General features: G+C 39.4%; 2 protein-coding genes across 2 annotated transcripts; both read right to left on the reverse strand.

Annotated features, from left to right (window-relative positions):
* Positions 1-25,040: 25,040 nt before the first annotated feature.
* LOC128649461 (coiled-coil domain-containing protein 17-like) lies at positions 25,041-180,213 on the reverse strand. The gene is made up of 13 exons (XM_053702741.1): positions 179,985-180,213; positions 151,224-151,352; positions 140,431-140,563; positions 114,736-114,889; positions 106,678-106,803; positions 93,035-93,171; positions 78,033-78,173; positions 70,337-70,512; positions 60,744-60,829; positions 60,440-60,652; positions 58,691-58,913; positions 29,436-29,546; positions 25,041-25,338 (listed from the first exon to the last, which is right to left on the reverse strand). Exons 1-13 carry the CDS (start codon positions 180,117-180,119, stop codon positions 25,201-25,203), a joined length of 1,902 nt encoding a protein of 633 aa, XP_053558716.1. The 5' UTR covers positions 180,120-180,213; the 3' UTR covers positions 25,041-25,200.
* Positions 180,214-232,122: 51,909 nt separating this feature from the next.
* THAP1 (THAP domain containing 1) lies at positions 232,123-248,010 on the reverse strand. Its single transcript, XM_053702743.1, has 3 exons — positions 247,707-248,010; positions 236,222-236,417; positions 232,123-233,188 (listed from the first exon to the last, which is right to left on the reverse strand). Exons 1-3 carry the CDS (start codon positions 247,775-247,777, stop codon positions 232,823-232,825), a joined length of 633 nt encoding a protein of 210 aa, XP_053558718.1. The 5' UTR covers positions 247,778-248,010; the 3' UTR covers positions 232,123-232,822.
* Positions 248,011-288,358: the final 40,348 nt, after the last annotated feature.

The following is a 288,358-nucleotide window of genomic DNA, read 5'->3' on the forward strand; positions in this document are numbered from 1 at the left end:
TTTCTCTCTCCCTGTCTCCCTTTCTCTCTCCCTGTCTCCCTTTCTCTCTCTCCCTGTCTCCCTCTCTCTCTCCCTGTCTCCCTCTCTCTCTCTCTCCCTGTCTCCCTCTCTCCCTGTCTCCCTCTCTCTCTCCCTGTCTCCTTCTCTCTCTCTCTTTCTCTCCCTGTGTCTCTCTCTCTCTCCCTGTCTTCCGCTCTCCTCTCCCTGTCTCCCTCTCTCTCCTCTCCCTGTCTCCCTCTCTCTCCTCTACCTGTCTCCCTCTCTCTCCTCTCCCTGTCTCCCTCTCTCTCCTCTCCCTGTCTCCCTCTCTCCTCTCCCTGTCTCCCACTCTCCCCGTCTCCTTCTCTCCTCTCCCTGTCTCCCTCTCTCCCCTCTCCTTCTCTCTCTCTCTCTCTCTCTCTCTCTCTCTCTCTCTCTCTCTCTCTCTCTCTCTCTCTCTCTCTCTCCCTGTCTCTCTCTCCCTCTCTGCTCTCCTGTCTCCCTCTCTCTCCTCTCTCCCTGTCTCCCTCTCTCCTCTCTCCCTGTCTCCCTCTCTCCTCTCCCTGTCTCCCTCTCTCCTCTCCCTGTCTCCCCCTCTCCCTGTCTCCCCTCTCCCTGTCTCCCTCTCTCTCCCTGTATCTCTCTCTCTCCCTCTCTCCTCTCCCTCTCTCCTCTCCATGTCTACCTCTCTCCCTGTCTCTCTCCCTGTCTCCCTCTCCCCCCTCCCTCTCTCTCTCCCTGTCTCCCACTCTCCCTGGCTCCCTCTCTCTCTCCCTGTCTCTCTCTCTCTCTCTCTCTCTCCCTGTCTCTCTCTCTCTCCCTGTCTCTCTCTCTCTCCCTGTCTCTCTCTCTCTCCCTGTCTCTCTCTCTCTCTCCCTGTCTCTCCCCCTGTCTCTCTCTCTCCCCCTGTCTCTCTCTCTCCCCCTGTCTCTCTCTCTCCCTGTCTCCCTCTCTCTCTCCCTGTATCCCTCTATGTCTCCCTCTCTCTCTCCCTCCCTGTCTCTCTCTCTCCCTGTCTCTCTCTCTCCCTGTCTCCATCTCTCTGTCTCTCTCTCTCTCCCTGTCTCCCTGTCTCTCCCTCTCTCTCCCTGTCTCTCTCTCTCCCTGTCTCTCTCTCTCTCCCTGTCTCCTCTCTCTCTCTCCCTGTCTCCTCTCTCTCTCTCTCTCTCTCCCTGTCTCTCTCTCTCTCCCTCCCTGTCTCTCTCTCTCTCTCTCTCTCTCTCTCTCTCTCCCTGTCTCTCTCTCCCTGTCTCCTTCTCTCTCTCTCTTTCTCTCCCTGTGTCTCTCTCTCTCTCCCTGTCTTCCGCTCTCCTCTCCCTGTCTCCCTCTCTCTCCTCTCCCTGTCTCCCTCTCTCTCCTCTACCTGTCTCCCTCTCTCTCCTCTCCCTGTCTCCCTCTCTCTCCTCTCCCTGTCTCCCTCTCTCCCTGTCTCCCTCTCTCCCTGTCTCCCTCTCTCCTCTCCCTGTCTCCCACTCTCCCTGTCTCCTTCTCTCCTCTCCCTGTCTCCCTCTCTCCCCTCTCCTTCTCTCTCTCTCTCTCTCTCTCTCTCTCTCTCCCTCTCTCTCTATCCCTGTCTCTCTCTCCCTCTCTGCTCTCCTGTCTCCCTCTCTCTCCTCTCTCCCTGTCTCCCTCTCTCCTCTCTCCCTGTCTCCCTCTCTCCTCTCCCTGTCTCCCTCTCTCCTCTCCCTGTCTCCCCCTCTCCCTCTCCCTGTCTCCCCTCTCCCTGTCTCCCTCTCTCTCCCTGTATCTCTCTCTCTCCCTCTCTCCTCTCCCTGTCTACCTCTCTCCCTGTCTCTCTCTCTCCCTGTCTCCCTCTCCCCCCCTCCCTCTCTCTCTCCCTGTCTCCCACTCTCCCTGGCTCCCTCTCTCTCTCTCTCTCTCTCTCTCTCTCTCTCTCTCTCTCTCTCTCTCTCTCTCCCTGTCTCTCTCTCTCCCTGTCTCTCTCTCTCTCCCTGTCTCTCTCTCTCTCTCTCTCCCTGTCTCTCCCCCTGTCTCTCTCTCTCCCCTGTCTCTCTCTCTCCCTGTCTCCCTCTCTCTCTCCCTGTCTCCCTCTCTCTCTCCCTGTCTCCCTCTCTCTCTCCCTGTCTCCCTCTCTGTCTCTCTCTCTCCCTGTCTCCCTCTCTCTCTCCCTCTCTCCCTGTCTCTCTCTCTCTCTCTCTCCCTCCCTGTCTCTCTCTCTCCCTGTCTCCATCTCTCCGTCTCTCTCTCTCTCTCTCTCTCCCTGTCTCCCTGTCTCTCCCTCTCTCTCCCTGTCTCTCTCTCTCCCTGTCTCTCTCTCTCTCCCTGTCTCCTCTCTCTCTCTCTCTCTCTCTCTCCCTGTCTCTCTCTCCCTCTCTCTCTCCCTGTCTCTCTCTCTCTCTCTCTCTCTCTCTCTCTCTCTCTCTCTCCCTGTCTCTCTCTCTCCCTGTCTCTCTCTCTCCCTCCCTGTCTCTCTCTCTCCCTGTCTCTCTCTCTCTCTCTCTCTCTCTCTCTCTCTCTCTCTCTCTCTCTCTCCCTGTCTCTCTCTCTCTCCCTGTCTCTCTCTCTCTCTCCCTGTCTCTCTCACTCCCTCTCTCCTCTCCCTGTCTCTCACTCCCTCTCTCTCTCCCTGTCTCTCTCTCTATCTCTCTCCCTGTCTCTATCTCTCTCCCTGTCTCTCTCTCTCTCCCTCTCTCTCCCTCCCTCTCTCTCTCCCTCTCTCTCTCCCTGTCTCTCTCTCTCTCTCTCCCTCTCTCCTCTCCCTGTCTCTCTCTCTCTCCCTGTCTCTCTCTCCCTCTCTCCTCTCCCTGCCTCTCTCTCTCCCTCTCTCCTCTCCCTGTCTCTCTCCTCTCCCTGTCTCTCTCTCTCTCCCTGTCTCTCTCTCTCCCTCTCTCCTCTCCCTGTCTCTCTCTCTCCCTGTCTCTCTCTCTCTCCTCTCTCTCTCTCTCTCTCTCCTCTCTCTCTCCCTGTCTCTCTCTCCCTCTCTCCTCTCCCTGTCTCTCTCTCTCCCTCTCTCCTCTCCCTGTCTCTCTCTCTCCCTGTCTCGCTCTCTCTCTCTCTCTCCCTGTCTCTCTCTCTCTCTCTCTCCCTGTCTCTTTCTCTCCCTGTCTCGCTCTCTCTCTCCCTGTCTCTCTCTCTCTCTCCCTGTCTCTCTCTGTCTCTCTCCCTGTCTCTCTCTGTCTCTCTCTCTCCTCTCTCTCTCCCTGTCTCTCTCTCCCTCTCTCCTCTCCCTGTCTCTCTCTCTCTCCTCTCTCTGTCTCTCTCTCTCTCTCTCTCACCCTCTCTCTCTATCTCTCCCCCTCTCTCTCTCTCTCCCCCCCCCCCCCCCCTCTCTCTCTCTCTCTCTCTCTCTCAGACCTTACCGCACGTCACTGCTCTCACCCATCAGCTTATTATTTAATCTATGCACTGGTTCAGCAAAAAAATAAAACCTGGCCTGTTGGGGGTACTTGCGGCCCGCTGTATATGTCTTTCTTCAGCGTATCATATCTAGTGCCTCACCAGCTTCAGACCTCACCGCACGTCACTGATCTATATATATATATATATATATATATATATAAAAGATTGTCCAAAGAGAGCACTCGCCGTGTTTAAACAAAGTGATTCAATTAAATCTTTTTTCTATACATATAGGTATAGATATATATTGTACCAAAATACCATCAAATATATGTAGAAATATGTATTTATGAATAAATAGAACTTGTTCTGCTATGTGAAGAACATTGAAATGTGAAATATTAATATTTTCATGATGGGTTAGTGCACATCAGGGTTGTGCTCGAGTAAGGTGTTAGGTTTTTCCATTAACGTGCACGTGATAACTTTGGCTTTTTTAACATATTGGTTTAGCACCCGAGCGAAAACTTTTTACTTTGAACTTGTAATGCGAGTGCTAGCAGATGTGTGCAAAAACCTTACTTCTAGAGGAAATAGTGCGCGTGCGGGAACGTTAAATACTGCTACGCTTTTAATCTGGCCCTGTAACAGGTGTGTGACAGTTTATTAGTAACACTGTTTTCAACAAGTCTATTGTGAGCATAATTCATGAATAGATTTTCCAATATATTAAAAGTATGGTTACCAAATAAAAACTTGAGTGAGTGTTTCATTTTTAAATATATGTAATAACTCATGGCTTAGGGTTTTACATATATTTTATTATGGTTTTAATATACTAGTCAGTTGTCATGAAAATATGTAGAACTATTTACCCCTGGCAACATATGGTAGTTCAAATTTAGTCAGACATGACTTTAAAAATAACAAATACCTTCATTGCAATGAATAAACAAAATAAGCAGCTAAAGCTTAAAAAATATGAACTGGAAAAAATAAATACTCAGCTTACCCAGATTTAAGTAACAAGCAGAGGAATATTGAAGAAAAAGCTCACAGTCAGAGAGGCACAATCCTTTGCTTGAGAGAGAGCACTAGGCAGAGACGCTGCAGCAGCTGCTGGAAGCAGGGTGTGTGAGACACAGCTGATGAGGCTTGTGGGAGAGAGAGAGCACAAGGCAGAGACGCTGCAGCAGCGGCTGAGAGCAGCGTGTGTGAGAGTCACAGTGGATGCGGCTCGTGGGAGTGACGTCACCCGGTAGTCGGCTGGAACTGAATGTCCACTACAGAGCAGGTGAGAGTAGCAGGGCTCCGGATCCAGGGAGAGAGAGAGGTAGGCAAATTTCCCCAAAATCCACAGGAGAGAAACTAGCTTCACAGGTGCAAAAGGGATTAGCTCACAGGAAGTTAATCCAGGCTGGATACATCAATACCAAGCATTGGTGTGATGTATCCAGTGTAATTTATATGCACCTGAGGTAACCGCCCCTTAAAGGGGTATAATGTTACAGGCCCTTATTTGGGTTCAGATTTTCTAAACCATAATCCCGAAAAAGGAATGTAACTGGTATAATTAGAGGTTTACCTTATTTAAAACGTACTACTAGAGATGTGCATCCAGGCTTCGTGCAGTCAGGGGAGGCAGGTGAGGCACTGCCTCCCCTGTCATATGGGGCCATAATTTAAATTTTATTTAATTTAATTAAAAAAAAAAAATTAAAATTTGCTTTTCTTCATTGCGCAACATGGATAGATGCTCGCTACTAGCAGCCGACCTGAAACGCCACCCACTGTTGGCTCTAACTGAATCATGGCAAATAAGGGCCAATAGGAGGCAGCTCTCATGCATTTGAAACATTTAAAGGGACATAAAACCCAGTTTTTTTTCATGATTCCGATAGAATATACAATTTTAAACAACTTTCCAATGTACTTCCATTATCAATTTTTCTTTGTTTTCTTGTTATTCTTTGTTGAAAAGCAGGAAGGTAAGTTGAGGAGTGTGCACGTGTCTGCAGCACTATATGGCAGCAGTTTTGCAACAATGTTATACATTAGCAAGAGCACTAGATGGCAGCACTATTTCCTGTTATGTAGTGCTGCAGAAATGTGCACACCACCTATCTAGATATCTACCGAATAAGGAATAACACAGGAACAAAGAAAATTTGATAATAGAAGTGAATTGGAAACTTTTTTAAAAATTTTATTCTATGGGGTAGATTTATAGATCTATAGCGAATCATGTCCACCCTGCATCGCTAAATGCTGACAGCATACGCTGTCGGCATTTAACATTGTGCAAGCATTTCTGGTGAACTGCTTGTACAATGCCGCACCTGCACATTGGCCTCTAGCAGGGTGTGTCAATCATCCCAATCGTATCTGATCGGGATGATTGCTGTCCGCAACCTCAGAGGTGGTGGATGAATTAAGGAGCAGCGGTCTTATGACCGCTACTTCTTAAAGGGACACTGTACCCAAAAATTTTCTTTCGTGAATTCAGATTGAGCATGAAATTTTAAGCAACTTTCTAATTTACTCCTATTATCAAATTGTCTTCATTTTCTTGGTATCTTTATTTGAAATGCAAGAATGTAAGTTTAAATGCCGGACCATTTTTGGTGAACAACCTGGGTTGTCCTTGCTGATTGGTGGATAAATTCATCCACCAATAAAAAAGTGCTGTCCAGAGTACTGAAACAAAAAAAAGCTTAGATGCCTTTTTTTTCAAATAATGATAGCAAGAGAACGAAGAAAAATTGATAATAGGAGTAAATTAGAAAGTTGCTTAAAATTGCATGCTCTATCTGAATCACAAAAGAAATATTTTGGGTACAGTGTCCCTTTAACCCCTTAATGACCGGACCATTTTTCAATTTTCTTACCCTTAATGACAATGGCTATTTTTACATTTCTGCAGTGTTTGCGTTTAGCTGTAATTGTCCTCTTACTCGTTTACTGTACCCACACATATTATATACCGTTTTTCTCGTCATTAAATGGACTTTCTAAAGATACCATTATTTTCATCATATCTTATAATTTACTAAAATAAAATGATAAAATATGAGGAAAAAATGGAAAAAAACACACTTTTTCTAACTTTGACCCCCAAAATCTGTTACACATCTACAATCACCAAAAAACACCCATGCTAAATAGTTTATAATTTTTTTCTGAGTTTAGAAATACCCAATGTTTACACGTTCTTTGCTTTTTTTGCAATTTATGGGGCAATAAATACAAGTAGCACTTTGCTATTTCCAAACCACTTTTTTTCAAAATTAGCGCTAGTTACTTTGGAACCCTGATATCTGTCAGGAATACCTGAATATCCCTTGACATGTGTATATTTTTTTTTAGAAGACAACCCAAAGTATTGATCTAGGTCCATTTTGGTATATTTCATGCCACCATTTCACCGCCAAATGCGATAAAAAAAAAGTTAACTTTTTCACAAATTTTGTCACAAACTTTAGGTTTCCCACTGAAATTATTTACAAACAGCTTCTGCAATTATGGCACAAATGGTTGTAAATGCTTCTCTGGGATCCCCTTTGTTCAGAAATAGCAGACTTACATGGCTTTGGCGTTGCTTTTTGGTAATTAGAAGGCCGCTAAATGCTGCTGCGCACCACACGTGAATTATGCCCAGCAGTGAAGGGGTTAAATTAGGTAGCTTGTAGGGAGCTTGCAGGGTTAATTTTAGAGATCAGCCTCCCACCTGACACATCCCACCCCCTGATCCCTCCCAAACAGCTCTCTTCCCTACCCCACCCCACAATTGTTCCCGCCATCTTAAGTACTGGCAGAAAGTCTGCCAGTACTAAATAAAAGAGTTAAATAAAAGTTTTTTGTTTTTTTTTAAATAAAAATAATAAAATATTTTAGTTGTGATGGACCCCTGCCTTAGCACCAACCTCCCTGATCCCCCCCTCCAGCTCTCTAACCCTCTCCCCTACCTAATTACCTCCATCTTGGGTACTGGCAGCTGTCTGCCAGTACCCAGTTTGGCCCCACAAACCAAAGTATTTAAATTTTATTTATAACTTTTATTTTTATTTTGAATTATTTCTGTAGTGTAGCAGCCCCCCCACAATACCCCCACCCCCTCCCCCTCCCAGATCCTTTTATATGTAAAGAAAAAATATTAACTTTTTTTCCCCCTTCCTTACTTCATTGGTGTCAGTGTGGCTAATGTGTGCACGTGCACGTGCACGTGCCCCCGTGCACACGCACGCCGGTGCACACGCGCCCCCTCGTGCACGCGCGCGCATCGTGCACGCGCGCACACGCTCCCTCCTCCCACCCAGACAACGGCACCATCGGCACCATTGCAACCGGTGCAGAGAGGGCCACAGAGTGGCTCTCTCTGCATCGGAGTCTTGTAAAGGGGTATTGCAGGATGCCTCCATATCGAGGCATCACTGCAATACCCTTTTGTTTCATGTCCCTTTAATATTGTACTCTTTAACGCTTTAACTTTTTAGTTATTGATTTTGACCTGGCAGTTTAATGTCGTTACTCCCACTTAAAAAAAGTTGTTGAATGCAGAAAGTTGTTGAATGTATTAAGCTAGGAAGATGATTTGTATGAAGAATCTCTTTGTACCAAACCGTATCAAATTGTAAAATAAAGATATTTTCCAGTAACTGTTGTATAATTTGTCAATTTCCTATGTGAAATTTGTTGATTCTCCAATGCCTCTTATTCTCTTCAAACAAACGTTGGCGACCAAAGGCCATATTGACACCAGATTGTGCATTATTTTTAGAGTGAGACAGAGTGCAAGATAATGCACACTGCGCTGTTAATTGTGATCCATTTGCTCTATGATATTTACATAGATAATCCAACCAATGCAAATCTAGCTTTGTTATTTGATGAATATGTTTTGGAACTGACAGGTGGACCTAATTTTGTTTTATATCTATACCAAATACATTTTCAGTATAGGTGGGTATACAACAGGCAAAAGTATCAATTTTAAAAGATGAAATAAAGGTAAAGGGAGTATTTTATAAAATTTAATACACTCCAACAGGGGAAATGGGAAACACATCTATGGGGAGAACATTTTACACAACACTGTATCTTTATCTTATGATGACTAAAGGTTTGACAACTTCTAAGGCATTTTCTGACCATTGATTTTCTATTCTTTACTGTCCTGACAATATACTTTGTGTGCTTTATACAATTCAGATTTTATTTGAAGTCAATGATTAAAACATATTACATAGATTTGAATGTATGTATGAAACCTTAGACCATGTGGTTCATGCAGCTCTCTATTGTACTGGTTATTAAGTGTAACGTAGGCTCCTCTCCTAAGAATATATTTAATCAGTATCTCAATTGTACTATTGACCAGGGTTAATTGCAGTTTTATTCTGCTATTCTATGAACTGTGCCTTTTTATTATGCAACCTCACATTTTACTTATCTTGTAGCTGAGGGATTTGCTAATAGCTACTATTTCAGTTTACTGATCACAGTAAAACTAATTAGGCTAATAATTTATTTTCCTTGACAGGTTTTGTTTCTTATTACTCTATAAATCAGGTTATAGGTTTAATTAGGCTAGACTTGCAGTTACATTATTTTCTAGGCCACTATTTGGGATAACATACTATTTGAGCGGTATAATATTGTAATGTTATGATTCTCTGTAACTGCTCTGAATAATAAGTGATATTACAATGTCATCACTTGTACAAATGGATACATAGATACAGTCACTACTTGCTGCTGAAGACCATTGGATTTAGTTAATCTGACAATTGCCTTTTTAATTTGATTGTGTTATATAATATGGGCTGAGGGAGTTGAATACTTTCATAAACTCTCCTTTATAAATTTCATAAGCCCTGTTGTACATTACCTTTTTAATACATGCATATAGTGATATTAGTGCATCATTGTGTAACTTGTGCTTTTTGTATACTAATTATAAGTATGTCCTCTACATATACTGTACTCATCTCAATATTCACCTAGTAGTGTTTGAAGATGTAGCATCAGGGCACAACTTAACTGCATAGTGAGTCTGCAACCACAAATTTAAGAAGCAAAACTGCTTCTTTACTCTCTGTCACTCCGGAGGTGGCAAGATAAATCACCCGGCACTCGCTTGATTGGGCTAATTGACAGGCCCTGCTCGATAGTCAACCAATTGCACAAGAGCAGGATTGCACAAAGCTCGTTTTGTCACACAATGCTTCATCATAAGTAGTGATTGTAAACAGATAGGTTCTCTTTACTTGAGAACTTGCTCATCTGCAATCTTGATACATTTTCCTTTTTTAATTTTTTTGCTATAATTATGAATAGTGATGTTGCGAACATAAAAATTTGGGTTTGCGAACGGCGAACGTGAACTTCCACAACTGTTCGCAAACGGGCGAACCGGGCGAACTGCCATAGACTTCAATAGGCAGGCAAACTTTAAAACCCACAGGGACTCTTTCTGACCACAATAGTGATGGAAAAGTTGTTTCAAGGGGACTAACACCTGGACTGTGGCATGCCGGAGGGGGAACCATGGCAAAACTCCCATGGAAAATTACATAGTTGATGCAGAGTCTGGTTTTAATCCATAAAGGGCATAAATCACCTAGCATTCCTAAATTGTTTGGAATAACATGCTTTAAAACATCAGCTATGATGTTGCATCGATCAGGTAGTGTAAGGGTTACGCCCGCTTCACAGTGACAGACCAAACTCCCAGTTTAAAGGGACAGTCTACACCAGAATTTTTATTGTTTTAAAAGATAGATAATACGGACCCTTTATTACCCATTTCCCAGTTTTGCATAACTAACACATTTATAATAATATACTTTTAACCTCTGTGATTATCTTGTATTTAAGCCTCTGCAAACTGCCCCTTTTTTCAGTTCTCTTGATAGACTTGCAGTCTAGCCAATCAGTGCCTGCTCCCAGATAACACTGTGCTCGTGCACGAGAAGTTATCTAAATGAAATACGTGAACTAACACCCTCTAGTGGTGAAAAACTGTTAAAATGCATTCTGAAAGAGGTGGGCTTCAAGGTCTAAGAAATTAGCATATGAACCTCCTAGGTTAAGCTTTCAACTAAGAAAACCAAGAGAACAAAGCAAAATTGGTGATAAAACTAAATTGGAAAAGTTTTTAAAATTACATGCTCTATCTGAATCATGAAAGTTTATTTTGGCCTAGACTGTCCCTTTAACGCACCGCAAACAACCGCAAACAGTCCATTTGCACAACCGCTAACTCCCCATTTGCACAAGGTTGGATACCAAGCTAGCCATGTCCCGTTCCTTGTCCTCACTGATGTCATTGAAGGTCTCTTCCTCCACCCAGCCACGTACAACACCAAGGGTCCCGAAAGGTGACAACAAGCCCCCTGGGACGCCTGCGGTGTTTGGTCTTCCACCTCCTCAAAGCCACCTTCCTCCTCTGACTTCTCTTCTTCAGACTCCTCTCTCTGCGTTGCCTCTCTCTGCGTTATTATAAGGTGTGTTAAGTAGTACTATTCCTATCAGTTTAATCCCTGTTACGTCCCCTATCAGGGGACGTGTATATGGCATCGATTTTAGGAACCGGGAGATGGAAAAAGATGCTTGGTCGGTCCTCCTACTTCAAATTTGGGGCACTGCGCGTGCAATCTAATGTGCCACCAGATAGGAGTGGTGTGTTAAGTAGTTCTATTCTTATCAGTTTAATCCCTGTTACGTCCCCTATTAGGGGACGTGTATATGGCATCGATTTTAGGAACCGGGAGATGGAAAAAGATTCTTGGTCGGTCCTCCTACTTTAAATTTGGGGCACTGTGCGTGCAATCTAATGTGCCACCAGATAGGAGTGGTGTGTTAAGTAGTACTATTCTTATCAGTTTAATCCCTGTTACGTCCCCTATCAGGGGACGTGTATATGGCATCGATTTTAGGGACCGGGAGATGGAAAAAGATTCTTGGTCGGTCCTCCTACTTCAAATTTAGGGCACTGCACGTGCAATCTAATGTGCCACCAGATAGGAGTGGTGTGTTAAGTAGTACTATTCTTATCAGTTTAATCCCAGTTACGCCCCCTATCAGGGGACGTGTATATGGCATCGATTTTAGGAACCGGGAGATGGAAAAAGATGTTTGGTCGGTCCTCCTACTTCAAATTTGGGGCACTGCGCGTGCAATCTAATGTGCCACCAGATAGGAGTGGTGTGTTAAGTAGTTCTATTCTTATCAGTTTAATCCCTGTTACGTCCCCTATCAGGGGACGTGTATATGGCATCGATTTTAGGAACCGGGAGATGGAAAAAGATGCTTGGTCGGTCCTCCTACTTCAAGTTTGGGGCACTGCGCGTGCAATCTAATGTGCCACCAGATAGGAGTGGTGTGTTAAGTAGTTCTATTCTTATCAGTTTAATCCCTGTTACATCCCCTATCAGGGGACGTGTATATGGCATCGATTTTAGGAACCGGGAGATGGAAAAAGATTCTTGGTCGCTCCTCCTACTTCAAATTTGGGGCACTGTGCGTGCAATCTAATGTGCCACCAGATAGGAGTGGTGTGTTAAGTAGTACTATTCTTATCAGTTTAATCCCTGTTATGTGCCTTTTTTTTGGTTTGGTTTTTGAAGCCACAGTGCAGCACCAGAGGCCAGAAAAATTAGGCATGTACACGTGCCTGAAAAATCAGGCATTGTTGCAGCCGCTGCTGTAGCAGCGGCCAGAAAAATTGATGTTTGTTTTCCAGGCAGAAAGTGCCCTAAAACATTGCGGCTTGAACCCTAGTTGGTGGCGGATAAGTCACGCAAGTCATCCGGCATTCAGAGATAAAATACAGCAGCGTGTGGACCATTTTTAGCCCAAGGCAGCTCATCTCATCAGGCCTTTTTTAGTCGAATGTATCGCCCACTGTCAGTCCCTTCGGGATCCATCCCTCATTCATCTTAATAAAGGTGAGGTAATCTAGACTTTTTTGACCTAGGCGACTTCTCTTCTCAGTGACAATACCTCCTGCTGCACTGAAGGTCCTTTCTGACAGGACACTTGAAGCGGGACAGGCCAGAAGTTCTATCGCAAATTGGGATAGCTCAGGCCACAGGTCAAGCCTGCACACCCAGTAGTCAAGGGGTTCATCGCTCCTCAGAGTGTCGATATCTGCAGTTAAGGCGAGGTAGTCTGCTACCTGTCGGTCGAGTCGTTCTCTGAGGGTGGACCCCGAAGGGCTGTGGTGATGCGTAGGACTTAAAAAGCTCTGCATGTCCTCCATCAACAACACGTCTGTAAAGCGTCCTGTCCTTGCCGTTGTGGTCATGGGAGGAGGAGGATTACTTTCACCTCTTCCCCTGTTAGATTCCTGTTGTGCTGTGACATCACCCTTATACGCTGTGTAAAGCATACTTTTTAATTTATTTTCGAACTGCTGCATCCTTTCCGACTTGCGGTAATTCGGTAACATTTCAGGCACTTTATGCTTATACCAGGGGTCTAGTAGCGTGGACACCCAGTACAGGTCGTTCTCCTTCAGCCTTTTTATACAAGGGTCCCTCAACAGGCACGACAGCATGAAAGACCCCATTTGCACAAGGTTGGATGCCGAGCTACTCATGTCCCATTCCTCGAGCTCAGTGATCTCACTGAAGGTATCTTCTTCCCCCCAGCCACGTACAACACCACGGGTACCAGATAGGTGACAACGAGCACACTGGGATGCCTGTTGTGGTTGGTCTTCCTCCTCCTCCTCAAAGCCACATTCCTCCTCTGACTCCTCTTCCTCACAATCCTCTTCAAGCGTTTGCGCAGGTCCAGCAAGCGATGCTGATAAGGCTGTTTCTGGTGGTGATGGTGACCACAACTCTTCCTCTTCCTCTTCACGCTCATCTACGGCCTGATCCAGCACTCTTCGCAGGGCACGCTCCAGGAAGAAAACAAATGGTATGATGTCGCTGATGGTGCCTTCGGTGCGACTGACTAGGTTTGTCACCTCCTCAAAAGGATGCATGAGCCTACAGGCATTGCGCATGAGCGTCCAGTAACGTAGCAAAAAAATTCCCAGCTCCGCAGAGGCTGTCCTAGCACCCCGGTCATACAAATAGTCGTTAACGGCTTTTTCTTGTTGGATCAGGAGGTCGAACATTAGGAGTGTTGAATTCCAACGTGTCGGGCTGTCACAAATCAAGCGCCTCACTCGCATGTTGTTTCGCCGCTGGATATCTGAAAAGTCACCATGGCCATGTAGGAACGCCTGAAATGGCCACACACCTTCCTGGCCTGCTTCAGGACGTCCTGTAAGCCTGGGTACTTATGCACAAAGCGTTGTACGATCATATTACACGCATGTGCCATGCACGGCACATGTGTCAACTTGCCCAAATTCAATGCCACCACCAAATTTCTTCCGTTGTCACTAACCACTTTGCCGATTTCCAGTTGGTGCGGAGTCAGCCACTGATCCACCTGTGCGTTCAGGGCGGACAGGAGTGCTGGTCCAGTGTGACTCTCTGCTTTCAGGCAAGTCAACCCCAAGACGGCGTGACACTGCTATATCCGGGATATGGAATAGTACCTGGGGAGCTGGGGGGGTGCCGTTGATGTGGAGCACGATGCAGCAGCAGAAGAAGACTCAGCCGAGGAGGTTATGGAAGAGGATGGAGTAGGAGGAGTAGAGGAGGTGGCAGCAGGCCTGCCTGCAAGTTGTGGCGGTGTCACCAACTCCTCTGCAAAGCCACGCATTCCATGCTTGTCAGCCGTCAGCAGGTTTACCCAATGCGCAGTGTAGGTGATATACCTGCCCTGACCATGTATCAGTGGTCAGATGGACCCTTGCCCCAACACTGTATGACAGACATGCCATTACTTAATTTTGCACAATCGAGTACAGGTTGGGGATTGCCTTTTGTGCAAAGAAATTTTGGCCGGGTACCTTCCACTGCGGTGTCCCAATAGCTACAAATTTTTTGAACGCCTCAGACTCCACCAGCTTGTATGGTAAAAGCTGGTGGGCTAAGAGTTCAGTAAAGCCAGCGGTCAGATGCCGGGCAAGGGGGTGACTTTGTGACATTGGCTTCTTATGCTCAAACATGTCCTTGACAGACACCTGACTGTGGGCAGATGAGCAGGAACTGCTCAAGGCGAGACACGGAGTGGCGGATGGTTGAGAGGGGCAAGGAGGACAGCAGTGGTTGATGTGGCTGAAGATGCTGGACCAGGAGGAGGATGGTGGCTTTGAGTTTGTGTGCTGCTTGTACTCATGTGTTGATCCCATAGGCGTTTGTGATGTGTGATCATGTGCCTTCGCAAAGCAGTTGTACCTAGGTGGGTGTTGGACTTCCCACGACTCAGTTTCTTTTGGCACAGGTTGCAAATGGCATCGCTGTTGTCAGAGGCAGACACACAAAAAAATGCCACACTGCTGAGCTCTGCAATGACGGCATTCTGGTGGTGGCAACAGCATGCGTTGATTGGCGTGCTGTCTGGCTGATCCCAGGTGCTGATGCATGCTGTCTGACTGTGCCACTAGCTCCTTGCGACGACCTCCCCCTCCTTCCAACTCGTCTCCTCCTCCTCTCTGTCTCCCCATCTGAACTTTTCCCCTCTTCTTCTTCTCTTCTAGCGGGCACCCATGTGACATCCACGGACGCATCGTCATCATCAATCGCTTCACTTGTATCTGACAACTCAACAAAGGAAGCAGCAGCGGGTACAACATCATCATCAACATCATCACACCGTACGTCCATGTGTGTAATGCTGCCTGACTGAGACATATCCCTGTTATCTACATCCTCTGGCAATAATGGTTGCGCATCACTATCACTCATTTCTTCCAACTGATGTGTAAATAACTCCTCTGACAGATCAAGTGAAGCGGCTGTGGTGCTAGTGTTGGTGGTGGCGGCAGGCGGGCGAGTGGTAACTTGAGAGGTGCCCGAAGCTAAGCTGGAGGAGGATGGTGCGTCAAGGTTCCGAGCGGAAGCTGTAGAAGATTGGGTGTCCTGTGTTAGCCAGTCAACTATGTCCTCAGAAATGTTCGAGTTCGGGGTACGTGGCCTCTGAACACTGGGCATTATTCTAGGGCCAAAGGGAATCACAGCACCACGAACACGACGGACCCTGCGGGGTGGCCTGCCTCTGCCTGTCATTTTTTTTTCGATTAGTGGTACTATGCGTGCAAGCTACTGTGACAACAGATATGAGTGGCACTGTGCACTGGCAGAAGTTGGCAGAGTAGACGCTGTAGGCCTGACACACGCTTGCAGACAACTAACTGGTATTCAATCTATTACAGTCTTTTACAGTACAGTTTTTTAAATGTACACTACTGTTACACCAGATATGTGTTGCACTGGTGTGACACTGTGCCCTGGCAGGCACTGAAACACACACGTGTGAAGGAAACTGACTGCTATTATTTAACACAGTCAAAAAAGTGTTGTTGTTTTTTAAATGTACACTACTGTTACACCAGATATGTGTTGCACTAGGGTGACACTGTGCTCTGGCAGGCAGGCACTGAAACGCACACGTGTGAAGGAAACTGACTGCTATTATTTAACACAGTCAAAAAAGTGTTGTTTTTTTTAAAATGTACACTACTGTTACACCAGATATGAGTTGCACTGGGGTGACACTGTGCCCTGGCAGGCACTGAAACGCACACGTGTGAAGGAAACTGACTGCTATTATTTAACACAGTCAAAAAAGTGTTGTTGTTTTTTTAAATCTACACTACTGTTACACCAGATATGAGTTGCACTGGGGTGACACTGTGCCCTGGCAGGCAGGCACTGAAACGCACACGTGTGAAGGAAACTGACTGCTATTATTTAACACAGTCAAAAAAGTGTTTTTTTTTTTTAAATCTACACTACTGTTACACCAGATATGAGTGGTGGCACTGGGCAAGTGGGCACAGTATACTCTGTGAGCCTGACACACGCTGGCAGGCAGGCAACTGCAATTAGATTACACAGAAAAAAAAAAGCAGACTGATGTTCTAGCCCTAAAAAGGGCTTTTTGGGGTGCTGTCCTTACAGCAGAGATCAGATGAGTCCTTCAGGACTGTAGTGGACACTGAATACACTAGCCTAGCTATCGATTTCCCTATAAAATCAGCAGCAGCTACACTGTCCCTCCTCTCACTAACAATGCAGCTTCCGAATGAATCTAAAATGGATGCTGTCCAGGAGGTAGGAGGGTCTGGGAGGGAGGGTCTGCTGCTGATTGGCTGGAATGTGTCTGCTGACTGTGAGGTACAGGGTCAAAGTATTACTCAATGATGACGAATAGGGGACAAATCGAACATCGCATATGTTCGCCCGCCGTGGCGAACGCGAACATGCTATGTTCGTCGGCAAACTATTCGCGACATCACTAATTATGAATACTTCAACTTTTCGTTGTTTAGTTTTATACTTTCATTCACTGCAATAAATATGAAACCGGATGTCTCCTTTTGTCTTTCAAATGATCATTATATTTATTTGTACTGAAATGTTTTATGATAACCTGATGTTGTCACCTGCAATGAAAAATGTCAAGATATACTGAATCTACAATCAGAGGCCCATACGTGTACTCCTTTACAAAACATTAAGGGGAATTTTTTTTTATAGTACACTAAACCCTTTATTTAAGGCATTTGACATACTGTAGATATAAAAAAATAACAAATATAGGTCCACCTGTCAGTTCACTAAGATGGGTCTCAACAAGTTGATTATATAGCACATTCATTAGAACATTTAACAGCGAACAAGATTAAAAGATGACAAAGCCAGATTGGCAATGGTTAGATTATTTAACGGATCTTTTTTTCAGTGTCTAATTTAGATGACAGATGTAAATGAGCTTCTGCCCCGAGCTAAGAAATAGCAGTGTAGCATGTAGCAGTATCAGATAAATGCAGAATATGCTCCCCATTCAGGCGAGATGATCTAAGACATCTTGGGCCAGATTATGAGCAGAGCGCACATTTTTGCGCGCAAGCAATAAGCAGTTAATGATGGGTGTTTGCGTTTCTTGGGCATACCGCTCATATTACGAGTTAAAAGTAAATGTGATCGCTTGAGCACAATCGTGATTTACGCTAGAATGATTACCGCAACTTCTGAGCTCTGGTTAACTGTTTCGCAAAACTAAAAAGTTGCACAAAACACATCAAATAAAAATTAATAAAACAAAAATATTGCACACAAAAGTTATAAGGGCTCAAAGGTATGAGATCTCAGGTGTTAAAAAAAAGGCAGACAGAGGGCTTTAATATTGAGATACATAACATATACATGTGTAATGGTGGAATATGTATGTATATAGATATGTCTATATATGTGTACATATGTATTTATGTGTGTATGTATGTATTTACAGACATATATACACATATATTCTGTTTTTAGCAGAAAGGAGATCGTTAGTAACCTTGGTGAGGGCAGTCTCAGTTGAGTGTTGGGGACGGAAGCCAGATTGCAGGGGGTTGAGCAATGAGTTGGAGGACAGGAAGTGGGTTAGGCAATCAAAACTAGTTTTTCAAGGATTTTTGAAGCTAGCGGGAGCAGTGATATGGGGCGGTAGTTTGCAGGAGAGTTAGGGTCAAGGGAGGGTTTTTTCAGGATGGCGGTGACCTTTGCATGTTTGAAGGAGGCAGGGAATGAGCCGGTAGAAAGGGATAGGTTGAATATGTGAGTAAGAGCTGGAATGAGGGTGGGAGACAGAGAAGGTATTAGATGTGAAGAAATAGGGTTAAGTGGGCAGGTAGTGAGGTGTGAGGAAGACTTCGCTCTCAGTGGTTGGGAGGAGGGTGCAGAGTTTGGCAGAGGGGGTGACTGGGAGCGAGGTTGGGGGATTGAAGGCTTGTGTTGGGATGTTTCTTTGGATGTTAAGTGTTTAATTGAAAAAGTATATATATATATATATATATATATATATATATACACTGTATATATATATATATCTATATCTATCTATCTATATATATATATATACCTTTATATAATCATCTTTAAATAGGTATAGATATATATTGTATCAAAATACCTTCAGATATATGTAAAAATATTTATCAATAAATAGAAAATATTCTTTTATGTGAAGAACATTGGAATGCGAAATGATACTACAAACATTACAGACTTGGATCCATTTGTACTGAGCGCATCACTTAGAGCTATAGTAGCGCTATAGCATGTGAGTAATTCTGCAACTGTTTTTAAAGGGAAATTTAAAAACGTTAAAAAAAGTTTCTTTCCACTCTCTTTGAGGTATAAAGAAGATCTTCTCATAACAACCCCTTTTACAGAACAATCCATCTACATTTATTATAGTACACAGTGTTGTATAGTGTATATCACATTTTTACGGTTTTGATATTACATCACTGTTAAATATATTATTAATATTTTTATTTATTTTCATTGGAATGTGAAATATTTATATTTTCATGTCGGTTAGGGCACATGAGAATATGCGATTAGGTTTGTGCTCAAGTAGGGTGTTAGGTTTTTTCCACTTTTTCTTCTCCATCGACTTCTATGGGGGAATAATATTCCTAGTTCGGCTATTTGCTCTTGTTGGTTAGCGCACGAGTAAAAATAGTTTACTTTCAACTCATAATATGCACGCAAACCAACGAGCGCAAAAGGGTTGAACAGTAGCGTTAATTAGTGCTCCACTTGTAATCTGGCCCCTTGACAGTAAGGAGAGGTCCCTAAAAAAAAGTTAGAAACACAAATTTTAATTTGAAAGATATTTATTTCACTATGCAGGTGCTTGATGTAAAGGAGAGACATCTACATTACAATATAAGGTCGGAAAAAAAAATCCCAAAGATTTTGCATGATTTCTCTCCATGTCAGCGAACTTTTAAATATCAGGCCCTGGGGGAGACACTGTACTATTTGTGCATGTAAATTACAGGAAACTCTGGCAAAACAAGTAAAGGGATATTAAACAGTGCCCTTTACTAAGGAAAATCAAATAAAGTAAAGATAAAAAGAAATAAAGATTGTGTTAAAAAAACAGCATACAAGAAAGGCATGCTCCTATCTGATCTGTTGATCTCTGTGAATCATTGGCACAACAAGTGTGTTTAAAGGTGACATTTAGGAGATGCAGGTGATGTAATCGCTACATAAGACCGCTTATTTTACTTCTGAGAGTCCACGGAAAAGTTCCCTAAAGCTCAAGACTGTTGGATATTCACATATTGGATATCAGAGATGGATTGGGATTTTTAACAGCTGGTGACATACTATTTGGCACAGAATTGTGTGCGGCAATACAGCTGTGTAAACGATGCTGCGCTGTGTGTATGTCTTCTCAGGGATCTTGCTAAGATTGGATGTGGTGATGAATAAGTAAAATCCCATGATCTGAGCTAGACTTTTATGGGAGCTACATATGAGACTTGACTTTACAATCTAAGTATACAGGATGTGTTTTTTTGGGCGAATTTGGAAAAGCTACAAAACCTTTTATCTGTGGCGGGTGTATCAGAAGACCTAGAGAACAGCAGGAGCAATACAATAATCTCCATTGGCTTACACTGTGGTCATATCACTCATCTCCTTGTCACCCTGTTTTACCTGGAGTGTATGAAGAGTCAGCTGCCTACTTGATATGTGCTGGTGTTCTGTAATATTTGCCGACCGCGCAATGTTTTCTGACCCACGTAACGCATACGGCTGCTGGCCTACATCTAAATTGCTAATACGCATGTGCACGCATGCGCTCAGATAACACGTTCAGGGAAATAAATAAATTATATTTTACAACCGACAGAACACTGTACACTTTATACAGTTTGCTTATTGATATTATGTGTTAATACTAGAAATAGTGGGAAACATAGATATATGCTATAAAAAAACAAAGTAAAACCGTAAAACAAAGCAGACTGCAAAATAACATTCTTTTAACCTTGTGAGAGATATGTTTTAAGTATTTTTTAGCATAGCCTGAATTTTTTTTTTTTCTAAAATTAACGCTAATCATCACAAGCTAATGCATGTATACATAATGTTTTGTTTTTATTTTTTCATTTTTTATGTTTGAAAGACAAACAATAAATAGATAAACAACGTCTATAACATCCGCAACAGTGAAAATTGCTAACATCTGCATTCAAAACAGCCAAATATAACCATCCAATCACTAGGTTAAACCCAGCCTCCGTTTGAAACAAAATGGCGGATATGAAAGCGCTCTATTTCCTCTGCGTCTGTGGGATTTAGATGTAGGCATGGCGGTACGTGTTACGTAACGCAGTCGGCAAATATTACAGAACACCCGCACTTGAGTACAGTAGTTTTAAACAACACGGACTGCAACTGTAAGTTTACACGTGTGTGCCTTTTACCATCCTTTTCTTCTGTGAAATCATAAAGCCGTTTATGAGCTGATTCAAAATGCTACATATATGGGGCATCATTAGCATTTCTTAGAAACTTATGTACATGTGTTTTACGCAGAGAATATTTTAATACGTGCGTAGATTAAGCATAGTATATACATTTTGCCTAATATATATTTGATTTTTGAAATTTGGCTAAGAAACCTAATAAAGCATACTTATATATTTATATAAAAGTAGTACTGACTTCCCTCTCTATATCAGGATAAAAAGGTTGACATCCTGATTTTTCTTTCTTTTTTTTTGTGCTAGATTTTAGCCAACACTGTGCTTGTCTGAATAAAACTCATATGAAAATGTTTTATTAAAGACTATGCCAACAGTAAGAAATACATTCTCTTAGAAAGACTCTTATACTTACTATATACAATAAATAAAGGATAATCTTTCATATGCTTATCCTGTACATAAAGGATATTTATAATCTTCCACATGCTTATCCTGCAATATTCAAATATATGTTTAAAGTTCTACAATGTATAAGATTTATAACTATGTTTAGTGGAATTAAAATACTAACAAATTATGTTATATGATTTTCTGTACTGAAACTAAAATGGAGGTTTATTCAACCTTGTATTAGCAAATCCTAAGATGGATGCGCATTGCGATATTTACAAGTGCGTACGTCTAACTCTTGTATAACAGATTTTCAAGGCTACGTTGTTGATGTACAAAACTGTTGATGCTAGAACAAAAGTTAGATAAGTTGTTGATGTTATAATGATACTAAAAATACATATAAAAAGAAAACAATAAATTATGACATCATCCAATAAAAAACACTATAAATACACCTTGTTGTAAAAAATGGGCAGGTGACTCTGACAGGATGTTATAGAGCATGTCAAAGTAAAGGATTTGGTTGTTGAAAGTCAATTCAAATGGTATGTAAACAATTGTTATTTAAAGCAAGCTTAACTGATAGACAATTAACTCTGTGTGAATTTTGGATTTAAATGATTGTTTTATTACTTCTGTAAGCTAATTTTTCTGTATAGTAAAAATGTATTTTAAAACAATATTTTGCTCTCAATACCTTTTCATAATATATACTGTACTCAGAAACTTTCTTTATAAGAAATGAGACCTGTTTCACTTGTATAACATTTAAAGGTCAGTGCTTGGAAATTATTTTTCAAAATAACTGTGCTTTAAGACCTTATAAGTAAAGAGGTGTGAACCACTACGATCTGTAAACAACTTACTTGTTTTCTTGAAAAATGAGAACTCAAAAACTTCTGAGCGTAGTTTTTGCCTACAGGAAAGGAAAGGAGCTGCCATTACAACTAGTGCACGTGTCTCCTAGCAACCACTTAGAAAGAGAAAGCTCCTCCTTTTCCTTCCTGTATAGACCACAGCCCTCTTCAGGGGCTGTGACATGAAGTAATGGACCCTGCACCAATGACGTTTAAGTAAAAGTAAAATGCTTTTCCAATGCTTTTTATAAAATACAACCCACTTTTAGTGCTTTTTTATTACAACAATAAAGTTTTATACCCCTTAATGAAATCGGGCTGCATTGATTGCTTACTATAATCTTGTGTCTAATTTGCATCAGTTGACTAAATGTGTTGTTGACGAATATTAATACCTTGTTTATAAGATTAACGGTATATATCATAAATTAAAATGTGATCATTGGGAATTGAACTCTGGAGCCTTATCTCTTTTGCTGTGCACGTTTTAGGAGAGTTTGTTATAAATTCTGATAGATGATTATTATTATTAGAAGTGACAAATAATATGTCGAAATGCCTTCACATACACCATCCTAGAAATACTAAAGTAGCAATTAAAGTAGCATTTATCTCAGTGTTTCTCAACTCCAGTCCTCAAGTACACCTCAAAGGCCAGAGTTTCATGATATCTAACTAGAGTACAGGTAAAATAATCAGCTGACGGGTTAGTGCAGTTTAGTAAGCATGGTCAGCTGATTATTTCACCTGTACTCTAGTTAAGAAATCATGAGGACTGGAGTTGAGGAACACTGTTCTATGTGACGTGATTATTAAGATAAATAAAACATACATTGAATAAGCTGTCATTTACTCTCTAAATTTTGCCAAAAAATATTTACATTTTAGTTATTTTTCTCCATATCAGTGTCCTTCTACAGAGACAATTACTCTTTTGGTCCATTATATAACATTATCATTATCCATTATATAACATTATCTTAGCCAAACTTTATTCAACATAATATTGCTGGTGAAATTTGATTATAAAAGAGGATTTTTCAGACTGCCGCTCTTCCTCTACTGAGCGGGTCTGGGCAGCTCGCTCCTGCTCTGTCTAATAGCGGGAGCGAGCTGCATTGAGTGTAATGGCACGATCAGGCTGGGCTGTGACTAGACAGCTGCCCAGATGCGCTCAGGGGGAAAACCAGACCCGCTCAGTAGAGCAAGAGCGGCGGTCTGAAAAACCCTATTTTTTAAATCAAATTTCACCGCAATATTATGTTGAATAAGATTTGGCTAAGATAATGTTATATAATTCTGCACTATGTGCAAAATTATATAACATTATTTTCTAGGCTTACCGCCCCTTTAACTTAAGTTTCCGATGAGCTGGAAACTTCGGGGCAGATTGCTTCCACTGCACGATAAATCTACCCCTGTGTCTGAACTTCAAATGAGTTGTATATTTTTTTCTGACAAATTTTAAAGTTATGTCTATTTCCACTCCCCCTGTATCATGTGACAGCCATCAGCCAATCACAAATGCATATACGTATATTCTGTGAATTCTTGCACATGCTCAGTAGGAGCTGGTGATTTAAAAACTATAAATATAAAAAAGACTGTGCACATTTTGTTAATGGTAGTAAACTGAAAAGTTGTTTAAAATTTCATGCTCCATCTAAATCATGAAAGTTTAATTTTGACTTGAGTGTCCCTTTAAAGTGAAGGTCCATTTTGATGAATTAGTGCCTGGTGTTTAATAAACCTATTAAAAACAAGGGCACTTTAATTCATCAACATTGACATTTCACTGTTTTCTTCAAAAACACACCTTTTAATCTTGGCAGCCACTCCAGCACTTCTTCTGCCGGTTGCAAGCTGTCTTTGGGGGTCCAAAATGACAAATCCGGCTGCCTCCAATCACAGCATTGCATCAGGCCAAGATTCCCCCGGGGGGGAAGCTGTGATTGGAGGAATCCTGATTCGTTATTTCTGACGTCTGCAGAGGCTTCTGATGGCTGGGGGGAAGCGCTGGATCGGCATTCAGGATTAAAAGGTGCGTTTTTGAAGAAAACAGTGAAATGTCAATTTTGATGAATTAAAGTGCCCTTGTTTTTAATCGGTTTATTAAAAACCGGCACTAATTAATCAAAATGGACCTTCACTTTAAGCCAAGTGCTAATTGCAAGCGTTAAAACAAATATTTTTGGTGCCATATATTTAAAATTTATATATTTAGCATATTTGTTTAGCCAGATGGCTGGCTAGCTCATACAAATTCAAGAAATTTAATTTCAGTGTTGCTACAATTACAGTGAATGAAAATTGATAAAAAAAAAAATTGATAAAAAAAAGGAAAAGGTTTATCTGTGGATAAATATGATATTTTCTCATAATAACATGTGAAAACAAAATGACTGGGTATGAACTCAAATGTTTAATTTTTGAAATGTGGGATACTTTATAATGTATTTACTAGTATGTTTCTAACTCTTATAGTCCATTTAGAAGTTCTTGCTGTATGTCTAACACTTACATACCTTAAAGGGATAGTAAACACAATTTTTTTCTTTCATGATTCAGATAGAGCATGCAATTTTGAGCAACTTTCTAATTTACTCCTATTATTAATTTTTCTTTGTTATCTTTATTTCAAAAGGCAGGAATGAAAGCTTTGGATCCGGCCTATTTTTTGTTCAGTACCCTGGATAGGGCTTGCTGATTGGTGCTTGCATTTAGTCATCCAGTCAGCAAGCGCAACCCAGGTTCTCAACCTAAAATGGGTCGGCTCCAAAGGTTTTATTCCTGCTTTTTCAAATAAAAATAGCAAGAGAACGAAGACAAATATATAATAGAAGTAAAGTAGAAAGCTGCTTAAAAACATCAAATAGACCTTCAGGCTTGTAGGAAAAAAAATACAAAAATATGGCTGCATTATCATATAATACCAATATTCAGTGAGTTCAGAGGCAAAACATTGTTGTAGATTAGATTTGATTGAAAAGGTCTAGTTATTGAGTATAAAAAATAAATGTATCAGGATTATGGATAGGGTTCCCAGGTGTCCACTATTTAACTTGACGGTCCAGTATTTTAGTAGGCTTTCTCAATAAATTCATCTAATGTTTAACATTGTATTCCAAAGAAGTGATAAAATAAGAAATAAAATATTACCATTATGAGAAGCATTGGAATTTATTAACAATATTTAAAAATCTCAGTAAAATGTAATTCACAATTCATTCTTACTACTGCTGCAATCTGTTAACATTTTATTGCACACGGGTATAATTAAAAGCCAAAAATAAATAGTAAATTCTGTTTTAATACAACATTTTATTGTGTCCTTATTCGGTTTCGTGATGGGGGAGAATCAACATCACCGTAAGTGGACTGCATATTGGGGAAACTGTACAGTGAATTGTAGTATGATGTCGGGAGATGAGAATCTTCTGGAAACAAATACGCTGCAGTCTATAGAATAAAGAATATATATATTTAAATAAATAAATGCCAAAGTGACACAATTATTAAAAAAAACAACAAACAAACAAACAAGTTGGAACTAAAACATTTTGGGCCAGATTACAAGTGGAGCAGTATTTAAAGCTTCCACTTGTGCGCTAACTCTGCTAGAAGTAAGCTTTTTGCACGCGTTGGGTAGCGTTCATGTTAGAAGTTAAAAGTAAACAGTTTTCGCACGAGAACTAACCGGATGTGCGCAAAAAGGTGAAGTTAGGATATCGCAAACGTTAATGTATTCCCCCATAGAAGCCAAAAGAGCAAAAAAAGTGGAAAAAAACTAACACCCTACTCGTGTGCAATCTTGATTGCATATTCTCAAGTGCGCTAACCCGACATGAAAAAAATGAATATTTCACATTTTTTGATACAATATATAGCAATACCTACATATATATATATACACACACACACAATTATTTATAGGTATGTACAGGGCCGCCACTAGAAATTTTGGGGCCCCTGACTTGACCATTGATCAGGCCCCCCCCCCCCCCCTTGACATGTGCAATTTTTAACCAAGTGACTAAAACGTATATGCACTTTATTCTTAAGTGTCTATTTAAACTTGGAAATGTTGTAAAGGTAGTAACATACACACAGACACACTCATACACTAAAACACACACTCACACATAAGGATTCACATATAGATACTCTAGCAGACACGCAAAGAAACACACAAACACACTCAGACACAGACACCCACACAGACACTCAGCACTTGATTACATTGACCTGACAAGTAATGAGGTAGGCTACAGTTTTGTAAAAAAAAGGAGATTTAGAAAACAAAATATGGAGTTCTGATTATCTTTTTGTAAAGGAAGATGCCAACTAAATGATGACAACAGCATGCAGTGGCTGAAAGGAAGGGCCCTGAACTGCCTAAACAATAATTTAAAGGTTAAATGGTGGATTGGTGACTTCCGTAAAGGTCTCAGTCTCAAAGTCTGTAGAAAGATGTGAATAATCAGTAGTACGGTAAAAATGTCCTAAAAAGGAACAGACAATGGACACACACACACACAAACTCAAACTTGCACATACACCCAAGAAAACACACAAAGACATACAAACACACACACAGAGACAACCACATAAAACACAGAAAGACATGCATACACACACCCTCACTGAGACATCCACAGAAAACACACAGACATACACACACCCTCACAGAGAAACCCACAGAAAACACATACCCTCACTGAGACATCAAAAGAAAACACGCAAAGACACACACACACACCCTCACAGAGACACCCACAGAAAACACACACCCTCACAGAGACATCCACAGAAAACACAGACATACATACATATACACACACACCCACCCTCACAGAGACATCCACAGAAAACACAGACATACACACCCACCCTCACAGAGGCATCCAGAGAAAATACACAAAGGCAAACAAACACACACCCTCGCAGAGACACCCATAGAAAAAGCTCAAAGTCATACACTTTTTCTATGGGGCCCCTGACAGGAGTCACCCCTGTCACCCCCTGATGGCGGCCCTGGGTATATATATATATATATATATATATATAGGAATATATATTTATAAATACATAGAACATATTCTGCTTTGAGCAGAACATTGGAATGTTCAATATTTACAGTAGACAGTTTACTTACTTTATTAAAGATAAATATTGCATAAATATGATTTTACATGTTTTCATCTACTTAACTGCAAAGGGCTCCAATGCACTTATATATATGTCTTTATATATACATTAGTATTTATGTGTTTATATGTGTATATATGTCTGTAAATATATATATATACAGTATATATATAGATCTCCCATGTGTACCTGCACTCACAATTCAGCTTAGTCAGCAACCAGGGTGCCAAAGTCAGTATATCAGTAGGTTTCTTCAATCAAGGACTGCATTCGCTGGATTTAGATAAAATATGAGTTATTTATTATGTGGTAACGTTTCGGGGTTCACAGACCCCTTCCTCAGACCAAACGAGACCCCCGAAACATTACCACATAATAAATAACTAATATTTTATCTAAATCCAGCGAGTGCAGTCCTTGATTGAAGAAACCTATATATATATATATATATATATATATATATATATATATATACACAAATAAATATATACACACATATATACATATATATATATATATCATACCTCCCAACATTTCAAAATTCAAAAGAGTGACCCCCCTCCGCAGCAAAAATTTTTAAATGTGGTGGGCGGGGCTTAAAAAATTCATAGGACCAAAGTAATATAAATAACATTCTAAATAAAGTCATATATTTTATTACACAGGCAGCAAATCAAACACAAGCTCAAACCACTGGTATGGCTATGTGAGCTATGTATTTAATAAGCCTTTGCAAAGACATTGCTAAATATTTTTATCTTAATTGGACATTTAATAATATATTCTTTAAAACTGCTCTCTGCATTGCCTTTAAAGTCAGCAAAAATGCACAGTAGCACACTACATAGCATACACTTACACATGCAGATACACACACACTACATAGCATACACTTATACATGCAGATACACACACACTACATAACATACACTTATACATGCAGATGCACACACACTACATAGCATACACTTACACATGAAGATACACGCACACTACATAGCATACACTTACACACGAAGATACACACACACAGTACATAGCATACACTTATACAGGCAGATACACACACATTACATAGCATACACTTATACATGCAACATACAGTTATATATGCAGATACACAGACACTACATAGTATACACTTATACATGCACACACACACACACACTACATAGCATACACTTATACATGCAGCTACACACTTATACATGCAGATACACATACACACACTACATAGCTTACATTTATACATGCAGACCCACTCACACACTACATAGCATAAACTTATACATACAGATACACACACACAGTTATGGATACAGATAGACACACACACTACATCATATATGGGTATCTGTAATTCATTGTATGGGGTCCTGGGGTTGGCAAGCACATTAGCTGGCAGTCTGCGGCTGCCAATGTTCGTTACCCTGGTATTAGCACTGCTCATTGTATAAAACTGAAGGCATGCTAGTATTATCACCAGGGGTTAGACATCATCACTACCAGAGGTAGGTTAGAGAGGTCACCATTACCCGTGGTCAGAGTGTATGCAGCCTTCTTACTCCTGCTTAACCCACACACCATTAATTTTCCATAGGGAATCTAACAGGTATCTAACCCTGTCAGAGAAAAGCCAGCTGCTTCTGAGAATGGGCCCAACAGAATTAAAAAAAAAATAATAATAATAATAATAATAATTTTTTTTAATGCCTGGGGCAAATCGGGACAGATGGCTAGCAACCCGGGACAGGGGGACAGACCCCTAAAATCAGGACAGTTGGTATGATATATATTTATTTATACTTTTTAGTTTTGCAAAACAGTTAAACAGAGCTCTGAGGACATGCGTTAACTTCAAATGCGCTCAAGCAATCGGGTTTACTTTAAACTTGTAAAACGAGTGATAAACCCGATGCACGCAAACACCTGTGATAAACCCCTTTCGCTTGCATGTAAGTTAGCATCACTCGTAATCTGGCCCTGTATATTTCTCTATAGGCTGATTTGCTCCTATGGCATTTAATCAGGGACCTACCGAAATATGGAGACAAGACTTTATCAACTTGTATGTCTAATATAGTATATCTATTTACTTGCCTGCCTGGCTGCTTTCCTATTCATTCAGTCTATAAGCCAATATGTTTGTCTATCTACTTATCTAATATATTTGTCTGTTTGTCTAATTTAATTTAAGTAATCTGATTTATTTTTATGTCTGGCTTACCTAACTTGTCTATCTATCTATATGCAATCTATATACATATACATATGCGACTGTGTTCCCTTAAAAATAAATATTAGACCTGAATATATTCGTATATATATATACTGTATATATATATATATATATATATATATATACACACACACAAAACTATATTAGTACTTTGCAATGTAAAACTTACCAAGGGTGGGTACTTATACAATACAGAATTGTTTATGTCAATTGGGTAAAGGCTTTGTGCATCGGCATCTCTTGCATTTACCAGGCGAATGTATAACTCTGTATTTTCCAACTGAGAAAAAAGAAAAGAAAAAATATATTTTGCTTAAATTAGCTGTTTGCATATTTAGCCAACCTATAGTATATTACTATGTTACTGAGTCAAATTATGTGTCAGCTTGCATCTCGTAATCTGCCATATTTAAAGAAACTCATAGCACTGTTAGGCCCTGTTCAAAGTATAAACTAGTGCTAGCAGCAAGACACAAAGAGCCCTATAGAATGCTGGATCCTATTCATAATTAATATATGTCCTTTTGGTGCCACTGATTAATCATTACAATAAATATGTGTTTAATTGGGGTGGTCCGGATCATGAATTTGCATTAACAAGTAAACTGTAAAACTAAATAAAATTGACATCTTTTACAAGCTCGGAATCTAGCAAATTTGTAAAATACCTGATATATGTGGTAACCTAAATCAGTTAAATGTCAAAGGTATATGGGGAAGAACATAGAAGGCAGTCTACTTCTCAAAACATCATATATGATTGGACAAAAAAGTTGTGTCTAGAATCACAAAAGCTAAACAAAGGGAAATGTTTGACCGGGATGGCAAAGTCTGAGTCATGTGATAAGGATTCAGAGATGATCCTGTCATAGGCACTTGGATGACTGGGTAGTTTAGGTGTGAATATTATTGTAAATACATAAATATATATTTGTATTTAGCTATTAGATGGAGAATAGAAAGTAATATGTATGTCTGTTTAAATACATATTAAACTATTACTAAGCAACTAAGGTGAATTGGTGCTAAACCACCTTAAAGGGCCAGTGTACACTGCAATCTTGGATCAATATACCAATAGTAAATGCCCTAACAAAATGAGGTATACACATAAATACTAAAAAAAAACAATACATTTAGTCAATTTGACCTTTCTATTTCCTTCTGCTAAAATTATTCTGGATGGTGCTGGCACTCCCCAAGGAAAGAAAGGCCGAGGTAGTGGTGAGATATTCAAGGGGCCTAGTCTGGTCAATAAGATCACTTAGAGGGCTAGTGTTATCCAGTTAGAAAATGTGTAGTAGAAAAGTGTATTTATTACATAAAATAAAGTGAATCACATAGAAATGAAATCACAGTTGAGAAGGATACACAATAAAATCAGTAAAAACAATAAATAGCAATGAATACAATAAAATTACAATATAATCATGGATCCATGATACCTGTTGAGTTTATACAAATAAGCAGGGGTGAGCTTAAAATTATATTAAAAAACATAATTTATGCTTACCTGATAAATTCCTTTCTTCTGTAGTGTGATCAGTCCACGGGTCATCATTACTTCTGGGACATTACTCCTCCCCAACAGGAAGTGCAAGAGGATTCACCCAGCAGAGCTGCACATAGCTCCTCCCCTCTACATCACTCCCAGTCATTCCACCAAGGACCAACGAGAAAGGAAAAGCCAAGGGTGAAGTGGTGACTGAAGTATAAATTAAAAAATATTTACCTGCCTTAAAAACAGGGCGGGCCGTGGACTGATCACACTACAGAAGAAAGGAATTTATCAGGTAAGCATAAATTATGTTTTCTTCTGTTAAGTGTGATCAGTCCACGGGTCATCATTACTTCTGGGATACCAATACCAAAGCAAAAGTACACGGATGACGGGAGGGATAGGCAGGCTCTTTATACAGAAGGAACCACTGCCTGAAGAACCTTTCTCCCAAAAATAGCCTCCGATGAAGCAAAAGTGTCAAATTTGTAAAATTTGGAAAAAGTATGAAGCGAAGACCAAGTTGCAGCCTTGCAAATCTGTTCAACAGAGGCCTCATTCTTGAAGGCCCAAGTGGAAGCCACAGCTCTAGTAGAATGAGCTGTAATTCTTTCAGGAGGCTGCTGTCCAGCAGTCTCATAAGCTAAACGAATTATGCTACGAAGCCAAAAAGAAAGAGAGGTAGCGGAAGCTTTTTGACCTCTCCTCTGCCCAGAGTAAATGACAAACAGAGAAGACGTTTGTCGAAATTCCTTAGTTGCCTGTAAGTAAAATTTTAGAGCACGGACTACATCCAGGTTGTGCAGTAGACGTTCCTTCTTTGAAGAAGGATTTGGGCATAAAGAAGGAACAACAATCTCTTGATTGATATTCCTGTTAGTAACTACCTTAGGTAAGAACCCAGGTTTAGTACGCAGGACTACCTTATCCGAATGAAAAATCAAATAAGGAGAATCACAATGTAAGGCTGATAATTCAGAGACTCTTCGAGCCGAGGAAATAGCCATTAAAAATAGAACTTTCCAAGATAACAACTTTATATCAATGGAATGAAGGGGTTCAAACGGAACGCCCTGTAAAACATTAAGAACAAGGTTTAAACTCCATGGTGGAGCAACAGTTTTAAACACAGGCTTAATCCTGGCCAAAGCCTGACAAAAAGCCTGGGCGTCAGGAACTTCTGACAGACGTTTGTGTAACCGAATGGACAGAGCTGAGATCTGTCCCTTTAATGAACTAGCAGATAAACCCTTTTCTAAACCTTCTTGTAGAAAAGACAATATCCTAGGAATCCTAACCTTACTCCAAGAGTAACCTTTGGATTCACACCAATATAGGTATTTACGCCATATCTTATGGTAAATCTTTCTGGTAACAGGTTTCCTAGCCTGTATTAAGGTATCAATAACTGACTCAGAAAACCCACGTCTTGATAAAATCAAGCGTTCAATTTCCAAGCAGTCAGCTTCAGAGAAGTTAGATTTTGATGTTTGAAGGGACCCTGTATCAGAAGGTCCTGTTTCAGAGGTAGAGACCAAGGTGGACAGGATGACATGTCCACCAGGTCTGCATACCAAGTCCTGCGTGGCCACGCAGGTGCTATTAGAATCACTGATGCTCTCTCTTGTTTGATTCTGGCAATCAATCGAGGAAGTAACGGGAAGGGTGGAAACACGTAAGCCATCCTGAAGTCCCAAGGTGCTGTCAGAGCATCTATCAGGACTGCTCCTGGATCCCTGGATCTGGACCCGTAACGAGGAAGCTTGGCGTTCTGTCGAGACGCCATGAGATCTATCTCTGGTTTGCCCCAACGTCGAAGTATTTGGGCAAAGACCTCCGGATGAAGTTCCCACTCCCCCGGATGAAAAGTCTGACGACTTAAGAAATCCGCCTCCCAGTTCTCCACTCCCGGGATGTGGATTGCTGACAGGTGGCAAGAGTGAGACTCTGCCCAGCGAATTATCTTTGATACTTCCATCATAGCTAGGGAGCTTCTTGTCCCTCCCTGATGGTTGATGTAAGCTACAGTCGTGATGTTGTCCGACTGAAACCTGATGAACCCCCGAGTTGTCAACTGGGGCCAAGCCAGGAGGGCATTGAGAACTGCTCTCAATTCCAGAATGTTTATTGGCAGGAGACTCTCCTCCTGACTCCATTGTCCCTGAGCCTTCAGAGAATTCCAGACGGCACCCCAACCTAGAAGGCTGGCGTCTGTTGTTACAATTGTCCAGTCTGGTCTGCTGAATGGCATCCCCCTGGACAGATGTGGCCGAGAAAGCCACCATAGAAGAGAATTTCTGGTCTCTTGATCCAGATTCAGAGAAGGGGATAAGTCTGAGTAATCCCCATTCCACTGACTTAGCATGCACAGTTGCAGTGGTCTGAGGTGTAAGCGTGCAAAGGGTACTATGTCCATTGCCGCTACCATTAAGCCGATTACCTCCATGCATTGAGCCACTGACGGGTGTTGAATGGAATGAAGGGTGCGGCAAGCACTTTGAAGTCTTGTTAGCCTGTCCTCTGTCAGGTAAATCTTCATTTCTACTGAATCTATAAGAGTCCCCAGGAAGGGAACTCTTGTGAGTGGAACGAGTGAACTTTTCTTTTCGTTCACCTTCCATCCATGTGACCTTAGAAATGCCAGCACTAACTCTGTATGAGACTTGGCAGTTTGAAAGCTTGAAGCTTGTATCAGAATGTCGTCTAGGTATGGAGCTACCGAGATTCCCCGCGGTCTTAGTACCGCCAGAAGAGCACCCAGAACCTTTGTGAAGATTCTTGGAGCTGTAGCCAATCCGAATGGAAGAGCCACAAACTGGTAATGCCTGTCTAGGAAGGCAAACCTTAGGTACCGATAATGATCTTTGTGAATCGGTATGTGAAGGTAAGCATCTTTTAAATCTACAGTGGTCATGTACTGACCCTCTTGGATCATAGGTAAAATTGTCCGAATAGTCTCCATCTTGAACGATGGAACTCTTAGGAATTTGTTTAGGATCTTTAAGTCCAGGATTGGTCTGAAAGTTCCCTCTTTTTTGGGAACCACAAACAGATTTGAGTAAAACCCCTGTCCCTGTTCCGATCGTGGAACTGGATGGATTACTCCCATTAACAAGAGCTCTTGTACGCAGCGTAGAAACGCCTCTTTCTTTGTCTGGATTGTTGACAATCTTGACAGATGAAATCTCTCTCTTGGAGGAGAGTATTTGAAGTCCAGAAGGTATCCCTGAGATATTATCTCTAGCGCCCAGGGATCCTGAACATCTCTTGCCCAAGCCTGGGCGAAGAGAGAAAGTCTGCCCCCCACTAGATCCGATCCCGGATCGGGGGCCCTCAATTCATGCTGTTTTAGGGGCAGCAGCAGGTTTCCTAGTCTGCTTGCCCTTGTTCCAGGACTGGTTAGGTTTCCAGCCTTGTCTGTAGCGAGCAACAGCTCCTTCCTGTTTTGGTGCAGAGGAAGTTGATGCTGCTCCTGCTTTGAAATTACGAAAGGAACGAAAATTAGACTGTCTAGTCTTGGCTTTGGCTTTGTCCTGAGGCAGGGCATGGCCTTTACCTCCTGTAATGTCAGCGATAATCTCTTTCAACCCGGGCCCGAATAAGGTCTGCCCTTTGAAAGGTATATTAAGCAATTTAGACTTAGAAGTAACATCAGCTGACCAGGATTTTAGCCACAGCGCCCTGCGTGCCTGAATGGCGAATCCTGAATTCTTCGCCGTAAGTTTAGTAAGATGTACTACGGCCTCCGAAATGAATGAATTAGCTAGTTTAAGGACTCTAAGCCTGTCCGTAATGTCGTCCAGAGTAGCTGAACCAATGTTCTCTTCCAGAGACTCAATCCAGAATGCCGCTGCAGCCGTGATCGGCGCAATGCATGCAAGGGGTTGCAATATAAAACCTTGTTGAACAAACATTTTCTTAAGGTAACCCTCTAATTTTTTATCCATTGGATCTGAAAAAGCACAGCTATCCTCCACCGGGATAGTGGTACGCTTAGCTAAGGTAGAAACTGCTCCCTCCACCTTAGGGACCGTTTGCCATAAGTCCCTTGTGGTGGCGTCTATTGGAAACATTTTTCTAAATATCGGAGGGGGTGAGAACGGCACACCGGGTCTATCCCACTCCTTAGTAACAATTTCAGTAAGTCTCTTAGGTATAGGAAAAACCTCAGTACTCGTCGGTACCGCAAAATATTTATCCAACCTACACATTTTCTCTGGTATTGCAACTGTGTTACAATCATTCAGAGCCGCTAACACCTCCCCTAGTAATACACGGAGGTTTTCCAGTTTAAATTTAAAATTTGAAATATCTGAATCCAGTTTGTTTGGATCAGAACCGTCACCCACAGAATGAAGCTCTCCGTCCTCATGTTCTGCCACCTGTGACGCAGTGTCTGACATGGCCCTAATATTATCAGCGCACTCTGTTCTCACCCCAGAGTGATCACGCTTACCTCTTAGCTCTGGTAATTTAGCCAAAACCTCAGTCATAACAGTAGCCATATCCTGTAATGTGATTTGTAATGGCCGCCCAGATGTACTCGGCGCTACAATATCACGCACCTCCCTCTGAGCGGGAGATATAGGTACTGACACGTGAGGCGAGTTAGTCGGCATAACTCTCCCCTCGTTGTTTGGTGAAATTTGTTCAATTTGTACAGATTGACTTTTATTTAAAGTAGCATCAATACAGTTAGTACATAAATTTCTATTGGGCTCCACTTTGGCATTGCAACAAATGACACAGGTATCATCCTCTGAATCAGACATGTTTAACACACTAGCAAATAAACTTGTAACTTGGAAATACAATTCAATTAGAATAATATTAAAACGTACTGTGCCTTTAAGAAGCACAGAAGATCTATGACAGTTGAAAATTAATAAATTGAAACAGTTATAGCCTCAATCCTTGTAAATAACACAACTTTAGCAAAGGTTTAATCCCATTAGCAAAGATAACAAATTCTGAAAGCAGGAAACAAATTACAGAATAAACGTTTTTTATCTCAGTCAAACTATAATTCTCACAGCTCTGCTGAGAGAAATTACCTCCCTCAAAATAAGTTTTGAAGACCCCTGAGCTCTGTAGAGATGAACCGGATCATGCAGGGAATACAATGAGTTGCTGACTGAAATATTTGATGCGTAGTAAAAGCGCCAAAAAACGGCCCCTCCCCCTCACACACAGCAGTGAGGGAGAACAGAAACTGTCAGAAAACAGATTAAGCAACTGCCAAGTGGAAAAATAGTGCCCAAACATTTATTCACTCAGTACCTCAGTAAATGAAAACGATTTTACATTCCAGCAAAAACGTTAAACATAATCTCTAGTTATTAAACAGCTTTATGTATTTCTTACAGTGTAATTCTAGTGAAGTACCATTCCCCAGAATACTGAAGTGTAAAGTATACATACATGACATTATATCGGTATGGCAGGATTTTCTCATCAATTCCATTGTCAGAAAATAAAAACTGCTACATACCTCTATGCAGATTCATCTGCCCGCTGTCCCCTGATCTGAAGTTTACCTCTCCTCAGATGGCCGAGAAACAGCAATATGATCTTAACTACTCCGGCTAAAATCATAACAAAAACTCTGGTAGATTCTTCTTCAAACTCTGCCAGAGAGATAATAACACACTCCGGTGCTATTTTAAAATAACAAACTTTTGATTGAAGATATAAAACTAAGTATAATCACCATAGTCCTCTCACACATCCTATCTAGTCGTTGGGTGCAAGAGAATGACTGGGAGTGACGTAGAGGGGAGGAGCTATGTGCAGCTCTGCTGGGTGAATCCTCTTGCACTTCCTGTTGGGGAGGAGTAATGTCCCAGAAGTAATGATGACCCGTGGACTGATCACACTTAACAGAAGAAATAGTCCCGAAATGAACTAGGCAAATATAATAAACAATCAGTGACAAAGTCCAGCTGTAATGTCCAGAAAAAATGTGTCCAAAAAGAGGGTGATGTAATTAGTGTCCAAAAAATGAAGTGTCAGTGGTACCAACTTAGTATAAAGCAAATCCTGTGTGGAAAATTATATATTGTGGTAAAAAGTTCCAGTGTGTATTCACAGTAAAGTGAAAAATGAAAAAATGAAAAATAAGAAAAATAATAAGAAAAATAAACCACAGGGATTTGTTAAAAATGTGGAACAATGTGAAAAAATGTGGAAAAAATAAGATGATGAAATTAAGAATTCAAAGTGTTAGTTTGATGGAAGTGATCCTCAAATAGAATCCACGGGTAAATTCTAGATGTTTCTTATATCTTCCTATACGATTCCGAATATCCCTGTAAAAATTATATACAATAGTGTAGATTGTACGGATGTAGTGAATAATAATAAAATAGTGCGTAATTCTTACAGGGAAATTCGGAATCATATAGGAAGATATAAGAAACATCTAGAATCAAGTTCATGCTATGGGGCCTATGTATCAAAGGTCTTGCGGACCTGATCCGACAGTGCAGATCAGGTCCACATGACCTCTCTGAATGCGGAGAGCAATACACTCTTCGTATTCAGCATTGCACCAGCAGCTCACAAGAGCTGCTGGTACAACACTGCCCCCTGCAGACTTGCGGCCAATGGGCCACCAGCAGGGAGGTGTCAATCAACCTGATCGTACTCGATCGGATTGAATTGTGGCGATTCCTGTCCGCCAGCTCAGAGCAGGCGGACAGGGTTATGGAGCAGTGGTCTTTAGACCGCTGCTTCATAACTGCTGTTTCTGGCAAGTCTGAAAACTCGCCAGAAACACGGGCCCACAAGCTCCATACGGAGCTTGATAAATGGGCCTCTATATCTGAAAATTATTATTGTGATTGGTTAGCAAGGGTTCTTTTGTTCTGGTGGACAGGGAAATCAGTGAAAATAAAAACCATAAAATGATGATACAGGTGGCCCTCGTTTTACAACGGTTCAATTTACACCGTTTCAGAATAACAACCTTTTTTTCCAGTCATGTGACTGCTATTGAAAAGCATTGAGAAGCAGTGCATTTATTAAAATAGCCAGTAGGTGGAGCTGTCTGCTTGTGTTGCAGCAAAGCCAAGCAAGCTGAAATTAATCAGGTTAACCAGACCTGAGCTATCAAGCAGATTTCAAAGGAACAAGATCTTCCTGTCTATAACTCAGTTATAGATTGGAATGCATAGAAAGAACTGTTTGCAGAAAAATGCAAGTGAAGTCTGTGTTGTGTGATTATTTTATTAGGTTTATAATGCTGTTTAGCAAATGTTTTTGTTTATTTAACTTAGTTTAATTATATATTCTGTGTTGTGTGATTATTTTATTAGGTTTATAATGCTGTCTAGCATTTAAAGTCTGCATTTCAAAGATTTTAAAATAATATATTAGGCGTAACTTATGACAATTTTGAGAGGGGCCTGGAACCTATCACCATCACTTCCCATTGATTTACATTATAAACTGGGTTTCAATTTACAACAGTTTCGATTTACAACCATTCCTTCTGGAACCTAACCCCGGCGTAAACTGAGGGCTACCTGTATTATTATACTCATTTTACTAAATAAACCTGCAGTTTTCATTGCAAAATTATTCTCAGATATTATTATACTTTATTTATTATTATACTTTATTTATAAAGCACCAACAAATACTGCATCACTATCCGTGCGTACAAATGGTAAAAGCACAATGTTGATACAATAGTTGTAAGAGAAGACACAATTTATCAAATAAATACAGGAGAAATTGAGGGCCCTATTCCGGTGAGAATTTACAATCTAGAAGGGTAGGAGGGTGAGAAACAGGAGGTGGGGACTGCAAAGGAGTCAGTGATGTTAGTACAGAGTTAGATGAGAGCAATTATTAGGTAAGTGGAATTAATTTGTTACTGTGTTGGGTGGTAGGCTTCCCTGAATAGAAATGTATTTAGGGAGTGTTTAAAGGAGGACAGATTAGGGGAAAGCCTGACAGCGCAAGGAAGTGCATTCCAGGGGGTTGGTGCCGTATGAGAGAAGTCCCGAAGAAGAGGTGATGATATAAGATAGAAGAAGCAGGTGATTGTTGGACCTTAGGGGGTGGGCAGGAGTATATTTGTTGATTAGTGAGGACAGGTAGTGGGGAGTGGTGTTGGTAATGGCTTTGTATGTCAGGGTGAGAATTTTGAATTTAATTCTGCTGTGAATGGGGAGCCAGTGAAGGGGGAGAGGTGGGAAAGAAGAAAGGCCAGTTAGTAGGTTATAGCAGTAGTCAAGTCGAGAAATTACCAGGGAGTGAATTAGTTGCTTAGTGGTGTCAGTGTTTAGAAATGGATGAATTTGGAAATATTGTGTAGGTGGTTACGGCAGGATGAAGACAGCAATTGGATGTGGGGTGAGGTGATATTTGAAGCTGTATCTGTTGATAAGTTTAACCAGTGAAGAAGTGTAAATAAAGAAGTGTAGAGGACCCATGACAGAGCCTTGAGGTACTCCAACAGACAGGGGCATTGAAGAGGAGTAGTCACCAGCAAATGACACAGAAAGGGACTTGTTAGTTAGATAAGAGTGAATCCAAGCGAGGGCAGTGTCACAGATACCCAGAGAGTTGAGAGTCTGTAGGAGGAGTGGTCAACGGTGTCGAAGGCAGCTTACAGGTCAAGTAAGATAAGTATAGAGTAGTGGTTGTTACTTTTAGCAGAAAGGAGATCGTTAGTAATCTTGGTGAGGTCAGTCTCAGGGCAAGATTACAAGTTGTGCGGCAAATCTAAATTTTTCTCTAGCGAAATGCTTTTTGTGCTTCCCAGGATCCGCTCATATTACAAGTTGAAAAAAATATGTTTTTTCACTAGCCGTAACCTGAGAAGGGCACACATCGGAGGTCCTATTCATGCGGTCTCCAGTTGCACACTAAATTCCTATTGGCTGATTTGATTCTTCTAATTCAAATCAGCCAATAGGATGAAAAGAAAAAGCTTTGTAATAAGCAGTGTGTGAGCATTTTTGCAAGTAGTGCATTTGTGGAGAGAGCCATAACTGTAACTGATGGTGTGCTGTTTTGCGTAGTTGTTTTGCGTAGTGTAGTGCAGAGAAGAGAGTATTGTTATAGAGGGCTACAGCAAGGTCAAGGTGGAGGAGATCTTAAATTAGTTTGGAAAATTGGAGAGTGGGCGAGATGGAGAAGTAGATTTAGCCTGTACATTAAGATTATAGATGAGCAGGTGGTGTCTGAAATGGGAAAGGGGTGACAGGTGAAGTCAGATATAGAACAGAAGCAGGAGAATATTAGATCAATAGAGTGTCCATCGCGGTGAGTATAAAATAGGGTGGATTGAGAGAGACCGAAGGAGAATGTAAGTGAAAGCAGTTTAGAGGCAGCAGGGTCAGCTAGGTTTTCAATGGGGATGTTGAAGTCCCCTAGAGTTAGAATGGGTTTGTTTGGAGAGAGAAAATGAGAAGGCCAGGCAGCAAAGTTGTCAAATAATTGGGAGGTTGGTCCAGTAGGGCAATAGATGACTGCCACTCTGAGGGAGAGGGGGGAAAACAGGCAAATGCAGTAAACTTAAAAGGAGGCAAAGGAGAGAGATGGGAACAGAGGCATGTACTGATAGAAGCAGGATCCCAACACCCCCACCATGTCTCTTCTCACCTGGCCTAGGTGTATGGCTAAAGTGGAGACCACCATGTGTGAGAGAAGCAACGGAAACAGTGTCAGAAGAAAATAGCCAGGTTCCAGTGATTGCTAAAAGTTTGAAAGCGTTAGAAACAAACAGGTCGTGAACAGTTGTAATTTTGTTGCAGACAGAATGAGTTTTCCAGAGAGCACAAGAAAAAAAAAGGGGATAAACACTGTGGGATAATGGAGATGAGATTGTTATGATTGCGTGACCTAGAAATTTTACTGTGGGAGATTGAGCAAGAGTGTGGAAGTTTGGTGATCACTGCAGGACCAGGGTTAGGAGAGATGTCATCAGCAGAGAAGGTGAGAGTGAGACTTGCAAGAGCAGGTATGAGTTAGATGGGTGTTTCTAAAGAGACAGAGTAATTCATGATAGGACAACATAGGGGATGAGAAAAGGAATGGTGATATAAGGATGATGTGGGGCTTATTTTTATTGTTATAGAGACATGCAGTGTTTTAGAAAGGACAGTTAGAAAGAACAGAAAGGACATGGAGAGCATTGTACAGGTGTATAGTTAGTGAGGACTACCTGTTAAAGGGGTTTTAAAAGATGAAGATTGATGAAGATTGCAGTTTCTCCCTCCAGCTTCTAACTCCAGTTTTAACTCAATTTGCCACTTAAAACACAGGGCTTAGAGAGCAGTGAGAGCTACCTATTATTACAGACACCAGGATACAGGCAGTCGGACTACACAGGAGTTACACACTTACAAATTAGATTGTAGGGCGAGAACAAATGGAGGAAATGCAGACAAGTAAGCAGATAGGAGAGTACAAAATAGTCATAAAATCAATCATACCAAAATAAAATAGTTAAAGGGACAAGGGAATGCAGCTTGGATAGTGTAGACAGCATATGAATTTCATACCAAAACAAAACAGTTATGATGGTTTATAATCAAGTAGTTTACAATTTGTGTTTAATGACCCTTTTAGTTTATCCCACAAAATTCAGAAATGACTTATGTTTTCTTTTTAAAAATGTTTCTGCGTGATTTCAACCATAAAACCATTCTGAAGAGGGCTATATAGACTTATAATTTAGGAGAATTGCCTGATATCTCAAAATTGGAATGTTATTTTAAATAGGACTTGACTGACTGACTTGAGGATGGTTCTCGTCTGCTAAAATATAAGTGAACTCTAAGAGGATCGGAACCATTGTCCCATAAAGGAAGCAAATAAGTTATGTTGATTTGTAGTTATTAATTGAAAACAATATCCAGACATTATTTTTAAATTAGAATCTTAACATATGGATAAATATGTCTTAGTGATCCATAAAATATGCAACCTTTCAGAATATTTTGGTAAGGGTGACCAGACATCCCATTTTTAACGGCATTGCCCCATTTTTAACACACTGTCCTGGTGTTCCCAGAACTTTTTGAAGTGACGCCAAAATGTTCAATTTTTTAATATGACTATAAGTCACAAGCTGATTGTTTATTTATTTGTTATTTATATATGCCCATAGTGTGTGCTTTTTCTGCACAACACTTGCACTGGCATTTGCAGCTCTGCAACCAGGGACTGAACTTCCCTGCATGCCACAGTGAGGGACATGCATGAGAGATGGAAGAGTTGAGATTTGAGTAGATAAACAGAACTGAGCCGCATGGAGTAGAGAGAAGGAGATGAGCAGCAGTAAGTAGACAGACAGAGCTGAGTAGCAGTAAGTAGAGAGACAAAGATAAGCAGCAGTGAGTAGAGAGACAGAGAAGAGCAGCAGTGAGTAGTGAGACAGAGATGAGCAGCAGTGAGTAAAGAGACAAAGATGAGCAGCAGTGAGTAGAGAGACATAGAGGATCAGCAGTGAGTTGAGAGACAGAGATGAGCAGCAGTGAGTAGAGAGATAGAGATGAGCAGCAGTGAGTAGAGAGACAGAGCTGAGCAGCAGTGAGCAGAGAGACAGAGATGAGCAGCAGTGAGTAGAGAGAAAGAGATAAGCAGCAGTGAGTAGAGAGACAGAGCTGAGCAGCAGTGAGTAGAGAGACAGAGATGAGCACCAGTGAGTAGAAAGACAGAACTGAGCAGCAGTGAGTAGAGAGATAGAGATGAGCAGCAGTAAGTAGAGAGACAGAGATGAGCAGCAGTGAGTGAGTAGAGAGATAGAGATGAGCAGCAGTGAGTAGAGAGACAGAGATGAGCAGCAGTGAGTAGAGAGACAAGGATGAGCAGCAGTGAGTAGAGAGACAGAGATGAGCAGCAGTGAGTAGAGAGATAGAGATGAGCAGCAGTGAGTAGAGAGACAGAGCTGAGCAGCAGAGAGTAGAGAGACAGAGATGAGCAGCAGTGAGTAGAGAGACAGAGATGAGCAGCAGTGAGTAGTTAAACAGAGATGAGCAGCAGTGAGTAGAGAGACAGAGATGAGCAGCAGTGGGTAGAGAGATAGAGATGAGCAGCAGTGAGTAGAGAGACAGGGATGAGCAGCAGTGAGTAGAGAGACAGAGATGAGCAGCAGTGAGTAGTTAAACAGAGATGAGCAGCAGTGAGTAGAGAAACAGAGATGAGCAGCAGTGAGTAGAGAGACAGAGATGAGCAGCAGTGAGTAGAGAGACAGAGATGAGCAGTAGTAAGTAGAGAGACAGAGATGAGCAGCAGTGAGTAGAGAGACAGAGATGAGCAGCAGTGAGTAGAGAGATAGAGATGAACAGCAGTGAGTAGAGAAAAAGAGATGAGCAGAATTGAGTAGAGAGACAGAGATGAGCAGCAGTAAGTAGAGAGACAGAGCTGAGCAGCAGTGAGTAGAGGGACAGAGCTGAGCAGCAGTGAGTAGAGAGACAGAGATGAGCAGCAGTGAGTAGTTAAACAGAGATGAGCAGCAGTGAGTAGAGAGACAGAGATGAGCAGCAGTGGGTAGAGAGATAGAGATGAGCAGCAGTGAGTAGAGAGACAGGGATGAGCAGCAGTGAGTAGAGAGACAGAGATGAGCAGCAGTGAGTAGTTAAACAGAGATGAGCAGCAGTGAGTAGAGAAACAGAGCTGAGCAGCAGAGTAGAGAGACAGAGATGAGCAGCAGTGAGTAGAGAGACAGAGCTGAGCAGCAGAAAGTAGAAAGACAGAGATGAGCAGCAGTGAGTAGAGAGCTAGAGATGAGCAGCAGTGAGTAGAGAGCTAGAGATGAGCAGCAGTGAGTAGAGAGATAGAGATGAGCAGCAGTGAGTAGAGAAAAAGAGATGAGCAGAATTGAGTAGAGAGACAGAGCTGAGCAGCAGTGAGTAGAGAGACAGAGATGAGCAGCAGTGAGTAGTTAAACAGAGATGAGCAGCAGTGAGTAGAGAGACAGAGCTGAGCAGTAGTGAGTAGAGACATAGTTGAACAGCAGTGAGTAGAGAGACAGAGATGAGCAGCAGTAAGTAGAGAGACAGAGATGAGCAGCAGTGAGTAGAGAGATAGAGATGAGCAGCAGTGAGTAGTGAGACAGAGATAAGCAGCAGTAAGTAGAGAGACAAAGATGAGCAGCAATGAGTAGAGAGACAGAGATGAGCAGCAGTGAGTAGAGAGATAGAGATGAGCAGCAGTGAATAGTTAAAAAGAGATGAGCAGCAGTGAGTAGAGAGACAGAGATGAGCAGCAGTGAGTAGAGAGACAGAGATGAGCAGCAGTGAGTAGAGAGACAGAGATGAGCAGCAATGAGTAGAGAGACAGAGATGAGCAGCAATGAGTAGAGAGATAGAGATGAGCAGCAGTAAGTGGAGAGACAGAGATGTGCAGCAGTGAGTAGAGAGATAGAAATGAGCAGCAGTGAGTACAGAGACAGAGATGAGCAGCAGTGAGTAGTTAAACAGAGATGAGCAGCAGAGAGTAGAGAAACAGAGATGAGCAGCAGTGAGTAGAGAGACAGAGATGAGCAGCAGTGAGTAGAGAGACAGAGATGAGCAGCAGTAAGTAGAGAGACAGATATGAGCAGCAGTGAGTAGAGAGACAGAGATGATCAGCAGTGAGTAGAGAGATAGAGATGAACAGCAGTGAGTAGAGAAAAAGAGATGAGCAGAGTTGAGTAGAGAGACAGAGATGAGCAGCAGTAAGTAGAGAGACAGAGCTGAGCAGCAGTGAGTAGAGGGACAGAGCTGAGCAGCAGTGAGTAGAGAGACAGAGCTGAGCAGCAGAGTAGAGAGACAAAGATGAGCAGCAGTGAGTAGAGAGACAGAGCTGAGCAGCAGAAAGTAGAAAGACAGAGATGAGCAGCAGTGAGTAGAGAGACAGAGATGAGCAGCAGTGAATACAGAGACAAAGATGAGCAGCAGTAAGTAGGGAGACAGAGATGAGCAGCAGTGAGTAGAGAGCTAGAGATGAGCAGCAGTGAGTAGAGAGATAGAGATGAGCAGCAGTGAGTAGAGAAAAAGAGATGAGCAGAATTGAGTAGAGAGACAGAGATGAGCAGCAGTAAGTAGAGAGACAGAGCTGAGCAGCAGTGAGTAGAAAGACAGAGTTGAGCAGCAGTGAGTAGTTAAACAGAGATGAGCAGCAGTGAGTAGAGAGACAGAGCTGAGCAGTAGTGAGTAGAGACATAGCTGAACAGCAGTGAGTAGAGAGACAGAGATGAGCAGCAGTAAGTAGAGAGACAGAGATGAGCAGCAGTGAGTAGAGAGATAGAGATGAGCAGCAGTGAGTAGTGAGACAGAGATAAGCAGCAGTAAGTAGAGAGACAAAGATGAGCAGCAATGAGTAGAGAGACAGAGATGAGCAGCAGTGAGTAGAGAGATAGAGATGAGCAGCAGTGAGTAGTTAAAAAGAGATGAGCAGCAGTGAGTAGAGAGACAGAGATGAGCAGAAGTGAGTAGAGAGACAGAGATGAGCAGCAGTGAGTAGAGAGACAGAGATGAGCAGCAATGAGTAGAGAGACAGAGATGAGCAGCAATGAGTAGAGAGATAGAGATGAGCAGCAGTAAGTAGAGAGACAGAGATGTGCAGCAGTGAGTAGAGAGATAGAAATGAGCAGCAGTGAGTACAGAGACAGAGATGAACAGCAGTGAGTAGTTAAACAGAGATGAGCAGCAGTGAGTAGAGAAACAGAGATGAGCAGCAGTGAGTAGAGAGACAGAGATGAGCAGCAGTGAGTAGAGAGACAGAGATGAGCAGCAGTGAGTAGAGAGACAGAGATGAGCAACATTGAGTAGAGAGACAGAGATGAGCAGCAGTGAGTAGAGAGACAGAGATGAGCAGCAGTAAGTAGAGAGACAGAGATGAGCAGCAATGAGTAGAGAGACAGAGATGAGCAGCAGTGAGTAGAGAGACAGAGATGAGCAACATTGAGTAGAGAGACAGAGATGAGCAGCAGTAAGTAGAGAGACAGAGATGAGCAGCAGTGAGTAGAGAGACAGAGCTGAGCAGCAGAGAGTAGAGAGACAGAGATGAGCAGCAGTGAGTAGAGAGACAGAGATGAGCAGCAGTGAATAGAGAGACAGAGATGAGCAGCAGTGAGTAGAGAGACAGAGGTGAGCAGCAGTGAATAGAGAGACAGAGATGAGCAGCAGTGAGTAGAGAGACTGAGATGAGCAGCAGTGAGTAGAGAGACAGAGATGAGCAGCAGTGAGTAGAGAGATAGAGATGAGCAGCAGAGGGTAGAGAGATAGAGATGAGCAGCAGTGAGTAGAGAGACAGAGATGAGCAGCAGTGAGTAGAGAGACAGAGATGAGCAGCAGTGAGTAGTTAAACAGAGATGAGCAGCAGTGAGTAGAGAGACAGAGATGAGCAGCAGTGAGTAGAGACACAGAGATGAGCAGCAGAGAGTAGAGAAACAGAGATGAGCAGCAGTGAGTAGAGAGACAGAGATGAGCAGCAGTGAGTAGAGAGACAGAGATGAGCAGCAGTAAGTAGAGAGACAGAGATGAGCAGCAGTGAGTAGAGAGACAGAGATGAGCAGCAGTGAGTAGAGAGATAGAGATGAACAGCAGTGAGTAGAGAAAAAGAGATGAGCAGAATTGAGTAGAGAGACAGAGATGAGCAGCAGTAAGTAGAGAGACAGAGATGTGCAGCAGTGAGTAGAGAGATAGAGATGAGCAGCAGTGAGTAGAGAAAAAGAGATGAGCAGAATTGAGTAGAGAGACAGAGATGAACAGCAGTAAGTAGAGAGACAGAGCTGAGCAGCAGTGAGTAGAGAGACAGAGATGAGCAGCAGTGAGTAGTTAAACAGAGATGAGCAGCAGTGAGTAGAGAGACAGAGCTGAGCAGTAGTGAGTAGAGACATAGCTGAACAGCAGTGAGTAGAGAGATAGAGATGAGCAGCAGTAAGTAGTGAGACAGAGATAAGCAGCAGTAAGTAGAGAGACAAAGATGAGCAGCAATGAGTAGAGAGACAGAGATGAGCAGCAGTGAGTAGAGAGATAGAGATGAGCAGCAGTGAGTAGTTAAAAAGAGATGAGCAGCAGTAAGTAGAGAGACAGAGATGAGCAGCAGTGAGTAGAGAGACAGAGATGAGCAGCAGTGAGTAGAGAGACAGAGATGAGCAGCAATGAGTAGAGAGACAGAGATGAGCATTGAAGAGTAGAGAGATAGAGATGAGCAGCAGTAAGTAGAGAGACAGAGATGTGCAGCAGTGAGTAGAGAGATAGAAATGAGCAGCAGTGAGTACAGAGACAGAGATGAGCAGCAGTGAGTAGTTAAACAGAGATGAGCAGCAGTGAGTAGAGAGACAGAGATGAGCAGCAGTGAGTAGAGAGACAGAGATGAGCAGCAGTGAGTAGAGAGACAGAGATGAGCAACATTGAGTAGAGAGACAGAGATGAGCAGCAGTGAGTAGAGAGACAGAGATGAGCAGCAGAGAGAAGAGAAACGGAGATGAGCAGCAGTGAGTAGAGAGACAGAGATGAGCAGCAGTGAGTAGAGAGACAGAGATGAGCAGCAGTGAGTAGAGAGACAGAGATGAGCAGCAGAGAGTAGAGAAACGGAGATGAGCAGCAGTGAGTAGAGAGACAGAGATGAGCAGCAGTGAGTAGAGAGACAGAGATGAGCAGCAGTAAGTAGAGAGACAGAGATGAGCAGCAGTAAGTAGAGAGACAGAGATGAGCAGCAGTGAGTAGAGAGATAGAGATGAACAGCAGTGAGTAGAGAAAAAGAGATGAGCAGAATTGAGTAGAGAGACAGAGATGAGCAGCAGTAAGTAGAGAGACACAGCCGAGCAGCAGTGAGTAGAGGGACAGAGCTGATCAGCAGTGAGTAGAGAGACAGAGCTGAGCAGCAGAGTAGAGAGACAGAGATGAGCAGCAGTGAGAAGAGAGACAGAGCTAAGCAGCAGAAAGTAGAAAGACAGAGATGAGCAGCAGTGAGTAGAGAGACAGAGATGAGCAGCAGTGAATAGAGAGACTAAGATGAGCAGCAGTAAGTAGGGAGACAGAGATGAGCAGCAGTGAGTAGAGAGCCAGAGATGAGCAGCAGTGAGTAGAGAGATAGAGATGAGCAGCAGTGAGTAGAGAAAAAGAGATGAGCAGAATTGAGTAGAGAGACAGAGATGAGCAGCAGTAAGTAGAGAGACAGAGCTGAGCAGCAGTGAGTAGAGAGACAGAGATGAGCAGCAGTGAGTAGTTAAACAGAGATGAGCAGCAGTGAGTAGAGAGACAGAGCTGAGCAGTAGTGAGTAGAGACATAGCTGAACAGCAGTGAGTAGAGAGACAGAGATGAGCAGCAGTAAGTAGATAAACAGAGATGAGCAGCAGTGAGTAGAGAGATAGAGATGAGCAGCAGTGAGTAGTGAGACAGAGATAAGCAGCAGTAAGTAGAGAGACAAAGATGAACAGCAATGAGTAGAGAGACAGAGATGAGCAGCAGTGAGTAGAGAGATAGAGATGAGCAGCAGTGAGTAGTTAAAAAGAGATGAGCAGCAGTGAGTAGAGAGACAGAGATGAGCAGCAGTGAGTAGAGAGACAGAGATGTACAGCAGTGAGTAGAGAGACAGAGATGAGCAGCAATGAGTAGAGAGACAGAGATGAGCAGCAATGAGTAGAGAGATAGAGATGAGCAGCAGTAAGTAGAGAGACAGAAATGTGCAGCAGTGAGTAGAGAGATAGAAATGAGCAGCAGTGAGTACAGAGACAGAGATGAGCAGCAGTGAGTAGTTAAACAGAGATGAGCAGCAGTGAGTAGAGAGACAGAGATGAGCAGCAGTGAGTAGAGACAGAGATGAGCAGCAGTGAGTAGAGAGACAGAGATGAGCAACATTGAGTAGAGAGATAGAGATGAGCAGCAGTGAGTAGAGAGACAGAGATGAGCAGCAGTGAGTAGAGAGACAGAGATGAGCAGCAATGAGTAGAGAGACAGAGATGAGCAGCAGTGAGTAGAGAGACAGAGATGAGCAGCAGTAAATAGAGAGACAGAGATGAGCAGCAGTGAATAGAGAGACAGAGATGAGCAGCAGTGAGTAGTGAGACACAGATAAGCAGCAGTAAGTAGAGAGACAAAGATGAGCAGCAATGAGTAGAGAGACAGAGATGAGCAGCAGTGAGTAGAGAGACAGAGATGAGCAGCAGTGAGTAGAGAGACAGAGATGAGCAGCAGTGAGTAGAGAGACAGAGATGAGCAACATTGAGTAGAGAGACAGAGATGAGCAGCAGTGAGTAGAGAGACAGAGATGAGCAGCAGTGAGTAGAGAGACAGAGCTGAGCAGTAGTGAGTAGAGACATAGCTGAACAGCAGTGAGTAGAGAGACAGAGATGAGCAGCAGTAAGTAGATAGACAGAGATGAGCAGCAGTGAGTAGAGAGATAGAGATGAGCAGCAGTGAGAGCAGCAGTGAGTAGTGAGACAGATATAAGCAGCAGTAAGTAGAGAGACAAAGATGAGCAGCAATGAGTAGAGAGACAGAGATGAGCAGCAGTGAGTAGAGAAATAGAGATGAGCAGCAGTGAGTAGTTAAAAAGAGATGAGCAGCAGTGAGTAGAGAGACAGAGATGAGCAGCAGTGAGTAGAGAGACAGATATGTACAGCAGTGAGTAGAGAGACAGAGATGAGCAGCAATGAGTAGAGAGACAGAGATGAGCAGCAATGAGTAGAGAGATAGAGATGAGCAGCAGTAAGTAGAGAGACAGAAATGTGCAGCAGTGAGTAGAGAGATAGAAATGAGCAGCAGTGAGTACAGAGACAGAGATGAGCAGCAGTGAGTAGTTAAACAGAGATAAGCAGCAGTGAGTAGAGACAGAGATGAGCAGCAGTGAGTAGAGAGACAGAGATGAGCAGCAGTGAGTAGAGAGACAGAGATGAGCAACATTGAGTAGAGAGACAGAGATGAGCAGCAGTGAGTAGAGAGACAGAGATGAGCAGCAGTGAGTAGAGAGACAGAGATGAGCAGCAATGAGTAGAGAGACAGAGATGAGCAGCAGTGAGTAGAGAGACAGAGATGAGCAGCAGTAAATAGAGAGACAGAGATGAGCAGCAGTGAATAGAGAGACAGAGATGAGCAGCAGTGAGTAGTTAAACAGAGATGAGCAGCAGTGAGTAGAGAGACAGAGATGAGCAGCAGTAAGTAGAGAGACAGAGATGAGCAGCAGTAAGTAGAGAGACAGAGCTGAGCAGCAGAGAGTAGAGAGACAGAGATGAGCAGCAGTGAGTAGAGAGACAGAGATGAGCAGCAGTGAGTAGAGAGACAGAGATGAGCAGCAGTGAGTAGAGAGAAAGAGAGATGAGCAGCAGTGAGTAGAGAGATAGAGATGAGCAGCAGTGAGTAGAGAAAAAGAGATGAGCAGAATTGAGTAGAGAGACAGAGATGAGCAGCAGTAAGTAGAGAGACAGAGATGAGCAGCAGTGAGTAGAGAGACAGAACTGAGCAGCAGTGAGTAGAGAGACAGAGCTAAGCAGCAGAGAGTAGAGAGACAGAGATGAGCAGCAGTGATTAGAGAGACAGAGATGAGCAGCAGTGAATAGAGAGACAGAGATGAGCAGCAGTAAGTAGAGAGACAGAGCTGAGCAGCAGTGAGTAGAGAGACAGAGATGAGCAGCAGTGAGTAGAGAGACAGAGATGAGCAGCAGTGAGTAGAGAGACAGAGCTGACCAGTAGTGAGTAGAGACATAGCTGAGCAGCAGTGAGTAGAGAGACAGAGATGAGCAGCAGTAAATAGAGAGACAGAGATGAGCAGCAGTGAATAGAGAGACAGAGATGAGCAGCAGTGAGTAGTTAAACAGAGATGAGCAGCAGTGAGTAGAGAGACAGAGATGAGCAGCAGTAAGTAGAGAGACAGAGATGAGCAGCAGTAAGTAGAGAGACAGAGCTGAGCAGCAGAGAGTAGAGAGACAGAGATGAGCAGCAGTGAGTAGAGAGACAGAGATGAGCAGCAGTGAGTAGAGAGACAGAGATGAGCAGCAGTGAGTAGAGAGAAAGAGAGATGAGCAGCAGTGATTAGAGAGACAGAGATGAGCAGCAGTGAATAGAGAGACAGAGATGAGCAGCAGTAAGTAGAGAGACAGAGCTGAGCAGCAGTGAGTAGAGAGTCAGAGATGAGCGGCAGTGAGTAGAGAGACAGAGATGAGCAGCAGTGAGTAGAGAGACAGAGCTGAGCAGTAGTGAGTAGAGACATAGCTGAGCAGCAGTGAGTAGAGAGACAGAGATGAGCAGCAGTAAATAGAGAGACAGAGATTAGCAGCAGTGAGTAGAGATAGAGATGAGCAGCAGTGAGTAGAGAGACAGAGATAAGCAGCAGTAAGTAGAGAGACAGAGATGAGCAGCAGTGAGTAGTTAGACAGAGATGAGCAGCAGTGAGTAGAGAGATAGAGATGAGCAGCAGTGAGTAGTTAAACAGAGATGAGCAGCAGTGAGTAGAGAGACAGAGCTGAGCAGCAGTGAGTAGAGAGACAGAGATGAGCAGCAGTGAGTAGAGAGACAGAGATGAGCAGCAGTGAGTAGAGAGACAGAGATGAGCAGCAGTGAGTAGAGAGAAAGAGAGATGAGCAGCAGTGAGTAGAGAGATAGAGATGAGCAGCAGTGAGTAGATTAAAAGAGATGAGCAGAATTGAGTAGAGAGACAGAGATGAGCAGCAGTAAGTAGAGAGACAGAGATGAGCAGCAGTGAGTAGAGAGACAGAACTGAGCAGCAGTGAGTAGAGAGACAGAGCTGAGCAGCAGAGAGTAGAGAGACAGAGATGAGCAGCAGTGATTAGAGAGACAGAGATGAGCAGCAGTGAATAGAGAGACAGAGATGAGCAGCAGTAAGTAGAGAGACAGAGCTGAGCAGCAGTGAGTAGAGAGACAGAGATGAGCAGCAGTGAGTAGAGAGACAGAGCTGAGCAGTAGTGAGTAGAGACATAGCTGAGTAGCAGTGAGTAGAGAGACAGAGATGAGCAGCAGTAAATAGAGAGACAGAGATGAGCAGCAGTGAGTAGTTAGACAGAGATGAGCAGCAGTGAGTAGAGAGACAGAGATGAGCAGCAGTGAGTAGAGAGACAGAGATGAGCAGCAATGAGTAGAGAGACAGAGATGAGCAGCGAAGAGTAGAGAGATAGAGATGAGCAGCAGTAAGTAGAGAGACAGAGATGTGCAGCAGTGAGTAGAGAGATAGAAATGAGCAGCAGTGAGTACAGAGACAGAGATGAGCAGCAGTGAGTAGTTAAACAGAGATGAGCAGCAGTGAGTAGAGAGACAGAGATGAGCAGCAGTGAGTAGAGAGACAGAGATGAGCAACATTGAGTAGAGAGACAGAGATGAGCAGCAGTGAGTAGAGAGACAGAGATGAGCAGCAGAGAGTAGAGAAACGGAGATGAGCAGCAGTGAGTAGAGACACAGAGATGAGCAGCAGTGAGTAGAGAGACAGAGATGAGCAGCAGTAAGTAGAGAGACAGAGATGAGCAGCAGTAAGTAGAGAGACAGAGATGAGCAGCAGTGAGTAGAGAGATAGAGATGAACAGCAGTGAGTAGAGAAAAAGAGATGAGCAGAATTGAGTAGAGAGACAGAGATGAGCAGCAGTAAGTAGAGAGACACAGCCGAGCAGCAGTGAGTAGAGGGACAGAGCTGATCAGCAGTGAGTAGAGAGACAGAGCTGAGCAGCAGAGTAGAGAGACAGAGATGAGCAGCAGTGAGAAGAGAGACAGAGCTAAGCAGCAGAAAGTAGAAAGACAGAGATGAGCAGCAGTGAGTAGAGAGACAGAGATGAGCAGCAGTGAATAGAGAGACTAAGATGAGCAGCAGTAAGTAGGGAGACAGAGATGAGCAGCAGTGAGTAGAGAGCCAGAGATGAGCAGCAGTGAGTAGAGAGATAGAGATGAGCAGCAGTGAGTAGAGAAAAAGAGATGAGCAGAATTGAGTAGAGAGACAGAGATGAGCAGCAGTAAGTAGAGAGACAGAGCTGAGCAGCAGTGAGTAGAGAGACAGAGATGAGCAGCAGTGAGTAGTTAAACAGAGATGAGCAGCAGTGAGTAGAGAGACAGAGCTGAGCAGTAGTGAGTAGAGACATAGCTGAACAGCAGTGAGTAGAGAGACAGAGATGAGCAGCAGTAAGTAGATAGACAGAGATGAGCAGCAGTGAGTAGAGAGATAGAGATGAGCAGCAGTGAGTAGTGAGACAGAGATAAGCAGCAGTAAGTAGAGAGACAAAGATGAACAGCAATGAGTAGAGAGACAGAGATGAGCAGCAGTGAGTAGAGAGATAGAGATGAGCAGCAGTGAGTAGTTAAAAAGAGATGAGCAGCAGTGAGTAGAGAGACAGAGATGAGCAGCAGTGAGTAGAGAGACAGAGATGTACAGCAGTGAGTAGAGAGACAGAGATGAGCAGCAATGAGTAGAGAGACAGAGATGAGCAGCAATGAGTAGAGAGATAGAGATGAGCAGCAGTAAGTAGAGAGACAGAAATGTGCAGCAGTGAGTAGAGAGATAGAAATGAGCAGCAGTGAGTACAGAGACAGAGATGAGCAGCAGTGAGTAGTTAAACAGAGATGAGCAGCAGTGAGTAGAGAGACAGAGATGAGCAGCAGTGAGTAGAGAGACAGAGATGAGCAGCAGTGAGTAGAGAGACAGAGATGAGCAACATTGAGTAGAGAGACAGAGATGAGCAGCAGTGAGTAGAGAGACAGAGATGAGCAGCAGTGAGTAGAGAGACAGAGATGAGCAGCAATGAGTAGAGAGACAGAGATGAGCAGCAGTGAGTAGAGAGACAGAGATGAGCAGCAGTAAATAGAGAGACAGAGATGAGCAGCAGTGAATAGAGAGACAGAGATGAGCAGCAGTGAGTAGTGAGACAGAGATAAGCAGCAGTAAGTAGAGAGACAAAGATGAGCAGCAATGAGTAGAGAGACAGAGATGAGCAGCAGTGAGTAGAGAGACAGAGATGAGCAGCAGTGAGTAGAGAGACAGAGATGAGCAGCAGTGAGTAGAGAGACAGAGATGAGCAACATTGAGTAGAGAGACAGAGATGAGCAGCAGTGAGTAGAGAGACAGAGATGAGCAGCAGTGAGTAGAGAGACAGAGCTGAGCAGTAGTGAGTAGAGACATAGCTGAACAGCAGTGAGTAGAGAGACAGAGATGAGCAGCAGTAAGTAGATAGACAGAGATGAGCAGCAGTGAGTAGAGAGATAGAGATGAGCAGCAGTGAGAGCAGCAGTGAGTAGTGAGACAGAGATAAGCAGCAGTAAGTAGAGAGACAAAGATGAGCAGCAATGAGTAGAGAGACAGAGATGAGCAGCAGTGAGTAGAGAGATAGAGATGAGCAGCAGTGAGTAGTTAAAAAGAGATGAGCAGCAGTGAGTAGAGAGACAGAGATGAGCAGCAGTGAGTAGAGAGACAGAGATGTACAGCAGTGAGTAGAGAGACAGAGATGAGCAGCAATGAGTAGAGAGACAGAGATGAGCAGCAATGAGTAGAGAGATAGAGATGAGCAGCAGTAAGTAGAGAGACAGAAATGTGCAGCAGTGAGTAGAGAGATAGAAATGAGCAGCAGTGAGTACAGAGACAGAGATGAGCAGCAGTGAGTAGTTAAACAGAGATAAGCAGCAGTGAGTAGAGACAGAGATGAGCAGCAGTGAGTAGAGACACAGAGATGAGCAGCAGTGAGTAGAGAGACAGAGATGAGCAACATTGAGTAGAGAGACAGAGATGAGCAGCAGTGAGTAGAGAGACAGAGATGAGCAGCAATGAGTAGAGAGACAGAGATGAGCAGCAGTGAGTAGAGAGACAGAGATGAGCAGCAGTAAATAGAGAGACAGAGATGAGCAGCAGTGAGTAGTTAAACAGAGATGAGCAGCAGTGAGTAGAGAGACAGAGATGAGCAGCAGTAAGTAGAGAGACAGAGATGAGCAGCAGTAAGTAGAGAGACAGAGCTGAGCAGCAGAGAGTAGAGAGACAGAGATGAGCAGCAGTGAGTAGAGAGACAGAGATGAGCAGCAGTGAGTAGAGAGACAGAGATGAGCAGCAGTGAGTAGAGAGAAAGAGAGATGAGCAGCAGTGAGTAGAGAGATAGAGATGAGCAGCAGTGAGTAGAGAAAAAGAGATGAGCAGAATTGAGTAGAGAGACAGAGATGAGCAGCAGTAAGTAGAGAGACAGAGATGAGCAGCAGTGAGTAGAGAGACAGAACTGAGCAGCAGTGAGTAGAGAGACAGAGCTAAGCAGCAGAGAGTAGAGAGACAGAGATGAGCAGCAGTGATTAGAGAGACAGAGATGAGCAGCAGTGAATAGAGAGACAGAGATGAGCAGCAGTAAGTAGAGAGACAGAGCTGAGCAGCAGTGAGTAGAGAGACAGAGATGAGCAGCAGTGAGTAGAGAGACAGAGATGAGCAGCAGTGAGTAGAGAGACAGAGCTGACCAGTAGTGAGTAGAGACATAGCTGAGCAGCAGTGAGTAGAGAGACAGAGATGAGCAGCTGTGAATAGAGAGACAGAGATGAGCAGCAGTGAGTAGTTAAACAGAGATGAGCAGCAGTGAGTAGAGAGACAGAGATGAGCAGCAGTAAGTAGAGAGACAGAGTTGAGCAGCAGTAAGTAGAGAGACAGAGCTGAGCAGCAGAGAGTAGAGAGACAGAGATGAGCAGCAGTGAGTAGAGAGACAGAGATGAGCAGCAGTGAGTAGAGAGACAGAGATGAGCAGCAGTGAGTAGAGAGAAAGAGAGATGAGCAGCAGTGATTAGAGAGACAGAGATGAGCAGCAGTGAATAGAGAGACAGAGATGAGCAGCAGTAAGTAGAGAGACAGAGCTGAGCAGCAGTGAGTAGAGAGACAGAGATGAGCAGCAGTGAGTAGAGAGACAGAGATGAGCAGCAGTGAGTAGAGAGACAGAGCTGAGCAGCAGTGAGTAGAGAGACAGAGATGAGCAGCAGTAAATAGAGAGACAGAGATTAGCAGCAGTGAGTAGAGATAGAGATGAGCAGCAGTGAGTAGAGAGACAGAGATAAGCAGCAGTAAGTAGAGAGACAGAGATGAGCAGCAGTGAGTAGTTAGACAGAGATGAGCAGCAGTGAGTAGAGAGATAGAGATGAGCAGCAGTGAGTAGTTAAACAGAGATGAGCAGCAGTGAGTAGAGAGACAGAGCTGAGCAGCAGAGAGTAGAGAGACAGAGATGAGCAGCAGTGAGTAGAGAGACAGAGATGAGCAGCAGTGAGTAGAGAGACAGAGATGAGCAGCAGTGAGTAGAGAGAAAGAGAGATGAGCAGCAGTGAGTAGAGAGATAGAGATGAGCAGCAGTGAGTAGATTAAAAGAGATGAGCAGAATTGAGTAGAGAGACAGAGATGAGCAGCAGTAAGTAGAGAGACAGAGATGAGCAGCAGTGAGTAGAGAGACAGAACTGAGCAGCAGTGAGTAGAGAGACAGAGCTGAGCAGCAGAGAGTAGAGAGACAGAGATGAGCAGCAGTGATTAGAGAGACAGAGATGAGCAGCAGTGAATAGAGAGACAGAGATGAGCAGCAGTAAGTAGAGAGACAGAGCTGAGCAGCAGTGAGTAGAGAGACAGAGATGAGCAGCAGTGAGTAGAGAGACAGAGATGAGCAGCAGTGAGTAGAGAGACAGAGCTGAGCAGTAGTGAGTAGAGACATAGCTGAGTAGCAGTGAGTAGAGAGACAGAGATGAGCAGCAGTAAATAGAGAGACAGAGATGAGCAGCAGTGAGTAGTTAGACAGAGATGAGCAGCAGTGAGTAGAGAGATAGAGATGAGCAGCAGTGAGTAGTTAAACAGAGATGAGCAGCAGTGAGTAGAGAGACAGAGATGAGCAGCAGTGAGTAGAGAGACAGAGATGAGCAGCATTGAGTAGAGAGACAGAGATGAGCAGCAGTGAGTAGAGAGACAGAGATGAGCAGCAGTGGGTAGAGAGACAGAGATGAGCAGCAGTGAGTGGAGAGACAGAGCTGAACAGCAGAGAGTAGAGAGACAGAGATGAGCAGCAGTGAGTAGAGAGACAGAGATGAGCAGCAGTGAATAGAGAGACAGAGATGAGCAGCAGTGAGTAGAGAGACAGAGATGAGCAGCAGTGAGTAGAGAGACAGAGATGAGCAGCAGTGAGTAGAGAGACAGAGATGAGCAACAGTGAGTCGAGAGATAGAGATGAGCAGCAGTGAGTAGAGAAAAAGAGATAAGCAGAATTGAGTAGAGAGACAGAGATGAGCAGCAGTAAGTAGAGAGACAGAGATGAGCAGCAGTGAGTAGAGAGACAGAGATGAGCAGCAGTGAGTAGAGAGACAGAGATAAGCAGCAGTGAGTAGAGAGACAGATGAGCAGCAGTGAGTAGAGAGATAGAGATAAGGAGCAGTGAGCATATTAAAATATGGATAAATATGTCTTAGTGATCCATAAAATATGCAACCTTTCAGTATATCTTGGCAAGGGTGACCAGATATCCCATTTTTAACGGCATTGCCCCATTTTTAACACACTGTCCTGGTGTTCCCATAACTTTTTGAAGTGATTCCAAAATGTTCAATGTTTTAAATATGACTATAAGTCACAAGCTGATTGTTTATTTATTTGTTATTTATATATGCCCATAGTGTGTGCTTTTTCTGCACAACACTTGCACTGGCATTTGCAGCTCTGCAACCAGGGACTGAACTTCCCTGCATGCCACAGTGAGGGACATGCATGAGAGATGGAAGAGTTGAGATTTGAGTAGATAAACAGAACTGAGCAGCAGTGAGTAGAGAGAAGGAGATGAGCAGCAGTGAGTAGACAGAGAGTGCTGAGCAGCAGTAAGTAGAGAGACATAGATGAGCAGCAGTGAGTAGTGAGACAGAGCTGAGCAGCAGTGAGTAGAAAGACAGAGATGAGCACCAGTGAGTAGAGAGATAGAGATGAGCAGCAGTGAGTAGAGAGACAGAGCTGAGCAGCAGTGAGTAGAGACATAGCTGAGCAGCAGTGAGTAGTGAGACAGAGATCAGCAGCAGTGAGTAGAGAAACAGAGAAAAGCACCAGTGAGTAGAGAGATAGAGATGAGCAGCAGTGAGTAGATAGACCGAGCTGAGCAGCAGTGAGTAGGGAGACAGAGCTGAACAGCAGTGAGTAGAGACACAGAGCTGAGCAGCAGAGAGTAGAGACAGAGATTAGCAGCAGTGAGTAGAGAGACAGAGATAAGCAGCATTGAGTAGAGAGACAGAGCTGAGCATCAGTGAGTAGAGAGACAGAAATGAGCAGCAGTGAGTAGAAAGACAGAGATGAGCAGCAGTGAGTAGAGAGACAGAGATAAGCAGCAGTGAGTAGAGAGACATAGCTGAGCAGCAGTGAGTAGTGAGACAGAGATGAGCAGCAGTGAGTAGCGAGACAGAGATGAGCAGCAGTGAGTAGCGAGACAGAGATGAGCAGCAGTGAGTAGAGAGACAAAGATGAGCAGCAGTGAGTAGAGAGACAGAGATGGGCAGCAGTGAGTAGCGAGACAGAGATGAGCAGCAGTGAGTAGTGAGACAGAGATGAGCAGCAGTGAGTAGAGAGACAGAGATGAGCAGAAGTGAGTAGAGAGACAGAGATGAGCAGCAGTGAGTAGCGAGACAGAGATGAGCAGCAGTGAGTAGAGAGACAGAGATGAGCAGCAGTGAGTAGTGAGACAGAAATGAGCAGTAGTGTGTTGCGTGTTGTTGATTAAAGTGTCCCCTTTTCTGTTCCTCAGATCTGGTCGCCCTTATCTAGGCACATATCTGAGCAGATAAATCAGATTCAAATTGTATTTATTATTATTACTAATACTATTGTTTTTTTATTTGGTTCCTTTATACTTTTTGGCAAACTATTTGGTATTGCCATGCCTTCAGACAGCAAAATAAATGTATCATCCTATACAGTTGGCTTCTGGTTGAAACAATGTGCTGAGTAGTTCCGTATAGGAAAAATATTTAATTACATGAATATACTGTGTTAGATTTAAACAGATTTGTTAGCACATTGATACCTGAGGTACTCCATTCATTGATCCTGTAGTTAGAGAAGGTTTAACTGGGAGGATGCGAATAGGAACTTTCCAGTGTCCACTGATGACTCGATTTTGGTTATCAAAAATATCCAGCTTTACCCATCCTCGAGAAATTAGGCGACTGACCTCCTGCCCATAAGGGTCATAACCTCCTGAAGCTTGTACCTCTATTACTAGAGATATGTTTGGGGAGGGCCTCACCCTGTAATACATATATAAATAAAACAAAGTCACATCAACCAAAGTGAGAAGTTCCCTGTTGATTTGTCTTACTAGAGAAATAGAAATGTTTCACAAGTTCTAATGGAAAATCTATAATACTCTTGATTAATATTACGGTTTCAGGTCATGTTTAGTTTCAACTCGTAATATGAGCAGTAAGCCCAAACCTTCGCGATATACCCCATATCTATCGGGCACAAATGTTTATGCTCCACTCATAATCTAGCCCTTAGTGTTTAATGTCCTTTTAAGGCCTGGATGCACTTCCTGTTGTAAACAACAGACAACATTCATGATGAGTGCAACAACAGATATCGCTTAAAATATCCCATACCAAAGATTCTTGCAAGTAATATGACTGACACATTGATATCAAGAGAATCAGACCTCAAACCTGTCCTGGATCCTGTGGGATTCACACAGGTTAGGAAATCTGGCCCCCTTTCTGCCTACATCTTCCTCTGTCCTTGTTTTCAGGACACACCTAAACTTGTCATATCCATAACCTAATTTAGCCCCACTCATGACCCGCTTATCATCCCACCCCTCCCATTACGGCTCCACCCATAAACAGCCAGAGGGCCATAGGTTCCCTAGTCCTCCTGTCCTGGAAAGACTCCAGGGAAAATTTGGGAGGTATATAATAATGACTATGGTAGAATATAAAAAGACAAAAAATAAAATGGTCCAGCTATTATTCTTTAGACATCCACTAATTCTCTTGGATATACAGTTTAGACACCCCATGCTATATTAAGGCTTAGCCTTATAATGTTAAATTAATTTTTCAAATGCTGATAACTCTTTGATGAGGAAAGAATTAGGATGAAATCTGGCAGTTTCAATTTTTTGTTATGCAAGTACTGAAAACCAAGAATTAGCCTGCTTTTTTGTATTTGAGTTCTCTTAATGTTATTTTTCAATTTAATGGTCAGTTGTCAATAGTTTCTGAGCACTGAAGATAAAACATTTCAGTTTATGGAGTGAGATTAACTAATTGAGGTTTTTCAAGGGATGTATGTCTGGAAAGCTCTAAAACTGCAAAACCCCACACATTTTGCAAATTAAATAATTTTACAGGGATAGTGAACCTGTCCACCCGGCATTGCAACTTGCAGACAGCATGTATTTACCTGCCTGCATTTATCATGCACAAGCAGATACTAGTGCCATGCAGCCCCGTGTTCTTGCACAACCAATCATTTGAGAGAAGGGCTTGTCAGTCACCTCAGTCCAGGGTGATTTTAAACTACCGCTTCTGAGTTAGAGAAGAGGGTTTAGGAAGCATCGGTATAGACTGCTGCTTCATAAACATTGGTTGTAGGATCCCATGAGTGAGCCTGGGGCATTTAAAATTCTATAAATCTGCCACAAAATGTATGCTGCAGTATTTAAACAATTGATCAAAATAATATTCTAATACATGTAATTGATTTATAAAAAGTGCAATAGAACACTTTCAACCATATTACATTTGCATAGTTTGCATTATTAAGGTGCACATACCTGGGTACAGCTTGCTTTGTGGCTAACACTGCCACATTCTGTTTCTTGTGGTCATGTGATGTGGATAGCTGGCCAGCTTCACAATAAACGGGGGGTAATGGTGTAGGAATTCCCATCTCCTGCCCCCCACTGCAAAGAGTCACAGCCAGTCGGCAAACTCGGTACGTCGGATCAAGTCCAAGAAGATAGTCATAAAACACTACAAACCCAGTGCTAAAATTCAAAGAAAAGGTCACAAAATATGTTGCTTCATACTATAAACATAGCAAAACAATCCAGCAGGAATGAATGTAAGAGAACTTACATAGGGTCATATGGAGCAGGCTCCAGTCCATAATTATAATTTAGGAAATATTTTGCAGAGTTTGTAGTTCCAGGTTTATTTTGTTCCTGCAAAAGTAAAATTACCATTAATTTGCTTAAAGTGGCAGTAAACACCTTGAGATTTTTAATATAAGATGTTATTAAGTGTAAATCAAACAACGTTAAAAATATGTTTGTTATTTATTTTGCCCCCTTTTCATGTAATTTAGCTTATTAAAAAAAAAAAAAAAAAAAGAGGGATTTTTTAATATGTGGACCATATGCATTTTTTGTAGCCCTGGATAAAATAAAAGCTAAAAATGTGTGCCATAGTTTTTGTGGTCCCAGGAAAAAGGAATAACTAAAATGTTGTGCTTTGGGGCCTTCTCGTGAGTGGGCAAACAATAGGCCAGATTACGAGTTTTGCGTTATGAGCGGCTCGGTACTAACTTGAAGTTATTGCCACCGCTCACCTCCCTATAGCGCTGCTATTACAGGTTTTCATAAACCCGGCATTAGAAGGCAATATGTGAGCATTGAGCAAAATTGAGCTCCATACCGCACTCCAATACTAGCGCTGCTTTGAGCTGGTTTTACTTGCTTGTGCACGATTTCCCCATAGACATCAATGGGGAAAGCCGGCAGAAAAAAAGCCTAACACCTGAAATAAAGGAGCGTAAAGCTCCGTAATGCAGCCCCATTGATTCCTATGGGGAAAGAAAATTTATGTTTACACCTAACACCCTAACATAAACCCGAGTCTAAACACCCCTAATCTGCCGTCCCTGACATCGCCGACACCTACAATACACTTATTAACCCCTAATCTGCCGCCCCCGACATCGCCGCCACCTACCTAACGGCTAGATTTAGAGTTCTGCGGCCAAAGGGGTGCGTTAGCTACGCATGCTTTTTTCCCCCCGCACCTTTTAAATACCGCTGGTATTTAGAGTTCACAGAATGGCTGGGTTTTCAGTGCGTTAGGCTCCAAAAAGGGAGCGTAGAGCATAATTTAATGCCACTGCAACTCTCGATACCAGCGGTGCTTACGGACGCGGCCAGCTTAAAAAACGTGCTCGTGCACGATTCCCCCATAGAAAACAATGGGGCAGTTTTAGCTGAAAAAAAACCTAACACCTGCAAAAAAGCAGCGTTCAGCTCCTAACGCAGCCCCATTGTTTTCTATGGGGAAACACTTCCTACGTCTGCACCTAACACTCTAACATGTACCCCGAGTCTAAACACCCCTAACCTTACACTTATTAACCCCTAATCTGCCGCCCCCGCTATCGCTGACCCCTGCACTTTATTATTAACCCCTAATCTGCCGCTCCGTACACCACCGCAAGCTACATTATAGTTATGTACCCCTAATCTGCTGCCCCTAACACCGCCGACCCCTATATTATATTTATTAACCCCTAATCTGCCCCCCACAACGTCGCCGCCAGCTACCTACAATAATTAACCCCTAATCTGCCGATCGGATCTTGCCGCTAGTCTAATAAATGGATTAACCCCTAAAGCTAAGTCTAACCCTAACACTAACACCCCCCTAAGTTAAATATAATTTAAATCTAACGAAATAAATTAACTCTTATTATATAAATTATTCCTATTTAAAGCTAAATACTTACCTGTAAAATAAACCCTTATATAGCTACAATATAAATTATAATTATATTGTAGCTATTTTAGGATTAATATTTATTTTACAGGCAACTTTGTAATTATTTTAAACAGGTACAATAGCTATTAAATAGTTAAGAACTATTTAATAGCTAAAATAGTTAAAATAATTACAAAATTACCTGTAAAATAAATCCTAACCTAAGTTACAATTAAACCTAACACTACACTATCAATAAATTAATTAAATAAACTACCTACAATTACCTACAATTAAACCTAACACTACACTATCAATAAATTAATTAAATAAAATACCTACAAATAACTACAATGAAATAAACTAACTAAAGTACAAAAAATAAAAAAGAACTAAGTTACAAAAAATAAAAAAATATTTACAAACATTAGAAAAAGATTACAACAATTTTAAACTAATTACACCTACTCTAAGCCCCCTAATAAAATAACAAAGACCCCCAAAATAAAAAAATGCCCTACCCTATTCTAAATTAAAAAAGTTCAAAGCTCTTTTACCTTACCAGCCCTGAAAAGGGCCCTTTGCGGGGCATGCCCCAAAGAATTCAGCTCTTTTGCCTGTAAAAAAAAACATACAATACCCCCCCCAACATTACAACCCACCACCCACATACCCCTAATCTAACCCAAACCCCCCTTTAATAAACCTAACACTAAGCCCCTGAAGATCTCCCTACCTTGTCTTCACCTCACCGGGTTCAGCGTTCGGTCCATAAATAATATTTATTTTACAGGCAACTTTGTAATTATTTTAACCAGGTACAATAGCTATTAAATAGTTCATAACTATTTAATAGTTACCTAGTTAAAATAATTACAAAATTACCTGTAAAATAAATCCTAACCCATTCTATTGGCTGATCGGAACAGCCAATAGAATGCAAGCTCAATCTGATTGGCTGATTGGATCAGCCAATCGGATTGAACTTGAATCTGATTGGCTGATTCCATCAGCCAATCAGAATATTCCTACCTTAATTCCGATTGGCTGATAGAATCCTATCAGCCAATCGGAATTCGAGGGACCCCATCTTGGATGACGTCATTTAAAGGAACCGTCATTCGGCGAGTAGGCGTCGCTTGAAGAGGTTGGATCCGCGTCGGCTGGGAAGAAGATGGCTCCGCTCCGCTCCGGAAGAAAGAAGATTGAAGATGCGGCTTGATAGAAGACTTCATCCCGATGATGGACTTCCGACTTCAGCCCGATGATGGAGTTCTTCAGCCGCCGCTTGGATCAAGACTTCGGACCCTCTTCTGGACTGATCGCTGAACCCGGTGAGGTGAAGACAAGGTAGGGAGATCTTCAGGGGCTTAGTGTTAGGTTTATTTAAGGGGGGTTTGGGTTAGATTAGGGGTAAGTGGATGGTGGGTTGTAATGTTGGGGGGGGTATTGTATGTTTTTTTTTTACAGGCAAAAGAGCTGAATTCTTTGGGGCATGCCCCGCAAAGGGCCCTTTTCAGGGCTGGTAAGGTAAAAGAGCTTTGAACTTTTTTTAATTTAGAATAGGGTAGGGCATTTTTTTATTTTGGGGGTCTTTGTTATTTTATTAGGGGGCTTAGAGTAGGTGTAATTAGTTTAAAATTGTTGTAATATTTTTCTAATGTTTGTAAATATTTTTTTATTTTTTGTAACTTAGTTCTTTTTTATTTTTTGTACTTTAGTTAGTTTATTTAATTGTATTTATTTGTAGGCATTGTATTTAATTAATTTATTGATAGTGTAGTGTTAGGTTTAATTGTAGATAATTGTAGGTATTTTATTTAATTAATTTATTGATAGTGTAGTGTTAGGTTTAATTGTAGATAATTGTAGGTATTTTATTTAATTTATTTATTGCTAGTGTAGTGTTAGGTTTAATTGTAACTTAGGTTAGGATTTATTTTACAGGTAATTTTGTAATTATTTTAACTAGGTAACTATTAAATAGTTATGAACTATTTAATAGCTATTGTACCTGGTTAAAATAATTACAAAGTTGCCTGTAAAATAAATATTAATCCTAAAATAGCTACAATATAATTTTAATTTATATTGTAGCTATATTATGATTTATTTTACAGGTAAGTATTTAGCTTTAAATAGGAATAATTTATTTAATAAGAGTTAATTTATTTCGTTAGATAAAAATTATATTTAACTTAGGGGGTGTTAGGGTTAGGGTTAGAATTAGCGGTGAGCTCCGGTCGGCAGATTAGGGGTTAATGCTTGAAGTTAGGTGTCGGCGATGTTAGGGAGGGCAGATTAGGGGTTAATACTATTTATTATAGGGTTATTGAGGCGGGAGTGAGGCAGATTAGGGGTTAATAACTTTATTATAGTAGCGGTGCGGTCCGTTCGGCAGATTAGGGGTTAATAAGTGTAGGTAGGTGGCGGCGACGTTGGGGGGGCAGATTAGGGGTTAATAAATATAATATAGGTGTCGGCGGTATTAGGGGCAGCAGATTAGGGGTACATAGGGATAACTTAGAGGGCGGGGGTATACGGAGCGGCAGATTAGGGGTTAAAAAATTTAATAGAGTGGCGGCAATGTGGGGGGACCTCGGTTTAGGGGTACATAGGTAGTTTACGGGTGTTAGTGTACTTTAGAGCACAGTAGTAAAGAGCTTTATAAACCGGCGTTAGCCCAGAAAGCTCTTAACTACTGACTTTTTTCTGCGGCTGGAGTTTTGTCGTTAGATTTCTAGGGGGATCTGCGGTATGGAAAAGTCGCGGCTGGAAAGTGAGCGTTAGACCCTTTCCTGACTGACTCCAAATACCAGAGGGCGGTAAAAAACAGCGTTAGGAGCCTCTAACGCTGGTTTTGACGGCTACCGCCCAACTCTAAATCTAGCCGTAAATTTATTAACCCCTAATCTGCCACCCCAGACATCGCCGCCACCTACATTATATTTATTAACCCCTAATCTGCCGCCCCAACATCGCCGACACCTACATTATATTTATTAACCCCTAATCTGCTGTCCCCGACATCGCCGACTCCTACATTATATTTATTAACCCCTGATCTGCCACCCCCAATGTCGTCGCTACCTACCTACACTTATTAACCCCTAATCTGTTGCCCCCAATGTTGCCCCTACCTACTTACACTTATTAACCCCTAATCTGCTGCCCCCAATGTCGGATGACACTATACTAAAATTATTAACTCCTAACCCTAACCCTAAGTCTAACCCTAACTTAAATATAATTAAAATAAATCTAAATAAAAATTACTATCATTAACTAAATAATTCCTATTTAAAACTAAATACTTACCTGTAAAAGAAACCCTAAGCTAGCTACAATATAACTAATAGTTATATTGTATCTTGCTTATGTTTTATTTTTATTTCACAGGTAAGTTTGTATTTATTTTAACTAGGTAGATTAGTTATTAAATAGTTATTAACTATTTACTAACTACCTAGCTAAAATAAATACAAAAGTACCTGTAAAATAAAACCTTACAATAAAACCTAACCTTACACTACAATTAAATAAATTACATTATTTAAATACAATTAACTAAATTACAAAAAAAACACACACTAAAGTACACAAAATAAAAAATTACACCTAATCTAATAGCTCTATCAAAATAAAAAAGCCCCCCCAAAATAAAAAAACCCTAGCCTAAAATAAACTACCAATAGCTCTAAAAAAGTGCCTTTTGCAGGGCTTTGCCCCAAAGAAATCAGCTCTTTTACCTGTAAAAAAAAAATACAAACACCCCCCTACAGTTAAACCCACAGAACCAAACCCCCCAAATAAAAACCTATCTAAAAAAACCTAAGCTCCCAATTGCCCTGAAAAGGGCATTTGGATGGGCATTGCCCTTAAAAGGGCATTTAGCTCTTTTTCAGCCCAAACCCTAAGCTAAAAATAATACCCAACCAATAAACCCTTAAAAAAACCAAACACTAACCCCCGAAGATCCACTTACAGCTTTTGAAGACCCAACATCCATCCTCAACGAAGCGGCAGAAGTCCTCAGTGAAGCTGGCAGAAGTCTTCATCCAAGTGGGCCGAAGTCTTCATCCAAGCCAGCAGAAGTCTTCATCCAAGCGGCAAGAAGTCCTCAATGAAGCCGGGAGAAGTCTTCATCCAAGCGGCTAGAAGTCATCCTCCAGGCGGGTAGAAGTCTTCATCCAGACGGCATCTTCTATCATCATCCTTCTGATGCGGAGCGGCTCCATCTTCAAGAAATCCTTCGCTGAGCATCCTCTTCTTTCCACGGCTAACAAAGAATTAAGGTTCCTTTAAGGGACGTCATCCAAGATGGGGTCCCTCGAATTCCGATTGGCTGATAGAATTCTATCAGCCAATCGGAATTAAAGGTGAAAAATTCCTATTGGCTGATGCAACAGCCAATAGAATGCAAGCTCAATCCTATTGGCTGATTGCATCAGCCAATAGGAATTTTTCACCTTTAATTTCGATTGGCTGATAGAATTCTATGAGCCAATCGGAATTCAAGGGATGCCATCTTGGATGACGTCCCTTAAAGGAACCTTAATTCTTCGTTAGCCGTGGAAAGAAGAGGATGCTCAGCGACGGATGTCTTGAAGATGGAGCCGCTCCGCGCCGGATGGATGAAGATAAAAGATGTCGTCTGGATGAAGACTTCTGCCAGCTTGGATGAAGACTTTGGCCCGCTTGGATGAAGACTTCTGCCGGCTTTGTTGAGGACTTCTGCCACTTCGATGAGGATGGATGTCCGGTCTTCAAAAACTGTAAGTGGTTCTTCGGGGGTTAGTGTTTTTTTTAAGGGTTTATTGGGTGGGTTTAATTTTTAGATTAGGGTTTGGGCAGAAAAAAGAGCTAAATGCCCTTTTAAGGCAATGGGGAACTTAGGTTTTTTTAGATAGGATTTTATTTGGGGGGTTGGTTATGTGGGTGGTGGGTTTTACTGTTGGGGGGTTGTTTGCATTTTTTTTTACAGGTAAAAGAGCTGATTTCTTTGGGGCAATGCCCTGCAAAAGGCCATTTTAAGGGCCATTGGTAGTTTATTGTAGGCTGGGGGGGGGTTATTTTGGGAGGGCTTTTTTATTTTGATAGGGCTATTCGATTAGGTGCAATTAGTTTAAATATTTGATAATTTCTTTTTTATTTTGTGTTTGTTTTTGTAATTTACTTAATTGTATTTAATTAATGTAATTTATTTAATTGTAGTGTAAGGTTAGGTGTTAGTGTAACTCAGGTTAGTTTTTATTTTACAGGTACATTTTATTTATTTTAACTAGGTAGTTAGTAAATAGTTAATAACTATTTACTAACTAGTCTACCAAGTTAAAATAAATACAAACTTGCCTGTGAAATTAAATTAAAACCTAAGATAGATACAATGTAACTATTAGTTATATTGTAGCTAACTTAGGGTTTATTTTATAGGTATTTAGTTTTAAATAGAAATGATTTAGTTAATGATAGTAATATTTATTTAGATATATTTTTATTACATTAAAGTTAGGCGTGTTAGGGATAGACTTAGGGTTAGGGGTTAAAATCTAGTATAGTGGCTGCGATTTTGGGGGCAGCAGATTAGGGGTTAATAACAGTAATTTAGGTTGCAGCGATGTTAGGGACAGCAGATTAGGGGTTAATAATATTTAACTAGTGCTTGCGATGCGGGAGTGCGACGGTTTAGTGGTTAATATGTTTATTCTAGTGGCGGCGATGTCGGGAGCGGCAGATTAGGGGTTAACAGTTTTATTTTAGTGTTCGCGATGCGGGAGGGCCTCGGTTTAGGGGTTAATAGGTAGTTTATGGGTGTTAGTGTACTTTTTAGCACTTTAGTTATGAGTTTTATGTTACGGCATTGTAGCATAAAACCCATAACTACTGACTTTCAGTTTACGGTATGGATCTTGACGGTATTGACTGTACCGCTCACTTTTTGGCCGGACAGGCAAAATCGTAATACCGGCACTGTGGAAGTCCCATTGAAAAAGGACTTTTTAAAAGCTGCCGTAGTTACGTTGCATTACGGCCAAAAAAGTGTGCGGTACAGATATATCTGCAAAACTCGTAATACCAGCGGTAGTGAAAAAGAGCCATAATGCTGCTTTTTCACTCATACCGCAAAACTCTTAATCTAGCCGAATGATAGGAAAATAATAGCCAGAAGGTCCAGTGAGGAAGATAAAAATGTAAAATTGTCTTCCAAGTAGGTTAAAAACATCCATTTTTTTTTTGGTTATGTTTTTAACCTACTTGGAATAAAATTTACATTTTTATTTTCCTCACTGGGCTTTTCAACTATTATTATCCTATTATGGGTTTCATTTCCATCCGGTGTTTGGAGGTGCTTGAAGAGGCCAAGTGATGAGGAGAAGCTCCAGATTGGAGCTTATTGCTATAGATGCTGTGAGTATCACTACTTTGGCCAATGGAGGGCAATCAATAAATTTTCCGTCAGAGGAAGTGGTTATAGCTGCACAGGTGACACATAGCTTGAGGAATCCGAGTTAATGGGACAACTTAAGGCTTGAGCAGTTTGTGGGTATGCTCGCACTTAGTAGCCAGTCTTACGGTCACAATCTCCAATCACAGGTCGTGCAAAGCTGGATACGAAAGCGTGAGTACCAAGTAAATTGTGACTGTGCTTGAAACTTGGTCTGAACCTTTTACTTCTATATGATTATCCCTAAGTTGGCGTGAACTTTATGTACCAAATTTTGTGATACCATAACTCCTCCCATTGGAATTCACTAACCATCTGAGTGTTAATTGTGTAAAGCTGGGAGGGCAAACAATTTGGCCACAACTATGGAGGAATGAACAGTAAACAGAGAGTACCCTGAAACCATGCTTAAAAATTAAAATGATAAGAAAACCTACATTTTCTATCATGCATGTAAATGTGCAGCTTGTAAAGATTAATTTAAGAGATAATTTAAAATAAAACTTTTATTTTACAGCACATTTAGTTTACTATCCATTAGGACCTGATGATTGTGGACTCTCACCACCAGAAAACTCTCTGGCATGGAGAGAAATCACACATTTTTTTAAAGCCTTATATTGTAATGCAGATGTGTCTTCTTCACATCCAGGTCCTGCATAGCAAGATAATCAGCTCTCAAGCTACAATTTACCTTTCTAAAATTCTTTAAGGGACCTTGCAGTACTGACGAGACTTCTAGGATAATTTCACCACACCAGAGCGCTTTAGCTCACCAGGCCCTTAGTGTCATGTTTCTTACAAGGCTGCTAATTCCTAAATGTACCTGTTATGCTGCTGTACTATTATGTTTTTTAAATGATTGCTTCCTAATTCAGGTGTGGACGTGCACGATACAATGTTATTATTTAACCTGGCCTTACGGACCTGAATGAGAAAGATTTTTTTTTTTTTTAAAGAACATAATTGAACTGCGGCATAAAAATATAATTAGGAACCTTAAAGGGACATGAAACCCAAAATATTTATTTAATGATTTAGGTAGAAAATACAATTTAAAACAACTTTCCAGTTTACTTCTATTATCAAATTAGTTTAATTATCTTGGTATCATTTGTTGAAGGAGCAGCAATGCACTACTGGTTTCTAACTAAACACATGGGTGAGCTAATCACAATCGGCATATATATGCAGCCACCAATCGGCAGCTAGAACCTAGGTTCTTTGCTGCTCCTGAGCTTATCTAGATAAACCTTTAGGCAAAGGATAACAAGAGAAGGAAGCAAATTAAATAACATAAGTAAATTGGAAAGTTGTTTAAAATTGTATGCTCTGTCTAAATCATGAATGTCTAATTATGACTTTACTGTTCCTTTAAATTGCATTGATGTGTATTACAAGACAACCGAAAAAAATGTATTGTAATTACCAAATGTTGCTGTGTCTTTAAAAACAGTTTATTCTAATTAATATTTGTTTAAAATGTGAAGTAATAGGATGATAATCCCACAACATACAGATATTTACTGATGCTAGTTACCATAAGAGGGAGAGCTGTTTGCTGAGGTGCAGGTTTCTGAGTAATGGCAGTTTTTATTTGACGCTTTATCCTCTGAATTTCCATTTCTTGCTTTAAAAGTTCCAGTTCTGCATTTAAGGTATTTATTTTCTGGTTCGCCTGCCCTTTCATGAATCTTGGCAATTGAAAACCATTTTCTGAATGACAAAAAAAAACGCAATTAGAAATAATGAAGCCATGGTCTCTTTTTCAGATGACAAAAATATATTAGCTACATACACTTTTTGAATTTGCTCTTTTTCCCCCCCAGAAGATGATATGCAACACATGGGTGACGTCATTGGATTGAAAAAGAAATCAAAGATCTTAAAGGTGTTCCCTTTGTTTTTATATAAAGCTAATTCGCTTAGATTTAAAGAGTTAATTCATACTTCAATGGATCAAAATGTATTAATCTCCAGCTTTACTAGTTTATTTGTTCATGCTTAACAATGAAGAGATGAGGGAGCTTTAGTATATCAGCTGCATAGAATAACCTAGAAGCTAGAGGGGCCAGAGAGGCTGGAGTGATGGGGCTTTCGGTGAAGTTTGCCCAATAAGGGCTAGATTAAGATTAGTAGTGGCAATAAGGGGTTTATCACGGATCTTTGCATGTGTCAAAAGTAGTGCGCAATTGAATTTAACGCGCACCAGGAAAACGAGAGTTCAGAGCTCTGGTTATGCTTGACTAAAAAGTTGCACAAACACATAAAAATGAGTACAATTACACTCATAATAACACTATCTAATAAAAATGATTTAAATAAATTGCATTCAAATGTTAGAAGGGCCCAAAGATCTGAAGCCTCGGGTATTAGAAAAATAAAAAGAACTGCAAATGGCTTTAACATAGAAATACATACATATCCATGTCTAAATATGCATTGGAGCCCTTTGCAGCCAAGTAGCTGAAAACATGTAAAATCATATTTATGTAATATACATGTTTAATAAGGTTTTTAACTGTGTATTTATAGTAAAAAAAAAATCACATTCCGATGTTCTTCACATAGTGGGAATATGTTCTAAGTATTTATAAACAGATATTCATATACTGTATATATATTATAAATATATATATACACACACACACACACACAGAGAAACGCATATAGGTATAGATATATATTATAACAAAAAAACATCATATACAGTATATATAGAAATATTTATTTATGAATAAATAGAACATATTCTGCTATGTGAAGAACGTTGGAATGTGGAATATTCATATACTCATGTTGGGTTAGTGCACTAAAAAATCGTAATTGTTGCGACTTGGGTGTTAGTTTTTCCCCCACTTATGGCGCTCCATTGAAGTCGATGGGGGAATATGTTAACATGGTTGCGATATTCCAAATTCGGCTTTTTGCACACATTGGGTTAGCACCCATGCAAAAACATTTTACTTTCAACTTGTAATACAAGTGCTACCGGAGTGCGCAAAAACATAATTTATGCTTACCTGATAAATTCCTTTCTTCTGTTGTGTGATCAGTCCACGGGTCATCATTACTTCTGGGATATAACTCCTCCCCAACAGGAAATGCAAGAGGATTCACCCAGCAGAGCTGCATATAGCTCCTCCCCTCTACGTCACTCCCAGTCATTCGACCAAGGACCAACGAGAAAGGAGAAACCAAGGGTGAAGTGGTGACTGTAGTATAATTTAAAAAATATTTACCTGCCTTAAAAAACAGGGCGGGCCGTGGACTGATCACACAACAGAAGAAAGGAATTTATCAGGTAAGCATAAATTATGTTTTCTTCTGTTATGTGTGATCAGTCCACGGGTCATAATTACTTCTGGGATACCAATACCAAAGCAAAAGTACACGGATGACGGGAGGGCTAGGCAGGCTCATTATACAGAAGGAACCACTGCCTGAAGAACCTTTCTCCCAAAAATAGCCTCCGAAGAAGCAAAAGTGTCAAATTTGTAAAATTTTGAAAAAGTATGGAGCGAAGACCAAGTTGCAGCCTTGCAAATCTGTTCAACAGAGGCCTCATTCTTAAAGGCCCAAGTGGAAGCCACAGCTCTAGTAGAATGAGCTGTAATTCTTTCAGGAGGCTGCTGTCCAGCAGTCTCATAGGCTAAACGAATTATGCTACGAAGCCAGAAGGAAAGAGAGGTAGCCGAAGCCTTTTGACCTCTCCTCTGACCAGAGTACACGACAAACAGGGAAGACGTTTGTCGAAATTCCTTAGTTGCCTGCAAATAGAACTTGAGGGCACGAACTACATCCAGATTGTGCAGAAGACGTTCCTTCTTTGAAGAAGGATTCGGGCACAAAGAAGGAACAACGATCTCTTGATTGATGTTCCTGTTAGTGACTACCTTAGGTAAGAACCCAGGTTTTGTACGCAGAACTACCTTATCTGAATGAAAAATCAAATAAGGAGAATCACAATGTAGGGCTGATAACTCAGAGACTCTCCGAGCCGAAGAAATAGCCGTTAAAAATAGAACTTTCCAAGATAACAACTTTATATCAATGGAATGAAGGGGTTCAAACGGAACTCCTTGTAAAACGTTAAGAACCAGGTTTAAACTCCATGGCGGAGCAACAGTTTTAAACACAGGCTTGATCCTAGCTAAAGCTTGACAAAAAGCCTGGACGTCTGGAATTTCTGACAGACGCTTGTGCAACAAAATGGACAGAGCTGAGATCTGTCCCTTTAATGAACTAGCCGATAAACCCCTTTTCTAAACCTTCTTGTAGAAAGGACAATATCCTAGGAATCCTAACCTTACTCCAAGAGTAACCTTTGGATTCGCACCAGGATAGGTATTTACGCCATATCTTATGGTAAATCCTTCTGGTAACAGGCTTCCTAGCCTGTATCAGGGTATCAATAACCGACTCAGAAAAACCACGTTTTGATAAAATCAAACGTTCAATTTCCAAGCAGTCAGCTTCAGAGAAGTTAGATTTTGATGTTTGAATGGACCCTGAATCAGAAGGTCCTGTTTTAGAGGTAGAGACCAAGGTGGACAGGATGACATGTCCACTAGATCTGCATACCAAGTCCTGCGTGGCCATGCAGGCGCTATTAGAATCACTGATGCTCTCTCCTGTTTGATTCTGGCAATCAATCGAGGAAGCATCGGGAAGGGTGGAAACACATAAGCCATCCCGAAGGTCCAAGGTGCTGTCAAAGCATCTATCAGAACCGCTCCCGGATCCCTGGATCTGGACCCGTAGCGAGGAAGTTTGGCGTTCTGACGAGACGCCATGAGATCTATCTCTGGTTTGCCCCAACGTCGAAGTATTTGGGCAAAGACCTCCGGATGAAGTTCCCACTCCCCCGGATGAAAAGTCTGACGACTCAAGAAATCCGCCTCCCAGTTCTCCACTCCCGGGATGTGGATTGCTGACAGGTGGCAAGAGTGAGACTCTGCCCAGCGAATTATCTTTGATACTTCCATCATTGCTAGGGAGCTCCTTGTCCCTCCCTGATGGTTGATGTAAGCTACAGTCGTGATGTTGTCCGACTGAAACCTGATGAACCCCCGAGTTGTTAACTGGGGCCAAGCCAGAAGGGCATTGAGAACTGCTCTCAATTCCAGAATGTTTATTGGAAGGAGGCTCTCCTCCTGATTCCATAAACCCTGAGCCTTCAGAGAATTCCAGACAGCGCCCCAACCTAGTAGGCTGGCGTCTGTTGTTACAATTGTCCAGTCTGGCCTGCTGAATGGCATCCCCCTGGATAGATGTGGCCGATAAAGCCACCATAGAAGAGAATTTCTGGTCTCTTGATCCAGATTCAGAGTAGGGGACAAATCTGAGTAATCCCCATTCCACTGTCTTAGCATGCACAATTGCAGAGGTCTGAGATGTAGGCGAGCAAAAGGTACTATGTCCATTGCCGCTACCATTAAGCCGATCACCTCCATGCATTGAGCTACTGACGGGTGTTGAATGGAATGAAGGACACGGCATACATTTTGAAGCTTTGTTAACCTGTCTTCTGTCAGGTAAATCTTCATTTCTACAGAATCTATCAGAGTCCCCAAGAAGGGAACTCTTGTGAGTGGAAAGAGAGAACTCTTCTTTTCGTTCACCTTCCATCCATGCGACCTTAGAAATGCCAGTACTAACTCTGTATGAGACTTGGCAGTTTGAAAGCTTGGAGCTTGTATCAGAATGTCGTCCAGGTATGGAGCTACCGAAATTCCTCGCGGTCTTAGGACCGCTAGAAGAGTACCCAGAACCTTTGTGAAGATTCTTGGAGCCGTAGCCAATCCGAATGGAAGAGCTACAAATTGGTAATGCCTGTCTAGAAAGGCAAACCTTAGATACCGGTAATGATCCTTGTGAATCGGTATGTGAAGGTAAGCATCCTTTAAATCCACTGTGGTCATGTACTGACCTTTTTGGATCATGGGTAAAATTGTCCGAATAGTTTCCATTTTGAACGATGGAACTCTTAGGAATTTGTTTAGGATCTTTAAATCCAAGATTGGCCTGAAAGTTCCCTCTTTTTTGGGAACTACAAACAGATTTGAGTAAAACCCTTGTCCTTGTTCCGACCGCGGAACCGGATGAATCACTCCCATTAATAAAAGATCTTGTACGCAGCGTAGAAACGCCTCTTTCTTTATTTGGTTTGTTGACAACCTTGACAGATGAAATCTCCCTCTTGGGGGAGAGAATTTGAAGTCCAGAAGGTATCCCTGAGATATGATCTCTAGCGCCCAGGGATCCTGAACATCTCTTGCCCAAGCCTGGGCGAAGAGAGAAAGTCTGCCCCCCACCAGATCCGGTCCCGGATCGGGGGCCCTCGATTCATGCTGTCTTAGGGGCAGCAGCAGGTTTCCTGGCCTGCTTGCCCTTGTTCCAGGACTGATTAGGTCTCCAGCCTTGTCTGTAACGAGCAACAGCTCCTTCCTGTTTTGGTGCAGAGGAAGTTGATGCTGCTCCTGCTTTGAAATTACGAAAGGAACGAAAATTAGACTGTCTAGTCTTAGCTTTGGCTTTGTCCTGAGGCAGGGCATGGCCTTTACCTCCTGTAATGTCAGCGATAATCTCCTTCAACCCGGGCCCGAATAAGGTCTGCCCCTTGAAAGGTATATTAAGCAATTTAGATTTAGAAGTAACATCAGCTGACCAGGATTTTAGCCACAGTGCTCTGCATGCCTGAATGGCGAATCCTGAATTCTTAGCCGTAAGTTTGGTTAAATGTACTACGGCTTCCGAAATGAAAGAATTAGCTAGTTTAAGGACTCTAAACCTGTCCGTAATCTCGTCCAGCGTAGCTGAACTAATGTTCTCTTCCAGAGATTCAATCCAGAATGCTGCAGCAGCCGTGACCGGCGCGATGCATGCAAGGGGTTGCAATATAAAACCTTGTTGAACAAACATTTTCTTAAGGTAACCCTCTAGTTTTTTATCCATTGGATCTGAAAAAGCACAGCTATCCTCAACCGGGATAGTGGTACGCTTAGCTAAGGTAGAAACTGCTCCCTCCACCTTAGGGACCGTTTGCCATAAGTCCCGTGTGGTGGCGTCTATTGGAAACATTTTTCTAAATATTGGAGGGGGTGAGAACGGCACACCGGGTCTATCCCACTCCTTAGTAACAATTTCAGTAAGTCTCTTAGGTATAGGAAAAACATCAGTACTCGCCGGTACCGCAAAATATTTATCCAACCTACACATTTTCTCTGGTATTGCAACTGTGTTACAATCATTCAGAGCTGCTAAAACCTCCCCTAGTAATACACGGAGGTTCTCCAATTTAAATTTAAAATTTGAAATATCTGAATCCAATCTGTTTGGATCAGAACCGTCACCCACAGAATGAAGCTCTCCGTCCTCATGCTCTGCAAGCTGTGACGCAGTATCAGACATGGCCCTAGTATTATCAGCGCACTCTGTTCTCACCCCAGAGTGATCACGCTTGCCTCTTAGTTCTGGTAATTTAGCCAAAACTTCAGTCATAACAGTAGCCATATCTTGTAATGTTATCTGTAATGGCCGCCCAGATGTACTGGGCGCCACAATATCACGCACCTCCCGAGCGGGAGATGCAGGTACTGACACGTGAGGCGAGTTAGTCGGCATAACTCTCCCCTCGCTGTTAGGTGAAATTTGTTCAATTTGTACAGATTGGCTTTTATTTAAAGTAGCATCAATACAGTTAGTACATAAATTTCTATTGGGCTCCACCTTGGCATTGGAACAAATGACACAGGTATCTTCCTCTGAATCAGACATGTTCAACACACTAGCAAATAAACTTGCAACTTGGCTACAATTTTATTTAATAAAAACGTACTGTGCCTCAAAGAAACACTAAACGATTAATGACAGTTGAAATAATAAACTGAAAAACAGTTATAGCATCAATCCTTGTAAACAACACAACTTTAGCAAAGGTTTCCCATTAGCAAAGCAAAATTAATTAAATCTGAAGCAGAAAAAAAAATAAAAAAAAAAAATTACAGAGTAACGTTTTTTATCACAGTCAATATATAATTCTCACAGCTCTGCTGAGAGAATCTACCTCCCTCAAAAGAAGTTTTGAAGACCCCTGAGTTCTGTAGAGATGAACCGGATCATGCAGGAAATACAATGAGCAACTGACTGGAAATTTTGATGCGTAGCAAAGAGCGCCAAAAACGGCCCCTCCCCCTCACACACAGCAGTGAGGGAGAAACGAAACTGTCATAATTAGAATAAGCAACTGCCAAGTGGAAAAATAGCCCAAACATTTATTCACTCAGTACCTCACTAAATGTAAACGATTCTACATTCCAGCAAAAACGTTTAACATAATCAATACATATAAAAAAATTCTTATGTACTTTTTACAGAGTAATTCCAGTGAAGTACCATTCCCAGAATACTGAAGTGCAAAGTATACATACATGACATTATATCGGTATGGCAGGATTTTCTCATCAATTCCATTGTCAGAAAATAAAAACTGCTACATACCTCTATGCAGATTCATCTGCCCGCTGTCCCCTGATCTGAAGTTTTTACCTCTCCTCAGATGGCCGAGAACAGCAATATGATCTTAACTACTCCGGCTAAAATCATAGTAAAACTCTGGTAGATTCTTCTTCAAACTCTGCCAGAGAGGCAATAACACACTCCGGTGTCATTGTAAAATAACAAACTTTTGATTGAAGTCATAAAAACTAAGAATAATCACCATAGTCCTCTTACACATCCTATCTAGTCGTTGGGTGCAAGAGAATGACTGGGAGTGACGTAGAGGGGAGGAGCTATATGCAGCTCTGCTGGGTGAATCCTCTTGCATTTCCTGTTGGGGAGGAGTTATATCCCAGAAGTAATGATGACCCGTGGACTGATCACACATAACAGAAGAAAAGCTTACTTCTAGCGGAGCTAACGCACAAGCGGGAGCGATAAATAGGTTTCCATTCATAATCTAGCCCTAAATTAGCTCTGTAGGATAACTTTAGAATCTTAGAGCTTTGTCTTACTGGAGTGATCCTTAAATTATTTGTGAATTTATGGACCTGTGTGACGTAAATGTGGAATTTCAGTTAGATATTTCTTTCTCCAAAAAAGTGAATCAAGTAAATGTAATTATAGCAGTAAGAATGATAATTAAACACACAACATTAAAAGTAAGAAGTTAGTGCTCTCATTTGTGTGTGCGTTGTTTAATGACACAATCAAACCTGTATAAAACAATTTACCTCCATTTGATGTCTTGGGAAACCTTACGGTCTTCTGCCTTTGAAGTTGAAGTTTAAAGAGTTGGTCCTCTAGTTGCTGGTTTTCAATTTCAAGTGTAATTAGCTTCTCATTCAAATGCCATTTGTTAGGCTCATGTGTTTCTAAGTGAACAAATTAGGAATAAAGTTAAATGACATAGAAAAATAATGTATTCAAGAATCTTAAATCATTTTTACCCTAATGTGATGATTAAATTCATGAGATCGTTTACTTTTTATGTATAACCTAATTCATTCATGTCCTAAACTGGAGTTTTCTAAAAGCATTATATTGTGATGGCTTTGAATAAATGTTATCAAATCAGATTTCAATGGACAAAATCGTTGGGCTGGATCAGAATATTGTTGAGACTTACAATCAATTAAAACCCTTTTATTAGAGACTTTTATTTGCAAAGTGTGTGTTTACCTCTGCATTCTGGAAATGATCGTGCTTCAGTGGTGTGACGTGCAGAGTTGGTTGTACTGCCCGGCACGTCATTATAGGGTGGAGTTAGGCAGGCTAATTGATAGACAGGCTATGTAATAGTTATTCATTCTGAGTGCGCTCTCACAATAACAGAATGTATCGCACATGCTCAAAACTGTTATATAAGTCACCATAGTAAACACTTAATCACGAGAAAAAAACATTGTTTGTTGTTTAGTAATGTTCATAATAACAATATAATGAAGCTTTAAAGTTTATTCATCAATCTATACTATAATTGCGTTTGTAATGTCCATCGCCGTTGGCAGTTGCGCACTGATTTTTTCACCACCCTGCCATTTTCGGAATCCACCGGGATGCAGAGAAGGCAAACGGAGCATTAAAAAAAAAAAAAAACCACCGCCCGCACGAAATATAACAAAAAAAAACACAAACCTCCCACACAAAGTATTAACACCTACACCGCAAACCCACACATCGCAAAGTAATTAACCCCTTAATCCCTTAACCAACTACCCACATCGCAATAAACCTAATTACCCTATTAACCCCTAAACTGTAAAATCCCACATCGCAATAAACATAATTAACCTATTAAACCCTAAACCGCAAAACCCTTACATCTTCTTTTTTCATCCGGGACAGTGGAACTGAAGACCGGCAATGATGGAACTGAAGACCGGCGACCGCGGAGGATCCTCTTCTTCCGATCGCCGCGTACATTGAATAGTGAATTCAAGGTACACGATTAAAGATGGCGCCCCTTGAATTCCTATTGGCTGATTTGATTCTTCAAATTCAAATCAGCCAATAGGATGAGAGCTGCTGAAATCCTATTGGCTGATTTAAATATTATTATTCATAAAATAGGATTACGGTCCATCTGGTTGCATGTCTCTCTAGGGGCTATGCTTGCCATAATTTCTATATTCAATTAAAAATATAGATAATTTAATATATTAATAAAAACATTAAAACAATAATAGATTAAAATGTTAAATGTTATTTAAAATAAAACATTGATTCTTATATAATTATAAAACATAATATTTTAAATTTAATAATTATTAGAGAAGTACATAATAGCGTTTCAGTAAAAATAGTAAAAGTTTTCAAATATAACTATTACAAAAATAGATTGTTCATTATGCCTTTTTTATACTCGCTTATGAATAAAGCGTGAGTAAATGCTTGACTCCAGCGTGTCACTGGCGATAGTTCTGGATACAGTCCAAATAAACACTGAATTGTAGTAACTAAGATTCAGTGTGTACTTAGACACTTTGTGCCGCCCTGACTGCTACTGCGCATGTGTGAAAATCACACAAACGTGCATATTGAGACATGAATATGATTGGACAATTCCATTGATTATAAAAAAAATTACATTGTGCATAGCATTTAGGCTGTCAGTTGACATGAAATTTGATTGGATGTCAAAGAAAAGCAGGGGGATAAAAAAGGTAATATCGAGTGGGGCCGGAGTAGAATTATAAATGATAGAAGGTAAAATAATAACCAAAAAAGTGTGATTAATCTTTATTTATAATATGCTTTCCATTGAAACTTAGTAGTTTATCATTGTTTACTATCACTTTAACTGTGTATTTACTGTAAATATTTTACATTCCGATGTTCTTCTCATAGGGTTATATGTGCTAAGTTTTAAATAGATATTCCTATATATATCTGTATATATCTATACCTATATATAATCATCTATAGAGGTATTGATATATATTGTACCAATTTACAACTATATATATATATATATATATATATATATATATATATATATATATATATATATATATACTCCACAAAGAAAATTCACTTTCAGGTCTTTGGAAAAAAAGGTTCAAATTTAATTAAATGTTTCCAGGGACAACCTCCCCTTCATCAGCATCTAATCTTAAAGGGACAGTCTACACCAGAATTGTTATTGTTTTAAAAGATAGATAATCCCTTTATTACCCATTCCCCAGTTTTGCATAACCAACACAGTTATATTAATATACTTTTAACTTCTGTGATTGTCTTGTATCTAAGCCTCTGCAAACTGCCCCTTTATTTCAGTTCTTTTGACAGACTTGCAGTTTAGCCAATCAGTGCCTGCTCCCAGATAACTTCACGTGCATGAGCACAGTGTTATCTATATGAAATACGTGAACTAACACCCTCTAGTGGTGAAAAACTGTTAAAATGCATTCTGAAAAGAGGTGGCCTTCAAGGTCTAAGAAATTAGCATATGAACCTCCTAGGTTAAGCTTTCAACTAAGAATACCAAGAGAACAAAGCAAAATTGGTGATAAAAGTAAATTGGAAAATTGTTTAAAATTACATGCTCTATCTGAATCATGAAAGTTTATTTTGGCCTAGACTGTCCCTTTAACTGCAGTTATAACAGAATGTAGGGTATCACCAATCTCCCGACCTTGTGGTGGGATTTAATTACATGAATGCAATGCAATATCACTTTGGTTTATTGAGACGTAGAATTTGTTTTATAGAAGGTTTGGTGAAGTAACTTTTTTTTTTTGAGCTGACATTTCTTTGTTTGAATTACTTTGCTGAGTGTAATGTAATAATTCCTTGTGCTTATTTTTTATATTTATTTGTAATAATTCTGTTGTGCGTTAAACATCAAGAAAAACAGAATCTAAAAATAAAAATAATAAAAAAACAATTGCTCGCTCTATCTGAATCATGAAATAAAAAATGTGGGTGTAGTATCCCTTTAATGATTCAGGCCTGACCTTTTGATTGTTCAATTTATTTGATGTATGCAAAGTTGTTTCTTGTTTTTTCTCTGTTTTTTACATTTTGTATTTTTCCAAAATTCAGAAATAAAAATAAAAACAACAAAAACATAATTTATGCTTACCTGATAAATTTATTTCTCTTGTAGTGTATCCAGTCCACGGATCATCCATTACTTATGGGATATTCTCCTTCCCAACAGGAAGTTGCAAGAGGATCACCCACAGCAGAGCTGCTATATAGCTCCTCCCCTAACTGTCATATCCAGTCATTCGACCGAAAACAAACAGAGAAAGGAGAAACCATAGGGTTCAGTGGTGACTGTAGTTTAATTAAAATTTAGACCTGCCTTAAAAGGACAGGGCGGGCCGTGGACTGGATACACTACAAGATAAATAAATTTATCAGGTAAGCATAAATTATGTTTTCTCTTGTTAAGTGTATCCAGTCCACGGATCATCCATTACTTATGGGATACCAATACCAAAGCTAAAGTACACGGATGATGGGAGGGACAAGGCAGGATTAAGCGGAAGGAACCACTGCCTGAAGAACCTTTCTCCCAAAAACAGCCTCCGAAGAAGCAAAAGTATCAAATTTGGAAAATTTGGAAAAAGTGTGAAGCGAAGACCAAGTCGCGGCCTTGCAAATCTGTTCAACAGAGGCCTCATTTTTAAAGGCCCAGGTTGAAGCCACAGCTCTAGTAGAATGAGCTGTAATCCTTTCAGGGGGCTGCTGTCCAGCAGTCTCATAGGCTAGGCGTATTATGCTCCGAAGCCAAAAGGAAAGAGAGGTTGCCGAAGCTTTTTGACCTCTCCTCTGTCCAGAGTAAACGACAAACAGGGTAGATGTTTGACGAAAATCTTTAGTAGCTTGTAAGTAAAACTTCAAGGCACGGACTACGTCCAGATTATGTAAAAGACGTTCCTTCTTTGAAGAAGGATTAGGACACAATGATGGAACAACAATCTCTTGATTGATATTCTTGTTAGAAACCACCTTAGGTAAAAACCCAGGTTTGGTACACAGGACTACCTTATCTGCATGAAAAATCAGATAAGGAGAATCACATTGTAAGGCAGATAGCTCAGAGACTCTCCGAGCCAAGGAAATAGCCATCAAAAACAGAACTTTCCAAGATAAAAGTTTAATATCAATGGAATGAAGGGGTTCAAACGGAACTCCTTGAAGAACTTTAAGAACCAAGTTTAAGCTCCACGGGGGAGCAGCAGGTTTAAACACAGGCTTAATTCTAACCAAAGCCTGGCCATGAGTAATTCTTGGATTCACACCAATAAAGATATTTACTCCATATCTTGTGGTAGATTTTCCTGGTAACAGGCTTTCGTGCCTGTATTAAAGTATCAATGACTGACTCGGAGAAGCCATGCTTTGATAGAATCAAGCGTTCAATCTCCATGCAGTCAGTCTCAGAGAAATTAGATTTGGATGATTGAAAGGACCTTGTATCAGAAGGTCCTGTCTTAGAGGCAGAGTCCATGGTGGAAAGGATGACATGTCCACTAGGTCTGCATACCAAGTCCTGCGTGGCCACGCAGGTGCTATCAGAATCACCGATGCTCTCTCCTATTTGATTTTGGCAATCAGTCGAGGGAGCAGAGGAAACGGTGGAAACATATAAGCCAGGTTGAAGAACCAAGGCGCTGCTAGAGCATCTATCAGCGTCGCTTCTGGGTCCCTGGACCTGGATCCGTAACAATGAAGCTTGGCATTCTGGCAAGACGTCATGAGATCCAACTCTGGTTTGCCCCAACGATGAATCAACTGAGCAAACACCTCCGGATGGAGTTCCCACTCCCCCGGATGGAAAGTCTGACGACTTAGAAAATCCGCCTCCCAGTTCTCCACGCCTGGGAAATGGATTGCTGACAGGTGGCAAGAGTGGTACTCTGCCAAGCGAATTATATTTGAGACTTCTAACATCGCTAGGGAACTCCTGGTTCCCCCTTGATGGTTGATGTAAGCCACAGTCGTGATGTTGTCCGACTGAAATCTGATGAACCTCAGTGTTGCCAACTGAGGCCAAGCCAGAAGAGAATTGAATATCGCTCTTAACTCCAGAATATTTATTGGAAGGAGTTTCTCCTCCTGAGTCCACGATCCCTGTGCCTTCAGGGAATTCCAGACTGCACCCCAACCTAGAAGGCTGGCATCTGTTGTTACATTTGTCCAATCTGGCATGCGAAAGGTCATACCCTTGGACAGGTGTACCCGAGACAACCACCAGAGAAGAGAATCTCTGGTCTCTTGATCCAGATTTAGCAGAGGGGACAAATCTGTGTAATCCCCATTCCACTGACTCAGCATGCATAATTGCAGCGGTCTGAGATGAAGGCGCGCAAATGGCACTATGTCCATTGCCGCTACCATTAAGCCGATTATCTCCATACACTGAGCTACCGAAGGGCGCAGAATGGAGTGAAGAACACGGCAAGCATTTAGAAGTTTTGATAACCTGAACTCCGTCAGGTAAATTTTCATTTCTACAGAATCTATAAGAGTCCCGAAAAAGGAGACTCTTGTGAGTGGGGATAGAGAACTCTTTTCCTCGTTCACATTCCACCCGTGCAACCTCAGAAATGCCAGAACTATCTCTGTATGAGACTTGGCAACTTGAAAGCTTTACGCCTGTATCAGGATGTCGTCTAGACACGGAGCCACCACTATGCCTCGCGGTCTTAGAACCGCCAGAAGTGAGCCCAGAACCTTTGTAAAGATTCTCGGGGCTGTAGCCAACCCGAAGGGAAGAGCTACAAATTGGTAATGCCTGTCTAGAAAGGCAAACCTTAGAAACCGATGATGATCTTTGTGAATCGGTATGTGAAGGTAGGCATCCTTTAAGTCCACTGTGGTCATGTACTGACCTTCTTGGATCATGGGTAGGATGGTCCGAATAGTTTCCATTTTGAAAGATGGAACTCTGAGGAATTTGTTTAAGATCTTTAGATCCAAAATTGGTCTGAAGGTTCCCTCTTTTTTGGGAACCACAAACAGATTCGAATAAAAACCCTGTCCTTGTTCCGTCCGCGGAACTGGATGGATCACTCCCATAACTAGGAGGTCTTGCACACAGCATAGGAATGCCTCTTTCTTTATCTGATTTGCAGATAGCCTTGAAAGATGAAATCTCCCTTGTGGAGGGGAAGCTTTGAAGTCCAGAAGATATCCCTGAGATATGATCTCCAACGCCCAGGGATCCTGAACATCTCTTGCCCAAGCCTGGGCGAAGAGAGAAAGTCTGCCCCCTACTAGATCCATCGCCGGATAGGGGGCCGTTCCTTCATGCTGTCTTAGAGGCAGCAGCAGGCTTTCTGGCCTGCTTGCCTTTGTTCCAGGACTGGTTAGGTTCCAGGCCTGCTTAGATTGAGCAAAAGTTCCCTCTTGTTTTGAAGCGGAGGAAGTTGATGCTGCACCTGCCTTGAAATTTCGAAAGGCACGAAAATTAGACTGTTTGGCCTTTGCTTTGGCCCTGTCCTGAGGAAGGGTGTGACCCTTACCTCCAGTAATGTCAGCAATAATTTCCTTCAAACCAGGCCTGAATAAGGTCTGCCCCTTGAAAGGAATGTTGAGTAATTTAGACTTTGAAGTCACGTCAGCTGACCAGGATTTAAGCCATAGCGCCCTACGCGCTTGGATGGCGAATCCGGAATTCTTAGCCGTTAATTTAGTCAAATGAACAATGGCATCAGAAACAAATGAGTTAGCTAGCTTAAGTGTTCTAAGCTTGTCAATAATTTCAGTCAATGGAGCTGTATGGATGGCCTCTTCCAGGGCCTCAAACCAGAATGCCGCCGCGGCCGTGACAGGCGCAATGCATGCAAGGGGCTGTAAAATAAAACCTTGTTGAATAAACATTTTCTTAAGGTAACCCTCCAATTTTTTTATCCATTGGAAAAAGCACAACTGTCCTCAACCGGGATAGTAGTACGCTTTGCTAAAGTAGAAACTGCTCCCTCCACCTTAGGGACCGTCTGCCATAAGTCCCGTGTAGTGGCGTCTATTGGAAACATTTTTCTAAATATAGGAGGTGGGGAAAAAGACACACCCGGTCTATCCCACTCCTTGCTAATAATTTCTGTAAGCCTTTTAGGTATAGGAAAAACATCAGTACACACCGGTACCGCATAGTATTTATCCAGCCTACACAATTTCTCTGGTACTGCAACTGTGTTACAGTCATTCAGAGCAGCTAATACCTCCCCAAGCAACACACGGAGGTTCTCAAGCTTAAATTTAAAATTAGAAATCTCTGAATCATGATTCCCCGAATCAGAGATGTCACCCACAGACTGAAGCTCTCCGTCCTCATGATCTGCATATTGTGACGCAGTATCAGACATGGCTCTAACAGCATCTACGCGCTCTGTATCTCGTCTAACCCCAGAGCTATCGCGCTTGCCTCTTAATTCAGGCAATCTAGATAATACCTCTGACAGGGTATTATTCATGATTGCAGCCATGTCCTGCAAGGTAATCGCTATGGGCGTCCCTGATGTAATTGGCACCATATTAGCGTGCATCCCCTGAGCGAGAGGCGAAGGGTCTGACACGTGGGGAGAGTTAGTTGGCATAACTTCCCCCTCGTCAGAATCTTCTGGTGATATTTCTTTTATAGTTAAAGACTGATCTTTACTGTTTAAGGTGAAATCAATACATTTAGTACACATTCTCCTATGGGGCACCACCATGGCTTTCAAACATAATGAACAAGTAGTTTCCTCTGTGTCAGACATGTTTAAACAGACTAGCAATGAGACTAGCAAGCTTGGAAAACACTTCAAACAAGTTTACAAGCAATATAATAAACGTTACTGCACCTTTAAGAAACACACATTTTGTCAAAATTTGAAATAACAGTGAAAAAAGGCAGTTACACTAATGAAATTTTTACAGTGTATGTAACAAGTTAGCAGAGCGTTGCACCCACTTGCAAATGGATGATTAACCCCTTAATACCCAAAAAATAATAAAAGACAAAAACGTTTTTGTTTTTTTTCAAACAGTCACAACTGCCACAGCTCTACTGTGGCTTTTTACCTCCCTCAAAAACGACTTTGAAGCCTTTTGAGCCCTCCAGAGATGTCCTGGATCATGCAGGATGAAGCTGGATGTCTGTGTCTGTAATTTTTGCTGTGCAAAAAAAACGTCAAAATAGGCCCCTCCCACTCATATTACAACAGTGGAAAGCCTAAGGAAACTGTTTCTAGGCCAAATTCAAGCCAGCCATGTGGAAAAAAACTAGGCCCCAATAAGTTTTATCACCAAATACATATAAAAATGATTAAACATGTCAGCAAACATTTTATATTACATTTTTATAAGAGTATGCATCTCTATTAAAAAAGCCTGATACCAGTCGCTGTCACTGCATTTAAGGCTTTACTTACATTAGTTTGGTATCAGCAGAATTTTCTAGCAAATTCCATCTGATGGATATAACTGCACATACCTTATTGCAGGAAAACCTGCACGCCATTCCCTCTCTGAAGTTACCTCACTCCTCAGAATATGTGAGAACAGCCATGGATCTTAGTTACTTCTGCTAAGATCATAGAAAACGCAGGCAGATACTTCTTCTAAATACTGCCTGAGATAAACAGTACACTCCGGCACCATTTAAAAATAACAAACTTTTGATTGAAGAATAAACTAAGTATAAAACACCACACTCCTCTTACGACCTCCATCTTGGTTGAGGCTTGCAAGAGAATGACTGGATATGACAGTTAGGGGAGGAGCTATATAGCAGCTCTGCTGTGGGTGATCCTCTTGCAACTTCCTGTTGGGAAGGAGAATATCCCATAAGTAATGGATGATCCGTGGACTGGATACACTTAACAAGAGAAAAAACCCAGAAAAGCTTTCATAAAAACAAAAAAGTAAACTCTAAGGGGCCGATTTATCAAGCTTCAAATGGAGCTTGATGCCCCTGTTTCCGTGTGAGCCTTCAGGCTCGCCGGAAAAGCAGTTATGAATCAGTGGTCTAAAGACCGCTGCTCCAAAACGTGTCCACCTGCTTTGAGGCCGCGGACAGAAATTAACGTGATCGAATACGATCGGGTTGATTGGCCGTGAATCTGCTGGGGGCGGCATTGCGCCAGCAGTTCACAAGAACTGCTGGTGCAATGATAAATGCCGACAGCGTATGCTGTCGGCATTTATTGATGTGCAGCGGACAAGATACACTACATCGTATCATGTCTGCTCGCACTATGATAAATCTACCCCTAAGGAACCACTGCAAAAAGTTACTTAAATTAAACTGCATCTGCAAATACTAATGACAAAAAACAATTTTTTTTACGAACATAACTATAATAACCCTGGTCTGAGAGCTGGTATAAATATGGCTTACACATGTTTTATTTTGATATGTTAGTTTGTGACTTTGCAGACCTCAGTGTGTCTTGTAAAGTAAATATTTGCTTTCTTCTTACAAGACACACTGAGGTCAACAGGTTCTGAGGTTCTGATGCACAATGGTTTAGCCTGTTTCCTTGGTGCCTTCCCCAGGTGCACCTAATTATTGTCAATACCCACCTATGTATTTTTAGAAACTGCAAGTATATTGCCAGAGAAGGTTTGGGTAACTGCACAACTTGAGCTCCCTGAAAATGTGTATCTTGAGAAATATTAAAGGGACACTGAACCCCAATTTTTTCTCATGATTCAGATAGAGCATACAATTTTAAGCAACTTTCTAATGTACTCCTATTATCAAATTGTCTTCATTCTCTTGGTATCTTTATTTGAAAAGCAAGAATGTAAGTTTAGATGCCGGCCCATTTTTGGTGAAAACCTGGGTTGTTCTTGTCGATTGAATTCACCCACCAATAAACAAGTGCTGTCCAGTGTACTGAACCAAAAATTGGCTGTCTCCTTAGCTTAGATGCCTTCTTTTTCAAATAAAGATAGCAAGAGAACGAAGAAAAATTGATTATAGGAGTAAATTAGAAAGTTGCTTAAAAATTCATGCTCTATCTGAATCACGAAAAAAAAAATTAGGTTCAGTGTCCCTTTAATTTTCATATCTTTAGTGTCTAAAGGGATACTGAACCCCAATTTTTTCTCTCGTGATTCAGATAGAGCAGGCAATTTTAAACAACTTTCTAATTTACTCCTATTATCAAATTATTTTCATTCTCTTGGTATCTTTATTTGAAATGAAAGAATGTAAGTTTAGATGCCGGCCCATTTTTGGTGAACACACTGTGTTGTTCTTGCCGATTGGTGGGTAAATTCACCTACCAATAAGCAAGTGCTTTCCATAGTCTGAACCAAAAAAATAGCTTAGATGCCTTCTTTTTCAAATAAAGAAAGCAAGAGAATGAAGAAAAATTGATAATAGGAATAAATTAGAAAGTTGTTTAAAATTTCATGCTCTATCTGAATCACAAAAGATAACAATTGGGTTCAGTGTCCCTTTAAGGTAAAAAGGCACTTTACAACCTGCTCTCCCTATTCTGTATAGCATGTTCATGTCTGTTTACACTATCTGTTTTAAGCATTTAAACTCACCAACAGTGGCGTACTTAGGTTTTGTGCTGCCCTAGGCATTATAAAATTTTTTGCTTCCACCCCCTAGGTTTTAGGCTCCTTTTTGGTCAGGGTATAATGTGACTTTTTTTTAGGAAATGTTCACCAGGACAGATAATGCACCACTTCGCACAGAAAATTGTTGCAATTACAAATGTTTAGGCATTCTCATGTTTATTTCTTTTGTTTGTATTTGTATGACACAAAAAAGTGAAGAAAAAAAGCCAAATCTGACACATTCTACGCAAAATCATTGGCACTCTGAATTTAATATTTGGTAGCACACCCCTAGGAAAAAATAACTGAAATCAATCGCTTCCTGTAACCATCAATGAGTTTCTTACACCTCTCTACTGGAATTTTGGACCACTCTTTTTTTGCCAACTGCTCCAGGTCTCTTAGATTGGAAGGGTTCCTTTTCCCAACTGCTGTTTTGAGATCTATCCACATGTGCTCTATGGGATTGAGATCTGGATTCATTGCTGGACAGTTCAGTACTCTCCAGCGCTTTGTTTTAAACCATTTCTGGGTGCTTTGGGTCATTGTCCTGCTGTAAGACCCATGACCTCTGAAGGAGACCCAACTTTCTGACACTGGGCCCTACATTGAACCAAAGAATTCATTGGTAGTCTTCAGATTTCATAATACCATGCACACAGTCAAGACATCCAGTGCCTGAAGCAGCAAAGAAACTCCAAAACATCAGTGAACCTCCACCATGTTTGACTGTTGGGACTTTATTTTTTCTTTAAAAGCCTCAATGATGGGCTTTACCAAAAAGCTGTAATTTTGATTCGTCTGTCCTCAGCACATTCTCCCAAAAGGATTTTGGCTTCCTCAGGTAAGTTTTTTATGTTTCTGTGTCAGCAATGAGGTCCTCCTGTGTCTCCTACCATAGTGTCCCATTTCATTCAGATGGCGATGTATAGTGCGAGTTAACACATTTGTATCCTGTGCCTGAAGGTCAGCTTGAATTTGTCTGGAAGTTGATCAAGGTTCTTTATCCATCATTCAAACAATCTTTTATCAATTTTTCTCTTTCATCCACATCCAGGGAGATTAGCTACAGTGCATGGGCTGTAAACTTCTTGACAATGTTGCGCACAGTGGACACAGGAACATTAAGATCTCTGGAGATGGACCTGTAACCTTGAGATTGTCCATGCTTTTCCACAATTTTTGTTCTCAAGTCCTCAGACAATTCTTTGCTGCTCTTTCTCTTCTCCATGCTCAGTGTGGCACACAGAGACACACAACAGAAAAGTTGAGTCAAATTTTCACCATTTTAACTGGTTGCTGGTGTGATTTCTACATTGTCAGCACCTGTTAATTGATACAGGTGAGTTTAATTACAAATTACAGGAGCATCACAAACTTGGAATGCAATTATTTCTTACCATTTTGAGAAGGTGCCGATAATTTTGTCCAGTCCATTTTTGGAGTTTTGAATGGAATGTGTCAGATCTGGCTTTTTTTCTCCACTTTTTTGTGTCATACCAATACAAACAAAAGAAATAAACATGAGAATGCCTAAACATTTGTAAATGCAACAATTTTCTGGGAGACGTTGTTCATTATCCGACAGAAATGCAGGGGTGCCAATATTTTGACTGTATATATATATATATATATATATATATATATATATATATATATATATATATATATATATATATATATATATGTGCATGTCTATCTTTCTATCTAATCTACTTTAATATATATATATATATATATATATATATATATATATATATATATATATATATATATACCACCTATGTCCTGCAAACTCAAACTTTGTATCACCTAATTTGGTTGCTGCCATATGCTTTTTCAGTTTTCAGGACTGGAAAATCCCCAATTTTTAGATTCAAATTAGATTAAAAGAGGGCAAAATAAATAATGAAATATATTGAAAAGTTGTATTACTATGCATAATTAAGCATTTTATATTAGAATCTCAATGTGCTTACTTTAATTGATTCCACTGCATTCATTTACAATTAAATAGCTTTTAATTTTTAAGACCAAAAAATATCACTATTTTAACAATAACTAAACTACATCCCCAACCCTTTTTCAAGGCACATTTTCACTCTGCATCCATACATTCAAAGCCATCTGCTTATTTATATACAAAATGCAACAAATGTACTTGACGTATATTGAGTGTATGAATTTGGATTATGCCTGAATCAGTTTTCAGAGTATAAAACACACACAAATTAAGTGTAATGGGTTTTTGAGTTGCATAACGTTTACATAATTTTTTTCTTAATTTTTACAACTGCTTAAATTTTTGATGTGCGTATTCATTATTATTTATTAATTAATTTTAAAAAAAATTGATTAACCCCTTTTGAATTCCCAGTCACGAATGTGCAATTCTATCTCGGAGTGGGACTTAGAGACACAAACATTAATAGAAAGTGATTACTACACACCATTTCCAGATTTTGGAGTCCTGATCTAACATTTCCTGAAGATTCTCTTAGCTGTGCAATATACCACATACTCAATACATACACATATGTAAATGTGTGTCCTGCACAACACAATAGCGATGAATAGAGCTTTAATGAATCAATACCATATATGTTAATACCCCTCTAAAATGTATCCTGTGGTTACTTCAATGGCATGATTACAAATTCTCTTGGAAAAATTGCAAAGATGACAAAGAGGCTATTTTTGGGCTATATCAAGAGCATTTAGGTGTCAAATTCCATAAGGGTAAATTGTTCTTGAAAACCTGTTAAATAGTATCAGGAAAATGGATTGTAATTGCCAAAAACTTGTCAGTTCTATGTTAAAAATAGGATTTTATTATTTACTTTTATTGGTGAACTGAAAACGCAATCACGGGGCAATATTGTAATTGTGATGAAAACAAATCAGCCGATAGATAGTAATTGAGCCCATAGCTTTACACAAAAAACAATAGCCTAATAATAAATGATCTAACATATTAGAACATTTCATTTTTGAACTTTTATGTCCATTTATTTACATATTTAACCTGTTTGCAAGGGTTAAACGCATATATATCAGCAATCAACAGCACAATAAGAAAATGATCTAATGCATTAGAGCATTTTTATTGCTGCTTTATGTCCATTTAAGACACACTGCATTCTGCCATTTAGCAGCTACAATGGCGAATAAAATATTTTATTGCATACAAGAGGCATAAATGCAAGAAGGATAGAAAATGAGTAATTCCTTAAATAACATATACACAGTATGTAAACATATATAATAAAGCACATATATATCATATGTCTTTAAAAAATGTTACATTGGCACATTACTATGCCTGTCTGTTCTCAAAGCAGTGTTATCATCTAGAAAGAGCGGGCTGTCACATTCCAAGAGAGATAGTGCTATGCTCTGCGGTGAGAATATTTGTTTGTTTTTAGAACATTTTTATTTTGCTAAACGCTCACTACATGAAATAATATGACTGACATAACATTAATAATGCCTGCTAAACTGTACTTTAATTATTAGAATTGCTTAGGGGGAGTCAGGAGAAGTTTGGGTAACATCTTAGAGAGAGGTCTCTGACATTTGTACCTGTGAAATCTGCTGTGTTGTTTCCACTGAGTGACAATGCTGCATGTAGTTGTGATGTTTCTGTCCACCCTTGTACGGTGAAACTAGTAATGCCTTATTTGAAAACCGAAGATAAGTAATACGTTTATAGTTTAATCACTGCTGATTACTGATTTAAGTTAATGCAATCAGTTCATATTAAACAGTTACTATTAAACTGCATTCTTGTGTCTGCATCCTTCCCTTTTTCAGTACTATTGTGATCTCAGTTTCCGTTTGCCTCAGCGCCAGGGCATAACAGGGAGGAAAGCATGACTTTGCCCTTATATAAATCTCTGGCACAACCACATGTTCAACACATTGTATAGTTTTTGGCAGAGTCTTTCAAATATGACTCTAAAGAATTATAAAAGATTCTAAAAGGGCATAAAAACGAATAAATGGAATAAAGGCAAAATTATTTTTCCTGTGCATAATTAAACATTGTTTGGAGAATTTAATTTTGAGTTTAATGTTATGTTAATATGCTGTTGTAGTTTTTCAGTTGTACAATGATTAACAATGTCACATAATGTTCTTCCAAGTATCAAAGTGAAATAAATATGCATTTTGCAACACAATACGATTAAAACAAATGCATAACTTGTATACTACCTACTTTTTTGCTTCTTATGCACAGGTTGCATACGTTTTCCTCGCTGTTCTATCTGATGTGCCTCTGCTAACAGATCCTGTAAGTGTGCCAAAATCACCTGGTCATTTCCTCCATTCTGCAGGTAATTCAGACGTAAGGCACTGCACCAAAAGCAAACAAACAATCAAAAACATAATTTATGTAAGAACTTACCTGATAAATTCATTTCTTTCATATTAGCAAGAGTCCATGAGCTAGTGACGTATGGGATATACATTCCTACCAGGAGGGGCAAAGTTTCTCAAACCTTAAAATGCCTATAAATGTACCCCTCACCACACCCACAATTCAGTTTAACGAATAGCCAAGAAGTGGGGTGATAAGAAAGGAGCGAAAGCATCAAAAATAAGGAATTGGAATAATTGTGCTTTATACAAAAAAATCATAACCACCACAAAAAGGGTGGGCCTCGTGGACTCTTGCTAATATGAAAGAAATGAATTTATCAGGTAAGTTCTTACATAAATTATGTTTTCTTTCATGTAATTAGCAAGAGTCCATGAGCTAGTGACGTATGGGATAGCAGATACCCAAGATGTGGAACTTCCACGCAAGAGTCACTAGAGAGGGAGGGATAAAATAAAGACAGCCAATTCCGCTGAAAAATTAATCCAGAACCCAAATCAAAAAGTTTTAATCTTATAATGAAAAAAACTGAAATTATAAGCAGAAGAATCAAACTGAAACGGCTGCCTGAAGTACTTTTCTACCAAAAACTGCTTCAGAAGAAGAGAAAACATCAAAACGGTAGAATTTAGTGAAAGTATGCAAAGAAGACCAAGTTGCTGCTTTGCAAATCTGATCAACAGAAGCTTCATTCCGAAAAGCCCAGGAAGTAGAAACTGACCTAGTAGAATGAGCCATAATCTTTTGAGGCAGGGATTTACTCGACTCCACATAAGCATGATGAATCAAAGACTTTAACCAAGACGCCAAAGAAATGGCAGAAGCGTTCTGACCTTTCCTAGAACCAGAAAAGATAACAAATAGACTAGAAGTATTTCTGAAACCTTTAGTAGCTTCAACATAATATTTCAAAGCTCTAACTACATCCAAAGAATGTAAAGATCTCTCCAGAGAATTTTTAGGATTAGGACACAATGAAGGGACAACAATTTCTCTACTAATGTTGTTAGAATTCACAACTTTAGGTAAAAATTTAAATGAAATCCGCAACACCGCCTTATCCTGATGAAAAATCAGAAAAGGAGATTCACAAGAAAGAGCAGATAATTCAGAAACTCTTCTAGCAGAAGAGATGTCCAAAAGGAACAAAACTTTCCAGGAAAGTAATTTAATATCCAGAGAATGCATAGGTTCAAACGGAGGAGCCTGTAAAGCCCCCAGAACCAAATTGAGACTCCAAGGAGGAGAAATTGACTTAATGACAGGCTTGATTTGAACCAAAGCCTGTACAAAACAATGAATATCAGGATGATTAGCAATCTTTCTGTGAAAAAGAACTGAAAGAGCAGAGATTTGACCTTTCAAGGAACTTGCAGACAAACCCTTATCCAAACCATCTTGGAGAAATTGTAAAATTCTAGGAATTATAAAAGAATGCCAAGAAAATTTATGTGAAGAACACCAAGAAATGTAAGTCTTCCAGACTTGGTAATAGATCTTCCTAGACACAGATTTACGAGCCTGTAACATAGTATTAATCACTGAATCAGAGAAACCTCTATGACTAAGTATTAAGCGTTCAATCTCCATACCTTCAAATTTAATGATTTGAGATCCTGATGGAAAAATGGGCCTTGAGATAGAAGGTCTGGCCTTAACGGAAGTGTCCAAGGTTGGCAACTTGCCATCCGAATGAGATCCGCATACCAAAACCTGTGCGGCCATGCTGGAGCCACCAGCAGTACAAACGAATGCTCCATTAGGATTTTGGAAATCACTCTTGGAAGAACTAGAGGCGGAAAGATATAAGCAGGTTGATAATTCCAAGGAAGTGACAACGCGTCCACCGCTTCCGCCTGAGGATCCCTGGATCTGGACAGATACCTGGGAAGTTTCTTGTTTAGATGAGAGGCCATCAAATCTATTTCTGGAAGCCCCCAGATTTGAACAATCTGAAGAAATACCTCTGGGTGAAGAGACCATTCGCCCGGATGTAACATCTGGTGACTGAGATAATCCGCTTCCCAATTGTCTATACCTGGGATGTGAACCGCAGAAATTAGACAGGAGCTGGATTCCGCCCATACAAGTATCCGAGATACTTCTTTCATAGCCTGAGGACTGTGAGTCCCCCCTTGATGATTGACATATGCCACTGTTGTGACATTGTCTGTCTGAAAACAAATAAAAGATTCTTCAGAAGAGGCCAGAATTGAAGAGCTCTGAAAATCGCATAGAGTTCCAAAATATTGATTGGTAATCTCGCCTCCTGAGATTCCAAACCCCCTGCGCTGTCAGAGATCCCCATACAGCTCCCCAACCTGAAAGACTCGCATCTGTTGAAATCACAGTCCAGGTTGGACGAACAAAAGAGGCCCCTTGAACTAAACGATGGTGATCCAACTACCAAGTCAGAGAAGAACGAACAATGGGATTTAAGGATATTAATTGTGATATCTTTGTATAATTCCTGCACCATTGGTTCAGCATACAAAGCTGGAGAGGTCTCATGTGAAAACGAGCAAAAGGGATTGCGTCCGATGCAGCAGTCATGAGACCTAAAATTTCCATGCACAAAGCTACCGAAGGGAAAGATTGAGACTGAAGGTTTCAACAAGCTGAAACCAATTTCAGACGTCTCTTTTTTACGTAAGAGACAAAGTCATGGACACTGAATCTATTTGGAAACCTAAAAAGGTTACCCTTTTCTGAGGAATCAAGGAACTCTTTGGTAAATTGATCCTCCAACCATGTCTTTGAAGAAACAACACAAGTTGATTCGTGTGAGATTCTGCAGAATGTAAAGACTGAGCAAGTACCAAGATATCATCCAAATAAGGAAATATCGCAAAACCCTGCTCCCTGATTACAGAGAGAAGGGCACCGATGACCTTCGAAAAGATCCTTGGAGCTGTAGCTAGGCCAAAAGAAAGAGCAACAAACTGGTAATGCTTGTCTAGAAAAGAGAATCTCAGGAACTGATAGTGATCCGGATGAATTGGAATATGAAGATATGCATCCTGTAAGTCTATTGTGGACATATAATGCCCTTGCTGAACAAAAGGCAGAATAGTCCTTATAGTCACCATCTTGAATGTTGGTATCCTTACATAACGATTCAATATTTTTAGATCCAGAACTGGTCTGAAGGAATTCTCCTTCTTTGGTACAATGAACAGATTTGAGTAAAACCCCAGGCCCCGTTCCAGAACTGGAACTGGCATAATTACCCCAGCTGACTCCAGATCTGAAACACATTTCAGAAATGCTTGAGCCTTCACTGGGTTTACTGGAATGCGTGAAAGAAAGAATCTTCTCACAGGCGGTCTTACCCTGAAACCTATTCTGTACCCTTGTGAAACAATGTTCTGAATCCAAAGACTTTGAATCGAATCGATCCAAACATCTTTGAAAAATAGTAACCTGCCCCCTACCATCTGAGCTGGAATGAGGGCCGCACCTTCATGCAGATTTGGGAGCTGGTTTTGACTTTGTGAAAGGCTTGGATTTATTCCAGTGTCAGGGATTTATCTCTTTTCCTACTGTGCCTTTAAGAATGTCAACTCACTACCCCTATTTAAGGCTCCTCCCAACAGAACTCATTGCTTGGTAATTTGTTGCTCAGTGTGAAGCTGCTTCAGAAGAGACCTTGCCGTTTATACTACTTTGTATTCTCAACTTATTGCTCACCTTGAGTATCTGCCTATTCGAATCAACTTGCAGATTCTCTTTTGTACTTGAAAATTTGCTCCGTTTGTTCACTAAGAGATTTCTCAGTCTCTCTCCTGTATTGAGGTTGTTCCCTGCAGCGTGTGACGTCACGCTCCACATTTTCCCGCCGCGGATCTCTGCAAGGCTCTCTGCGATACTCCTTGGACTTGTTGCTGTGTGGTAACTGTATCGCTATGTGCTAATATCATCTCCAATATTACTAGTCTATATATATGGCATTTTATGAACTGTGTGTATTGCTGCAACCTCATTTCTCTTTCATTTGATATATATTGTGGAACGCTCATTTGCTGGATTTTCATATTCGCTTCTGATATCAAATATGCACTAAACCTTTTTACTGCTATTTACCAAATTGCAAACAAATAACTGTGACAAAGATTATTACAAACTACCATTATTCATTATCGGACTGCTTAAGCATATTTCAAACTTTACGCAATTAACCTCTATTGTGCTTGAAATGAACTGTTTGCTCTAACTTAAACTATATCTGTTTCCTCAAGTTAACCACAGCTTATATTACTCTGATTGAACAACTCTGGAAATTATTAATATTCACTATCAAAGTATGGTTTACAAAATGACCAGAGGTTGATTTATTCACTTATCAAAGTACTGTGTTAATTTCAGTGTGTTTGCTAAAGCCTGCTGCATAAACTATTTACATTGCAACTCTGTTTGAATTTAGACACCTGCACTAATTAACTCTTTCACTACTGCTGAAGTCAATCCTATAAGACTTACTCTCTTTTCTGCTATAAGCATTTATTGTTGCGTGAAGGTTCCGGTTTCACTCAGCAACCCTGCTGTAGTGACCCTCAGATCAATGAGCATATCAGGGTTCCCTTAAGTTAAATCTGTGGGAATCCGAGGTAAGGTGTGAGACTGAGTGGTCCTGCATAAAGCAGGAGCTGTATTGTAGTGTTCTCTAAAAATAACTAAACATATCCTTACATATTACCAAGCCTTAAAAAAGGAATACTACTAACAGCTAAAATCATGGATGTAAGTGAACTGTCCAGGAGAGTTGGTTCTTTAGCCCAGAGTATGGATCACATGATTCAAGGCTTAAGGGATATACAACTAGAGAATCAGAGTATAAAATTTTTTATTAATGATCATCTTGCAAACAAAACTACTAATCTTGAGTCATCTCCAGAACCCATTGTTAGTCCACCGGAAAAGTTCTCTGGGGACAGAGCTATGTTTAGGGATTTCAGAAATTCCTGCACTCTGCTTTTTACTTTGAAACCTAAGTCATACCCAACTAACAGGATTAGAGTTCTAACTGTAATTTCATTTCTCAGAGGTGAGGCCAGATCTTGGGCCAATGCTTTCTATGAAAAAAATGATCCTATCCTAAATTCACTAGAAGATTTTTTTTCTGCAATGTCTCTTTTATATGAAGATCACAATAGAAAAAATACTGCTGAAACTGCCATTAGGTCTCTAAGGCAGGGCAAAAGAATGGTAGAAGACTACATTACTGAATTTAAAAGATGGGCTCCTGACACCCTGTGGAATATTCCTGCTCTTCGCAATCAGTTCCGTTTGGGACTCAATGATGCAGTTAAGGATGAATTGGCAAGGGGTGTGATTCCAGAGGACTTGGATGAATTGATGTCTCTCTCTATTGGCATAGATTGTTGACTTAGAGAAAGGAAGTCAGAGAGATCTTATTCAGAGACTACCCCCAGAAGAAACCCCAATTATCATCACTCAACACCTTCCACAGCATTCACTAGACCCATAGAAGAACCCATGGATGTTGCAGTTATTAGGGGACCCTTGAGACCTGAGGAGAAAGCTAGGCGTAAGCTACTAAACCTATGTCTATATTGTGCTGAAAAGAACCATGCTGTTAGGGACTGTCCCTCTCTGATTCGACAAAAGAAGGGTAAGACTTCATCCAATGACCATACTGTTAATTTGGTTGACAGCATAAAATCTCATCTATCTATTTATGTCTCCCTACAGTGGTCCCATCAGAAGATAAACGTTCAGGCCATAATTGACTCTGGGGCTTCTGGGAATTTTGCTGATAACACTTTTGTTGTTAATAATCACATCCCACTAATAAAGAAGAGTGTTGCTTTAGCTATTCGTCTGGTTGACGGTTCATTCTTTAGCTCTGGTCCCATAACTCACCACACTATCCCACTCAAAGTCGTTACCCCTTCAGGACACACAGAGCTTATTTCTTTTGATGTTCTTCCATCTTCTGTTTATCCATTAATCCTTGGACTGAATTGGTTAATAAAGCATAATCCCACTATATCGTGGTCCACAGCATCAGTAGTTTTTGATTCAAACCACTGCAAACAATCCTGTTTTGGGGTACACACACTTTGTCATATCACTGAACATAAGTTACCAGAATGTTATAGTGAATTTGCTGATATTTTTGATAAAAAGGAGGCTGAGTCTTTACCTCCACACAGAGACTATGACTGTCCTATTGATCTTATACCTGGAAGCTCCATACCATATGGACATATATATCCATTGTCACAGCCAGAATTAAATCATTTAAAAGAATATTTAGATGATAACTTGAAAAAAGGCTTTATTAGACCTTCCACATCCTCTGCAGCTGCAGCAATGTTCTTTGTAAAAAACAAGGATGGCAGTCTTAGACCCATCATTGATTATAGGCAGTTGAACAAATGCACAAAAAAGAACAGATACCCCCTGCCCCTCATACCTGAACTTATTGAACGTTTACAAGGTGCCACAGTTTTTACTAAACTTGACCTCAGAGGTGCTTACAATCTGATTAGGATGAGGGCAGGGGATGAATGGTTAACTGCATTTCGTACTAGATACGGTTTATATGAATACACTGTAATGCCCTTTGGGTTGTGCAATGCCCCTGCGACTTTTCAATGTTTTATAAATGATGTCTTTCATGATTTGTTAGATATTTGTATTGTCGTATACTTGGATGACATCTTGGTTTACTCAAATTCTCTACAGGATCACATTGTACATGTCAAACAAGTGTTGACACGTTTAAGGGCACACCATCTTTATGCAAAGCTTGAAAAGTGTATTTTTAATACAAACACCATATCATTCCTTGGTTATTGCATCTCACCAGCTGGAATTTCAATGGAGTCAAGCAAAGTAGAAGCTATCACTAATTGGCCTATTCCTCGTAATAAAAAAGATGTTCAAAGATTCCTTGGCTTTGCAAACTTTTATAGAAAGTTCATTAAAGACTTTTCACTTATTGTTAGACCTCTCACTACGCTAACACGTAAGAAAGTTAAGTTTGTATGGAATCAAGATGCTGATCATTCCTTTAATACTCTAAAGACTAAATTTGTTTCAGCCCCTATTTTACAGTTTCCAGATCCCACATGTCAATTTACGCTAGAAGTCGATGCTTCTGAGTTTGCTGTGGGGGCTGTTTTATCTCAAAGACGTTCTGAAAAAGAACCTTTACATCCTGTCTCCTACTATTCTCGAACTATGAGTTCAGCAGAGATTAATTATGGAATCGGTGATAAGGAACTTCTTGCAATCAAATCAGCTTTGGAGTTTTGGCGACACCTCCTAGAGGGTGCAACATATCCAATCACCATCTATACCGATCACCGTAATTTAGAATATTTAAAATCAAACAAGACCCTTACTGCTCGTCAGGTTCGATGGAGTTTGTTCTTCTCTCGTTTTGATTACGTCATTACTTACAGACCAGGTTCCAAAAATATGAAAGCTGATGCTCTTTCTAGAAAAGACCCTCGTCCTACTGATGTGGTTTCTCCTTCATCTATCATACCTCCGGATAGAATTATTTGTTTAACAACTAAGTTTAAAACCATCTTACAAGAACATCTGAAGGATGATTCATCTTTGGGTCATTTGGATGTACTAAAACATTCCGACAACTTATACTATCATGGCACTCTATTGTATATACCTCCTTCTCTCAGGAATGAGATACTTACCTCTGCTCACGACTCTTTATTGGCTGGTCATCCTGGAGTTCATAGAACTGCTCATTTGATTAAAAGGAATTACTGGTGGCCAAAAATGAATGATACTATTAAACAGTATATCGATTCCTGTATGGTATGTACAACTAAGAAACATCAGCATAAGAGTCCTTATGGTTACCTTCTCTCTTTACCAGTACCAGACAGACCTTGGGCAGCGATTGCTATGGATTTTGTTGTTGATCTGCCTTCGTCAGCTAATTATAATACTATATTGGTAGTAGTGGACTTATTCTCTAAAATGGCTCATTTCCTACCACATAGAGGATTGCCTACATCTTCAGAAACTGCTTCACTATTTTTGAATCACATTGTAAAACTACATGGTCTACCTGAAACAATCACCACAGATAGAGGTACGCAATTCACCTCGAGGTTTTGGAATCAATTGTGTTCTTCTCTTAACATTACTAAACGTTTGAGTACCGCTTATCATCCACAAACGAATGGTCAAACAGAAAGAACAAATCAAACATTAGAGCAGTACCTTCATTGCTACTGTACTCAACAACAAGATAACTGGCATTCTCTACTTGCTACTGCGGAATTTGCTCATAATAATGCCGTAAATTCATCAACTAAAATGACACCATTTTTCATCAATTACGGATTTCATCCCTCATACTATCCAAATCAGATCAACAATTCCGACATGCCTATAGTTAATGATCTTGTTAATACCATTGCTACCAATTTCACAACATTGAAACAAGTTTTACTAGAAGCCCAGGCTGTTCAGAAACATCATTACGACCTACGTAGATCCAAGCCTCCAGATTACAAGATTGGTGACAAAGTTTGGTTAAGCACTAAACATTTACGCTTACAAGTTCCATCTAAAAAACTGGCTTCCCTATATTTAGGGCCTTATCCGATACAAAAGGTCATCAATGTTAATGCTGTAACACTTAAACTACCAGATTCCCTGAAGATACATCCCACATTCCACGTTTCTCTTTTGAAACCTTACAGTGCAATCAGAGACTCAACTCAGAATGAGACGGTGGATCCTTCAGTCATTGATGGCATGGAATATGAGATTGAGTCTATCCTAGACTCTCGTTACCATCGTAATCAACTTCAATATCTTGTCAGTTGGAAAGGATTTGGTCCTGAGGAGGACTCTTGGGAGCCTTCCAATAATGTCTCTGCACCACGTCTTGTCTCCTTGTTTCATCGTAGACATCCTGATCGTCCTGGTCCTTGATCCGCGGAGCGGCTCCTTGGGGGGGGTGTCCTGTCAGGGATTTATCTCTTTTCCTACTGTGCCTTTAAGAATGTCAACTCACTACCCCTATTTAAGGCTCCTCCCAAAGAACTCATTGCTTGGTAATTTGTTGCTCAGTGTGAAGCTGCTTCAGAAGAGACCTTGCCGTTTATACTACTTTGTATTCTCAACTTATTGCTCACCTTGAGTATCTGCCTATTCGAATCAACTTGCAGATTCTCTTTTGTACTTGAAAATTTGCTCCGTTTGTTCACTAAGAGATTTCTCAGTCTCTCTCCTGTATTGAGGTTGTTCCCTGCAGCGTGTGACGTCACGCTCCACATTCTCCCGCCGCGGATCTCTGCAAGGCTCTCTGCGATACTCCTTGGACTTGTTGCTGTGTGGTAACTGTATCGCTATGTGCTAATATCATCTCCAATATTACTAGTCTATATATATGGCATTTTATGAACTGTGTGTATTGCTGCAACCTCATTTCTCTTTCATTTGATATATATTGTGGAACGCTCATTTGCTGGATTTTCATATTCGCTTCTGATATCGAATATGCACTAAACCTTTTTACTGCTATTTACCAAATTGCAAACAAATAACTGTGACAAAGATTATTACAAACTACCATTATTCATTATCGGACTGCTTAAGCATATTTCAAACTTTACGCAATTAACCTCTATTGTGCTTGAAATGAACTGTTTGCTCTAACTTAAACTATATCTGTTTCCTCAAGTTAACCACAGCTTATATTACTCTGATTGAACAACTCTGGAAATTATTAATATTCACTATCAAAGTATGGTTTACAAAATGACCAGAGGTTGATTTATTCACTTATCAAAGTACTGTGTTAATTTCAGTGTGTTTGCTAAAGCCTGCTGCATAAACTATTTACATTGCAACTCTGTTTGAATTTAGACACCTGCACTAATTAACTCTTTCACTACTGCTGAAGTCAATCCTATAAGACTTACTCTCTTTTCTGCTATAAGCATTTATTATTGCGTGAAGGTTCCAGTTTCACTCAGCAACCCTGCTGTAGTGACCCTCAGATCAATGAGCATATCAGGGTTCCCTTAAGTTAAATCTGTGGGAATCCGAGGTAAGGTGTGAGACTGAGTGGTCCTGCATAAAGCAGGAGCTGTATTGTAGTGTTCTCTAAAAATAACTAAACATATCCTTACATCCAGACTGGAGAAGGTTTCCAAACGGAAACTGTTACTTTAGAGGAAGGGTCAGGCTTTTGTTCCTTATTCTGACGAAAGGAACGAAAACGATTAGCAGCCCTATATTTACCTTTAGATTTTTTATCCTGAGGTAAAAAGGCTCCCTTCCCCCCAGTAACCATTGAAATTATTGAGTCTAACTGAGAACCAAATAATTTATTACCTTGGAAAGAAAGAGAAAGCAATGTTGATTTAGAAGTCATATCTGCATTTCAAGACTTAAGCCATAAAGCTCTTCTAGCTAAAATAGCTAAAGACATATACCTGACATCAGTTCTAATGATATCGAAAATGGCATCACAAATGAAGTTATTAGCATGTTGAAGAAGTTTAACAATGCTATAAGCATTATGGTCTGACACTTGTTGCGCTAAAGCCTCCAACCAGAAAGTTGAAGCTGCAGCAACATCAGCCAAAGAAATAGCAGGTCTCAGAAGATTACCTGAACATAAAGAAGCCTTCCTTAGAAAGGATTCAAGCTTCCTATCTAAAGGATCTTTAAACAAAGTACTATCTGCCGTAGGAATAGTAGTACGTTTAGCAAGAGTAGAAATAGCCCCATCAACTTTGGGGATTTTATCCCAAAACTCTAATCGATCAGATGGCAAAGGGTATAATTTCTTAAACCTTGGAGAAGGAGTAAATGAAGTAACCAGACTATTCCATTCCCTAGAAATTACTTCTGAAATAGCATCAGGAACTGGAAAAACTTCTGGAATGACCACAGGAGGTTTAAAAACTGCATTTAAACGCTTAGTAGTTTTAATATCAAGAGGACTAGACTCCTCCATATCTAAAGCAATCAACACTTCCTTAAGTAAAGAACGAATAAACTCCATCTTAAATATGAAGATTTATCAGTGTCAATATCTGAGGTAGAATCTTCTGAATCAGATAGATCCACATCAGAAATAGATAAGTCAGAATGATGGTGGTCATTTAAAAATTCATCTGAAATATGTGAAGTTTTAAAAGACCTCTTACGTTTAGTAGAAGGAGGAATAACAGACAGAGCCTTCCGAATAGATTTAGAAACAAATTCTTTAACATTAACAGGAACATCCTGAACATTAGATGTTGAAGGAACAACAACAGGTAATGGATTATTACTAATGTAAATACTATCTGCTTTTGATAGCTTATAATGACAACTATCACAAACAACAGCCGGAGGAACAGTTACCAAAAGTTTACAACAAATGCACTTAGCTTTGGTAGAACCGACATCAGGCAACGCTTTTCCAGAAGTAGATTCTGATCCAGGGTCAGGTAGAGACATCTTGCAATATGTAAAAGAAAAAACAACATATAAAGCAAAATTATCAAATTCCTTAAATGGCAGTTTCAGGAATGGGAAAAAATGCAAAATGAAACAAACTTCTAGAAAACCAGAAGCAACTGAAAAGTGAGACTGAAATAATGTGAAAAAAACTGGCGCCAAGAATGACGCCCACACATTTTGGCGCCAAGAATGACGCCCATATTTTTTGGCGCCAAAAATACGTCCGCAATACACATACGTAAAAAATTACGCAATTACGAAAAAAATGACAACATTTTTGCTCCAAAAAAGTCTTGCGCCAAGAATGACGCAATACATAGAAGCATTTTCTGCACCCGCGAGCCTAACAGCCTGCAATTTTTGAAAAAAAGTCAATTGAAAATTTATATGCATTTTCTCAAAATGAAACTGACAGTCTGAATGAAGGAATACTGAATATCCTGAATCATGGCAAATATAAGTTTAAACACATATATTTAGAACTTTACATATAAAGTGCCCACCATAGCTTTGAGTGTCATAAATAGAAATAAGACTTACTTACCCTAAGACACTCATCTACATATAGTAGATAGCCAAACCAGTACTGAAACGAGAATCATTAGAGGTAATGGTATATAAGAGTATATCGTCGATCTGAAAAGGGAGGTAGGAGAAGAAATCTCTACGACCGATAACAGAGAACCTATGAAATAGATCCCCTAGAGGAAGACCATTGTATTCAAATAGGCAATACTCTCTTCACATCCCTCTGACATTCACTGCACTCTGAGAGGAAAACCAGGCTTCAGCCTGCTGCGAAGCGCATATCAACGTAGAATCTAGCACAAACTTACTTCACCACCTCCATGGGAGGCAAAGTTTGTAAAACTGAATTGTGGGTGTGGTGAGGGGTGTATTTATAGGCATTTTAAGGTTTGGGAAACTTTGCCCCTCCTGGTAGGAATGTATATCCCATACGTCACTAGCTCATGGACTCTTGCTAATTACATGAAAGAAACTTAATGTATGATTTAGGTAGTGCATACAATTTTAAATATCTTTCCAATTATTTTCTATTTTCAAATTTGATTTATTATCTTGGTATCCTTTGTGGAAGAAGCAGCAATGAACAACTGGGTGCTAGCTGAACACATCAGGTGAGCCAATGACAAAAGGCATACATGTGCAGCTACCAATCAGCAGCTAGTTCCCAATAGTGCATTTCTGCTCCTTGGCCTACCTAGGTAATCTTTTTAATAAAGAATACTAAGAGAATACAATCAATTGGGTAATAGAAGTAAATTGCAAAGTTGTTTAAAATTGCATTCTCTGTGAAAGTCTTGAAAGAAAGTTTTTGGGTATCCTGTCCCTTTAACCGAGTGTCAAAATGCATTGTAATACATTTTCCTTTCTGTATAGGTATATGTGTGTGTGTTTGACAATTATAGCACCGCCAAATTCCTTAGTGTTAAATATCCTATTATCTTTTGTTACATTATTTTACTTGAATGTTAGGAGAAAAAAAAGGGGGGAGGGGGTGATATTCATGGAGCAGAATTACATAAGTGAATATGACAAGTCAATTAATTAATTATTAAACTGAATTAAAAGGTATCACCTAATATTGCTAATTTTTGGTTATAGAAAGTGTGACAAACAAACACAAATTCCAATACAGCCATGTATAATGATTCATGATTCAGATAGAGCACACAGTTTTAAGAGACCTTCCAATTTACTTCTATTATCAAATGTTGCAAATTTTTTATATTTACACTTTCTGAGGCACCAGCTCCTACTGAGCACGTGCACAAGCTCACAGGGTATACGTATTACTAGTCTGTGATTGGTTGATGGCTGTCAATGATACAGGGGGCCGGCAAATGGGTAAAAAACAAATTTGTCAGAAAAAAATATCAAATTCAGAGTAAGTGTTATTGCATTGTCTTTTTATTATGCACTATATAAATGGGGTATTTCTACATTTTCATTATACACATGGTTTTAAAATCTACTTTGTGAAACTTTACCTTATTTCAGCCAATAAGCCTCCACCACCATAAAAGGGGATATAAGATTGCTGAAAGGATGGTTGAGTTTTTTCTGTCTTGTGTTTTGCAGAGAGCTCACTTTGTCTTGTATAACCTCTCCTTTTCCTTAAATCAGGTAAACAAAATAAAATAACACAAGTATAAGATTCTTATAATGCAAATTTTCTTAAATTCGGGTACAATATAATACAAGGGAACAATGGAGCATTTTGAAGAGAATATTATATGGTATCCTTTTTTTAATAACAATATTGCTTTAAAGTTACACCCAAAAAAAAATACAAAAGAAATATGAACTACAAGTGAGTTGGTTAAAATCTCATTAAAAGGCAATAAAATGTATTATGACTACATTTTTGGACACTATCCTGTCACAGCGTCTACAAGATTTTCTGGGCTGGCCATAAACTGAGATCTCTGACATCAAGATGGCTGCCTATATAGTATACTATGTCACCGATTACAAGAAAATGAGATGTAAAACACTGGAGAGTGGCAGATGAAGTCTAATAAGGTAACATGAAGCGGGTATATAGTAGGACTGAGGAAGCAGAGGACAAGGAAGGAAATGGAACTACTTCATGTGCATTTTTATGCCTAAACACATGAAGCAGGTTTTGTGAGATGGAGACAAATATTGTGTTACCAGCTCCCAGCAGGCATAAATATTCTATTCTATTTTAGGGGTAAATTATTTGTTTGTTTGCTTCATAATACACTGCTCAACTCTCCCTTCCAGCTAGCAGATGGACATCTGTGCCTTATGGAGGTAAGATATAAGATTATGGGTGACATTAGTGTTATGGACAGTATCAAACATGATGCAATTTACTTCCATCTTATTTGCTGGGTGCTTGGAGCAGGGTATCAGGGAGTGAACAACACAAAATGTTCTTGGCCACAGAGCAGGGTGTGTTAAATCCCTGCTCTTTGTAGGTTACTGGTGGCACTTTGTTACAGGCAATATGGGGGGGGGGGGGTTAAAGAGACTGTGAAGAAAGATAAAGAGGATTGAGAGGAAAGAGACAAAAAGATACAGGTCAACACATGGTATAAACAAGACAGTAGACATGAAAGATCAAGCTATAAGGACAAAGATGGACATAGAAAGGAAAACAAATACAGTAAAGAAAAATGTGAAAAATGGATAGCATAATACAGAGAAAAGCTAATACATTCATAGGAACTAAACAGATTTTTTTTTAAAAAAGGGAGCTATGGGAATGGGTGGAATGAGATACATGATTTCTGCAGCAGGAGTCCTCCGGATAGAAGGCAGTAAACTGACTGAAGCTATTCTATGGTGCCTCATGGCAACACTTTAAATGAAAAAAAAATCCCACTGCCTTCATGTAGAGACCCTAGCCTCCTTGTAGGGCTGACACTGGAAGTAATAGACACTGCACAAACAAACTTAAAAAAGAAATAAAAGGTAACATCATTTTAAAACAATGAATATTACCTATTGCAATGATTTCTATTAAAGGGATATGAAACCCACATTTTTTCTTTCATGATTTAAATAGAGCACACAATTTTAAACAACTTTCTAATTTACTTGTATTATACATTTTTCTTTATTATCTTGGGCCTAGATTTAGAGTTCGGCGGTAGCCGTCAAAACCAGCGTTAGAGGCTCCTAACGCTGGTTTTGGGCGCCCGCTGGTATTTGGAGTCAGTGATTAAAGGGTCTAACGCTCACTTTTCAGCCGCGACTTTTCCATACCGCAGATCCCCCTACGCCATTTGCGTAGCCTATCTTTTCAATGGGATCTTTGTAACGCTGGTATTTAGAGTCGTTTCTGCAGTGAGCGTTAGAGCTCTAACGACAAGATTCCAGCCGCCTGAAAATAGCAGGAGTTAAGAGCTTTCTGGCTAACGCCGGTTTATAAAGCTCTTAACTACTGTACCCTAAAGTACACTAACACCCATAAACTACCTATGTACCCCTAAACCGAGGTCCCCCCACATCGCCGCCACTCGATTAAAATTTTTAACCCCTAATCTGCCGACCGCCACCTACGTTATACTTATGTACCCCTAATCTGCTGCCCCTAACACCGCCGACCCCTGTATTATATCTATTAACCCCTAACTTGCCCCCCACAACGTCGCCGCAAGCTACTTAAAATAATTAACCCCTAATCTTCCGACCGCAAATCGCCGCCACCTACGTTATCCCTATGTACCCCTAATCTGCTACCCCTAACATCGCCGACCCCTATGTTATATTTATTAACCCCTAATCTGCCCCCCACAACGTCGCCGACACCTACCTACACTTATTAACCCCTAATCTGCCGAGCGGACCTGAGCGCTACTATAATAAAGTTATTAACCCCTAATCCGCCTCACTAACCCTATCATAAATAGTATTAACCCCTAATCTGCCCTCCCTAACATCGCCGACACCTACCTTCAATTATTAACCCCTAATCTGCCGACCGGAGCTCACCGCTATTCTAATAAATGTATTAACCCCTAAAGCTAAGTCTAACCCTAACACTAACACCCCCCTAAGTTAAATATAATTTTTATCTAACGAAATAAATTAACTCTTATTAAATAAATAATTCCTATTTAAAGCTAAATACTTACCTGTAAAATACATCCTAATATAGCTACAATATAAATTATAATTATATTATAGCTATTTTAGGATTAATATTTATTTTACAGGCAACTTTGTAATTATTTTAACCAGGTACAATAGCTATTAAATAGTTAAGAACTATTTAATAGTTACCTAGTTAAAATAATTACAAATTTACCTGTAAAATAAATCCTAACCTAAGATATAATTAAACCTAACACTACCCTATCAATAAAATAATTAAATAAACTACCTACAATTACCTACAATTAACCTAACACTACACTATCAATAAATTAATTAAACACAATTGCTACAAATAAATAAAATTAAATAAACTATCTAAAGTACAAAAAATAAAAAAGAACTAAGTTACAGAAAATAATAAAATATTTACAAACATAAGAAAAATATTACAACAATTTTAAACTAATTACACCTACTCTAAGCCCCCTAATAAAATAACAAAGCCCCCCAAAATAAAAAATTCCCTACCCTATTCTAAAATACAAATATTACAAGCTCTTTTACCTTACCAGCCCTGAACAGGGCCCTTTGCGGGGCATGCCCCAAGAATTTCAGCTCTTTTGCCTGTAAAAAAAAACATACAATACCCCCCCCCAACATTACAACCCACCACCCACATACCCCTAATCTAACCCAAACCCCCCTTAAATAAACCTAACACTACCCCCCTGATGATCTTCCTACCTTGTCTTCACCATGCCAGGTTCACCGATCCGTCCTGGCTCCAAGATCTTCATCCACCCCAAGCGGGGGCTAGACATCCACTGAAGAAGTCCAGAAGAGGGTCCAAAGTCTTCCTCCTATCCGGCAAGAAGAGGACATCCGGACCGGCAAACATCTTCTCCAAGCGGCATCTTCTATCTTCTTCCATCCGATGACGACCGGCTCCATCTTGAAGACCTCCAGCGCGGATCCATCCTCTTCTTCCGACGACTAGACGACGAATGACGGTTCCTTTAAGGGACGTCATCCAAGATGGCGTCCCTCGAATTCCGATTGGCTGATAGGATTCTATCAGCCAATCGGAATTAAGGTAGGAATTTTCTGATTGGCTGATGGAATCAGCCAATCAGAATATAGTTCAATCCGATTGGCTGATCCAATCAGCCAATCAGATTGAGCTCGCATTCTATTGGCTGTTCCGATCAGCCAATAGAATGCGAGCTCAATCTGATTGGCTGATTGGATCAGCCAATCGGATTGAACTATATTCTGATTGGCTGATTCCATCAGCCAATCAGAAAATTCCTACCTTAATTCCGATTGGCTGATAGAATCCTATCAGCCAATCGGAATTCGAGGGACGCCATCTTGGATGACGTCCCTTAAAGGAACCGTCATTCGTCGTCTAGTCGTCGGAAGAAGAGGATGGATCCGCGCTGGACGTCTTCAAGATGGAGCCGGTCGTCATCGGATGGAAGAAGATAGAAGATGCCGCTTGGAGAAGATGTTTGCCGGTCCGGATGTCCTCTTCTTGCCGGATAGGAGGAAGACTTTGGACCCTCTTCTGGACTTCTTCAGTGGATGTCAAGCCCCCGCGTGGGATGGATGAAGATCTTGGAGCCAGGACGGATCGGTGAACCTGGCATGGTGAAGACAAGGTAGGAAGATCATCAGGGGGGTAGTGTTAGGTTTATTTAAGGGGGGTTTGGGTTAGATTAGGGGTATGTGGGTGGTGGGTTGTAATGTTGGGGGGGGGGGTATTGTATGTTTTTTTTTTACAGGCAAAAGAGCTGAAATTCTTGGGGCATGCCCCGCAAAGGGCCCTGTTCAGGGCTGGTAAGGTAAAAGAGCTTGTAATATTTGTATTTTAGAATAGGGTAGGGAATTTTTTATTTTGGGGGGCTTTGTTATTTTATTAGGGGGCTTAGAGTAGGTGTAATTAGTTTAAAATTGTTGTAATATTTTTCTTATGTTTGTAAATATTTTATTATTTTCTGTAACTTAGTTCTTTTTTATTTTTTGTACTTTAGATAGTTTATTTAATTTTATTTATTTGTAGCAATTGTGTTTAATTAATTTATTGATAGTGTAGTGTTAGGTTAATTGTAGGTAATTGTAGGTAGTTTATTTAATTATTTTATTGATAGGGTAGTGTTAGGTTTAATTATATCTTAGGTTAGGATTTATTTTACAGGTAAATTTGTAATTATTTTAACTAGGTAACTATTAAATAGTTCTTAACTATTTAATAGCTATTGTACCTGGTTAAAATAATTACAAAGTTGCCTGTAAAATAAATATTAATCCTAAAATAGCTATAATATAATTATAATTTATATTGTAGCTATATTAGGATTTATTTTACAGGTAAGTATTTAGCTTTAAATAGGAATTATTTATTTAATAAGAGTTAATTTATTTCGTTAGATAAAAATTATATTTAACTTAGGGGGGTGTTAGTGTTAGGGTTAGACTTAGCTTTAGGGGTTAATACATTTATTAGAATAGCGGTGAGCTCCGGTCGGCAGATTAGGGGTTAATAATTGAAGGTAGGTGTCGGCGATGTTAGGGAGGGCAGATTAGGGGTTAATACTATTTATGATAGGGTTAGTGAGGCGGATTAGGGGTTAATAACTTTATTATAGTAGCGCTCAGGTCCGCTCGGCAGATTAGGGGTTAATAAGTGTAGGTAGGTGTCGGCGACGTTGTGGGGGGCAGATTAGGGGTTAATAAATATAACATAGGGGTCGGCGATGTTAGGGCAGCAGATTAGGGGTACATAGGGATAACGTAGGTGGCGGCGGTTTACGGAGCGGCAGATTAGGGGTTAAAAGTGTAATGCAGGGGTCAGCGATAGCGGGGGCGGCAGATTAGGGGTTAATAAGTGTAAGGTTAGGGGTGTTTAGACTCGGGGTACATGTTAGGGTGTTAGGTGCAGACGTAGGAAGTGTTTCCCCATAGGAAACAATGGGGCTGCGTTAGGAGCTGAACGCTGCTTTTTTGCAGGTGTTAGGTTTTTTTTCAGCTCAAACAGCCCCATTGTTTCCTATGGGAGAATCGTGCACGAGCACGTTTTTGATGCCGGCCGCGTCCGTAAGCAACTCTGGTATCGAGAGTTGCATTTGCGGTAAAAATGCTCTACGCTCCTTTTTTGGAGCCTAACGCAGCATTTGTTTGAACTCTCGATACCAGAGTTAAATTTATGGTGCGGCCAGAAAAAAACCCGCGGAGCGTTAACAGCCCTTTTACCGCCGAACTCTAAATCTAGCCGTTGGTATCTTTTGTTGAAAAGTAGGGACTATGCTTAGGACCTGACCTTTTTCTGGAGCACTATATGGCAGAAGTTTTGCAAGATTGTTATCCATTTGCAAGAGCACTAGGGGGCAGCACTATTTCCTGCCATGTAGTTCTCTAGATGCCTACCTAGGTATCTCTTCAACACAGAATATCATGGGAACTAAACACATTTTAAAATAAGAGTAATTTGGAAACTTTTAAAAAAAATGTATGCTCTGTTTGAATCACAATAGAAAAAATGTGGGTTTCATATCCCAAGTATAACCCACTGCTTAGTGCTTTTTTTGTTACAACAATGAAACAGATTGTTTTATATCCCTTTAAAGGACTGAGGAATGAAGAATTGATAGACTAATGGGGAGATTAAGAGAAGAATGAATGGAAATTGAAAAAAAAGAAAGAATTCCAGACCATATGTGTATACAGGGAGTGCAGAATTATTAGGCAAATGAGTATTTTGACCACATCATCCTCTTTATGCATGTTGTCTTACTCCAAGCTGTATAGGCTCGAAAGCCTACTACCAATTAAGCATATTAGGTGATGTGCATCTCTGTAATGAGAAGGGGTGTGGTCTAATGACATCAACACCCTATATCAGGTGTGCATAATTATTAGGCAACTTCCTTTCCTTTGGCAAAATGGGTCAAAAGAAGGACTTGACAGGCTCAGAAAAGTAAAAAATAGTGAGATATCTTGCAGAGGGATGCAGCACTCTTAAAATTGCAAAGCTTCTGAAGCGTGATCATCGAACAATCAAGCGTTTCATTCAAAATAGTCAACAGGGTCGCAAGAAGCGTGTGGAAAAACCAAGGCGCAAAATAACTGCCCATGAACTGAGAAAAGTCAAGCGTGCAGCTGCCAAGATGCCACTTGCCACCAGTTTGGCCATATTTCAGAGCTGCAACATCACTGGAGTGCCCAAAAGCACAAGGTGTGCAATACTCAGAGACATGGCCAAGATAAGAAAGGCTGAAAGACGACCACCACTGGACAAGACACACAAGCTGAAACGTCAAGACTGGGCCAAGAAATATCTCAAGACTGATTTTTCTAAGGTTTTATGGACTGATGAAATGAGAGTGAGTCTTGATGGGCCAGATGGATGGGCCCGTGGCTGGATTGGTAAAGGGCAGAGAGCTCCAGTCCGACTCAGACGCCAGCAAGGTGGAGGTGGAGTACTGGTTTGGGCTGGTATCATCAAAGATGAGCTTGTGGGGCCTTTTCGGGTTGAGGATGGAGTCAAGCTCAACTCCCAGTCCTACTGCCAGTTTCTGGAAGACACCTTCTTCAAGCAGTGGTACAGGAAGAAGTCTGCATCCTTCAAGAAAAACATGATTTTCATGCAGGACAATGCTCCATCACACACGTCCAAGTACTCCACAGCGTGGCTGGCAAGAAAGGGTATAAAAGAAGAAAATCTAATGACATGGCCTCCTTGTTCACCTGATCTGAACCCCATTGAGAACCTGTGGTCCATCATCAAATGTGAGATTTACAAGGAGGGAAAACAGTACACCTCTCTGAACAGTGTCTGGGAGGCTGTGTTTGCTGCTGCACACAATGTTGATGGTGAACAGATCAAAACACTGACAGAATCCATGGATGGCAGGCTTTTGAGTGTCCTTGCAAAGAAAGGTGGCTATATTGGTCACTGATTTGTTTTTGTTTTGTTTTTGAATGTCAGAAATGTATATTTGTGAATGTTGAGATGTTATATTGGTTTCACTGGTAAAAATAAATAATTGAAATGGGTATATATTTGTTTTTTGTTAAGTTGCCTAATAATTATGCACAGTAATAGTCACCTGCACACACAGATATCCCCCTAAAATAGCTATAACTAAAAACAAACTAAAAACTACTTCCAAAAATATTCAGCTTTGATATTAATGAGTTTTTTGGGTTCATTGAGAACTTGGTTGTTGTTCAATAATAAAATTAATCCTCAAAAATACAACTTGCCTAATAATTCTGCACTCCCTGTATATATATACTGTATATATATATATATATATATATATATATATATATATATATATATATATATATATATATATAATCTTCCCCATAAATTAAACAACAATTATCAAAATATATTCTCATGCAGTGACAATGTAGGCATATTCACAGTCACACTATTACAGGAAGCAGACAACATAAACGTATGAACGTACATTGAGTCTAATTGCAGCATGTCTATCTTCTGCTTCATGGATGCTAAAAGTTGTTCATTCTTTTGTTCCTGGGTATTCAGATGTTTTATCATTTTCTCAAGATAGACATTATTTTTACTCTGAGCAGCTATTTCATTCAATCTTTGAACAATATCTGTTGGGGAAAAAGAAATGTTTGTTTGAGATACAGCTACATATATATGCATACCCCCCAACTGTCCCGATTTTCACGGGACAGTCCCGATTTTAGGGGTCTGTCCCCCTGTCCCGGGTTGCTAGCCATCTGTCCCGATTTGCCCCATGCATTAAATCAGAAGCAGCTGGCTTTGTTCTCACAGGGTTAGATATCTGTTAGATTCCCTGTGGAAAAGGAATGGTGTGTGGGTTAAGCAGGAGTAAGAAGGCTGTAGTGTGTGTATGTGTATCTGCATGTATAAGTGTGTATCTGCATGTGTAAGTGTATGCTATGTAGTGTGTGTGTATCTGCATGTATAAGTGTATGCTATGTAGTGTCTGTGTATCTGCATGTGTAAGTGTATGCTATGTAGTGTGTGTGTATCTGCATGCATAAGTGTATGCTATGTAGTGTGTGTGTATCTGCATGTGTAAGTGTATGCTATGTAGTGTGTGTGTATCTGCATGTGTAAGTGTATGCTATGTAGTGTGTGTGTATCTGCATGTGTAAGTGTATGCTATGTAGTGTGTGTGTGTCTGCATGTGTAAGTGTATGCTATGTAGTGTGTGTGTATCTGCATGTATAAGTGTATACTATGTAGTGTGTGTGTATCTGCATGTATAAATGTAAGCTATGTAGTGTGTATGTGTATCTGCATGTATAAGTGTGTATCTGCATGTGTAAGTGTATGCTATGTAGTGTGTGTGTATCTGCATGTATAAGTGTATGCTATGTAGTGTGTGTATGTGTATCTGCATGTATAAGTGTATGCTATGTAGTGTGTGTGTGTCTGCATGTGTAAGTGTATGCTATGTAGTGTGTGTGTATCTGCATGTATAAGTGTATACTATGTAGTGTGTGTGTATCTGCATGTATAAGTGTATACTATGTAGTGTGTGTGTATCTGCATGTATAAATGTATGCTATGTAGTGTGTGTGTATCTGCATGTATAAATGTATGCTATGTAATGTGTGTGTGTATCTGCATGTATAAGTGTATATTATGTAGTGTGTGTGTATCTGCATGTATAAGTGTATGCTGCATGTATAAGTGTGTATCTGCATGTATAAGTGTGTATCTGCATGTATGTGTATACTATGTAGTGTCTGTGTATCTGCATGTATAAGTGTATGCTATGTAGTGTGTGTGTGTCTGCATGTATAAGTGTATATTATGTAGTGTGTGTGTATCTGCATGTATAAGTGTATGCTGCATGTATAAGTGTATGCTGCATGTATAAGTGTATGCTATGTAATGTGTGTGTGTATCTGCATGTATAAGTGTATATTATGTAGTGTCTGTGTATCTGCATGTATGTGTATACTATGTAGTGTCTGTGTATCTGCATGTATAAGTGTATGCTGCATGTATAAGTGTATGCTGCATGTGTAAGTGTATGCTATGTAGTGTGTGTGTATCTGCATGTATAAGTGTATGCTATGTAGTGTGTATGTATCTGCATGTATAAGTGTATGCTATGTAGTGTCTGTGTATCTGCATGTATAAGTGTATGCTATGTAGTGTCTGTGTGTCTGCATGTATAAGTGTATATTATGTAGTGTGTGTGTATCTGCATGTATAAGTGTATGCTATGTAGTGTCTGTGTATCTGCATGTATAAGTGTATGCTATGTAGTGTCTGTGTATCTGCATGTATAAGTGTATGCTATGTAGTGTCTGTGTATCTGCATGTATAAGTGTATGCTATGTAGTGTCTGTGTGTCTGCATGTATAAGTGTATATTATGTAGTGTGTGTGTATCTGCATGTATAAGTGTATGCTGCATGTATAAGTGTATGCTATGTAATGTGTGTGTGTATCTGCATGTATAAGTGTATATTATGTAGTGTCTGTGTATCTGCATGTATGTGTATACTATGTAGTGTCTGTGTATCTGCATGTATAAGTGTATGCTATGTAGTGTGTGTGTGTCTGCATGTATAAGTGTATACTATGTAGTGTCTGTGTATCTGCATGTATAAGTGTATGCTGCATGTATAAGTGTATGCTGCATGTATAAGTGTATGCTATGTAATGTGAGTGTGTATCTGCATGTATAAGTGTATACTATGTAGTGTCTGTGTATCTGCATGTATAAGTGTATGCTGCATGTATAAGTGTATGCTGCATGTATAAGTGTATGCTATGTAATGTGAGTGTGTATCTGCATGTGTAAGTGTATACTATGTAGTGTCTGTGTATCTGCATGTATAAGTGTATGCTATGTAGTGTCTGTGTATCTGCATGTATAAGTGTATGCTATGTAGTGTGTGTGTGTGTATCTGCATGTATAAGTGTATGCTATGTAGTGTGTGTGTATCTGCATGTATAAGTGTATGCTATGTAGTGTGTGTGTATCTGCATGTATAAGTTTATGCTATGTAGTGTGTGTGTATCTGCATGTGTAAGTGTATGCTATGTAGTGTGTGTGTGTGTATCTGCATGTATAAGTGTATGCTATGTAGTGTGTGTGTATCTGCATGTATAAGTGTATGCTATGTAGTGTGTGTGTATCTGCATGTATAAGTGTATGCTATGTAGTGTGTGTGTATCTGCATGTGTAAGTGTATGCTATGTAGTGTGTGTGTATCTGCATGTATAAGTGTATGCTATGTAGTGTCTGTGTATCTGCATGTATAAGTGTATGCTATGTAGTGTCTGTGTATCTGCATGTATAAGTGTATGCTATGTAGTGTGTGTGTGTGTATCTGCATGTATAAGTGTATGCTATGTAGTGTGTGTGTGTGTATCTGCATGTATAAGTGTATGCTATGTAGTGTGTGTGTGTGTATCTGTATGTATAAGTGTATGCTATGTAGTGTGTGTGTATCTGCATGTATAAGTGTATGCTATGTAGTGTGTGTGTATCTGAATGTATAAGTGTATGCTATGTAGTGTGTGTGTATCTGCATGTATAAGTGTATGCTATGTAGTGTGTGTGTATCTGCATGTGTAAGTGTATGCTATGTAGTGTGTGTATCTGCATGTATAAGTGTATGCTATGTAGTGTGTGTGTATCTGCATGTATAAGTGTATGCTATGTAGTGTGTGTATCTGCATGTGTAAGTGTATGCTATGTAGTGTGTGTGTATTTGCATGTATGCTATGTAGTGTGTGTGTATCTGCATGTGTAAGTGTATGCTATGTAGTGTGTGTGTATTTGCATGTATGCTATGTAGTGTGTGTGTATTTGCATGTATGCTATGTAGTGTGTGTGTATTTGCATGTATGTTACGTAGTGTGTGTGTATCTGCATGTGTAAGTGTATACTATGTAGTGTGTGTGTATCTGCATGTATAAGTGTATGCTATGTAGTGTGTGTGTATTTGCATGTATGTTACGTAGTGTGTGTGTATCTGCATGTGTAAGTGTATACTATGTAGTGTGTGTGTATCTGCATGTGTAAGTGTATGCTATGTAGTGTGTGTGTATTTGCATGTATGCTATGTAGTGTGTGTGCATCTGCATGTGTAAGTGTATGCTATGTAGTGTGTGTGTATTTGCATGTATGCTATGTAGTGTGTGTGTATCTGCATGTATAAGTGTATGCTATGTAGTGTGTGTGTATCTGCATGTGTAAGTGTATGCTATGTAGTGTGTGTGTATCTGCATGTGTAAGTGTATGCTATGTAGTGTGTGTGTATCTGCATGTGTAAGTGTATGCTATGTAGTGTGTGTGCATCTGCATGTATAAGTGTATGCTATGTAGTGTGTGTGTATCTGCATGTATAAGTGTATGCTATGTAGTGTGTGTGTATCTGTCTGTATAAGTGTATGCTATGTAGTGTGTGTGTATCTGCATGTATAAGTGTATGCTATGTAGTGTGTGTGTATCTGTCTGTATAAGTGTATGCTATGTAGTGTGTGTGTATCTGCATGTGTAAGTGTATGCTATGTAGTGTGTGTGTATCTGCATGTATAAGTGTATGCTATGTAGTGTCTGTGTATCTGCATGTATAAGTGTATGCTATGTAGTGTGTGTGTATCTGTCTGTATAAGTGTATGCTATGTAGTGTGTGTGTATCTGCATGTATAAGTGTATGCTATGTAGTGTGTGTGTATCTGTCTGTATAAGTGTATGCTATGTAGTGTGTGTGTATCTGCATGTATAAGTGTATGCTATGTAGTGTGTGTGTATCTGCATGTATAAGTGTATGCTATGTAGTGTCTGTGTATCTGCATGTATAAGTGTATGCTATGTAGTGTGTGTGTATCTGCATGTATAAGTGTATGCTATGTAGTGTGTGTGTATCTGTCTGTATAAGTGTATGCTATGTAGTGTGTGTGTATCTGCATGTATAAGTGTATGCTATGTAGTGTGTGTGTATCTGCATGTATAAGTGTATGCTATGTAGTGTCTGTGTATCTGCATGTATAAGTGTATGCTATGTAGTGTGTGTGTATCTGTCTGTATAAGTGTATGCTATGTAGTGTCTGTGTATCTGCATGTATAAGTGTATGCTATGTAGTGTGTGTGTATCTGCATGTATAAGTGTATGCTATGTAGTGTGTGTGTATCTGTCTGTATAAGTGTATGCTATGTAGTGTGTGTGTATCTGCATGTATAAGTGTATGCTATGTAGTGTGTGTGTATCTGCATGTATAAGTGTATGCTATGTAGTGTGCTACTGTGCATTTTTGCTGACTTTAAAGGCCAGAATCTAGAATATTAATGGGGAATGCAGAGAGCAGTTTTAAAGAATTTATTATTAAATGTCCAATTAAGATAAAAATATTTAGCAATGTCTGTGCAAAGGTTAATTAAATACATAGCTCACATAGCCATACCAGTGGTTTGAGCTTGTGTTTGATTTGCTGCCTGAGTGTATTAAAATATATGGCCTAGATTTGGAGTTTTGTCGGTAAGGACCCGCGTAGCTAACGCCGGCTTTTTTCTGGCCGCACCATAAAAATAACTCTGGTATTGAGAGTCCACATAAAGGCTGCGTTAGGCTCCAAAAAAGAAGCGTAGAGCATATTTAACGCAGCTTCAACTCTCGATACCAGAGTTGCTCAAAACGTGCTCGTGCACGATTCTCCCATAGAAAACAATGGGGCTGTTTGAGCTGAAAAAAAACCTAATACCTGCAAAAAAGCCGCGTTCAGCTCCTAACGCAGCCCCATTGTTTGCTATGCGGAAACACTTCCTACGTCTGCACCTAACACTCTAACATGTACCACGAGTCTAAACACCCCTAACCTTATTAACCCCTAATCTGCCAGCCCCGCTATCGCTGACCCCTGCATATTATTATTAACCCCTAATCTGCCGCTCCGTAAACCGCCGCTACTTACATTATCCCTATGTACCCCTAATCTGCTGCCCTAACATCGCCGACCCCTATATTATATTTATTAACCCCTAATCTGCCCCCCACAACGTCGCCTCCACCTGCCTACACTTATTAACCCCTAATCTGCCGACCGGACCTGAGCGCTACTATAATAAAGTTATTAACCTCTAATCCGCCTCACTAACCCTATAATAAATAGTATTAACCCCTAATCTGCCCTCCCTAACATCGCCGACACCTAACTTCAATTATTAACCCCTAATCTGCCGACTGGAGCTCACCGCTATTCTAATAAATGTATTAACACCCCCCTAAGTTAAATATAATTTACATCTAACGAAATTAATTATCTCTTATTAAATAAATTATTCCTATTTAAAGCTAAATACTTACCTGTAAAATAAATCCTAATATAGCTACAATATAAATTATAATTATATTATAGCTATTTTAGGATTAATATTTATTTGACAGGCAACTTTGTAATTATTTTAACCAGGTACAATAGCTATTAAATAGTTAATAACTATTTAATAGCAACCTAGTTAAAATAATTACAAAATTACCTGTAAAATAAATCCTAACCTAAGTTACAATTAAACCTAACACTATACTATCATTAAATTAATTAAATAAAATACCTACAATTACCTACAATTAAACCTAACACTACACTATCAATAAATAAATTAAATACAATTCCTACAAATAACTACAATGAAATAAACTAACTAAAGTACAAAAAATAAAAAAGAACTAAGTTACAAAAAATAAAAAAATATTTAAAAACATAAGAAAAATATTACAACAATTTTAAACTAATTACACCTACTCTAAGCCCCCTAATAAAATAACAAAGACCCCCAAAATAAAAAATGCCCTACCCTATTCTAAATTACTAAAGTTCAAAGCTCTTTTACCTGACCAGCCCTGAACAGGGCCCTTTGCGGGGCATGCCCCAAGAAGTTCAGCTCTTTTGCCTGTAAAAAAAAAAACATACAATACCCCCCCTCAACATTACAACCCACCACCCACATACCCCTAATCTAACCCAAACCCCCCTTAAATAAACCTAACACTAAGCCCCTGAAGATCTTCCTACCTTATCTTCACCATACCAGGTTCACCGATCCGTCCTGAAGAGCTCCTCCGATGTCCTGATCCAAGCCCAAGCGGGGGGCTGAAGAGGTCCATGATCCGGCTGAAGTCTTCATCCAAGCGGGAGCTGAAGAGGTCCATGATCCGGATGAAGTCTTCATCCAAGCGGGAGCTGAAGAGGTCCATGATCCGGATGAAGTCTTCTATCAACGGCATCTTCAATCTTCTTTCTTCGGGAGCCATCATCTTCCATCCGATGCGGAACATCCTCTTCTCCCGACGCCTACTAGCCGAATGACGGTTCCTTTAAGGGACGTCATCCAAGATGGCGTCCCTCGAATTCCGATTGGCTGATAGGATTCTATCAGCCAATCGGAATTAAGGTAGGAATATTCTGATTGGCTGATGGGATCAGCCAATCAGAATCAAATTCAATCCGATTGGCTGATCCAATCAGCCAATCAGATTGAGCTTGCATTCTATTGGCTGTTCCGATCAGTTATAATTATAATTAATTATAATTTATATTGTAGCTATATTAGGATTTATTTTACAGGTAAGTATTTAGCTTTAAATAGGAATAATTTATTTAATAAGAGTTAATTAATTTCGTTAGATTTAAATTATATTTAACTTAGGGGGGTGTTAGTGTTAGGGTTAGACTTAGCTTTAGGGGTTAATACATTTATTAGAATAGCGGTGAGCTCCAGTCGGCAGATTAGGGGTTAATAATTGAAGTTAGGTGTCGGCGATGTTAGGGAGGGCAGATTAGGGGTTAATACTATTTATTATAGGGTTAGTGAGGCGGATTAGGGGTTAATAACTTTATTATAGTAGCGCTCAGGTCCGGTCGGCAGATTAGGGGTTAATAAGTGTAGGCAGGTGGAGGCGACGTTGTGGGGGGCAGATTAGGGGTTAATAAATATAATATAGGGGTCGGCGGTGTTAGGGGCAGCAGATTAGGGGTACATAAGGATAACGTAGGTGGCGGCGCTTTGCGGTCGGCAGATTAGGGGTTAATTATTGTAGGTAGCTGGCTGCGACGTTGTGGGGGGCAGATTAGGGGTTAATAAATATAATATAGGGGTCGGCGGTGTTAGGGGCAGCAGATTAGGGGTACATAAGGATAACGTAGGTGGCGGCGCTTTGCGGTCGGCAGATTAGGGGTTAATTATTGTAGGTAGCTGGCTGCGACGTTGTGGGGGGCAGATTAGGGGTTAATAAATATAATATAGGGGTCGGCGGTGTTAGGGGCAGTAGATTAGGGGTACATAAGGATAACGTAGGTGGCGGCGCTTTGCGGTCGGCAGATTAGGGGTTAATTATTGTAGGTAGCTGGCTGCGACGTTGTGGGGGGCAGATTAGGGGTTAATAAATATAATATAGGGGTCGGCGGTGTTAGGGGCAGCAGATTAGGGGTACATAAGTATAACGTAGGTGGCGGTTGGCAGATTAGGGGTTAAAAAAATTTAATCGAGTGGCGGCGATGTGGGGGGACCTCGGTTTAGGGGTACATAGGTAGTTTATGGGTGTTAGTGTACTTTAGAGCACAGTAGTTAAGAGCTTTATAAACCGGCGTTAGCCCAGAAAGCTCTTAACTACTGACTTTTTTCCTTCGGCTTGAGTTTTGTCGTTAGATGTCTAACGCTCACTTCAGACACGACTCTAAATACCGGAGTTAGAAAGATCCCATTGAAAAGATAGGATACGCAATTTACGTAAGGGTATCTGCGGTATGGAAAAGTCGCGGCTGAAAAGTGAGCGTTAGACCCTATTTTGAGTGACTCCAAATACCGGAGTTAGCCTAAAACCATCGTTTGGAGCCTCTAACGCTGGTTTTCACGGCTACCGCCAAACTCCAAATCTAGGCCTATGACTTTAATTAGAATTGTATTTAAATTACTTTGGTCTTATGATTTTTTAAGCCCCGCCCACCACATTTAAATTTTTCTTGCTGCTGGGGGGGGGGGGGGTCCCTGGTTTTCCTCTTTTGAATTTTGAAATGTTGGGAGGTATATATATGTATTAAGCTTTTCTTATGGCTAGAGAGTGTTAGCCTCTGTAATTAGAATTATTGCTATAATCATGTCATGTTGTGCTTCTTATAGAGAAATAGTTATGCAGTGTTTCCAAATAAAAATAATTTGTTTATACTAAAAAGGGAGAGCCTAAAATTAGCGACATTTCTATGTGACATTTTACTACAGCTGACTGATTAATTTGTTTGCACGTTTAGGTTTTACATTACTAAACCTGGCTTTCTAGTTACTAAACACACAAAAAATAGACTGTGATCACCAAGAACAGGACTGTCCCATGTTAAGCATAGGGGCTTTTTTATTGGCGAATCGATAACAGGTTTTTGGGTCTGAAAAACAATTGAAATGCAGTGATTGTGATTGGCTCAAAACTGAAAAGTGCCAAAAAGCTGCTGAAAAGATTGGACAATAGATTGTGATCAACCTAATAGTTTAAGGGTCAGTAATGCTAATAGGACATGCTTTAACGAATCAGAGAATATAGTTTTTGCTTTATTAAGGCTTTAAAGGGACTTTCTAAGGCAAAAAATTGTGTGCTTGAATTTATTGTCATTTTTTTCTTTTTTTTCCTCAGCCTAACTTACTATGAGCCAGATTACAAGTGGCGCACTAAAGCAGTGCACTAAAGCGGGGCACTAACTGCACTCAAAGTAAAAGCTATTGCGGTGGCATTAGCCTGCGTATTACGAGTTGAAAGTAAAAAGTTAGTGTGCAGAAAATTGAGGCACACTAACTTCTAGACTTTGAATATCACGTCTACGTTAAGTTCTTCTCCCCATAGACTTCTATGGGGCTCGCTGAAAAAAACAAACTATAAGTAATCATTTGTGCGCTAACACCACAATGCACTAGACCAACTTTTTATTCCTATAATCTTCACAAAGAAAATGTTCTTTTTATTTTAAAAAATATATATATATATATAAACAGTCATTGGTGGTACAGCACTCCCAGTATTTCAAATAAACATACTTCTGCCCAGGGTGCACTTTAAAAATAAGTATACAGAATGTGAAAGGAAAAGGCACTCACCGGGTCTTAAATAGTAGATAAAATCTCTTTATACCGAATAAAGAGATTTTATCTACTATTTAAGACCCGGTGAGTGCCTTTTCCTTTCACATTGTATATATATATATATATATATATATATATATATATATATATATATATATAATTATTTTCTTCTAATATATATATATATATCTAACTATACATATGTATATATATATATATATATATGAATATATGTGTAGAGAGAGAGAGAGAGAGAGAGAGAGAGAGGAGAGAGAGAGAGAGAGAGAGGGAGGGGAGAGATTATATATATATATATATATATATATATATATATATATATATACAGGTAGCCCTCAGTTTACGCTGGGGTTAGGTTCCAGAAGGAATGGTTGTAAATCAAAACTGTTGTAAATTGAAACCCAGTTTATAATGTAAGTCAATGGGAAGTAAGGGAGTTAAGTTCCAGGCCCCTCTAAAAATTGATATAAGTAACACCTAATACATTATTTTTAAAGCTTTGAAATGAAGACTTTAAATGCTAAACAGCATTATAAACCTAATTAAATAATCACACAAAAGACTGTATCATCAAACTAAGTTTAATGAACAAAAACATTTTTTTACTTGCATTTTTCTGCAAAACGTTCTCTGCATTGTTAGCATGTTAGATAATATTGGGTCTGCACCTCTTCTATGCATTTTATTCTGGACTGATTAAGCAGTTAGGCACCCTCACCTCAAGCAGCTGGACAGGAAGATAATAGGAACGTGGCTGCTAGATCTTGTTGCTTTGACAGCTGCTCGATAGCTAAGGTCTGTTCTGTGTACACAGATTAATTTCAGTCTGCTTGCATAACTTTGTTGCAACACAAGCGGATAGCTCCATCTACTGGCTATTTTAATTAGTGCACTGCTTTTCAATGCTTTTCAATAGCAGTCACATGACTGAAAAAACATAATTTATGCTTACCTGATAAATTCCTTTCTTCTGTTGTGTGATCAGTCCACGGGTCATCATTACTTCTGGGATATAACTCCTCCCCAACAGGAAATGCAAGAGGATTCACCCAGCAGAGCTGCATATAGCTCCTCCCCTCTACGTCAGTCCCAGTCATTCGACCAAGAAACAACGAGAAAGGAGTAACCAAGGGTGAAGTGGTGACTGGAGTATAATTTAAAAGATATTTACCTGCCTTAAAACAGGGCGGGCCGTGGACTGATCACACAACAGAAGAAAGGAATTTATCAGGTAAGCATAAATTATGTTTTCTTCTGTTATGTGTGATCAGTCCACGGGTCATCATTACTTCTGGGATACCAATACCAAAGCAAAAGTACACGGATGACGGGAGGGATAGGCAGGCTCATTATACAGAAGGAACCACTGCCTGAAGAACCTTTCTCCCAAAAATAGCCTCCGAAGAAGCAAAAGTGTCAAATTTGTAAAATTTGGAAAAAGTATGAAGCGAAGACCAAGTTGCAGCCTTGCAAATCTGTTCAACAGAGGCCTCATTCTTAAAGGCCCAAGTGGAAGCCACAGCTCTAGTGGAGTGAGCTGTAATTCTTTCAGGAGGCTGCTGTCCAGCAGTCTCATAGGCTAAACGTATTATGCTACGAAGCCAAAAAGAGAGAGAGGTAGCAGAAGCTTTTTGACCTCTCCTCTGTCCAGAGTAAACGACAAACAAGGAAGAAGTTTGGCGAAAATCTTTAGTTGCCTGCAAGTAGAACTTGAGGGCACGAACTACATCCAGATTGTGTAAAAGACGTTCCTTCTTTGAAGAAGGATTTGGACACAAGGATGGGACAACAATCTCTTGATTGATGTTCCTGTTAGTGACTACCTTAGGTAAGAACCCAGGTTTAGTACGCAGAACTACCTTGTCTGAGTGAAAAATCAGATAAGGGGAATCACAATGTAAGGCTGATAACTCAGAGACTCTTCGAGCCGAGGAAATAGCCATTAAAAACAGAACTTTCCAAGATAACATTTTTATATCAATGGAATGAAGGGGTTCAAACGGAACACCCTGTAAAACGTTAAGAACTAAGTTTAAACTCCATGGTGGAGCAACAGCTTTAAACACAGGCTTGATCCTAGCTAAAGCCTGACAAAAGGACTGGACGTCTGGATTTTCTGACAGACGTCTGTGTAACAAGATGGACAGAGCTGAAATCTGTCCCTTTAATGAACTAGCTGATAAACCCTTTTCTAAACCTTCTTGTAGAAAAGACAATATCCTAGCGATCCTAACCTTACTCCAGGAGTAACCTTTGGATTCGCACCAGTATAGGTATTTCCGCCATATTTTATGGTAAATCCTTCTGGTAACAGGCTTCCTAGCCTGAATCAGGGTATCAATAACCGACTCAGAAAAACCACGTTTTGATAAAATCAAGCGTTCAATTTCCAAGCAGTCAGCTTCAGAGAAGTTAGATTTTGATGTTTGAATGGACCCTGTATCAGAAGGTCCTGTCTCAGAGGTAGAGACCAAGGCGGACAGGATGACATGTCCACTAGATCTGCATACCAAGTCCTGCGTGGCCAAGCAGGTGCTATTAGAATTACTGATGCTCTCTCCTGTTTGATTTTGGCAATCAATCGAGGAAGCAGCGGGAAGGGTGGAAACACATAAGCCATCCTGAAGTTCCAAGGTGCTGTCAAAGCATCTATCAGAACTGCTCCCGGATCCCTGGATCTGGACCCGTAGCGAGGAAGTTTGGCGTTCTGGCGAGACGCCATGAGATCTATCTCTGGTTTGCCCCAACGTCGAAGTATTTGGGCAAAGACCTCCGGATGAAGTTCCCACTCCCCCGGATGAAGAGTCTGGCGACTCAAGAAATCCGCCTCCCAGTTCTCCACTCCCGGGATGTGGATTGCTGACAGGTGGCAAGAGTGAGACTCTGCCCAGCGAATTATCTTTGATACTTCCATCATTGCTAGGGAGCTTCTTGTCCCTCCCTGATGGTTGATGTAAGCTACAGTCGTGATGTTGTCCGACTGAAACCTGATGAACCCCCGAGTTATTAACTGGGGCCAAGCCAGAAGGGCATTGAGAACTGCTCTCAATTCCAGAATGTTTATTGGAAGGAGACTCTCCTCCTGATTCCATAGTCCCTGAGCCTTCAGAGAATTCCAGACAGCGCCCCAACCTAGTAGGCTGGCGTCTGTTGTTACAATTGTCCAGTCTGGCCTGCTGAATGGCATTCCCCTGGACAGGTGTGGCCGATGAAGCCACCATAGAAGAGAATTTCTGGTCTCTTGATTCAGATTCAGAGTAGGGGACAAATCTGAGTAATCCCCATTCCACTGACTTAGCATGCATAGTTGCAGCGGTCTGAGGTGTAGGCGTGCAAAAGGTACTATGTCCATTGCCGCTACCATTAAGCCGATCACCTCCATGCATTGAGCTACTGACGGGTGTTGAATGGAATGAAGGACGCGGCATGCATTTTGAAGTTTTGTTAACCTGTCTTCTGTCAGGTAAATCTTCATTTCTACAGAATCTATAAGAGTCCCCAAGAATGGAACTCTTGTGAGAGGAAAGAGAGAACTCTTCTTTTCGTTCACTTTCCATCCATGCGACCTTAGAAATGCCAGAACTAACTCTGTATGAGACTTGGCAGTTTGAAAGCTTGAAGCTTGTATTAGAATGTCGTCTAGGTACGGAGCTACCGAAATCCCTCGCGGTCTTAGTACCGCTAGAAGGGCACCCAGAACCTTTGTGAAGATTCTTGGAGCCGTAGCCAATCCGAATGGAAGAGCTACAAACTGGTAGTGCCTGTCTAAGAAGGCAAACCTTAGATACCGGTGATGATCTTTGTGGATCGGTATGTGAAGGTAAGCATCCTTTAAATCCACTGTGGTCATGTACTGACCCTCTTGGATCATGGGTAAAATTGTCCGAATAGTTTCCATTTTGAACGATGGAACTCTTAGGAATTTGTTTAGAGTCTTTAAATCTAAGATTGGCCTGAAAGTTCCCTCTTTTTTGGGAACCACAAACAGGTTTGAGTAGAACCCTTGTCCTTGTTCCGACCACGGAACCGGATGGATCACTCCCATTGTTAACAGATCTTGTACGCAGCGTAGAAACGCTTCTTTCTTTATCTGGTTTGTTGACAACCTTGACAGATGAAATCTCCCTCTTGGGGGAGATAATTTGAAGTCTAGAAGGTATCCCTGAGATATGATCTCTAGTGCCCAGGGATCCTGAACATCTCTTGCCCAGGCCTGGGCGAAGAGAGAGAGTCTGCCCCCTACTAGATCCGGTCCCGGATCGGGGGCTCTCGGTTCATGCTGTCTTTGGGGCAGCAGCAGGTTTCCTGGCCTGCTTGCTTTTGTTCCAGGACTGGTTAGGCTTCCAGCCTTGCCTGTAACGAGCAACAGCTCCTTCCTGTTTTGGTGCAGTGGAGGTTGATGCTGCTCCTGTTTTGAAATTCCGAAAGGGACGAAAATTAGACTGTCTAGCCTTAGCTTTGGCCTTGTCTTGAGGTAGGGCGTGGCCCTTACCTCCCGTAATGTCAGCGATAATTTCTTTCAAACCGGGCCCGAATAAGGACTGCCCCTTGAAAGGTATATTAAGTAATTTGGACTTAGAAGTAACATCAGCTGACCAGGATTTTAGCCACAGTGCCCTGCGTGCCTGTATGGCGAATCCTGAGTTCTTAGCCGTAAGTTTGGTTAAATGTACTACGGCCTCCGAAATGAAAGAATTAGCTAGTTTAAGGACTCTAAGCCTGTCCGTAATGTCGTCTAGCGTAGAGGAACTAAGGTTCTCTTCAAGCGACTCAATCCAAAATGCTGCCGCAGCCGTAATCGGCGCGATACATGCAAGGGGTTGTAATATAAAACCTTGTTGAACAAACATTTTCTTAAGGTAACCCTCTAATTTTTTATCCATTGGATCTGAGAAAGCACAGCTATCCTCCACCGGGATAGTGGTACGCTTAGCTAAAGTAGAAACTGCTCCCTCCACCTTGGGGACCGTTTGCCATAAGTCCCGAGTGGTGGCGTCTATTGGAAACATCTTTCTAAATATTGGAGGGGGTGAGAACGGCACACCGGGTCTATCCCACTCCTTAGTAACAATTTCAGTTAGTCTCTTAGGTATAGGAAAAACGTCAGTACTCGCCGGTACCGCAAAGTATTTATCCAACCTACACAGTTTCTCTGGTATTGCAACAGTGTTACAATCGTTGAGAGCTGCTAAGACCTCCCCTAGTAGTACACGGAGGTTCTCCAATTTAAATTTAAAATTTGAAATATCTGAGTCCAATCTGTTTGGATCAGAACCGTCACCCACAGAATGAAGCTCTCCGTCCTCATGCTCTGCGAGCTGTGACGCAGTATCAGACATGGCCCTAGCATTGTCAGCGCACTCTGTTCTCACCCCAGAGTGATCACGCTTGCCTCTTAGTTCAGGTAATTTAGACAAAACTTCAGTCATAACAGTAGCCATATCTTGTAATGTTATCTGTAATGGCCGCCCAGATGTACTAGGCGCCAAAATATCACGCACCTCCCGGGCGGGAGATGCAGGTACTGTCGCGTGAGGCGAGTTAGTCGGCATAACTCTCCCCTCGCTGTTTGGTGAAATTTGTTCACATTGTACAGATTGACTTTTATTTAAAGTAGCATCAATACAGTTAGTACATAAATTTCTATTGGGCTCCACCTTGGCATTGGAACAAATGACACAGATATCTTCCTCTGAGTCAGACATGTTTAACACACTAGCAAAAAACTTACAACTTGGTTATAATCTTTTTTAGCAAAAAACGTACTGTGCCTCAAAGAGGTACTAACGATTAAATGACAGTTGAAATAATGAACTGAAAAACAGTTATTGCATCAAATTTTAAAACAACACAACTTTTAGCAAAGGTTTGTTCCCATTAGTAAAAAACAACACTAATTAAATTTGTACATAAGAAAAACAAAACAACGTTTTTTATACACAGTCACTATAAGAATTCTCACAGCTCTGCTGAGAGAATTTACCTCCCTTCAAAGAAGTTTGAAGACCCCTGAGATCTGTCAGAGATGAACCGGATCATGCAGGACATATAAAAGTAGCTGACTGGAATTTTTTGATGCGTAGCAAAGAGCGCCAAAAACGGCCCCTCCCTCTCCCACACAGCAGTGAAGAGAAACGAAACTGTCACAATTAAAGCAAAAAACTGCCAAGTGGAAAATAATGCCCAAACATTTATTCACACAGTACCTCAGCAATGTAAACGATTCTACATTCCAGCAAAAACGTTTAACATGAGAATAGTTATTAAAAGGATTAGTGACCTTAACACAGTAGTTCCGGTGAAATACCATCCCCAGAATACTGAAGTGTATACATACATGTCATTTTAACGGTATGGCAGGCTTTTCTCATCAATTCCATTCAGAAAATAAAAACTGCCACATACCTCAATGCAGATTCATCTGCCCGCTGTCCCCTGATCTGAAGCCTTTACCTCCCTCAGATGGTCGAGAACAGCAATATGATCTTAACGACTCCGGTTAAAATCATAGTAAAAAATCTCTGTCAGATTCTTCCTCAAACTCTGCCAGAGAAGTAATAACACGCTCCGGTGCTATTTTAAAATAACAAACTTTTGATTGAAGTCATAAAAACTAAGTATAATCACCATAGTCCTCTCACACATCCTATCTAGTCGTTGGGTGCAAGAGAATGACTGGGACTGACGTAGAGGGGAGGAGCTATATGCAGCTCTGCTGGGTGAATCCTCTTGCATTTCCTGTTGGGGAGGAGTTATATCCCAGAAGTAATGATGACCCGTGGACTGATCACACATAACAGAAGAAAAAAGGTTGTTATTCTGAAACGGTGCAAATTGAACCGGCTTAAACCGAGGGCCACCTGTAAATATATATATATATATATATATATATATATATATATGTACAAATATCAAACACAGGTGCACTCACTGTTACCTAGGGCATCCGCCGGGGTGCTGCGTGGAAAACATACAGTGATATCAATCAACCCCAAAATTAAGGAAGAAAAAGCGCTTCACTCTCCGGTCTCTTCAAAAGTTTTAATCAGGTTCACAACATCAATCAAAAGTCCCCAAACGTTTCGATACCTGTTGGTATCTTTGTCAATGGGTATTGTTCAAAACATCTTTGTCCCAAGAAAAGGTTCCTAATCTACCCCCAAAACCACTCACCTATAAGTACCCGTATGTGCCCTTGTCTCTTCCGGTGTATCGGAAGCCGCCCCCGTACGCGCACGTCCGGCCTCACAATGGCCACATGGCTAATTACCATAGATCCACCCATGTGATGACGCTTACGCATCTGTCACACGTAACACTCCTAGGCAACGCGCATATCGGGTGGCAGAGGTTCCAATAGCATTGGACTAACTATTACAAGTACCATAATTGTGAAATAAAAAGCGGAATATTCCCTACACCACACACAGAAAATATTTAAAAGAGTGTTAGCGCAACACTACTTGAGATCCCAAATGGATCGTATATCTTGTTAACATTATAGCTGCACTATCTTTAAAGTACATTATTCACCATAATCTCCGTAGGACATGTACTGTAAAATTGTATATAGCCTAAGTGATAACAGCAAAACACCAACATGTATACACAATAGTAATAGGTAAATACATAAGATTACCCTAGATAATAAAAACTACTGTATATAACACTTGTATATTATTCATGTCTAGTGGAGTATAGTGAGAAACATTAATCAGGCCACAGCAATACACTGAACACGGAGTACCATTATTGTGGAGACTTTGCATATATACATAATTGAGGACAAGTCCATCCTTTAAGCATAGATGACCTAGATCAACTAATCATAGACATCCCATTCAAAGAAAGACATTAAAGTCCAGACGTATATTTAGCCCCTTCGGGGCCACCGTATCAAGACGGTAGATCTAAGAGGTCTCTACCTGAAGTAGTTTCGTATTTCTGTCGCCCCTCCGTAGGGGGGGGGGCACATGGTCAATAAGCATAGTCCTCAGGCTTGCGGCTGTATGTCCTGCCTGGAGGAAATGCCGGGCGACAGGTTGATCAGATGTTTTCTTCTCTATCGCCTGTCTAATGGCATGGCGATGATTGGCCATCCTCTCACAAAACGTAGTAGAGGTTTTCCCCACATACATCAAAGACCATGGACACATCAGTATGTAGACCACGTAGGTGCTCATGCATGACAGTCTATGTAAGATCTTAAACTTTCTCCCAGTGTGCGGGTGATGAAAGTACATCCCTGTTAGCATACTATTGCACGTCGTGCAGTCCCCACCTCTGTAGCAACCTAATTTCATCTTTGTGTCCAACCACGTACCTTTTTCATAACACTTTATAGGGTCATTGTGGACCAAGAGATCTTTCAGATTAGGTGCTCTTTTATAAGCCATCCGTGGAGCAGTCGTATTTAGGAAAGGTAACATCTTATCAGTGCTGACGATCTCCCAATTCTTCTTTACTGACTCGGCCAGTATCTTAGATATGGGGTTGAAAGTAGTTACAAAATTAATGTTATCACCTTTTGTTTTCCACCCTCTCAATCAATTCTCGTGGTTGCAGCAGAGTCATCTGATCCTCTTGCGCCAGGTTGGTATGCACCTGTGAGATCAACCTCTTTCTGTATCCTCGCTGTTCCAATTTCATTTCATCCTCCTGTATTCTTCTCGTCTCTCTCAGTGTATTGTTGCGAGCCACTCGCGTGAGCTGAGAGGAGACGGCACTCTTTTTCTGATGTTCCGGGTGATAACTTGTGGACAGTAGTAAGGAGTTTCTGTCAGTGGGTTTGGAGTATATTGAAGTAGAAAATTTGTAGCCCTCAACATCTGTATAGACTGATATATTTAAGTCTAAAAACGGTATGCTCACTCTGTCGTGGGCAAACTTGAAGCGAATAGTGGACTCAATCTGGTTTAGGCTATCAACCCACTGCTTCAAAGATTCCTCAGACCCTCGCCATACCAAAAACACATCATCAATATATCTTACATATAATTTGATGCAATCCACCATCCGAATCTGCATAACCTTAGTCTCATACCAGGACATGTATAAATTGGCGTATGCGGGAGCCATATTCGAACCCATTGCAGTTCCTGACACTTGTAAAAAGAACTCCTTTTCAAATTTGAAAAAGTTTTTTTCCAAGCAAAACTTTGAGAAGTTCTAATAGGAACTCAATGGGTGGTCCCGCATACGCCAATGATTCACTCAGCATGGATCTAACTGCCTGCACACAGCCACCATGAGGGATGACGGTATACAGGCTGTCTACGTCCATTGTGATGAGTAAATAATCAGGACTAAGATCTTTCCAATTCAATAGCTTACGGATGAGTGAGGGGGAATCTAGTATAAAGGAATATGATTCCTTTACTACTGGTTGAAGGTAATGATCTATGAAAATGGCCACATTAGAACACAAAGAATCCCGGGCAGGCACAATAGGTCTGCCAGGGGGTTTTATCAAAGTCTTGTGTACTTTGGGCAACAGATATAACACCGGAATAACCGGAAATGTTGTAGTCATAAATTCAAACTCATTTTCATCGATCATACCTGATTCAAGCCCACATTTCAATATTAGGTCTAATTCTCTCTTGAACGAGTTCATAGGATTCCCTCTAAGTTTGCAATAAACCCGACTGTCAGCTAACTGTCTGTAGGCTTCCTCTCTGTAGTCAGAATAATTTTGAATTACGATTGAACCCCATATGTATATATTTAAAAAAAAAAAAAATTCTGAGTGAAGAACAATTTCAAGTATTTCTATTAAAACTGGGAAGGGCTCAAAAGTGTATGTATTTGTATACATGTGTGCCATCCATGGATTCTGTCAGTGTTTTGATCTGTTCACCATCAACATTGCGTGCAGCAGCAACCACAGCCTCCCAGACACTGTTCAGAGAGGTGTACTGTTTTCCCTCCTTGTAAATCTCACATTTGATGATGGACCTCAGGTTCTCAATGGGGTTCAGATCAGGTGAACAAGGAGGCCATGTCATTAGATTTTCTTCTTTTATACCCTTTCTTGCCAGCCACGCTGTGGAGTACTTGGACGCGTGTGATGGAGCATTGTCCTGCATGAAAATCATGTTTTTCTTGAAGGATGCAGACTTCTTCCTGTACCACGGCTTGAAGAAGGTGTCTTCCAGAAACTGGCAGTAGGACTGGGAGTTGAGCTTGACTCCATCCTCAACCCGAAAAGGCCCCACAAGCTCATCTTTGATACCAGCCCAAACCAGTACTCCACCTCCACCTTGCTGGCGTCTGAGTCGGACTGGAGCTCTCTGCCCTTTACCAATCCAGCCACGGGCCCATCCATCTGGCCCATCAAGACTCACTCTCATTTCATCAGTCCATAAAACCTTAGAAAAATCAGTCTTGAGATATTTCTTGGCCCAGTCTTGACGTTTCAGCTTGTGTGTCTTGTTCAGTGGTGGTCATCTTTCAGCCTTTCTTACCTTGGCCATGTCTCTGAGTATTGCACACCTTGTGCTTTTGGGCACTCCAGTGATGTTGCAGCTCTGAAATATGGCCAAACTGGTGGCAAGTGGCATCTTGGCAGCTGCACGCTTGACTTTTCTCAGTTCATGGGCAGTTATTTTGCGCCTTGGTTTTTCCACACGCTTCTTGCGACCCTGTTGACTATTTTGAATGAAACGCTTGATTGTTCGATGATCACGCTTCAGAAGCTTTGCAATTTTAAGAGTGCTGCATCCCTCTGCAAGATATCTCACTATTTTTTACTTTTCTGAGCCTGTCAAGTCCTTCTTTTGACCCATTTTGCCAAAAGAAAAGGAAGTTGCCTAATAATTATGCACACCTGATATAGGGTGTTGATGTCATTAGACCACACCCCTTCTCATTACAGAGATGCACATCACCTAATATGCTTAATTGGTAGTAGGCTTTCGAGCCTATACAGCTTGGAGTAAGACAACATGCATAAAGAGGATGATGTGGTCAAAATACTCATTTGCCTAATAATTCTGCACTCCCTGTATATATATATATATATATATATATATATATATATATATATATACATATACTGTATGTTTGTGTGTGTATATAAGTAGTTTATTTAAATATATTTTTGATGTGTTTTGTGAACTTTTTTTAACCCTTACAGTTTACTTCATGTTTCAAGATGCGCTAAATATTATAGCGCAGTTTCGGCTTTCTCTCTAATGAGTTTATTATTTTTGCTTTAGAATGTCCCTGTAAAGTTGCAGTAGTAATCATCAGTAAGTTTCCTACTAGCAAACATAACTCTGTGTACATGGATATAAATTACTCTCTTATAGGTTGTGTTGTGCAACCATGACAAATAGTGAGGAGATAACAAAAATAACAAGGCATTGGAGGTAAAAGAATGAAAAGAGGAGTGTACACAGGTATATATGTGCCCCCTTATCACATAATGCAATATATACAAACGATAAAAAAGGCAAACAGTCTGCAGTCTCTTAGTTACCCACAATGTGCAGCAGACTGTAATGAACTGCAGTTGTCAGTTGTTCTCCTCATATCAAGCTTCAAATGCCTTACAAAAAAATTGAAGCCTTACGTTAAAGTAATATAAATGTGCAAAAATAAAATGCTCTAATGTGTTACAGCATTTTATTATTGCACTATTGTTTCCGTATAATCATCTGTTTAATCCCTGTATCCGCCTTTATGAATATACAGACAGATAAGATAAGGAGGGATTAGCCCATTTAAATGGCAATATTCTTATATTGCTTTACTAAACATGTTTTACATATTTATTGCACTGTTTGGCTGCTTTATTTTTGTTTGTTTGTTATCATTTAGCCATGTGTAGAATTTGAGACCGTGGAGAACTGATATTAAAGGGACCCTAAACACCATCTGTTTTAATGTAATTATAATTTTTTTTATCTATTTTGTTTTATTTTATACATTATTTCTTTCTTTATGTCTTTATCTAACATCTGCACATTTTTTTTTAATTTTCAATATTACCCCTAAACCACCGCCTACTGAATGCGGTGCTGGCCGACATGTTGTAACGCACGTTCTATGCGATAACATATGGACTCAATGCGCACTCCCTTCTTCAATTCCGCGCATGCGCATACAAAGTAAAGTCTTTGCCTCTTCTATGAAGCTCGTTCTCATTAACTTTGTGAACGAGCTTCATAGATTTATTTGTTTCAATTGCAGCCGTTTACAACACCTGCGCGGCCTCTCGGTGTAGGGAGATTGCATTTCAAAAGGTGCTTGCTTTTATTATATTGGAGCTGCCAGATGCCTATATTATGCTATGACTGGGGTGGTGGACATGTGTTGTCCATCAGAGTGCTGTGTTTGTAGCTGCCGGTGGTTGTTGCAGGAGCGTGCAGTAACCGGTGACTGCTGCTGCTGATGCTTTTGCTGCATCCCCTCCTGCCTCTCTCAGCACCGACATCTTGCTTGTCAATCAAGCGCGCGCTGGACTCTACTGGCAGTGCGGGAGGTGAGGGGGCTGTGACTGAGTGCGCGCGATGCGCGTGCCTTGGATTCTGACTCCTACCAAGCTTCAGAGGTGGCGCACCTATCAGGACGAAAAGTGCAGCGGAGAGAAAGCTTCAACAACACCTTTAGACGGGTGTTTAGATCAGTGAGACTCAACCAGTGTTTACAAAGAATGTGGTGTTTGTAGGGCATTAAAGTAGTTAACCCATTGGCAGCCTGGGAGATGCGTTGCAGTCCTCTTTGGCAGCCAATGGGTTAATGCAAATACACATATATATATATATTCACAAATAGAATAAAAGATGTCTATTTCCACTATTGTCAATAATAACAATAATAACATTGTGACATGCATTATTATCCAGGCTGCATCAAGGTAATCTCTTATATGTGTGCACGCTCACAGCAATAAGTAGACTTCTGGTTTTGTCAATATCACTTTCACCCATGTCTGCACAGCGGTCAGAAAGTCATGTAAATGTAAAGAATAAAATAAAAAATAGAACACCTATAATAAAAAAAAAACGGATTTGCATTTTAAAAACTGAAAAAAACATTATGAATAAAAAAACACAAAACCCTAATGGCAAGTGTTTAAGGTCCCTTTAAAACAACATCCCATAACATGTAACGCATGCTCCACTATTAATAAAGCATCCCTGGATATTCATCATAGTAAACTATTAAAGGGACACTTAAGTGAAAATTAAACTTGCAAGATTCAGATAGAGCATGCAGACTTTCCAATTGACTTCCATTATTAAATTGTGTGCCATCTTTTTATAAGCACACTTTATGAGGCAACAGCTCCTACTGAGCATGTGCAAGAATTCACAGTATATATAAATATGAGTCTTTAATTGGTTGATGGCTGTCACATGATACAGGGGGATGGCAAATTGAAGTAAATTTTGAAATTTGTCAGAAAAAAATTACTGCTTATTGTCAATTTAGAGTGCTATTGCGTCGTCTTTTTTTATTGTGCACTTGTTGATTATGCAATTCTACTGTATTTATTTGTCCTTTAAACTACTTTATTCTGAAAACAGGAATGAAATGCATAAAAACAACATGAAAGGCAGAATTTATATTTACTAGAATAGCTATTGCTATTATTAACACGCAAACTCATACTATACGCTATGGGCCAGATTACGTGCGAGTGGCACGCTATCGTTAGTGCGAGGAGACAAGCGAAGAGCTTTTTGCACTAAAAAATGACCACGAATGAATTTGCATGAACTCGCATTAATTTATGCTCCCCATATTTTCTATGGGCGGTGTTGTGCAGTAATGTGCGCTCGTAATACAAGTTGAAAGTAAATGTGATCGCTCAAACGCAATCGCATTTTATGCTCAAACTTTTTACTTTTTACTTTTTGACTTGAAAGTTCGTGTAAAGAGTTTGGCTGGAGGAAAAAGTTGCACTAAACTAAACTATTAACCCCTAATCCGCCACACCCCCACACGGCAAACTACTCTACTACACTATTAACTCCTAAACCACCACACCCCCACATTGCAAACTACCCCCTAACTTCCAAACAGCTAACCCCCCAACACCCCTAAGTTACAAAGAAAAAAAACCCCATTACATTTAAAAAAACGTGACGTGGGCAGGGCCGGGCGGATGTCAGAGAGAGAGCTCAAAAAAAGAGGGGGGATAGAGAGAGAGCTCAAAAAAAGAGGGGGGATAGAGGGAGCAAAAGTGGGGGGATAGAGAGAGCAAAAGAGAGAGGGAGAGAGACAGCAAAGAGATAGGGGGAGGGAGAGCAAAAGAAAGGGGAGAGAGCAAAAGAGGGGAGATAGAGAGAGCAAAAGAGAGACAGCAAAAGAGAGGGGGGAGAAAGGGGAGAGAGAGCAAAATAGGGGAGAGAAAGAGAGCACAAAAGGGGGGGGAGAGAGGGAGGAGAGAGAGAGCAAAAGAGATGGGAGAGAGCGCAAAAGAGAGGGGGGAAAGAGAGGGGAGAGACAGAGAGGGAGAGAGAGAGCAAAAGAGAGGGTGAGAGAGAGAGAGCATAAGAGAGGGGGGAGAGCGAGCAAAAGAGATGGGCAGAGAGACAGCAAAAGATAGGGGGAAAGAGAGCAAAATAAAGGGGAGAGAGAGAGAGCAAAAGAGGGGGGAGAGAGAGAGAGAGCAAAAGAGAGGGGGGAGAGGGTGAGCAAAAGAGGGGGTATGGAGAGAGCAAAATAGGGGGGATAGAGAGAGCAAAAGACAGGGAGAGAGACAGCAAAAGAGAGGGGGGAGAGCAAAAGAAATGGAGAGAGAGATAGCAAAAGAGAGGGAGAGAGACAGCAAAAGAGAGGGGGAGAGAGAGCAAAAGAGAGGGGAGAGAAAGAGCAAGAGAGAGGGGAGAGAGAGCGCAAAAGAGAGGGGGGAGAGAGGGGAGAGAGAGAGCAAAAGAGAGGGGAGAGAGAGCGCACAAAAGAGAGGGGGAGAGAGAGAGCAAAAGTGAGGGGGAGAGAGAGAGCATAAGAGAGGGGGAGAGAAAGAGTAAAAGAGAGGGGGGGAGAAAGAGCAAAAGAGAGGGAGAGAAAAAGAGCAAAAGCGAGGGGGAGAGAGACAGCCAAAGAGAGGGGGAAAGAGAGCAAAAGAAAGGGGATAGAGAGAGAGCAAAAGAGGGGGGATAGAGAGAGCAAAAGAGAGGGCAAAAGAGAGGGGGAGAGAGAGAGTGCAAAAGAGGGGGGATAGAGACAGCAAAAGACAGGAAGAGAGACAGCAAAAGAGAGGGGGAGAGAACAAAAGAGAGGGGGGGAGAGAACAAAAGAAAGGGGGAGAGAGAGAGCAAAAGAGAGGGAGAGAGAGAGAGCAAAAGAGAGGGGGAGGGAGCGAGAGGGGGAGAGAGAGCGAGATCAAAAGAGAAGGGGAAAGAGAGAGAGCGCAAAATAGAGAGGGGGGAGATAGAGAGTAGAAGAGGGGGAGAGAGAGAGCAAAAGAGAGGGGGGAGAGAGAGAGAGCAAGGGGTGGAACCGCTGTACTGCAAAAAATGGCCCGTGTACACAGGCTTTAGGACTAGTAGAAAATAATAGAATAGGCATAACTGCAGGCTTTTTATTTTTAGTAATTTTTTTTATTTTATGTAATGTTAGGTTTTTCATGTTTGGTAATAGTAGTTTTTTATGTAACGTTAGGTTTTTTTTTTTAATGTAATGGCAGGGGGTGTTTGTTTAGAGGTGTTAGGGGGGTAGCTATTAGGAAGTTAGAAGGTAGTTTGTAATGTGAAGGTGTGGCGGTTTAGGGGTTAATAGTGTAGCAGAGTAGTTTGCGGTGCAGAGGTGTGGTGGTTTAGAGGTTAATATTGTAGCTGGGTTCTTTGCGGTGGCTATGTGGGTCTTTTTTGCTTGGGAGCAAAACATTTTTACTTTCACTTTGTAATCTGATGTGCGCAAAAAGCCAAAGTCGCGCATAGTTAGCGTGTGAGCAGGAGCGATTAATATCACTACACTCGTAATTTGGCCCTATGTTAGTAAATCAACCCTTATACAATTTACAGTTTCATGCTGATGTCATCCATAAAAGCCAAAATTAATTCAAATTAATATAATGAGCAAAACACACTTGCCATACCATCTCTCTGCTTTTCCAAAAGCCTGTTTTGAGACATAATTTCTTCAATTTGTTTGCTATGAGCCTCTGCTAGAAAACGTAGTTGTGTTTCATGATCATGTAACCTGTAGTCTCCTTTATGGTTTTCGCTCATCTAGAGATGAATAAGTACACGTGCAAAACAAACATACATTATGATTAAGAATGTACTGGTTTAATTTCTTTCAAAACATTTAAGGCATTTAAAAGATAAAAACACAGAGTATTTTACATATATTAATTAAAGGGACATTAAAGTTCAGAAATAAAACATAGTAGTACCTAATGTTCTTAGTTACGACGTTTTAACCCTTTACTACATTACTATGCTAGGGTTTTTTTTTTTGTATAATTAAATTACTCCACTCTCTTACCTTATGACCCGGACACTGTGCTCCACAACAGTTTGTTTCTTCTTTGAAAGAGCTCAACAAGGGCTTAGTGAAGGCAGGGGAGGGCGTACCTTTAGTTTCCATAGGAACGGGTGATATGATTTCTAATTGGCTGTATCACCCCTGTTTCCAAAGAAGAAGAAAAAAGAGCTGTGGAGATTGGTGACCAGCTCATAAGGGCCCTGATGATCAAAGATTCTCCAGCTTGGAGAGAAGTTATAGTGCAGACTTCACAGGGGATGAACTCTGGAATTCCCAGAGAGAGATGAGAGATTCCTCCCATAAAGCTCTCTGCTCAGATGAGATGATCTAAATTAATTCTCCAGCAATGTGAGCATATTCTCCTTTGAGTCTGTCTATATTTCTAAACTGTATATTTTCTTTACAGTATATGCCACTCCTCTAGAGAAACAGACCACTTTCCTTTTTTTCTTTTACAGACATGACTGATAAAGTGTACAATTGCATCTAAAATGGTATTCTTTAAATATTCTCACTTTTCATGTTTTTTCTTGGATATAAATCTGGCATACAGGAGGTGAGTAGGACCAGGGCCTATATAACTGATTTGGAGTTGTACTTGAGCATATAGTTATAATTGAGGCTACAATGCACATGCATATAATCTGTGATCTCCATTGGAAATATGCATAGATGGGGCTATGAGTGCATATAGATTGAATAACAGAGGATGAGCTTTCTATGCATGTGATCTCAATTGGATACATATATAGAAGTTGTTCTGATCTAATTTGGCAAAACGTAGACTACAGAGTCCATGGCCCCTATTTAACAAAGGTCTGTCAGACCTGATCCGACAGTGCGGATCAGGTCCGACAGACCTTGCTGAATGTGGAGAGCAATACACTATCTGTATTCAGCATTGCACCAGCAGCTCTTGTGAGCTGTTGGTGCAACGCCGCCCCCTGCAGACTCGCGGCCAATCGTCCGCCAGCAGGAGGGTGTCAATCATTGCGGCGATGTCTGACGCCTGCTCAGAGCAGGCGGACAGGTAATGGAGCAGCGGTCTTTAGACCGCTGCTTCATAACTGGTGTTTCTAGTGAGCTTGCCAGGGCCCCTTAAGCTCCATCTGGAGCTTGATAAATGGGCCCCCATGTATCTAATCCATGGTCTCAGGTGAACATGTATCTGGCATAAAGAAAGTTGTAGATGTATGTATCTGATCTAAGGTTCCAATAGGGCATACAGCTATTGTCTCAGTGTTTGAAGATTAACCCCTTAAGGACAAGGCCATTTTTCAATTTCTTTCCCTTAAGGACCAGGGCTATTTTTACATTTCTGCGGTGTTTGTGTTTAGCTGTAATTTTCCTCTTACTCATTTACTGTACCCACACATATTATATACCGTTTTTCTCGCCACTAAATGGAATTTCTAAAGATACCATTATTTTCAACATATCTTATAATTTACTATTAAAAATATTATAAAATATGAGGAAAAAATGGAAAAAAACACACTTTTTCTAACTTTGACCCCCAAAATCTGTTACACATCTACAACCACCAAAAAACAACCATGCTAAATAGTTTCTAAAATTTGTCCTGAGTTTAGAAATACCCAATGTTTACATGTTCTTTGCTTTATTTGCAAGTTATAGGGCAATAAATACAAGTAGCACTTTGCTATTTCAAAACCACTTTTTTTCAAAATGAGCGCTAGTTACATTGGAACCCTGATATCTGTCAGGAATACCTAAATATCCCTTGACATGTATATATATTTTTTTAGAAGACATCCCAAAGTATTGATCTAGGCCCATTTTGGTATATTTCATGCCACCATTTCACCGCCAAATGCGACCAAATAAAAAAAAATGTTCACTTTTTCACAATTTTTTTCACAAACTTTAGGTTTCTCACAGAAATTATTTACAAACAACTTGTGCAATTATGGCATAAATGGTTGTAAGTGCTTCTCTGGGATCCCCTTTGTTCAGAAATAGCAGACTTATATGGCTTTGGCGTTGCTTTTTGGTAATTAGAAGGCTGCTAAATGCCACTGCGCACCACACGTGTTTTATGCCCAGCAGTGAAGGGGTTAATTAGGGAGCATGTAGGGAGCTTGTAGAGTTAATTTTAGCTTTAGTGTAGTGTAGTAGACAACCCAAAGTATTGATCTAGGCCCATTTTGGTATATTTAATGCCACCATTTCACCGCCAAATGCGATCAAATTTAAAAAAAACATATTTTTTTCGCAATTTTAGGTTTCTCACTGAAATTATTTACAAACAGCTTGTGCAATTATGGCACAAATGGTTGTAAATGCTTCTCTGGTATCCCCTTTGTTCAGAAATAGCAGACATATATGGCTTTGGCAATGCTTTTTGGTAATTAGAAGGCTGCTAAATGCCGCTGCACATCATACGTGTATTATGGCTAGCAGTGAAGGGGTTAATTAGGGATCTTGTAGGGAGCTTGCAGGGTTAATTTTAGCTTTAGTGTAGAGATCAGCCTCCCACCTGACACATCAGACCCCCTGATCCCTCCCAAACAGCTCTCTTCCCTCCCCCACCCCACAATTGTCCCCGCCATCTTAAGTACTGGCAGAAAGTCTGCCAGTACTAAAATAAAAGGTATCCTTTTTTTTTTTCTTTTTTTTTTTTTTGGAGCATATTTGCATATGCTGCTGTGTAGGATCCCTCTTAGCCCCAAACCTCCCTGATCCCCCCCCCAAACAGCTCTCTAACCCTCCCCCTCTACATTATTGGGAGCCATCTTGGGTACTGGCAGCTGTCTGCCAGTACCCAGTTTACAAAAAATGTTTATATTTTTTTATTTTTTCCCCACTTTTTCTGTAGTGTAGCTTCCCCCCCCCAAGACTAAACCCCCACCCCCTCCCAGATCACTTTGATTAACATTTATTCCCCCTCTCTCCCTCTAAATAGAAACCACACTGTTCCATAGTGTAACGGTTCCCACCCGCTCCCTCCCCGTGCACGCTAACCGCCCGCCTCCCCTGTGCACGTGCGCGCGTCTGTGCGCGCCCCCCAGCAATCCCGCCCACGATCCCGCCCACCGGTAAGCCATCGATCGCCGCCCACCCGCCTCCCACGTCTGCTCCCACCCACCAACGATCGCGGCATTGATGTCCGGTGCAGAGAGGGCCACAGAGTGGCTCTCTCTGCATCGGATGGGGAAAAATGTTATTGCAGTGATGCCTCGATATCGAGGCATCACTACAATAACCGGAAAGCGGCTGGAAGCGATCAGGATCGCTTCCAGCCGCTTTCAACCCCAACGTCGTACAGGGTACGTCGCTGGTCTTTAAAGACCAGTTTGTGCAAGACGTACCCTGTACGACGCGTGTCGTTAAGGGGTTAACAAAATACTCCTATTCTATGTTTAGATCCATGTTTCCAGGTTTGTTATTACTGTTGGTTACAAATGTGTATTATGTATTGTAGGTCATGGCCAACAAACCATTTATTGCAAGGAGCGCTACTATTTGTTATTTATACCACTGTCAGGATATCTGCTAATTTTGAGTACCCCCTTCCATACACTGCCAAAAAGGCCATGTAGATAATTTAACTCCAGATATATTGGGTAACCCTAACATTATGGGCTAGATTACAAGTGGCACGCTAACATTAGTAAGAGCAATATAGAAATATTGTGCCCGCACTAACTTGCCCACATATTACAAGTTGAAAGTAAAATAAAATTAAAAGTTGCACCAAGCACAACATAAATACATTACAATAAATTGTTTAATTTATATATAAATCTGACAAAAATATTTACATAAATATTAAAATAAAAAAGTTATAAGGGTTAAAAGGTATATGGTATATGACAAGGTATTTGAATGGAAAGGGCTATAATGTATATATACATACATATACATGTCTAAATATGTATATGCATGTATATATATATATATATATACACACACACACACACCAGTTCATAGGGATTTGCACTCTCACCTTATGAAATATCAGCCAGGGTGTCAAGAACATCAAATATCCAATTCAAAGTTAAAGAACCGCACTCACTGGACTTTCAAAGAAACAATAGTTTATTGTGTACAGTGACGTTTCGGGAACCAACCGTCCCCTTGATTGATTCCCCGAAACGTCACTGTACGCAGTAAACTATTGTTTCTTTAAAAGTCCAGTGAGTGCGGTTCCATATATATATATATATATATATATATATATATATATATGAGTGGGGCACTGCAGAAATAGGTTTGCAGAGTTACCGATGCAGAGAGGGCCACTTTGTGGCCCTCTCTGCATCGGACAGCGGTGGTGCCGATCATTGGTGGGTGGGAGCCATTGCTGGGAGGCGGGTGGGCAGCCCATTGCCGGTGCACGTTCCTGCTTGGTCCCGTATCAGATGTGAGCGTGCAAGGAGGCGGGGTTTAGGGGCGCGCGCGCACATGGTAATCAATTACCGATGGAGGGAGAGGGGATAAATGTTTGGAGGGAGAGGGGGGAAATGTTCGGAAAGGGATCTGGGAGGGGGAGGGGGAAGCTACACTACAGAAAATGAACTTTTTACAATTTTTTTTAATAAAAAGGAAAATTTGTTAGTAAACTAGGTACCAGTACCTAAGATGGCGGCCAATAGGTCGAGGGGGGAGTCTTAGAGAGCTATTTGGGGGGATCAGGGCTGTTGGGGGATCCTACACTTTATATAAATTATATTAAAAAATAAAAATCTTTAGTGAGGTGGGGGAGGGAAGAGAGCTTTTTGAGGGGAGTCAGAGAGGGATCAGAGCGTGGGATGTGTCAAGTGGGAGACTGATCTCTATGCTAAAGCTAAAATTAACCCTACAAGCTCCCTAATTAACCCCTTAACTGCTGGGCATAATACAAGCGTGGTGCGCAGTGGCATTTAGCGGACTTCTAATTACCAAAAAGCAATGCCAAAGCCATATATTTCTGCTATTTCTGAACAAAGGGGATCATAGAGAAGCATTTACAACCATTTTTGCCATAATAGCACAAGCTGTTTGTAAGTAATTTCAGTGAGAAACCTAAAGTTAGTGAAAAAGTTAGTGAAAAAATTAACATTTTTTTTATTTGATCACATTTGGCGGTGAAATGGTGGCATGAAATATACCAAAATGGGCCTAGATCAATGCTTTGGGTTGTCTACTACACTACACATAGAGGCCTATTTATAAAGCTCCATATGGAGCTTGAGGGCCCGTGTTTCTGGTGAGCCTTCAGACTCGCCAGAAACAGCAGTTATGGAGCAGCTGTCTAAAGACCGCTGCTCCATAACCCTGTCCGCCTGCTCTGAGCAGGCGGACAGGAATCGCCACAATTCAACCCGATCGAGTACGATCGGGTTGATTGACACTCCCCTGCTGGCAGCCCATTGGCCGCGAATCTGCAGGGGGCGGCATTGCACCAGCAGCTCTTGTGAGCTGTTGGTGCAATGCTGAATACGGAGAGCGCACTGTCGGATCAGATCCGCAAGACCTTTGATAAATAGGCCTCTAAAGCTAAAATTAACCCTACAAGCTCCCTAGAAGCTACCTAATTAACCCCTTCACTATTGGACATAATACAAGTGTGGTGCGCAGTGGCATTTAGCGGCCTTCTAATTACCAAAAATAATGCCAAAGCCATATATGTCTGCTATTACTGAACAAAGGGGATCCCAGAGAAGCATTTACAACCATGTTTGCCATAATAGCACAAGCTGTTTGTAATTAATTTCAGTGAGAAACCTAAAGTTTGTGAAAAAGTTAGTGAAAAAATTAACAATTTTTTTTTATTTGATCGCATTTGGCAGTGAAATGGTGGCATGAAATATACCTAAATGGGCCTAGATCAATACTTTCGGTTGTCTGCTAAAAAAAAATATATACATGTCAAGGGATGTTCAGGGATTCCTGACAGATATCAGTGCTCCAATGTAACTAGCGCTAATTTTGAGAAAAAAAAAGTTTTGGAAATAGCAAAGTGCTACTTGTATTTATTGCCCTATAACTTGCAAAAAAAGCAAAGAACATGTAAACATTGGGTATTTCTAAACTCAGGACAAAATGTAGAAGCTATTTAGCATCAGTGTTTTTTGGTGGTTGTAGATATGTAACAGATTTTGGGGGTCAAAGTTAGAAAAAGTGTGCTTTTTTCAATTTTTTCCATCATATTTTATAATTTTTTCATAGTAAATTATAAGATATGATGAAAATAATGGTACCTTTAGAAAGTCAATCTAATGGCAAGAAAAATTATATATAATGTGTGGGCATAGTAAATGAGTAAGAGGAACATTACAGCTAAACACAAACACCACATAAATGTAAAAATAGCCCTGGTCCTTAAGGGTAAGAAATACGGTAAATATTTTACATCCCAATGTTCTTCACATAGAGGAAAATGTTCTATGTATTTTAAATAGATATTTCTATATATACTGTAAAAAAGGAAAAATAATTACCTCACAGTCTCCTCAGCTCAGCAGAGTAAGTACTGTGTAAAAAGTTATACTCAGCTGCTGCCCAGCTGCAAGTAAAAAAAAAATAAAAAATGAAGAAATGAACAGCAGCCAATCAGCATCAACAGTGCTGAGGTCATGAACTCTTTTACTGTGATCTGATGAGATTTGACTTAACTCTCATGAGATTTCATAGTAAACTTCCTTAAACTGAATAGGGAAATAACATGAGAGTGCACGAGGCTCAATCCCTTAGCTGTCCCGGGACAGACATACTGATTTGCTGCTTAGAAGTCCTTTACAATGGGATGTGGCTACTGAGAAACTTTTGAGGTAAAATATATTTCTTTTTTACATCGAGATGTTCAGGTGATATTTTCTAGTCAGCTTTTTACAGCTATGCTGCATCACTTTCAAGTTTTCAACATTTGAGTATCATGGCCCTTTAAATAAGCCTGACATCCCCACCCACAGCGCCGTTAGCGTAAAACCGGAAGTCCCGGCAACCACGTGATAACGTACCATGTCACCAGTTGCCATGACGACCGGAATGTGCTACTCGGCGTGATTAATGTGCAACATTGTACCCAGTGGTAATTTAAAAACAAATCGTGGCTAGTATACTGTGGCTTATTTACATACTAGAGAAACAAGGATCATTATGATATGGATCAAACAAAATTAGCATGTCTGGCTAAAGTATCCACCTCGATTCAATATAGAGTATATGTGGGACAACATAGCTATATACTAATAACCACATAATTGAGTTAAGTATCAATATATGGCGAATTTCTCAAAACACAACAGAATATCAGGATCACCCAAAGTGAATTTGTTACGTTCAAACTATCCATATATATAGATCCGTTTACGAATGGATTTGGCCTGTTATAGCTATCTACCCTTAAATAATTAATTAATTATTGCAGAATAGCAAATAATACCCTCAATATTTACAATATTTCTACAGACCTACTGACTACACTTTAGTTAAACTTGAATATATAAACAAAATGTAATTGTAAAAGGGATTTACACTATTGTGAAATGACAGATACAGATACCCATATTGTATCAAGCATTATCCGTCTTCTACACAACGTGTAGAAATAAAATTCAATTCCCAGTACTGCTTAATCCTACATGTAGCAATCATCTATATTCAGTAATGCATATCTATTATCTATATAGAGAAACCAATATAGTCGAAGTGAAAAAAACAACAACATAATAATAATAATAAATGAACTGGACTGGACTACATCTTACATACTGACTCTAAGCTATTCCTAAAAGACTATCTAGAGGAAGAGATTATTTTTACATATACCATACAGATCATGGACTCTCATTGATGGGACCGTGGACTCTCATAACTGATCCATATCAGGAAGGTCTTTATAGGAAGCAAAGCCAGTCCAGATGGACATTTAGTCCCTGTGGTGTCATAGTGCCCAGTTCATAAATCCACCGTGCCTCACGCTGTAGTAGCATATTGGCACGATCACCTCCCCTCGTTATGGTATATGTTAAAATAATCTCTTCCTCTAGATAGTCTTTTAGGAATAGCTTAGAGTCAATATGTATGATGTAGTCCAGTCCATTTCATTTATTATTATTTTTTTCACTTTGACTATTTTGGTTTCTCTATATAGATAATAGATATGCATTACAATGACATTTTTGTCTATATATTCGAGCTTAACTAAAGGGTAGTTAGTAGGTCTGTAGAAATATTGTAAATATTGAGGGTATTATTTGCTATTTTGCAATAATTAATTAATTATTTAAGGGTAGATAGCTATAACAGGCCAAATCCGTTCGTAAATAGATATATATATCGATAGTTTGAACATAACAAATTCACTTCAACTGATCCTGATATTCTGTTGTGTTTTGAGAAATTCACCATATATAATGCTACTTAACTCAATTATGTGGTATGTTGTCCCACATATACTCTATATTGAATCGAGGCGGATACTTTAGCCTAACATGCTAATTTCGTTTGATCCATATCGTAATGATCCTTGTTTCTCTAGTATGTAAATAAGATGCATTATACTAGCCACGACTTGTTTTTAAATTACCACTGGGTACAATGTTTCACATTAATCACGCCGAGTAGCATTCCGGTCGTCATGGCAACCGGTGACGTGATTGCCGGGACTTCCTGTTTCATGCTAGCGGCGCTGTGGGTGGGGATGTCGGGCTTATTTAAGTTAGGTAAGTTTCACTGTTTGTAAGTTTGATGGTCTGAGGACGAGAGAAACCTTGAAACGTCACCGAAAAAAAAGATTTTGTCTACTATTTAAGACCCGGTGAGTGCCTTTTCCTTCCACATTGTGTATACTTATTTTAAAGTGCACCCCGGGCACAAGTATGCTTATTTGAAATACTGGGAGTGCTGTACCACCAATGACTGTTTATATATACAGTATATACATATATATTTTACAAAAAATACTATATAAATATATATTTAAAAATAAAAAGATTTTTTTTCTATGTGAAGAACATTGGAATGTAGAAAATTCATAACTACCTTTGGCTAATGCTGTAGGCTAAACTCCTGTCGAGTTAGCGTGCAAGCAATAAGTGTTTTTTCCCAGTTTGTGCTCTCCATGGAAGTCTAGGGAGAGAAGAAGATAGCATGGTCGCAATATCCAAAATCCTAAAGTTAGAGCAGGTCAGCTTTCGCTTGCGCGTAATATTTTACTTTAAACTTGTAATGTGGGTCCTAATCCGCAAACTTTAAAAGTTTACTTCTGGCGGTGTTTAGGAGGGTGGAAAGCGCTAGATAGTGCGCCACTTGTAATCTGGCCCTATATTGGGCCCTTTCTTTAATATGTCTCTATGGACATGACCCACCCCACCACAGCTTAAGCTCTTTCTATACAGAATTCATTTCTCACTTATCATAGGCTCACTTGTAATACAATGGCTTTGAAAAATGTAACTAAAGACCTGGATGAGATTATCATATCTGCGGATTTATGTGAATTACCCCAGCTGCATTTTAACCTGCCTTTGGATCATGACTCAGCTTGTTCTTTTGTGTTTGATCCTGCTTCTTTCAGCATGACTACTAGTAACTGCTTTACACTTGATACGTGAATCCTGTATATATAAATCTGTCTAATTACCGGATTGTGTTTATTGTATACTTCTATAAGGTCAGCTGTTTGCTGTCTGAATACCTGCATATGACCCTGCCAGATTAACAGACTGGTGTTTATTGTATACTATTACAAGGTTACCCTCCTGCTCCTTAGAGACCTGTGTATGACCCTGCCTTATTAATGGACTGTGCATATTGTACAGTGCTTCAAGTTTAATCTCTTATTGTCTGCATACCTGAGTATGATAATTTAAAATTACTACTGATATACCTCTTCAAGCCTGAATACTTATGTATCACAATGCTTGTTTACTAGATTGTACACTTGGAATTGCAACAGTTAAATCCTGAATATTACCTATTCTGGACTGTGTGCCAGTGAATTACTATCCATGACCTTTTCTTGCATGTTGTTGAGCTGAACTTCTAATTTATCTGCTTCTCATCTGCACCATTTTAATTTGACCTATTATAATACAGTCTACAGAGTATGTGTCCCCGTTGCTTAGTGCATCTTCTTTTATAGGTATTTACCATCTTATATTTGGGCCAATCTTCTTTTACTATCTTAATTGGTAGGTCCAATGACAACATTACAAGTTTATTGTTGACATCTGATGCTACTACTGGGTCATTGCATGTTGCTTTGAAAAGGCTGAAGTACACACGCATTTAAGCAAGCAACACTGTGGGTCATGAGTGTGTGGCTCTAAGATATATAACCTTAAATATTTTCAAATTTATACCAAATGAGTAAGGGTGATAAACTTTAAGAAACTTTGCAAAATACTATCCAGTCAATAAAAATAAAACAAAGACTGTAAATGCCCATACCTTTCCTACAGCTTTCTTGCTGTCTCCTGTATCTGACATGCAATCCATTAATATTTCATTGTTTATTTCTGTTAGTTTAGGTTGCTCCTTTTGTTCATCATTTTTTCTCCTATGTCTCAGCCTGTTAACCTGTAGCAGAAAAGAACAAAGTATGAGGCAATTTATCTACTCCTGTGGTGAAAATAAAAGTATCGTTCTTTGTATTTGACTTAAATTGATGGATTAGTTAGTGCTTTTTATCACTTCTCAGATTACCTGTATCAAACCTTTTTGAAATTATTTATTAAACTGAATTTAATTTCTCATTTGTAGGTCTGAACAAATATCACAATTTCTACTGATTGACAAACATACATACTTTGTATAAACTAGAGTCACGCAGCAATGACTTATAACATATCAGTGGACAGCAATAAGCCATCTGCTGAAAAGAGGCACAAGCCTTCATCTGCCATCCACAGGGTTGGGTCACATGCATGGGCAGTATGATTGTTACACATGGGGCCTGATTATCTAAACGTCTCTGCGTTGTCAAGATTTTTCCTTTGTGGAATAATCTAAAGCCACTCTTTACCCTGAAAACAGGGGGTCTTTTTCAGGGGCGTACACTGCATTTTTGCATGGGAAGGTGATGAATACATTACAAAAATGCACTATGAAAATCAAAATTAAAAAAAATACAAAAACGAATAATTAAACCATTCACACAAAAATATAAAAGGAAAAATTGTATTGTTAAGGTGTATCAAAAATCATAACATAATAAATAGTTCACAAAAAATCGTAATTTATCAAAAACGTAAAATTGGTATGTAAATTATACAGGAATAAATCATATTAAATATGCACAGCATAAATCGTAATTAAAGTACAGCGAATGTGCAAAAAACATACGGCTAGATTTAGAGTTTTGTCGGTAAGGACCCGCGTAGCTAACGCCGGCTTTTTTCTGGCCGCACCATAAAAATAACTCTGGTATTGAGAGTCCACATAAAGGCTGCGTTAGGCTCCAAAAAAGGAGCGTAGAGCATTTTTAACGCAGCTTCAACTCTCGATACCAGAGTTGCTTACGTAAGCGGCCAGCCTCAAAAACGTGCTCGTGCACGATTCCCCCATAGGAAACAATGGGGCTGTTTGAGCTGAAAAAAAACCTAACACCTGCAAAAAAGCCGCGTTCAGCTCTTAACGCAGCCCCATTGTTTGCTATGGGGAAACACTTCCTACGTCTGCACCTAACACTCTAACATGTACCCCGAGTCTAAACACCCCTAACCTTACACTTATTAACCCCTAATCTGCCGCCCCCGCTATCGCTGACCCCTGCATATTATTATTAACCCCTAATCTGCCGCTCCGTAAACCGCCGCTACTTACATTATCCCTATGTACCCCTAATCTGCTGCCCTAACATCGCCGACCCCTATATTATATTTATTAACCCCTAATCTGCCCCCCACAACGTCGCCTCCACCTGCCTACACTTATGAACCCCTAATCTGCCGAGCGGACCTGAGCGCTACTATAATAAAGTTATTAACCCCTAATCCGCCTCACTAACCCTATAATAAATAGTATTAACCCCTAATCTGCCCTCCCTAACATCGCCGACACTTAACTTCAATTATTAACCCCTAATCTGCCGACTGGAGCTCACCGCTATTCTAATAAATGTATTAACCCCTAAAGCTAAGTCTAACCCTAACACTAACACCCCCCTAAATTAAATATAATTTTAATCTAACGAAATTAATTAACTCTTATTAAATAACTTATTCCTATTTAAAACTAAATACTTACCTGTAAAATAAACCCTAATATAGCTACAATATAAATTATAATTATATTATAGCTATTTTAGGATTAATATTTATTTTACAGGCAACTTTGTAATTATTTTAACCATGTACAATAGCTATTAAATAGTTAAGAACTATTTAATAGTTACCTAGTTAAAATAATTACAAAATTACCTGTAAAATAAATCCTAACCTAAGTTACAATTAAACCTAACACTATACTATCATTAAATTAATTAAATAAAATACCTACAATTACCTACAATTAAACCTAACACTACACTATCAATAAATTAATTAAATACAATATCTACAAATAACTACAATGAAATAAACTAACTAAAGTACAAAAAATAAAAAAGAACTAAGTTACAAAAAATAAAAAAATATCTACAAACATAAGAAAAATATTACAACAATTTTAAACTAATTACATCTACTCTAAGCCCCCTAATAAAACAACAAAGCCCCCCAAAATAAAAAATGCCCTACCCTATTCTAAATTACTAAAGTTAAAAGCTCTTTTACCTTACCATCCCTGAACAGGGCACTTTGCGGGGCATGCATCAAGAAGTTCAGCTCTTTTGCCTGTAAAAAAAACATACAATATCCCCCCCCCAACATTACAACCCACCACCCACATACCCCTTATCTAACCCAAACCCCCCTTAAATAAACCTAACACTAAGCCCCTGAAGATCTTCCTACCTTATCTTCACCATACCAGGTTCACCGATCCGTCCTGAAGAGCTCCTCCGATGTCCTGATCCAAGCCCAAGCGGGGGGCTGAAGATGTCCATGATCCGGTAGAAGTCTTCATCCAAGCGGGGCAGAAGAGGTCTTCCATCCGATTGAAGTCTTCATCCAAGCAGGGCAGAAGAGGTCTTCCATCCGATTGAAGTCTTCATCCAGGCGGCATCTTCTATCGACATCCATCTGGAGCGGAGCGGCAGCATCCTGAAGACCTCCGATGCGGAACATCCATCCTGGCCGACGGCTGAACGACGAATGGCGGTTCCTTTAAATGACGTCATCCAAGATGGCGTCCCTCGAAATCCGATTGGCTGATAGGATTCTATCAGCCAATCGGAATTAAGGTAGGAATACCTTATCACCGGATCGGTGAACCTGGTATGGTGAAGATAAGGTAGGAAGATCTTCAGGGGCTTAGTGTTAGGTTTATTTAAGGGGGGTTTGGTTTAGATTAGGGGTATGTGGGTGGTGGGTTGTAATGTTGGGGGGGGTATTGTATGTTTTTTTTACAGGCAAAAGAGCTGAACTTCTTGGGTCATGCCCCGCAAAGGGCCCTGTTCAGGGCTGGTAAGGTAAAAGAGCTTTTAACTTTAGTAATTTAGAATAGGGTAGGGCATTTTTTATTTTGGGGGGATTTGTTGTTTTATTAGGGGGCTTAGAGTAGGTGTAATTAGTTTAAAATTGTTGTAATATTTTTCTTATGTTTGTAAATATTTTTTTATTTTTTGTAACTTAGTTCTTTTTTATTTTTTGTACTTTAGTTAGTTTATTTCATTGTAGTTATTTGTAGATATTGTATTTAATTAATGTATTGATAGTGTAGTGTTAGGTTTAATTGTAGGTAATTGTAGGTATTTTATTTAATTAATTTAATGATAGTATAGTGTTAGGTTTAATTGTTACTTAGGTTAGGATTTATTTTACAGGTAATTTTGTAATTATTTTAACTAGGTAACTATTAAATAGTTCTTAACTATTTAATAGCTATTGTACCTGGTTAAAATAATTACAAAGTTGCCTGTAAAATAAATATTAAACCTAAAAAAGCTGCAATGTAATTATAATTTATATTGTAGCTATATTAGGATTTATTTTACAGGTAAGTATTTAGCTTTAAATAGGAATAATTTATTTAATAAGAGTTAATTAATTTCGTTAGATTAAAATTATATTTAATTTAGGGGGGTGTTAGTGTTAGGGTTAGACTTAGCTTTAGGGGTTAATACATTTATTAGAATAGCGGTGAGCTCCGGTCGGCAGATTAGGGGTTAATAATTGAAGTTAGGTGTCGGCAATGTTAGGGAGGGCAGATTAGGGGTTAATACTATTTATTATAGGGTTAGTGATGCGGATTAGGGGTTAATAACTTTATTATAGTAGCGGTGCGGTCCGCTCGGCAGATTAGGGGTTAATAAGTGTAGGCACGTTGAGGGGGGCAGATTAGGGGTTAATAAATATAATATAGGGGTCGGCGGTGTTAGGGGCAGCAGATTAGGGGTACATAAGGATAACGTAGGTGGCGGCGCTTTGCGGTCGGCAGATTAGGGGTTAATAAGTGTAGGTAGCTAGCGGCGACGTTGTGGGGGGCAGATTAGGGGTTAATAAATATAATATAGGGGTCGGCGGTGTTAGGGGCAGCAGATTAGGGGTACATAAGGATAACGTAGTTGGCGGTCGGCAGATTAGGGGTTAAAAAAATGTAATCGAGTTGCGGCGATGTGGGGGGACCTCGGTTTAGGGGTACATAGGTAGTTTATGGGTGTTAGTGTACTTTAGAGCACAGTAGTTAAGAGCTTTATAAACCGGCGTTAGCCCAGAAAGCTCTTAACTACTGACTTTTTTCCTGCTGCTGGAGTTTTGTCATTAGATTTCTAACGCTCACTTCAGACACGACTCTAAATACCGGAGTTAGAAAAATCCCATTGAAAAGATAGGATACGCAATTGACGTAAGGGGATCTGCGGTATGGAAAAGTTGCGGCTGAAAAGTGAGCGTTAGACCCTTTTTTGAGTGACTCCAAATACCGGAGGTAGCCTAAAACCAGCGTTAGGAGCCTCTAACGCTGGTTTTCACGGCTAACGCCAAACTCCAAATCTAGGCCATAGAAATTTGTACTAATAAGTAAAAAATAAAAAACGTAACTGTTTTCTGTTTTTTCTTGTAAACTAAAAGGTGACGAGGTTGTGAATAAATTAGTAGGTTTTATTTCTGCCAAATCTATTTTTTCACTGTTTTGCAGCCCCTGTATCATATGACAGTCATCAGCCAATCACAGACTAGTATACATATACATTGTGAACTTGATGCACATGCTCGGTAGGAGCTGGTGCCTCAGAAAGTTTGCATATACTAAAAGAAGGGGAAAATTATTTGCTCATTAGCGCTGTTACTTATGCAAAATTATTTGCACAATTAGTGCTAACTGTTATGTGCAAGCAATAAGGGGTTTATTGCAGGCGTTTGCGCGTGTTGGAAGTAGCGTGCATATTACAAGTTGAAAGTAAACAGGTTCACTCACGCGCAATTGAATTTAACTCATGGTTGGTTAGTGTGACCTCAAAGCTCTGATTAACTATTACGCTGATTAAAAACATAAAAAAATACAGTAACATAATAACAATATGTAATAAAATTATTAAAAAATTATTGCAAACAAAAGTTATAAGCGCTCAAAGATATGAGATCTCAGGTATTAGAGGAAAAACGCTGCAAAGGGCTTTAACATAGAGATACATACATATAAATAACTAAATATGTATATAGTGTACAGATGTATTTATGGGTTTTACTGTATACTTACTGTACATATTTAACATTCCTATGCTCTTTACTTACAGGATAATGTCCCTTTTATTCTTAAATACACATATATATATATATATATATATATATATATATATATATATATATATATATATATATATATATATACCGGTATATGTGTGTGTGTACATACTTAAAATATGCGTTTTGCGCATCGTGTTTCTTGAAGAAGAACTTACTCGCTCGGGTTAGTGCACATGAAAACTTAGTGTTCTTAAGGCACGTTATTGAAATATTTCATAGATAATATAAAAAAATAATAAAAAATATTAAATATTATTAAACATACTGTAAAATGTATAAATTATATTGTATGAATTATCTAGAATATTTTACAGTATGTTTAATAATTCTTAATATAATTTTTTTTAATATTTCATATGTAATATTTCAATAACACACCTTAAGAATACTAAGTTTTCATGTGTGCTAACTCGACCGTGCTAAGAGTCACATCGTAAAACACGATGCGCAAAATGGATATTTTACATTCCTATGTTCTTCACATAGAAGATAATGTACTTTTTATTATTAAATATATATTTCTATATATATCTGATACTGTTCATGTAAAATACATATCTATACCTATATATCTATATGAATAGATATACAGGTATAGGTATATACACATATATATAGAAATATGTATTTGAAGAATAAATAGAACTTTATCCTGTAAGTGAACATTGGAATGTGAAATATTTTCATGTCGTGTTAGTGCACTTGGCTAAACATGATTGGGTTTGCACATACACAAGAAGGGTGTTAGGTTCCCCACACACACTTTTCGTGCTCCATTGACTTCTATGGGGGAATGTGTCAGATTAGCACTTGAGCAGGAGTGATAGCGCTCCACTACCCTTTTTTTGAGACTATACGTTATCAATATGCAAAGAGAAGAGAGAAGAGGAGGCAAGACACAGGGAATTTGGACTTAACCAATAGGCTTCAGTCTTGTGTAGGATGGGAGGGATGTACAATCATCAACTTCCTATTAAGGCTTAAGAAAAATAGGTGATAAATAATCCTCTTCCACAAATGACGCTGGTATGGAAAAATCTGCAACAGTTATGTCTTCAAAACTTTATCAGATGAATAGTAATTGGAAACCTTTAGGATGACTTCTGACTACTGTCATTTTCTTAGGCCTAGATTTGGAGTTTGGTGGTAGCCGTGAAAACCAGCGTTAGAGGCTCCTAACGCTGGTTTTAGGCTACTGCCGGTATCTGGAGTCAGTCAGGAAAGGGTCTAACGCTCACTTTTCAGCCGCGACTTTTCCATACCGCAGATCCCCTTACGTCAATTGCGTATCCTATCTTTTCAATGGGATCTTTCTAACTCCGGTATTTAGAGTCGTGGCTGAAGTGAGCGTTAGAATTCTAACGACAAATCTCCAGCAGCAGAAAAAAGTCAGTAGTTAAGAGCTTTCTGGGCTAACGCCGGTTCATAAAGCTCTTAACTACTGTACTCTAAAGTACACTAACACCCATAAACTACCTATGTACCCCTAAACTGAGGTCCCCCCACATCGCCGCCACTCGATTAAATATTTTTAACCCCTAATCTGCCGAGCGCCACCTACGTTATACTTCTGTACCCCTAATCTGCTGCCCCTAACACCGCCGACCCCTATATTATATTTATTAACCCCTAACCTGCCCCCCCACAACGTCGCCGCCAGCTGCCTACAATAATTAACCCCTAATCTGCCGACCGCCACCTACGTTATACTTATGTACCCCTAATCTGCTGCCCCTAACACCGCCGACCCCTATATTATATTTATTAACCCCTAATCTGACCCCTCAACGTCGCCTCCACCTGCCTACACTTATTAACCCCTAATCTGCCGAGCGGACCGCCCCGCTACTATAATAAAGTTATTAACCCCTAATCCGCCTCACTCCTGCCTCACTAACCCTATAATAAATAGTATTAACCCCTAATCTGCCCTCCCTAACATTGCCGACACCTAACTTCAAACATTAACCCCTAATCTGCCGACTGGAGCTCACCGCTATTCTAATAAATTTATTAACCCCTAAAGCTAAGTCTAACCTTAAAACTAACACCCCCTAAATTCAATATAATTTAAATCTAACAAAATAAATTAACTCTTATTAAATAAATTATTCCTATTTAAAGCTAAATACTTACCTGTAAAATAAATCCTAATATAGCTACAATATAAATTATATTTATATTATAGCTATTTTAGGATTTATATTTATTTTACAGGTAACTTTGTATTTATTTTAACCAGGTACAATAGCTAAAATAGTTAAAATAATTACAAAATTACCTGTAAAATAAATCCTAACCTAAGTTACAATTAAACCTAACACTACACTATCAATAAATTAATTAAATAAAATACCTACAATTACCTACAATTAAACCTAACACTACACTATCAATACATTAATTAAATACAATATCTACAAATAAATACAATGAAATAAACTAACTAAAGTACAAAAAATAAAAAAGAACTAAGTTACAAAAAAATAAAAAAATATTTACAAACATCAGAAAAATATTACAACAATTTTAAACTAATTACACCTACTCTAAGCCCCCTAATAAAATAACAAAGACCCCCAAAATAAAAAAAATGCCCTACCCTATTCTAAATTACTAAAGTTCAAAGCTCTTTTACCTTACCAGCCCTGAACAGGGCCCTTTGCGGGGCATGCCCCAAAGAATTCAGCTCTTTTGCCTGTAAAAAAAACACATACAATACCCCCCCAACATTACAACCCACCACCCACATACCCCTAATCTAACCCAAAACCCCCTTAAATAAACCTAACACTAAGCCCCTGAAGATCTTCCTACCTTATCTTCACCATACCAGGTTCACTGATCGATCCAGAAGAGCTCCTCCGATGTCCTGATCCAAGCCCAAGCAGGGGGCTGAAGATGTCCATGATCCGGCTGAAGTCATCATCCAAGCGGGAGCTGAAGAGGTCCATGATCCGGCTGAAGTCATCATCCAAGCGGGAGCTGAAGAGGTCCATGATCCGGCTGAAGTCTTCTATCAACGGCATCTTCAATCTTCTTTCTTCCGGATCCATCTTGAAGACCTCCGACGCAGAACATCCTGCTGGCCCGACGGACTACCGACGAATGAAGGCTCCTTTAAGGGACGTCATCCAAGATGGCGTCCCTCGAATTCCGATTGGCTGATTGGATTCTATCAGCCAATCGGGATTAAGGTAGGAAAATTCTGATTGGCTGATGGAATCAGCCAATCAGAATCAAGTTCAATCCGATTGGCCGATCTGTCGGGCCAGCAGGATGTTCCGCGTCGGAGGTCTTCATCCGCTTGGATGATGACTTCAGCCGGATCATGGACCTCTTCAGCTCCCGCTTGGATGATGACTTCAGCCGGATCATGTACATCTTCAGCCCCCTGCTTGGGCTTGGATCAGGACATCGGAGGAGCTTTTCTGGATCGATCGGTGAACCTGGTATGGTGAAGAGAAGGTAGGTAGATCTTCAGGGGCTTAGTGTTAGGTTTATTTAAGGGGGTTTTGGGTTAGATTAGGGGTATGTGGGTGGTGGGTTGTAATGTTGGGGGGGTATTGTATGTGTTTTTTTTACAGGCAAAAGAGCTGAATTCTTTGGGGCATGCCCCGCAAAGGGCCCTGTTCAGGGCTGGTAAGGTAAAAGAGCTTTGAACTTTAGTAATTTAGAATAGGGTAGGTCATTTTTTTATTTTGGGGGTCTTTGTTATTTTATTAGGGGGCTTAGAGTAGGTGTAATTAGTTTAAAATTGTTGTAATATTTTTCTGATGTTTGTAAATATTTTTTTATTTTTTGTAACTTAGTTCTTTTTTATTTTTTGTACTTTAGTTAGTTTATTTCATTGTATTTATTTGTAGATATTGTATTTAATTAATGTATTGATAGTGTAGTGTTAGGTTTAATTGTAGGTAATTGTAGGTATTTTATTTAATTAATTTATTGATAGTGTAGTGTTAGGTTTAATTGTAACTTAGGTTAGGATTTATTTTACAGGTAATTTTGTAATTATTTTAACTATTTTAGCTATTGTACCTGGTTAAAATAAATACAAAGTTACCTGTAAAATAAATATAAATCCTAAAATAGCTTATAATATAATTATAATTTATATTGTAGCTATATTAGGGTTTATTTTACAGGTAAGTATTTAGCTTTAAATAGGAATAATTTATTTAATAAGAGTTAATTAATTTCGTTAGATTTAAATTATATTTAACTTAGGGGGGTGTTAGTGTTATGGTTAGACTTAGCTTTAGGGGTTAATAAATTTATTAGAATAGCGGTGAGCTCCAGTCGGCAGATTAGGGGTTAATGTTTGAAGTTAGGTGTCGGCGATGTTAGGGAGGGCAGATAAGGGGTTAATACTATTTATTATAGGGTTAGTGAGGCGGATTAGGGGTTAATAATTTTATTATAATAGCGGTGCAGTCCGCTCGGCAGATTAGGGGTTAATAAGTGTAGGCAGGTGGAGGCGACGTTGTGGGGGGCAGATTAGGGGTTAATAAATATAATATAGGGGTCGGCGGTGTTAGGGGCAGCAGATTAGGGGTACATAGGGATAATGTAAGTAGCGGCGGTTTACGGAGCGGCAGATTAGGGGTTAAAAATAATATGCAGGGGTCAGCGATAGCGAGGGCAGCAGATTAGGGGTTAATAAGTGTAAGGTTAGGGGTGTTTAGACTCGGGGTACATGTTAGAGTGTTAGGTGCAGACGTAGGAAGTGTTTGCCCATAGACAACAATGGGGCTGCGTTAGGAGCTGAACGCTGCTTTTTTGCTCAAACAGCCCCATTGTTTCCTATGGGGGAATCGTGCATGAGCACGTTTTTGAGGCTGGCCGCGTCCGTAAGCAACTCTGGTATCGAGAGTTGCAGTGGCGTTAAATATGCCTGTACGCTCCCTTTTTGGAGCCTAACGCAGCCATTCTGTGGACTCTCAATACCAGAGTTATTTTAAAGGTGCGGCCAGAAAAAAGCCAGCGTTAGCTACGCGGGTCGTTACCGACAAAACTCTAAATCTAGCCGTTAGTTTCTTGTAAAGTAGTCTTTAAAGGGACATTGTACATTATTTTTTTCTTTGCATAACTGTTTTGTAGTAGATCTATTTATATAGCCCATCTGGGAGTGTTTTTGCAACAATGCATAGTTTTGCTTATTTTTAATAACATTGTGCTGATTTTCATACTCCTAACTAAGCCCCACAGTGTCAGATGTATACCTGCATTTACAGACTCCTGCTGGCTCCTGTTTGTGTTATGTCTTTTCATATGCAGGGAAGGGGGGTGCTCCACTGCTCATATTGTTTTTTCAGCCCCTTTCACTGGGAGTCCCAGTCGACCTAATCAACAGTGCTAAACTGTGAGCTTCTAAGTAAGTTTTTAAAATGTTTTATACTGGATTTTTAGATCAGTATATGTGCATATTCTTCTTTAAGATATTAGACTGATCACTGAGCTTGCAAATTTGTATGCTCGCAGTAAATGTTTTTAATTGTCTATGTATATTAATTCTATATTGAATGAATATAATAATCAAAATGACTCTATCATGAATCAACAGCATTTAAAGGGACAGTCTAGGCCAAAATAAACTTTCATGATTCAGATAGAGCATGTCATTTTAAACAATTTTCCAATTTACTTTTATCACCAATTTTGCTTTGTTCTCTTGGTATTCTTAGTTGAAAGCTTAACCTAGGAGGTTCATATGCTAATTTCTTAGACCTTGAAGGCCACCTCTTTTCAGATTGCATTTTAACAGTTTTTCACCACTAGAGGGTGTTAGTTCACGTATTTCCTATAGATAACACTGTGCTCGTGCACGTGAAGTTATCTGGGAGCAGGCACTGATTGGCTAGACGGCAAGTCTGTCAAAAGAACTGAAAAAAGGGGCAGTTTACAGAGGCTTAGATACAAGATAATCACAGAGGTTAAAAGTATATTTTTATAACTGTGTTGGTTATGCAAAACTGGGGAATGGGTAATAAAGGGATTATCTATTTTTTAAAACAATAAAAATTCTGGTGTAGACTGTCCCTTTAAATAAACCTATTATTTTAATATATTTTTTGCATGAAAAAGGTTAAGTAAATCTGTTTAAATTTGAAGTGAAGCTAACAGGAAATAAAAAAAAATTGTGTATAGCTGAGTTCTAGGACTCTATTGGCAATTGGCTGATAGAAACAACTCCCACATAAAAAGTAGGTTTATTCAGCAAGGGAACATTCATATTTCAAAAACAAAGCATTTCGAAATGTTCTCTTAAATGGAGCAGGAAATATTTTTTGAAAATTGTGTCTCTTTAAATTGCAGTGTATACATATCTAGTCATTTACAAAGATAAACTAATTATGTAAGATACTGTAGATAATAGATTTGCTTTTGGTTACCTAAGTCCTGCACACGTCCTGGTTTTTATGTTTGTAGTTACACAGTAAACACATAATAGTTTATCTGTCTATAATGTCAGCTAATTTTACTGCAATTTAGTTAAATGTCCGGAATAATATTGTTGATCAGCTGTGTGCAATTTTCACCTTGTTATCGAGTACAATATAATTAACGTGAGCTGAAGTTATCCCCTTAATTGTGTAATACTATTTTAATAGACTTTATTACATTTTGAAATTCATTAAATAATAGTAATAGAGGATATTTGTTTTAAAGAAAGAGAATGTTAGAAAAAGATGTTGTGTTAAATAATTGTTATAGTGGCTCACAAGGGAATAAATTACTGATTTGCATGTCATTTTCAATCATGGGGTTCAATTACTGCTTTGCGTGTGTGTATTCTACTATATGATCAAATTTTAACCAAACCAGTTCAATAGTTTAACCTCAAAATAATTTTCAAGAATAAATATCTGAAAAATAACTGAACAGATTTACTACAAATTTAGTTTTATAATGTTGGATGTTCGTGCATAAAAGTACAAAAACATATAGAGGTAATTTTCCTCATATTTTAAATTTTAATAAAAACATTGAGATTATGGCTCTGAATGTTATTTCAGTTTGACATGTGAGCTGAAACCTTACTTGCATGTTATTTGTATGTTTGTTGTTGAATTATGATGTTAAAACAAGTTTGCACTTGTGAATGAAAGAATGCTAAAACTAAGAGAAATTAATACACATAGGAGACAGCGAACTGTCAATATATTCATTATGGTTCACATATCTATTACTGGGAATGTTAAACATATGAATTCCCCAGCTTTATATGTTTACCTGAGAGGTTTAACTCAGGTATTAGCATAACCCCAATATTTCCTAAATCCAATCCATGATTGGGAGGCTTAGGTTGAAACATCTAAAACGGTAGGCATAGTTGTAACTGTGGCCAGTTTGGGCAACTGTGGCCAGTTTGGGCACATGGCTATAGGCAGTTACAGGCAGAGCCGAAACTAAAAAATTTACATTGCAGCATTTTTTTTAAAATACTTAAATTTTTCTGCAGCAAAGCCGGATCGGCGATCCTCCACCCGCAGCTCCTCTGTACTTACCTCAGAAATGACGAAACCGGCTTCCTCCAATTGTGGCGTGCACCCCAAAGCGTCCATCTCTTGAGGCGACGCCACGATTGGAGGAAGCCGGTTCGTCATTGGGGTGCCTAAGTACAGCATGAGAAGCAGATGGGGGATCGCCAATCCGGCTTTGCTGCAGAAAAAGGTATTTTTTTAAAAAAAAAGCTGCAATGTAAAGTTTCGTGAATGAAAGTGCTCCTGTTTTTAATAGTATTTTTAAAAACCAGGCACTGATTCATGAAAGTTTACATTCACTTTAATACTGTACTTAAAGGGGCATAAAAGACCTTGTGTAAAAGATTGTGCATGTACTACACTCATTAGATAAGCCAAATTCAGAATTTACTCCTAAACCAATTTACTTAAAATTTTCCAATTTTATCATGATAGGTAATTTCCCTTTAACTGGTTTAGTGCGCACGATGAGCCGCTCTTGTCATGCAGGGGAATCACTGATCAGAAGTCATTTTCGAATCACCTGATTTTTCAAATGGTCTTGAAAAGCACCAAGCCCCACAAAAATAAAAAGTTGAAAAAGTTAAATTTTACTGGGAATGGAAGCTTTAAGGATATATAATAAAAATCAAATTTATTTACAGTGCCACAATCAAATTTATTTTATAGCTGACAAGTTCCTTTTAAGAAATACTTAGTTTGTCTGTATAAGATCACTGATCACCTAGCAAAAGAATGTGCTTTCATTTCTATTCTGGTACAAGGGGCACCTCTAGTTTTTAGTACAATCCCTAAAAGCCAGTATGAACCCCTTGTGCAAATTTAAATACTCTTGATAACAATTTAATACAGTGATAAAAGTAGCAACAGCGGTCATCTGTTTATTGTCATTAAGGTAGATTACGAGTTATGCGCGCTATAGGGAATTTAATGAACGCAACAAAAGTTGCGTTATTTCACCCTCTATAGCGCATCCATTATAAGTTTTGAAACAGCCGGCTTGTGCGTGTGATATGGTTGCGTTGAGCTCCATACCGTACAAAATACAAGTATTGTAAAACATCAATGGGGAGAGCGGGTGAGAAAAAAACAAACACCTGCGATTGCGGAATGAAAAGCTCCGTAACGCAACCCCATTGATGTCTATGGGGAAAAAAAAGTTACGTTTAAACCTAATACCCTAACATAAACCCTAAGTCTAAACACCCCTAATCTGCTGCCCCCGACATCGCCGACACCTACATAATGTTATTAACCCCTAATCTGCCGCTCCCAATATCGCCACCACCTAAAAAAATCTATTAACCCCTAATCTTCCGCTCCCGATATCGCCGCCACTATACTAAAGTTATTAACCCCTATTCCCTCGTACCCCAACATCGCCCACACTATAATTAATCTATTAACCCCTATTCCACCGCTCTCCGGCATCGCCGCCACTAAATAAAGTTATTAACCCCTAAACCTCTGGCCTCTCACATCACTAACACTAAATAAACCTATTAACCCCTAAACCGCCAGCCACCCACATCGCAACAACCTAAATTATACTATATTAACCCCTAAACCTAACCCTAACGTAACCCTAACCCTAACACCCCCTAACTTTATTATAATTAAAATAGAGCTAAATTAAAGTTACAGTTATTAACTAAATCATACCTATTTAAAACTAAATACATACTTACCTGTGAAATAAAACCTAAGCTAACTACAATATAACTAATAGTTATATTGTAGCTATCTTAGGTTTTATTTTTATATCACAGGTAAGTTTGTATTTATTTTAACTAGGTATACTAGTTAGTAAATAGTTATTAACTATTTACTAACTACCTAGTAAAAATAAATACAAACTTACCTGTCAAATAAAAACTAAGCTGCCTAACACTAACACCTAACATTACAAAAATAAAAAAACACTAAAATGTAATAGAAAACACTAAAATTACAAAAAATAAAAAACCTACCATTATAAAAAATAACAAACGAAATAATCCAAAACAATAAAAATTATTCTTATTCTAATACCCTTTAAAAAAAAACAACAAAAAAAAACACCCCAAAACAAAAAACCCTAATCTATAATAAACTACCAAGGGCCCTTAAAAGGGCCTTTTGTAGGGCATTGCCCTAAAGATATCAGTTCTTTTTCTACAAAAGAAAAACAAACACCCCCTATTAGTATAGCCCCACCCCCCAAACCCACAAAATAAAAATAAATCTACCCATTGCCCTCGAAAGGGCATTTGTATGGGCATTGCCCTTAAAAGGGCATTTAGCTCTTTTTATTGCCCTGAAATGCCCAACCCCTAATCTAAAAAATAACACCCAAAAAAACTTAAAAAACTAACACTAACCCCTCTTTTGTTACTCATAGTTGCTGAAGTCCCGCTTGAAGAATCTTCATTACAACGGCTCCATCTTCATCCATCGCAAGACTGACATCTTCTTCATCCCTGCGGAGGAGAAGCGGTCGATGCACAGAGGCGGAGGTCCAGGCGGAGGCCCAAGGCGGAGGTCCATCGATCCGACGTGGAGGTCCTCTTCATGAATCAGCTAATAGGAATTAGGGCTGCTAAAATACTTTTGGCTGTTCAAATCAGCCAATAGGATGAGAGCTACTGAAATTCTATTGGCTGATTTGAATAACCAATAGAATTTCAGTTTCAATCCTCAGTGTGCGGTGGACGATCACATGAAGAGGACCTCTAGGGTAGTTTATGGGTGTTTAGTGTACTTTGTGACACTTTAATTATGAGTTTTAAGCAACAGTTTTGTAGCATAAAACTCATAACTACTGCTCTCAGATTTTTGGATCGAAAGGCGAGATATACATTTAATATACTTCTTTTTTCAAATAGTATGTTATATACACCCCTTACAAATATCGGTCTTATTTTTATTTTTTATTTCACTTTCGGTGGATTTTGGGATGGTAGGATTATCTCAGCCAATTACAGAGGACTAAGATGATTGACAGCTAAAACGTTCCAGTAGGAACAATGAATGACAAGTATCTCCACCAATGAGAAAGGTTCTCATACGAATTTTGATTATTTGGAGTTATATAGTCACCACACTATTCACTATTAACTGACAGGCAATATTGCTACTCAATGCTGATTTTGGCGTATATATATATATATTTCTGTAGTTTAATCCTTACTACACAAGATTGCATGATTACGTTATTCCATCCAATCACAATGTGCTACCATGATTGACATGTGTCTTATCCAATTCCTGTGTCAATGACATGACAGGTGATAAATCCAGCCAATCCTGATCAATCTTAGGGTATATAAATCCCACGAGAAGTAAATGAGATTGCCCTTTGATACAGCCACTATGGGAAACGCGTCAGTGGAGTCGCCCTTCCCTTTCTCCACTTTTTTTAATTGCTATGCCTACTTAGAAATGAAAACTATTGAATCGGTACTACAAGGTATGTAATTTGTTCTTAGGATTTTCCTTGGTACTTTTTAGGAATGCTAAACTTATCTTTATAGCTCCTAAAAAAAAACTTGATCGCCTTATATATACAAATATATGCCTTGATAATTTAAAGGCATTACTGGGTAAACTAAAAGGTATAGATCTCTGGTATTTCCAGAGTAACAACAACTTTCTTTAGCCTTGATCATTTTATATATATATATATATATATATATATATATATACACACACACACATATGCCTTATCACTTGATATACTTAAAGGCATTACTGGGTAAATTAAAAGGTATAGGTCTCTGGTAAATACTTGCTCTAACTTTTGGCATACTTTTGAGTGTCTTTTTGGTAAACCTAGGCACAAGCTCATGGCATGGATCTTTGGTATTACTTGTTAAACTAAAAGGTATAGGTCTCTGGTATTTCCAGAGAAACAACTATTTTGATTCAGCCTTGATCTTGCCATATATATACATATATGCCTTATCACTTGATAAACTAATAGGCATTATTGGGTAAACTAAAATGTTATAGTTCTCGGGCAAACTGAAAGGTATAGGTCACTGGTATTTCCAAAGAGACCGCTATTTTGATTTAACCTTTGATCGTGTCATATATATGCCTTACTACTGGGTAATTTATAGGTATAGGTCTCGGGTAAACTAATAGGTATTGGTCTCTGGTGTTTCCAGAGTTACAACTATCTGCCTTAACTACTTGCTCTATCTTTTGGCATGGCATGGATCTCTGATATTGCTCGGTAAACTAAAAGGTATAGGTCTCTGGTATTTCCAGAGAAACACCTATTTTTATTCAGCCTTTGATCTTGCCATATATATACTGTACATATATGCCTTATCACTTGATAAACAAACAGGCATTATTGGGCAAACTAAAAAGGTATAGGTCTCGGGCAAACCGAAAGGTATAGCCCTCTGGTATTTCCAGAGTCGCAATTCCCTGATTTAACCACATGCTCTATCATTTGACATATTATACAGTGTTACTTGGTAAACCAAGGTATAGGCTCACAGTATAGGTCTCTGTTATAGGTATCTTTGACATTTGCAGAACAAAACTATTCATTCATATATATTCATATGCTATTATTTGGTTAACAACTAAGTATTATCTGGCAAACTAAAAGGTATAGGTTTCTGGTATTCCCAGAGAGATATCCACCCATACATACTCTGGTAATTCCAGAGAGATATCCACTCTTACATATATATATATATATATATATATATATATATATATATATATATATATATATATATACAGATATGCTCTACCATCTAATATATCTGACAAACTTGATGATATAGGTCTTAGAAACTCCTACAGAGTTATTAGACAATGGACACCTAGTGAGACTTTCTGCCTTAAACCATTTAGGGGTTCCTTGATTATTTTTGTTCCGAATTATTTTCTGACCTTGTTCTACCTTAGCAGGCATATGCTTATTTTAAATGCACGATTTTTTGTACCCTTTGTTTTTAAGATATTAAAGGGATAGTACACCCAAAATTTTTTTTGCCATTGTTTAAAACATCATATTCAGATATTAAATTACACAAATAACATCTATTAGCCATTATTTAGCATTTACATACAATTTGCAAAACAAAATATAAATGCTGGCAAACCCTTCTTTTGGATTATTATGCGGTCAAATTGCTGATTTCTACCTAGGTAGAACTAATATGGCGTTGCGCATGCGCATTTAAAGTAACTTCTTCCAACGCATGCACATATGCTACTTGTCTTCAGCTTCAGCCGCGCGCGTCATAAACTCCTCGCCAGATGCGTGATGTAGTAGTGGGCATGGCGCACCAGAACAATGGAGTAAGTTATTGGCAGCTCAGTTAGGAGGTACATAATGTATGCGCTTGCGATATTGTAGGTATGCATATTCACTGTGCATTGCGCATACGAGCGCACACAAGTTAAAATGACGAAATTGAGTACAGAAGCTCATTGAAATATTCAAATTACATGATCTGTGCTGCAGCGCTATTGGATGAAGTGCTGGCACAGATTATCTGCAACTCCAACCTACATTTATGGGCGGTCGTTACGGCCGTTTACAGGGGAAAATAAAACATAATTTTTTTTACACATTAAAGCTTTGTTGAAGGTAAGAATCAGTAGTTTTTAATCTAGGACACCTTAACTAAGTGACTATGTATTTTGTAGTACGATCCAAAAGTAAAGATTTCAAACCCTTTAAGTAAAAGTTAATTTTGCTTCTAGCATATCATATTATATCTCTATCAAACGTTATGAGTGCTATATTTGTACTCTTTCTTCAGCTCTCTACTGATTTGTTTTGAATTAATGACCAGTACAAGCACCATCCTCCCTTTGTAATTATTACTATTAAGTAATCACAGTTATGGGAATGTTTGTCTAATCATAAGTAGTACCACTGACATTTTCTTGATAATGTTATTCTATAGCAACACAACACAAATGTCTTGTAATTACAATATGTTAACAGTCTCTTTAAGCTAAAAGATAATAAAACTATTTAAAACCTCCAAGAACATTCTCCAGAGACACAATGTCATATCAGTGTACATAACAAAATAGAAAGAGCATCAATCCTAATCTTTTCAATTTTCCTAATCTTTTCAATTTAGGCATGGACAGAAATTGTCACGTTCCCAAACACATGAAACAATAAGCTGGTTCAGCCACCAATTAAAGAAAAACTGTTTTTTTCAACCAAGCAATTGGCCCTTAATCAGGTCTTATCATGATTAAGGGTCAGTTGTTGGCATAAAAACTTTCTTGATTTGCTTGAATACCCCGTAGGATGAATAAAGGTCCTTTTTATTTCAAATTGATGGCTGGACTAACTTATTGTTTCATAATTTAATATGGATTGGCTGAGAACACTGAGAACTACATCATAAACTGATATTGTAGTAATTAATGGGAGCAAGCATTTGGAGGGCTGTGGAAGTACCAAAGGCAGTAAAGTATTTAGCTCTTTCAAAAGAATATAATATTCCAGAGAATGTAAATAGAATTTTAAGCTCAAAGGGCTATTCATTGGTATTATACTGTAAAAGTATCCATCATGTATATTAAAGAGCACTATTTAAAAGGGACATTAAACACTAAATATATTTTATAAGCATAGTATTGAGGTTATTTCCTGCCTCTCTCTAACCATTGGTGTCACCATGTTGAAATCTATATTTTATTGCATTACAGTGCTGATGTGTTTACACATGTGCAACAACTTGCGTTCAGATGCCTGCAGCGTAACCTAGGTTCCATAATGGTAGCAATCACGATTAAAGGGAGGTGCATGAAAAGTATTTAGCTTTTAGTGTCCCTTTAAACATTATGAAACCAGTGGTGGTTTTACGGGGGGGGGGGGGTAAACATTTCCCAGTCTTTTCCATTGTACCCCTGGTTGGGTGAAAAGGAGAGAAAAAAATTGCACCTCCCTACCACTGCACTGTCCATTGATGCATAGCCATAACCCTGTGCAGGCTAGCCACACCCCAGATTATCCACCAAAACCCCATGATTTTGCCGAATCTGAGCGTAGACTATGGTATAACCAGTTCATTTCACAGACGCTGGAACTACGGATTTTGTGAATGCCCTTGTATATTTTAATAATAATAAGAATACCTATGTTTTAATAATTGAGCCCCCTGTGCAATTACATTTTACTTTCCCCCTAAATTAGTTCCCAGCTCTATTTTACCAAAAACAAAAAAACATACAAAAATTTGTTAAAATTTTATGTTAAATTGACCATTTTTTTGTAAAAAGAAAAATAATATTTTATTGTCCCATTAAGTTCTTTAAAACATAGTTTAAATAAACATATACCATTTAGGGGCAATCCACATATTATGATAATTAAAACCACAGTTGTGGCTGTTGACTAATTTATCTCCAGGGAGAATAATCTCTCTACTAGTGCTGTATACAATATCATATTGATTCATTTGACCGCTCTTACTTGAAACTTTTCCAAATCAGTTATGAGCTGAGCACTTAAAGGGACACTGAACCCAATTTTTTTCTTTTGTGATTCAGATAGAGCATGAAATTGTAAGCAACTTTCTAATTTACTCCTTTTATCAAATGTTCTTTATTCTCTTGGTATCTTTATTTGAAATGCAAGAATGTAAGTTTAGATGCCGGCCCATTTTTGGTGAACAACCTAGGTTCTCCTTGCTGATTGGTGGATAAATTCATCCACCAATCAAAAACTGCTATCCAGAGTCCTGAACCAAGTAAACAAGCTTAGATGCCTTCTTTTTCATATAAAGATAGCAAGAGAACGAAGAAAAATGATAATAGGAGTAAATTAGAAAGTTGCTTAAAATTGCATGCTCTATCTGAATCACACAAAAAAAATTTTGGTTCAGTGTCCCTTTAATCAAACTAACACAGTTATCTGACACTGTATTTCTGCATGGCAATTGACTTGGGAAGTTTTTGAATCACATTGCTTTATCCACTTCTGGTTTGCATTTTACAGTTGATTCAAGATAGTGTATTTAGATAGATAGATTTTTTTTTTTTACAAATCATGCATCAGAGATTTGAAAATATTTATATTATGATTAAAAAAACAACTAACTATACATAAATTAACTAACACCTAGATTACGAGTTTTGCGCTAAGCAGGGTGCGAAATTAATGCCAAATTAATTGCGTTATTGCGTTATTGCACTTTCCATAACGCTGCCATTACGAGTTATTGAAAAGTCTCCTTGTGCTGTGCGTTATGGTGCGTTAAGCTCCATACCGCACAAAAGCCAAGGACTGATTTGACGTGCTCGTACACGCTTTCCCCCATAGACATCAATGGGGAGAGAGTGTTAGAAAAAACCTAACACCTGCGATCGCGGAATGGCGATTGCCGTAACGCAACCCAATTGATGTCTATGGGAAAAAGAAATTTACATTTAAACCTAACATAAACCCCTAGTCTAAACACCCCTAATCCACTGCCCCCGACATCGCTGAGAGTAAATAAAATTATTAACCCCTAATCAGCCGCTCCCGACACCTAAATAAAGTGATTAACCCCTAATCTGCCACTCACCGAGATCTAAATACAATTATTAACCCCTAATCCACCGCTTCTCGACATTGCTGACACCTCAATACAATTATTAACCCCTAATCTGCCGCTCCCCGACATAGCCGACATCTAAATAAAGTTATTAACCCCCAATCCGCCCCTCCCCGACCTCGCTGACACCTAAATAAAGTTAGTAACCCCAAATCCGTCGCTCCTAATACACCAAATAAAATTATTAACCCCTAAACTGCCACCCCCAGCATCGCCAACACGAAAAATAAAAAACCTAACATTACAAATTTAAAAAAAACTACGAAAAAAAAAAAAAAATAAGATTACAAAAAACCCACTTAAATTACAGAAAATAAAAAAACCACTAAGATCACCAAAAATAATAAACAAAATTATCAAAAATAATATTACACCTAATCTAATAGCCCTATAAAAATAAAAAAGCCCCCCAGAATAACCCCCCCTAACCTACAATAAACTACCAATAGCCCTTAAAATGGCCTTTTGTAGGGCATTGCCCTAAGTTAAACAGCTCTTTTAACTGTAAAGAAAATACAAAGTTCCCCCAACAGTAAAACCCACACCCAACCAACCCCCCAAAATAAAAAACCTAAGTCTAAATAAAACCTAAGCTACCCATTGCCCCTAAAGGGGCATTTGTATGGGCATTGCCCTTAAAAGGGCATTTAGCTCTTTTACAGTGCCAAAAAAGAACCCTAATCTAAAAAAAACAACAACCCGGCACCTAAATAAAGTTATTAACCCCTAATCCGCCACTGCCCGACACCTAAATACAATTATTAACTCCTAATCCACCGCTTCCCGATATAGTCGACATCTAAATAAAGTTATTAACCCACAATCCGCCGCTCCCCGACATCGCTGACACCTAAATAAAGTTATTAACGCCTAATCCGCCGCCCGACATTAAATACAATTATTAACCCCTAAACCGCCACCCCCAACATCACCAACACTATTTAAATATATTAACCCCTAAACCGCCGGCCCCCCACATCGCAAAACGCTAAATTAAACTATTAACCCCTAAACCTAACACCCCCTAACTTTAAATTTAAATTACAATATAACTATCTTTAAATAAATATAAACTTACCTGTGAAATAAAAAAACTAACTAACATTACTATTTTAACTAAATAAAATAAATGAAAAATAAAAAACCTAACATTACAAATTTAAAAAAACCTAACACTACGAAAAAAAATAAGAAAAAAAATGATTAATAAAAAAATTACAAAAACCCACTTAAATTACAGAAAATAAAAAAAGCACTAAAATCACCAAAAATAATAAACGAAATTATCAAAAATAATTAATATTACACCTAATCTAATAGCCCTATAAAAATTACATTACAAATTTAAAAAAACAAATTGCCCTAAGTTAAACAGCTCTTTTATCTGAAAAAAATACAAAGTCCCCCCAAGAGTAAAACCCACCACCCAACCAACCCCCCAAAATAAAAAACCTAAGTCTAAATAAAACCTAAGCTACCCATTGCCCCTAAAGGGGCATTTGTATGGGCATTTCCCTTAAAAGGGCATTCAGCTCTTTTACAGTGCCCAAAAGAATCCTAATCTAAAAAAAACAACAACCCGGCACCTAAATAAAGTTATTAACCCCTAATCTGCCACTCCCCGACACCTAAATAAAATTAGTAACCCCTAATCCACCGCTCCCCGACATCGACAACACCTAAATACAATTATTAACCCCTAATCCACCGCTTCCCGATATAGTCGAAATCTAAATAAAGTTATTAACCCCCGATCCGCCGCTCCCCGACATAGCTGACACCTAAATAAAGTTATTAACGCCTAATCTCCGCCGCTCCCCGACATTGCCAATGGTAAATAAAGTTATTAACCCCTAATCCGCCGCCCGACATTAAATACAATTATTAACCCCTAAACTGCCACCCCCAACATCACCAACACTATTTAAATATATTAACCCCTAAACCGCCAGCCCCCCATCGCAAAATGCTAAATTAAACTATTAACCCCTAAACCTAACACCCCCTAACTTTAAATTTAAATTACAATATAACTATCTTTAAATAAATATAAACTTACCTGTGAAATAAAAAAACTACCTAACATTACTATTTTAACTAAATAAAATAAATGAAAAATAAAAAACCTAACATTACAAATTTAAAAAAACCTAACACTACGAAAAAAAAAACAAAAAACGATTAATAAAAAAAGATTACAAAAAACCCACTTAAATTACAGAAAATAGAAAAGCACTAAAATCACCTAAAATAATAAACAAAATTATCAAATTAATTAATATTACACCTAATCTAATAGCCCTATAAAAACACCCCTTAACCTACAATAAACTACCACTAGCCCTTAAAAGGGCCTTTAGTAGGGCATTGCCCTAAGTTAAACAGCTCTTTTACCTGAAAAAAATACAAAGTCCCCCCAACAGTAAAACCCACCACCCAACCAACCCCCCAAAATAAAAAAACCTAAGTCTAAATAAAACCTAAGCTACCCATTGCCTCTAAAGGGGCATTTGTATGGGCATTTCATTTTTTTATGGGCAATTCATTTTTTTAAATTTGTAATTTAGGTTTTTAATTTTTCGGTAATGTTAGGTTTTTTTTAATCATGTCATTTAGGTTTTTTAATAGTTATATTAAGTTAATTTATAATCTTAGGTTTTATTTATTTCACAGGTAAGTTTTTATTTATTTAAAGATAGTTATATTGTAATATTAATTTAAAGTTAGGGGGTGTTAGGTTTAGGGGTTGATGGTTTAATTTAGTGTTTTGCAATGTGGGGGGCCTGTGGTTTAGGGGTTAATAGGTTTGGTTTATTAGTTACGATGTGGGGGGCTGTTGGTTTAGGGGTTAATAGGTTTAGTTTATTAGTTACAATGTGGGGGCTGGTGTTTTAGGGGTTAATAGGTTTAGTTTATTAGTTACGATGTGGGGGCTGGAGGTTTAGGGGTTAATACTTTATTATAATGTTGGCGATTTGGGGGGCCAGCGGCCACCTTAAATACCTTTTCTCATGATTGAATGCACCTGTCTATGAAGTTCAAGGCTTAATGGGTTCACCAAACCAATTGTGTGTTCCAATTAATCAGTGCTAGGTAGTTACAGGTATTCAAATCAACAAAATGACAAGGGTGCCCAAATTTATGCACCTGTCTAATTTCGTTTGGATGCATATTGCACATTTTCTGTTAATCCAATAAACCTCATTTCACTACTGAAATATTACTGTGTCCTTCAGTTATTTGATAGATCAAAATGAAATTGCTGATTTAAACACCCAATTATTTATAAATGAAAATCATGGAAATTGTCAGGGGTGCCTAAACTTTTGCATACAACTGTATATATATTGTACCAAAATACCATTATATATCCCTTTAACATATTCTTGTATGTGCATAACATTGGAATGTAAATTATTAATATTTTCATATCGGGTTAGTGCACTTGAGAATATGCGTTCAGGTTTGTAGGTTGGATTTCCCCCAAATTTTTTTTGCTTTTTGCATTGACTTTTATGGGGGGAATAGGTTATTACACCCGAAATATTGTAAGTTTGTCTTTTTGCGACCTTCATGTTAGAGCGAAAGCGATAACTATTTCCTTTCAACTCGTAATACCAGTGCAACCTGACATGCACAAAAAGTTTACTTGTAGCGCAAATAACGCTCTTAAGAAAGCTCTAAATAGTGATCCGCTTGTAATCTGGCCTTGAATTGGTTATGTAGCCAGAATTAAAAATATGATATGACAGGAAAATCTGTATACTCATATTGGGTAAACACATGAAATACTATAAGAAAATGCTTTTCTCTGGAATTTTATAGGGGTGTTTCCTAAACACTTTGTTATAAGAAAAATATGCACAAGGGTAAATTTATGAAGCTGCAGTAAGCAGTAGCACAGTAGGCTCTTCATACATAGAGGATGAGTGGCAGAGTTACGGGGGGGGGGGGGGGTTGGGGCCGGGGGGACTTCCATTACCGCACATCAGGTTCTTTCACGGTGTCTCTAAGCTAGCCCCACATTTTTGCACTGCTGCCTCAGCTCACAAACACAAAGCATTATGATCACTGAAGACTAGGTGAGGTAGGTAGATATTTCTTATATATTGCTGTGTGTGTGTGGACTTCGTATACTCTGGAAACATTTGGGAGAAACAAGTGGGGGTGGTGTTGCACACGGGCCCTACAAAGATGACCATTATGTCATCATGCAAGTATCACACACACCGCTTATTGGCTTAAACTTAAAACTTGCGGCTTGCACTTTTTCACAGGTGGCAAGATTAAAAGATAAATCCTATTTTATTAAAGTTCAGCATTAAAGCACCAATAGTGAAGATATTCTGAGTGGAATACATCCTATTCATTTAATACATTGCTTTAACGTTAAACTTTAATAAAATACTTTTTAACTTTTTATCTTGCTGCCTGTGAAAAAGTTCAAGCCGCAATTTTTCAGTTTAAGCCTTGAATACACTTGTTCAACTTTCAAGTATCTAATACAGTGAATAACAAGATCTCTCCATAAGTACATTTAAATGATTTAACAGGCTGGGGTACTTATTTTTGAATGAAAGTTTGAAGCTTTTTTATAATGGTGAATGAAATGCTAGGGAGGGGGCAGGGATCTGGTGCTCTGCTTTCTTTGCATAGACAGAAGAGATCTGTGCAAAATTAGACCCAAACTGGCATTTAATAAAGTGTGTCTCTGTGCTCTGTGTTTTCTATGCATTTCTGCAAATGAGACTATGAGAGCCCAGACTAAATGTACTTTGATATAGTCAAGAAAGGAAGCCTCATTAGATGTCTGCTTTTCTTTCTTAAAAAAAAAAAGAAAAAAAAAGAATAACTTTATAAACCCGGAAGTATGGGTATTTTTGTGTGTGTGTGTGTATATATATATTGTCCTTTATATTAAGCAATGTGTGTTTAATTCCAACAATAAAAATGGCTTCTTCTAGTATAAGTCTATGCATATGTGTGTTAGCCTGTTTATAAATATGTGTGTGTGTATGTTGTGTGTTGAATAGCGGTGTATATGTGCACGTTTGTGCATATGTGTGCTTTAGAGGATCTTTTGTATAAGCCCAGGATTTGTGGTTTTTTTTTTTTTTTTTTTAATATTTTACTTTTTTCTTCTTCATACCAACCAATTCACAACATATACATTATGCCTGTCATAGTTAGTGTACAGTTAACTAAGAAATGGGGGGGGTGGAGTGGGCTGCTTTGCCTTAAAATGCCCGGGCCTATTTTTGGTCCCAGTCCGGCCCTGTGTCTGTGTGAATGTGTCTGTGACTGTGTGTGTGTATGTGTGTGCACTAGTGTATATGAATAACTGTGCGTGTATGTGTCTGTGTGAATGTGACTGTGTGTGTATGTGTGTGCACGTGTGCATGTGAGTAACTCTGTGTGTGTATGTGTCTGTGTGAATGTTTCTGTGACTGTGTGTGTGTGTATCTGTGTGCACGTGTGTATGTGAATAACTCTGTGGGCCGATTTATTATTGTGCGGACGGACATGATCCGATACCAGTGCACGATAATGTGTGCTGGTATTACAAGCTAGCCGCAATTGCTAGGAAAAATTGAGCTCACAAGAGTGCGTTTCCATAGACGACATCAGAACTTCAACACCAGAGAAAGGGATAAGTTGCGCAGCGATGGCAGCAATAAAATATATATGTATATGCTGATATACATATATATTTATGTGTTAATATGTGTATAGTCACATATTAACACTTAAATATATATGTATATAAGCATATACATATATATTTGCCATGGGAACACACATTTCCCATTGACCTCAATGTAAAGGCACTTTTTCAGAGCCCTTTCTTTTCCAACACTTCAATCCTTCCAACTTGAACCCCAAAACACTGCCTAGTGCAGTAAGTTTAATAAAGATGCTGTCATCTTTATTTTTTAATAAACTACACTAGACAGTATTTTGGGGGAGATTTATAAAATAACCAGAGATCCAATCTTAAGGACCAGCGCTCCACTTGTAATCTGGCCCCATATACATATATATATATATATATATATATATATATATATATATATATATATATATATACACACACATGGGAATAAACTGCACTCTTAAACCGGACTGGGTACTACACATCTCATGTCACTGCAAGACTCACAGCCATGGGTGCACACCAGCACTCACAGACAGCTGCACAGCTTTCAGGGACTCTGGCAGTTAACCCCATAGGGAATATTACAAAACAAAATTATTAACACAGCATATAGAAAATCTGGCACTCTCTTGCAAGCACACAGCAAGTAATAAAGCAAAATGTTAAAACATTTGGCCAAATGGTGATAGGCCCAGGACCTCCCAAGGTTCCTAACCAACAGCCATACAACACATGCCTTCAACCAAACTGAGATACAAACAAGGGTTACACATGCCTTTGATAGTACACTGTGCTCTTTCCAACATAAAATATTGAGCACATCCCTTAGTGTACCACACATCTTTCAGCATATTCCCATAAATCACCTGATAGTCCTCACAGATCTGATGGATCTTGATACTACAGATTACAGTTCAAGTGAAGAATGCCATTCATTCATTTTTTGTGCAGTCCTAGCCCCCCTCCCACCCCAACACTCATATTTAACTTATCTATTCCTCACAGCCAGAGGCCTGGGCTGGGACTCATAAATGGGTCCTGCAACTACAGTAGACAACAACAAGAGATCACTGATTTGTAAAAATAGAATCAATAAATAATACATTTGAAAAGCACAGTAAGTATGAAGGCAAAGAGATCATGTCACATTAGCCCTACATCTTGCTGCTATAGGCACAGGCCTAGCAGTTTTGGGACAAAATACAACCCTAAGCCAGCTTGATTTAGGTTAGTATCACATGACTATTCTCAAAATGAGCATTATAGTAGTTCTCACTAACTGGGATGTAAAAAAATAAAAATAAATCTATACTAAAATGAAGGCCAGTTGTTCTCAGTCTCGAATCACTCACTGGCTGACTTATGCATTTAAATTCTCAAAGAAAGTTTATTCCCAAGATAAATATTTTTTAAAAATGTGCTTAAAATCTTTTAATGTTATGAAAACCTTGTGTCATGAACTCACAACAAATGTCATCAGATAAAGCTATCTAGAGATAACATTTTAATAACAAAACCCCCCAGATATTTATATAACATTGAAAACCAATACATTTATATAATAACAGTAACAATTACAATTTGAAAATAAGTTACTAAAACAAATTTAAAAATAAGTTACTACAAACAAAAAAAAGCAAAATAGTTACCATTTCCTCTGGGGTCTGTGTTTCTCTTACTTTTCCAATGTCTCCTCCAATACAAAACTTTTCTCTGTGCTTTTCAAGTAACAAAGTTGATTTAAATGTCATATTGCAACTGGGGCACCTTAAAAAATCTGCCATTTTTGCACTTTAAAGCGTGATTGTTCAGCAGAAAATATACCAAGTAAAAAACAATTGTGTTAAGCTACTTCATTTGCAGTAAACATTTTGATTATTTTTGTTCTTCTTTTAGGTGCTGGGTTCATGTGAACTCCAAGTGAATACTTGATCAATAAGATTGTAATATTATAAAAACACAAACACTAGAAGACTTCTTCATGAATTTAGATCATTTAGTAGTTTAAAACAAGTGACAAGGCATCTGTGGATTTTTTTTCTGCCCCTCCTCTGTTCCTTGACAATGTGAGTAGGATGGCAACCTGTGTTTATGTGTAAATAACTTGTCTCTGCGCTTAGCAAACCTGCTTTCTGCCACTTGCTTGATCAGGTCCTTGGAGCGACATCTACAGTTGATCTAAGTTATAATCACTAGTGACATCTAGCGTCAACAATTGGAACAGCATGAACCAAAGTTGACGTCTCAATTTTTTTTTCTTTTTACTATAAAATCAATTGAAACTTAATGCTGAAAAAAATAACTGACATTTTCCACCTATATTAAAATCTAGTAGTACTTGTTGACCACAAACTGTAATGTAAAAAATAAATAACCAAATAATAATCGCTAATTTTATAAATAATAAAAACTCATTCGTTAATAATAACTATGTGGCATGCTAGGTGACACATATTAATATATTCACAATTATTGCTTGCTTTGTAGTTTTTGCTGTTTATAAGAGCAAAACAACCATACAATTATTTCAATATCTCATTATATACTATTTGTGACGAGTTCCCTCTTTCTAATTAGGGGTGAGGGGTCAATCAAAAATAGCAATGTGACAGCATCAAATAATTTCCAAAAGTTTATTCAATGAAAAGTATATACAGTACATGAAACGTTTTGGGATACCTCCCTTAGTCTTGTGTATATACTTTTCCTTGAATGAACTTTTGTACATTATTTGGTGCTGCCATATTGGTATTTCTTGATTGTTTCAATTCATTCATTGAGGGATCTGGATAGTGATGCCCGTGGCGTGCACTTTTCCTTGAATGAACTTTTGTACATTATTTGGTGCTGCCATATTGGTATTTCTTGATTGTTTCAATTCATTCATTGAGGGATCTGGATAGTGATGCCCGTGGCGTGCACTTTTCCTTGAATGAACTTTTGTACATTATTTGGTGCTGCCATATTGGTATTTCTTGATTGTTTCAATTCATTCATTGAGGGATCTGGATAGTGATGCCCGTGGCGTGCACTCTCACTAGTGCTGGATAAACTTGATTGAGTTATCTAATTAGGGGTCAGTTGATCCTCTAAATTGCTGGGGGCAACTATAATGGGGGTTTCAACAGTCTAATAACACAGTACTGTTATTACCAGTCTCTTTGGTAATGTGAATTCAAATGTTAAGACGAAAAGCAAAACCATAATAAGAAATATTTATTAGGACACAATTTGGTCACAGTGCATTAACATTAACAAGATTACAGAAAAATATATAAAGGAACATGTTGCAATTACAGCTTTAAAAGTAATAAGGAATAAAAAGAGAAAGCCTACAGACTCTACTCACAATCCAGCAAAACTTAAAGTTTTCCCTTTCAAGTAGACTTGAGATTCAGATCCTTGGTCACTCACGCACTTTCAGAAAAACCACATAGAAAAACCAGCTCAGGTTCCTAAGCCAGACCATCTGGGTAAGAGAATCCACCCCAGCTTTTATGGCCCACTCATAGTTAAAGAAAGTCCTGAATTTATTCCATTAGCATAACTTTTGCACGGACACACTTAATTTACCTGCAACGTAGTCCAATAAAGTCTTTAAGCTGCACAGAACATTTTGATATTAAAGACCATTTATTTTCCATTCTTTATGGTCCCAAGGCATTATTACTTATAAAAGTATATTTCTTCCCAAGGCTAGTTATCTTCTTACTGACCTCAATCTGTTGGCAATATATGATCTAAAGCTCTCTGGCATCAGTATTGTGAAGTCCTCAATTTTATTTATAAAGACAAATATTACCTTGTTAACTATTTATCTAGCTATGTATCTAGAAGCCACCAAAAATGTTGTGAGATTTCTCTCCATGCCGGGAAGTTTATGGTCATCAGGCCTATAGTGAGAGTAGTGAGACACTAAACTCCCCACCTGCTATTAACACCTGAACTACCAGACAGTCCACTGAAAATCCCCTCCACTAAAACTGCCAAACCACTATTAAAGGGACAGTCTATGAGGCCAATTTAACAAATGTCTTGCGGACCTGATCCGACAGTGCGGATCAGGTCCACCAGACATCGCTGAATGCAGAGAGGAATACACTCTCCGTATTCAGCATTGCACCAGCAGCTCACAAGAGCTGCTGGTGCAACGCTGCCCTCTGCAGACTCTCGGCCAATGGGCCGCCAGCAGGGGGTGTCAATCAACCCGATCGTACTCGATAGGGTTGAATTCCGGCGATTCCTGTCCGCCTGCTCAGATCAGGCGGACAGGGTTATGGAGCAGTGGTCTTTGTGACCGCAGCTCCATAACTTGTGTTTCTGGCGAGTCTGAAGACTCGCCAGAAACACGGGCCGTCAAGCTCTGTTTGGAGCTTGATAGATAGGCCCCTATATCTGTACAAACTTTAACGATACATTAGATCTATCCTTGAAAGTCTTAGTTCACCCCTGCAACCGTTTTTAGTCTTTATTGATAAATAAATTATTTATAAAAAGTTTATATTCTTACAGGTATAAATGGCCGCCAAACTCCTCCCATTCCATTTTCCTCCACCATTATACAGCACTTCTCTTTCAAATTTGCTCTTGTGCACATATCCAACAATGACATATGTAATCTCCCAATACGCATGCGCAACTTCTGTCTCGCCAAAACCGGAAGTACGTACCGTGTGAATGAGTACAAGATCATAGGTTTTATAAGATTGGAGTAAAATTAATAATTAGGCTGTGAGATTACATCGCATTGAAATATAGAATGCGTTAGCACCTTATAACTTAGCTTACCCAATAGATTGACAGTCCTTCAGATAATACACTACGCTGGAAAATAGTGTAGATCACCGTAGAGCTCAAGTGATCCACTTTTCATTGGACTAACTAAAATCAGGGAATCGATGACGTCGTTGTTAGGCGGAGCTGAGCGGCCATTTCTAACAGTCAAAATACAACTTTCAAATAAAGATATCTTTAATATTGTTGATCACTCATAAGGGAAGAAGGGGTGCATTGTGACTTATAATGATGGCTCTAAGGTATGAATTTATGTTTGCACAGATGCAGACTGTCCCTTTAACTCATAAACTGTCAGACCTCTATCAAAATGAACCCTTCATTGCAATAAAAACCTAACCTCAATTAACCCCTGAAATGGAAAACCCTCTCCACTTAAACCCAATAGCCTAAATTAACCCCTAAGCCTCTACTTTCACTGTAATAAACCTCAAACCATTTAACCCACAAACTATTGTTAACCCCTGAATTACAAGGCCTCCATCACAATAAACTCATCCCATGACTAAAATCTCCTGTTGTTAACCACTTTAGCATTAGACACAGAAATCTTGATAATAAATAAACCTCAAAATTGACAGACCCCCATCACATTAAACCCCACCACCACCAATATCCCTAACCACAAGTAACACCTAAAATGCCATAACCCTAAACATAAATCTCCCCAACCCCTAAACTCTTTAACAAAAATAATTAAAAATAAATTAAAAAAAAGCTAACCCTCCACAAGAGAACCCCCCCAAAAAAAACAACAACAAACAAAAAAACAACACCCACAATTAATTAATTATCTAAAGTCGCTGATCTGGTTGATTGAAAATTCAAATCAGTTAATAGAAATAACTTTCATCGATCCTTTTACTTTTTTAAAAGGATTAACACAGTCGGTATTGCTCAATTTGGTATCACAAGTAATAAGTCAATAAAATGTAACCAAAGACTAACCTATCACATTCCCATACTTATTGGGATGCACTAATTAGCATGCTAGCCAAATCATTCTTTAATATCACTTTTTAATATCTGGTATAAACAATTACCATGAGCAGTAACAATCTCCGGCAGCACTATAAGTCTCCCTAAGCCCAACACAATAAACCTCTAAACTACCATAACCTGTTATGATCTGCTTATTCTATTTTCATTATTTTATATGTTTAACCAAACTTTTCCTTTTCTTTTTCTGAACTCTTCACTGAAACTGCAGATATATTACTTCTGTATTTTCCAGCAATTCACTTATAACCTAATAAGCTACGTATCTGCATTTTTCTAACAACTTGCTTCTAACCCAATAAGTTACACAAACATATAACTTTGTTTTGGCTTTTTCTCATAGATTGTTTTCTAAATGTCTTAAAATCAAGGCCTCTTTGTCTAGTGTTATTTTTCCAACCCAATTAGTATCTGGCCAAATTCCAAGAAAGCATATCTTACTAATTCTAACATAGAGAACCTGTTTTTTTTAGCAACTACTAATCCTGTGAGATTTATTGACCAATTATTATCAGCCAATTAGCTCTCTGCTTTGTAAGGAACTGTAAAAGAATAAAAATGCATGTATATGAAAATTGGGTAGTCTTGTATTGCTGTGTTTTGTGCTGGGACACTGTTGCAACAGTGTAATAAAGATAACCTCTCCTGAGGTGTGCCCTTGTTTGATAAATATCTGGTCTGGACCTCTTTATTACTGCACCTGAGACGAGCTCACTCACGACAGTAACTTGGCGACTCTGGTGGGACGTGCTTCAGGTCGACCTTCCATGCCTCCCTGGCCGGGAACCAACATCTGCGCGCACCCATCTGATTCAGGTCTATAGCTTACCTGTGGGAGGTTTTGTCTTGTTGGCCAGGGAGTCCCGGGGGCGATAAGGGAGTATGTCCTGAGGAACAGACCACAAACAACGGACACAATCTACCCCTTGGACCGGTCTGTGAGTGTCTTCTTGTATTTTGTGTTCATGTACGTGTAATCTATGTTGTGGGACTTTTACCCTGTTTTTTTGTTTGTATATTGGATCACTGCTTAAATTCAGTGGGACATCTGTCTGGCAGTTAAACACCATTAGGGTGCCAGCCCACTATAAAATAAAGTTTCGGATGACAGGAGATTTTACAGAGGCAGGAAAAGTGATCCAAGACAAATTGTGACTTGATACTATAGTGCTAATCTCTCCCGCTAAGCAGGGATGTTGAGGAAGTGTCCGTCCGGTAACTGCAGGGACTTGGCTATAGTGCTAATCTCTCCCGCTAATCAGCGACGTTAAGGAAGTGTCCGTCCGAAAACTGCAGGGACTTGATTAGGGATTGGAGTGGTTGTGGATTTTGAGAAGTTAAAGTGCCCCTGTTTTTGGTCGAATTTTTGTAGACTGGGCACAGTTATCAAAATTTACATTCACTTTAAGGAACAGGGATACAATAATGGGATCCCGGCTGTCTAAAGTAGACAAAGACTCTCTCCTTGTTAAAGTATGTGCAAATTAGGGAAAACTCAGTACTGTTTGGTTATAAAAAAAATAGACTTTATACTTTGTGCACAGAGATTTGAGTTTCCTATACTCTCGGCCTTGATCCTGAATTAAGATGGCCGAGATTTGGGTCATTTGAGCTCTCTAAATTAATTGCCCTCTGCAATCTTCTGATTGATATATGCCCTGACCAGATGGACTACTATTATCTTTTTGAGAATAGTAGGGTTGCGGACGTCAAAACCCAAATGAAAATGTGTTTTCTGTGTCACTAAAAGTTTGATGTATGTTAAAATTGCGTAAGAATAAATGCTGGGAGTGAAGTATTTGAGGTATGTGAGTTGATATGAATTTTGTGTACAATCGCTGCAAAAGAAAGCTGGCCTTGATGTTTGATGCAGGCTGGAGCTGTGTGTGTGTATCAGGGATTCTTAGTTAAGAAATTTGACGCTGTAATGATTTGCTTGTTATTGCTGTAACTTGGTTTTAAAGTCATGTGTATGTTCTTAATTTTGTGTGCAAATAATAGCATTTTTTTTTGTTTTAAGTGATATTTGTTTTATGCATGGGCTGATGAGAGATTTAATGTGTTTTCACCTGTTTGAGGCATATACAATATATTGTTTTTGCAAGTGAAGTAACTAAGGACTTTAAAAGTGCGATGGTGTGTGTGATTTTTGGTCACGCTCTAGTAAATATGAGAGTTTTTCTGGCATATGGTTAATGGGTTAAATATGTTGTATTTGCAAGAGTTTGTGGAAAAGATAAATTAAGGTAAAAAACAAACAACAAAAAACTTGTCTTGTTTGCCATTGGAGTTCTGCTTCTTTGCTGTATTATGGACTGTATGTCATTAAATATATCTAAAGTATTTGGGTCTGTTTCTTTTGCAATACATATTTAAGTATATGCAGGTTGTGATGCAGTGGGGAGGTGGAGTTTTGATGGTAAATAAGACAATAAGGCTGAATATGTAATATATATGATAAATGGTCAGCCCTTATGGGGACAGTACACTTTTTTTTATATTAATGTATTTTCAATGACTTGTTATACAAGCTGAATAGTATAAAATGTAGGATAAATTGCATTTGCATGTTTATTTGTAAATATGAAGTAGCTGGTTTTGTGCTTTCAAAACACAGTTTATTGCAATGGGTTGAAATTCAGATAATAAGCATAGCTCATTGTGTTCCTTATCTTACATTTGTCTGTAAAACTCCTGGAGCTCAGTGCTTAGACAGAGCAATGGAAAATAGTCATTTTATTACTTAAAGGGCCAGTTCACTCATGGGAAAGGAGATCATAAGCAGCAATAACACTGTATTAACAAGTAAAGGAGATAATACATACAATTTAGTAGTTTGTAAAATATATATATATATATTATCTTCTTCTTTGCAGTTCAGCTAAATGTCCCTGGAATGTCCTGATAAAAGGGCAGTGCTACAATGCTCTATTACCCTGCCCCATGGCCAATCAAAGTGCTTTAGTAAATGATATGCTAAAGACAGTAAACCTACAATGTGCACACACAATCAGCAGCTAACAAAATAAATTAAAATATCACTCCCCACACTTTACATTTAACTTTCTCTGGAAGCATAATAATTGCATAAGACCTGGATGATTTTTTTTTAGTTTGTTTTACAATAGTTTGGTTACATAATCACCTTGTGCAGAGACCTTTCCTTGTATATAATATAAAACCTGCCGTTTAGATAGCAGACATTTAGGCAGTGTAAATCAATCCTCTCTGTAATGCAAACTGAACTGATGACAGCTGCTGTCTGCAGTCTTTGTGCTGCAATCTGTGAGACTAGCAGTGGGGAAAAAGTTAAATTTGCTTCTGAGTTGAATACATGCAGGTCTGTGTAACAGTTAGTTCTAATACAGGAGTGCAATTGCATGTTGCAAACGTTTTGTTTTTTTTCTCTACAAATAAGTTGCAAACTGAGAGATATCACTGACCTGAATGTATTCAAGCTCTAAATAAAACTGCTCACTGCTCAACACGGTGTCAAGGGGTGGAGCATGTGCTATGCACTGAAGGCAGGGGGAAAAAAATATTTAAAGGGGTACAGGCAAACTGATATAAAATCTGAGATTTAAAAAAAATATTTACAGAGAAAGAAAATTAGGTTTATTGTATGCTCAGCACTAGTATATTTAACTATGTCAGCAGTTTCAATTAAAAATATTTTTAATTTGGGTAAACTGTCCCTTTAACTATCCTGCACCCCACTGTGAGTGTGGTTTCTTATGCTGACTTGTTTACTTAGGCTAATTGATAGCTGAGACTCCAGTATAAAACTTTTACTATAGGTGGGTATACCATAGACTAAATCAGCTATTTCAAATGCCAAAATAGAGGAAAGGAGATTGTACAGGGACATCCTTTACACATTTATGTGCCACACGCAGTATACCTCTTACTCAATCAGACAAATACACAACATTTCTCAAACCAACTTCTCACTAGGTATGAGGCATTGCTCCTTGTATCTTCTACCTACCTTCTACCACTATCCTCCGCTGTACCTCTCTCAACCCAGCAACTTTGTTACCTCTGCTCGATGATGGTACCCCACACCATGACTGTTTATCTGTATCTCTCTTTTCCTCCAAACCAAGGGATGACCTCTCTTATGTACCTCTACCTGGCCTGGATTGGACACTGTTCTGTGATGGAAGTTCGAGGATGGTGAACGGTTCTCGTCGATCTGGCTATGCAATAGTCATGACAGATTCTGTTATAGAGGCCGAGCCCCTCCCATCTCACTACAGTGACCAATCGGCTGAGCTACATGCACTCACACGTGCTTGTCAACTCTCAAGGACAGGTCAGTAAACATTTACACTGATAGTAAATATGCTTTAGGGATTGTACATGCCACTGGTCAATTATGGAAATTAAGAGGTTTTCTAACTGCTGGTACCCAAATTGCCAATGCACCACAAGTTTTGCACTCCTTGACTCAATTTATTTACCCACTTCCATCTCTGTCATGCATTGCAAAGCACACACCCACTCACAGGACCTCATTTCACTTGGTAATAGTTATGCTGATCGAATTGCTTAGCATGCAGCTTCTCTGCCATTTATCCTTCTCTCAGTCATCCCCACTCACAAACCTCACCCTCTTGACACTACATTGTCTTCTCTTTACACTTCTCTTCCTGAACTAACTGTTCACCTCTGGACTAGTCTTACCTGTGACTCTTTTGGTATCTCGTCCACTCCAGATGGATGCCCTGCTCTACCTCAACCACACTTCTCTCTTATGCTATCCTTTCTGCATAACCAAACACACTAAGGTACCACACAACTTGCTGAAACCCTTAACAGACACTGGTTTGCCCCCCCCCCCCGGTATCCATCAAGCTGCAAAATGAGTTGTATTGAATTGTGTGACTTGTGCTCAATTCAATCCAAGGGGGGAACCTAAAGGCCCACCAGGTGGACGCCCTTGGGTATTTCCACCTTTTGAACGTTTACAAATTGACTTTTCTGACATGCCTCCTTGTAGGGGTTTAAAACATTTACTTGTGATAGTGGACCAACTTACTGGATGGGTCGAGGTCTTTCCTACTAGAACTGTGAAAGCCCAAGAAGTTGCCAAGTGGATGCTAAAATAACTCATACCCAGGTTTGGCCTCCCCAGAGTAATTGAATCTGACAGAGGAACACATTTTACAAGAAATATTACTCAGCAACTGACATTAGCCTTAGGCTTTACTTGATATCTCCATACTCCTTGGCATCCAGAAAGCTCAGGCCAAGTGGAAAGAAAGAACCAGACCCTAAAACAGACTATTGTTAAAATTTGTTCTCAAGCAAGCCCTAAATGGGTAGATGCTTTGCCCCTAGCACTGTTTGGGACTCGCACGAACCATAGGGGGACCCTCAAGCTCTCACCATATGAACTGTTGCTTGGTAGGCCACCTCCTTTGTATAGTGCCAACACCTTACACCTGCCTGACTTTGCAGTGGGTGATGTATAACTAACTGCTTATCTTTTGTAACTGCAAAAGCAATTACATTCTCTCCACAGACATGTCTCTCTCTCTCAGCCTTTGCCATTGGACGTGACTGAACAACCCTTCCAGTCAGGTGACTCCATTTTAGTCAAGACCTACCAAAGAAGCCACTGTAGACTCTCTGGAAAGGTCCTTACTGGTTTCAACTTCAAGCAAGATTGTAGACGCGGCCGCTTCGAACTCACCACAGGGCGCTCCTGTCCGGCTCTCTTCAGTGATGTCAGACGCCACAAATTCAGGGCAAAGAAAGAACGTGCATATGGGCTGGGTGCAATACTGAGTGTAAAGCAGCAAACATACTGCAGTAAAACGTACCAAGAGAAATGAAAAGTCCAGCAGCACAGCAGTACAAGTTAAAAAGAAACTTTTATTCCTTCATCAAAGAATGGGTGCAGATTATGGAAAAACCGTCTGACATGTTTCGCGCCCTCTAGTGGCGCTTCATCATAGACTAAGGATATCACACAGAAGTCTACCTTTTATAATGGTCACAATCAGTTATCAGGATTTCACCTGAGAACTTAACACATACATACCATTAAAATTAATAAACATCATAGATTATACAAGTTCCCATATTATGCTGAAAATCAAGGGAAGCAAACAAAAAGTGAATTAATAAAGACTAAGCAAAAAAAATTGAGTTGATACAAAATAAGCAGAAATAAATATACATATCAATTGTTTATATCTCTTACTTAAAGGAGTATGTAACACTGTTATTAGTGACACTGTGAATAAATTCTCTCACACCTGAATATCTATTCATAAGTATAGTCACAATTATGCTACTTGACTCCATTCAAACTTATCATATTAACTCATTCACAATGTTATGCTTAGAAATTATCTTATAGCCCCAAGCAGATATATAAACATCTCAATTCATTAGTTAAATTATCTGATGATAAAGAGACTAAATAATTCATTCATTCTCTCTAGAATGAATATGCATAGAAGAGAGATAACACTCTCACACGATGTAGATCACAAAACTCCATCCCAGTCAAAAGAGCCAACCATTATTTCAATAAACTCAGTTAAATACAAGTGTACAGGACTATTCAAACACATAACAATATAGAAATATGTATAAGATTGCACAACATACAAATGTATCAACACATGACTTGCTAGCCCCGTCCAGGGATCTACTTGCTAGCCATGGTCTAATTGACAACATGAACAGTGTCAACAACAAATGGCTTATTATATGTATATGCTTTACATTTGACCAAGAAATATATAAAAAATGATGTAATAAACATCTTTGTGCTAGTGAAACTACACAAAATAGCTAATGTCCCACTCAAGATTTAACCCTGTGGGAGTTCTAGACTTGAGTTTATATATCCAATATAATTATTTCCTGTCAAATATTTTATACCTGTTACCTCCCCTAACTGGCATTTAGCCACATCAATAATTCTCACTGTGAAATCCCCTTTGTTAGTAAAATGAAAGAGGTTAAAATGTCTTGCCACTACAGAGTCCTTATTGTAATTTTTAACATCATTAACATGTTCTCTGATCCTTGTATTTACCTCTCTTGTCGTTTTACCGACATATTGAATGTGACAATATTTGCACTCTAACATATAAACTGCAAATGTAGTTTTACAATTTGCATATAACAATATGTCATAAGTCACTTGATCAACAGATGATCTAAATACATCAGTAACTTCCATCATAGTACATGTTAGACAAGTTCTAGCTCCACATCTAAAATTTCCTTTCCTTCTCAACCATTGGTCTCCCCTATGTCCTAATGTATTAGAGATAAAACTTGGGGCCAATTTGGATGCTAAAGTCATAGTTTTTTTTTGACACAAATTTACATCCTTCTACATAATTTTGCAACACACTGTCGCCTGCCAAAATTGATAAATTTTTCTTCAGGATTTTAACTATTTGTGAAAATTGTGCTGTATACTCTGTATAAACGACCTTATCTCTGTAATTATCAGCAGACCTTCTTTGTCTATTATTTCTGATGCTCATTACATTGACATCCAATTTAATCTCTTCTAATTTTGCTTTGCTATATCCCCCCTTGCTGATAGTCTGTCAATCAATTCATCAGCCTGCTGTTGATATATTGCATCATCATTAGTATTACGTCGTATCTTGATAAACTGACCCCTTGGTATGGCACGAACTAAATGTGGAGGGTGACAAGAGCTGGCATGAAGAATAGTATTCCCCGCAGTAGGTTTTTTAAAGGTCCTAGACACTATTCTATTATTCTCAATGTCACCCTCCAATGTCACATCCAAGAAGTCAGTTTTAACAGAATTGTATCCTCCAAGAAATGTCAGACACATGTCATTATTATTCAAAAATCCAAGTAACTGATCAAACGATGTCTCATTAAAAGAATCATCAACAATTAAGATCAAATAATCAATAAACCTTCTGTAATAGCGGATATTACTGGTATACAATGCATAATCACTATTGTACATAAATCTTAGCTCCCAATAACATACGTACAAATTCGCAAAACAGGGGGCGAATTTCGCCCCCATGGCCATGCCACAACATTGAAGGTAATATTTACCATTAAACATCAGAAAATTATGCGTTAACACAAATTCCAAAATAGAACAGATGAACACTTTAACTTCCATCTCATATGCTGTAAATTTGTCTAAAAAATACCTCACAGCTCTCAAACCCAATGCATGCGGTATTCAAGTGTATAACGAGGCTATATCTACAACAAAGAGAAAAACAAAAAGGAAGGAACTCCCTTAAATGTGATAGACAGCCTACCGTATCCCTAAAAACACATAGGGGGGGGGGTACCAATCCTGGGGAAACACAAAACTACTGAGGTGGGTTAAGCAGGTGTGCTCAGAGACTCTGTACAAAACTGACCAGCTTAGTAGAAAATTACGCTGTTGGTGCAACCAAAATGACATTTGCTGAGTTGCACTGGTCAGGCATAGTGAAAGTCATTAAAGCATAAGTGACCAGGGTAAATATAGCACACTGAACAAGGCACGAAACATAGCACTCGGGTAAATGTGTTCATCAAAACAACACTCCAAAATCTCAGCACAGAAGGTCCTGAGGACAACAAATAGCATATATGTTCATAAAACAAAGTTGCCGCTTCCTTTAGTTAGGGAAGCGTTACTCACGTATATAGATGCTTGCTGAGCTGTATAGAAAATAAGTCCGTTGCCTCTGGGGTAAAGTATACGGCGGTCCTGGGCAGTCAGCCTCTCTTTCACACACCTCTCTTATCAGGTGTTGACCGGGTAAATATGATACCTGCTCGCCCGTGTACAAACGATCCCCTCTGCTTACTCGTTGCTTGATCTCCAACTTCCTGGTCACATGACACGCACACCTGCGTTCCCTTCCCCTGCTCCCATTGGCTGTCCGGTCCCCAGGGTTGATTGTTCGTGCACTTTGTGGATTCCAAAATTAGCAACCGGCAAAAAAGTATTGAATAAAGAGAACAGGATTCCAAGTGCCAAATTAAAAGTTCAAAATACTTTATTATCCAAAATCCTTAAAACATCAAAACGCCATCAAATTGTTTGCTCAAAACATGGTAAGAAGATAGAACTGAGGACACTGAGTCCTTGCTGCACTGGCTTACGCGTTTCGGCCGTAGCCTTACTCTTAGCCTAATTCAAACTATTCACACAGCTGGGCTTATAGCAAAAAACAGGTGTGTTTTGATTGGTTAAAATGAAAAGGGGGGCAGAACTCTGTGTAATTAATGCAAAAAACACAAATAAATAAATAAACAAATTGAGTCTTACTAGCTACTTTGGCATGTAATCTAACTCAGTCTATCTAAACCACAAAACCACCTAATATAATGGGGTACTGCCCCAGGACATATGAATAACTAAAAATCTTAGAAGCAACATATTAGAGTTGTTGTACAGGATGCAACCTTTAGTGCATGTAATAGTATGTTGAAATATCCAAATGTGACTTATATATTGCACAAACAAGTTAGCGGACTATTGTGCTTATTTGCCTAATCCTATACAGGTATTGTGAGTATAAACATGACACCTAAGAGGGCATCCTTAAGAAATACAAAAATGTAATTAAGCACATAGTTGAAGCTTATCGTTAGAGCAGTGTTTTTCAACCAGTTTGCCGTGGCACACTAGTGTGCCGTGAGAGATCCTCAGGTGTGCCACGGCAGACTGACAACAGTGTGACATATTTTTTAAACTTTGCTAGTTTTTTACTCCCAGTGCAGGGGTAGTTTGTAGGAGGCATGGCATAACAGTACAATACATACAGTATGTGTGTGTTTGTGTGTATGTGTATATATATATGCTGTATTAGGCTACAATGTGTGATTTTTTTTTAATTTTGGGATGGTGGTGTGCCACAGGATTTTTAATGTAAAAAAGTGTGCCACGGCAAAAAAAGGTTAAAAATCACTGCGTTAGAGCAATGGAATATTTTTATACTTTAATACTCATACTTTTCTTATGTAAAAACCCTAAAAAAGGTTTACCAATGCAATACTAATGTGAAATTTTAAGCTCACAATTTAGGCTCATCATAGGAGAAAGAAACCAAATATTCTGATACTTGTAACTCTGCTATTGGAAGTTAAGGCATTATTCTTGAATAATTATGGAGACATCAAGATCCAAATGTATATATGTATTTGTATTTCACAGGGGAACAGAAATAGTAGTAAGGCTGAGTGGGAGGTGCCCAATTTTACTATTCAATTGTGTGCTTAAGCACATAGGTAAAGCATGTCATGGCGGGCATTTATTTTGGGTAAAATTGTTTTTTAGTTGTTTTTTGTGTGAATTTGGGTAAGTTTGTATTTGGTAAAGTTACATGAATGGATGAAAAAGGACGGACTTTTATTCCCAGTAGTTTATTAAATCATATTGGGAGTTTAATCCCCCTGGAAACCTAGTTTCCAAGTGAAAAATCCAATACATTTCTCTCTTTTCTAAAAGGTTTTACCTGTCTCCCCCTCTCTTGGGGGTAAATACCTGTTCTATCGCTTTCCAGCTAAAGAAAGACAGATCCTTGTTGTGCTTGACTGCAAAGTGTGTCACAATAGGAGTGGTGGCCTTGCCTACAGTGATAGTGCTGAAATGTTCCCTAATGCGTGACCTAATGTCTCTGGTGGTAAGCCCTATGTATTGTATCCCACACTGGATACATGCAATCATATAGATTACGTAAGTAGAAGAGCAATTAAGGCAGCGTTCAATATCAAAGGTCTTTCCATTGATTTTAGAGGTGAATGTTGATGTAACCTCAACGTGGTCACAGGATTTACATTTCCTGTGGCCACATTTGTACATGCCTTTATGCGTTAACCACGAACTTGTGATGTTGCTTTGATCACTTTTGAGCTGTGATGGGGACACCATATTCCCTATAGTACTAGCTCTTCTGTAAGAGCATCTCAGACCATGGTCCACTGTTTTAACCAATCTATCATCTGCTCTCAGCAAACCAAAATGTTTACAAACAATTCCACAGATTTGTTTATAATGGGAGCTGTAGTTGGTGACAAAGGTGACACCCTTGTATGGCACAATATTGGTTCTCTTTTGTGCTTTTTTACTTGCTGAGTTAAGTATAGTCTTTCTATCCATACATTCTACTTCCTTTAGGGCTTTATTTATATCAGACCTTTTATAGCCGCGTTGTTTAAAACAGTTTCTTTTAAGACAGATGAGCTGTCCTTTAGCAATCGCATAGGGGACATGCGGTGGATGACAACTCTTGCCAAAAAGCAAAGTGTTGCCTGAGATAGGCTTCCTATAACTGGAGGTTTCTATTTTGCCATCAGCTTTACCCTTAATAGTGACATCCAGATAATTTATGTCATGTTCGCTGATGTCAAAAGTAAAAGTTAGGTTTAATTTGTTCACATTAATCCAATCAATGAAATTTTGGACTTGGTCAATGTCTCCCTTCCACACCAAAAACAGATCGTCTATGTAGCGACGAAATACTATGATGTTGTCTAGAAAAGGATTACTTCCCGCATAGACGTGGGACAGCTCCCAACACCCAAGATATAAGTTGGCGTAGGATGGGGCAAACTTGGCCCCCATAGCTGTCCCACGTCTCTGCAGGAAATACTCCCCCTCAAACTCAAAGTAGTTGTGGGTCAGCAGAAAAAGAGTTACTTGGATGATAAAATCTTGAAAAGGTATAGTGAATGTGGTGTAGTTATTCAAAAACATAGCGTATTGCTTTAATACCCTCGTTGTGGGGTATAGTAGAATAAAGAGACACCACATCCACAGTGACCCACTTGTACTCCGATTTCCATGACAATGTCTCAAGAGTACTCAGCACATGTGAGGTGTCTTTGAGATAGCTGGGCAGTTTCTGTACCAAAGGTTGGAGTACCGCATCCAGCCACTGGGACAAATTCTCAGATAATGAGCCAATACCGCTCACGATCGGACGGCCCTTTACCTCCTCCAAAGATTTATGCACCTTTGGTAGGTGGTGAAAGATTGGGGTAACAGGGTGTTTGACAAACAAATAGTCAAATGTTTCTTTATCCAAAAAACCCAATTCGAGTCCTTCATCCAAAAGGCTTTTCAATTGTTTCTGAAATAGCCACATTGGATTGTAATCTAATTTTGTATAGCTTTCTTGGTCATAGAGATGCCTGTGTGCTTCCTTGATGTAATCAATCCTATTCTGCACCACTACAGATCCTCCCTTATCCGCAGCTTTAATGACTATCTTCCTGTCCTTACTAAGTTTGTCGAGGGCTGCTCTTTCTCTGTAGGAGAGATTACTCTTTCCTTTAACTTCAGTTTTACTTAGTCTAATTAGATCAGCCTCTATGTGACTATAGAAGGTTTCAAGTGTGTTACCTCTGGACTGTACAGGGAGTGCAGAATTATTAGGCAAATGAGTATTTTGACCACATCATCCTCTTTATGCATGTTGTCTTACTCCAAGCTGTATAGGCTCGAAAGCCTACTACCAATTAAGCATATTAGGTGATGTGCATCTCTGTAATGAGAAGGGGTGTGGTCTAATGACATCAACACCCTATATCAGGTGTGCATAATTATTAGGCAACTTCCTTTCCTTTGGCAAAATGGGTCAAAAGAAGGACTTGACAGGCTCAGAAAAGTAAAAAATAGTGAGATATCTTGCAGAGGGATGCAGCACTCTTAAAATTACAAAGCTTCTGAAGCGTGATCATCGAACAATCAAGCGTTTCATTCAAAATAGTCAACAGGGTCGCAAGAAGCGTGTGGAAAAACCAAGGCGCAAAATAACTGCCCATGAACTGAGAAAAGTCAAGCGTGCAGCTGCCAAGATGCCACTTGCCACCAGTTTGGCCATATTTCAGAGCTGCAACATCACTGGAGTGCCCAAAAGCACAAGGTGTGTAATACTCAGAGACATGGCCAAGGTAAGAAAGGCTGAAAGACGACCACCACTGAACAAGACACAAAAGCTGAAACGTCAAGACTGGGCCAAGAAATATCTCAAGACTGATTTTTCTAAGGTTTTATGGACTGATGAAATGAGAGTGAGTCTTGATGGGCCAGATGGATGGGCCCGTGGCTGGATTGGTAAAGGGCAGAGAGCTCCAGTCCGACTCAGACGCCAGCAAGGTGGAGGTGGAGTACTGTTTTGGGCTGGTATCATCAAAGATGAGCTTGTGGGGCCTTTTCGGGTTGAGGATGGAGTCAAACTCAACTCCCAGTCCTACTGCCAGTTTCTGGAAGACACCTTCTTCAAGCAGTGGTACAGGAAGAAGTCTGCATCCTTCAAGAAAAACATGATTTTCATGCAGGACAATGCTCCATCACACGCGTCCAAGTACTCCACAGCGTGGCTGGCAAGAAAGGGTATAAAAGAAGAAAATCTAATGACATGGCCTCCTTGTTCACCTGATCTGAACCCCATTGAGAACCTGTGGTCCATCATCAAATGCGAGATTTACAAGGAGGGAAAACAGTACACCTCTCTGAACAGTGTCTGGGAGGCTGTGGTTGCTGCTGCCCGCAATGTTGATGGTGAACAGATCAAAACACTGACAGAATCCATGGATGGCAGGCTTTTGAGTGTCCTTGCAAAGAAAGGTGGCTATATTGGTCACTGATTTGTTTTTGTTTTGTTTTTGAATGTCAGAAATGTATATTTGTGAATGTTGAGATGTTATATTGGTTTCACTGGTAAAAATAAATAATTGAAATGGGTATATATTTGTTTTTTGTTAAGTTGCCTAATAATTATGCACAGTAATAGTCACCTGCACACACAGATATCCCCCTAAAATAGCTATAACTAAAAACAAACTAAAAACTACTTCCAAAACTATTCAGCTTTGATATTAATGAGTTTTTTGGGTTCATTGAGAACATGGTTGTTGTTCAATAATAAAATTAATCCTCAAAAATACAACTTGCCTAATAATTCTGCACTCCCTGTATAGGATAGAAAGTGGAGGGTTGCTTGAATCTAAACATTTTATCCTCCCTAGTCTCAGGTGTTGCTGTGCCCTCTCTTAGTAGACTATTTAGGTTAATTAGATCACACTGCTCGGAAAAATCAGTAAATTCTGTTTCATCATACTTCAAAAGAATGTATACTTTCTACTTCCTCTGAACTAGAAAAATGTTTACGTAAAGTTAAATTCCTAATGAGCTTATTTACGTCCAAAATGGTTCTAAACGAATTGAAATTACTAGTAGGGGAAAAACCATGCCCATAGCTCAAAAACCTTAACTTCCATAGCTGTCAGTGTGCTATCAGATAGATTGATTACTTCGAATGTTGGTATCTCTGTTGTGATCTGTTGGATCTCTGAGGGTACCTGTTCTCGGACCCTCTGTTTGCCCCTCTCCCCCTCCCCGGGCCTTTCTGGGGGAGTGAAAAAACCTGCTCAATTGCTTGTGTTTCTTGTGCTGTCCTTATGATATTAGTACCTGGTCCTGCCATGTGTGATGTACTCTGTAAGGGTGGAAAGTGATTTGTATCATAAGAGGCACCTGTTAGATAATTTACCCCCTGCTGATAACTAGTTGGTTTAATTGGGTGATTAACAATAGGTTGGAATTCTGACGGTGCATTGTAATAATTCCCTGGTGTTATATCAACATTTCTATAGGATAAAGCCTGTGGAGTATGAGGTGCAGGTTTAAGTATGCTTACAGGTTGTGTTTGATAAACTTGCTGTTCAGATGCATTTTCATATACCTGTTGATCTTCCCCTGAGTCACCTTCACTGTCACTGAAAGTTACCTGTCTACCTCCTCTACCCCTTGACATCCTGTTGCGTCTATTGCGACTATTATTTCTTTGTCTATTCTGTTGTTTGCGTGCCAAAAACCTCTGTTGTTTGTTCCAAACATACACAGTGTTAGACTGATAATCAGAGTTATCTCTTATGAACTTAGAGTGTTTATGTTCCATTACTTGTACTTTTACATTAGCTATATATTTAGATAATTGTTGATCAAAGCTGGTAAAATTAGCTTCATGACACCTCTTATTTATATTTATCTTTTCTTTATTGAGATATATCAAAGGTGTACAAGATGTCAAAAGACAAATACAAATACACATACAAACAAAAGGTTTCTCCACAGAAACAGATACAATATACACAAAAGTAAGAAAAGCAAAAACAAAAACAGGGAGTAGAATATTGTTCAAGTCCATCAGAGTTACTGCTTTGGTACAAAGTTTTTCTCTTGGGTCCCTGTATCAATTGAGAACTGTGTCATATATTTATTTTCCAGAACAGTTAGGGAGCATTATACTTAGAAATTCAAGATAGTGAAGTGTTTTCAATGTTCATCTCTTATGCAGTGAGCATCTTAAAAAGTACACGCATATATATATATATGAAGTAATTTCCTAAATATTTGTTTGACTTGTAACATCTTGTTTCAGGGCCTACTAATTTCAAGAAGGTAGCTAAGGTAAATAAGGTAGATAAAGGGTGGGGGGGAGAGGAATGCCGCATCAGTGCATGTGTACCCCTTGTTTTGCTATATTCTAAGGTGATAATGTGATTCCCAAAAAAACATCATTTCTGCAAAATAATCTAGTCTTCCTACTTTATAATAATAAAACCTTTCTAACGTTAAGTTAATTCTCATTTGCGCTAGCCACATTGATAATGTTGGTTCGGATTCTGATTTCCATAGCCTGGGGATAACTTGTTTTGCGCTACATATAGCCAGTTGGAAGAGTGTTGTGTGCTGTTTGAATGGGAATTTAGGAGTAACGTGAAAGAGATACACCATGGGGTCTAATGGAATATCATAGTTCAGCAACTTACATAACTCATCATTGATACTCTTCCAAAAATTTTCTATTTTAGGGCACTCCCACCATATGTGGAAGGGGGTCCCCTTGCCTGTACATCTTCTCCAGCATCTGTCTGACGCCGCAGGGAAGATGAATTTTAGCCTATGTGGAGTAAGGTACCAGCGTAGCAAAAATTTATAGTTTGTTTCTAATAAGGTTGCTGAGTGTGCAGATTTTGCTGTATTTTGAAATACTAGTAGCCACTCTTGTTCTGTAAGAGTGTATGGGAGTTCTTTATGCCATGAGCTGATTGTTGGTGATTTTAAAGGTTCTTGAGGTATGAGTAAGAGTTGATATAGAGAGGAGATCATATGTGTCTGTGGAAGGTCTTGAGTGCAATATTTCTCTAGTGTGGTACGGTCTCTTATGATCAGATGTTTGTGTCCATGGGAGTCTATAAAGTGTTTAAGCTGTAAGTATCTTAACCAATTTGTAAAACGTGTGGTAGACAGCTCTTCTAGGTGTTGTCTGGAGACCAGTTTTCCCTCATCAATTAAAGTGTATAATGGGAGCAGACAGTCTAAACCACTCTGTACTTTCGGCGTTAAGGATATCCCTATTGGAAAGTCAGCATTAGACAGTGCAGTTGTCAAGGGAGAGGGGATCGTAGATATGTGTTTATGCCTATGGAGCACTTGTAGCCATACTTCGAATGTTTCTTTTATTATCGGGTATTCTTTAGTCAATAGTGGTTGGTTTCCCCTGGGTTGCCAACAGTATGACCCTAATTGAACGGATTTAGTGAGATCATGTTCCAGTGTAACCCAAAGTCTATTATAATTTAAGGGGAGTGTGCACCAATCTACTATTCTTCTCAGAAACACTGCACTTCGGTATTTAGATAAGTCTGGTACTCCTAGGCCCCCAAATTTTTTTGGTAAGTAAAGGGTAGTTCTGGCAATTCTGGGTGGGCGTTTTCTCCAGATATATGAATTCAGTACTGTCTGAAGCCTAGAAACATATGCTTCCGGGAGCGGGATAGGGAGAGTCTGAAATAGATAGAGTATCTTAGGGAGAATGGTCATTTTAGTTACCCCAATTCTGCCCAGCCACGATATTTGTTTGTGTAACCATAAGGATGTGTCCCCATGGATACTGGCCATTAAAGTTTCATAGTTCAGATCAATTAGTTTTTGTTTGTCGCTGGTAAGGTGGATACCTAAATATTTTAAAGCTGTCTGTTGTATCTGATAGGGTACATGGGACTGAAGTTTTTGAATATCTGTGTTATTTAGGTTAATAGGAAGGATTTCTGATTTAGTATGATTGACCGAATAATTGGAGCACCTGCCAAACTCCGTCAGGGAGCTCTGAACCGCAGAGAGAGACACGAATGGGCGCGTTAGAGTCAACAGTAAATCGTCTGCGTATAGTGCAAGTTTATGGTGGGTGGTGCTTATGTTAAATCCGTGAATATCAGGGTTATGTCGTAGGTTTGTGGCTAGAATTTCCATTGAAAGGACAAATAGTAGAGGGGATAATGGGCAGCCTTGTCTGGTGCCATTTGATATAGTAAATGAGGTAGATAGGATCCCATTTACTTTAATTTTGGCCGTCGGGTTAGAGTAGAGGGCAAATATTCTGGAGATGAAGCTGTCAGGGAAGCCGAATTTTTTTAAAGTCAAAGTCAGAAAGGTCCAGTCCAGTCTGTCAAAAGCTTTTTCAGCGTCAGTTGAAAGTAGAATAGAGGGTATGTTGTGATTAGTAGCGTATTGCATTAATTGAAGTACCTTTACGGTATTGTCTTTTGCCTCTCTCTGCGGTACAAAGCCCACCTGGTCTGGATGAATCAGCAGGGATAAGAATTTATTGATTCTGGTGGCTAGGATCTTCGCGTAGATCTTCACGTCTACATTTAGAAGTGAGATCGGGCGGTAGTTTGAGGGGATTGTGGGGTCTTTACCTGGTTTAGGTATGACAGTCACTATAGCTTCAAGCATGGAATGTGGAAGCTTAGGTTCTTAATCGATCTGATTAAAGACAGAGAGTAGATGTGGTAACAACAGGTGTTTAAACTTTTTGTAATAGGAGTTTGTGAGTCCATCAGGACCTGGACTCTTCCCTGCCTTCAAGGACTGTATTGCTGTATTAATCTCCTCTACTGAGATTGGGGCGGTGAGGGACTCTAGGTCGTCAGATGGAATAGTAGGTACAGTTATCCGGTCTAGGTACTCAAGGCATTGTGCTCTATGGTTCTCTTTATTTCTATTGGGGATCAAATTATAAAGGGCCGCATAATAGCCTCTAAATATCTCAGCTATTTTGTAAGAGTCTACTGTGGTGTCTCTGTTCTCATCTTGTAGTGTGGCGATAAAGTGCGTGGCTTGCCTAGTTTTAAGCGCTCTCGCCAGTAATTTGCCAGGTCTATTACCTTCCACAAAAAACTTCTGTCTTAGTTTTAAAGCTTGTGTTTGTGCCGTGTGTTCTAAGAATGTCATAAGGTTGCTTTTAGCTTGATCTCTTTTGGATTTTAGTGATGTATCTTGGGGGTTCAGTGTATGGGACCTATCAAGCTGCTGGAATTTGTCGGTGAGATCTTTATGGCATGTTCTAAGATGTTTTTTTTGTGCGGCCTTAATTTTTATTATCTCACCTCTTAGAAAGCATTTATGGGCTTCCCACAGAATATTTGGGGCAATGTCCGGTGTATTGTTGCTTGAGAAGTATTCAGTTAGTGCTGCATTTATTTGTTGAAAAGTAGGAGCATCATTAAGTAGGGCGTCATCAAAACGCCATTGGAAGGGCCTAAAAGGAAGGGAAGTCCATTGTGTGGTACATATGACGGCCGAATGGTCTGACCATGCAGTGGGGGAGATATCAGTATGTGTGACTGAAGATATAGTTAGGTGGTCTATGAGGATATAGTCAATGCGTGAATGGGAGCGCTTTGATGCTGAATAAAAAGTAAAACTTTTACTAGTAGGGTTTTGAACACGCCATGGATCGTGTACTCCTAGCAACAGTAGGTCATCTCTAATAGATTTAAGCGTTCTTTTCGATAGCTGGGTTTGAGTTGTTGAACTATCTAAAAGTGGGTTTAATGGTGTATTAAAGTCGCCCCCTATAATTAATGAACCTTTGTGGAAAGCTAAAATTTTATTAAAAATATTGCGGAAAAAGGTTGCCTGGTGGGTGTTGGGGGCATAAACATTGACTAACGTGGTTGGTTTGCCATATAGCAGGCCCAGTATGGCCACATATCTCCCTTCATTGTCCCTTTCCACTTGCTGCATATGAAATGGTAATGACTTGTGTATTAAGATACTGACCCCTGAGATTTTTTTATCTGGATGGCTGCTATGATAATGGGTGGGATATAGGGTTGTGAAGAATTTAGGTTCCTGTTCTTTCAAGTAGTGGGTTTCTTGTAGAAATAATATATCAATTTGTCTATGTGTAATGTCAGCAAAAGCCACCCGCCTCTTGTGGGGATTGTTAAACCCTCTAACATTCTGTGACATGAATCTAACCTGTTTTCTGCTTGTCATAGTTCAGCGAATACCCAGGGCTGACCTATGGGGAGATGTAGTAGGGAACTTTGTGACTCTGATCCTATCATGTTGATAAAGAGGTGTTCTCGCTAATGTTATGGTGTGGATAAACCTCATGTAAAGCAGTTTAGCATGTCTCTGTATCCTGTGGGAAGAAACAACAAACAAACAACAATATAAACCTAAACAAAAACAAGTAAAATGACATAAAATGTCACTCAATAGGGAAAGAATAGCCTATCCCATTTTATATTAATGAACATTTAGAGAACTAGATAGTCTTATGTGGTGTAGCAGTCAATAAGTTCTTTCTCTTTAGATCTTTAACAAGTAAACCATTTTTGGAACTTAAACATTTCTGACTATAAGGAAAAAGAGAGGGCCAAATGTTCATCTTGGTCTACCTCTGCAAAAAGTGTGAATCTACCTCACCCAGTTGTAGAGTTGGATCTTCAGGTGTTATCTGAATTTAGAACCTCCTGCATCTTCCCAGTCTTCCTGGGTCTTTGTTTTTGCCAAGGCGGTTTCAATGGTCTTGTGGGGTTCGTTGGTCCGGTGTATTCAGGGTTACCCCCGGTTGCCACAGAGGGTGGGGGGTCCAGCCCCATAGTTGCACATACTTCTGGGATTTCCTCTGGTGTTTTGCAGATGTGTTTTACTCCTTTATAGGAAACGTTGAGAAAGCAGGGGAACCCCCACCTATACGGAATAGCTTTGGCTCTGAGCATAGATGTTAGCGGTTGGAATTCCCTGCGTCTCTGTAAAGTGCGGGGGGCTAGGTCCGCAAATATCTGCAGATGGAAATTTTGGAAGGTTATGTCCTTAATCTGTCTAGCCGCTTTAAGTATTTCTTCTTTCGTTTGATAGCTTTTAAGTCTAAGGACCACATCGCGTGGTGGTGCTTGATCTGCCGGTTTAGGCCTGAGCGCTCTGTGAGCTCTATCTATTTCCATGTCCACCTCGGTTGTGGAGCCCAGTAGCGACACAAAAAGGCCTTCCAGGAACTCAGGGATGGTGTTTGGTAAGACAGATTCTGGAATCCCTCTAACACGTAGATTCTGGCGGCGTTCCCTGTTCTCCAGGTCCTCCAGTTTGTCCTGTAGCTGCATAATTAATAAGTCGTGTGTCTGTGTGGTATTTTGCAATGTGGATATCTCAGATTGGTTAAATTCTACATCTTCCTCTAGCGTTTCAACCCGATTTCCCACTTCTGTGATATCTTTTCTCAAGCTGGCCATCTCCTCTTTGATACATTCTCTGACTTTTACCACAATATTGTCAAGGTCATTCTTAGAAGGTATGGTGGCCAGGAACGCTTTAGAAAGCTGAACTGGAGTGTCTGTGTCGCTATCTTCACTGCTTGATGCAGATCCTGTGGGTTGTTGTGATGGTTCTGCTGTCAAACTAGAATGTTGGGTGTCTGGCATTTTAAAAAAGGAGCTCACCGAGCTGTGTGCAGCAGCAGGTTTTTTAATGTCTTTGCCTACTTTTGATGCTCTCTTTGGTGACATCTCTATTCCTCTTTAATAGGTGCTTGTTGGTTTATTAAAATTTCAATAAATCTGTAGATGAGTAAATGGTATTTTATGTAGGGTCTTTTCAGCATCTAGTGCTGGTGGGTACTATAGAATCTCCCCCACGGAGTGGGCTGTGATCAGGTTAAGAAGCGTCCGTTACATCTCTGTAGGTAACCTAGTTAGTGTGATCTACCAGTTGACACTTAATTGTGTCATCACTATGTGGCTGCAGGTGAATTGGGTTAGTGAAGATTTCTAGCTCTTAGCCCCTCGTGTTATAGTACCTCGTCATATGCTTTTTTCAAAGAGTCCCCAGAAGTTTCATTTGTGCTGATTTTTTGTTTTTTTAAACCCCCATCGGCAACTGCCGTATTTACCTTTGGCCAGTTTTTTGTCCGGTAAAGTCCTTAATCGGGTATTACCCCTTGCCACTGCTGCTTTAGCCTCATGCGCAGTTGAAAATTTACAGCCGTGTGGAGAAAGATGGCCGCTGTTGATTAGGCCCTATTGCTGAGCGCTATTGAAGTCAGCGCATTTATGTCTTCTGAGTCTTTAGTGTCGCCTAATTTTGTCCGGTATCTGGTCCCCACCGGTTTACGAGTGGCTACAAGGCTGCTACTGGTATTCTGCTTTGCGCCTCATGAAGATATGGGCATCGGCTCCCGGAGCTCACACTAGTGCGCGGCCATTACTCTCGACGGCCGGCTCCGCCCCCCGACACCTCTTATTTAATTCTGTCTGTACCTCAATTATTTCTAATCGTAATACTTTTAGTAAGTGTGCTTTGTAACCTATTAACAACATCATTAATTTGAGGGAGCACTCAGTCAAAGCATCATTCCATTCATCAATAAATGATTTATCATTTGTTTCAAAGGCAGGGAATTTCTGTAGTCTCAGTCCTCTAGGAATCATCCTTTGTGAAAAATATCTCTCTAGAGTCCATAGATCCCACTGAAATTTCTGTTCTTTGGTTAATATAGTTTCCATCTCCATGAATAAAGCATTTAAAGTCATTACAGTCCTGTCAGTTGAAAAAACTGTATCAATGTCCTGGGGTGAACAATCCCTTTCAGTGACTGGGATTAGTGCATAAAATGTCTGTGGTTGTTGTTCTTCCATGTTAAGGCAAAGTATGGGTGGAAAAAGAACTAGGAACAAGGAACAAAAGTAGGCAAAGGTATAAAAATAAAATACCACAATAATTTCACACTTTGGGGAGATACCTAAGAAACAGCCAGTTTGTGTCTAATATGATAAAGAGAAAAACAAAAAGGAAGGAACTCCCTTAAATGTGAAAAACAGCCTACCGTACCCCAAGAGAGGGGGAGACAGGGAAAACCTTTTAGAAAAGAGAGAAATGTATTAGATTTTTCACTTGGAAACTAGGTTTCCAGGGGGATTAAACTCCCAATATGATTTAATAAACTACTGGGAATAAAAGTCCGTCCTTTTTCATCCATTCATGTAACTTTACCAAACTTACCCAAATTCACAAAAAAAAACAACTAAAAAACAATTTTACCCAAAATAAATGGCCGCCATGACATGCTTTACCTATGTGCTTAAGCACACAATTGAATAGTAAAATTGGGCACCTCCCACTCAGCCTTACTACTATTTCTGTTCCCCTGTGAAATACAAATACATATATAAATGGGGACCTTGATGTCTCCATAATTATTCAAGAATAATGCCTTAACTTCTAATAGCAGAGTTACAAGTATCAGAATATTTGGTTTCTTTCTCCTATGATGAGCCTAAATTGTGAGCTTAAAATTTCACATTAGTATTGCATTGGTAAACCTTTTTTAGGGATTTTACATAAGAAAAGTATGAGTATTAAAGTATAAAAATATTCCATTGCTCTAACGATAAGCTTCAACTATGTGCTTAATTACATTTTTGTATTTCTTTAGGATGCCCTCTTAGGTATCATGTTTATACTCACAATACCTGTATAGGATTAGGCAAATAAGCACAATAGTCCGCTAACTTGTTTGTGCAATATATAAGTCACATTTGGATATTTCAACATACTATTACATGCACTAAAGGTTGCATCCTGTACAACAACTCTAATATGTTGCTTTTAAGATTTTTAGTTATTCATATGTCCTGGGGCAGTACCCCATTATATTAGGTGGTTTTGTGGTTTAGATAGACTGAGTTAGATTACATGCCAAAGTAGCTAGTAAGACTCAATTTGTTTATTTATTTATTTGTGTTTTTTGCATTAATTAAACAGAGTTCTGCCCCCCTTTTGATTTTAACCAATCAAAACACACCTGTTTTTTGCTATAAGCCCAGCTGTGTGAATAGTTTGAATTAGGCTAAGAGTAAGGCTACGGCCGAAACGCGTAAGCCAGTACAGCAAGGACTCCGTGTCCTCAGTTCTATCTTCTTACCATGTTTTGAGCAAACAATTTGATGGCGTTTTGATGTTTTATGGATTTTGGATAATAAAGTATTTTGAACTTTTAATTTGGCATTTGGAATCCTGTTCTCTTCCATTTAACTTCTTTCAGACTTTCTAAGAGATGAGATTAATCTCTTAGATAACTATACAGACTTTTCACTAATGGCTGAAACACAGAATCCAGCCACTCAGATAGTGGCTCAAGCAAAGACCCAATGCCTGATACAATTGGCCTTCCTGGGGGTCGCTGAGGATTCTTGTTAACTTTCGACAAGTAATGAAACAGCGGTGTGACAGGGAATTCAGGAACCAAATATGAGATATCTTCTTGTTTAAAAATACCCAGGTGAATACCATCATCCAACAACAAAAGGAGTTGTCTTTTAAACACAAGTGTGGGATTACCATTTAGTAATTTATAAATTGAAGTATCCCCGAGCTGGCATTGAGCCTCCCCAAAGTAATCCTCCTTATTAAGGACTACAATATTTCCTCCCTTGTCTGAGTTTCTGATCACAATATCATGATTATTCTGGAGAGACTCCAAAGCCAACTTTTCTGACCTTTTAAGATTGTGTCTAACTGCTTTCTTAGATGATGCTAGATTAAGAATTTCTTTTTCTACAATTTTCTGAAAGCTATTTAAAGCAGTACCTATAAATTGGATTGGATAAAAATCAGAACCAATTTTCTTGGGGCCTGGAGGCTGTAACTGCTCATGAGTTGTATCATGTCCCTCCTGTAAATCAATCAAAGTCCCCAATAAACATGCATCCCTAAATGACACTTCATTCTGGGGTATGGCATAACTCATATCAGACATATTATCATAGTTTTCATTATCTGCTGATGTAGATTGTAATGCAAAAAATCTTTTTAAAGTGAGTTATCTCACAAATCTATTGACATCCAATAAAGTATTGAATAGAGAGAAATCTCTCGTTGCTGCAAAGCCCAAACCTCTACTCAAAAGATTTGTCTGATCCTCACACAAAGTACATCTAGACAGATTAATCACATTGAGATTTATTAGTCCCAATTTTTCTTTGTTGCTTTTCTTTTTCTTCTTATTTTTGGATCTTCTGATCCGCCTAAAGGGACTTTTTCTTTCTTTGAAGATGTTTCCTTTTTTGTTTCTCTATTAGAATCTTTGGGATGGGCTGCTGGCTCCTCCCCTTCTGCTTCACCAGTATCGACCACCTGCATAGAATGAGAGGACAAAGAAGAGACAGAAGAAGAAGGTGAAGAAGACAAAGAAGAAGAAGTAGCTGAATCTTGATCCGAAGTTTCTGCTTCTGTAGAAATGAACACTACTTTTTTATTATTCTTATGCTTCAATATTGGTTTTGGGATTTTTTCTTTTTCTTCCTCTTTCTTTGATTTTCCATCCCATTTCTTGTCCCGATTGGGACTATGCTTCCAGGCTTTCTTTTGGAATGTAGGCCACTGGTAAACTTTATTTGTCTCATAGTCCAATCTGTCTCTGTGAAATTTTTCACCTTTTCTCTCAGCCAGTATTGAATCCAATTTGTCCACATGTTCTTTCATAACTTTTTTCTGTTCTAAGAATTTCTCATGTGACTCAAATTTCTTCAATTCCTTTTCTATTTCTTCCATTCTCTCTTTAATATTAATTCTTTTATGTTGCTTACAACGAAGCAATATATTCAGTAACTTAATTGAACACTCAGATAGTGCATCATTCCATTCCATGATGATATCAGGATTTTCTATTTCAAAAGTGGGGAACTTATTTAATCTTAATCCCCTTGGAATTCTATTGTGTTCAATGTAATGTTCAAATGCCTCAATGTCCCATGTCAGTCTCAAATATGTAATTAGTAGTTTCTCTACTTTCTCTAGTTTCTGACTCCATGCTTGGGCTGAAGCCCTCAGATCGTTCTGCAGAAAAAACTCGTCTGAATAATTCCCTCCTTGCCTCAGCATCATATAGAGAACTTGACAATACTGTGTTATCCAAATCCATAGCTGCACTTTGTTACACGTAAATACAATGTGAATATTGCTTTAAATTAATAAACCATGCCCATATGCCCTACGATATGCCCCACAAATAAATGAAAAATATTTTCAATAGAGAACAAGCGTTCATATATATTATCTCTCAAGAGACAGATGCAATCATACCAATTCTAGTATAATGTGAAAATCTCAGCTCAATCAATGAGTATTATTCTCAAACTTTCCGGTCATAATACAGAGGCTTCACCTATTTGCAAAAAATAACATTATTCACACTGTGAACCATTTCCCATAATGTTTATGCAAAAGAAAGTGGGAATTACCGCTGTCAGTCATTACCTCACGGATACCAGCGCTCCTTTGCAATCCCAAGAGATGAACGAAAATCTCTGTGCCGTGTTGCTGTGAGTGAGACAGGCCGTTTGTGGTTTGAACTTCAAGCAAGATTGTAGACGCGGCCGCTCCAAACTCACCACAGGGCGCTCCTGTCCGGCTCTCTTCAGTGACGTCAGACGCCACAAATTCAGGGCAAAGAAAGAACGTGCATATGGGCTGGGTGCAATACTGAGTGTAAAGCAGCAAACCTACTGCAGTAAAACGTACCAAGAGAAATGAAAAGTCCAGCAGCACAGCAGTACAAGTTAAAAAGAAACTTTTATTCCTTCATCAAAGAATGGGTGCAGATTATGGAAAAACCGTCTGACATGTTTCGCGCCCTCTAGTGGCGCTTCATCATAGACTAAGGATATCACACAGAAGTCTACCTTTTATAATGGTCACAATCAGTTATCAGGATTTCACCTGAGAACGTAACACATACATACCATTAAAATTAATAAACATCATAGATTATACAAGTTCCCATATTATGCTGAAAATCAAGGGAAGCAAACAAAAAGTGAATTAATAAAGACTAAGCAAAAAAAATTGAGTTGATACAAAATAAGCAGAAATAAATATACATATCAATTGTTTATATCTCTTACTTAAAGGAGTATGTAACACTGTTATTAGTGACACTGTGAATAAATTCTCTCACACCTGAATATCTATTCATAAGTATAGTCACAATTATGCTACTTGACTCCATTCAAACTTATCATATTAACTCATTCACAATGTTATGCTTACAAATTATCTTATAGCCCCAAGCAGATATATAAACATCTCAATTCATTAGTTAAATTATCTGATGATAAAGAGACTAAATAATTCATTCATTCTCTCTAGAATGAATATGCATAGAAGAGAGAACTCTATCAAAGTTGCCGAGGTTGACTCTTGGATCCACTACTCCAGGTGTAAAAGATACAGCCCAGACAAAGAAGCAGCCTGCAATGGAGCAAAGAAGGAAGAAGCTGGGGCAACCAAGGCCTCTGAAGAAGGGGTAACCAAGACCCCTGACGACGAGTGATTAATTCAGACCCTTCCTGGTTTGAAACTCAGACTAAACAGAAATAGTAAAATTGCACTATCTGAATAAGTGAAACTGAAAAATGTGTCTTCCTTACTCTTATTTTCATTGTCTCACTCCTCTGTTGATATCTTGAGTAACATTCCTCAATATGTCTCTTTTGTTTTGTGTCACACTTTTGACCATGCTCTCTTACCCTATTTCCCAATATGTCTCCTGGTCAGTGTGTTTGTTCTAACCCCTTTACTAAATAATCTTGTTCTGGTAACCTTGTATTTGTGGAAGTTTTCCTTCCCACTACTAGCTGCCCCAACAAGTAATTATACTCAAAGTTTGCAATAAAAGTCCTAAGGGTTTTGTTATCCAGTCTATTTGCATAGCCCCCACTACTGAATGTGGTTTGAAAATTATGGAGTGGGTAGCTGAGAAATGAAAGTTACCCCTCCTTGCTTGGTGTTCCCATATAACTACCTTTGCCACAACCCCTTTTTACCCCCATTATTCTTTTCCCCTTAATGATAATTTACCTAATGCCCAATTGTCTTCAGAGAACGGTCCCTTAGGTGAATAGGGACTAAACTGACATGTTGTCCTACTCCAAACTATAGCCAATCACACTGAGGGCAACTGCTATATTTGTGCTCACATTCCTTCTCATTATAAGGGGGTATTCCTCTCATGGATATTAATGTTGATGTGTTTTACCTTTGATTTGTCTACTTTTATTCCTCCAGATACACCATTGTTCAACCTATCAGGCAATTTTATCTCCTTGGGAGGTACCTCATATGGTACTATCTGCAGGGAAATTGGCCAAGGTATGGTGTGGTTGGGTGCCTCCCTATGTGAGTATGTAATTTCCAGTATGGCACTCATTTCCGGCTGGTAAATTCCTCTGGAATTATCCCGACTGTGAATCATAATCTCACTGCATTTTGTTTGTTTCCTCCAGGGCCCCAATTGTAATTTGTTTCCCCATCCCTTGTACAATCTTTCCTTAACAGACCACCCCCTGGGTTGTATTGGATATGTGGACAGACAGCGGTGTCAGTCCTCCCTGGTAACTATACAGCTATCTGCTTCCTGGGTGTGATAACCCCAACCGTTCCCATGCTGTCCTTGGGCCCAATTCACAATATACGTGAATCTGGAAGCTCTCTGCTCCCCCTTGTCCAACAGTATGCTGGAGATTCAACTGGTCGAGCTATCCTCCCGGCCGTTGGTGTCTACCTGAATCATCAGGACATCATCATGTTGTCTTTGATTCTACAGACTTTCATGAATGAGAGTGCAGGAGTTGTTCAGAGTCTGGCCCAAGAGTTGAAGCAGCTTAGACAACTAGCATTTCAGAATAGGATGGCCCTTGATTACCTCCTGGATTCCAAAGGAGTGGGGGGTGTAGTCTTGTGAGCAAAGAATGTTGTACCTATGTTATTGATCAATCACTTAATTTGAGTCACCATCTCACAGTTATTAGGTCCCTTTCCCATGATGTCCAAAATGTGATTGATGACAAATTTGGCCTTGGAGGTATTTTTGACCATCTTTTGATTGGCTACCTAATTTGGGATGGTTACGTTTTTTTTTCTGTATGGCATTGTTATTATAGTATGCCTTATCCTGATGTGTTGCTGTATACAATGTGTACCAGGTTTAATTTCTATATGCAAGAGTGTTTTCTCTATGTCCCATTCTTCTCCCAAATACTTGTTTCCCTCTATCCGTTTTGAATTTCCCCATCATGTTGAGATCTCTCTTGACCCTGATTTCTTCTGAGTTCACCTACTTCTCTCCTGCTCTACATCTCTTCTGACCTCTTGATCTTACAATGTTATTGCCTAACCACCAGCTGTGCCCTAAAATTCTGTCTTATCCCTATGCAGGATGCCCTACGTCCCTAGGATCGTCTAGAACTTTCCTACATTGGGAAACTGGCCATGGACAGACCATGGACCATCATCTACCTTGATGGCCACCCCGGTCGTAGCCTGTATACCCATACCCCACTCCTTTTTCCCTCCATGGTGGTTTATATCTCTCCTGTCTTTCTGTGTTTTAATTTTGCTTTCATATTGCATTACCTTATACTTACACTCTCTATATTTCCTTCACAGGTGCAGAATTCCTTCACCTCCCAAACATGCCATGATACTGCCTGACAACCCACTATTCACCATCAACTCTGCAAGAATGATGGGGATTGTTAATTATTGTTAATGAATCTGGGAGGGGATGTTTCTGCACTGTCATGTCACACCGCACACACACACATATATATATATATATAAATGTTTAGGTAGTTGTCTACTCCACCCGACGTCGCTTAGCGTCCGGAAATAGCGGAATCGTTTACTACCTAACAATATGACTCCTGCCTTGTTTTTGCTTACCCATGTGTAGTCCTGTGAGCAATCTTGCAAGGGAGCACCCATGTACTAATAGCATTGTGATTGTCAAACCGCCATGAGTCGCATTGAATTTTTGTGATCACGGCACTGACGTTTGCGATCAAAGGGGGGAATGTTATGATCTGCTTTTCTATGTAAACTCACTGATAGTCGACAATAACAACTGCTTTATCATCCAAAAAAAGCATAAGTTTAAGTCATCAATTTTGTAAAAACATAATATTATATCGATGTATATACCTCTATAACTAAAAACGTCTTGCTTTCTCCCTCCGCCCGCCATTTTGTTCCGCTTTTCTTACAGTGATTGACATTTGCCTAAACTAATAATTTGGCGTACCCCGTGGCGTCCAGCCCCTTTTTCTTAAATTTATGAACATGCGTCTTTTATATGCGCATGCGTAAAACAACTTCAGCTGGCTTTCGAAGCGCTGCGCATACACGCTCTAAGCATGCGCATATAAAGCCCGCATCCAAAACCTTCCTGTATTTACCAGGAACTGCAAGTAAGTATCTATCTAGAGTACACGCATGCGCATATTCGGCACTAAATTAGAAGCGCATGCGCACAAAAAGGAGCCATCGTGAACGGGCAAGGGTAATACGTCATAGAGCGATATGCAATATTAATAAAAGAGTGCATAAGAACAGATTTGGAAGGTCAATGTGTTAAAAAATTACATCCACTTTAAGTCCTCCTCTGTTACCAGGGAATCTAGCAAACATCCTGGGCATTAGTTTTTGTTATGAATCCGCAGCAGAGGACCATACCCTGAAGTTTACACACTCATCTCTTCTAGGAGGATTGTTCATGACAGTATTACCAATGCCATCCACTACATACCCCAAACACTCTATAAAACTACAACTGAACCAATGGAGATTGGCTACTTAGGAGGTCCGCTTTCCCAACAAAAAATATTGAGAAGACGTACAGGAAATCTCTGTATGTACTGTGGCGCAGCGGAAAATGGTGTGAAGGACTGTCCTCAACTACTTCAAAAGAAGGGTAAGCAAACTCATACTTCGACTTGTTTGACAACTAAAGTAAAAGAACTTACTCATTGTACTCTCCCTATCCTTTTACAGTGGGAGGATCAGCATATCAAGTCTCAAGTGATAATTGACTCAGGAGCCAGCTTTAACTATATGGATATAAATTTCACGTATACTAATAAAATACCACTGATTAAGAAACACATACCAGTACCTCTTCGTTTTATTGACGGTAAAGTAATGTCATCAGGGCCTATACTTTATCATACTGTTCCTCTCCGACCACTGACCAATTTCACTCTGAGTTTGTCACATTTGAGATTATACCATCACCACTACACCCTATAATTCTAGGCATAACATGGCTTACACTACATGATCCAACCATATTATGGTCTAAATCACAAGTAGATTTTAATTCAGAGTACTGTAGGAGAACTTGTTTTACCCAAAACCAGTTACTACTTGTCTCAACTCCTACTATACCTTCTCAGTACACACAATTCACAGATGATTTTGATAAAAAAAAAATCTGAGGATCTCCTCCAACATCCGAAGTACGACTGTCCTATTGACCTATTACCCAGTGTAGACATACTTTATGGACATATATTTCCACTCTCACAACCCGAACTCGAATACTTAAAAACCTATTTACAAGATAAACTGAGGAAAGCATTTATTTGCCCCTCTATCTCTCCTGCAGGTGCAGGGATATTCTTTGTTCGCAACAAAGACCATAGTCTAAGACCAATAGTCGATTATAGGGCATTAAACAAACGCACAATCAAAAATAGGTATCTCCTGCTTTTTTTCCCCGAACTCATAGAAAGACTTCAGGGAGCAGTCTACTACACCAAACTGGATCTGAGGGGTGCTTATAATCTTGTAAGCATAAAGTCAGGTCACGAATGGCTCACGGCATACCGAACCCGCTACGGGTTATATGAATATACCGTGATGCCGTTCGGGCTTTGCAATGCCCCTGCCACCTTCCAGTACCTGATAAATGAGATCTTTAAGGACTTACTGGATTTATACTTAGTGATTTATTTGGATGACATATTAATATATTCCAACACTTTAAATGATCACGTAAAACATGTCAGTGTTGTTCTATCAAGGTTGCGTGAAAACTCTTATACGTTAAGCTGGAGAAATGTATCTTCCATGCTAAGGAAATTACCTTCCTAGGATATACCATAACACTAAATGGTATAAACAACACTATGGTTTTCTATAGCAACACAACAGAAATGTCTTGTAATTACAAGGTGTTTACTGTCCCTTTAAGCTATGTATTCAATTCAAGTGACAAGTACTCAGGCAAGTAGCTGATAGCAGATGAGTTACTTGTATTCAAAGCTGATGCAGAAAAACGTGTCTCTTGCTTCCACTCCCCACTGCAGGGTTGATGTTTGCTGCCGCCTCTTGTTTACATAGATTTACTTAGTAGATACTGCAGTATTTACATTTTCAGTATAGACAAAAGCAGGTATTTAAAATGAGGGGAGAAACTATTAAAGCACTGCTTTGCAAATGTTATGCATACAATAAGAAAACGACTACATTTTTTTAATTAAACATTACTGAGTTTAATGTCCCTTAAAGGGATATAAAAATAAAAAATGTGTGATTCAGAGAGAGCATACAATTTACTTCTATTATTAAATTTGCTTTGTTCCCATGTTATTGTTTGTTAAAGAGATACTTAGGTTGGTGTCTGAAGCTCTATGTGGCAGGAAATAGTGTTTAAAATCACATTGTCAAGGAGATCTCATGATTTTAGGCTGTGAGGGGTTAATATTTTCTCTGTGTGTCATTTTTCCCCCTTAGATGAGCATTTTCCCTGTGTTTATCATAAAAAGCAGATCTCCTGTCATAAATCATTTTTAAGTTTTGCTAGAGTGAACATACATCCCGAAACCTGATATCTTAAGTCAGTTTATGAGGCAAAGATGCCCCAGAATCCAGAGTGTGTGGTAAAGGAAGGTACAAGGTACTCCTTGAGGGACCCCATGAGTGATTGTAAAAACGTGTGGGTGACAGAGACTCCAGTAGAAATGAACTCACACAGCACAGTCTCATCCAGCACTTTAACTGGAATTAGTGCAGAGTCAGGGTTCTTAGCAGGCACAGCAAATAGGTCTCACACTGGAGAAAATGTGGGATGCTATTAGGCAACTCCCTAACAACCTTAAAGGGACAGTACACTGTAAAATTGTTTTTCCATTAATGTATTTTAAATGACTTGTTATACTGAATGCAGAGTATAAAATATTTGAGAAATTCCATTTTCATGCTTATTTGTGTATATGAAGTAGCCGATTTTGTGCTTTGAAACCACAGCCTATTACAATGGGTTGAACTTAAAGGTGATATCAGATCTCATTATGTTCTAAGTTTGTGTAAACAGACTTGCTTCCTTATCTTTTATTTGGCTGGAACACCAAAGCTCAATACATAGAGAGAACAATGAAAAATTATAATTTTATTACTTAACTATCCTGCATCCCACTGAGAGTGTAATCTGTTCTGCTGGCTGTGTATACTTAGGCTATTCAATAGCCTATACTCCAGTATTAATTTGTTCAGTATGGGTGGAGATACCACAGGCTAAATCAGCTATTTCAAATGCTGAAATAGGAGTAAAGGAGCTACTTGTAACCAATTTAATACACTCAAGCAGGTTAAAAGGATCATTGGGAATAATTTAAAGGGGAGACAATTTTTGGGTGAACTGTCCCTTTAAGAAGGAGCAGGAGTACAGAGTATCTATTCAGGTGTAGTGGCAAGATCCCTAGTCAGCTAATCAATAGCTAGTAGCACACAAAAAGGTTTACACTATGTTTAAGAAACAACTGTAATAGAGTATGGTATACATTCCAGGGACAAAATGAAAGCCTTATTGCAGTTGAATGATTGTACTGCCAGAGAGGGAAAGTGTGAGATGGGGCAGAGTTTTGGTACTGAAACCAATGAGGCATAACACGCTACAGGCTGCATGGGAGGGTTCATTTACTATCCTAAAACAACTGAGTCATGCGGTTTTGGGTTTATTTTTAAATGGGAGGAAACCGCTGGAAACTTATCCTGCAAAAATGACAATTGTGTATCAGGAGGGCAAAACCACTATGTGCAATTTGACTGAGAGCGAGGATGGTAAAGAGTTTTGCTAGAGTGAACTTATATCCAGAGACCTAGTGTCTCAAGTCAGCTTATGAGGCAAAGATGTCAACACAGTGTGAAAGAAAACAGGGTCCCTATGAAGACACAAACAAGGTCAATCAGAGGTAACACTCTAGGATATCTTAAAGGACCAGTCAACACAGTAGATTTGCATATTCAACAAATGCAAGATAACAAGACAATGCAATAGCACTTAGTCTGAACTTCAAATGAGTAGCAGATTTTATTTCTGACAATTTTGAAAGTTATGTCTATTTCCACTCCCCCTGTATCATGTGACAGTCATCAGCCAATCACAAATGCATACACGTACCATGTGACAGCCATCAGCCAATCACAAATGCATACATGTACCATGTGACAGCCATCAGCCAATCACAAATGCATACACACTTATTCTGTGAATTCTTGCACATGCTCAGTAGGAGCTGGTGACTCAAAAAGTTTAAATATAAAAAGACTGTGCACATTTTGTTAATGGAAGTAAATTGGAAGTAAATGGAAGTAAATTGAATAATGAAAGTTTAATTTTGACTTGAGTGTCCCTTTAAGACCTGTTTTAATCACCTTTATGTTACTGAGTAACCAAATATTTGGTATCAAAATAACCCTCATGATGACACTATGAGATTGCTTATAAAAAAAAGTGTAGGTATAGGGGGGTAGTTATCAACGTGTCTACTTTTCCTGCCTTCGCCGGCCCAATACGCCCGCCTAAGCTCGCCTCACATCGCCGCCGCGGACCTGCAAAAATTTGCCTAAGTTATCAAAAAAGCTGTCAAAAAGCCGCGCACCAAGTACGGGGCGATGAGCAGCGGACTGTGAGAGTTATCACTCATCCGATCTTGCTGCTCTTCGGCTTTTTTACAGCTTTCTTGCTAGCCTGTCACTAAGCACCCACACTAACTACACTGTTCTACCCCCTATACCGGCGCCCCCGGACCCCCCCGCAACTAAATAAAGTTACTAACCCCTAAACCGCCGCTCCCGGAGCCCACCGCAAGCTACTCTATACATATTAACCCCTAAACCGCCGCTCCTAGACCCCGCCGCAACTCTTATAAATGTATTAACCCCTAAACCGCCGCTCCCGGACACCGCTGCCACCTACATTATACCTAGTAACCCCTATCCTGCCCCCCTATACCGTCGCCCTCAATAATAAAAGTTATTAACCCCTATCCTGCTGATCCCGCACCTCGCCACAACAAAATAGTTTAACCTCTAAACCGCCGCTCCCTGACCCTGCCGCAACCTATATTAAATTTATTAACCCCTATTCTACCCCCTACACCGTTGCCACCTATAATAAATTTATTAACCCCTATCCTGCCCCCCACTACACCGCCGCCACTGTGATAAAATTATTAACCCCTAAACCTAAGTCTAACACTAACCCTAATACCCCCCTAACTTAAATATTAATTAAATAAATCTAAATAATATTTCTATTATAAACTAAATTAATCCTATTTAAAACTAAATACTTACCTTTAAAATAAACCCTAATATAGCTACAATATAAATAATAATTATATTGTAGCAATCTTAGGATTTATTTTTATTTTACAGGCAACTTTCAATTTATTTTAACTAGGTACAATAGCTATTAAATAGTTATTAACTATTTAATAGCTTACCTAGCTAAAATAAAAAGAAATTAACCTGTAAAATAAAAACTAACCTAAGTTACAATTACACCTAACACTACACTATACTTTAATAAATTATTCCTATTTAAAACTAAATACTTACCTGTAAAATAAACCCTAAGATAAATACAATATAATTAATAATTACATTGTAGCTATCTTAGGATTTATATTTATTTTACAGGTAACTTTGCATTTATTTTAGCTAGTTAGAATAGTTATTAAATAGTTAGTAACTATTTAATAACTACCTAGCTAAAAGAAATACAAAATTACCTGTAAAATAAATCCTAACCTAAGTTACAATTAAACCTAACACTACACTATCATTAAATAAATTAAATTAACTACAAATAACTACAATTAAATACAATTACATAAACTAACTAAAGTACAAAAAAAAAAGCTAAGTTACAAAAAATAAAAAAAATAGGTTACAAACATTTAAAAAATATTACAACAATTTAAAGCTACTTACACCTAATCTAAGCCCCCTAATAAAATAACAAACCCCCACAAAATAAAAAAATGCCCTACCCTATTCTAAATTAAAAAAGTTCAAAGCTCTTTTACCTTACCAGCCCTTAAAAGGGCCATTTGTGGGGCATGCCCCAAAGAATTCAGCTCTTTTGCCTGTAAAAGAAAAATACAACCCCCCCAACATTAAAACCCACCACCCACATACCCCTAATCTAACCCAAACCCCCCTTAAAATAACCTAACACTAATCCCCTGAAGATCATCCTACCTTGAGTCGTCTTCACTCAGCCGAGCAGCGATGGAACCGAAGAGGAGACCTGGAGCGGCAGAAGTTATCCTCCAAGCGGCGCTGAAGAAATCTTCCATCCGATGAAGTGATCCTCCAAGCGGCGCTGAAGAAGTCTTCCATCCGAGCGATGTCATCTTCCAAGAGGCGCTGAAGAAGTCTTCTATCCGGGCGATGTCATCTTCCAAGCGGGGTCTTCAATCTTCATCCCGCCGACGCGGAACATCCTTCTTTCGCGACGGACTACCGACGAATGAAGGCTCCTTTAAGGGACGTCATCCAAGATGGCGTCCCTTCAATTCCGATTGGCTGATTGGATCAGCCAATCGGATTGAACTTGAATCTGATTGGCTGATTCAATCAGCCAATCAGATTTTTCCTACCTTAATTCCGATTGGCTGATAGAATCCTATCAGCCAATCGGAATTGACGGGACGCCATCTTGGATGACGTCCCTTAAAGGAGCCTTCATTCGTCGGTAGTCCGTCGGGAAAGAAGGATGTTCCGCGTCGGCGGGATGAAGATTGAAGACCCCGCTTGGAAGATGACATCGCCCGGATGGAAGACTTCTTCAGCGCCGCTTGGAGGATCACTTCATTGGATGGAAGATTTCTTCAGCGCCGCTTGGAGGATAACTTCTGCCGCTCCAGGTCTCCTCTTCGGTTCCATTGCTGCTCGGCTGAGTGAAGACGACTCAAGGTAGGATGATCTTCAGGGGATTAGTGTTAGGTTATTTTAAGGGGGGTTTGGGTTAGATTAGGGGTATGTGGGTGGTGGGTTTTAATGTTGGGGGGGTTGTATTTTTCTTTTACAGGCAAAAGAGCTGAATTCTTTGGGGCATGCCCCACAAATGGCCCTTTTAAGGGCTGGTAAGGTAAAAGAGCTTTGAACTTTTTTAATTTAGAATAGGGTAGGGCATTTTTTTATTTTGGGGGGGTTTGTTATTTTATTAGGGGGCTTAGATTAGGTGTAAGTAGCTTAAAATTGTTGTAATATTTTTTAAATGTTTGTAACCTATTTTTTTTATTTTTTGAAACTTAGCTTTTTTTTGTACTTTAGTCAGTTTATGTAATTGTATTTAATTGTAGTTATTTGTAGTTAATTTATGTAATGATAGTGTAGTGTTAGGTTTAATTGTAACTTAGGTTAGGATTTATTTTACAGGTAATTTTGTATTTCTTTTAGCTAGGTAGTTATTAAATAGTTAATAACTATTTAATAACTATTCTAACTAGCTAAAATAAATACAAAGTTACCTGTAAAATAAATATAATTCCTAAAATAGCTACAATGCAATTATTAATTACATTGTAGCTATCTTAGGGTTTATTTTACAGGTAAGTATTTAGTTTTAAATAAGAATAATTTATTAAAGTATAGTGTAGTGTTAGGTGTAATTGTAACTTAGGTTAGTTTTTATTTTACAGGTAAATTTCTCTTTATTTTAGCTAGGTAGCTATTAAATAGTTAATAGCTATTGTACCTATTTAAAATAAATTGAAAGATGCCTGTAAAATAAAAATAAATCCTAAGATAGCTACAATATAATTATTATTAATATTGTAGTTATATTAGGGTTTATTTTAAAGGTAAGTATTTAGTTTTAAATAGGATTAATTTAGTTCATAATAGAAATATTATTTAGATTTATTTAAATAATATTTAAGTTAGGGGGTATTAGGGTTAGTGTTAGACTTAGGTTTAGGGGTTAATAAATTTATTACAGTGGCGGCGGTGTAGTGGGGGGCAGGATAGGGGTTAATAAATGTATTATAGGTGGCGACGGTGTAGGGGGGGCAGATTAGGTGTTAATAAATTTAATATAGGTTGCAGCAGGGTCCGGGAGCGGCGGTTTAGGGGTTAATACATATATTATAGTTGCGGTGAGCTCCGGGAGCGGCGGTGGGCTCCGGGAGCGGCGGTTTAGGGGTTAATACATATATTATAGTTGCGGTGGGCTCCGGGAGCGGCGGTTTAGGGGTTAATGCATATATTATAGTTGCGGTGGGCTCCGGGAGCGGCGGTTTAGGGGTTAATATGTATAGAGTAGCTTGCGGTGGGCTCCGGGAGCGGCGGTTTAGGGGGTAATAACTTTATTTAGTTGTGGCGGTGTAGGGGGGGGGGACAGATTAGTGGTGTTTAGACTCGGGGTACATGTTAGGGTGTTAGGTGTAGACAGCTCCCATAGGACTCAATGGGATGTCTGGCAGCAGCAAACTTGTACTTTCGCTATGGTCAGACTCCCATTGATTCCTATGGGATCCGCCGCCTCCAGGGTGGCGGTTTGAAAACCAGGTACGCTGGGCCGTAAAAGTGCCGAGCGTACCTGCTAGTTTTTTGATAACTAGCAAAAGTATTCAGATTGTGCCGCACTTGTGTGCGGAACATCTGGAGTGACGTAAGAATCGATCTGTGTCGGACTGAGTCTGGCGGATCGAAGTTTACGTCACAAAATTCTACTTTTGCCGGTCTCTAGCCTTTGATAACTAAGGCGAATCAGCCTCGCCACAAATACGCTGCGTAATTCCAGCGTATTTGAGGTTGACGGCTTGATAACTAGGCCCATACTGTCTATACATAACAAAAATATAACTTCAGCTAGGACTTCCAATTTGCATTTATGGCCTAACATAAAAAGGGGTGGATACCTTCCTTGCCCACTCTGGAAGGGGCCTGGGTCAGAACCCCGACCTCAGAATTTATTTATTTTTTTAAATTTATTGGCGAATTTAGCAAAATAATATTGTTATTCTGCATGGGACGCTTCGGGCAACATCATGTCTAACCATAGTTCTGCCATCTCCCTGGCTATTTTGATAAAGTCAGAGGCCTAGATTTAGAGTTCGGCGGTAGCTGTCAAAACCAGCGTTAGAGGCTCCTAACGCTGGTTTTGGCCGCCCGCTGGTATTTGGAGTCAGTGATTAAAGGGTCTAACGCTCACTTTTCAGCCGCGACTTTTCCATACCGCAGATCCCCCTACGCCATTTGCGTATCCTATCTTTTCAATGGGATCTTCCTAACGCCGGTATTTAGAGTCGTTTCTGAAGTGAGCGTTAGAGCTCTAACGACAAAACTCCAGCCGCCTGAAAATAGCAGGAGTTAAGAGCTTTCTGGGCTAACACCGGTTCATAAAGCTCTTAACTACTGTACCCTAAAGTACACTAACACCCATAAACTACCTATGTACCCCTAAACCGAGCTCCCCCCACATCGCCGCCACTCAATTAAAAAATTTTAACCCCTAATCTGCCGACCGCCACCTACGTTATACTTATGTACCCCTAATCTGCTGCCCCTAACCCCACCGACCCCTGTATTACATTTATTAACCCCTAACCTGCCCCCCACAACGTCGCCGCCAGCTACTTAAAATAATTAACCCCTAATCTTCCGACCGCAAAGCGCCGCCACCTACGTTATCCCTATGTACCCCTAATCTGCTGCCCCTAACACCGCCGACCCCTATATTATATTTATTAACCCCTAATCTGCCCCCCTCAACGTCGCCTCCACCTGCCTACACTTATTAACCCCTAATCTGCCGAGCGGACCTGAGCGCTACTATAATAAAGTTATTAACCCCTAACCCGCCTCACTAACCCTATCATAAATAGTATTAACCCCTAATCTGCCCTCCCTAACATCGCCGACACCTAACTTCAATTATTAACCCCTAATCTGCCGACCGGAGCTCACCGCTATTCTAATAAATGTATTAACCCCTAAAGCTAAGTCTAACCCTAACACTAACACCCCCCTAACTTAAATATAATTTACATCTAACGAAATAAATTAACTCTTATTAAATAAATGATTCCTATTTAAAGCTAAATACTTACCTGTAAAATAAATCCTAATATAGCTACAATATAAATTATAATTATATTATAGCTATTTTAGGATTAATATTTATTTTACAGGCAACTTTGTAATTATTTTAACCAGGTACAATAGCTATTAAATAGTTAAGAACTATTTAATAGTTACCTAGTTAAAATAATAACAAATTTACCTGTAAAATAAATCCTAACCTAAGATATAATTAAACCTAACACTACCCTATCAATAAATTAATTAAATAAACTACCTACAATTACCAACAATTAACCTAACACTACACTATCAATAAATTAATTAAACACAATTCCTACAAATAAATACAATTAAATAAACTAGCTAAAGTACAAAAAATAAAAAAGAACTAAGTTACAAAAAATAAAAAAATATTTACAAACATAAGAAAAATATTACAACAATTTTAAACTAATTACACCTACTCTAAGCCCCCTAATAAAATAACAAAGCCCCCCAAAATAAAAAATTCCCTACCCTATTCTAAATTAAAAAGTTAAAAGCTCTTTTACCTTACCAGCCCTGAACAGGGCCCTTTGCGGGCATGCCCCAAGAATTTCAGCTCTTTTGCCTGTAAAAGAATAAATACAATACCCCCCCCCAACATTACAACCCACCACCCACATACTCCTAATCTAACCCAAACCCCCCTTAAATAAACCTAACACTAAGCCCCTGAAGATCTTCCTACCTTGTCTTCACCATCCAGGTTCACCGATCCGTCCTGAAGAGCTCCTCCGATGTCCTGATCCAAGCCCAAGCGGGGGGCTGAAGAGGTCCATGATCCGGTCAAAGTCTTCATCCAAGCGGGGCAGAAGAGGATCTTCCATCCGATTGAAGTCATCATCCAGGCGGCATCTTCTATGGTCTTCCATCCGGAGCGAAGCGGCAGGATCCTGAAGACCTCCAGCGCGGAACATCCATCCGGACCGACGACTGAACGACGAATGACTGTTCCTTTAAGGGACGTCATCCAAGATGGCGTCCCTCGAATTCCGATTGGCTGATAGGATTCTATCAGCCAATCGGAATTAAGGTAGGAATTTTCTGATTGGCTGATGGAATCAGCCAATCAGAATCAAGTTCAATCCGATTGGCTGATCCAATCAGCCAATCAGATTGAGCTCGCATTCTATTGGCTGTCCGGAATTCGAGGGACGCCATCTTGGATGACGTCCCTTAAAGGAACAGTCATTCGTCGTTCAGTCGTCGTTCCGGATGGATATTCCGCGCTGGAGGTCTTCAGGATCCTGCCGCTTCGCTCCGGATGGAAGACCATAGAAGATGCCGCCTGGATGATGACTTCAATCGGATGGAAGATCCTCTTCTGCCCCGCTTGGATGAAGACTTTGACCGGATCATGGACCTCTTCAGCCCCCCGCTTGGGCTTGGATCAGGACATCGGAGGAGCTCTTCAGGACGGATCGGTGAACCTGGATGGTGAAGACAAGGTAGGAAGATCTTCAGGGGCTTAGTGTTAGGTTTAAGGGGGGTTTGGGTTAGATTAGGGGTATGTGGGTGGTGGGTTGTAATGTTGGGGGGGGGGGTATTGTATTTATTCTTTTACAGGCAAAAGAGCTGAAATTCTTGGGGCATGCCCCGCAAAGGGCCCTGTTCAGGGCTGGTAAGGTAAAAGAGCTTTTAACTTTTTTAATTTAGAATAGGGTAGGGAATTTTTTATTTTGGGGGGCTTTGTTATTTTATTAGGGGGCTTAGAGTAGGTGTAATTATTTTAAAATTGTTGTAATATTTTTCTTATGTTTGTAAATATTTTTTTGTAACTTAGTTCTTTTTTATTTTTTGTACTTTAGCTAGTTTATTTAATTGTATTTATTTGTAGGAATTGTGTTTAATTAATTTATTGATAGTGTAGTGTTAGGTTAATTGTAGGTAATTGTAGGTAGTTTATTTAATTAATTTATTGATAGGGTAGTGTTAGGTTTAATTATATCTTAGGTTAGGATTTATTTTACAGGTAAATTTGTTATTATTTTAACTAGGTAACTATTAAATAGTTCTTAACTATTTAATAGCTATTGTACCTGGTTAAAATAATTACAAAGTTGCCTGTAAAATAAATATTAATCCTAAAATAGCTATAATATAATTATAATTTATATTGTAGCTATATTAGGATTTATTTTACAGGTAAGTATTTAGCTTTAAATAGGAATCATTTATTTAATAAGAGTTAATTTATTTCGTTAGATTTAAATTATATTTAATTTAGGGGGGTGTTAGTGTTAGGGTTAGACTTAGCTTTAGGGGTTAATACATTTATTAGAATAGCGGTGAGCTCCGGTCGGCAGATTAGGGGTTAATAATTGAAGTTAGGTGTCGGCGATGTTAGGGAGGGCAGATTAGGGGTTAATACTATTTATGATAGGGTTAGTGAGGCGGATTAGGGGTTAATAACTTTATTATAGTAGCGCTCAGGTCCGCTCGGCAGATTAGGGGTTATTTAGTGTAGGCAGGTGTCGGCGACGTTGTGGGGGGCAGATTAGGGGTTAATAAATATAATCTAGGGGTCGGCGGTGTTAGGGGCAGCAGATTAGGGGTACATAGGGATAACGTAGGTTGCGGCGGTTTACGGAGCGGCAGATTAGGGGTTAAAAAAAATATGCAGGTGTCAGCGATAGCGGGGGCGGCAGATTAGGGGTTAATAAGTGTAAGGTTAGGGGTGTTTAGACTCGGGGTACATGTTAGGGTGTTAGGTGCAGACATAGGAAGTGTTTCCCCATAGGAAACAATGGGGCTGCGTTAGGAGCTGAACGCTGCTTTTTTGCAGGTGTTAGGTTTTTTTTCAGATCAAACAGCCCCATTGTTTCCTATGGGGGAATCGTGCACGAGCACGTTTTTGAGGCTGGCCGCGTCCGTAAGCAACTCTGGTATCGAGAGTTGCATTTGCGGTAAAAATGCTCTACGCTCCTTTTTTGGAGCCTAACGCAGCATTTGTTTGAACTCTCGATACCAGAGTTAAATTTATGGTGCGGCCAGAAAAAAGCCCACGGAGCGTTAACAGCCCTTCTACCGCCAAACTCCAAATCTAGGCCATAGGTTCTATTTTTTTTAAAAACAGTTTTGCTTTTTTGTGTGTGTTTTTTTCTTTTTAAATGCACTGTGACTCAACTTTGTTACCGAAGAGCTTAGTAATAACAGTATTGTGTTTTTCTAGACTGATTTTTGCCAAATTGTGTTTTGGGATGTTTAACCTGTTAATTTGGGTTTTTCCTAATAATTTGCCATATAATAATCTTAAAATTGTTGCAGCAAAGATAGTTAAGTATGAGTGGCATTAAAAGCGGAGTTTGGGCATTTTTCTAGGTCTAGTACAGACGAGAGTATTAGTTCAGTGGGTGCAAGGGTTTACAAAGTCACAGGCTTAAAGGGATAGTAAACATTTTTTTTTCCTTTTATGAATCAGAGCATGCAATTTTAAGCAACTTCCTTTTTTACTACTATTATCAATTTTTCTTCGATCTCTTGCTATCTTTATTTGAAAAAGCAGTTACCTAAGTATAGGAGCCGGCCCATTTTTGGTTCCGCACCCTGGGTAGTACTTGCGGATTGGTGGCTACATTTAGACTCCAATCAGCAAGCGCTACCCAGGTGCTAAACCAAAAACATTTAAAACTAAATTACTGCCTGTTTCAAAGGCTCTACAGACAGCCCCTGATCACATGACTGACTGTTTATTATCTATTGACTTGCATTTAGTACTGTGTTGTGCTAAATCTTAAATAACTTCTTGGGCATGAACACATTATCTATATGGCCCACAAGAACTAGCAGTCTCCTGTTGTGAAAAACAAATACAAAAGCATGTTATTAAGAGGCTGTCTGTAGAGCCTTTGAAACAGGCAGTAATTTAGTTTTAAATGTTATACAGTATATTCATCTAACCCTGGGTAGTACTTGCGGATTGGTGGCTACATTTAGACTCCAATCAGCAAGCGCTACCCAGGTGCTAAACCAAAAATGGGTCGGCTCTTAAAGGGATACTAAACCCACATTTTTTCTTTCATGATTCAGATAGAGCATACAATTTTAAAGGACCAGTCAACATTGTAGATTTGCATAATTAACAAATGCATGATAAGAAGACAATGCAATAGCACTTAGTCTGAACTTCAGATGAGTGGTAGATTTTTGTTAAATAAATTGCAAACTTATGTCTATTTCCACTCCCCCTGTACCATGTGACAGCCATCAGCCAATCACAAATGCATATACGTATATGCTGTGAATTCTTGCACATGCTCAGTAGGAGCTGGTGACTCAAAAAGTGTAAATATAAAAAGACTGTGCACATTTTGTTAATGGAAGTAAATTGGAAAGTTGTTTAAAATTGCATGCTCTATCTGAATCATGAAGTTTAATTTTGACTTGAGTGTCCCTTTAAGCAACTTTTCAAATGTACTCCTATTATCAATTTTTCTTCGTTCTCTTGCTATAAGTATTTAAAAAGAATGTAAAGCTTAGAAGCCGGCCCATTTTTGGTTCAGCACCATGGATAGCGCTTGCTTATTGGCGGCTCACATTTAGCCACTAATAAGCAAGCATAACCCAGGTTCTCAAAAATGGGCTGGCGTCTATGCTTTACGTTCCTGCTTTTTAAATAAAGATAGCAAGAAAACGAAGAATAAATTGATAATAGGAGTAAATTAGAACGTTGCTTAAAATTGCATGCTCTATCTGAATCAAAGAAAAAATTTGGGTTTAGTGTCCCTTTAAACTTAAAGGGATAGTGTACACTAAAATTGTTATTGTTTAAAAAGATAGATAAGGCCTTTACTACCCATTCCCCAGCTTTGCACAACCAACATTGTTAGATGAATATACTGTATAACATTTAAAACTAAATTACTGCCTGTTTCTAAAGCCACTACAGACAGCCTCTTAATAACATGCTTTTGTATTTGTTTTTCACAACAGGAGACTGCTAGTTCTTGTGGGCCATATAGATAATGTGTTCATGCCCAAGAAGTTATTTAAGATTTAGCACAACACAGTACTAAATGCAAGTCAATAGATAATAAACAGTCACAGTCATGTGATCAGGGGCTGTCAGAGGATGCTTAGATACAAGGTAATCAGAGGTAAAAAGTATATTAATATAACAGTGTTGGTTATGCAAAACGGGGGAATAGGTAATAAAGCAATGTATCTATATTTTAAAACAATACAAATTATATTGTAGACTGTCCCTTTAAGGTGGAAAGGGTCGGTTAACCCTTTCTGTGAAAAACTGGTGACTGTTGCAGGGTTGGTTAAACCCTGTGTTACAAACTGCTGTTTGTAACTGGCCCTTTAAATGAAAAATTGCCCTGCTTCCCTGGATTTTGGAGAAGCCTATTTGCCAGCCTCCTTCCACATGACTATGGCCCCTGGAAGATTGTGCCCCTGAGGACATATTGACTTTTGTTGGGTGTGTGTGGCCCTTTAAGAACCATCTGGGGACATATTGTGACTTTGATGAACAATGCCCCTTTAAGACTATGTCCCCAGACCTGTGAAATGACTTGTCCCTGGCTTTCTCCCACTTGGTTCAGTTTCATTGTGTGCCATTAAGAGTTAAATTTTATTCAGCTTCAAGAAACCTATTCTAAATACAAGTCTGCTGGGATTAGCTCTAATTAGGTTTAGTGATCAACTTTCCCATTGTCTAATCAGACTAGTATTGATAAGGTGGACTGCATTGTTTTATTGTGTGTAATGTTATCTGCTGAAGTAAATGTTGTGGCCTGTCAAAGGGAGTGTCTCTCTATCTAATATCAAATGTGTGATGGGGGATTTTATGCCTCCCCCTGAGAGTGTCCTGTTTGCATGTAACCTGAATAAAAGCAGGCTGTGTGCTCCAGCACATCAGACCTATGTTGACCCTCTAACTTGAAGCTTTGACTCATGTTTGTAGGATACAGCTTATAATAACTACAGGGATTGCTATGCTCTTCATACTCCCTTAGCTACAGGGATTGCTACAGAAGGAAGAGGTTCGCCTACTGGAGCCTGGTCGTAGGTCCAGGGCGCAGAGCAGACGGCGAGATACCAGCCCAGCAGCGGTGGTTCATATAGTCTGCATTACTGATGGTGGCTACGCAGTAGTTATAGTGTCCACGGTGCTGCTGCTCCTTTGGTGAGCGCTAGGAGCATCCTTTTCTACGGTCCAACTTCCAGCCAGCCTGGAGGCAACCGTAACATTTGGCGGCAGCGGTGGGATTGGCGTCCTAGTGCAAGGAGCAGCACCACAACAGCACTGGTATCGTAGGAAAGTTATTGAGGGCAACGCTAGCCACTGCACAGCGTCCCTACCTACAGCAGCATGGAGCTGACAAGATACTGGTCAGAACCCTGTGAAGAGCACCTCAACCTGATCCGTCGCTATGAGGGCGCGGATTTCGTTCCAGAGGTAAAGAGGCGGCTAGTCCGATATGGTCCAGACCCTGCGCAGGAGGTAGTCAGTCGCCTCATCCGGGAATTGGCTACTGAGAACGAAGCAGCACGAGCCTTTGAGCGCCAACTGTGGAGTTTGAGGGTATGGACACCTGGTCTCTCTCCCCAGCCGCAGCATGTTCCACAGGGAGAGGAGAGCAGCGACCTCCCTCCCCAGCGGCAGTATACTGTGCAGAGGGAAGAGACAACCAGTCTCCTTCCCCAACCAGAGATACCAGAGGCAGCAGGCCTCATAGACTGGTCCTGGGAGGACCCCCAGCAGGCAGGTGGAGATGGGACCGCAGTCTCTCTACCGGCCCTACAGGGATGCTGGGCAGGCGGCCCAGATCCCCAGCGACAGACCCAGCTACAGGGAGGGGAGAGCATCGACCTCCCTCCCCAGCCGGAGTGTGCCTTCCAGGGAGAGGAGACAACCGGTCTCTCTCCCCAGCCGCAGCATGTTCCACAGGAAGCGGAGAGCATCGACCTCCCTTCCCAACGGCCACCGGAGTATCAGGAGGAGGAGGTAAGCCAATCTCCCCCTCCCCAGCTAACTCCTAACTTGGGCCCAGGGTTAACAGTGGAGATGTTAACCCCCTCTGACCCCCACGTTCCCTTTGCCACCGGGCAGGACTATGCCCCAATTCCCCCAGCAGAAGAGCTGGCATCAGGACAGAGCGCTGCTGGCCTCTGCCCTACAAACCCCCTTGTTACAGGACTGGCCTGCAAACCCCTCACCCCAGCAGAAGCGCTGGCACCAGGGCAGAGTGCCGCTGGCCTCTGCCCCCCAAGTACCATCAGCTATTTGCCCAGCTGCGCCAGGAAGGCCGAGGATGCTGCACTTTCATCCTGCAACCTGGAACTTACAGGCCAGTACTACGTATTGTGGGGGGGCTACTTTGCTGCTAGCGATTATTTGTGGGTGGGTTGCGAGACTAACTTGGGCACTGAACGGCAGAAGCTCAGGTGCCTGGTTAGTCTCCCTCCAAAAGGGGAGATATGTTACAAACTGCTGTTTGTAACTGGCCCTTTAAATGAAAAATTGCCCTGCTTCCCTGGATTTTGGAGAAGCCTATTTGCCAGCCTCCTTCCACATGACTATGGCCCCTGGAAGATTGTGCCCCTGAGGACATATTGACTTTTGTTGGGTGTGTGGCCCTTTAAGAACCATCTGGGGACATATTGTGACTTTGATGAACAATGCCCCTTTAAGACTATGTCCCCAGACCTGTGAAATGACTTGTCCCTGGCTTTCTCCCACTTGGTTCAGTTTCATTGTGTGCCATTAAGAGTTAAATTTTGTTCAGCTTCAAGAAACCTATTCTAAATACAAGTCTGCTGGGATTAGCTCTAATTAGGTTTAGTGATCAACTTTCCCATTGTCTAATCAGACTAGTATTGATAAGGTGGACTGCATTGTTTTATTGTGTGTAATGTTATCTGCTGAAGTAAATGTTGTGGCCTGTCAAAGGGAGTGTCTCTCTATCTAATATCAAATGTGTGATGGGGGATTTTATGCCTCCCCCTGAGAGTGTCCTGTTTGCATGTAACCTGAATAAAAGCAGGCTGTGTGCTCCAGCACATCAGACCTATGTTGACCCTCTAACTTGAAGCTTTGACTCATGTTTGTAGGATACAGCTTATAATAACTACAGGGATTGCTATGCTCTTCATACTCCCTTAGCTACAGGGATTGCTACAGAAGGAAGAGGTTCGCCTACTGGAGCCTGGTCGTAGGTCCAGGGCGCAGAGCAGACGGCGAGATACCAGCCCAGCAGCGGTGGTTCATATAGTCTGCATTACTGATGGTGGCTACGCAGTAGTTATAGTGTCCACGGTGCTGCTGCTCCTTTGGTGAGCGCTAGGAGCATCCTTTTCTACGGTCCAACTTCCAGCCAGCCTGGAGGCAACCGTAACACCCTGAACGTCACATACATGCTCTATCTGAATCATTAAATTTAAGCCAAAGAGTCAGCAATCCTTTGAATAGAGTCTACCTTAGCAGGATGACAATCTTTTGAAAATACGAAGACGAGATGCACTTTTAAACATGTCACTTTAATGGCAAATGTACAAAAACAGAAAGGTGTTTTATGAATTACAAAGTAATAAAAAATAAAAACTGCCGGTCAAAACAAAAAAGGATATCCAATTTGCATTTGATCTACAAATAAATTATAATTAGAGGCATCATGCATTATTAGCCACTGTTTTGTTTTCTTAAACATTAAGATTTAATTTTTGACAAAATAGACTTTATTTACTTTCAAAATATCGTGCTAGCATTAGTACTTAACAGAATGCATAAGCTATATCAAAACATTTTAAAGAAAGCAAGAATATTTGTAGTTAAGCGATTTTCATAAAGATCAGATACACTAGATTGTTATTATTGCAACAATACTAAAATTGACAATGTTACAAGATACAAATCTATTTAGTGTAATCTTAGATAGTTATTGTAAAGGAAATATGGTTGTCAAAAGCGAGAAGGGACAACTTTTTACCAACCTGGCCTGCGCCCTCAGATGATCAAATGTATTGGGAGCAACAGTCAAGAAATGTACAATCATATTACGTCAATCCTCTTCCCTCAGGTGAAATAAGACACAAAAAAGTGTAGTAAGAATATAGGGGTATTTTTTTAACTGCATCACTATATATATATATATATATATATATACACACATATATTTATGAATGAATCCAAATTATTTTTTAGTATTAATTCTTTTCAGCTCAGACTTTATATTCTGCTTCATTGAAAACTTCAAAATAATTGCTAGGTAAGATCACGTAGCCACCGCCCATTCTAAAATCATTAACCTCCTTTTCCAGTTTCTCCAAGGTACGTTCCTGTCTCCTGCACCTTTGATTTGCAGTTTTAAGCTTTTTTCGGAGTGTATCGACCTGTTCTTCAAGCTGCTGTATTCTCCTCCTCTGATGAACAGTATCTTCCACGGTGTAATTGTGATCACAAATCACCGCAATGTGGTTGGGTGGATACGATGGAGGCATTAGTAATTCAATAGCAGGGTCCACTTCAGGAACTGTAGGAACTTGAGGCAGAGCACTCATGGGCTCATTTTTAAGAGATGAGCGATTCTATAGTAAATAAAAACAGGAATACAAAATTGTTTGTGAAAATATTTTACATTACATACCATTATAATCTCAGCATCAGGCTGTTAATAAAACAGGAAAATGTATGATATAGATATATATATATATATATATATATATATATATCTATTCTAATACTATACACACACACACTGGAATAGATTACATTCACACATACTATAGTATGCAATAGACAAGCAAGTAGAAGATAGTACGGTTGCTCTGATGATGTAGAAGGGGTGTTGATATGTACACAAAAGTATTAATCTAGTATATGTTGGGTACCACAAAATAAAGATACCAAGATTAAGAGGTAAATTCAATATCAGAAAAAGAAATTGGTACGTTTTTTTAAATTGTGCACATTGTGCACATTCATTAGTTTAATATTGACTTCTGTTTCCCTTAGAGACACAAAACCCCACATTTTCTTCCATGATTGAAATATCCTGTATTAAAAAGAATACCTAAGTAGGCTTAGGAGCAGCAATTCCCTACTGGGTGCTAGCTGCTGATTAGTGGCGACACCCATGTGCCTCTTGTCGCTGTCTCACCAGATGTGTTCAACTAGATCCAAGAAGTGCATTGCTACTCTGGAACTGACTAACTCCTTAGTAAGGGATAAACAAGCAATAATGCAATACTAAAATGTTCTAACACATTAAAGGGAAATTAAACACCAAAAAGAACCAAGTGCGGGCGATTTACTGAGAGTCTATCTTGATAAAGCTTTATAGAGAGCGAAACGTGTTTATCATTGTGACTGTTTTTGAGATTGAAACTTGTGGCATTTGCACCTGTTTACTTTGGAACAACTGTTCTTGGATTTGTTAACCCAGGTTACTATTGCATTATCACTCATCACCTTATCACTTCAATTTTTCATCTACTAAGGTTACATATCCCCTGCGTGCAGAGCATTAAGTGCAGGATGTTTTAAATGTACCCCTTTGGAGAAAATAACTACTAAGCGATCTTGATAAACCTCGCTCTCTGAGTCTACAATAGGAACGATCACTCGGAACTCCGCAGGTGACGTCAGACGCCAAGACACATGCGGCGCATCTGAATCACTGAGTGAAACAAAGAGAGTCCTATGTAACAGCTCCATCTAAGAAGTTAAAGTAACTTGAATCATTCGTGTCTCCCAAGGTAAACTTCAGAATAATACGTGCCGAAATAGGCAGAAAACCATTCTAATAACCACGATGAACTGAGTTTATGGTAGTAAAATTCTCACTTGGCAAATGTGGCGATAAATATCATTGACTTTTTTTTTTTTTTCTTTCCCAGCAGCTTAGTGCTCCCCCATCCTCAGACTGCCCAATTTGTGTTTATTTTTCCACTCCTCCTATACTGTGTTTCAATTGTAATATCTGCTATATATATATTTTAAGTCAGGTTGTTAGCTTATTTGATTCTGAGGACAGATTAGCTAACTCTATATAGATTTTATTAATTTTAGGGGAGACATCCCCGTAGGTTGCAGATTATTTATCAATTTCATTTTATTACATTCCATGTGTTTAGCTGGATATTAGGATATAATAAATTTGTCTTAATTTATATTGTTTATCCTCGCATTTTTATATTATTCATTTCACTTACCTCTGGATATACAAATATCCTTGTTTTTATCACACCATCTTGTACTCACCTTTTTCTTAACATATTATTAACGTTAACAACTTATTAATTTTATCAAATACATCAATGTCTTAGGTTTGTCTGTCAATTTAATGTATTTGGCACCAGAGCACTTTTAAGAAAAATTATTATTATTTTTTGCACACTATTTACCAGCGAAAGCATATACACTAATTATTTATATAATACTTATATTGGATACATTTAGCTTTTCCTAGCACCCTTACTCCCACCCCTTATCACATACTTTTTCTGAAAAGAACAAAGGATCTTTTCCTTTTGTAAGGAGTTTGGTATCCCACATATCCAGCGCTCTACTATATACACACACACACCATGTATTTTTTAAAGTTTCATTAGCTGTTAAAATATTGGACAAAATAAAGTAAAGTTTTAGTATCTATAAAACAATGGGAGCTGCCATGTTGTAACTTAGGTTACTTTCTCTGCGGTGGCCAATTAGGGACAATTGTAAATAGGTCACTTGAGTGTGCCAATGGCTGTGTGGAATACAACAGTGTTCTGCATTTGTAACAGGAACTGAAAAGCTCACAATTTGAGAATGAAATTTCATGAAAAGGGGACAAAATAAATAATGAAAGTATATATATGATTTAACATTTTATATTATCATCTCAAAGTGTTTAATGTCCCTTTAAAGGACCAGTAAATACGGTATATTTGCATAAACAACAAATGCATGATAAATGGAATTACAGGAAAGTATATTGCAGAGGTTTTTTTTTATATATAGGATTTATCATTTTATATTACCATCTCAAAGTGTTTAATGCCCCTTTAAAGCATTTTCTTTTTGCATGTTCAGTATTAAGAAGGGGTATAACTAGAGTAAAGGCTGAGGCAGGTCTTCCTAATTAAATAATGGCCTTTCTGGCGGGTTAGCAATAAGAGCTGCTTCTCTGCGACAAAGTAATCCTTCCCCCTTAGTTCACACCAGAGGATATGCACTTGTGCAGCACTTCCTGTACAAAAACACGGAGGGCCATCTTGGAAACCTTGCCACCATATTTGTAAAGGCAAATCTATACACTTTCAGTACACGGTGAGCCCTGTTTTGCAGAGGTGCACATATAAAGGCTTGACGTAGTGCAGGGGGAACCCAGGCACAACCAGGCCCCCCTGAAGGAAGTTCCTACACATTTAAGGGCTTTTTCTGGTCCTTCAAACATAGTAGAAGGGTATTTAACAAAGTATCAAAAACAATATTCATTAGCAATAAGAATGCTATCACTTTATATATGCCTATGTTGCTATTAGTATTGTGCGTTTGTATTATTATATTATTGCCAATTTCATCTGTAAGTAATATAAAGTGGCATGCTATGCTGAGGACTTTAAATGCCATACCTGAGCGTTTCCGTCTGTGTAAGAAAACATTGTTGGGACAGCATTATCTTTAAGAAGCTTATTGTTGCACTCTCTTTTAAAGCAGTCAGATGTAAAGTGTTCTGAGCAGATGCTACTGTACTTGGTTGGTTTAAAGTCTACTCTTCTTACAGCTGCTTCCCATTTCTTGCAGAGAAGAGGTCGAGTAAGCGGAAACCTAAAAAGTAATAAATTAAGTTTAAAAACAGTCTGGGAATCTGCCAAAGGATGTAAAATGGCAGGGCTATATGGGTATAAAATGAAATGTTGAAAACATCTGTTAAAATAAATTCTAAGAATACTTTACAGCAGAGTAATTGCAGGTTATATGAGTTTTGACCACAAATACTGAAAGTTTCTATAGTACTGCCCTCAGAATAAATTGCATTCAATGTGCATGAAAAAAATACATTTTTTACTTTCCATTACCATAAACTTCAATGGAGAGCACAGACGAAAAACCTAAAAAAAAATAAAAATATAGTATTACCCGTGCATTAACCCGACAGGTCCTGCACATACCAAATTTTTTTATTGTGTGGGCGTGCGTATATATATATATATATATATATATATATATATATATATATATATATATATATATATATATATATATATATATACACACGCCTCACTTTACAGTGCTTCGCTAATACAGCGCTTTGTGGAGCTGAAGTTCAACCTCTAAGGATTTTGAAACAGTGCTGTGATCATCGTGAGATTGCGAGAAAAGTGACTGGCACCATTTTGTTATGCTTATTTCACTCTGTTTACAGCTTTACAGTGCAATCTGTGTCTCAGTGCTATAGTCTGGCAAATTTTACTACAGTAATTGCCACTATTTTACAGGTACAGTATTTATTGAATACTAATTGAATACTGTGCCGTGCTAGACTAAGAGTAGCACTATTGCACCCCCAATATATGTTAGTTCAAACATGTTTTTAAGTTTTTAAACACACTGGCAAGTGAAAAGAAAGCTAAAACTGCCTCGTTTCACTTTAAGGCGGTTTTCACTTTACAGCAGGGCTCTGGTTCCTAACCCGCTGTATGAGCGGGGTATATATATATATATATATATATATATATATATATATATATATATATATATATATATATATATATATATATATATATATATATATATATGTATGTATGTGTGTTTTGCGCTTTAGGTCTAACGTGAAGAATTACAAAACTTTGAAATTACAAAAATTTGAAATATTAAAAAGTAGGGGCTACCGATTATCAGAGCGGCCGATATTCAGATATTCCTGTTTTTATAGAAACTTGCCGATATGGAGCAAATCAAAAGTAATTTAGCTCTGTGTATTTTAGGGAAACAATGTTTTAAGTGACACAAACCATCTATGTTGGTTAATGCAAATCCATCTACAGCCCTGTCATTGGAACACCTGGGCTTGGATTCTGTTATCAGATGTAGTGATGCACTACATATTTGTTTTGCAGCTTGATAAGCACATATAAGCTGGACATAGCTAGCGTCTAATAATAAATAGCACCGATAACAGAGTCCAAGCCCAGGTGTTCCTGTAGCTGGACTTGCATAAACAAACATATACGATTTGTGAAATGGAAAACGTGATCTTTAAGTGTCACTTAAAACTACATACACAGAGCTAAATAACTTGATTTGCTCGTAGGGGTCAGCAATACATAAAATCAATCTGCTTGCTAATTGCTGTCAGAAATAGAACATTATTTATTGCATTCTGATACATTTTACACATTTGCAAAGCATTTCACTAAAGCTGCAGTATTTGACGATTTTTAATTTAAATATTTTATTTTGCCCTTTGATAGACATAGAATTTTTTTTTTTTTATAGTTCAGGCACAACAAACCTTGAGTAGAAAGCTATGCAGTATAGGGGACTAGTATTAATATACTCTAGCAGTGGATAACAATGTATAACATGTATAAAACTGCCATAATAAACTTATAGTCCACTCCTCAGTACCAGGGAAGGTATTTGCAATACAGTAAATATGAGAATATTAAAAGATAAAGCAAATAAATAAATCTAGCACTGATATTCCAGCATGTCCTTTCTTTCCCTTTCAAGTGGGAATATATATATATATATACATATACACACACACACAGGTAGCCCTCAGTTTACGCCGGGGTTAGGTTCCAGAAGGAATGGTTGTAAATCGAAACCGTTGTAAACTGAAACCCAGTTTATAATGTAAGTCAATGGGCAGTGAGGGAGATAGGTTCCAGGCAACTCTCAAAATTGTCATAAGTAACCTATAATACATTATTTTTAAAGCTTTGAAATGAAGACTTTAAATGCTAGACAGCATTATAAACCTAATAAAATAATCACACAACACAAAATATATAATTAAACTAAGTTAAATTAACAAAAACATTTGCTAAACAGCATTATAAACCTAATAAAATAATCACACAATACAGACTCCACTTGCATTTTTCTGCAAACAGTTCTTTCTATGCATTCCAATCTGGACTGAGTTATAGACCGGAAGATCTTGTTCCTTTGAAATCTGCTCAATAGCTCAGGTCTGGTTAAACTGATTAATTTCAGCTTGCTTGGCTTTGCTGCAACACAAGCAGACAGCTCCACCTACTGGCTATTTTAATAAATGCACTGCTTCTCAATAGCAGTCACATGACTGGAAAAAAAGGTTGTTATTCTGAAACAGTGTAAATTGAACCGTTGTAAAACGAGGGCCACCTGTATATATATATATATATATATATATATATATATATATATATATATATATATATATATATATATATATATATATAAATAAAAACACTTATCTGTAAAAAGTGTACATGTAAGTGAGCATGTTTTTAGTGAAGTGGCAGCAATATATGGAAAAAACAGAAGCAGTTTAACAGGAGAACATGCTGAAATGTTATGCTTTCTGTACTATAATGTTGTTCTACTTAAAGGGACAGTAAACCTTAAAAATAATGTTATATAATTCTGCACATAGTGCCGAATTATATAACATTATTTAAGTGCTATAGTTCTAAACGGCTTTTTTCTCTTTAAATATGTTAAAATTACGGCGCTTTTACAGACCCGCTCTCTGCTGAGCGGGTCTGTAATATTCAGTCAGCACATCGGGCAAGCTGTATAGTCACAGCCCGGCCCGACCGCGCCATAGCACTAAGTGCAGCTCGCTCCTGTCACAGGAGCGAGCTGCACTTAGTGCTATGGCGCGGTCGGGCCGGGCTGGAGCGAGCTGCACTTAGTGCTATGGCGCGGTCGGGCCGGGCTGTGACTATACAGCTGGCCCGATGCGCTGACTGAATATTACAGACCCGCTCAGCAGAGAGCGGGTCTGTAAAAGCGCCGTAATTTTAACATATTTAAAGAGAAAAAAGCCATTTAGAACTATAGCACTTAAATAATGTTATATAATTCTGCACTATGTGCAGAATTATATAACATTATTTTTAAGGTTTACTGTCCCTTTAACTGGGAGTATTGAATAAATTGTGTAGTGTTTATCTTTGCAGTAGTGACTTAAATTTAATTGTATAAGTGTGCAGTTTAAAAAAAAAGGTATTTATGCCATTTTTCTATGTTTTAGGAACCTATTTAATAAGTTAATTTCCAAGCAGATATTTTCCCCAGTTGTTTATTAAAATTTTAAACATTAAAAGTAAACATGAAGTTTATACCAGATTTGTGTACAAATTGTGTTGATTTTTCAAAACTTTAAAAAGGGTACAGAATATTGGCCTGTTACCGGCCTGAAAAGTGGCCAATAATCGGTATCAGCCAAGAAAAAACGATAATCGGTCTATATATGTGTGTGTGTGTATATATATATATATATATATAAAAACAACATACATTTCCTGTTTTATTAACAGCCCAATGCTAAGATTATAATGGTCTGCAATGTAAGCTATTTTCACAAGCATCTTTTTATTCCTGTTTTTATTTACTATAGAATCACTATATATATATATATATATATATATATATATATATATATATACATACATACACACACACACACATAAATATATATATATATATGTGTGTGTGTTTTGCGCTTTAGGTCTAACGTGAAGAATTACAAAACTTTGAAATTACAAAAATTTTAAATATTAAAAAGTAGGGGGCTGCCAATTATCAGAGCGGCCGATATTCAGATATTCCTGTTTTTATAGAAACTTGCCGATATGGAGCAAATCAAAAGTAATTTAGCTCTGTGTATTTTAGGGAAACAATGTTTTAAGTGACACAAACCATCTATGTTGGTTAATGCAAATCCATCTACAGCCCTGTCATGGGGGGGGGGGGTATGGTAGTTGGTAACTGAGCTCCCAGGAACACCTGGGCTTGGATTCTGTTATCAGATGTAGTGATGCACTACATATTTGTTTTGCAGCTTGATAAGCACATATAAGCTGGACATAGCTAGCATCTAATAATAAATAGCACAGATAACAGAGTCCAAGCCCAGGTGTTCCTGTAGATGGACTTGCATAAACAAACATATACGATTTGTGAAATGGAAAACGTGATTATATATATACATACACACACATACATACATATACATACACATACACACAGTACTGTGCAAAAGTCTTAGGCCATGAAATCACAATAGATACAGCACCTCACCACTTTTCCTGTGCCCATAGGAAGGGGTTACTGCAGGCACTCCAAAGTATATCAAAGTCCAAAGTATTCCACAGCACCAGGATAGTGAATAAAAAAACATTTTATTGGAACATAATGGTCTTAGGCCACCATTAGATTTGTTGTTTTAGCAAAGTTTTAATGGCCATCCATATTTTTTTTTTTTGATCTCTTTATTAAATGGCCACTGTAAGTAAATATTTTCTATGCCTGTTACTAACTAACTACCCCAAATACGCTTTTTATCAATAGCATTTCATTAACATATCTCTACCGTATATCAGAAATCTTGTCTGCAAATTTAATTGTTTTCCAAACCCACTCCGTGGGTATCCTTTGCTCTGTACCAATCCGTTTACAATACCTAGGTTTCAAAATGGTGCTTTAAACACAAAGTTATTGGTTTAAGTATTTTGAACATGCAGTGCTGAAAATAGTGGGCAGGATAACGTGACATCATCGGCGAATAAAAGATATAATTTTTAGAACGTTATGAAACTTTGTTTTGGAGAAAATATAGGTCAGTAGGTTTTAATTAATGTTTATTAACTTTAATATGTTAGTTGTTTAGCTTAAAAATTATAACAGAAAGTAATCCTTTAAGATACAAACAGAAAAATACAGGAAATATGTACACAAAATCTAAAAAGAAAAAACAAACACAATTTTACAAACAAAAAACAAAACAAATTTTAAAAACAAAATGACTTCTTCAGGCAAAAGTCAGTATTTAGTGTGACCTGAAGTAATCTTCTGGTATATTATATCAGGCTTCTTTTAGCACTTCCCAGAGTTCTTCTTTAGATTTTGGTTGTCTTATTTATTTCTCTGTCCAGGTGATCCCATACTGCCTTTATAATATTAAAGGGACAGTATACACTCATTTTCATATAACTGCATGTAATAGACACTAATATAAAGAATAAGATGCAGATACTGATATAAAAATCCAGTATACAATGGTTTAAAAACTTACTTAGAAGCTCTCAGTTTAGCTCTGTTGAAAAGGCAGTTGGAAAGCCCACTGCAAATGGAAAATAAGACACCCCCCTCCCCCTTCTTTTGCATATGAAAAGACCCTTTACACAAACAGGAGCAAGCTGGAGAAGGTAGCTGACGGTATTCACATAAAACTTTGGGGCTTGGTTAGGAGTCTGAAAAACAGAGCAATGTTACTTAAAGGGACAGTTCACCCAAAAACTTTCTCCCCTTTAAATTATTCCCAATGATCCTTTTTACCTGCTAGAGTGTATTAAATTGGTTGCAAGTAGCTCCTTTACTCATATTTCAGCATTTGAAATAGCTGATTTAGCTTGTGGTTTCCCAACCTATACTGAAAGTTTTGATACTGGCGTATATGCTATTGACAAGACTAAGTGAACACAGCCAGCAGAAGAGATTACACCCTCAGTGGGGGGCATGATAGTTAAGTAATGAAATGATAATTTTCCATTGTTCTCTCTATGTATTGAGCTTTGGTGTTCCAGACAAATATAAGATAAGGAAGCAAGTCTGTGTACATAAAAGTGATAACATAATGAGATCTGATATTACCTGAAGCTCAACCCATTGTAATAGGCTGTGGTTTCAAAGCACAAAACCAGCTACTTCAGATACACAAATATACCCGAAAATGCAATTTCTCAAATATTTTATACTCTGCAGTTGGTATAACAAGTTATTTAAAATACATTTATGGAAAAACAATTTTACAGTGTACTGTCCCTTTAAAAATAAGCAAAACTATACATTTAAAAAAAACAAAAAAAAAAAAAAACAACTTTATGGGCTATATAAATAGACCATCTACAAACAATTTATGCAAAGAAAAAAATGAGTGTATAATGTCCCTTTAAGGTCTGTGCTCTGGAGGCTCTGTTTTAAAGCAGCTGGTCTCTCCAAATACGATTTCACTGCATTAGCTGTGTACTTGGGATCATTATCATGCAGAAAAATAAAACCATTCCCAATCAGGCAATTTCCAGAAGGAATTGCATGATTAATTAAAACCTCTCTGTACTTTTCAGCATTGATACTATCAATTCGGACAATAATGCCAACACTACTGGCAGAAATGCAGCTCCAAACCAGGACAGACCCTTCATCATGTTTCACTGAAAGCAGCAAGCACTCATCTCTCTCCAACTATTCTTTTAACATATTGTCAATGATTGGACCCAAAAATTTCAAACTTGGATTCGTCACTCCATAATATCTTAGCCTTTTCCTCTTCCGAAAAAGTGGTTTATTGGCTGCTACCGTTCCACAAAGATCATTCCTGATCGAGCTTCTTCAGACAATAGAAGGGTCAACTTGGCATCCCGATGAAGCTGCCAGATGCTGAACCAGGTCCTTGATGGATTTCTCTCAAAGAAGAAACTCTGAGAAACTTCTCATCAGATTTTGAAAGTTTTCTTGGTCTTCCAGTCCTTTTTTTGTCCTTGACCTCTCCTAATTCTTCAAATTTCTTTATAACAGCTTGAAAACCACACCTCGAGTATCCAGTTTGTTTGCCAATATCCCTTTGAGAGTTGCCTTGATAATGAAAAAGTATGATTTTATGTCTGACAAATTCTGTGATCTTTAGCATTTGGAATGAAATGAGGTGATTGAAAGTTGGTCTTATTAGCAAGCTTCCAATTAATTAAACTCATACCCCATTTATGTCATTCTAAGCATGTCTCGCACAAACCTAGTGTAATAGAACTTTTTCGCAGCAGTCATTTTGAAATGAAATAATAGGACAAATACAGGTGTTAGCAATGAGACCAATTAGGGTTCCATCCCATTTAGGTTTACCAGAGCCAGGTTCCTGCTATTGCTCAAGTGTAAGGGGGAGTTAACACTAAATACTTGCCACTTTAGCCTATAGAAGCAATTTGTTTTTGTTTTTTAAAATACTGCATACACATATCCTAAAATACCACATCTTGTGGTGGCCTAAGACTTTGGCACAGTGTGTGTATGTACATCTGAATGTTGCAGCAGAAATCGAGACATCAGAACAGGCAAAGTTTTTACAATCTTCTATTGTACAATTTTGGTGAGCCTGTGTGAATTGTAGCCTCAGTTTCCTGTTCTTAGCTGCCAGGAGTGGCACCCGGTGTGGTCTTCTGCTGCAGCTCATTTTCTTCAAGGTTTGACGTGTTGTGCGTTCAAAGATGGTATTCTGCATTTCTTGGTTGTAACGAGTGGTTGAGTTACTGTTGCCTTTCTATCATATTGAATCAGTCTGCCCAGTCTCCTCTGACATCAACAAGGCATTTTCGTCCACACAATTGCCGCTCACTGTATATTTTCTGTTTTTCAGACCAGTCTCTGTAAACCAGAGATGGATGTGTGTGAAAATCCCAGTAGATCAGTGTATACCGCGGATGAATGTGCTGTAGGACCACAGCCAGCGGAGCAGCGAATAAGGTATAGAACCTTGCTGTGTTTTACCTGCACTCCCTGAGGACCGGTTTCCCGACTTTCTGACCCAGCAAAAGCAGTAAGAGGTGTCTATGTCCACACTGTGTCCCACTGTGCATCCTATAATTCATCAGTAAGAACATTGTCTTCCCTGTGCTTTTCATGTCTGAGGATTAGGGGTGAGTTTCTTCTCCAGTTTTTTGGGGGACTGTTTCGAATGAATGAGAGAGCAGCAGGTAGTCAAGTGTTTATTTAATATCATGATGCCATGTATCCTAACTAAACTGTCCAGGTTCTCTGGCAGAAAAACAGCCCCAAAACATTAAAGAGCCACCACTATATTTAACCGTGGGCATGAGCTACTTTTCCATATGGCTACCTCTCTGAGCGCCAAACCCACCTCTGGTGTTTAATGCCAAAATGCTCAATTTTGGTTTAATCTGACCGTAGAACCTGATCCCATTTGAAATTCCAGTAATGTCTGGCAAACTGAACAAAATTAAGTTTGGTTTTGGATGAGAGTAGAGGCTTTTGTCTTTAAATCCTTCCAAACAACTTGTGCTGATGTAGGGGACGTCGGATTGTATTTTTGACGATTTTCTGACCCCAAGATGCAACCAACTTCTGCAATTCTCCAGCTGTGATCCTTGGAGATATTTTGGCCACTCGAACATTCTCTTGACAGTGCGTTGAGACAATATAGACACACATCCTCTTCCAGGTTGATTCCTAGCATTCCCAGTTTACTGGAACTTCTGATTATTGCCCTGATGGTGGAAATTAGCATTTAATGCTTTCAATGATGGGATTGCGTCCCTATGATGCTAGGAACGCCCTCCAGACTGTGATCCCATCAGGGAAGCGCCAGTGGCTTGAGTAAAGCCAAGCGGTTAGGACGTTGTATTCTGCCCTTCGGCGCTAATGCCAAGCAAAATTCGGACGGAATACAATGTCCCAACGGCGTTAAAAGGTTAAAGGGACACTGTACCCCAAAATTTTCTTTTGTGATTCAGATTGAGCATGACATTTTAAGCAACTTTCTAATTTACTCCTATTATCAAATTGTCTTCATTCTCTTGGTAATCTTTATTTGAAATGCAAGAATGTAAGTTTGAATGCCGGCCCATTTTTGGTGAACAACCTGGGTTGTCCTTGCTGATTGGTGGATAAATTCATCCACCAATAAAAAAGTGCTGTCCAGAGTACTGAAACAAAAAAAAAAGCTTAGATGCCTTCTTTTTCAAATAATGATAGCAAGAGAGCGAAGAAAAATTGATAATAGGAGTAAATTAGAAAGTTGCTTAAAATTTCACGCTCAATCTGAATCACAAAAGAAATATTTTGGGTACAGTGTCCCTTTAAGGTTGGGAATAGTTGTCAAATATTGTAGCATGATGAGAAGCAATACAAAGCTTTGTAAATGTAATAATGTATAAAAAAGGAGAAAAAGAGAGTGCAAAATAAAAAAACTTTCAGGATAAAGAAAAAACAAAACAAAAAAAAACTTCAACTGCCATTTTACTTATTATAAAACTATTTTCTCTGCATGTGTATGAGAAGCATAGCTAAATATTCTAAGTGGTTCTCTGAGCAAGTACTGTGTTTAAAATGCTGGTGCACGGTGTATACTTAAAGGGGACACTAAGGTTAAATTAAATTTTCATGATTCAGATACAGCATATAATTTTAAACAACTTTCCAATTTACCTCCATTAAAAAAAATGTGCACAGTCTTTTATATTTACAATTTTTGAGTCACCAGATCCTACTGAGCATGTGCAAGAATTCACAGACTATACTATATGTATTTGTGATTGGCTGATTGCTATCACATGGTACAGGGGGAGTGGAAATATACATAACTTAGAAATTTGTTATAAAAAAAATCTACTACTCATTTGAAGTTCAGACTAAGTGCTATTGCATTGTCTTGTTATCTTGCATTTGTTGATCATGCAAATCAAATGTGTTGACTGGTCCTTTAAATACACTTTTGAAACAGATATAGCATATATTAGAAGCATTTTTGCTAATACGTGTATATTACAAAAAAGCTTATATTTAAAACTGAAATGTGGATATTACAAAAAAGCTTATATTTAAAACTGAAATGTGGATATTACAAAAAAGCTTATATTTAAAACTGAAATGTGGATTCTAATTTTGTCTGGAATGTTAGTAAACTTTCCTCTTTGGATAAACAGATACGGAATGTTAGTGCGATTTTAAAGGGAGTCTAATTTATCAGTTGTTATGAAGAAATGCGCTGTAACTTATTTTTTAATGTAGATATGAAATTCAAATACCCGCACTCAAGCAGTCCATTTCAAAACTATTTTTTTTTAGCTGTTTGAAATATTCACCAATCAGCGATCTAGCCATACAGCACTTTTGTTGCTGCTAGAGCTCTGATTAAAAAACAGTTTAAACTGTTAGCTCACAAAAAAAAAAAAAAAAAAAAAAAAAAAGGGATTAGTTTTGAAGTGGGCTGCCGGAGTGCGGGTATTTTGAATTTCATATTTACATAAAAAAATTACATACATCTTCATTACAACTGATTAATTAAACTACATTTAAAATATCACTGACATTCCAGATGTTTATCTAAAAGGAAAGTTTACCATCACTTTATAGGGATACTAACCCCACATTTTTTTCTTTCATGATTCAGATAGAGCATGCAATTTTAAACAACTTTCTAATTTACTCCTATTATCAATTGTTCTTCGTTCTCTTGCCATCTTTATTTGAAAAAGGCATCTACTTTTGGTTAAGTATCCTGGACAGCACTTGCTTATTGGTGGGTACATTTAGCCACCAATCAGAAAGCACAACCCAGATTGTGAACAAAAAATAACCAAATAAAGATAGCCAGAGAATGAAGAAATATTAATAGGAGTAAATTAGGAAGTTGCTTAAAATGTCATACTATATCTGAATCCTGAAAGGAAAAAATGGGTTTAGTGTCCCTTTAAGTGCATCTCGTACGATTCAGAAATCCGACGCTGTAACATTCTTCAATTAGTGCCTAATCTAGAGGCTTGTACTAAAATCTGATGTTTAAACATATAGCTATGAAGAAGGTTTTAATCTCTTCAACAGGAGATATAAAGTAATTAAAACCATATTTAATAACAAATGTTGTATATAATGTTATTGAATTATTACTAAGTCCAGCATAAACACGCAGGCAACAATTACATTCATACTAAATTACACAATGCATACACAAGAGAAATAGAACTAGCGGGGGCGCCCGAGATCCCTTCAAAAAGCCGCGAGCGGCGCTTGGTAAAACTCGCGCATGCGCGGCTAGTTTCCGATGGCGACGAGAGACCTAACGACGGAGAGCTTAAAAATTCAAATCAACAGGCTAAAAGTAGAACTTACTTGTGAAAAGAGATCGGTCTGTCTTTATCATAGCGGTTTTTACAACCGTAAGCTGAGCAAGACTGCACCATGACTGCCGAAAGATCGGTTATAGTTTTTTTTTTCAAGTTGCTTCGCTTGTTAGCTTCTTTAGACCCGCCAGTTGCAAATATCTAGACGGAATCCGTTTAGTTTTCTTCCTTTTACCTCGATTGTTCCTATATAGCAAAAAATCTGTGAGTAGATAAATAATTATTTGGAAGAGAGCAAAGAAGTGAATTGCGCTCCTCCCGTCTCCAAGATGGCTGACACCGCTTCAAATTGACGTCACGGTTTTTGCATGTTAACGTCTGCTTCCTATAGGGTACCCCGTGTCACGTGACACAATGCCTAACAATCATTGCCCTACCCAATTCTCGTGCACTGCGTTTCAATCGTTTCTTATGGTGCCAAGTAGTGAACGTGTAATCGTGTCACATGCATGGGGCGGACTCTAATGAAGTATTTTAAAAAAAAAGTTCATATCGTTTTAGCGCCAAACGTAAATCATTTCCTAAAATACTACATTTATGTTACAACGTTTCAGTATATAACTTAAATACTTGTCAAAACTTTTCTTTGTTACAAATTGATGCCCTAAATAAAACAGTGCAACAAAACAATCCCTTTAAATAGTACAGTTTTTAATAGGTTAAGTGCATGCAGTTTTTTTCGCAGAGGCTATGTCCCAAAATGTTAACTCTTAGCTGTATATACATGAATTAATCCTTTCAATTAGGCGATATTTACATGCTTTAAAGATAGAACAGTTTTTTCCATAATGCTCAAATAACATTATAATTAGAGCATGTAATTTTAAGACTGTCGACCCTGCGCTACTACGTGTATAACCCCCACAAAATGGGTTAAACAAACATAAGTACTGCTCCTGACCTGCAGAGCACTGGGAGTTATCTGGTGATTGGTGTCTGCACATATGTCTCGTCATTGGCTTACCCAATGTGTTCAGCTAGCTCTCAGTAAGCAATGCTGCTGCTTCAAGAAAGGATTCTAAGGGAATGATGTAAATTTAATAAAATAAGTACATTTGAAAGTTACTTTAAAATGATATGCTCTGTTTGAGTTAGAAAGGAAAAAAAATGTTAAGCACATGGTCCTGCAGCGCTGAGCTGGTGATTGAAAGCTATATTGCTACTGAATGGCTAACTGGCTGTGTCTTTCCCTGTTCTTGAACTATATGTTTAACTTCTTTTCTAAACATACTAAATTAAAGGGACACTGAACCCAAAAAAATAATTTTGTGATTTAGATAGAGCATGCAATTTTAAGCAACTTTCTATGTTACTCCTATTATCAATTTTTCTTCTTTCTCTTGCTATCTTTATGTGAAAAAGAAGGCATCTAAGCTAAGGAGCAGGCCAATTTTTGGTTCAGTACACTGGACAGCACTTGTTTACTGGTGGGTGAATTTATTCACCAATCAGCAAGACCATCCCAGGTTGTTCACCAAAAATGGGCCGGCATCTAAACTTACATTCTTGCTTTTCAAATAAAGATACCAAGAGAATGAAGAAAGTTTGATAATAGGAGTAAATTATAAAGTTGCTTAAAACTGCATGCTCTCTCTGAATCACAAAGTTTCCCTTTAAGGCAAGCATTTGTGCATTATTAACATTAAAAACAAAAAAAGTATTTTATTATTGCATTACATTATTATATTATCCCTTTATGCATACATGACTTTTTTTTTCTCATACAGAAATCCTATATTATCTTTTTTAGCAGGTTGTTCAATTTAGCAAAATACCTCTTAGTATGCAGAAATAGCCAACGTGGTAAAAAGCTACTCCTAAAACTACATAACAGATGATTGTTCAGTGTCATGTTTACAGGGTACAAAGTGAACAATAGCATGTTAATAATTATTTTCCATACATCAAAATAAATCAATAATGATTTCACCATTTGGAAAAAAAGGCAAACTACAATAATTGTATTAGATATTGTGTGTGTGTGTATATATATATATATATATATATATATATATATATATATATATATATATATACACACACACACAATTATGTTCTGCCCAGGACTTATTTAAAGGGACACTGAACCCAAATTTTTTTTCTTTTGTGATTCAGATAGAGCATGCAATTTTAAGCAACTGTCTAATTTACTCCTATTATCAAATTTTCTTCTTTCTCTTGGTATTTTTATTTGAAAAGCAAAAATGTAAGTTTAGATGCCGGCCCATTTTTGGTGAACAACATGGGTTGTTCTTGCTGATTGGTGGATACATTCACAATTCTAGCTTAGATGCCTTCTTTTTCAAATAAAGATAGCAAGAGAACGAAGAAAAATTGATAATAGGAATAAATTAGAAAGTTGCTTAAAATTGCATGCTCTATCCGAATCACAAAAGAAAAAAAATTGGGTTCAGTGTCCCTTTATATAAGTCCTGTCCAGAACATAATTGGGTTCAGTGTCCCTTCAACGTGCACATTATCCAGCTGATTTTAAAGGGATAGTGTACCATATATTTTTCTCCACTTTAATTTATTACCAATGATCATTTTTACTTGCTGGAGTGTATTACATTGTTTATAAACAGCCTTATTTACCTTAAATTCAGCATTTTAAAAAGCTGATTTTTGCCTGTGGTATCCCCACCTGTACTGAAAGCTTCTATGCTTAAAGGGACATGAAACCCAATTTTGTTTTTGCATGCTTCAGAAAGAGCATGTGATTTTAAACAACTTTCCAATTTACTTATATTATTTAATTTGCTTCCTTTCTTGTCTGTGCTGAAAGGTTTATCTAGGCAAGCTCAAAAGGAGCAAATAACCTAGGTTATAGCTGCTGATTGGTGGCTGGCATATAAATACTGATTGTCATTGTCTTTCGTATGTGTTTAGTTAGAAACCAGTAGTGCATTGCTGCTCCTTCAACAAATGATACCAAGAGAATGAAGCAAATTTGGCGTAAATTGGAAAGTTGTTTAAAATTGTATGTTCTACCTAAATCATGAAATAACATTTTTGGGTTTCATGTCCCTTTAAGTATTGCTATAGAAAAACTGTATAAACCGAGCCAGCAGAAGAAATTACACTCTCACTGGGGGTTAGGAGAGATAATTAGTAACATGAGAGCCCAATGAAAACTCTTCAGGAGAAATAACGCAAAATCTTTCAAATTTTTTTTAGACTTTAATTTTTGATATAGGTGTCTTTCATTCACATCCAGGACCCAGCATAGCTAGATAAACATCTCAATCTAAAATTTGCATTTCTTACATTTTTTGAGGGACCTTGCCATACTGATGAGACTACTTATAACATTTCCATTTGAGAAAGAAGAATTTTTGCAATATAGTTCCATTAGCAAAAATGCTTCTAGTGAAAGTTTTCTGCGGCATACGTACATATCTTGTGAGGGCCGTGCACCAGTATTCATACACCATGCGTGCTCAAAGAGCTGGCAGTGGTGTGTTGTTCGTCTGTGAAGACATAACTTTTGTCATCCAAACCACCACTGACTATCTCTGAAGGTGTGGTATTTGAATATTGGTACACGGCCCTCACAGGATATGCGAGTATGCCACAAAAAAACAGTAATAACTTTAACTAAAAGCATTTTTGCTAAGGAAAGTATATTGCTAAAAAATACTTGTATTTAGAATTTAAATGCATCCATGCACATTTCAATTTTGACCTTTCTATCCCTTTAAGTCCTTTTAATACAACTTAAAATATATAATTTTATTATTATTATTATTATTTGGCAGAATCTGCCTGTCATATGATGCAAAGTTGTGTAAACCAGGGCAGGTTCAATCTAAGGCAGCAGGGACATGAAACAACTCTGTTAAATGGACATTGTACAATAGATTTTTTTTTTTAAGCCCAACGTTTTAGATGTATACTGATGTATACAGACTTCACATTGCTTCTAATTGTATAATCGTCTACACAACAAAAGGGTGAGCGCTAATAAATAGCTAGTGATAACCTCAATGATATATAAGCATGTAAATACAATTAGAATTGCCAGCAATTTGGCATGTTAAAGGAAAGTTCAATTTCAGATTAAGAATTGTATCTTTCTTCCCAACGATGGCAGCCTCCTCCTCACCAACAATGATATATTAAGTATCTTAAAATTACATTCTCTATCTGAATCATGCAAGTTTAATTTTGACTTTCCTATCCCTTTAACATTTACTCACTATCTTTCACTATTCACTAGACTTGTGCACAATCGAAAAATTTGTTTTGTTTCGATTCAGGTCGTGAAAAAATTTGGTTAGAGACATTCGTAATAATTCGGTATGTGTCGGTAATTCGGTTTCGGAATTTATTTGTGTCGCTCCGAATTTTGAAATTCGGATGCATTCGAAACCGTTACCAAATTATTATTAATGTCAGACCGAATCTTTATTACGGACCAAATCATTATTTCTAACTAATGTTCCGGCCGAAACAAAATTATGTTAAACCGCCACCCACGCCGCCACTAAATAAAGCTATTAACCCCTAAATTGCCATCCCCCACATCACTAACGCTCCCTAAACCGCTGCCCCTCACATAGCAGAAACTAACTTAATAACGAAATAAAGTTCTCCGACATTGCCGACATGAACTAAACATATTAACCCCTAAACCGCACCCCCCACAGATCGCCAACACTACCTAAACCTTTTAACCCCTAAACCGCTGCTCCCAAACATTGCCAACACTAAATCACTAAAGTATTAACCCCTAAACCATCGTTCCCCGACATCGCCGACACTAACTAAAACTATTAACCCCTAAACCGCACCCCCCCCACATTGCCAACTCTACCTAAACCTATTAACCCCTAAAGCTCAGTTCCCAAACATCGCCAACACTAACTAAACCTATTAACCCCTAAACCGCAGTTCCCCGACATCACCAAAACTAAAGCTATTAACCCCTAAACTGCCCCCCACATCTCCAACACTAACTAAACCTATTAACCCCTAAACCGCCGGCCCCCACATCGCAACAACCTAAATTAAACTATATTAACCCCTAAACCTAACCCTAAACCTAACACCCCCTAACTTTAACATAATTTAAATAAATTAAAGTTTAAATTATTAACTAAATAAATAATACATATTTAAATCTAAATACAAAGTAACTTACCTGTGAAATAAAACCTAATCTAGCTACAATTAATAGTTATATTCTAGCTAGCTTAGGTTTTATTTTTATTTCACAGGTAAGATATTTATTCTAACTAGGTAGACTAGTTAGTAAAAAATAGTTATTAACTATTTACTAACTACCTAGTTAAAATAAATACAAACTTATCTGTGAAATAAAAATAAACCCTAAGATGTCTTACACTAAAACCTACCATTACAAAAAATAAAAAACACTAAAATTACAAAAAATAAAAAAATCTACCATTACAAAAAATAACAAACAAAATTATCCAAAACAATAAAAATGATTCCTATTTTTAAAACCCCTTTAAAAAAAAAAAAAAAAAAACCCGCCCGAAAATAACAAAAATCCCTAATCTATAATAAACTACCAAGGCGCTTAAAAGGGCCTTTTGTAGGGCATTGCCCTAAAGAAATCAGCTCTTTTCCTACAAAAGAAAAACACAAAGACCCACTAACATTACAAACTCCCACCCCCCCAAACCCACAAAATAAAAATAAAGTTAAACCTAATCTACCCTGAAAAGAGCATTTGTATAGGCATTGCACTTAAAAGGGCATTCAACTCTTTTAAGAGTGCCCACACTAATCTAAAAAAAAAACACCCCAAAACGAAATAAATAAATACACAAAATAACAAACAAATTACCAAAAAACCTTTAAAAAAACCTAACACTAACCCCTTTTTAGGTACTCACAGTTGTTGAAGTCCCGCTTGAATGATCTTCATCCCGGCGGCTCCATCTTCATCCAGGCGCAGAGGCATAACTAGAAACCTCAGGGCCTCGGTGCAAGAATCCACAAAGGGCCCCCCTCCCCCCATATTACTTACAAAGTAAGCAGGCTCAGAATAACAACATCTAAACAAAGATAAACATCATCTTAAATCCTGTATACAATGGAGTATGGAAGTGAAAAGAAAAAGAGGTCACGCTGGAACTTAAAGTGAAAAAACACACTGGATTTATTTGGTTAATCCAACAGTATACATGTATAGGTCACAGTCAGTGTAGGCCTGACACGTTTCACGAATGCATACATGCGCTTCTTCTGGGGGTTGATGGGAATCTGACATAGCTGACTAATATACTTATGTCAAACCAATCAATAACAATGTTACAATTATCCAATCAAGGTGACCATTTCAACTATGTAGCACAAGTTGAAAGAGAAAAACTATTTCCTTGAAATATATCTATCTACGATATTCACAGACTGTAATGTGCTACACATAAGAGGGCCATCTTACATTAATTAATACATAGTATATTGACTAAAAAACATATAAACAATGATGAACTTATTAATAGTAAGTAAATGATAAAACAGCTATAAGTTAATTATAACTTAAGATAAATATTATAGGCATTAAACAAAATAACAGAAGTAGAAAAGGGATTAGTAAACAGAATGCATAATAAATTATTACCAAAATTGTAAAAAAAATATTAAAAAACAAGAATACACAATAGGTACATGAATGCCCATATGAATAGACTTAGTAAATAAATCAATAACTTCATACAATAATAAATAAAGAGATAAAATAAGTACATATATATATATAAATAATATCAATTAATGGATACATGTATAAATTGGTTCGATATACTGGAAATATAAATCATATTTGACTTTCTAGACCACTAAATCAGAAGATCAATAAGTAAATTACCTTGAATAGATAAGTTACTATAGTGGTGAAGAAAGGAGATATGATATATGTAAGTAAAGAAAATTATTCAAAACACCATACTAACTAAATAATTTTATAATTTTATTAAGGGTATAAATATCTAATTCTTAATTCTGTAGTCAGTAGGTGTACAAGGGAAGAGATAGTTTAGAAAAGATTTGAAAACTCAGGAGTAATGAGGTACAAAGAGACCATAATATGTAGGTGCGGAAGAGGGATGTATGTATGAATGGATGATGTAGAGAATATTAAAAGTAAAAGTCTACATCCAAACTTCTGTTAATACCATTAGGGTACCTAGTGCTAAATTTCAATATCCAAATATCCCTTTTGAGGAGTCGTGCTACTCTATCACCCCCTCTAGCATTCTTTAGTATTTTCTCAATACCTACAAAGGAAAAATATTGTGTACCTATCCCATGTTGGCGGAAGTGTTTTACAACAGGTGTCTTAGGTTCTTTTTCCACTAGTGATAAAAGATGCTCTCTTATTCTATATTTAAGTGAGCGTGTCGTTATTCCTGTATATTGTTGATGACAACATTTGCACGTGATAAATCACGTGATAAATCACATATTGAGAAGTACAATCAATTCTTTGTTTAATATTGAAACTCTCCTTGGTAATTGTTGAAGTAAAAGTTAAAGCTTTTTCAGTGAATTCACAACGTTTGCAAGGTCTATGGCCACATCTATAGGAGCCTGAGTTGAGGCTAAGCCAATTAGTCGATGTATGTTGTTTATCAGAGAAGTTTTTATTAGTTAAATCACCTAATGACGGGGCTTTTTTGGCTACATATTTAACCCCTTCAGAGATGATATTCTTCAACATATTATCACTTTTCAGTATTGCAAGTTTATTCTTTATGTCTGCTGAATTTTGATGTGAAAACAATATTCTTATCCATCAGTGATTTATGTTTAGTTAGAAACAGTGTATTTCAATGAATAATTTCTACTTCTTTGCTGATTTTTGTAATTTGGAATGTATTGTATCCCCTTTGAATGAGTCTCTCTGTTAGATCATTCGCTTCCAATTTATATGTCTCTAAGTTGGTACAATTTTTGCGGAGCCTCAAATATTGGCCCTTGGGTATACCTTTTTTAAGATGTGACACATGACATGAATCTGCTCTTAAAATGATATTTTTAGAAGTTTGTTTTCTGAATGTTGATGTAATAATATTATTATTAGATTGGTCCAAAGTTAACTTTAAATCTAAATAATCATTGGTGTGCTTATTGCTATTGCTCATGAAAGTTAAATTTAGCTCATTATCATTCATATATGTCATGAATTCTTCAATTGTGTTAGTGTCTGACTCATCCCAGATGATGATCAGATCGTCAATAAAGCGACCATATAATATTATATTGTTCCTGAAGGGGAAACCATCAGGAAAGACATGACACAGCTCCATCCAGCCCATGTAGATGTTAGCATAGGCCGGGGCTGTGCCGCTTCTCTGCAGGTAGAACTCCCCCCCATAAATAATTATGGTTGATCAAAAACTCAGCAGTCTCAACAATAAAAGTAACAAAGTCCTTATCAAAATCTGTATGTCTCAGTAAAATTTCAAATAGTGCCTTGAGTCCTAGGGTATGAGGTATATTTGAATATAGGGCAGCTACATCGATAGTAAGCCATATATATCCTATCTCCCATTTTACATTTTTTAGTTGTTGGATCAAATGTGCACTATCTTTGATGTATCCAGGTAGAGTTTGTACTATGGGCTGTAAGATATGATCTAACCAGTCACCTAGTCTTTCACATAGAGAGCCTTGACTGGCCACTATGGGTCTTCCCAGAGGTCTAGTTAGACTTTTGTGTATTTTTGGTACTACTCTGACGCTGGGTATTGTAGGTGCTTCTATCAAGAGAAAATTTGTAAGTTCAATGGACATATATCCTTTTTCTTTTGCTGTATCTAGGAGGCTACTCAGTCTAGTTTTAAAGGATATTGTAGGGTTAAAAGTTAATTTAGTATATTGGTCAGTATCAGTGAGTTGAGTTTTTATTTCAACTTAACAGAACTATGGCTCTGCATTGGTAATCATTATATCAGGGTTGCTTTGTAATTCTTTAAGCACCTTTCTTTCCTTAAAAGTTAAATTGTCTCTGACTATTTTTCTAGTTGGAGTTTCCAAGGTTTTATTAAGTTCAGTTAAGTCTTTTTCAACAGTTCTCTGGAACAAATCTATAAGGTGATCACGAGCATTGACAGGGTAAAAATGTGATTTATCTTTAAATAAAAATATTGTGCTAGTGTCTTTAAGTGTATTAGAAGATCTGATAGTGCATTGTTACAAAGAGGTCAAAGTAGTAAGGTCTAGTAGATCAGTATATAAAAGACCTATTGTGTCTGAATATGTGTCTGGAGTGGGAGGTGTGGGTGGAGAATCATTTGTATCAAAAACATTTGTTTTAAATCTATTTTTCTAACAAATCTGTTAGTGTCAATGAGTGTTTCAAATAAATCAAAATTCTTGACTGGTGCAAATGACAAACCTTTATTTAACAAAGTATTGTGAAAGTGAGATAGAGTGAAGTCAGAGAGATTAACTATTGCTATTTCTTTGTGTTTTTTCTTATCCTGCTGGGGTATCAAAATGGTTGTTCCACCTTCTTGGGGGTGCTAGTCTGTTGTGGTGATTTGACCAAAGATTTCAGATTTTGTCTGATAGGTGGGTTATTAAATATACAGTTGCTTATACTTTACCAGATCAACAGTTTGAGAATTCAGTTAATATCCAAATATGTCTATCGTCATATGTTATAGGAGAATTATGCAAATTTTTAAGAGAATTAATCTTGATAGTCTCTTATCCACAAAGAGTGTCCCAACGTATTTGTCTTACAGAAAACTGTGTTCACACACTGGTCTCTCTATAAGCAAAACTGGCAGCCAGCAGGATTGCAACAGTTACCAAGAAAAAAATTTCAGCCAAGATTTTTCTTTCTCTGAGTGCAGGGAGTTTTTGTCTGAGATAAAACTTCTCCCCATTTCTTAATCATTCGATAGATTTGGATACGCTCTCTTCTCTGATTGGCTACTGGGAAATGTCATTTTACCAGCCAAATGCCTTTTGGCTGTAATTCTGGATTTAGGCCATCGGGGGCAACAGACAAGACAAACAGTTTCATTTTCAACACTGCTATACAGTAAATACAGTTCTTATATATATTTTTATAAAATGCCTATTTTTATATACTTTTTTTTAAAATTAATTTTGTATTGAGGTTTTTGTATGATACAACAAAAAGGAGAATATAAAGTTTGTCTCAGATACAATAGATACATATAAATTAACTTTTCAGGTGAGAATATTAAAGCTCACAAATGAATGCGTATTTTGTTCATAACAGTATAATGGTCAAGAGAATAGGCAGCCTAAAAATCCGGGCTTAGCAATAATAGACAAGTATATAATTGAATATGTATAGTACACAAGCTCCATAATTCTCTATTACACAAGAAGTGACATAGTAAAATGGCTACCTTTATACGAAAAGTATTAGAATAGACATTCTTTATAACAATAGACGTCTGAAACATGCGTAAAAAAAAAAGCCAAAACCCACAAAAAACTGGACAAATATAGATGAAACCTCATTTTTCTTTTAGAACATGAATGTGAAGTAACTACTGCATTGGTCACTCTTGGGCCAATTTTATCATGAATGTTATGTCAAATGGTAGTTACTGAGGATTAAGGGGTACAGCGGACAAGAGTGCTTGTGTAATAGGGAAGGAGAGGTGGGGGGGCATCTAGATCCAAGAAAGATAATTTCCGAAAAGTAAGATGACCAATGCTGGGTCAGGGTGTATAGGCATCTTAGACCTAGCTAGTATAGATAAAAATAACAGCTCCTATATTAAATGATATTATTCCATGAGTAAATTATAGCCATGAAGACGTCCTAATAGCCTGTTGTAAATATATAATTCCCTATGGGCTTGTTTAATATAGCCCATCAGTTTGAGTGATATATATTTAGCTAAACGGGATAGTGAGATCTCTTTGCGAATCACATATGAAGATAATATATACAAAGGAGATAAATTGTGCTCCCTCTAGTCACACTATCCAGAGCTTTGTATTTGCAATTGGGGTCATATTTTGAGCCTCCCTGTCTTGAGTGTAATAGTCAGGCTATGTGCGACATGGAGATGATACTATAGTTTTAGTGGGTGAGTATTGCAGTGCTGAATAAGTTGGGATTGCTCCTACCCAAATCTATATGTTTAGATGATATTTTCCCCCAGTAAAGCTTGTCCCAATTAAACAATCTAAGTGTTATATAAACTAAATACAGTACAATGGTAGCTCTCACTCAGTGTCCTCGACCTATTTCCTAGATGAAATACATTATATGAATATAAGTAGCTGAATAGTATTAGTGAGGACACTGGAACCTCTATATAGCAGGTTAGGGACAATGATTGTCTGTTCTGAGCACATATGCAATATCATAAAGCCTAGCAAAATAAAACAATAGACTTTGCATAAAAAATAGCTCACTATTTAGTAGGAGGCTTCTTAATAGGATGTACATAGGGTTCTATGTTGTAAGTCAGAGGTATCAATTGTTTGTTCTTATACATAAAATATACTCACAAGTTTTCCCATAAGTAAAAAGCTCTCAAGTAATATATGGAAAAGGTAGTGAGATAATGAACTCTACAGGGCTTAATATGTGTGAACTATAAATTATCTAAGGAAGCCCGTCTCAGTCATTTAAACCTAAGTATAAGCATATGCAATCAGGGAAAAACCTGTCACACCAATTTATATGCAGTACTTGCATTGTGCACAATAAAAAAATTACAGAGAGCGTAATTAGCTTACAAACTGGTGAAAAGTGGATCAGATATACAGAATAATAGGTTAGGAACAATAATTGAACCCAGACATAGAGATAGAACATAGCTATCAATAACTATTAAGGAGTTAACAAAACTGAGCTAGAACTTAGTTTTCTCAGGGCTATAGGGGCATTGCTTATAAAAATAACATATAGTGCAGTTCAACGAGTAGAAATATATAAATGAGAGTGGGTTCAGTGTTAAAGAACCCATGCTAACCTTCCAATAGGGTTAATGTAAAATTTGACATACATTTACAATAAAATATGTTATAAGAACATTTTCCTAACCATATAAAGGTTAAGAGATAAATATCAATCTATATGATAACTAGCTGGAAGGTTTGGGATCATGTTAGGAAGTAAATGGGCACTTTCAAGCTGAACAATACCCAATTAAAGAACTTAAGAAGCCCAATCTTAATTAGGAACTTTCTGAGTAATATCATGAATACGGCTGCATTTTAGGAAATACTTTAGACACAACACCCCTAACCGGAACGTCCTCGCTAAGCAGCTCATATGTAAGAAAATAGGTTAAGCATAAATATCACAACACAGCATATACAAAGTCAATGAGTCTCAACAAACAAGATATTTATCAGAAATTTGATCCCTAGGTTGGTAGTGTACTTGGAGATTCAGACCTCATGGCCGTCATGTAAAGTTCCGTGTGGTAAGGAAGTCTTCCCAAGGGATCGTTCGGGCAGTCTCTCAGGAGTTGAAGGGATTTCTATTACCCCACACCGACCCTCCGGTGTTTCCTGGATATACCAAATGACGGGGAAACACTGTGAAGTGGCGCTGTTGTAAGTCTCATGAGTATGAGATCCCTGAAAGCTTCTCCACCGCTGGTGTGCATAAATGTAGGTAGCTGGGGTGGACATCGGGTTCGGTAGCTGAATAACCACCCGGTCCTTGTGGGGCTTACTTGAATAGGATAGTCCCTGGGCCCAACCACGGGAGCCAGCTGCTCTCCCCCTGTCTGGCATCAGAGATGAGTGTTGAATTCTCATGTCACCCTCATAGCATGGACCGGGATTTGGTAGGTAAATAGACGATGCATTCTGTGGACTTGGTGATGGCTCTGTACTGGCTTCCGACTCTTGCCATGCTTGATTCAGATCCCCTACCGCACAGTTGCCAGAAGCTGTGGCAATGTTGTATGGTGTCTTGAGTAAGTCAGAGGTAATGTGGTCATGTATTTCAGGCATAGGGGTTAACTTGCAGCTAGACCACATCAGCTTTTGCGATGAGATAGCTTCCATGTCTAGGTCAGCCCTCGGTTTGGCCTCTGCTTTTCGGTCTGTACTCCGGTCTGTTATAATGACTGAGATCGGTCATGCAGCTGTCAAATTTAGCTTCAAGCTGTAGCAACACGATTTGTATAAGGTTGTGTGGGTCTTCCATGATATGTATGGGCTTGGTTTGTTTTGAGAAGAAGGCAGTCTTTTAGTGTCTGTATCCCCCGTTTCACGGGTGGGGTGGGGGGGCTGAAGGTCTCGTCACTAGGCCGCCGCCTAATAATTCAGCTGTCTAGATCTGGGTCGAATGCTCATAAAAACTGGAAATATAGATATCAGTCGATTCCTCACTGCTTCATCTGTCTAGTGTTGAGTTGTTTCTCTTCTGATGTTGCAGAATTATATATAATCGGCGGATTAGTGGAGGTCACTTAGGAGCTACAAAAAATGCGACTTATCATGGCTGCCGCCCAGACATCATTTTTATATACTTTTAATCTCCTAGTTTTAATAATTATATGTTCCATATATGGTCCATTTAATATAATTTAAAATGTACAATATGAGATCAAACACGAGTATATTATCAATTCTATGCTAAAATATGCTTATTGGAGTCTCATTCCTTTTCAATATAAATATAGCACACATCTTTGTACATCTCTTGATAGTGTTATTTTGAGTGCATGAAAAACACAATTTATATATAATTTATGGCACAATTTACTGTTTTCTCCCCGGTCTGAAATGAAAGAAACAATGTTGCTATTCTGAAGTAAGTGGGTTGAACACTTAAAATAGACAGTTACATATTACTTTAGATTTAAAGGTACCGAAAGGTTCATACACATATGCAATTTGAGTATTTAAATAGACTTAAAAATTTTAGACAAATCATTTACTGTATATAACTCTCTAGGTATACATTAATTTATCTAAGAAATATGTAGATAATTTGTTATCAAAAGTACATAGGTTTAAGATATTTTGAAATCTTGACTCTTAGGCTTTCAACTTACCATCTGTCTGTAGGTAACTTGAGTTCAGATTCTTTGTGTATCTGAGGTTCAGGGGCAATTAACAGGCCTGTGCTAATTACTATATTCTCAGAATTTCTGTTTGCTTATCTGACTTATGTAGAGAATCTTGTCTACAACATCCCATGATGTATCCTGGCTTGGTTAATTATATATCTTCACTAATTAAACCAAATGTTTTCCCTTTTGCTCTCTCTTAGATGTCTTGAGCAGTGAGGGGTCAGTGGTGGTGATCTGATAGGAACTTTAACTTCACACCTTAGGCAGGAAACCTTTGAAGACAATTCCTTTGTTCTTGAAATCTGTGCTTCAGAACAAGAGGGGGGTTGTTTTACAAACAGTTTCACAAATAAAATGAATTATTGGTCTTATCATATACTGTATCTATGTGTAGATAAATATACATACATATCTATATATTATTTAATAACACTCACAGATATCCTGACAAGTGTCTTATCAATATGAGTTTCTGTATAAATGTTGTGTGTGTCCCCCAAAAACTCTCCTATTTGTTTCACCAGAATGCTAGTATGTCAAGTTATTTGGGTGGGACTCACTACTATTGTTTCTTCTCCGCTACATAGCGGCGGGTTACAGGTTTTGGGAGATCAGTTGGCGGAGCTACTCAGTCGGAGTAGCCGATAATCCATCACAATAGATAATCCCTTTATTACCCATTCCCCAGTTTTGCATAACCAACACTTATATTAACCCCTTAGTGACCAGACCATTTTTCAAATCTCAAGGACCAGGGCTATTTTTACATTTCTGCAGTGTTTGTGTTTAGCTTTAATTTTCCTCTTACTCATTTACTGTACCCACACATATTATATACCGTTTTTCTCGCCATTAAATGGACTTTTTAAAGATATCATTATTTTCATCATATCTTATATTTTACTATACAAATTATGAAATATGATGAAAAAAATAAAAAAAACACACTCATTCTAACTTTGACCCCCAAAATCTCTTACACATCTACAACCACCAAAAAACTCCCATGCTAAATAGTTAATAAATTTTGTCCTGTGTTTAGAAATACCCAATGTCTCTTCCCTTCCCTACCCCACAATTTTCACCCCATCATAAGTATTGGTAGAAAATCTGCCAGTACTGAAATAAAATACTCCTCCCCACTCACTAAACTTTTGTCATAGTGTAGCGGTCCCACCCACTCCCGCCCCCTCACGCCCGCTCCCGGATCTCTCTTGCCCACTCCCGGACCTCACACCTCCTCCTGCCCTCCTCCCGCCCCCTCCAGTGGTGGGCTCCCCACCCGCCTCCCTCCTATCCCTCCCACTCCGCCAACGATCGGCACCATCGCTGGCCGATGCAGAGAAGGCCACAGAGTGGCCCTCTCTGCATCGGTTGCTTACCAGAGGGTATTGCATGATGCCTCAATATCAAGGCATTGCTGCAATACCTTGAAAGCAGCTGGAAGTGATCACGATTGCTTTCAGCGCTTAAAACTCCTGAGAACGTTATCGACCATTTTTTGTCGTTAAGGGGTTAATATACTTTCTACCTCTGTGATTACCTTGTATCTAAGCATCTTCTGACAGCCCCCTGATCACATGACTATTTATTATCTATTAACTTTCATTTAGTGCTGTGTTAAATCGTAAAAACCTACTTGGGTGTGAACACAATGTTATCTATATGACCCACATGAACTAGCAGTCTCTTGTTGTGAAAAGCAAATAAAAAAGCATGTGATAAGAGGCTGTCTGTAGTGTTTTAGAAACAGGCAGAAATTTAGAGGTTTAAATGTTATAAAGTATATTAATATAACAGTGTTGGTTGTGCAAAGCTGGGGAATGGGTAGTAAAGGCATTATCTATGCTTTTAAACAATAACAATTTTATTGTAGACTGTCCCTTTAAAGGACTATTATAGTTAAAAAATGTACATGCTCTAATTAGAGCATGTAATTGTAAAACTATAGATCCTAGACCCCTCACAAAGGGGTTAAACACACAGTGGAAATACCACTCGGGACTCGCAGAGCACTCCTGTTCCTGAGAGGAAAACCCTGCTGATCCAATCCAATGATTGGATAAGCCACATTTTTCTCTTGGGACCAGCAGTGCTCTGAGAGTCCCAAGCTGTATTTCTACTGTGTGTTTAACCCCTTTGCAGAAGGTTAAGCGGTCATAAAGCACACATTTTTTCTTTCATGATTCAGACAGAACATACAATTTAAAAAAAAACTTTCCAATTTACTGCTATTATCAGTTTTGCTTTGTTATCCTAGTTTCCTTTATTGAAGGAGCAGCAATGCACTACTGGGAGCTAGCTGAACACATTGGTAAGCCAATGATAGCTTCCAGCTCTTGAGCCCACCTAGCTATGCTTTTCAACAAAGGATACCAAGTGAACAAAGCAAATGAAATAATATAAGTAAAATGGAAAGTTGTGCCTTTAAACATACAGTAGTTAAGGGTTAATAGTCTTAAAATAACATGCTTTGACGGATTAGAGCTTGTCATTTTTTGATATAATGACTTTTAAAAAGACAAACAGACACATCTCTATGGTTTTGGAGCAGAACAGATTAATTGCATCACTACACACTGTTAAAGGGACCAAGCAACATACAGATCTTGTGATGTACTCTCTAAACCTCTGAAATCTGCATTTTGTTTGGCCATTTCTTCTCTGGATTTTGATATTGAGAGGCATTTGAGAGGATTTTGTGTTGATTTCAGGAGGTAACAATTTCAAGCTTGAGGAGTATTAACAGCAAAAGCATTTTAGGATTGTGATCAATGTTGTTTCTGTTGTTCTTTTATGGGTCTTTATCAACCCAGGGTGTAGTTTCTATTCTGTGTTGCACCATCCCACAGTTGTTTTATATGTGGGGGACAAATTGATTTAAATCACAATTTAAATCACTAGTCAGTAGACTCAATTTACATCAATTTAAATCATGGGGCGCGATCCGATATAGATCGTAGTTTGTGGCGCAAGCGAGGGAACCCCCGCTGCCCGTAGTTTCAGCTTTCAACTCGAGCTATCCAATATACCCCGTCGTCAGGTAAGTCGGATAAACCAGCGATGTCCAGAAATCTGCGTAAGTACAAATTTCTGGAGTCGCCAGTGACTTACGGCACTTTAGAAACTGCCGGCGCCTACAAAACCTGACTAAAGTATTAAATCTCCCGTACTGTCTAACACGCCTCCCAAACATAGCCGACACGTCTAACCCTCTACCCACTATCCCCCCTCTCACTCCTAACAATAAAAAATGTATTAACCCCTAAGCCACCTAATAAAGTTATTAACCCCTAAACCGCCGCTCCCGGACCCCGCCGCCACCTACATTAAACTACCCCCTAATGTGAGCTCCTACCCCGCCGCCAGCTATATTAAAATTATTAACCCCTAATCTAATCCCCCTACCCCGCCGCCAGCTATATTAAAATTATTAACCCCTAATCTAATCCCCCTATACCGCCGCCAGCTATATTAAATACATTAACCCGTAATCTAATCCCCCTAAAGTAATCACCTCTATTACCAGCCCTTAAAAGGGCCTTTTGCGTGATATTGCCCCAAAGTAACAGCTCTATTGCCAGCCCTTAAAAGGGCTTTTTGGGGGGCATTTCCCCAAAGTAATCAGCTCTTTTACCAGCCCTTAAAAGGGCTTTTTACGGGTCATTGTCACAAAGTAATCAGCTCTTTTGCATCTAATCTAAATCCCCCTACACCGCCGCCACCTAAAATAAATGTTTTAACCCCTAATCTAATCCCCCTACACCGCCGCCACCTATATTAAATACATTAACCCTTAATCTAATCCCCCTACACCGCCGCCACCTATATTAAATATATTAACCCCTAATCTGACCCCCCTACACCGCCGCCAGCTATATTAACTATATTAACACTGTTACAGAAGCATTAGTTATTTTGTTGTGAAGAGCTTATTTCCCAGCAGCAATGCCTGAACCAGCAAGCCAGCGCCTAAGAAGGGCTCCAAGAAAACCGTAACAAGTATCATTTCATAAAGAGTTAACTCTTTTTTTTCAGCTTTTAGAAACTATTGTCTAATCACCTCTGGAGCCAGACTGCTAATTGATAAGATGAACTTGTAAACTTGTTATCTTAAGTACTGTAATCCTATTGTGGCCTGTCAAAGGACAGTGCTCTCTATCTAAATGTGTGATGGGGGATTTTGTGCTTCCCCCCCTCTCCCCCTGGGAGTGCCCTGTGTGCATGTAACCTTAATAAAAAGCAGGCTGGGCATCCCAGTCCTGAGTTCTTGTTTGACCCTCAATCGCAGCGTTGACTCGTTTTTGTGGGCAGAAGGGTATCCTAGCGGTACTGCAGCTAAGGGAGATTATTCTATATTTGCGAGACTCATATAGAATACTATGGAAAGCAGCTTCTCCCCTCTTTAGCAATAGGGATCCAGGCTACTAAGCGGTCCATCTCTCAGCGAGACTAAGGGTAACCGTAACATTTGGCGGCAGCGGCGGGATTTTCCTGGATTTCCTAGGAGAGGTACAGAACGGATGGAGAGCGCTTACAAAAAATTGAAGCGTACAACCCAAAAGGATTTACTTGAAAGCAGAGGGGGGTACGCCAGCAACCGGCCGAGGAGAGAGCTGATCGCAGAATTGACCGAACTGGATCAGAGCTTCACAATGGCGGAAACACCGACCACGATTAGTGACGAAAAAACCAGGATTGTTCGGGAAAGGCTCTCATTATACGGGCCGAACCCCTCCATGGAATTGGTACAGCAGTTGATGGCAGAGGCGGACGAGGATATACGAGAGACTCGAGCCCACGAACTCAACCTAGCGAATGCACACCGCAATGCTGAAGCCCCGCAGGTAATCATCCCTGTCGAAAATGCTGGGAGGCCCAAGATACCCTATGCGGCATTTCGACCCTTCCTAGAGAGCGAGACAGGGATTGATGAATATTTGGCGGACTTCGAAAGGCAATGTGCCCTGCACCAGATTCCCAACAGAGAGTGGCCCACGATATTGTCTGGGAAACTATCCGGGCGAGCCCTGGAAGCCTTTCGTACTCTGGGTGCTGAGGAAGTGACACAGTATGAGCTAGTTAAGGAGACACTGTTGCGACGGTACGCTGTAACTCCGGACACGTATCGCCGACAGTTTCGGGGCACGGAAAAGAAGCCTAACGATACCCATATGGAATGGGCGCACCGAATGCGGAGAGCGGCAAATCACTGGCTGAGCGGAAGTAAAGCGGTGACTGGGGAGGAAATTTTACAATTGTTTCTCTTAGAACATTTTTATAATGGCATGGAACAGCAAGGGAAGGAATGGCTGCGAGACAGGCGGCCTTCTACCTTAGAAGAAGCAGCCAAATTGGCCGATGAACATTATGACTCCCGTCTTCACGAACCCATGAACTACCGAGCTCCAGCACGGGTCGAACCCAGAGAGGTTTACCGTGCACCCCCTCGTACTGAATTCCGAGCCCCGGTGCCCACAAGGCCCGTCCGACACTCAGGACCACCCAATAACAGCTCTGAGCGTCCCAGACCGACTTGCCACCGATGCAAGCAACCAGGGCATTTCATGGCTAGCTGCCCCCTTAATACGCACCAGACACCCAGGAATTACAATTACCCCTCTGGGTCCTATCGTCCGGCCCGGGCCCTCTGTGTTAACCAAGAGGCCCCTATGGAGGGATATGTGGGGCCGCTTCACGAGGCAGACCCTGTATATGCTGCCTCAGATAACCGCCAGCACCATCGGCAGAGGGTATGGCTCGAGGGGCGATCTACCGAGGGATTGCGAGACACAGGGGCTACTATCACGCTGGTACAGAGTCATTTGGTGCCAGAGCACAAGCGATCCGGACAGACTGTGGCCGTTAGAGTGGCGGGGGGGGGGGGATGTGTACAAAATTCCAACAGCTAAAGTGCATCTTGATTGGGGAGCGGGAAAGGGGGCTGTGAACGTGGGCCTAATGGATAATTTACCTGCCGAAGTACTACTGGGCAACGATTTGGGCCCCATGACTTCTGCCTATGCTCCAGTATGCAACAACGAGGCGGACCCAGTGACTACACGGGCCCAAGCCCGGACGGAGCGAGAGCTCTCACCAGTGCGGGAGACACAGGTAAGACCTACCCCGACCTTGCCTGACAGGTTAGGCCCCATACCCTGGGACACCCCAGATGCTTTCGAGGCAGAGTCTAAGACTGACCCGACCTTACAAAAGTACCGGGAACGAGCAGAGACCGGAGGGGGCGGGGCAGATAACGAAACATTCTTATGGGAAAAAGGGAAACTATACCGCTGGACAGAGAAAAGGGGACAGCGTAGGCGACAGCTGGTAGTGCCCCACAAATACCGTCAAGAAATCCTCAAAATAGGCCACGACATCCCCTTAGCAGGCCACCTAGCCGTTACACGTACCCTACACCGCATTACTCACACGTTCTTTTGGCCAGGGGTGCACGCTGACGTTAGAACTTACTGTAACACCTGCGATGTGTGTCAACGAGTAGGAAGGCGAGGCGATCACCCTAAAGCCCAGCTAGTAAATATGCCCATTGTAGAGGAACCCTTCAGCCGGGTTGCTATTGACCTAGTGGGACCACTGGCTACCCCTAGTCCCTCCGGTAAGCGATACATTCTTACCGTAGTGGACTACGCTACCAGGTACCCAGAGGCTGTCGCCCTATCCAACATACAAGCGGATACGGTAGCGAATGCACTAGTACAGGTGTTCTCCCGGGTAGGATTTCCAAAAGAAATCCTATCCGACCGAGGCACCCAATTTACGGCTGAATTGACCCAACAACTCTGGCAGGTTTGCAAAATTAAGTCCCTCCTGAGCTCCCCATACCACCCCCAGACGAACGGGCTGTGTGAGAGGTTCAATGGGACCCTCAAGCAAATGCTCAAGACGTTCACTCAGGAATACCAAGACTGGGAACGCTTCCTGCCGCACCTCCTATTTGCTTATCGGGAGGTGCCCCAGGAAACGACAGGGTTCTCTCCCTTCGAGTTGCTCTACGGAAGAAAGGTACGGGGACCCCTAAACCTGATCCGGGAGCACTGGGAGGGAGAGATGGAGGCTGACGGTGTCCCCATTGTGCCATACGTGCTGGAACTCAGGGACCGAATGGAGCAATTAGCCAAATCCGTGCGGGCTAATCTCCAGTTGGCCCAGAGAAGACAGAAAGTATGGTACGATCGGGGGGCCCGAAAGAGAATCTTCACCATAGGACAAAAGGTGTTAGTACTTAAGCCGGTGAAGACAGACAAATTGCAGGCGTCCTGGCAGGGTCCCTACCAGATCGTAGAGAAAAGGGGAGACACCACTTATGTGATAGCTAGCTGCCACGACAACAATCTTAGAAAGACATTCCATGTAAACATGCTCAAGGAATATTTTGAGCGGCCAGAGAACGTGACGGCCGTATGTTGTTCCCCTCAGGAAGACCCCGACAGTTTACCCATTCCAGACCTATTAGAAAAGAGCATCCCCACAGGTATAGTGGCGCAGGTTCAGATAGGGGACCGACTTAGCCCCACTGAAAGGGAGCAGCTCAACCAACTCCTCCAGTCTAAACACCTCACCTTCTCCCCGAAGCCAGGGTACACTACTTTAACCACCCACCAGGTAGATACTCCGGGACAAGCTCCCTTGCGCCAGGCTCCGTACCGAATCCCCGAAGCAGTTAGGACAGGAATGAAGAAGGAGATCGATGAGATGCTCCAGCTCAGGGTAATTGAGCCCTCCGATAGTCCCTGGGCCTCCCCAGTTGTCTTGGTGCCCAAGAAAGATGGGACCACCCGGTTCTGCGTAGACTATCGGAGGCTCAATGAAAATACCGTGACGGACGCTTACCCTATGCCCAGGGTAGACGAGCTACTCGATCGTATAGCCAGGGGAAATTACCTGACCACTATTGACCTCTGCAAAGGTTACTGGCAGATTCCCCTGGCCCCGGAGGCTATCCCCAAGTCGGCATTCGTCACCCCATTCGGCTTATATCAGTTTAGGGTAATGCCGTTTGGGATGAAGAATGCCCCAGCTACATTCCAGCGCTTGGTGGATAGGCTCCTGGATGGCTTCCAGAGTTTTGCTTGCGCCTACCTGGACGACATAGCGATCCACAGTGAGTCCTGGGAGGACCACTTAGCTCATGTGGGAATGGTTCTGGATCAGATCCGGGCTGCTGGCCTGACTCTGAAGCCAGAAAAATGCCACTTTGGGATGGCCGAGGTACAGTACCTGGGTCACCGGGTGGGGTGTGGAAAGCAGCGACCAGAGCCGGCCAAAATAGAAGCTGTCGCCAATTGGCCCACCCCCATCACTAAGACTCAGGTCCTAGCCTTCCTGGGCACGGCAGGGTACTATAGACGGTTCGTACCAGACTACAGCACACTTGCCAAACCCCTGACTGACTTGACCAAGAAGAACTTACCTCGACAGGTCCTGTGGTCTCCCCACTGTGAAACGGCTTTCCAGGCTCTCAAAAATGCTCTAATTAACGCTCCTGTCTTGGCGGCCCCAGCCCTTAACAAACGTTTTATCGTCCATACAGATGCTTCCATGTTCGGGCTGGGAGCCGTCCTCAGCCAAGTAGGCGAAGATGGAGGGGAGCATCCAGTTGCCTACATCAGCCGGAAGCTCCTGCCCCGCGAAGTCAGCTATGCAGCGGTCGAAAAGGAGTGTTTGGCTTTGGTGTGGGCATTAAAGAAATTGACTCCCTATTTATATGGTCAGGAGTTCACTCTGGTCACCGACCATAACCCGTTGGTGTGGCTGAACCGGGTCTCTGGAGATAACGGCAGGCTATTACGTTGGAGCTTATCGTTGCAACCCTTCAATTTCACCATTACTTACAGACCTGGGAAACAGAATGGCAACGCCGACGGGTTGTCCAGACAAACCGACCTCAGCCCCGCATAATCAGCGGTCTGGACAGCCTTAGTCTGCCCCGAAAAGGGGTCAGACCGTGTCTGCCAGAGTGTTCCACAGAAAGGGAGCACTGTTACAGAAGCATTAGTTATTTTGTTGTGAAGAGCTTATTTCCCAGCAGCAATGCCTGAACCAGCAAGCCAGCGCCTAAGAAGGGCTCCAAGAAAACCGTAACAAGTATCATTTCATAAAGAGTTAACTCTTTTTTTTCAGCTTTTAGAAACTATTGTCTAATCACCTCTGGAGCCAGACTGCTAATTGATAAGATGAACTTGTAAACTTGTTATCTTAAGTACTGTAATCCTATTGTGGCCTGTCAAAGGACAGTGCTCTCTATCTAAATGTGTGATGGGGGATTTTGTGCTTCCCCCCCTCTCCCCCTGGGAGTGCCCTGTGTGCATGTAACCTTAATAAAAAGCAGGCTGGGCATCCCAGTCCTGAGTTCTTGTTTGACCCTCAATCGCAGCGTTGACTCGTTTTTGTGGGCAGAAGGGTATCCTAGCGGTACTGCAGCTAAGGGAGATTATTCTATATTTGCGAGACTCATATAGAATACTATGGAAAGCAGCTTCTCCCCTCTTTAGCAATAGGGATCCAGGCTACTAAGCGGTCCATCTCTCAGCGAGACTAAGGGTAACCGTAACAAACCCTAATTATATTAGGGTTAATATCGTTATTATATATATTAAGTATAATAACCCTATCTAACTCTAACATCCCTAACTAAATTCTTATTAAAATAAATCTAATTAATATTATTAATTAAAATATTCCTATTTAAATCTAAATACTTACCTATAAAATAAACCCTAAGATAGCTACAATGTAATTAATAATTACATTGTAGCTATTTTAGGGTTTATATTTATTTTACAGGTAACTTGGTATTTATTTTAACTAGGTACAATAGCTATTAAATAGTTAATAACTATTTAATAGCTACCTAGTTAAAATAATTACCAATTTACCTGTAAAATAAATCCTAACCTAAGTTACAAATACACCTACACTATCAATAAATTAAATAAACTACAAATAACTAAACTAAAATACAATTAAATAAACTAAACTAAATTACAAAAAATAAAAAAAGATTACAAGAATTTTAAGCTAATTACACCTATTCTAAGCCCCCTAATAAAATAACAAAGCCCCCCAAAATAAAAAAAATTCCCTACCCTAATCTAAATTTAAAAAGTTAACAGCTCTATTACCTTACCAGCCCTTAAAAGGGCTTTTTGCGGGGCATGCCCAAAGAAATCAGCTCTTTTGCCTGTAAAAACCCCCACAATACCACCCCCCAACATTACAACCCACCACCCACATACCCCTACTCTAACCCAAACCCCCCTTAAATAAACCTAACACTACCCCCCTGAAGATCTCCCTACCTTGTCTTCACCCAGCTGGGCCGAACTCTTCATCCGATCCGGGCGATGTCTTCAATCAAGCGGCAGAGAAGAAGTCTTCCATCTGGGTGATTTCTTCAATCAAGCGGCAAAGAAGAAGTCTTCCATCCGGGCGATGTCTTCAATCAAGCAGCATCTTCAATCTTCTTTCTTCGCTCCTCCGATGCGGAACATCCATCCGGCACGACGACTTCCCGACGAATGAGGTTCCTTTAAATGACGTCATCCAAGATGGCGTCCGTCGAATTCCGATTCTCTGATAGGATTCTATCAGCCAATCGGAATTAAGGTAGGAAAAATCTGATTCAAGTTCAATCCGATTGGCTGAACCAATCTTCTTCTTTGCCGCTTGATTGAAGACATCGCCCGGATGGAAGACTTCTTCTCTGCCGCTTGATTGAAGACATCGCCCGGATCGGATGAAGAGTTCGGCCCGGCTGGGTGAAGACAAGGTAGGGAGATCTTCAGGGGGTTAGTGTTAGGTTTATTTAAGGGGGGTTTAGGTTAGAGTAGGGGTATGTGGGTGGTGGGTTGTAATGTTGGGGGGTGGTGTGTTTTTTTTTTACAGGCAAAAGAGCTGATTTCTTTGGGGCATGCCCCGCAAAAAGCCCTTTTAAGGGCTGGTAAGGTAATAGAGCTATTAACTTTTTTAATTCAGATTAGGGTAGGGAAATTTGTTTTATTTTGGCGGGCTTTGTTATTTTATTAGGGGGCTTAGAATAGGTGTAATTAGCTTAAAATTCTTGTAATCTTTTTTTATTTTTTGTAATTTAGTGTTTTGTTTTTTTTGTAGTTTAGTTTATTTAATTGTATTTTAGTTTAGATATTTGTAGTTTATTTAATTTATTGATAGTGTAGGTGTATTTGTAACTTAGGTTAGGATTTATTTTACCGGTAAATTGGTAATTATTTTAACTAGGTAGCTATTAATTAGTTATTAACTATTTAATAGCTATTGTACCTAGTTAAAATAAATACCAAGTTACCTGTAAAATAAATATAAACCCTAAAATAGCTACAATGTATTTATTAATTACATTGTAGCTATCTTAGGGTTTATTTTCTAGGTAAGTATTTAGATTTAAATAGGAATATTTTAATTAATAATATTAATTAGATTTATTTTAATAAGAATTTAGTTAGGGATGTTAGAGTTAGATAGGGTTATTATACTTAATATATATATATATATATATATATATATATATATATATATATATATATATATATATATATATATATATATATAATATAATAACAATATTAACTATATTAACCCTAATATAATTAGGGTTAATATAGTTAATATATATAATATAATAACTATATTAACTATATTAACCCTAATATAATTAGGGTTAATATAGTTAATATAGCTGGCGGCGGTTTAGGGGGATTAGATTAGGGGTTAATCTATTTAATATAGGTGGCGGCGGTGTAGGGGGATTAGATTAGGGGATAATACATTTATTATAGGTGGCGGCAGTGTAGGGGGATTTAGATTAGATGCAAAAGAGCTGATTACTTTGTGACAATGCCCCGCAAAAAGCCCTTTTAAGGGCTGGCAATAGAGCTGTTACTTTGGGGCAATGTCACTCAAAAGGCCCTTTTAAGGGCTGGTAATAGAGGTGATTACTTTAGGGGGATTAGATTGGGGGTTAATATATTTAATATAGCTGGCGGCGGTGTAGGGGGATTAGATTAGGGGTTAATTAATTTAATATAGCTGGCGGCGGGGTAGGGGGATTAGATTAGGGGTTAATTTATTTAATATAGCTGGTGGTGGTGTTGGGGGATTAGATTAGGGGTTAATACATTTAATATAGCTGGTGGCGGGGTAGGAGCTCACATTAGGGGGTATGTAATGTAGCTGGCGACGGTGTAGGGGGATCACATTAGGGGGTTATACTTTTAATGTAGGTGGCGGCGGGGTCCGGGAGCGGCGGTTTAGGGGTTAAACACTTTATTAGGGATTGCGGCGGGGGATCGCGGTTGACAGTTAGATAGACATTGCGCATGCGTTTGGTGTTAGGGTTTTATTTAGCAGTTCGCGGTTGACAGGTAGATAGACATTGCGCATGCGTTAGGTGTTAGGTTTTATTTGGCAGGTAGTTTAGGGAGTTACGGGGCTCCAATAGACAACGTAAGGCTTACTACGGCTGCATTTTGTGGCAAGGTGAAAATGGAGTAAGATTTCTCCATTTTCGCCACGTAAGTCCTTACGCTGTATATTGGATACCAAACTGCGCGGGTTTGGTATACCTGTCTTTTAACTACGGGTGAAGGCAGAAATATACGAGTGTAACTTCTAGGTTACGCCGTATATAGGATACCAAACCCGCACAAATTTTGGCGTCGCCGGCTTCTGCGGGCGATGCTGTATATCGGATCGAGGCCATGGTTTTCTACATTAAGGTTTCTCTTTTTAGAACAATACTTTTCAGATTATGTTTCCACTTATAGCAGACAATTATTGCCTTAATAATAACAATTGTAATAGTTTAATTTAACTAAAACAATAACATTATAGGTTTCACTTTTATTTTTACTGCTTGTCCCTCCTTCCTCACACTTAGGTCCTTGTGCAGATTTCTTCAACTAAAACAATCTTCTATTCATTGAGTTTTTTTAAACTTAATAAGGGATTGATTCTCTGTACATAGAATTGCAGTAAAATCAACATTAAACTTTTATGTTTCAGATAGAAGATTCAATTTTGAACAACTATCCAATGTACTTCTATTATCTAATTCTTTGTTCTCTTGGTATCTATTGTCAAAAATCATACCTAGGTAGGCTCACCAGCAAAGCACTACCATGAGCTAGCTGGTTGTCACTAGCTCACCCAATTTGTTCAGCTAGCTCCCAGTATAGCATTGCTCTCCTTCAACAAAGAATACCAAAATAATTAAGATCATTTAATAAAATAAGCAGATCTGAAACCTGAAAATGTTATGTTCCATCTGAATCATGAAAGAATAGTGGGGTTATGCCCCTTTAAAGGGACAATAAACCCAAAAATGTTATTTCATGATTAAGATAGAGAATACCATTTTTAACATGATTCCAATTTACTTCAATTATCTAATTTGCTTAATTGTTTAGATATCCTGTTGAAGCAATAGCAATGCACATGGGTGAGCCAATCAAATAAGGCATATATGTGCAGCCACCAATCAGCAGCTACTGAGCCTATCTAGATATGCTTTTCAGCAAGGGATATCAAGACAATGAAGAAAATTAGATAATAGAAGTAAATTGGAAAGTTGTTTAAATTGCATGCTCTTTCTAAATCATGAAAGAAAAAAAAATTGGGTTTGATGTCGCTTTAAAGGGACATTAAACACTTAATAAATGCTAGATAGAATGATGTATTCAAAGAAAATATTAGTCTGAGAATAACATGTTGATGTATTTTTACAGTTTCATTAGTTGTTTAAATATTGACTTAATGAGTGTAAAGTTATAGTGTCTATAAAACAACGGGAGCTGCCATGTTGTAACTTAAAATTTCTGCATTGAAGAAGAGGCATGTTATTTTTGCAAACACAGATTCAGTATTGAGATTTATAAAACCAAGAATATGTGACATATTGTGATTGAATTAATTTGCCAAAAAAACATTTTATTTAAAGAAAAATCCTATTTAAATAAAAAATCTGATTTGCAATGCCTCCAAAGCATCCAAATATAAGGAGTAACTTCCCAGCACACAAAAAGCAACACTGTTGCAAAACAAATTATGGTAATTTATTGGCAGAATACAGATCCAATAGGAATCCAGCAGCAACGTTTCAGGCTCTTAACCCTTAGTCATGACTAAGCGTTAAGAGCCCGAAACGTTGCTGCTGTATTCCTGTTGGATCTGTATTCTGCCAATAAACTACCATAATGATCAAAAACTCACCAGGATGTTAAGGAATCATGCTAATATATATATATATATATATATATATATATATATATATATATATATATATATATATATATATATATATATATACAGAATTTTACCTGCACTTAGCTCATGTTGGTATCCCCAACTGGTAAGGTTCTGACTAAACTTTTCAACTTTATTATTCAACTTTGTTGTTATTTTTTAATAAACATTTATTTCTCAACACTTAAATGTATGCTTATGTGGTATGTCATATATGTTTCTTTATAATATATTACAAATAGACACATATCCACACTTTTTATACACAGGAATTTAAAAACAATTATAAAAACAAATGTAGATCATAATCCTTGTTTAATCCATTTGGATATAGTGTTTTCAGATTTTTTATCCACCATACTTCTTTCTTTTTAAGTAGAAACTCTCTATTGCCTCCTCTCCTTGGTTTAGGAATATGGTCTATGACCTGAAACCTTAACTGACTAACAGTGTGCCCTGCTGTTATAAAATTTGATGAGACAGGTAATGTCATATCCTTGCATCTTATAGAGGACTTGTGTGCACTTATTCTGTCCCTGATGGGGTTAATTGTCTCCCCTACATAGCCCCGCCCACATGGGCATTTCAAGATATATACAACATAATTAGTATCACAGGTGAAGAGGCCATTGATTTCTCTCTTTTTAGTGTCATTAATTTGTGCAACATTCTTACCCTTTATCATTGAGTTACATTGGGCACAATGTAGACAGGGGTATGATCCCTTATTTGCAGTTGTCAGATAGTTAACTGGATCTTTTTTATTACTGCCAATATCTGCTTTTACTACAAAATCTCTTATATTTTTAACCCTTTTATATGAACTGATGGGGGGTTGTTGAAATTCCCTAATGTTAGGGTTAGTCCTCTCCAATAGATACCAATGCTTTCTTATTATCTTAGAGATATCTTCACTGTACTGATTATATTCTGAAGTGAAAATCAGCTGATTTTTTATTTTATCTTTTTTAATCTCTATTCTCTCTTCTTTAACTGTCTGTTCACATTTCTCAATGATAGATATAGGATAGCCTCTATTGCAAAATTTCTTGGCCATTTGTTTCATTCTTTTTTCCTGCAATCTTGGTTCTTTTACATTTCTAGCTGTCCTTAAAAACTGGCTTTTAGGGATTGATTTAAACACTCGCTCAGGATGAAAACTTTCATAATGTAATATTGTGTTACGATCTGTTGATTTACAATAAAGATCAGTAACCAAATTACCAGATTGTTTGTATACCCATGTATCCAAATAACTCACTCTATTTCTAGAATAATTAAGGGTAAATTTAAGGCAGCCTGTGCAGTGATTGAGTTCTTCAACAAACGACTCTAGGGACTCCTCTGTGCCCCTCCATACGCCAAAAATATCATCTATGAAACGTAGCCATACTTTACAGTACCACCTTGGCGTAATACTTCAGGGTGAGACGGATACCCCGGGGGTTACGAATAAAACTGAGACCCACTATTATGACTAATAACACCAAGTATAAAAAGAGATTAGAGTGCATCTTAAATAAATGTTCATTCGATATCATAGTGTGGACTGTCGAATGCCTCCAAGAAGAAATTGAGAACCAGAGAACAACGGTAGCTGAAAGTGAAGCTGCACTAAGTACTACTTTACTGCTGAAGAGCTGGTGAAGCTGAAGATGGAGGCAGACAAGGCACTAGATGAATTCCAAAGGGATCTCAAAGAAGTAAAAAGACAGAAGTTTGGTTGTGATGAAGACGATTATAAACAAAACCGTGTCTACCGATGGTCCGGTGACAGTGAGACGCATGACGTCACTTGGAGGCGACCCGGAACCGGAAGAGGACGTGGAACATGGAGAGGAGCAAGGAGCGCACCTCACAGAACGTCGTTAGCCGAAAAGGAATCATCCTCATCGGAGGATTTTTTAGGGTCCAGTACAGAGGCAGATACAGGCGGGGAGGAAGGAAGCACAAACAACGACAGCTCCTACCTCCGGCAGTCCAATCGCCTACGCAACAGACCATATCAGAGAGGCCGGAAGAAATAGAAGAAATCGAGCCATCAGAGAATGTCAACCTGGGTGGTAATGTACAAGATCTTGAATTACATACCCTAAGTCCCAATATAGAGACTGTAAATAATATGGACAGTAACCAAGAGACATTGGTAATAAATATATCAAAATACCTACTTACTAAAGATGAGACAAATGTATTAAATAAAGGGTTGTCTTTTTGCCCCACAATGTTTAATAATGAGTTTACAATAGATAAAGACCTGTATAGGTTTTTTAGAAACTTAAGGTTAAAAGCTCATTTCAGTATCCCACAAGAGCATGCAATTAAAACAAGTCCAGAAGGTTTAGGAGCTAATTCTATGAAATTTGACACACACAGTTTAGGTCTTAAAAATACAATTAACTCAGGTGTGGAGACATACATCAAGTTAGTACGAACAGACATCAAAAAAATGTATTCAAAGAACAAATTAAAAATAGAGAGTAATATTACACCATCAGAACGAAAAGCCCTTAAAGATCTAGCAAACAATACTGCCATTACTATTAAAAATGCCTATAAGGGTGGAGCAGTAGTTGTCCTTGATAGGCAATATTATATACAAGAGATCCTTACACAATTATCTGATGGTGGTATCTATTTAATATTAGATCATGACCCACTACCTGAAATACAAAAAGAGATTTTTGCAACTGTGAATAATGCATTGGCTAGAGATGTTATCACCAAAGATTTAGCAACATTTTTAATAAAAAAAAGACCCAATTACACCGGTGTTTTACACAACACCTAAAATTTATAAAAATTTAAAAGAGCCTCCTGGGAGGCCTATTGTGGCGAGTACAGAATCTGTATTTTCAAATGTTGCTATCTTTCTTGATAAGATTTTGAATCCTATTGCTAAGATCCAACAGTCTTTTCTTAAAGACACAGGGGATTTTTTGGGAAAAATTAAAGAGATCAAAATAGAAGACACTGATATCTTATTTTCACTAGATATTGTCAGCCTATATACAGCCATCCCCCATGAGGCAGGGGTGCAGGCAGTATTAGAAGCATTAAAAACCTCTGAAATATATACGAATTTACAATGTTCTTTCATAGAAGAAATGCTTAACATCATTCTATACCTAAATTATTTCTTATTTCAAGATACATACTATATACAAAAGAAGGGAACTGCTATGGGCTCCAATGTGGCCCCTTCATACGCCAATATTTTTGTTAGCCAATATGAAAAGAAATTTGTGTATATCAATAACTGTTATTTAATAAACTGTAAAGTATGGCTACGTTTCATAGATGATATTTTTGGCGTATGGAGGGGCACAGAGGAGTCCCTAGAGTCGTTTGTTGAAGAACTCAATCACTGCACAGGCTACCTTAAATTTACCCTTAATTATTCTAGAAATAGAGTGAGTTATTTGGATACATGGGTATACAAACAATCTGGTAATTTGGTTACTGATCTTTATTGTAAATCAACAGATCGTAACACAATATTACATTATGAAAGTTTTCATCCTGAGCGAGTGTTTAAATCAATCCCTAAAAGCCAGTTTTTAAGGACAGCTAGAAATGTAAAAGAACCAAGATTGCAGGAAAAAAGAATGAAACAAATGGCCAAGAAATTTTGCAATAGAGGCTATCCTATATCTATCATTGAGAAATGTGAACAGACAGTTAAGGAAGAGAGAATGGGGATTAAAAAAGATAAAATAAAAAATCAGCTGATTTTCACTTCAGAATATAATCAGTACAGTGAGGATATCTCTAAGATAATAAGAAAGCATTGGTATCTATTGGAGAGGACTAACCCTAACATTAGGGAATTTCAACAACCCCCCATCAGTTCGTATAAAAGGGTTAAAAATATAAGAGATTTTGTAGTAAAAGCAGATATTGGCAGTAATAAAAAAGATCCAGTTAACTATCTGACAACTGCAAATAAGGGATAATACCCCTGTCTACATTGTGCCCAATGTAACTCAATGATAAAGGGTAAGAATGTTGCACAAATTAATGACACTAAAAAGAGAGAAATCAATGGCCTCTTCACCTGTGATACTAATTATGTTGTATATATCTTGAAATGCCCATGTGGGCGGGGCTATGTAGGGGAGACAATTAACCCCATCAGGGACAGAATAAGTGCACACAAGTCCTCTATAAGATGCAAGGATATGACATTACCTGTCTGATCACATTTTAAAACAGCAGGGCACACTGTTAGTCAGTTAAGGTTTCAGGTCATAGACCATATTCCTAAACCAAGGAGAGGAGGCAATAGAGAGTTGCTACTTAAAAAGAAAGAAGTATGGTGGATAAAAAATCTGAAAACACTATATCCAAATGGATTAAACAAGGATTATGATCTACACTTGTTTTTATAATTGTTTTTAAATTCCTGTGTATAAAAAGTGTGGATATGTGTCTATTTGTAATATATTATAAAGAAACATATATGACATACCACATAAGCATACATTTAAGTGTTGAGAAATAAATGTTTATTAAAAAATAACAACAAAGTTGAATAATAAAGTTGAAAAGTTTAGTCAGAACCTTACCAGTTTGGGATACCAACATGAGCTAAGTGCAGGTAAAATTCTGTAATTAACTAAGCCACACCCTATACACAGGTGCACATAAGGGAGATGTTTGTTCTTAATCTATAGCATGAGGAAGGGCCCAAGAGGCTCGAAACGTCACTGTATTTTATCCTAAAATGTTACTTTAATAAAGAAGAAGTGTTTTAAAGAAAAGTGCTGTTGCCATTGTCTACTTTGGAAATTATATATGGGAGCATGGCAGGCCTCCCAGGCAAACGTGCACTGCAAAGGTAAACCTACTAGAAGCTATACCCAGTGAAGAGGTACCCAAGAAAGTGCTGGACTTACCACTATATTTGGTTATATATATATGTGTATATCAGTGACGTGCAGTGACGTTAGAGGCTGGTGAGGCAGTGGCTAGGATACGCCTTCATTCTTTAGATATCCTTTGTTGAAGAAATAGCAATGCACATGGGTGAGCCAATCACATGTGGTATCTATGTGCAGCCACCAATCAGCAGCTACTGAGCATATTTAGATATGATTTTCAACAAAGGATATCAAAAGAATGAAAAAAATAGATATTAGATGTAAATTGGAAAGTTATTTAAATTTGCATATGGGATTGATATGGGTTTCATGTCCCTTTAAATGGTGTCTTGGAAAACTGGTCAACTTAGTAAACATCTGATTTTAGTCTAAAAGGATTGTAACAGAAACTCTTGCCAGATAACACAAGGCTTGCTCTGATTATGAGATCTAGAAATCCATGCCCATTAAAATATGTTTAAAACATACTTTTTACTTTAATGCTGCAAATTATGCTTATAGATTCTTTCATTATGCAGTAAATATAAAAATGTCTTGATCCAGTGGCGGCTGGTGAAATTTAAAGATGGTGGGGCGCTTGGCCTCACCCCTTTAAATAAAGCCACACCATCAGATGGCACTATCAATTCATTAATTAAATAAATAAAAGGTAGACAGAAACACAGAAAAGCATTCGGGGGGAGAGGGAGAGACAGACGGGGGAGAGAGACACAGAGGGTTAGAGAGAAAGAGAGAGAGACACAATCACACACAGGGGTTAGAGAGAGAGAGAAAGAGAGAGAGACAATCACACACAGAGGGGTTAGAGAGAGAGAGAAAGAGAGAGAGACACAATCACACACAGAGGGTTAGAGAGAGAGAAAGAGAGAGAGACACAATCACACACAGAGGGTTAGAGAGAGAAAGAGAGAGAGACACACAATCACACACAGAGGGTTAGAGAGAGAGAAATAAAGAGAGAGAGAGACAATCACACACAGAGGGTTAGAGAGAAAGAGAGAGACACAATGATTCAATCACATACAGAGGGTTAGAGAAAGAGAGACACAATCACACACAGAGGGTTAGAGAGAGAGAGAGAGAGAGAAAGAAAGAGACACAATCACACTCAGAGGGTTAGAGAGAGAGAGAAAGAGAGAGACACAATCACACACAGAGGGTTAGAGAGAGAAAGAGAGAGACACAATCACACACAGAGGGTTAGAGAGAGAGCGAGAGACACAATCACACACAGAGGGTTAGAGAGAGAGCGAGAGACACAATCACACACAGAGGGTTAGAGAGAGAGAGAGAGAGAAAGAGAGAGACACAATCACACACAGAGGGTTAGAGAGAGAGAAAGAGAGAGACACAATCACACACAGAGGGTTAGAGAGAGAGAGAAAGAAAGAGAGAGAGAGAGACACAATCACACACAGAGGGTTAGAGAGAAAGAGAGAGAGAGAGACACAATCACACATAGAGGGTTAGAGAGCGCGCGCGAGACACAATCACACACAGAGGGTTAGAGAGAGAGCGAGAGACACAATCACACACAGAGGGTTAGAGAGAGAGAGAGAAAGAGAGAGACACAATCACACACAGAGGGTTAGAGAGAGACACAATCACACACAGAGGGTTAGAGAGAGAAAGAGAGAGAGAGACACAATCACACACAGAGGGTTAGAGAGAGAGAAAGAGAGAGAGAGAGACACAATCACACACAGAGGGTTAGAGAGAGAAAGAAAGAGAGAGAGAGAGAGAGAGAGAGAGAGACACAATCACACACAGAGGGTTAGAGAGAGAGAGAGAGAGAGAGACACAATCACACACAGAGGGTTAGAGAGAAAGAGAGAGAGACACAATCACACACAGAGGGTTAGAGAGAGAGAAAGAGAGAGAGAGACACAATCACACACAGAGGGTTAGAGAGAGAGAAAGAGAGAGAGAGACACAATCACATACAGAGGGTTAGAGAGAAAGAGAGAGAGAGAGACACAATCACACACAGAGGGTTAGAGAGAGACACAATCACACACAGAGGGTTAGAGATAGAGAGAGAGAGAGAGAGAGAGAGAGAGAGAGAAAGAGAGACAATCACACACAGAGGGTTAGAGAGAGACACAATCACACACAGAGGGTTAGAGATAGAGAGAGAGTGAGAGAGAGAGACACAATCACACACAGAGGGTTAGAGAAAGACACAATCACACAAAGAGGGTTAGAGAGAAAGAGAGAGAGACACAATCACACGCAGAGGGTTAGAGAGAGACACAATCACACACAGAGGGTTAGAGATAGAGAGAGAGAGAAAGAGAGAGAGAGAGAGAGAGAGAGAGAGAGAGACAATCACACACAGAGGGTTAGAGAGAGACACAATCACACAGAGAGTTAGAGATAGAGAGAGAGAGTGAGAGAGAGAGAGAGACACAATCACACACAGAGGCTTAGAGAGAGACACAATCACACACAGAGGGTTAGAGAGAGAGAGACACACACAATCACACACAGAGGGTTAGAGAGAGACACAATCACACACAGAGGGTTAGAGAGACACATAAGGGATGAGAGAGTCTGAGGGGGAGGAAGAGAGACAGAGAGAGAAAGAGACCATGGGGGAGAACAACACATAAGGAGAGAGATGGATAGAGAGAGAGACACACACACACACACACACACACATACAAACAAGGGGGGGGGGGAGAGGGACCACTGCATTTTTAAGTAATAAAACAGCAAAGCTACAGAGACTAAGTGAGACTATAACTAAATGAGACCATACATTAGTGTGCAGTACAGAGGCAAGCTGCTAAGTTAGTGGGTGTAAAGTTTGAGTAAACAAAATACAAAAACGATCCTTTGCTGTAAAAGAGTAAAAAAAACACTAAACCACATTCATTAAATTATCATTTTCACTAACAGAATCCTTTTCAGTAAAATCTTACTTTAATAAGATGGGGCTGAAACAGTGCTCTCTGTGCCTCTCTCTTCCTGCTCTGTAAGGATTCAGGAAGTGACAGTGGCACATTCCACTGCACTTAGAGGGGAAGAACAGAACTCTCTTTTTCACTTTAGCAAAGCTAGCAGGTTCACAGGACAGCAACAAAATAAATGAAAGTTGTTTTTTTCCGTTTTTGTTTTATTTTATATCATTTAACATCCAGCTCCAACTTTAAGTTCCATTTACTAATGCCTCTCACTGGATTGGTTCAGCCCAAATAGGACTGCCTCAAATAAGCAGTTAATGGGCCATGCAATGATCTTAACCACTTTCATCTAGTAGATGGCGCAGCATGTTGTGTAATGGTGGGCAGACCTGCTTGTGCCTCTTCATTGCACAACATATAGCTGTGAAAAAAAAAAATGCTGGGGAAAAAAAATACAATTTTTTTTTTTTGTTTTTTAAAAGTCAATAAAAGAAAATATATTTTTGCCCATATGAGAGGTGAAGCACTGCCTCACCTGCCTCTAGTGACTGCACATCACTGGTGTATATGTATATATATATATATATATATATATATATATATATATATAGTACTATATTGTAATATAAGAGTCTCTCCTATATATCCAGAACCCTTCATAGCAAGACAAAAAGCTCTCCCGCTAAAATTTGTAATCCTAAAAATTTTTTAGGGACTGAACAGTATTGACAAGAATTCCTAGATACTCTCGCCAAACCATAGAGCTTTAGAGAATCTGGCCCTAAAAATGAAGATGCATAGATACTTAACTTAAAGCTTCACTATTTGTCTCAAAGGTTAATGTTATTTTATTTAAATATATATGGCACTTTTTACTTTAAGGCTCGTGCATCTGCATTATGGGTAAAACATCAACTACCAAAAAATGATAATCTCATAACCTAGATTTGGAGTTTGGCGTTAGCCGTGAAAACCAGCGTTAGAGGCTCCTAACGCTGGTTTTAGGCTACCGCTGGTATTTGGAGTCACTCAAAATAGGGTCTAACGCTCACTTTTCAGCCGCAACTTTTCCATACCGCAGATCCCCTTACGTAAATTGCGTATCCTATCTTTTCAATGGGATCTTTCTAACTCCGGTATTTAGAGTCGTTTCTGAAGTGAGCATTAGACATCTAACGACAAAACTCCAGCCGCAGGAAAAAAGTCAGTAGTTAAGAGCTTTCTGGGCTAACGCCGGTTTCTAAAGCTCTTAACTACTGTACTCTAAAGTACACTAACACCCATAAACTACCTATGTACCCCTAAACCGAGGTCCCCCCACATCGCCGACACTCGAATACATTTTTAACCCCTAATCTGCCGACTGCCACCTACGTTATCCTTATGTACCCCTAATCTGCTGCCCCTAACACCGCCGACCCCTGTATTATATTTATTAACCCCTAACCTGCCCCCCACAACGTCGCCTCCACCTACCTACACTTATTAACCCCTAATCTGCCGACCGCAAAGCGCCGCCACCTACGTTATCCTTATGTACCCCTAATCTGCTGCCCCTAACACCGCCGACCCCTATATTATATTTATTAACCCCTAATCTGCCCCCCTCAACGTCGCCTCCACCTGCCTACACTTATTAACCCCTAATGTGCCGACCGGACCTGAGCGCTACTATAATAAAGTTATTAACCCCTAATCCGCCTCACTAACCCTATAATAAATAGTATTAACCCCTAATCTGCCCTCCCTAACATCGCCGACACCTAACTTAAATTATTAACCCCTAATCTGCCAACCGGAGCTCACCGCTATTCTAATAAATGTATTAACCCCTAAAGCTAAGTCTAACCCTAACACTAACACCCCCCTAAGTTAAATATAATTTAAATCTAACGAAATTAATTAACTCTTATTAAATAAATTATTCCTATTTAAAGCTAAATACTTACCTGTAAAATAAATCCTAATATAGCTACAATATAAATTATAATTATATTATAGCTATTTTAGGATTAATATTTATTTTACAGGTAACTTTGTATTTATTTTAACCAGGTACAATAGCTATTAAATAGTTAAGAACTATTTAATAGCTAAAATAGTTAAAATAATTACAAATTTACCTGTAAAATAAATCCTAACCTAAGTTACAATTAAACCTAACACTAGACTATCAATAAATTAATTAAATAAACTACCTACAATTACCTACAATTAACCTAACACTACACTATCAATAAATTAATTAAATACAATTGCTACAAATAAATACAATTAAATAAACTAGCTAAAGTACAAAAAATAAAAAAGAACTAAGTTACAAAAAATAAAAAAATATTTACAAACATAAGAAAAATATTACAACAATTTTAAACTAATTACACCTACTCTAAGCCCCCTAATAAAATAACAAAGCCCCCCAAAATAAAAAAATGCCCTACCCTATTCTAAATTACTAAAGTTCAAAGCTCTTTTACCTTACCAGCCCTGAACAGGGCCCTTTGCGGGACATGCCCCAAGAAATACAGCTCTTTTGCCTGTAAAAAAAAACATACAATACCCAAGCCCCCCAACATTACAACCCACCACCCACATACCCCTAATCTAACCCAAACCCCCCTTAAATAAACCTAACACTAAGCCCCTGAAGATCATCCTACCTTGTCTTCACCTCACCGGGTATCACACCGATCCGTCCAGAAGAGCTCCTCCGATGTCCTGATCCAAGCCCAAGCGGGGGGCTGAAGAGGTCCATGATCCGGCTGAAGTCTTCATCCAAGCGGGGCAGAAGAGGTCTTCCATCCGATTGAAGCCTTCATCCAAGCGGCATCCATCCGGAGCGAAGCGGCAGCATCCTGAAGACCTCCACCGCGGAACATCCATCCTGGCTGACGACTGAACGACGAATGACGGTTCCTTTAAATGACGTCATCCAAGATGGCGTCCCTCAAATTCCGATTGGCTGATAGGATTCTATCAGCCAATCGCAATTAAGGTAGGAAAAATCTGATTGGCTGATGGAATCAGCCAATCAGATTCAAGTTCAATCCGATTGGCTGATCCAATCAACCAATCAGATTGAGCTTGCATTCTATTGGCTGATCGGAACAGCCAATAGAATGCGAGCTCAATCTGATTGGCTGATTCAATCAGCCAATCAAAGTTACCTGTAAAATACAAAGTTACCTGTAAAATAAATATTAATCCTAAAATAGCTATAATATAATTATAATTTATATTGTAGCTATATTAGGATTTATTTTACAGGTAAGTATTTAGCTTTAAATAGGAATAATTTATTTAATAAGAGTTAATTAATTTCGTTAGATTTAAATTATATTTAACTTAGGGGGGTGTTAGTGTTAGGGTTAGACTTAGCTTTAGGGGTTAATACATTTATTAGAGTAGCGGTGAGCTCCAGTCGGCAGATTAGGGGTTAATAATTGAAGTTAGGTGTCGGCGATGTTAGGGAGGGCAGATTAGGGGTTAATACTATTTATTATAGGGTTAGTGAGGCGGATTAGGGGTTAATAACTTTATTATAGTAGCGATCAGGTCCGCTTGGCAGATTAGGGGTTAATAAGTGTAGGCAGGTGGAGGCGACGTTGAGGGGGGCAGATTAGGGGTTAATAAATATAATATAGGGGTCGGCGGTGTTAGGGGCAGCAGATTAGGGGTACATAAGGATAACGTAGGTGGCGGCGCTTTGCGGTCGGCAGATTAGGGGTTAATAAGTGTAGGCAGATGGAGGCGACGTTGAGGGGGGCAGATTAGGGGTTAATAAATATAATATAGGGGTCGGCGGTGTTAGGGGCAGCAGATTAGGGGTACATAGGGATAATGTAAGTAGCGGCGGTTTACGGAGCGGCAGATTAGGGGTTAAAAATAAAATGCAGGTGTCAGCGATAGCGGGGGCGGCAGATTAGGGGTTAATAAGTGTAAGGTTAGGGGTGTTTAGACTCGGGGTACATGTTAGGTGCAGACGTAGGAAGTGTTTCCCCATAGCAAACAATGGGGCTGCGTTAAGAGCTGAACGCGGTTTTTTTGCAGGTGTTAGGTTTTTTTTCAGCTCAAACAGCCCCATTGTTTCCTATGGGGGAATCGTGCACGAGCACGTTTTTGAGGCTGGCCGCTTGCGTAAGCAACTCTGGTATTGAGAGTTGAAGCTGCGTTAAAAATGCTCTACACTCCTTTTTTGGAGCCTAACGCAGCCTTTATGTGGACTCTCAATACCAGAGTTATTTTTATGGTGCGGCCAGAAAAAAGCCGGCGTTAGTTTTTTGGGTCGTTATCGACAAAACTCCAAATCTAGCCGATACTTTTGTAAAACCTTAAACTCTTGAATATAATTTAAGATTCCTGAGCCATGATGACCTTTAGTATACTGCAAGGTTTGTATCATATACATATAAAAACTGATGAAGTCACATTTAGTTCGGTGCCAGAAGCACTGATGTAATGCTATTTGATAACAATTTTCATATGTGTTTCGTTGGAAAGTGCCAAAATAATGTTAACATTATTCCATTACAAACCAAGACTTAAGAAACTAATGTTGTT

The sequence above is a fragment of the Bombina bombina genome, chromosome 2 (genome assembly GCF_027579735.1).
Source record: "Bombina bombina isolate aBomBom1 chromosome 2, aBomBom1.pri, whole genome shotgun sequence".
Taxonomy (NCBI): Eukaryota; Metazoa; Chordata; class Amphibia; order Anura; family Bombinatoridae; genus Bombina; species Bombina bombina.

Bases quoted from the DNA above. Each gene is read 5' to 3' on its own strand.
- LOC128649461 (XM_053702741.1), bottom strand. From the start codon at position 180,119: ATGGCAGATTTTTTAAGGTGCCCCAGTTGCAATATGACATTTAAATCA. The intron at 151,353-179,984 runs GTAACTATTTTG...TTTCTGCTACAG, and splicing joins CACAGACCCCAGAGGAAATG to GTTAACAGGCTGAGACATAG. The intron at 106,804-114,735 runs GTACGTTCATAC...ACCTGATTTAAG, and splicing joins ATGCTGCAATTAGACTCAAT to GAAAAGGAGAGGTTATACAA.
- THAP1 (XM_053702743.1), bottom strand. From the start codon at position 247,777: ATGGTGCAGTCTTGCTCAGCTTACGGTTGTAAAAACCGCTATGATAAA. The intron at 236,418-247,706 runs GTAAGTTCTACT...ATTACTTTTTAG, and splicing joins AGACCGATCTCTTTTCACAA to GTTTCCGCTTACTCGACCTC. The intron at 233,189-236,221 runs GTATGGCATTTA...TATTTACTATAG, and splicing joins ACACAGACGGAAACGCTCAG to AATCGCTCATCTCTTAAAAA.